Here is a 288,358-nt window from a genome sequence, read left to right on the forward strand (position 1 = left end):
AAGAGACCAGGTTCTGGTTAGGATATGAGTGCTGAGGATATGTTGAGGTCTGTGCCAGCCAGAATAATACCCGCCCCCCATGATGTCCACATCTAATCCACAGAAACCGCAAATGTATTGCCTCATGTGACAAAAGGGACTTTTTGGATGTGCTTGAAAGATGACCTTGAGAGGGGAAGTCATTATCTGGATAGCACTATGATCACAAGGGTTCTTATAGAAGGCAAGAGGATCAGAGTCAGAGAAGATGAAGTGACTATAGAAGCAGAGATCAGAGAGTGAGGGAAAGATTTTTTTTTTTTCCTGCAGCCATGGCATGTAGAAGTTCCTGGGCCAGGGATCAAACCCGTGCCACAGCAGTGACACTGCCAGATCTTTAACCCACTCTTCCACTGGGGAACTCCAAGGAGAGATCTGATGATATTACCCATCCAGCTTTGAAGATGGAGGAAGGGCTATAAGGCAAGTAATGCAGGCAGATTCTAGAAACTGGAAAAGGCAAGGAAACATTCTCCCTGGAGCCTCCAAAAGGCTCTGCTGACACTGACTTGAGTTCAGAGGGGCCCACTTTGGACTTTTGATTATTGGTAAGATGATAAATTTGTGTTGTTTTACACCACTCAATGTGTGGCAATTTGCCATAGCAGTCATGGGAACCTCATGTAGCATCTCTCTCCCGTTTCCAGTCGAAAGACTTATTTGTATGTGTGGATACTGGGATTCCTGATAACCATTTGGAAGAGAGAAACTGTTCAAAAAACTGGACTTCTGCATTCAGCCTTGGAACAGGGTTCAGAGCTGTAGAAACTGGAGCTTAAATCTTAATATAATTCCACAGAAAAGCCTTTAAAATGACCTCTATTTTGACCCAAAGTCAGATATCTGGCAGTTCTCATTACAGACGCTTCTGCCAACCCCAGTGTTGCAAGGAATTAAATCCACCAGCACTCCTGGCTGGCTTTAGAGTCATGTCCCCTGCGAATTCCAGCTGGGCTAAATACACTTCCTCGTCTGCGATGGACGGAGCACAGCCACATCCCTGCACATTTGGTTTCCTTGATTCTTTTACGTGCTTTTAGAAAATAAACTGGGACAGAGTGGTTGGAATTCTCAGTTTTTTGGCTCACCTTCATTTCCCTCAACTCCAAGTAACTGCTTTGCATGCCAGAATAGGTTACCATAGCGATGTTCTCTGAGTGATAGGTGGGCTGAATTTCACTATCGAAGAAGCTCAAGAGAAAATATGAGTAACAACCTGGGAAAGTCCAGCCCTGCTGCAGAGCCTCGAGGTTGTTCAAACTAGGGGCTCAATGGATTCCCTTGTGATCAATCAGGAAGTTCAAGTGCAATCCCTCAGCTCATACAAAATGCAGTGTGGGCAGTCACGGCTCACCCCCAAAATCCTCACCTGCTCATCTCCAAGTCACCATCCACGAAGCTCAGATGATAAAAGACCTGTGGGGTGGGGATGAGGGGTTGGATACCTTTGAAATTCATGTCAAAAAGGGGTACTTGACAAAGATCTCCTGCAGGAATTCTGGGAAGATGGTGGTAGCTATACCAGAATAATTTTTTGGGTTTTTTTGAACCCCCACAAAAAAATAGAGCAACCAGAGAGCAAAATGAAAAAGCCACAGACAAATAATTACAACAAAAAGTAGGTTACAAAGTGTCCCGTTGAATCCCAAAACACAGGTGGGCGGGACAAAGCAGCAAACAGCACAGACCTGCTTATTAGTAGTAAAGGGCAGGAGGCAACAGCGGGAAATAATGCAGCAGCCAATGGACCTCTACTCAGGGAAGCCCTAAAGTAACCAGTGGGGCCAACTTGGGGTCAACAGCTAAAACTGGAGCATTGAAACTGTGAGGCTAGGGGGCGGCCACAGGGTCTGAAGGGCTGGAAGGGTCTAGTCCCTTTGAACTCTTTTTTGGTAGTGTTATTGAGATATTATATATTATAATTCATATACCATACAGTCCACCCACTGAAAATATTCTTCACATATTCATGGACTCATGGAGTTCCCTGGTGGCTCAGTAGGTTTAGGACCCAGCATTGTCACTGCTGTGGCTCAGGTCACTGCTGTGGTGAGGGTTTGATCCCAGGCTGAGGAACTTCTGCATGCCTCGGGCACACAAAAAACATTTTTTAATTAAAAAAAGAAAGAAAAAGTTGGGCAACCATCAATTTTAGAACATTTTCACCATCTCAAAAAGAGACCCTTGTACCATTAGCAGTCTCTTCATTTTCCCCTGCTTCCAGCCACAGGCAACCACTAATCTACTTTCTGTTTTTTTGTTTTGTTTTGTTTTGTTTTGTTTTTGTCTTTTTGCTATTTCTTGGGCCGCTCCCGCGGCATATGGAGTTTCCCAGACTACGGGTCTAATCAGAGCTGTAGCCACCCGCCTACGCCACAGCCACAGCAACGCCGGATCGTTAACCCACTGAGCAAGGGCAGGGACCGAACCCGCAACCTCATGGTTCCTAGTCGGATTCGTTAACCACTGCGCCACGATGGGAACTCCTACTTTCTGTTTTTATAAATATGCCTATTCTGTATCATTCTTAAAAGTGGAGTCATACAGTATGAGGCCTTTTGTGCCTAACTTCTTTCATTTAGCATGTTTTCCAGATTTATCCACGTTGTAACATGAACTAGCACTTTATCCCTTTTTATGGCCGAATAAATGCACTTTATACATTTGTCCATTGATGGGCATTTGGATAGTTTCTGTATCTATGTGTTATAAGCAATGCTGCTATGAATATTTGTGTACAAGGTTTTGTACAAACACATGCTTTCATTTCTCTTGGGAATATACCTAGGAGTAGCATTGCTGGGCCAAAGAGTAACTTGTGTTTAAATTTTTGGAGGAACTGCCAGGCTGTTTTCCAAAGTATCTGCACCATTTGCATTTTCAACAGCCATATATGAAGGTCCTAATTTCTTCACATTATCAACAACCCTGCTTATTGTCTGACTTTTTCTTTTTTTGGCTGCACCTGAGGCATGCAGAAGTTCCCAGGCCAGGGACTGAACCCGAGCCACAGCTGTAACCAGAGCCACAGTAACAATGCAGGATCCTTAACCTGCTGCATCATCAGGGAAATCCTATTGTCTGACTTTTAATTATAGCCATCCTTTAAAGTGTGAAGTGATATTGAAATAAGAGTTTTAACTAATGAAAAACCCCTCCTTGGCTAAAAAGGCAGCCGCAAAAAAGCTAGCCTCATACCATCCTTCTTGTAATAATGTAGTAACTATGCACCATATGTCCAAGCCAGCAGCCCTGCTAATTGTTTTTCCAGCATTGTTCATCAGTTCCACTTCTGTAACCTTGCTTGCTCAGTTTTTTAGGGAGGAACACTGTCTGCTCTGGGAAGGTGGGGTGGGGGGAAAGGGGGATGCTTACATGGGAAAAACAAGACCCTGTAATGTATAAAAGTTGCTGAAAACAAAGACCTGGTGCTCAGACTCTGGAGGTGACTCCTCTGAGCCTGCACTGGTGCTGAATAAACCTAGCTTTTCCACATCTCTGAGTTTGGTTTTTCTCCTTCCACTGCCATGTCTTTTTTTTTTTTTTTTTTTTTTTGGTTTCTGCAACAATATCTCATTGTGGTTTGGATTTTCATGTCTCTGATGACAAATGATGTCATGATGATTTTCCTCCATATTGTCTTCTAAGAATTTTATAGTTTTAGCTCTTACATTTTGGCCTTTGATGTATTTTAGTTATTTTTTGTGGCTAGTGTGAGGTAAGGTCTAGCATCATTCTCTTCCAGGTGGATATCCAGTTGTACCAGCACCTTTTTTTGCAAAGGATGTTCTTTCCTTCATTGAATGGTCTTAGCATCAATATCAAAAATCAATTGGCCATAAATATATGGAGTTATTTTTGGCTTCTCTATTTCAGAGGTCTACTGTGTCTATCCTTATGTCAGTACTACACTATTTTGATTGCTGTCACTTTGTAGTCACTTCTGAACTTGGAAATTTATGAGTCCTACAACTTTTCTCTTAGAAAATTGTCTTGGCTATTTGGGACCCTTTGAGAGTCTGTATAAGTTTGAGGATCATATTTTTATTCTGCAAGAAGGCCATTGTGATTTTACCACTCTGGAGAGTATTTCTGTCATAACAATATCATCTTCCAATGCATGAACACAGAATGTCTATTTATTTGGGTGTTTTAAGATTTCTTTTAGCAATTTGTTTTGTAATTTTATAAGTCTTGAACCTCTTTGGTTGATTTTGTACCTAAGTAGTTAATTCTTTTTGATGATACTGTAAATGAAATTGTTTTTTAATTTCCTCTTTGGGTAACTCATGGTCTGTGTATAGAAATATAATTCATTTTTGCACATTGATCTTATAACCTGCAAATTTGATGGGTTTGTTTATTAGCTCTAACTCTGTGTGTGTGTGTGTGTGTGTGTGTGTGTAATAATCTTTAGAGTTTCCTTCATGTAACATCATATCTTGAGTGGCACGTCTTACTTCTTCCTTTCCAATTTGGATGCCTTTTATTCTTTTTCTTGTCTAATTGCTGTGGCTATAACTATGGTTAACAGAAGTGGTGAAAGTGGGCATCCTCATCTTGTTCCTAATCTTAGGGGTAAAGCTCTCAGACTTTCACCATCTAACATGATATTAACAATGGGTTTTCATATTTGACCTTTATTATGTTGAAATCGTCCCTTCTGATCTTAATTTATCTAGTGTTTTCTCTTGAAAGGTTAACAGATTCATCAAACTCTTTTTTTTTTTTGCTTATTTTTTTTTAAGATTTGGAAACAACATTCAACACTTAAACCTTTCTTCTGGAGTTCCTGTTGTGACGCAATGGTGAACAAATCCGACTAGGAACCATGAGGTTGCAGGTTCGATCCCTGCCATTGCTCAGTGGGTTAACGATCCGGCATTGCCGTGAGCTGTGGTGTAGGTTGCAGATGCGGCTCGGATCCCACGTTGCTGTGGCTCTGGCGTAGGCCGGTGGCTACAGCTCCGATTCAACCCCTAGCCTGGGAACCTCCATATGCCGCGGGAAGTGGCCCTAGAAAAGGCAAAAAGACAAAAAAAAACAAAACAAAACAAAACAAAAAAACCTTTCTTCTATCTCATGTTCAAAGCATATAAGGAAAAGAAAGAAAAGAGTTTTATTTTCCATTGTGATTGAATGCCATTACCCCTTCCTAAAGTCATGAGCAAAAATAATGGTTAGTATTGGCTAGGGAAGTGTAAAGAGAGGCAGCCTGACAATTTCCAGATTTATCATGGAGCCAGTCATGGCAGGGTAAGAGGTGGGTCTGGTTGTAGCAACTTCCATAGTCCTGTATCATTTCACCCTCAATAAAGAACACTATGATACTGCAAATTTCATGTCTTGCCAGCAGAATATACATGTTACTCAAAAGAGACAACAAGGACTAGCAGCTCTTTGACTAGATGAGTTCAACTGTCAAAATGCTTGGGAAACAGAGAAGTCTCCACTGGACCGTACAGGCATAACACAGGAGACTTGAAAAAGAAAAACCAGAAAAAGAGAGAAAATCCTCCATGACAAGATCGTCTGAGAAGTGAAAACCAATTTGAATGGAGAGCTTTGTAACACAAAATGTGAGCTCTTTTAAGGTGGCTTAAGTCCAGTTTATCTGTTTCTAAAAAGAGTTACAATAAAAATCCAAGAAATAGAGCTAGTGTATTAAAATTGTTGCAAAAGAAGGGGAAAGAACTATGCAAAAAATAATTTCCACAATTAAGAATGAAATATGAACCACAATGAGATACCACATCATGCCTATTAGTATATCTATAGCTTTATTTATTTATTTATTTATTATTATTATTATTTTATTTTTATTTTTTTAGAGCCACACCCAAGGCATATGGAGGTTCCCAGGCTAGGGATCTAATCAGAGCTACAGCTACCAGCCTACACCACAGCCACAGCAACTCGGGATCCGAGCCATGTCTGCAACCTACACCACAGCTCACGGCAATGCCAGATACTTAACCCACTGAGCCAGGCCAAGGATTGAACCAGCACCTCACGGTTCCTAGTCGGATTTGTTTCCACTGCACCACGACAGGAACTCCAGGATATCTATAGCTTTAAAAATGGAAAATAGCAAGTATTGGTGAGGATGTGGAGAAGTTTTTAAGTCTCACACATTGCTAGTGGAATGTAAAATGGAGAAGCTGCTGTCAAAACAGTTTGGTGGCTCCTTAGTAAGTTATACATAGAGTTGCCGTGTGACCCAGCAATTCTACTCCTAGGTATATACTCAAAGGAATCAAAAACAGGGACTTTGTTACAGCAAATCTATGCTTATCACAGCATTATTTACAATAGCCCAAAGGTAGAAACAGCCCAAGTGTCCATCAACAGATAAATGGGTAAACGAAATGTAGTTTATACATTTCAATCCAATATTGTTCAGCCATAAAAAGAAATGAGATGTGACATACTCTACAACACTGATCCTGCTTAGACTCCAAGCTCCCTTCAGGCCCCATTTGCATCAGTGGAATTTTCACCCACCTGCTTTCCTTCCTCCAATTTAGTCCCAACACTAAATCGTCATAAAAACTGCTGGAAAAATAATACTCCTAAAAATATATACCCAGGAGGGAAAGGCATAGCCACACATTCCCTGGTACCTCTCTCAAACTCCCCACATTATGTGCCAACATCCCAGGAGGGAGAAAGTGTAACTGCAATGGGACAGTCAAAAGTTGATTAAAACATGGACTTCCCACTGTGGTGCAGTGGTCAAAAATGCTACCTCCTCGGCTTGGGTCCCTGTGGAGGCATGGGTTTGATCTCTTGCCCTGCACAGTGGTTTAAAGGATCCAGCATTGCCATGGTTGCAGCATAGGTCACAGCAGCTGCAGCTCAGATTCAATCCCTGGCCCAGGAACTTCCATATGTCATAAAAAAAAAATTTGATAAAACAGCTATAGACATAGTGAAATTTGGGTTCAGTTTCCCCTTAATAGCAAAGTGGAAAATAGTGGATTTTTGTTAAAATAAGTAAAATTAGGCATGATTTTCAACAACTGGCATCAAGCATTACTGTGAAATCTCTGTCCACCAAGCCCCAACATTGAATCAGACTCATCAATACCTAGTTAAGCTTCCTTGTGTCCTCACCTGCTCCAATAGGCCTATTTATTTCTCATCACTTGTGGGTATTGGATGTCACAGTCTGGCTGTCAAAGTCCTTCCAAAGCTAATATTTAACTACAATCTAGCATATCGCGACCACCTATCTAGCTGCCCCTAACCCCTGGCAAATGGTGTCTGCTTTGCCTTCCTGTAACTCCTGTTTCACAAACTAAGGATATTCAGTCTCAAATCTGAGTGATTCCCTCTATCTAAAGCAACCAGTGTTGTTCCTTCTTCTTTTCAAACCCTACCTAGCAATAAGTCCCAGCATTTACACCGCCTCCTCCATGAAGCCCCTTTCACTACTCTTACCCCACTGATGTTTTCCCGTGAATGTGCTGTTTGAATGGTAACTTACAATTCTTTGTTAGCCATAATCTTGCATTGCTCTCAGCCTATTTAATATGCCCCTTTTTTTCCATCAAATTGTGTCTTTGGCATGCTACCTCGTCACCACTACTCAGCTGGACACAGATGCTGGGATAGAGGTCAGTGTGCAGTGAGTTTACTGGGGTGTGACTCAGGGGAAACATCACCTAAAGGAACTTGAAGGATGGTTTGGGCTGAGGGATAAGCTGAGCTGTGGTGCAGGCTTCACAAAAGCTGCCGCTAAGCCCGTTGGGGGTTCTGAAGCTAAGGTGACACTTCTGAGTTTCAAGTTGGGAAAAGTGGCCAAGATGTTGTACTCTGTGTTGAGTATGGTTGAGGGCTCCTGAAAGGGATTGCAATCTTGGCCCAGAGACTCCCTTCAGCAGAGGCACTTCCAGAAGAAGCCGGGGGTGGAGGACTGTCTGTGGTAGCTTCCCCAGCACCCAGGGGACCAAGTCCTTTGGTCCAAAAAAGGGGAGCTGGGTGTCAACTCTGAGGACTTAAAAAGGACATGAGAAAAGAAAGTGGGAGAATGAGGTAGATGAGGAAAGAAGGGAAGGGGCCCTTCGTGTTACCTTGGGCCTTGTTTGGAGCAGGGTGTGACAAGGTCACCACTCCTTTGTTAGGGTGACAGCTGCAAGGAGGCAAGAGGACCACTGTGCAGGACATCAGCATGTCCTTCCTGACCTTGATAGGTGGATTTGCACCTTCATTCGTCCCCTTCGTTTCCTCTCAGTTGGCAAACATGAGCTTCAGGTCACATCATCACTTGGGAAGTATTTGGAGATGCTGAAGGAAAAGGCACAAAAAAAAAAAAAAAAAAAAAGAAAGAAAAAAGAAAAGAGAGGGAGAATCTTGAAAGTTCCCTGCTTTCTCTGTAACCCTTAGGGATCGAAAGAAAAATTTCTTAGAAGGAAAATAATTCCATGCACAATAAAACTGTATTTTTAAGGATAAAAGTTAAGCTTGACTAAAGGAAGAGCATGCATAGAGCAGACTTTCCGTAAAGCCCCAAAGAGAATTCAAACTTGCAGAGATAAAAGAGTGTGCCTGGAATGTGTTGGAATACGAAATTATAAACATCAAAGAACATCCATGACAGGCGTGATAATAATTCCCTCTTACCTCCTGCAGAAAATCAAACTCCAGTGAAGAGAAAGATCAAAACAGTAGAGGCAGGGAGGAGAAAGCACGAGGCAGAGGGGAGCCCAGCTGGCATGATTTGGGCGACTTGAAAGTATTATTCCCCCACTTCCCACTTCTAAGTTCAGTTAGCGGCCAGTTATCATGCCTGGGATAGAGGGACCAAGAGGAAGCACCGGGGCCTTTCCTGCGGCTCAAGAATCTCAGTTCATCTCAGTACAATCTCCCCATCCCCTGCCCCAGGGAGGAATGAAAGTCTAGGGCTTCTGGAAATCATAAGACTTTCTGCCCCTAAGGATCTTGGGTGGAATTGGTGTTTTCATCCAAGAAAGCAAAGCAGGACAGTGAGGGATTTTTTTTCCCTAGCATTTGTATTTAAATCCATGCCTTTTGCAAAATAGTTCTTGCTTTTCTGGAACACCTTACAGCTCAGTTTCACTAACAAGCAACTAATTGGTAGGATATTTCTTTATGACCCTCTATCTTCATCCTATAAATCTATACATTAAATTTACCAAGTGTCATCTGGTCTTGATCTATTTTTCTAACATATACGCTCAGGGAGGTGTTTCCTAATTAGGTGTTTCCTAATTTCTAAGTCTCTTAACCTTTCCAAATTAAGAGACTTAAATTTCTTGGATTCATTTTGTTTTCTAAGTACTTTTTTCTCTTGCTCCTCTGGGGTTAGAAATTGCAACTATTGGTCATTCCAGGGCTGATGATTCAGCTACGGATCTGGGGCTAAATCCCCTGGTCCCCGCAGATCAGATAGGGTGTAGGATGCAAATTAGCCTGCGGGGATGAGTGGATAATCCCAGATGTCATTACAGCCCTCCTTCCCAATTTTGCCTTCCTGTAAACTGCTTCAAATGCAGAAAAAGTCCGCTGAGACACAAGATCTTTCATGTGCTCCCTTTATTCTGCTTCTAACTCTGAACTCCTTCTGAAGGGGGTTGGGTGCAGGGGTGAGGGGGGCAGCAAGTGAGAAGATAAGGGAGGGAATTAGACTCTGATGGGAATAGATCAATGAGCCTGGAAGACACTGAACTGGGCAGAGTCCTCAGTTCAGTGGAGCCACCCTGAGACGGTACCTGTTGGTGCAGGATCCTGGCAGCTCTTGGATGGTCTTTATTATTGTCATCGGCATCACAGAACTATTAGCTCTAGACCAAGAGTCTTTGCTAGAAGTCTTTAGTAACTGCAACTATTACTCATTTTAGGGCTGATGGTTCAGATATTTCAGCTATAGGATCTGGTGCTAAATCCTCTGGTCCTTATAGCTCAGTTAGTGTGCAGGGTGCAAATTAGAAGGTTTTTCATTTCTTTGTTTGTTTTTCTTTTTAGGGCCACACCTGTGGCATATGGAAGTTCCTAGGCTAGGGGTAAAATTGGAGCTGTAACTCCTGACCTAGGCCACAGCCACAGCAATGCCAGATCCGAGCCATATCTGTGACCTACACTGCAGCTCACAGCAACACCCAGACCCTTAACTCACTGAGTGAAGCCTGGATTTGAAACCACATCCTCATGGATACTAGTCAGGTTCTTAACCCACTGAGCCACAACAGGAACTTCTAGGAGGAATTTTTTTTTTTTAAGAGTTGAGGTTTGAATACATGGAAAAATAATTACCTATGGTTTTGTAAAAGAAAGCAGCGGGGGGGGGGGTTGAGGGGGGGCGAATGGAGCCCATCTGCTAATTAAAACTCTAAAATTGTAGGAGGAACAATTACTCTAAGGCACTATCCCTCCCCACATTCCTGCAAACAATTTAGCTTGGACGCCCACACAGTGGAAAAACAAATGCCAGTTACGCCTAGATGTTTCCCTGAACATGTTTTCTCTTCCCCATCACCATCTGATCTGTAATGTTACTTTGATAGTGGGTTGCAGATAAGCCTATGGCTCATCACTTGAGCCCAATTTTATTCTAAAGCAAAGCCACAGCAGAAGGAAGACTGGGCCAACACTAAACCCAGGTCAATTCCTTCTGGTGGGTGAGTTGAGAAAAAGACCACCATCTTCAATTCCAGATAGAGCGGCAAATCTCGGGATGATACTTATTTATAGCTTTTAATTGTTAAATTTCTATGTAAAACATAACTGATGAAATGTGGTTAAAAGAGTTTTATAAAGGTGGATGACACTGTGGCCCATGTTAATGTATAGAGCATGTGTTTCTAGATTTATTTCCAACTGTAGGTGTAATGGGGAACCTGGCTTAGACTGGCCCACCTGCTTTTTAAAACCTTGATAAAGACAAGCAGTGGGTGCGAGGGGGAGAGATGGCTATTTTAAAGTCACAGGCAGCTTTTGGTTTCTCTGGAGGTGGAGGCCTAAATTTCATCTTTTTTGTTATTTTGAGCATTTTGGTTATTCCAAGGCAGGGGTGTAATCCTTTCTGGAGCAGAGAAGTTCAATGACTACAAGAAGGGAACCTGGTCTGCTTGGCTCCATAAAGGAGTATGTTCACTGGGTGTGAAATACTGGTCATGCTTCCTTAGGGGAAAAAATTCCTCCAAATGCGGATTTAGACTACATTGTTCTTAAAAGTTTGGGTTTTTTTTTTTTTTTTTTCTTCTTGAGGGAAGCATGTGTGTCCATGTAGAAGCATTCTTTTTTTTTTTTTATTGGAGATTTAAACTGGAGATTACATCGTTGATTTACAATATTGTATTAGTTTCAGGTGTACAGCAAAATGAGTCAGTCGGAGTTCCTGTTGTAGTGCAGTGGTTAATGAATCCGACCAGGAACCATGAGGTTGCGGGTTCGATACCTGCCCTTGCTCAGTGGGTTAACGATCCGGCGTTGCCGTGAGCTGTGGTGTAGGTTGCAGACGCGGCTCGGATCCCGAGTTGCTGTGGCTCTGGCGTAGGCCGGTGGCTACAGCTCCAATTGGACCCCTAGCCTGGGAACCTCCATATGCCATGGGAACGGCCCAAGAAATGCCAAAAAGACAAAAAAAAAAAAAAAAGAATAAAGTTAAAAAAAAAAAAAAGAATCAGTCATACATGTAAATATATCCATTATTTTTTCCCATATAAGTTATTACAAACTACTGAGTAGATTTCCTGTGCTATACAGTAGGTTCTTGTTAATCATCTATTTTAAACAGGAATGTGAATATGTTATTTCCACCCTCCCAATTCCTCCCTCTTCACAAAGGTTTCAGAAGCATTGTTTTTGTTTTTCTGTGAGTTTTCTTTTTGGTCTTTTTAGGGCCACAACTGTGGCATATGGAGGTTCTCAGGTTAGGGGTAGAATCAGAGCTTTAGCTGCCAGCCTACACCATAGCCACAGCAATGCCAGATCCTTAACCCACTGAGTGAGGACAGGAATTGAACCCGTGTCCTCATGGATACTAGTCGGGTTTGTTACCACTGAGCCACCGCAGGAACTCCCCAGGAGCATTCTGTTTGAGAATTTAATCATCTGTGTTAGGAGCAAAAAGGAGCTGGCATGAGAGAAGCAAGGATGCACTGACTGTCTTCATTTCACATTTACTTTGTAAAGCTTCATGCCAAGTGTCATTGCAGATCGAATAACTCTGTTATCAGGGAAGGTACCTCTCTGGGTTCTGGTGTTGTCTAGGTGAGGGGAGTGACTAAGGAAAGGCCTTAGAAGGAACATTCATTTCTGATGGGTGGGGCTGTGAGGCCCAGGCACCCCAGATATGGGCAGGACTGTGAGGATGGAGAGGTTGAGGTTGGAACTCTAGACAGGTGAGCACTCCTCCTGGGCACCCCCTTGATCACCTGATCATCTTACAGCATGATTCAGAACAGCCATACCAGCCCCCAGTGGTGTTATCTCTGCGATTCCTGGAGAACGAAGGCAGGGGGCCATGCCAATAGGGAGCAACTCTCTCTGGAAGTTGTAGGAAGGGAAACTAGTAGGGCTAAGACTTCTATGCTCAGGCAGGACATTGCAGAGGGGAGATGTCAGCCAGAGAGACATCGCTGAATTACCTACGTCAGTGGTTTTCAACTATAGTGGTCCTCAACTGCAGTGGTTTTAATCCCCAGAGAACAAGTGGCAAGGACTAGAGACATTTTTGGTTGTCACAGCTGGGGAGGTACTACTGGCATCTAGTGGGGTGGAGGTCAAAGATGCTGCTAGACATCCTATAACAATAGACTCCCTCCTCCCATAGCAAAAACAATCAAGCCCCAAATGTCAACACTGCTTTGGTTAAGGAACTCTGACCTAGACGGAGGTAGTAAAGTGCATTTAGATGTTCATATACAAATATAATGAAAACTGAGTCTCAAAAATATAAATAATGTTGATTTTAAAAGAAAAGATCTTGGTGTTCCCATTGTAACTTAGCAGAAACAAATCCGACTGGTATCCATGAGGACACATGGATACTAGTGGTGTAGGTCGCAGATGTGACTCGGATCTGGAGTTGCTGTGGCTGTGGTGTAGGCTGGCAGCTGCAGTTCCAATGTGACCCCTGGCCTGGGAACTTCTATATGCTGCACCTGCGGCCAGAAAGGAAGGAAGGAAGAATGAAAGAATGAAAGAAGAGAAAGAAAGAAGGAAAGAAAGAAAGAAGGAAAGAAGAAAAGAATGAAAGAAAGAAAGGGAAAGGAAAGAAAGAAAAGATCTGGCAAAAGATATAGCTATTGAGGGTCTAGTGTTTGTCAGGTTTTATTCAAGGTTTGGGGAATCCCAGAAACCGATAGCATAAATTTCTTGTCTTCATAGAATTTATGTTCTAGTTGGGAAGGTAGGCCCTTAAGAAACACGCACATTTCAGGTCATAATTATAACATCATCTCTTTTGAATTAACACATTTAATTCTCCCAACTGCCCTATAAGATATGTTCTACTATAACCCAATGTAATAAGACATGGAGGGCAATGGAGGTAAGTAACTGTCCACAGCTGACAGTTGAATTAATCCCAATCTGACTCCTTTACAGCCTTTAGAATCGCTCTTATTGTCAGACATTAGAACTTGACTAGCTATGTGATTTTGGTGCCATAATTTAATTTCCCTTGCTTCTTCCTTTACATGTAGAAAGGAGATAATAAAAGTATCTCAAGGAGTTCCCTGGTGGCTCAGTGGGTTAAGGATCTGGCATTGTCACTATTGCGGCTCTGGTTACAGCTGTGGCACAGGTTCGATTCCTCGTCTAGAAATTTCCACATGGCGTGGGCACAATGAAAATAAAAGTATCTCAGAAGGTTGTTGTGAAAACTAAATGCGTTGATTGATAGAAAGTGCCTGCACACAGTGAGGTTTAATAAGTTGTAAAGTGGAAAGTGGAGAGAAAAATAGCTAAAAACCTGCTATAGATCAGTGGTCCTTAAAGTGTGCTTCAAGGATTAGCATAACATCAGGGAGTTTATCAGAAAAGCGAACTCTTGGCCCCCAGCTTAGACCTAACTCTGGGCCTGGGCCCCAGAACTCTGTGCTTTAACAAGCTCTCCAGGTGACTCTGATGGGGGTTGAGGTTTGAGAACTAAGACATGAGACCACTCTGAGGTGGTGGTGTTTGGGCTGTGACCCAGGAGTGCCTCTCCACCTGGTTCTAACTTCCTCCCTGACAATAAACATGCTAATTTGTATGTATGTATGTATGTATGTATGTATTTTTAGGGCCCAAAATTGAAGTTCTCAGGCTAGGGGTCAAATCAGAGCTGCAGCTGCTGGCTTACACCACAGCCACAGCAACTCGGGATCTGAGTCACGTCTGTGACCTACACCACAGCTCACAGCAATGCCAGATTCCCAACCCACTGAGTGAGGCCAGGAATCAAACTTGCATCCTCATGGATACTAGTCGGATTTGTTAACCGCTAAGCCACAAAGGGAACTCCGTTTTTAGGGTTTTTTTAAACTATATTTCTTCCTCTTTTGCTATTTCTTAAATTTCTTTATTTTGCATTTCTTTTTTATCAAAAGAAAGTTATTTAAAAAGTAATCTGTGATAATTTTAAGGAGTGAAATAATAGTAAAATGGTTAGAATGCCTTTATTTGTTTTTTAAATTGAAATGTCGATTCTTTTGCTGTTTCTTCTGCTTGGCTTCATGTTTAACAGATCCCTTCCCTCACCTTCTACAACCAGATATCATCCCTGATATCTTTCCACACCCTCAACTGCTCTCCACCTTCACCTTCGGTGATCTGGTTCTTGCCCCTCTTCATAGCTTTCTCCATTCATTCATTCACTTGCTTATTCACTTATTCATTCATTCATGAATGCATGCATGCATGTATTCTCTGAGCCAGGCCAGGCACTGTGCAGATGCCAGGAAGTGTTGGGAGGGGCCCAGCCATATGTTCAAGAACCCTACTGCCATCTACTGGAAAGGCAGAAACATGTCCTGTCCAGGGGACTGGGCTCAGGGAGGTTGGGGGCAGAGGTGGGGGGGTTGTGGGGGGCAGAGGCCAAGGGTTGGGAGGGTTGGGGCAGGACCAGCTTCCCAAAAGAAGTGACACTCACACTTGGTCTGAGACCTGAATAGGAAAAGAGCCTCATAAAATGATATTAAAAGTCCGCTGGAAGAATACAAGGGCAATAATATCAAAGGACAAAAGCTTTTTGATAACAACAGAAACAGGTAATCTCGGGAGATAACATGGAAACACTGAACAGAAATAGCAGGACAGCTGGCTAAAGCTGATAGAAACGTTCTACTTCTGTTTTCTTTAAAAGCAAAACCTGACAAAACAGAAGGGAATGAACTGTAGTTCAGTCAGGCACTGGTGCTTCCTGATCCTTCTCTGCTATTGCCTTCCCTTCATTTTGTTGTTGTTGTTCTTCTTTTGTCTCCAAGCCTTTCCTCGCCCCTTTCCTCCCTCTGGCTATGCTGCACCCCTCCTCTTCCCCCATCTCCTTCATTTAATGTCCAGGTCAAAGGCTGCCTCCATCTCTGCTCCTTCTTATCGGAGGTGATTCCTCTCCCCAGCAAGACCAGATACCTTTGTTTTCTCCTGGAGGAAAGGTCATCGGGGTCAGGACATCTCTCCTGCCTCAGTATCACCTCCACATCTCTCCCGAAATAGTTGGGGCTGCACTTCGCTGCTCAGGATTTCACACCACCTGGGGATTGGGAAGTCCCATCATCAGATTCCAGAGGAATCGAAGAGTTAAATTCCCAAATGTCTCCATAAACTTTAGTAAGAGAAATAAAGGGCAGAGAGTTTTTGTTGTGGTTCAGTGGGTTAAGAACCTGTCATAGTGTTTGTGAACATATGGGTTCAATCCCTGGCCTCAATCAGTGGGTTAAGGATCCGATGTTGCTGCAAGTTGCCCCATAGTTTGCAGATAAGGCTCAGATCCAGTGTTGCTGTGGCTGTGGTGCAGGCCCGCAGATCTGAAGCTCAGATTCAGCCCCTAGCCCGGGAACTTCCATATGCTGCAGATAAGGGAAAGAAAGAAAGAAAGAAAGAAAGAAAGAAAGAAAGAAAGAAAGAAAGAAAGAAAGAAAGAAAGAAAGAAAGAAAGAAAGAAAGAAAGAAAGAAAGAAAGAAAGAAAGAAAGAAAGAAAGAAAGAAAGAAAGAAAAAGAAAGAAAGAAAGAAAGAAAGAAAGAAAGAAAGAAAGAAAGAAAGAAAGGAAGAAAGGAAGGAAGGAAGGGAGAGAGAGAGAGAGAGAAAGAAAGAAAGAAAGAAAGAGAAAGAGAGAGAGAGAGAAAGAGAGAGAGAGAGAGAGAGAAAGAAAGAAAGAAAGAAAGAGAGAGAGAAAGAGAGAGAGAAAGAGAGAGAGAGAAGGAGAGAGAAAGAAAGAAAGAGAAAGAAAGAAAGAAAGAAAGAGAAGAAAGAAAGAGAGAAAGAAAGAGAGAAAGAGAGAGAGAGAGAGAAGGAGAGAGAAAGAAAGAAAGAAAGAAAGAGAAGAAAGAAAGAGAGAAAGAAAGAGAGAAAGAGAGAGAGAAAGAGAGAGAAAGAGAGAGAGAGAGAGTTCCCTTCGTGGCGCAGCAGAAATGAATCCGACTAGGAACCATGAGGTTGCGGTTTCGATCCCTGGCCTCGCTCAATAGTTAAGGATTTTTGGCATTGCTGTGGGCTGTGGTATGGGTCGCAAAGCTTGGATCTGACATTGCTGTGGCTGTGGTGTAGGCTGGCAGCTGTAGCTCCTATTAGTCCCCTAGTCTGGGAACCTTCATATGATACAGGTGGGTGCAGTCCCATAAAGCAAACAATCAAACAAAAAACCAAGTAAGGAGATTGAATTAGTAATCACCCCCCCCAAAAAAAAGGAAGGAAAGAAGAAGGAAGGAAAAGGAAGAAAGAAAGGGCAGGAATGCAATTTACAATTACAAGCAAATGAAGAACATTGATGGAGACAAGATCACTGAGTCCTACTATGTAAAAGAAAAAATTATTCAATAAAAGGGAATAGAACTATACATGCATAGGGAGGAATGACAGAGAAAAAAAGTATGTGACAACAACCTGGATGAAAATCTGCTCTCGAGTTACACTGAAATTAATGAGTAGCCTAAGGTTAATACTTCAATTCCTGTGTAAGATAGTTAAAAGAGGATGAACGATTTCTACATAAGGATATATAGATAAATCACTGTGGAAAAGAAGGTTTTTTTGGTGGTTGAAGAAATGCAAATTAAAACAAATTAAAATGTATCATTATGCACTAATTAAACATTTTTTCTAATGATAAAAAAATTGATTTTGGTAAGGCCGTAAGTCTCTCATTTCCCCAAAGCCAGGGTAAACAGAATCCACTAAATCTCTCTAAGGTACAATTTGAAAATACATAAAAAGAACAATCACTGTTGCTATGTTTCAACTCAGTTATTAGACTTGGGAGTAAATGTATCAAGGAAATAATCTCAGAGGGGGAAAATAATTATGCTAATTGTAATTTAAAAATTGATAAACCAAAAGCCTGGCAGGTACTGTGCAGGATCTGGGAGTTTAGCCTACTTGCAAGCTCAGAAGCACCACTGTAACTGTTTCATAGATGCTGCCAGAAGATAGGAAACTCCTGGGGTCAGGGCCAGAGGAATCTAGGGACAGAGGATTTTACTCCTCTGGGCCAAAGCTGTAGCCAGAACTCCATGTTCAAATATGCTGCTTCCCACATTGCCCAAGTCCCATGGGGGTTAAAGAAAGGGCCTACGACAGCTGCAGCAGTGTCAGATTCTTAACCCACCGTGCTGGGCCGGGATTGAATCTTCGGCCCAGTGCTCCCAAGATGACGCCAATCCTGTTGCACCACAGTGGGAACTCCTAAAATGATAGAATTCTATATAAAACAATGTTTATAAAAGAGTCAAAGAAAATAATGGTCTGAACCCTCAGTTCAGTGTAGGGAGAGCCACTTGGTGCCATGGACAAATAGGGGATGGAGGTCAGAAGACCTGAGCCCCTGCCATCAATCACCAGGAGACAAATCTGTCGATGTTCCTTCATCTGCAAATAGGAGAGATGCCTAACAAGCTGGTGGATAAGATCAAATGAAATAAAATATGTGAATGTGTTTTCTGGTTACATATATTGGAGAGATTAAAACTGTAAAAACACAACTTGCATCAAAAGATCACAAGCGAATGGAATCTAAGCTTTGAACCAAAAGTTAAAAACAATTATTGACTGGGCATCTATCCAGAGAAACCATGACTCGAAAAGACACATGTACTCCAATGTTCACTGCAGCACTATTTGCAATAGCCAAGACATGGAAACAACATAAATGTCCATCGACAGAGGAGTGGATAAAGATGTGGTACATATACACAATGGAATATTAGCCATTAAAAGGAATGAAATACCAGCATTTTTAGCAACATGGATGGACCTAGAAGTTATCATGCTAAGTGAAGTCAGCCATACAATGAGACACCAACATTAAATGCCATCACTTACATGTGGAATCTGAAAAAAGGATACAATGAACTTCAATGCCAGACAGATACTGACTCACAGACTTTGAAAAACTTATGGTTTCCAAAGGAGACAGGTGGGGGATGGGGGGATGCACTGGGGGTTTGGGATGGAAATGCTATAAAACTGGGTTGTAATGATCATTGAACAACTATAAATGTAATAAATTCATTGAATAATATAAAAAATTAAAAATAAATAAAAATAAAACAAACAAAAACAAATATTGAACCCTTAGTCAACTACAAAACTATAGTTTTATAATTCATCTTCAGACAGCTCTAATTATCCTTATTTTTTTTTTTTGTCTTTTGTCTTTTGTTGTTGTTGTTGTTGTTGTTGTTATTGTTGCTATTTCTTGGGCCGCTCCCGCGGCATATGGAGGTTCCCAGGCTAGGGGTTGAATCGGAGCTGTAGCCACCGGCCTACACCAGAGCCACAGCAACGTGGGATCCGAGCCGCGTCTGCAACCTACACCACAGCTCACGGCAACGCCGGATTGTTAACCCACTGAGCAAGGGCAGGGATCGAACCCGCAACCTCATGGTTCCTAGTCAGATTCGTTAACCACTGCGCCACGACGGGAACTCCTATCCTTATTTTTTAAAATGAGGAAACTGGGAGTTCCTGTCATGGCTTAGTGGTTGGAAGAAAACAACCATTTCCTTTTAAAATATATTAGTCAGAGTTCCCATCATGGCTCAGTGGTTAATGAACCCGACTATAATCCATGAGGATGCAGGTTTGATCCCTGGCCTTCCTCAGTGGGTGGGTTAAGGATCCAGCATTTCCGTGAGCTGTGGTGTAGGTTGAAGACAAAGCTCGGATTCTGAGTTGCTGTGGCTGTGGTGTAGGCCGGCAACTACAGCTCTGATTCGACCCCTAGCCTGGGAACCTTCATATTCCACAGGTGTGGCCCTAAAAAGACAATAAATAAATAAATAAATAAGACATATAACAACAACAACAAAAAAAAAACCATAAAATGAGGAAGCTGAGTCTCAGAAAGCTTAAGCTGCTCAAAGTCTCACCTAATACATGAAACCATATAAAAAGCTTAACAGTGAGGAGAGTATACAGCAACATAGAAAGGTAGGAGAAATCTGCAAAATAAAAAATTGATTTTAGGCATGAAAAATATATGCAGATAGAAGCAGAGACGGGAAAAATAAAAGCATGTCCTGCATTTGACTGGGGCAAGACGAATGCTTTTACATTTTTTATTTTCTTTGCTCATGTTCAAGGAGAAAATTCTTGAGCAACTATTCCAAAGGCTTAGTCACCTTTCTAAAGGATGGTCTTTGTCAATTTTCTCAAAATTGTCCCAAATCCAGATTTTCCAAGCTGACGTGCAGAATCTGCTCCTTTCATTTACACCCTGCTTGTCTGTCTCCTAACAGCTTGGTCCCCACACTTACGTTCCTGCCAGGTTCCGCCCTCCATTCATCTCGTCCATTAGTCCAGTATCGAAATGCTTTCCCCACAGTTCGGTAAAGCCTAAGGGATTCTCTGACCAGAGCTTCCTCCACTCCTGTGAACCCTGAACAGCCCACCGTACCATTTCTAATATTTTTATCAACCATTTGACATGTATGCCTAAAAGTCCAAGGTTTCATTGTTGTCCTTTGTTTTTTGTGGTTTTTTTTTTTCTTTTTTTCTGCTTTTAGGGCCGCACCCTCGGCATATGTAGGTTCCCAGGCTCGGGACTGAATTGGAGCTGCAGCTGCTGCCCTATGCCACAGCCACAGCAATGCGGGATCTGAGCTGCGTCTGTGACCTACACCACAGCTGATAGCAAAGAGATCCTCAACCCACTAAGTGAGGCCAGGTATCAAACCCGCATCCTCATGGATACCAGTCAGATTCATCTCTGCTGCTCCACAATGGGAACTTCTCCTCAAGTATTTTTATTTTGACTCTACATGTTGCTCCTTATGCCCCACGAGTGTGCTATAGAGTCTCTGTGTGTAAGCAAAATAGTCTCCTACAGGATGCAGAACATAGAAAAGTGCCTGCTGTGTGAATGGATGAGGAAGAGAGAGTAAGGAGGACGTTCCTGTTGTCCTTCAAGTGGAGTGCAGATCCCCCAGGATTGCCCCAGGTGCCAGGGCTGGGATGCTCAGAGGACCAGGGAAGAAACCCCTCCACCTGCTTCTGTCTAGGGTGCCATAAGCGAAAGAGCCTCTTCTGGGCACTCTGCTCACCCTCAGGCTGTTCCCAGAGTGTTAGAAGGCAGTGGATGACAGCCAGGCAAGCTGCCCTGACAAGAAAAGGGGCAGTTTGGGCTCTGTGTTATGTTTCTATTCCACTCCCAGGATCAGAAATAATGCAGCTTTATGTTGATTCAATTGATTGTGAACTATTTCTTAAAGCGTAAGAGACTGTAAACAGGGGCCCTGCCATGGGTTAGGGAGATTTCACTTCTCTTTGGTTTCTACTTTTGGCCAGGGGCCAACAAAAAATAACCCCATCCTTATGGTGGATATGAAAAACTGGAAGACGTATACTGTAGTCAGGAACTTTAACAACTGCAAAGGGAGGGCGGGGTGGGAATGCTAGTGGGGAAGTGATGGAAAGGGTTAGAGATGGCGAGGAGATTGTGAACACTCCCTCCCAACTGCTTAGAAGCCGCGTTCTTTCTGCATAGAGCCAGAGAGGGAACTTCTCAAGGCAGCAATGAAGCCCTCTCCCAGCAGAAGTGTTGCTAGTGAAGCGGCAGGCAGGCAGAAGCCAGGTTGAGAAGCTTCCTGTTTTAATGGACCCCAATACCTGAGTCTCCTAGTTCACCTATTCTTAGGACGGAGATCGAGGAAACCATAACCTCTCTGTCCGGGAAGGATCCGCCAAAGTGGCGGCTCCGAGTTCCTAGACAATGGTGAACCTTCTCTGAGGGACTCCGGGGTTAGGGTTCTCTCTGCAGGGCAGGGGCAAGGAGACTCAGGGGACAGCCTGAAGGCCTGGCTCCAGTAGGGGGCCGCCGGAGTCGGGGTGGGGAGGAACTCCCCAGCCCGCTCCTTCGCGCGGACACTCGCCGCGCTCTCGGATTTCCAGTCCTATAACAGCTGGTTGCGCCAGGGACAGTGAGGAAAGGCAAGAGGGGGACTGGCTTGTCCAGCAGAGCTGCACTCCAGAGGGGTCCCACTCTTCTTCTCCTCCACCGGAAAAAAAAAGGTCCACGAAGCCTCCAAGCAGAAGCGCCAAAGGAGGGCTGCAGCCCCAGGAGGTGCCAGAATAGGACGAACTGGTACCGTCTCTGTCCTCCCCCAGGCACACTTTACCCCCTCCCATGCCCCCACCCTCCGGGTCCACGCAGAGCCCCTGGCGCGCGTGCGTCCTCGCGGGGGTGCCGGGATCCCCAGCGCCGCGCGCCATGGAGGCAGCTAACCTCTCCGTGGCCGCCACCGGTATCGCCTTTCTCCTGGGACCCGAGGCCTGCAGCAGCAGCCCAAGCACCGGCGGGGTTCTCAGATCTATCCCAGGCGGCGCCGCCCTGCTGGGCCGAGAGTCACCCTTCTCCCTCTTCACCACGCTGGTAGTGACGCTGCTGGTGCTGCTGATCGCAGCCACTTTCCTGTGGAACCTACTGGTTCTGGTCACCATTCTGCGCGTCCGCGCCTTCCACCGTGTGCCTCATAATTTGGTGGCCTCGACGGCCGTGTCTGACGTACTGGTGGCAGCACTAGTGATGCCCCTCAGCCTAGTAAACGAGCTGTCAGCCGGGCGGCGTTGGCGGCTGGGCCGGAACCTGTGCCAAGTGTGGATCTCCTTCGACGTACTGTGCTGCACCGCAAGCATCTGGAACGTGGCGGCCATAGCCCTGGACCGCTACTTGACCATCAAACGCCACCTGCAGTACACGCTGCGCACCCGCCGCCGAGCCTCGGTGCTCATGATCACGCTCACCTGGGCGCTCTCCGCGCTCATCGCCCTCGCGCCCCTCCTCTTTGGCTGGGGCGAGGCGTACGACGCTCGGCTCCAGCGCTGCCAGGTGAGCCAGGAACCCTCCTATGCCGTCTTCTCCACCTGCGGCGCTTTCTACCTCCCGCTCGGTGTGGTGCTATTTGTCTACTGGAAGATATACAAGGCAGCCAAGTTTCGCTTCAGTCGTCGCCGCAGGGCTGTGCTGCCATTGCCCGCCACCGGCCAGGTAAGGGGCGGGCTGCGGAAGGGGCCTTGAAGAGGGTCTTGGAGCGGGAGGAGGAAGCTTGGCCAAAGCTGGCGGTGAGAGCTTGCACACTTGGCGCACGCGCGACAAGGTTGGCCACCGGCGTACCCGGAGCGCACGGGGAGCTCTCCATCTGCTCTCCTGAAGCGCACACGGAGGGGCCCATCACTGGTGCCTGGAGCTCACCCCAAGTGCTCGCCACCTGGGACCCTGATGTGCGCGCGGTGAAGGGGTTTCAGCACCCTCACACACGGGCTGGAACTGGTGCCGGGCACCGCCGCACCGCGGAATGGAAGGAGGTGACAGAAGCAACGTGGCTCTGGAGCGGGGAGGACACGTCTCCGCTGCTCCGACCTCTGCTGCTTTTTCCCTGGAGCGGTTGTGTCTGGGGAGTCCTCAAGCGGCCCATTTCGTAGTCCCGACTAGACCAAGCTCAACTGCAGGGTCCTGTGCCCTTTTGCCCTCCCCCCCCCTTTTTTTTCTCCACTGCACCCTAGCCCCTTCTCTGCTGTCCAGGGACTATATTCCCTAACACTATTCCCTGAAAATAGCAGGACTTATTGCCCCTTTCCTAATACAATATGTGGACCAGGGAAAGGGGACATAAGGGGGGAAATAAAGAGGTTAAGTTTTTTTGTTGTTAGTTTTGTCGAATTTTAAAAGTTAACTCAAGATACTTATTTATTCAAATATGTGTTTTAAAAAGCAGGGCTCCCCTTCCCTTCATTTAATGGCAGAGGAATTTTGTGGGATAAAATAGGAATATCAAGTCTATAATTGGAAAGGGTCCCTAGGCCAGAGCTTTATTGGGAATTAATGATGTACTTTGAAAAGACCCTTGGAAGTGCCTGGGGTGATTATAGCTTTTCTATTTCATTGCCGAGATAGGACTGACTTTTAATAGCTCTCTCAGGAGTTCCCATTGTGGCTTAGTGGTAACAGACTAGTATCCATGAGGATGCAGTTTCGATCCCTTGGATGCAGTTTCGATCCCTGGCTTTGTTCAGTGGGTTAAGGATCCAGCATTGCCGTGATCTGTAGTATAGGTCCCAGATGCTGCTTGGATCTGGCATTGCTGCTGTGGCGTAGGCTGGAAGCTACAGCTTTGATTCAACCCTAGCCTGGTAACATCCACATGCCCAGGTGTGGCCCTAAAAAGACAAAAAACAAAACAAAACAAAACAAAACAAAAAAGCCCAAAACCCTCTATCAATCCAAGAGAAATCTTAGTGAGATAGATGCCAACAAGGCTTGCCAAGCCCGAGTTCAGTGTTCATTTTTGACAAACCCCATTCAGGCAGGTGACACAAAGTGGATGTGCCTGGATGGGCACCTGGTCAATCAAGGTGCCCACTGGTGGGAGAAATGACTCTTGAGAGGCAAGGGGCAGTGTGGTGATTTAGCCCCAGGTGGCAGTGTGTCCTGGGGCAAGCCCCTTCTGCGCTTTGGGCTGCAAGTTCTTTTCTCTAATACACAGTATTGGTCTAAGGCATGACTGAAAGTCTTGAATCATATAATGCTGAGATGTAGATGAGATGGGGTTTGAGAACATCCTGCTTCTTTAGGCTCCAGCAAGCTCCTGGATAGTGTTGCTGAGTCAGCAGTGCTGCTTCCTGACCACAGAACACCCAAATAGAAATTTTAAATAGGAGTTCCTGTTGTAGCTCAGCAGGTTAAGAATCCAACATAGTCTCCAATGAGAATGTAGGTTCCATCCCTGGTCTCACTCAGTGGGTTAAGGATCCAATGTTGCTGCAAGCTGAGGCATAGTTCGAAGATGTGGCTCAGTTGCAGTGTCACTGTGGCTGTGGTTTATGCCTCAGCTATGGCTCAGATTTGGCCCCTACCCTGGGAACTTCCATTATGTTACAGGCGCAGCCATAAAAAGAAAAAAGAAAAGAACTTTTAAATAATGTGGCTTCTCTCTGTGCTTTCCCCCACCTGCTTTTATCTGCACTCCAGGGGAAATGGGTTGAGTTGAATTTAGGTCCTGTAAGGTGTCTGTATTGCTTTCTGTGGGTGATGGAAGCACTTAGGAAGGCAGAGAAGTCCTCTGTGGGGCTGTGCACATCCTTCATCTTTTCCCAGATTCTGTGGCTAGGTCCCAACACTAAAATTGTATAAGAAAGTTATCTGCAACAGTGCCTCCATTTTTGAAAGTAGAGAAGGAAAGAAATGCTGATTGAGTTTCCTCTTGCAGGCACTATTATTGTCATCCTCTTATTTAATCCTCATGATGTAGACAAATTGGCAATACTGTTTCTGTTGGTCAGGATAAGCTAAGACATGCCGTAATATAGTCTTCCAGTCTAATGGTTTATCTCCCTCTCACTCAGAGTTCACTGTGGGCCTGGTGGTCCCCATGCCCAGCTCTCTTCCAGGCAATAGCTCATAGATCTGGGCCGTTGTCTTTTAGCTATGTGCTGTCTTGAACGTGTGTCTTCTGAGGTTGCTGTGAAAGTGGAAGCAAGACCTGGAGATACAGCAGCTTTTACCTGCCTTATCATGAAGTGTCCCTTCTGTTCATAGTTCTTTGGCCAGACACTGGCTGTGAAAACATAGGGAGCCTGTGGCTATTTGTTTTTGCCACACAGCTCTCATTTTATAGTTGATAAAACTCAGGTACCATAAAGTGAGATAATCCACCACCACACAGGTGAAGAAGCTGAAGTTTGTCCTGGATCCAAAGGTTACCTTTCTTTTCATCCCTTTTTCATTGTGCTGTGCTCTCTCCAAGGACTTATCTTCTGAGCACTACCACAAGCATCTCACAAGCATCTGGACCTTCATAGGGGTGTGGCAATCATTTCACAGTCGAAATGGGTTGTGGGAATGTCAACTAAAAAAAAAAATCACAACCTAAAAGTTGAGAATCATGCTTTATTCGACGGACTTCTTGAGGACTTAAGCCCGGGAGAGAGATTCTCAGTTAACTCTGAGAGACTGCACCAAAGAAGTGAGGGAGGAGCCAGTCTTTGTAAGCGTTTTGCAGCAAAAGCCAGGTGGTCAGAACATCAAAAGTTTACTGCTGATTAAAGAAAACCAGGAGGTCTCTTGTGGCAAAGCTGATTAAGGATTCGGCCTTGTCACTGCAGCAGTTCAGCTCGCTGCTTTGGTGTGGGTTCAATCCCTGGCCTGGGAACTTCCACATGTTTTTCCTCCTCAAAAAAGTTTATTTTATACATATACATATATTAAAAGAAAGAAAACTTTATCTCTCAAGTTAGTGAATTTAGGGCTTTTCTATATATGGGAAGATGTAAGAGCCTGTGCTCAGTGAAATAATTCCTCTGATGTGCATCTCAGCTATCTAGGGCCAGTATCCTGCTTTTCTTCATCCTGAATCCTCTCAGGGAGCACAGTGCACTGGATGATGGCTTGATGGCCTCAACATCCTCTGTTTATTGATATGGTGTTTTTCATCCACAGGGAGCAGGATCTCAAGACTATGCCCATGAACTCCTTTCCAGGAGGGCTGAACAGAGTTGAACATAGAGGTACCACTAGCTTTTCTCAGGAGACAGGGTTAATTCCCACCTCTATCCTTTTTTTCAATCTCATAGATGGAGCACCACTCCTACACTATATTCTGGTCCCCCAAAACACCCCCCTGGGATATGATTTTTTCCTACAGCTCTGTGTCCTTTATTCCTTAGAAGAAGAAAAAAGCAAAGTCAACAGAGATCATTTGTTTGCCTTTTTAAATGCAACATCAAACATTTTGATCTTTTTAGTGGTCTGATTGCTGGACTAAAGTTGATCCCTGGGCCTATTTATTCACTAGGCACAGTGGCTACACCACCCAGAGCCACTGTATTTTTAGGGGCCCATGAAAATGGTTTAATTTTCATGTCTTCTAGAGGAAGAAAATGAATATAAGAGTAATGGATATGTAATAATGAGCTCAGCCTTGATTATATCAGTCTTTACAATAATATGGTCATAAAATACAACTTGTAATTTTTTTCAATGGAGGAAGAGCCCACAGAGGCAAGGATGCCTGGGGCTCTTGAATATCCTAATGCAGGCTTCGAGACCCTTCACTCACTCACTCAAGCCAGAAACACATGTTGGGAGGCAGGGTGCACAGGGTCTAAGAGCATGGGGTTTGGGAACAAGGAGGCCTGGATTTTAATTCTTTTTGTGCCACTTATTAGCATGTTAGCCAAATGCATTCATCTCATCTGCTGTTCCCTGTAGGTAAAATGGAAATTTTGCCATCTGCTTCCTAATATTCTTGTGCAGAGTAGATGAAATAGTGTATATGGAAGAACTAAAATAATAAACCCTAGATTATAGCTGTTGTCTTGTTGTCATTATTACTTTTTGAAATTCTTATAAAATTCTAAACATAAATTATTGGATGTTCCCATTGTGGCTGAGTGGGTTAAAGACAAGACATTGTCTCTGTGAGGATGCAGGTTCAATCCCTGATCTTGCTCAGTAGGTTAAGGATCTGGCATTGCCTCAAGCTGCACTGTAGGATGTAGATGAGGCTTAGATCTGATGTTCCCATGCTGCAGCTCCAATTTGACCCCTGGCCTGGGGACCTCTGTATGCTGCAGGTGCAGTCGTAAAAAGAAAAATGAATTATTATTTTATTCCTCTTACTTTTGTTACCATTATCGGTGGATTAGTTATTTCTTAACAATTACCCCTAACCTTAGTCCCTTAAAACAACAAACAATACGAATTCAAAGTTTCCATGGGTTAAGCATGGGGAATGGCTTAGCAGGGTGGCTCTGGTCCCAGGTCTCTTATGGCTATAGCTGTGCCTGGCTCACAGGGCTGGTAGCAGGAGGTCTGCACAGGGCTGCTTGAGTGTCATCACAACATGGCAGCTGGCTTCCCTAAACTGAGAGAGTGAAGCAAGGAGGAAACTACAATGCCTTCTATGATCTGGTCTCAGAAGTTCTGTTACATCACTTCCCTTACATTCTATTCATTAGAAGTGAGTCACAAACTCCAACCCACACTCAAGGGAAGGGCAATTAGCTTCCATCTTTAGGAGACATGTCAGCAAACCTGTGGACGTATTTTTAAAACCATCAATGAAAGGACACGCAGATGATGTTCAGGATTCCTTGACTGACTTGTGTTCACCTGTTCCTCAGGCAATGTGGTAGCCTCTGCAGTTTCATAGAAGTGGTCTTTGCTTTCGAGGGATTACTTTTAGTATACCACAATTACAGAATTGTAAATGCAGTGAAGTCTTATAGATGCACTGCTAGAAGTCTGTCCAGCGTGCAGTGGTCCTGGAAGACTTCCAGTGTGTAGGGAAAGCTCTTTGTAACCTGTAAAGAGCAAGATAAGTGTATAGTATTGAGCTGTAGGGTTTACAACGACTTGGATATGAATTTTAGTTAATATTATGTCATAAGAGATTTGGCTCTCCAAGCCAGTCCTCTACATCAACATTAGCTTTTGTGCTGTAAGCATACAGTATATAAGCCCTAGGCAACTGGAATCTGTACAGATCCCTTGATGGTTTTGTCACTTATCCATTTTTTAGTTGTCATCTCTTCCAACCCTAAGACTAGGGAGCTGGTAGGCTTGTGACCGGAATGGCATGTGGGACACTTGCCATGTTCAGTCAGAGCTCAGATGTGTGTAGACGGTAGTACAAAATCACCACCCTTGTTCTGATTCTGTCTAGTGAAAGAAATATGACTCAAACACATTCTTGCGCCCGACTGCAAGGTTTTTTTAAGAAAAGTAAATTTTATCAATCAAATTGTATCACTGATAACAATACATCTGGCTAATGGCTTGATCCTTTTAAGACTGGCACCTAATTGAGGGTTTCCAGAACCACTTGAGTGGATGAAGGAGCATTTTCTCTATGCTTTTGGAAATATCTTTGATTTTCCCATCTCTATAATTTTTTTCCCTTGTTCCCTTACATCATTATGTTAAGTCTACCTTTTTACATCTACTCCCATTTATCTTTTCTCTGATTGGATTGTTGGGGAGGAGGGGCAAAGGGCAGGAGAAAAGGAAGGGGATGTAGACAGACATGGTGCAGAGATTATGCATTTTCATCAATGGCCTTGCAACAAGCCACTTTGGGGTGGGGATGGGGTGCTGTACCTGCAGCATTGGGAACTTCTGGGGCCAGGGATTGAACCTGCACCACAGCAATGACAATGCTGGGTCCTTAACTCACAGAACCACCAGGGAACTCCTCCAACAAGCCACTTCTTAAATCCATGTAGATCTTGGAGAAGATTGAGCTTCTCAGTGAAAGATGAGATTCATACTCCATGGTTATTCTGGAGGTCACAAAATTCCTTAAAAATTAAAGAATGTTTTGGACTTGCGTCCCAGAAGGGCATGTAGGTGCTGAAGAGTGATGCCCAGCCTTTCCTCCCACTGGCTCTCCTGAGGGCTGGAACCCACAGTGCAGTAGGAACTAGGTCTCTTTGAGACAGGACAGCAGTCATGAGTTAAGCCAGGGCCCCTTAGGAGAGCATGTCAGAACACTGAGGCTGGACAAAATGTGTGCAAGAAGCACCCACCCCGTGCCATTACACCCTCCCGCTGTGCCAAGACTCTGGCCTGGGAGTCTAGGGACCTCAGAGTAAGAAGTCAAGCCTCAACAGAGGACCTTCCTCTGGCATTGACTCATAAAGGGGGATGACTAGATCAGATGATATTAGAGCAGAAACAAATGTAGTAGAACTTGAATTAATACACTTGATTGTAATTTTCCCTTCTCAGCATTAACTCCACAGGTCCTTAGGCATTCCAGGGTGACTAACCCCTCCCCCCAACAAAAATCCATAGTTTTGAAATATAGGAATGATAATAACTGTACCTTAGGTTATGATCATACCCAAGAGCTTAGTAAAGCTATATACTCTGCTGTGTATGTTATGACACTCAAGGGAAAGTTATATTTTTTTTTCAAGTCCAGCAGTGCCCTGCATTTTTTTTTTTTTTTACAAGAAAACATCCTTAATTTATTTTCTGGTTTCTTTTGCACAAGAGAAGAAGCTGAGAAGATTTCCTGTGCTAGTTTGTCAGACAAGCTAGACAGCTCCTGTTTATGTGGAGGGACTATTCTGGTTAATGTCTTTGAGAAAGGCAACCTGGAGCTTGGTTATCCCAGTTCACCTTGGGCAGAGAGAATGGAGACAAGGTATTTTAAGCTCTGACCTGCCAAGCTCTGGTTAGAAATGGGGGATTCAGGAGTTCCTGTTGTGGCTCAGTGGTAATGAACCCGAATAATATCCATGAGGATGTGGGTTCGATTCCTGGCCTTGCTCAGTGGGTCGGGGATCTGGTGTTGCGGTGAGCTGTGGCGTAGGTGGCAAATGTGACTCGGATCCCGCATTGCTGTGGCTGTGGTGTAGACTGGCAGCTGCAGCTCTGATTTGACTCCTAGCCTGGGAATTTTCATATGGCGAGGATGCAGCCCTAAAATGCAAAACAATAAAAATAAAAACAAGAAATGGGTGATTTCAGTTATAATCCAAATTACCTCCAATCAGAATGGGAAGCCTCTCCATGCCCTCTGCCCTCTCTCAGATGCTGCCAGACTTGATTAGTCATTAGAATTAGTGTGGTCTCCCCCCTACCCGCCCTGCCAGTGTTGTGAGGAGCCTCACCATGGTGGAGGCCTGAACAGTGTGGTCTCAATGAAAACTGGTTGGTTCTGCAAGTGATTAGAAACCTTTCTTCTTTCTGCTTTCTGATTCTATTTCTTGTTAGGGTGTTTATCTGATGACATTAGAGGTTTACAAATATTCGCGGATGCCTTCTGTGACAGCTGGAGAGGGAAGGACAAGGGGACACGAAGCTGACATTTTTGAGGTCCTACAGTGTCACTGTAATCCTCCAGTAAGCCGACCAAGTAGGTGAGGTTCTTCATGGTTGGAGATGTAGAAATGGGGGTTCAGTTTGGAATCCTACGTAATCACTAACTTTCTCTGCGTCTTGGTTTCCTCATTCCTTCCTTACTGGCTGCTCTTATAACTAAGATGGTGTGTGTGGAACCACATGGCCAAACACTAGGCAACTGTCAGGAACTACAAAGCTCTGAGATTTTACCTGCTTGCAAGCCAACAAGTCAGCCTCCCAGTTTTCTGGATGCTAGCAGAAGACATGAGACTCCTGGATCAGAGCCACAGTTCTTTATTAGGGTACGAGGCAGCATGAGCTTCACGTGTGAGTCTGTCCCCCTTTCCCTCACAGGAGTGATAAGGAGTGGCCCCCTGGACTGGCATCACATAGAGGAGGAGTTCCTATTGTGGCTCAGTGAGTTAAGAACCAGTGTAGTCTCTGTGAGGATGTGGGTTCGAACCCTGGCCTCACTCAGTAGATTCAGGGTCTGGCATTGCCAGCTGGTCACAGATTTGGCTCAGATTTGGCTCAGCTCTGATTCAACACCTAGCCTGGGAACTTCCATATGCCACAGGTCCTGCTATAAAAAGAAACAATGCAAAACAAAACAAAATAAAATCCTGAAGCAACAACAGCAAAACAAATTGTAGTGTTGCGGAAACCTCAAAAACCGTGGCAGTGGAAGGAGCACTCGGAGATATGGAAAAGCAAGATTTATTCAGCACTGGTGCCGGCTCAGAGGAGTCACCTCCAGAGTCTGAGCACCAGGTCTTTGTTATCAGTAACTTTTATACACTACAAGATCTTGATTTTCCCATGTAAGCTTCCCAGACCCCCCCCCCCCATATCCCCAAGCAGACAGTGTTCCTCCCTAAGAAACTGAGCAAGCGAGGTTACAGAAGCAGAACTGATAAGCAATGTTGAGTACATGATTAGCAGGGCCGCTGGCTTGGGCATAGGGCACACAGTTGTCACATTATTACAAGAAGGGTGGTATAGTGACGAGCACAGCTGGAAAGGCTTGCAGCTGCATTCTTAGCCAAGGAGGGGGGGTTGTTCTTTAGTTAAAACTCTATTTCAGTAAGGGAACTCCCAGACTAGAGAACTCAAGTCTGTATTAGACAATAAATAAACCTGCCCTCTGATCTTAGGAAACCCGAAGCTTTTATAATGAGTTGCAAGCAAACCTGTCTTCTTTTGCAGTGGGAAACACTATCTCTATCTTCCAAAGCTGTTTGCTAAACAACCAAGCTAGTCCAAAACAAGGGCTGTCAGTGCCTTTGCTAGCCAAGTGTGCAGAAACACAAGATATTTGGAGAGTGTCGTCTTTCTCTACTTATTCAGCATGTTTATTGAGTTTTTATTCTATGCCGTACATTGCACTAGGTGCTGGAGTTTTGACACCTGTGGTCCCTGCCCTACTGTGTTGATCATGACACAGTATTCAGAGTGATGATTCAGAATCCATGCCCAATATTAGAATGCTTCTGGGAATACAGGTACAGAATATTTGAAATTGGGACTTGATGGGAAGTTCCTATTGTGGCTCAGTGGGTTATGAACCCTACTGGTGTCCATGAGGATGCTGGTTCTATCCCTGGCCTCGCTCAGTGGGTTAAGGATCCAGTGTTGCTGTGTGTTATGGGTCACAGATGTGACTCTGATCTCACGTTGCTGTGGCTGTGTTGTAGACTGGCATCTGCAGCTCCAAATTGACCCGTATCCTGGGAACTTCCATATGCCACAATTGTTGCCCTAAAAATAAAAGCCAAAAAGAAAAAGAAATCGGGACCTGATGGGAAATTCCATTATGTAATCCCTACAAACATAGTAGGTGATTAATAAATGTCTGAGCATATATTGTCTGGCAGATTCATTGCCAGAAAACATATAGAAAATTCTCAGACTCTATGGTGATGTCTAAGTGAACTCACTTCTTAGATCACGTCTCAGAGTGGCAGGGAGAAACCATACTGTCCTGGGACCAGACTGGGCAGACACCTTGGCTCTGCTTTGTCCTGCTTGTGTGGCCTTGGCTGTAGAACCTGATGTCTCCAAACTTCTGCATGTCAAGAGTGCCCATCCTTTTACTGCAGGACCATAAAGGGCCAGGTTCTTCTGATTGTGTGCATTCAACAGTCTGTATTCTTGCCTTCACTTGATCTTAGCCAAAAGGCCGAGAAGCGATGTATTCTTGCCTTCAGATTAGTGGATTTTAATCTCGGGTCAGAGGCCTTTTAAGCCTTGACGGTCAGTTTTCAGACAAGTGTACAGAGGAAGGTCAGGGCAAAGAGGCTGAGGAGACATCTGACCAAGGAGGAAAGATGGAACAGCTCAGGGGTGGCCTCAGAACCAGTTGCCAGAGCCCCTACAAATGTCCCAGGAAGCCAAAGATGTCTATACTAAAAGCGTCCCAAGCATAAACATAATCCTATAATAGATTCTGGGTTTTCTCACCTGTAAAATGGAGATAATCCCTTGAAGGTTTGGCATGAGGATGAATTAAATTCTTCATTACAAATGTTTAGCATGCTGTCTGCTTTACAGTTGCTTTTCTGGAGTTGTTCTTCATGTCCTTTGCTTTTCTATTGGATAATACATTTCAAAGCCAAAAGCCAAGCTTGCCTGTCTCCTGGAAAACCAGGGTTATCGCTGATTGACTCATTTGCTTTGAGGATGCTTCTGGAAAGATTCCATTATCTTCCCTGTCCCTCTGCAGAGGTTTTTTATTTTTATTTTTTTTGTCTTTTGAGGGTCGCACCCGAAGCATATGGAGGTTCCCAAGCTAGGGGTCAAATCAGAGCTGTAGCCTCTGGCCTATACTAGAGCCACAGCCACACCAGATCCTAGCCTTGTCTGTGACCTACACCACAGCTCATGGCAACAGAGTGAGGCCAGGGATCAAACCCACAACCTCATGGCTCCTAGTCGGATTCATTTCTGCTGCACCACGATGGGAACTCCAGAGGCTGGGATGTTTTAAACCTATTTAGGTGTTCCCTTGTGGCCTAAATGTTGGATCTGGCATTATTACTGTTTGTGGTGTGGGTTCAATCCCTGGCCCAGGAACTTCCACATGCTGTTGCTAGGCCAAAACAAAACAAAACAGAAAAACCAAAACAAACAAACAAACAAAAAAACCACCTATTTGATCAGTGGACTTGCCTTTTCTCTTTCCCCAGGATCCCTTTGAACTGAACTGACCCCATGTCTTGACTTCTATAATATAACAAGGATTTGGAACTGCATTCCCCTTGGGGAAACTCAGGTGCCTGGGAGGTCATAGAGGTCAGCAGAGAAATGACTGGGAAAGTGCCCATTAATGAACTGGGTGGGAGGAAAATAAACAAATCACCTGTCACTTCCTCTTGTGCTCTGATAATATTTTTCCCTCCTGAGAATAAACCATGAAATATTCAAGGGGCGATTTCAGGGTGCCATGTTTTGTTCTCAGATTTCTTTTGCTAACTTGATGGTGGTCTGCTGTGAGGTAATTGGTCAGTCTCCACCCCCCACACTTTTTGTCCTCTCAAGGATATATGGAGTTTCTGGGCCAGGGATCAGATCTGAGCTGCAGCTGCGACCTATGCTGTAGCTGTGGCAATACCAGATCCCTTAAACTACTGTGCTGTGTTGGGGATTGAACCCACGTCCCAACTCTGCAGAGACAATGCTGATCTAGTTGAGCCACACTGGGACCTCTGGGAATTAGTCTTTTCTCTTCTGAAGGGGTGAGATGACCTGCAGCTCCCACCTGCCTCAGGCAGGACTGGAGACCTTGGGATGGTTCATTAAAGTGGGGGTGCAGGCTGGTTCCCAGCGGGAGTGTGTTTGCCAAGCCAGGCCTTCGCAAGGGGCAGAGGGATGAGGAGGAGGGAAATGCTGGTTGTTCTCCCATGGAGTCACCTGTGTCTTCCTTCTTTCTTTGAGTGGCAGGAGGAGGGTGCCAGGGGTACACTCACAAAGGAAAGGACTCTTTGTTCACATCGCAATGATCTCTTTCAGGCTGACTTGTGTTTTTCCAAATAAATAGAGATGGGGGTGGGGGGACATAACAGAGACTGAGAACTGAAGGTAGAACTGAGAGTGAGGAGTCCTGGGTTTGCACAAGTTGGGCCACTCAGGGCCTCCTCCACCTTCTTAGCTCCAGTCCTCCTGCCCCAGGTGAGAGGAGACACTTGCACTCTTCCCTCTGTAACATTGAAGTACCCTGAGGTCTGGTGGCTCTCCTGATGACTGCTTCCAGTTGTGTCTGGGAGAGAAATTAGACACAATCTTTGCCTGGAAGCTCCTTGCCTCTGTGTTTTCTCCAGCATCTGTGGCCTTGACTGGCAGCATTCCAGGAAGAAAGAAACATTCAGATGAGAACCATGCTGTGGAAATGATCCGTCAACTCAGCAGCTGTTTCCTGGGCACATACCAGGCTCCAGATGGTGCTGCCAGGCAGGTGGTGTGCAAGAAAGGCCCTGTCTTGTCCTGCTTAGCTTGGACCAGGCAGGGGCGCCAGATATAACACTCAGGATCACACATGTTGCTGCAAAGGAGGGGAACACGGTACCAGCTCACAGGGGGATGTGGTTTGGTTTAGAGGGACAAGAGGGACTCTCTGAGAGGGCTGGTAGCTTTTAAGCTGAGACACAAGAGATAAAATTACCAAGGGGGGGGGGAGGGTGGAAGAGATGATAGGGAACATGCCAGTCTCCTTAAACGGTAGCTAATTATCACCCCAAAGGCATTTACAGTTTGTTTATTGTGGGTTTGGCACTACAAAATTACCCCCTAATTTGGGAGTTCCCGTCCTCGTCGTGCAGGGGAAATGAATCTGACTAGGAACCATGAGGTTGCAGGTTTGATCCCTGGCCTTGTGCAGTGGGTTAAGGATCTGGTGTTGCCGCGAGCTGTGGGATAGGTTGCAGATGCAGCTTGGATGCCTATTTGCTGTGGCTGTGGTATAGGCTGGCAGCTGTAGCTTTGATTCAACCCCTACCCTGGGAACCTCCCTTTGCTGCCAACAGAGCCCTAAAAAGCAAAAAAAAAAAAAAAAAAAAAAAAAAATCCCCTAAAGTGAATCCATGTAGCATGGTAATTCTATAACTTCTTGCAATTATTGATGTGGTGATGTTTACAGGCTGCCTCTCCGGCTGAGAACTTGTGAGGGGCAGACCTAGGTCTGTTCTGCTTGCTGGGGATAGGGGTGTCATAGTCACAGGCCCAAACCCCCTCCACGAGTACTGAGTGGTGAGCGCTTGTGCCAGGGGTTGTGCTGGGCACCCTGACACATTCCCATTCGATGTCCATGATGGCCTTATGGTAGGGGGAGGGAATCGGTCATCCAGCTTCACAAATGGGGAAGCAGCTCAGCCAGTGGGGCAGGGCTCAATCCAGGGTCTGACACCAAGACGCCTACACTTAACTGCCTCCCTTCCTTTTTAGGTCAATTATTTGCCATTGTGCAGACCATAACTCTCACTCCCTGAAGAATTTTCAGAACTTACTTTAACCTATGGTTTCAAGAACTTTTTCACCTAATATTTTTTGATGGATTATGGTATCAATGCATCTTGAATGAGGCTGAAGTGGAGGTGTTGGCCAAGGTTGTGCTAATGACCAGGCTTCTTGGCCTTATTAGAAATTAATAAGAGGCCAGACAAGGAATTCAGGCAAGGCTGTACTGGGGCCCTTGCTTTAGCAGGAAGAAGAGAAAACATGCAACAGTTTCCCTTGCTCGCTGCTCCTTGAGGAGGGGTGAGCTGGTTCCTTACATGGGGTGAGGGTAGGGGTGGGTCCAGGGTCTGGGCCTGAAAGGTGGTTTAGGTGGTCTGCCCAGCCCTTTGGTAGTATTGTGTACAGGAGGTGCATAGTACCCAGTTTTTGCTCCCGGTAGCTTGTCTTTTGTTTGTTTTTAATCCAGTCTCTTCAGATGGCTGTTGAATTTTTGGTCTTTTTGTATCTTTTTGTCCATAACTTGCCCCAACTGCCCACCCACACAGTTATTTTTAGTCCCATATAGTTTCTTTGTATTTTATTGCTGCAGGAGACATTTGTCCAGGTGAAAGCACTGCAGCAAAGAGTCCCAGGTCCCCAGGTCCATCCTGTCTCAGGTAGAGTAGCCTCACGTCTCTATATCATTCGGTGTTATGTCTTGTTTTTTTTTTTTGTTTTTTTTTTAGGGCTGCACTCGGGTCATATGGAAGTTCCCAGGCTAGGGGTCGAATTGGAGCTACAGATGCTGGCCTGCCCAGAGCCACAGTAACACAGGATCTGAGCTGCATCTGTGACCTACACCTCAGCTCACGGCAAGGCTGGATCCTTAACCCACTGAGTGGGAAGCCAGAGATCCAACCACCATCCTCATGGATACTAGTCAGATTCATTTCCATGGCACCATGATGGGTACTTGTTTTATTTTTTAATTCCACGTTTCCTTTGTTCCCAGGTGAAGGAGGCACCTCACCAGGCTGAGATGGTGTTCACGGTGCGACGCCCAACGGTGGCCTTTCAGATGAGCGGAGAATCGTGGCGGGAGCAGAAGGAGAAGCGGGCGGCAGTGATGGTGGGCATTCTCATTGGCGTGTTTGTGCTGTGCTGGATCCCATTCTTCCTGTCGGAGCTCATCAGCCCCCTCTGTGCCTGCAGCCTGCCCCCTATCTGGAAAAGCGTATTTCTGTGGCTTGGCTACTCCAACTCTTTCTTCAATCCCCTGATTTACACGGCCTTTAACAAGAACTACAACAACGCCTTCAAGAACCTTTTCACCAAGCAGAGATAAACCCAAGGCGTGGAGAGACTCGCCTGTAGGGGCAAGGGGAGGGAACTGGGATTTCTCTCCTTTACTAGTGATCTGGGCGGAAGCCTTCCCCCCACAGCTGAGTATTAACGACATTTGGGAACCCTAGCACTTAGGCTTGGACTGCAGAGAGATGGCACATGTGTGGCAGGCGTGCCGCTATGCACTCTTGCTTTATGCGCAGCAGACCTTGCTAATCGATCATGGCACATCTCCCCACTGAGCAAGAACTTGGTCTCAGAGTCCTTTTCAGACAGCAATTCTAATCAATACTGCTAACTGATTGGAATTCGCACAAGGGTTGAAGCTTATTTTCCCTTCCTTTATCTAATTACCATATTCCTCAGAAAGGGTCTTTCAGCACAGGGCCCCTGTGGCCTTGTCTTTTCCAAACTTCAAGGCAGTGTATCCAATTAGGGTGATGAAGTTTTTTTTTTTTTTTTTTTTTTAAATCATCCGCTTCAACCTATATTTACTGAATCAGACTTTCAAAGAAGAGGTTTGGTAATTTATATTCCATTAAATTCTCTAGATGATTTTTTTTTTTAAATCAGTGAGAGACACTGCTGTGTGTTTATGCTGTTCTTTAGAGGGGGCTAAGATCCAGGCAGTAGTGCTTTTTAAACCTCCTGGCTTATTCCACTGTGGTGAGGTCTTTTCTCTGCTTCTGTACAAGGAAGAGCCGCTGTGGGAAATGTCTCCATTACCTCACCATTGTGGCTTGTCTGTATAATAAAACATTTCTGAAGCATTCATTTCTAGGCTCAGAATCATTCACATACGTGATTGGTCACACAGACATATATGTAGATGCTTTCACATATACAAAGACACATGCGTGTATGTCTCTGAGATGGGAAAAATACCTGCTGTGAAACTAAAGCACAAACACCACCACCAACTCCACCCCCCACCCAACAAAACCCTGCCATAATGAATCTTGGCCTTCCTGAAAATATTAAATGTGGCCCAGGTAAGAAGGAATCCAAGGGCAAGGGATGAGGAAGATGCCTGGACTAAGTCACCTTGGCCATAGTCGACCTGATTTTGGAGGTTCCTGGCTGCCTACTGATTAGGTGTTTGAATTTATACAAAAATCAGTTCACCCCACCCTTGACTCCCTTGATGTCTAAGGTATGTAGACCAGCTTGCACTGTAGAGTACCTGCATTTTGGGTTTATCAGAATATAGGTCCACAGTGCCTTTCTCCAAATCTTTGGAACCAGATGGGTCTGGGGATTTAGAGTCTTTTTTAAGTTTTAGAAACACAATATGCTATGTATTCCATAAATTAAATAACAGCCCCAGCTGGTCTGGGGCAGCAATCTCTGTTCAAATACATGTGTATTTCTGTAGTAAAATGTGTAACTACTTACATTGTGATAAAAGGACCAAAAAATAGCCTCATACTGGGACAGATCGGATTTTGTCATCAGTTATAAAAAATCTTTCGTTTCTTGAGCTTTATGTGCTTTGCTGTTGAAGACTCTTCCCTGGGAAGGGTATGTGGTCCAGCCATTTCTTTTTTGCTGGAGGATGGGACATCACACAGTGCTTAGGACAGCCTTATTGGAGTCATATTTTGGAATTCTGTTCTCTTTCATTAAAGATGGCTCAAGAAATAATCTTATGAAACATATCAATGCATTTCACATAAAGATAGGGTTGAAGACATCTGATTACACTCTTTATGAAGTCATGTTTTCTTATGATAATGGGAATTTTTCTTTCTTTCTTTTTTTTTTTTTTGGCCATGCCCACAGCATGTGGAACTTGCTTGGGCCAGGGATGGAACCTGCACCACAGCAGCAACTTAAGCCATAGCAGTGACAACCCTGGATCCTTAACTCACTAGGCCAGCTCTGGTAATGGCAACTTTTAATTGACTATGTTTCCATTTTCATTCTGATCAAGAAGTACAGAACTAAATTTCTGGCTTCAATTTGGAATCTATGTAGGAACCAGTAACTTATTTATGTTTGAGGTTCCTAGCCAGTCTATAATCCCAAAACTTTTTGGATTTTTTTTTGTCTTTTTGCTATTTCTTTGGGCCCCTCCCACGGCATATGGAGGTTCCCAGGCTAGGGGTTGAATCAGAGCTGTAGCCAATGGCCTACGCCAGAGCCACAGCAACGCAGGATCTGAGCCGCGTCTGCAACCTACACCACAGCTCACGGCAATGCCGGATCATTAACCCACTGAGCAAGGGCAGGGACCGAACCCGCAACCCTCATGGTTCCTAGTTGGATTCGTTAAGCACTGCGCCACGACGGGAACTCCTGGTTTTTATTTTTGTCTTTTTTTTTTTTTTTTTGGTCTTTTTAGGGCTTCACCCATGGCATATGGAGGTTCCCAGGCTAGGGGTCGAATCAGAGCTGTAGCCACCCGCCTACGCCACAGCCACAGTAACAGGATCCAAGCTGCGACTGTGACATACACCACAGCTCACAGCAATGCTGGATCCCTAACCCACAGAGCAAGGCCAGGGATAGAACCCAAGTCCTCATGGATTGGATACTAGTCAAGTTTGTTAACTGCTGGGCCACTACAGGAACTCCTAGGATCCCAATTCTTATTTAGGTTCTCCCTACCCTAGTGTTTCATGTTCTATTTGTATTTTACCATCATAGTCTGTGTGTTTCCTACAAGCTACTGCCAAGCCTCTGTGAACTTTTTAGGGAAAAAAGCACCTAAAGGTGTCTGACAGCCCTGATGCAGTGGAGCAGGTGGGCACCAAATTATACATCAGATAGCAACCTCAGACACTGTCATTGGTGTGTTTTAAGGGCTAGAACTCAAGCTCGGGGCTAGTGGGGATTTTCCCTCTTGGCTGAATGACGCTAGGTAGTGTTACTGGTCTTCTCTTCCATCCATCCCCCCATAAAACACACAATCAGGTGTGCATTTAACGGTATGCTTTACTGAGCATCCACCATCTGTAGCTATTATACTAGGTTTCATATACAGATGCTCATTTATTCCTACATCTGTCCTACAAGGTTGGTATTGTCCTCATTCAACCACATTCCCAGAGGGTAAGTAGCTCTCCTGTGGTCACATAGCACATGGCAGAACAGGTGTCTGGACTCAAGTCTGCCCGAACCCAGACATGGGAAAGTGAAAGGAACACAACAGAAAGCTGACTGGACTCCACATTTCAACGATTGGATTCCATGTTTCAGAGATCATTTGCATTTTTGCAACAAGGGCCTGCCCCCTGCCCCTGATGTGGGTTCGCTTATGTTGTTCTAGTTGAATTCTGGGTGGGAGCCTTAGAGGAAGAGTCTAGGCTGGTCAGGGGAGGGAGGTGGTGAAATTTTTTGGTTTACTCTATCCTTGTTTTCATTTGGCCTGTGCTTTGACTCAATGTAGGATCATTTTGGAAGCATTTCAGGCAGAAGGGACCATTTATGTTGAGCCTTCCTTTTTTTTTTTTTTTTCTTTTTTTTAATTTAAATGGCTACATCCACAGCCTATGGAGTTCCCAGGCTAGGGATTTTATCTGCACCACAGTTGCGACCTACACAGCAGCTGCAGCAGAGCCCAGATCCTTTAACCCACTGTACTGGGGTGGGGACTGAACCTGAACCTCCGCAGTGACCCGAGCCGCTGCGGTAGGATTCTTAACCCACCTGCCAAAGTGGAAACTCCAATCTTTCTTAAAAGGAAGTATTTCTGAGACAGATCAGTTGATGATTCACTTTATCTAAGGATGTGCTTGTAATTCCTTTTAATACAGAGTATCAGGAATAGAAATCTATTGACCAAGTATCAGATTTACAGGGAATGCTGCAGGGAATTCCTTAATAAGCCTAATGTCTCTGTTCTGCCTCAAAACTCTTTGCCTGTAGAACGCTACTGAGACAGGCTTAGGAGGCTGTAACAGGAATTACTGTCTTCCTTGTCAGGATTTATTTGCTGATTAAATTGTCACTGAAAGCGTCTTCATGTCAGATTCCAATTCTACAAAGTTCCAGGGGTGCAGGATGGATGTGGCTAGCCTAATAGTTTTATTTTATAAATGTAGTCATGCATAAAGTATGCTACTTTTCTCTCTTTTATCCTGACCTCCATTTTTTTCCCCAGGTAGGTCTTAAGGGAATCTGCTCATTTCTGCTGTCCTCTGAAGATCTCTTCCACCTGTGGGTACCATCCCCAGAAACCTCTTCTGGCCCCTGACTTGGTCTCTCCACACTAAAGATGGGTGGTACAGAGAGGTGTCTTTTAAGCTCCAGGTCACAACTTGTCATGAAATCAGCTGTTGATTGTCTCAGTCAGCTGTGTTCTCTGTACCTGTACACAATCAGTATAGAATCTCCGTGGCGAACAGCAATAAGCCTTCACCCTCTACTGAGGTGTGAGTTCTGAGATTTCACTGATCTAAGCTGGGTTCTTCTGGGCTCAGCTTCAAGTTGTGGGCTGGTCTCTGTCTGTCCCTTTGTGTCCCTGATCCTCATCAGGCCAGCAGGGTAAGTTCTTCTCAAGAGGGCAAGCCCAACCACCCAACACGTTTTCAGACCATTGCCCATATCAAGGCTGCTAACAACCCATAGACTGAGCCAAAGCCAAAGTCAAAGGGTGCAGAGGTATATTCTACCCACTGGGGCACCATGACCAGGGTGTCGTTCTGGGGAGTGAAGAATGGAATCCCATAATTGAATACTTGGTATTTTTCAAAAGTTAAATAGAATAGGAAAAAAAAAATCAGAAAAGGTAAGCATTGTCTCAGGTGTATTTCATCTGGATTACCAGTCATCGCGTAGCTGGGCTTCCTGCTTCTGCCCTTGCCTCTCCTGCAGACTTTAGTCAGCACAGCCACCAGGGGTTCTAGTGAAATCTTCTCAAAACCCATCAGTAGTTTCCCACCCAGGTTCTCTCACTGTTCCTCAGACTCACCTGCTGGGCACCCTCCCACCTCTATCTATCTTTATTCTCCCTACTCCTCTGCCCGAAGTTCCCCTCCCACAACTATCTATGTGACTCACTCCCTCATTAGTTGTGAGGTTTTATTTATAAATAATTTATAGACAGACAAAAAACAGCATTTATTTTCCTAAATAGAATTTTCATAATAAAAACTAGTGTTTCAAACTTCAAAGAGAGCACACAAACCTAGAAAAGTGCAAAGCATATTTTCTCTCTTACCTGAGTTAACCTGACAACACCTAGATATTATCTTTTTTTTTTTTTTTTTCTTTTTAAGGCCAAACCTGTGGCACATAGAAATACCCAGGCTAGGGGTCGAATTGGAGCTGCATCTGTGACCTGTACCACAGCTTACAGCAACGCTGAACCCACTGAGCGAGGCCAGAGATCAAAACCGTGTCCTCATGGATACTAGTCGGGGTTGTTACCACCTAGCAACAATGGAAACTCCTAAATACTATCTTTGAGGTACAGCAATATTAAAATTGTGCAAAGAAACAGTACCCCTAGCATTTAAACCATAAAACCAATACCTGGTTTATATATGACAAAAATCAAACAGAAGCATGTAAAACAATGTGAGGTTTATAGAATTCAAAGACAATCAGGGTGACTCAAAGGTGAAAGAAAGGCAGTTAGGGACAGAAGACCTTCTGTAAAGCAGAACCCTCCAAAGCATGTCTACTGCAAGCTTACATGACACCAGGAGGCTTTGAACTCGGAAAGATGCTGACAGGATGAATAAAGTGTGCTATCTCTAAAAGGCAGCAAATTAACTGGCCCTCTGGTAAAATTTCCGTACTATAAACTGAGATAGTTTTCAATAAAGAATGTAAAGTAGTCGTCCCTGACTACTCATTATAAAATTGCAACCATCACCACCAAAGAAGACATTTCTGGTCCGTTTTTGCTTAGCACAATTGAAGCAACATGCGATATAGGGTAGCTGCAGGAAAACAGCTTCCTTTGCCTGATTGGGTCACAGTCTTATTCCCAGGGCCTGACCCAGAGCAGAAGCTCAAATGAATGAGTGAACGGGGATTTATTTTTCTCCTGGAACAAGAAATATGGAGGCAAGCGGTCCCCAGGTGGGTTCAACAGCTCATGGTGTATTTGGGGGCCAGGCTCTTTCCAGCCTTTCACTCTGCCGAGACCAGCCATGCTGGGATGTCCCTTCCCACGGTCTCAAAATGGCCAAGGTTGCTCCCACCACCTTGTCCTTCCCCAGCAACCGGCCAGAACAGAAGCTCTCCTCTGCATCTCAGGCTGATTTTCAGCAGGAAGGGCTGCTCCATACTGGTCACAACTGGGTTAGACACTCATCTGTAAAACAGTTCTTGGCAAACAATTCTCAGGACTGCTTTAGGACAGCTGTCAGGATTCCTCTCCTGGAAACAGTACCACCCAGAGCTGGATAAAAGAGTTCTGCTGGTCAGGACTGACCCGCAGCAGGTTTCCACAAGAGACAGGCACAACTCCCCATGGAGCACCATCTCCAGCTCTTAAAACCCCAAAGCCAGGGGAACAGGGGATATGCTGTGATCCTCACCAGACAACAAAGGCAACCATATAACAGCCCTGCTCTGTCCCTGGGATGCAGCCACACCACCATATCCCCACCCTGATCCTCCTCGCTGCCATCCGAACCTCTCACACAATCAGAGCAGTACGCCCCTCACGGCTTCATCTCCCCAGAGCTGTTTCTACAGAAGAGAGCCCCCTTTTCACTTCCCTAGAAATACTCTAGGGAGAAATACTCCCTAGACCCAAGAAAAGGAGTTTTGGGCTCAAGGACTTATTTTTGTTTAAATTTTTTTGGCTGTGCCTGCGACATGTGCAAGTTTCTGGGTCAGGGATCGAACCCGAACTACAGCAGTGACTCAATGCCGGATCCTTAATCCACTGAGCCACCAGGAAACTCTGGGCTCAAGGATTTAAAATTCCTAAGGAAAGCAGATCTGGTGTCTTGTTTTTATTTTTTAGAAGAAAACAGAATTAAAATTTAAAAACTTTATTTTTTGAATAGGTAATACATGTACATGGTACAAAATTCAAAAGGTACAAAAGGTATACAGTGAAAGGTAATCCCCACCCCTCTTTCCAGAGGCAACCAAGGCTTTCAGGTTCCTATGAGGGGGTCCTCCTGGAGGTCCTCCATCTGTACGCACATATGTGTATACATAGAGCCAGAGACATTTTCTTCCATCCCCTTCCTTTTTTAGAAACAAACACTAGTAAAGTCAAGAGCCTCTTTTTCTCTACTTAACCATGCATCTTAAGGGATCATTCCACAACAGAACATACAGTGTGGCTTACTCTTCCATTGTACGGATTCACCATAATTTAACCATTTATTGCCCTATGTTGGTGATAGTTTCCAAACTTTTGCTATTACAAATAATGCTGCAATGAAAGTACTTGTCTGTAGGAAACATTCTTAGAAGCAGCATTGCTGGTATGAAAGTCTTGTGCATTGGCACTTTTGATAGATAATCTCATAGATATTGTCTGACTGCAACTCCCCCCCCGACCCCGCCCCGGGTCCCATGGAGCTGTACAGTTCATACTTCTGCCAACACTGTATCCAGGGGCTGCTTCCCACTTCTTGGTTCCATGTGGCTCAGTCATTTCCACCAGCCATGGTTACCTTTGTGCATGGCTTACTTTAAGCCACAACATAGTCATGAGTAACTCTCTGACATTCATGTGCTCCCTCTCTCCCCCAACTCCCTCCTACATGGGGAGGAAAAACATCTATAAAATGTAATTCCTTTGTAAGGTTTGAAACCTCTGACACCTTTCTCATCCCAACCATCAAGGCTGTGAGTGTGGCCAGCACTCTAAGAGACATCCTCGAAAGCTGCTGAATAAAACTGCCTCCCGTTCTCAGGCTGAGAATATGTTCCATCTACACTTTGCTAATTTGGGAGGCACAGTTACAATCTGGAGGAGCTATTTTATCCAGCCAGGACGCCCTCATGATCCATCCTAGCCAGATGCTGAGGAGACGACGGTGAGCAATTCAGGCAAGGTCCCTGCTTTTGCTGCCCTTATGCCCTGGAGTGGAGGGCAGGCAACAGATGCTGCAAAGGACTAAGAGAATCAAATGCGTGCCATTAAGACAGAGCTGGGGGGGGGTGGGGCGGGGAAGGGCAGCCTGTGGTCAGCGTTACAAGATGACACTGATGGGTCTGTATGAGGATCAGAGGGTCCGGCAAAGCCCTTGCCAGGATCTTGGAGGAAGAGCAGCCCAGGCAGAGACAAGGACAGGTGTGAACTCAACACTTCTGAGGAATTGAAGTCCCCATGTCATCAAATAGGCCACAGACCAGCTATTCAATACCCCCTCATGTTTTTACACATTTACTGTGAGAAGAGAGGAGATCATGATAACAGGATTTTCAGCCTCTCACTGTGTGCTGTAAGAGGGAATGGCCTGGGCTGGGAACCTGGGGATCTCTGGGCCTCCACCCGGCCACTTGGACAGACAGTGGGCCCTCATCTCACAGGGCTTGTTACTGTCCGGCTCTAAGTGAGTCATGCTTTTCCCTTGAGTAGCCCCAACACTGGCCACGAGTGAGTCATGAAGCACTTCCTAGGACCTGCTCTGTCCTTCCTCAGAGTGGGTTCTAGGCCAACTAACTGCATCCCAGGCTCAAAGTAACTGCTAACACTTGTTCATACTGCCATCAGTCACCTTCAGAGAGGGCACAATGAGGCCAGCCATGCCAAGGTGACTGAGATTGGGCTGGCACAGGCCTGCGGGCCATGGCTGACGGCCGAGTGCCCTCTCAGGCAGGGCTGCTTTGGTCCTTGCAGAGGTGATCAGGGCCACCAACGTGACAGCCCAAGCTCTCAGGAGGGCACCGCATGAGGTGGAAAGAGGCTTGCCTGAGCACCCCTGCTGCCAATTCCTGGTCTCAGGAGGTCCGGGAGCTGTGTATTTATGAGGGAGCAGCTCCTTAGCCTGGGAAAGGCCTCCTGTCCACCAGGCCTTCTGCCTTCTGGCTCCACTGCAGGCCCAGTGGACACTGGCAGGACCCGCTCTCCACAGAACGTGGGCAGCGAGCCAGCACCCAGTTAAAACCACCCACTGCAGATGCTAATGAGAGCTTAGAGGGCGGTGCCCTCTCTGTTAAAAAGGGAGACAGCCCCCCACGTAGCCTCGCAGTTGTTTTCTGCACCTCCCCTGAGGGTGACCAGCTGAGCCCAGTGACCCATGAGCTGGACGCAGGCCCAGGACAGCAAGAAATATGTACCAAGTGTCTCCCCCGACAGCTCATGGTCGTTTAGTTCCGCTCACGGCAGCTCTGATTTTTGTTTAAACCAAAGCAGGTCTGTGTATTTCCTCAGGTGCATGTGGGGCGGAAGGGAGCCCTGACCCAGAGGCTCCCCGAGAATCCCAGAGCCCCGGTCCATCAGCAAGCTCACTGCTCTGATCCAGCGGAGACCACGGACCGCTCTTTCCTCCTGAAGCACACATTTCAGAAACCCAACTGCATGTTCCGCCCCAGAGGAGCTTGTGGAATTAGCAGAAAAACACCCAGCCACACAATGTGGGTACACAGGATGCAGCCCTGAAATGACCGGGGCCTTTGGGGCATCTCCGCATTTCACGTCCTCATCATTCACAAAGGCACCATCTACCCTGTAGGTTTATCTGTGGCAAACGGAACTCAAGACTGGCATCCGCGGTTTAATTCAAAATGTGTTCAAAGAATGGAAACTAATGTATTAGCTTAGGCCTTGTGGATTCAAGAAAGGGAAAAGGTATCTACTGATACCTCCCTCTACCAAAACCAAACCAAATGAAACTCCTTAGAAACAGCCCAAAGTAAATGCCCCCACTCTAACCCTGACGTCACCCTTTCCTCCTCCCCACCACCTGGGAACAACACATGGATAATCTAACTGCTCAAGTTGGTAGTTTGGGAGTGAGTCTATGAACTTGTTGACAAGAAAACCTAGATGTTTCCCTGAACCTAAAACACTTCAAGGTCAAACGTTATCTCCTTCCTCTGACTCGCAGAGCAACATCTGCTCTTTGGCAATGGCTTGCTTAACCTCACTGTGCCCTGTCCAAATCCATAAACACCCATGGCCCAGGGCCCCACCCAAGTGCAGTTGTGCAAGACCCAGCACCAGTGCCCACAGCCACCCCCTCACCAGAAGGGCCTCGCCAGGTGGGCACAGAAGCCGAGGGCTGTTGTTAATCCAGGCAGAGATTCTCTAAACTACACGTTGGCCCTGCTTAATACACACAAGAGAGAACTAAAAATGAACATGATGCCCCTGTGACTGCACTGAATGCCCTATTTACATGTTTAAGCATTTAAGTTTTATGGTCCAAATTGGCCGATGCTATGTGTGCAAGCCTGGTGCTGGGCTCACTGACTTGCACTGGCCAATGCTTGAGGGTCCAGACAGGAGGAGCTCCATCTAAATGGACTGCTCATTTCAGAAGAGAAAGTCAAGCCCTCTCCTTTGCTTCAGGGCCCTGCAAAGGTGGCTCCGGGCTCATTTTCCCAGACTGATCCCTAAAGCCTCCTGCAGAGACCCGTCGCCCAGTCTTCCCCCAACAAGCATGACTGTTCCCTTCCTGCCCCCTCCTGAGTTTTAACTGCGGTCATACTTTATCTAAAATGGCCTTCTCACCAATCTCTGCTACTAAACTATGATTCCCCCTTCAGATCTAGCCCAGACCCTGCCTGCTCGAGGCTGTGGGATCTTTGCACACCTTGCTGCTCTTCCTGCTGGGATACCCTCTGGCACCTGCTCATGGCCAGTCCCTCTGGGATTTATATAGGGGCCTGGATGGCAGTGACTGGTGGGCATGCCCACCTCTGGGCCCAGCCCTGGGCTCTGTGGAGCAGCAGGAGGCGCGTGATGTGCTCTTAGTGAGGGGCACGCACAGGGCAGGTGGGCTCAGACTCACACGAGAATAGGGTGTGCTAAGGTCTTACCTACTGTCCTCAAGCTGAGGTCCCTGTCTCCAAGTTTTGGAGAGATGACTTGAAAGGGACTGTGGGGGAGAAGCCGAGGGCAGATGCTCTGGCTCCCACACCCTTAGGCCTGCTGGCTGGAGCCGGGGAGCAGGAACAAAAGGCACCATGGGCCAGTGAGAGGCCCAAGTGACCAGCACCCACATGGGCTGGCCATTCAGCTAAAAGACTTGTTTACTAAGAAAAAAAAAAAAAATCCCCATGGTCCAGCTCTGGGGTCACATGCTGGGAGCCTGAGGTGCAGCGTCTGTGTCACTCACCCTTCTGTCTCCCGCAGTGCTCACTCTCAGCTGTTGCTCAATTAACACTTACTGAACAAATGAATTCCTCTTTATTCAGAGTCCATACAAATATAGGTACCTTCATATGTGCAATGTTATTGGAGAAATAAAAGCTGAATCGACACAGAGAACAAATATTGCCCACGTCTCTTCACTGATCGTGGGTGTTACCCAAGCCACAATGTTGGCCCTTCTGGTGCCACTGATGACAACCAATGGAGAGATGAGATGGAGGCCAACAAGGGAAGGAAAACATCCAGGCTGTTGAGGTCATCACATCTGCCTCTCTCTATTGCAGCGTTGTGAACCATTTCACGGTCTTGTAGTGGATACATGGCATTTAGAAAAAAACATCATTGATGTCTGATGCTGCCTGGGAATGTTCAGGAGGCCTTGGCTTTCACCTTGGACAGCAGCACCTCATTCTTGCGGCCCTCCTGGAGGGGAAACGGAGAGGTGGGGACTGTGTTAGCATCTGCGGAGGCTGAGCTGGCCTCACCATCCTTCCCAGTCCTGAGGAAGGGCCCGGCCAACCAGTGAACCAGTCTCCCAGCCCACTGCCCCCAGCATGGTGGCGCTTCCCTGCCCACGTTGACCTTCAGTGCCCCAGAGCTACAAAGACTGTCAGACTGAGAATAGGAGAGGACAGGGCACTGCCATTCTGAAAGACTTGAAGAAGCCTCTAAAATACCCAAGGGGCAGAGCAGAAAGCACCCACTTATGTGCCAATCTTGGACAACCCCTTCCCCCCATAAGGAAGTGGTGCAAGCCCTTGGAGACGGTGGCCTAAGGAGTCACTGAGGCAGCCTGGGCTCACATGGCTGCAGAGCATGTGCAAAAGCTCTTACTCGGCAGGAGTGAAGGTTAAGAATGCTGCAGAATCTGACGCCCAGGGAGTGAGGCCACTGTTGCATTGCTTTGGACTCCCTTCTTCCAAAGGGACTTTGGACTTCCCTTCTCACTGTGCATCCTCCCTTTCCCTTGGCCACAGTGGCCTCAACAGTTCGGGACACCCTCCACTGCCAGCAAACCCTCTCCACTCACTCTCTGGGCCTCGTCACAAGGAGCTGTGTTTTAAGTGAGAGGTGAGTGGACGGTGGGAGGAGGGGCGGAGCCCGAGGGTGCAGGCCCAGCAGTGCAGCCAGGGCCCCAGCTGCTAAGGAGCTGGAGATCCAGAGTATGGAAGAAAATTTTTCTGTCACCCTTAACCCTTCTGCATCCAAGACCCCCAGCGTCAATGTTTCTCTCTTCCTGGGCCCTGCCAGGTGCTCCCACCTCTCTGGAGGCCTTTTGCTCTTTCTGGCCACAAATGACCCTGGTTCTCTTGATGGGTTTATGTGAATCTTCTGCCCAGAGCTGGGGAGTGGCTAGGCTCTGGGTCGGGGGTAAAGCTGAATTATTCTGCCAGAAATAAGACAGTCTGACAAGTTTCCAGCACATGTTGGAGGGGGAGATGGTTAATTAGATGGTTAATTTTTCCTGGGATGAGAAGAGAAAGTGAAGATGAGTAACGTTTGTTGTGTTAGAAAAGTTGAGAATAAAGTTTTCCTATTTAAAATGAGTTGAGATTTGCTTGGGGGAAAAAACTCCAGCTCCCCCCCCAAAAAAAAGGTGGGGAGGGACAAAGAAGGAATAAGAACAGGCAGAGAGTCATACTATTATATTGTTATACTACTTTCTCCTGTGCATTTTTGAAAATTTCCATAATCTTTCATTATGGAAATGAATAAAGAAATAAATAAGTTTCATATGACAACAAATAAAGAAATAAGTTTCAATTGTCACCCACCTCCCCTTTTAAATAAAGCAAAAAAAAAAAAAAAGTCATGCACAAAACCTCAGAAGCATCAAAACACTGCTGTGGTAGAGTGATTCAGTTTATCACACCACACACTGAGACGATGCTTTTTCAGTAAAGACATCCGAGGCTGTCACATGACCGGTGTGAGCACTGATTAAATTGCATGCAATCTCCTGGAAACCTTTTGGGATCCTAAGGAATGATTCTGTCTGTTCAGAGCAATACAGTAAGGGCCCTTTAGGTATTTCTTCCTAGGAAAAAAAAAAAAGGGAAAATGTTTCCTCACTTCTGCTTCTTTCCTGCTGAAGACTGAATGGGGCCTGTTACATGTGCCAGACACCATGAGCTCCTCTCATTCCAGAAGTTGTGCCCAAAGCCAGTATCATAAAAATGCAGGGCTGGCATTCATCAGTGCTGGGCTGGAATGGAAATCTTGGTTTGGTGACTTAGAGAGAGACTGTGCTTTAGAAACATAACTAGTAATACTGCAATTAAGGTAATTTGAGAGTACGTGCTGTTTCCTGGCAGATTTGCTATTAATAAACCCTCCCATGGCGAGCAGCCAATGGAGCTTTAGACATTCCCAATGTCTCTACTCACAAAGGCCTTGATCCCAAAGGAGGCTGGAGTCAGGACAGGGGTGGGGTGTGAGCTGGTGTCTGCCTGGACCCCACGGGCATCACTGGGGCTCAGTCAATGTGGTGTCAACTGAACCCCACTAAGGGAGACTATGGCGGTCAGAGACCAAGTTCTGGATGAACTGTGGTCCGTGAATAATTACTGCCCAGCACAGTGCTGGGGACCAAGATGCAACGAGAATTCAGAACGTGGGAGAAGACCACGCAGGTTGGAGAGGAAAATAAAAGAGGCAGAACAGAGGGGGTTATGGGAGGAGATGCCATCCTAGGATGAAGGTCAGACTTTTCACTGTTTTTCTTCCACAAAAGAGATCTTACCTGGAGCTGCAATATGTAAAACAGCACAATTACTCTAGCTGAAGGAATAGGATGGAAACTGGGGAGCAGCAAGCAAGCCTCAGCACCTGTGGTGACCCCAAGTTACCTCAGAGGAGCTTGAAAAAAATTAAGATTTGGGAAAGCGAACCTGTGGTTGTCTCTTTAAAATTTTTGCAAAGTAAAATGATTTTTTTAAAAAGGAGTACTATCACCATCATCTTATAGGAGAGAGATAATTTTGACAACAACAACAACAAAAAAAAAAGAGGATGTGCCATTTTTAAAAAGGTGAATCCTTTAAAGGAAATACATTTAGCTGTCTACAGAAGTTGTGCCCAAAGCCAGTATCATAAAAATGCAGGGCTGGCATTCATCAGTGCTGGGCTGGAATGGAAATCTTGGTTTGGTGACTTAGAGAGAGACTGTGCTTTAGAAACATAACTAGTAATACTGCAATTAAGGTAATTTGAGAGTACGTGCTGTTTCACCCTTTTCTTCTGACTTGCTTTGGACTGAAAACAACTGAGACCAGCACCGATCTGAGATTGTCTCAGTGTCTGAGAGTAACTGTGCCAAGGTTGTAACATACATAAGGGAACCGTTTTCTTCTGGGATCACCCCCAGCCTGCAGCCCCCAGAGCCTGCAGTGCAAGAATGAGCTTTCCCATTTCACTTCTATTTGCTTTGATTTTGATAGCTTATACTCATCCTCCCCAACTCATCTGCTTTTTGTTTTTGCTATCAAAAGGGCAGTGCTGGCATGTGCAACATCCAAAATGTAGTTCTTCTCCTCAGGGCCTTTTCTCTTTGCACATTATTTGGGGAAAAAAAAAAAAAAGAGCTTGGGTGGGGAGCAGGGGATTCCCATCTGTTCCCTGCCAGCTCACTCACTGGCCCTTCAGCCCCAACCTCTGCCGGCCTGGAGCACCTTGCCTGGTCACTCTGCCCAAGGCCAAGCAAATCCTTCTCACCAGAGACAGGCTTTCCCTGGCCACACTCTCTATATAAGTCATCCCCCTGTCCTGTGGCAAAGACTGGACTTTTTTTTTTTTTTTTTTAAAGGGCTGTATCTGCATATGGAAGTTCCCAGGCTAGGGGTCAAGTCAGAGCTGCAGCTGAGGCCTACACCACAGCTATAGCAACATTGGATCCTTAACCCATTGAGTGAGACCAGGGATCGAACCTGCAGCCGCACGGACACTAGGTTCTTAACCCCCTGAGCCACAACAGGAACTCCTGGAATTACTCATTATTCGTTACTACTTGTTTATGAGAGGTTCTGTTTCTTAGCTTGCTATCTGCCTTCCCCACCACAACATAAGCTCCTGGACACAGGAACCTGGTCTGTTTTACCACCTGATGTGTTCCTGGGGCCATGGCAGGAACTGCAAGAACATTTACAGAAAGGATGGGAGATTCTGAGATGTCTATAGTGTGGCTCTCAAAAGTTAAGTTACAAAAAGGGGAAGGAGAAGTAGAGAAGGAAAAGGTGGGAAGGGAGGAAGGAAGAGAGAAGAGCCGTAAGAAACATGTAAGGAAAAAAATCACTGGTGTGGAGAGACTATATTTTTTGTTTCACAGACCACGCACCAGGATGACAACTACCTTTAGCTCCCCTGTATTTTCAGCAATCTCTAAATTCACTAAAACCACATGGATTTACATTAGAAAGAGGTAGAAAATTCCTGAAAATAAAGCTGATGAGATCTTGGCAAGTGACGGAATGAAGTCTTCTTTATGGAGAATCTCTCAAGAGAAGGACACCTTTCTTTCTCAAACGATGGAGGACAACCCTGTCCAAATGCTGGGGAAAGGACAGGGTCAAAGAAAATTTGGCTGAGAATGGGTGTGCTAAGTGCCGGGCTGAGAATGGGTGTGCTAAGTGCCGGGCACATGCTGGATGCTTCCCTCTCCCACCTGACCCCACAGGGATGAAGATCCTCCCCCCTTTCCCTGCCCCAAGTGCAAAGCCAGTGGGTGGCAGGACCTAAACCCAAGCCTGCTGCACTCAAAGCTCTCCCTCCCTCCACTGGTTTCTCAAGGTCCTTCTCCAGCCTAAGACTGGAAGGAGGGAAAATTCTCAATCTGAATCCATAACACTGGTTCCAGGTGGCCCTGAGATGGGCTGATGATGTCACTTTACTTGTGAGTATGTTCTGCTTTACTGAGTGTTAGGAAAACAAAAGTGATTCTTTGAATGTTCAATCAGAGCCACAAGATGGGCCACAAAGCAATGCCATCATGAACCACTTAGACCCACACTTCACTGTCATATCACACTGCCAACCTGTTATTTCCCAGTACAGACCAGCAGAAAACCAAGGGACTGCTCTGGCTTGCAAAGGCTCACCCGGGGATGAACAAAAACCTCGCCCTCGCCGTCCACGCCCTGCCCAGCCTTGTTCTCACCTCCTTGAACTCTTTCACAGTCTTAAAGTACAGCCTCTGCTTTTCCAATAGTTCCAAGTACTGGTCGTTCAATTGGTCTCTTCTCATTTTGTTCTCTTGCTTCTTCTTTTCCATCTGTTGAAACATTTTGGAAAATGGTGATGAAAAGGCATGTTCTGAGTAAGGGCAGCTGGCAACGACCAAAAGGCAACTATTCGGGACATTTTCAAGGCTTTCCTTCTGATAGTTCCTTTCTATGCCTCGGTTTTGCATGGGTTTATTTATTTGCATGATATTGCAACACCTATAATTTATTCAGCAATCCTTTCACTGGGCATTAATTGTTGCATATAATTATTATTATTTTTTTGCACACGAGGACAATTTCACAAAAAACAGGGAGGCATTCCCTCTTTACTCAGGAACCCTTCCATGGACCAACCACCTATTTTGTGACTCACACTCACTGCTGGTCTGTGCTGTGGACACCCTACACCTGCCAGTTCTGGGAAACCTGTGCTCTGGAGGGACACACATGTTCCTGCCATGGTCTATCTGAGCGGGACCCCTCATGGCACCCAAACACGGAGGGCTGTTTTTTTTTTTCTAAACGAACACAACCAAAGACATCCATCCAAATGAGTGCTGTTCTGTAGAGCAGACAGATTTACTCCACTCAAGTGCCAGTCGGTATTCAAACCCTACTGGGAACCCTCGTTGACAACTGCCTTTGGAGTCAACTGAGAGGATTCACTGGCTCAACAAATAGCTCTTGGGTGCCCACCATGGGTCAGGTGCTGTGCTGGCCCTCAATACAGACAGAAGAGGGAGCCCTTCCTGCCAGGCACATGGACACCCTTCTGGTGCCTTCACCATCAAGCCTGGTGAAGGATGGAGAGAATGGAGGGGTCAGGCCCATCTCCTTCTCCAGGAACGCACTAGAGAGTCAGCAGAAAGGGGAAGCCAAAGGGACCCCCTAATACTTCCTATTGTTCTTTACTGTGAGCAAGAACCTCTCCCTGAGGACAACAGGAAAGGTAGACAGGCTCTGCCCTGAGGTCTGGGCTGTCATGGGCCTGCAGTTGGCCAGGCTCTCCCCACAACCTCCCTCGCACCAAGAGAGCCCGCCCTGCCCTGGGGAGGTGTCCACGCACATGGACAGATGCTGCCTCACCCTGCCCTCATCTTTGTGGCCGAACAGTCTTGTCACCAGTGACACATTTTTCTGCTCCTCTGACATCATTTTATTGACATCCTTACTGGGAGATAACCATTTGCTACAGGGAGAGGGATATGGCGAGCTTCTGCCTGTGGTTCATCTCTTGGGAGACAGGAATGCCTGTCTTTCAGGTGCTCACATTCTGGCCTCCCCCGAACCCCCGGACCAATGTGCCCCAGGATGGTGAAAGGAGGTGCCCTAAATCCCCAGAAGGTGTCACTGCCTGAAGACCAGATGTGTGATACATTTTTTAAACCAGGACTGAAAGTGAGAGACACTGGAGGTATTAGTTGGGATTTGTCTGGTTATGGTGGTGGGAGGATGCAGCTGTGTGTCCAGCTCCCAGACTGTCAGCCAGTCTTCATGCCTACTGACACAGGGCACACATGGAGCACAGAGAAGACATCCTGTGCTGCCCCCAGTCTGGATGAGTTTCTGCAAAGCTACCTCTGGAGTGCCCATACCCCTTTTCAGTTCCTTTCTCTTCTCCTCTGACTTCTTAGGCTCAACAGCCTCTCACTTTAGCAGAATTTCACCATTACTTACATTTTTCATAGGGGGGTTCCTGATAACTGAAATGCTCTTGAGATGATAAGGAATGAATCCCTAATAGCAAAATGTCAGGAACCAAAGAGCCAGTGAGGATGGGATTCTACTCAGACAGAAGGCCTGCTGGTGACAGTCTCCTCATCTGTGAAACAGGGGGACACCGCTCACTTAGAGGGCTTTTAGGAGGACCAGCACATGCCTGGTGCAAGGGAGCTAAGAACAGCCTCTGAACGGTCAGTGTAGGCAGCCCGAGGAGCTGTCCTGCCGGGACCGCTCTGCATCCACACTGAAGGTGTGTCCTTAGAACCGAGGCACAACCAGATCCCAGGACAACCAGAAGAGGTCTGCTTTCCCCAGGACCTCCTCCATCACTAGTGGGAAACCTGGACAGCATTTTAGAAAATAAGCCATCTGACCTTCATTCGACTTTGCTTAATTCCTTCTACGATCTGTTCCATCTGGCGTAAAAACTGGTCCCGGGCAGCAGGGGAGGCCATGGCTCTGAAAGAAAGACCAGCAGAGGTATGACTAGCAAATGGGGCTCTGAGAAAAGGGGAGGCACCAAGGAGTAGGTCCTGTACCCAGACAACACCCCAGAAGGTGGCAGGCCTTTGCCAGGCAGGACAGACCCATGGGCCCTGCGATTCCAGGAAGTCAAAGATTCTAAATTCCAAGGAAGGCTTGAAAATTTACCTGATCTTGTTGTAACTGAATGTTAATCTCCACATGCCACCCCCACCTCCAACTCTTGATACAATTTTCTTAACTAGTAAGTATTTTCTTAAGTAAAATGTAACTAAAAGTAACAAAAATACTTTTTACTTTAAATAATGGCAGGAAATGCTTAGGAAGTAAATTCCACTTAGTTTTTAAAAATCTGTGGATTTAGAAACACTGCTCAGGATTGGTAAACATTTTTTGATTTTCCTAAAAGCAGGCTGGGAAACCTGGTTCTGTTCCAGGTGCAGCAGCCTGGTGAGAGGACCCCCTGACACCCCCTTCACCCGTAGTCCTACAGAAGGAATGACACCAGAAGCATGGGGTGCATATGAATACAAGGACTGAGGATTTTTCCAAAGGACCTGCTGACAGCAGAACTCACCACAAAAGTACACAAACATCAGTTTTTTTTTTTTTTTCTTTTTTGGCCACACCCATGACATGTAGAAGCTCCCAGGCTAGGGACTGAATCTGAGCTGCAGCTGTGACCTATGCCACAGCTGTAGCAACACTGGATCCCTGAACCCACTGCACCACAGTGGGGAACTCCTAAATATCAGCTTCTCTCGATGACTGGGGATAAAGATGAAGGCACCAGTTTTAGACTTGTCACAAGGTTGAAAGTCACTAATTGAACCTGGGTATTAAAGGGAGCTGCTGCAACTTTTGTTTGTTTTTAATTAGAAATGAAACTTAAAAATCTACAGCTTGTAATCCATTAAGACTGTAGACCCTAGTCACCCACCAGGGGACAGCTGAGATCTGTGCTGGAAGGAGAGGAAGCCTGCTGGACAGAGCCGGCTCTAGGGCTGCCCGGATGGTGGATGGGCTCCTGGCTGTGCTCCAGGGCTGGTATAGACTTGGGTACAGATGGGCCTTGCCATCCAATTTTTGGAGAAAATATTTATATCTGAACAAAGATGTTTAGAGGATACACATTAACTTAAAAGATAAAATCTACCACAAGATTTGAAGTGTTTACAAAATTACATAATTTCATTATCTAACAGTTAATGCACTTCTATATTCTCAACAAATGTTATTAATCTAATTTCAGCAGGACAAAAGTAATCTACAAAGCAATGATAGTAGTTAGGCATAATCAGATTATGTGAATGTTAACTTTCTCCCTAAGTTACTGCTTGGTGTTTTTCAAATTCACTGTACTATCACTGTGTCTTTTGCAAGAACTCAAGGTCTGTGCAAACCAAAACACATCTGCATGAGGCATCGGGGTGGGCATGTAAGACCCACACCCTGAGCACTTTGCTCAATCACACCATTGGAAGACAGAGGTAAACCCTGTGCAGGGCACACGAGGCACTGGCAGGAGGAGGATAAACAGCACTTACTGTGAGAAGTTCTCATGAATTGAGTTCAGCAGGCTAATCTGGGGAAGCAAAAAAAACCCCAATGAGCAAGGGCTGAAAAGTCCTTGAGCTACCCCAGCCACTGAAGCCTGTCATGCATCTCTGGATACTGCTTCTGAAAGGAACAGAGCTTGTTCATGCAGATGAAAGTAACGTGACAAAAAAGAGCAACATGTTTTTAACCCCATGGTTTTCCCAGAGCCTCTTCCTCTGGCTACAGGAACGTGGGAGAAAGTCCTGTTGACAGGACTGACGCCCCAGCTGAGAGACCGACGTCAACATTAGGACTCTTTGGGAAGCTCCCCCTCTCTACCTCACCAAGTACTGTGCTTTACGTTCAGGGTAATCAGTGCAGTGGAGGGTCAGTGGGGGTGGAGAGTGAGAACACTGTGCCCCTCCTACTTCTTCCCACAGGGTCTCTTTGCCTGTGTGGCCAGCCCCTCCTGGACGCACCCTCAGGGCCCCCTCCCCTGGGCATGCCTCAGCCCACACACAGCACCCTCTATCAGACCCCATGACAGTCCAGGGCAGCGGCTACAGGGCAGCCAATGAGAGATGCCATCCTAAGAGGAAACACAGTGGGAGCCCCGGAGGAAGGGTGCCCTTTCTGACTTTGTACCCAGCCCTGGGCACACACCAGGTGGCCCTCCCACATCAGCTGCAGGCCTCTGCATACCAGCTTCCCCTGAACTTCCCCGGGGCGACAGCAGTGCAGCTGCTCATCTGATCACAGTATTCTCTTTTAGAAAGGCTCTTACCTCTTTTTCCAGATAAACTTTTTTGTCATCCAGGGTATTATATAAAGTGAAGAACTGCTTGGTTTCTTTGTGCACTGCTGAAACTGTAAATGCAAAGAAAGCAGTACAGAAGTGAGAAAACGTATCACAATGACCCCAAAGACCCTCTGCCTGGGGATGACACTCAATGGCTGTCTGCCCTGAAACCCCCCAGGGCACAAAGTCTGGTGCGGGGCTGCCGCAGCCTGGCTGCAGGCGGCAGGGTGACAGGCCCAGCACAGACCAGGGACTAGAGGGAGCCCCCTGTCAGTGTGCGGGGCAGGGGGCTTTCTCAGAAGAACTCCAGGTGAGGGGTCTGAGAGGAAGTGGCAGGCCTACTCACATTTGTCACCCCAAGCTCAGCACAGCCCAGGTGGCAGGCCCTCCAAAATATCCATGGGGCCAAGAGCATGCCTATCCCAGGGCAGGATGCACATCTAACCGGTCCTATGCATGACTAAGTGGGCACTGACTTACCAGGCTCCCAACATCCTTACCTACAAAATCACCCTGCATCTCTGCCCATCCCCCCTTTCCCTCTAGGGTGCCATGTTCACTGCAGAACCTGGATGCTGGGGTGAAGGGTTCCTCCCCAAACAGCCCTTCTGCTGTGTGTGGTGGGGTGGGCAGGCCCCGTGCACATGGCCCTGGCCTGCAGGACTTCTTCACTGCTCTGAAGTCCTGGAACAGCTGCCCAGAGGGAGATAAAATCCCATGACCTGGGCTCACAACCACGATTGGAGCCTGAGTTGGGAGCTTCAATTTAATTGCAGCTGGAGATCCCAATGTCTAATGGTGATCAGACATGGCTGAGACTGCAGTGGGGTCTGGTTCCTTTGGGAGTAACACAGGTTGGGGAACCGGGAGAGGGAGGGTGGGCCGTGGGCACTTGCAATTTCCTTGGGCAACTGCCACTAATACCCACAGCCTGATTCTTTAAATCAATCATTCAACTTCCAACTTTCACTACCCAGTAATAGCTGTGACTCCCTCCAGCTATGCAATCTGTAAATGGGTGGGGGCTGGGAACATTTGATGTACATATCTGGTATTAGAAATTAATAATTTAAGTACTTAGATGCAACAGTTAAAACTGTTCCCAACATCAAAATGCCTGATTTGTATGAAAATCACTTCATGAACTGCTCAATATAAAGTGCTATAATTATAATAAAATATAAGGTATTAATGCTAAGAGCTTTGGAACAGTGATAATCAATCCCGGCCAAAAAACCAGAATCATCTGGGGGGAGGTTTTTTTTTTTTTTTTTGCTTTTTTAGGGCTGCACTCGCAGCATATGGAAGTTCCCAGGCTAGGGGTCAAATTGGAGCTACAGCTGCCAGCCTACACCACAGCTCATGGCAATGCTGGATCCTTAACCCACTTTGAGAGGTCAGGGATCAAATCTGCATCCTCATGGATACTAGTTGGATTTGTTTCCACTGCATCACAATGGGAACTCCCATGTGGGGACTTTTAAAGTTTCATGACCAATTGAATGAGATTTTCTGGAGATGGGACCCATGTGATTACAATGTGCAGCCAAAGTTGAAAATCACTGTCATAAATAAACCAGTCAAGGAGTTCCCATAGTGGCGCAGCAGAATCGAATCCCACTAGGAACCATGAGGTTGCAGGTTCGATCCCTGGCCTTGCTCAGTGGGTTAAGGATCCATGGCTGCCGTGAGCTATGGTGTAGGCCACAGACGCAGTTTGGATCTGGCGTTGCTGTGGCTGTGGCGTAGGCTGGCAGCTGTAGCTCCGATTAGACCCCTGGCCTAGAAACTTCCATATGCTACGGTTGTGGCCCTAAAAAGCAAAAAATACATGCATAAATAAATAAATTAATTAATTAAAAACCAGTCAACTTGCAGCTTTATGATCAAGAATGTGTCTGTCTGTGGCTTGGATGCTGGTGTTGCTGTGGCTGTGGTAGCAATAGCTCTGATTTGACCCCTAGCCTGGGAACCTCCATATGCCGAGGGAGTGGCCCAAGAAATGGCAAAATAGACAGGAAAAAAAAAAATGTGTCTGTCACCCTTACCCTGTCCAGCTCAAGGTTCTGGGTGGGGCTTATAGATATTTGATGATTATAATATTTAAAAAAAGATACAGATATTTTGGTACAACTGCTTGAAAATACCTTTGGTGTAAAAAATGTCTTCTCAAAAATAACTTTAACATGTCAAATTTACTCTGGAAAATACATGGATGCAAGGTATTGTTATTTGCTTTTATTGTTAAAGCCTTTCAAGTAGACAGGGGCAGAAAATCAGGGGAAAGATTTAATTTATGGCTGAAACTATTTTCTGCGGAGAAACTGCTCTTGTTGACAAGTGCCCCCTGACCATCTGAATCAAACGGGAGGACTATGTAAAACATCAGGGTGGTGGGGTCAGACGTGATAGGGGTCATGCTCTGAGTAGGACAGTGTTCTGGCTTGAACCAAGAAGGATGCTTGAGAGGCTAACATCTCAAGGGACAACCCAGGGTAGACCGTGGAAGGAGATTCGAAGTTTGCCAAGAGGGCACTGCAGGGCACTGGCATCTGGGCCCCGGGGACCAGGTCACAGGGGTGAGGTACCCACGGCCTGCAGTGGGGCGGCCCAGATAAGGCATGACTCTGATCAGTGTATTTAGGACTCTGAAGACTGCCCATCCAGTTATGAGGAGCTATTGAATATTAAAGCTTTTAAAAGAGGACTGTAAAATGATCAAATTTATGTGTGTGAAAGATCTCTCAGTGAGTGCAGAGGAGGGGTCAGGCTCTGGGCAGTGATGAGAAGGCAGCTATGGCAGAAGTCCAGAAGAAATGGACATGACCACTATTCAGACACAGAACTGGCAGAGCAGCATGAACCAGAGATGACAGGGGTGGGGGGTGGGGGTGCTTAGCCTGGCTTGATGGCAATCACAGTGACTGGGGGCGGGGGGCACAAATTCAGTTTTGCACTTGTTGAGCTGAGGTATCAGGGTGCATGCAAGAGTGGGAGCTGAAGGAAGGTGTGGTGGTGCAGGACCCATGCACAGCGGCTCTCTGAGCTGGGTCTTGAAGGATTCTGTCTGACAGAGGTGAGAAGGGGTCCTGGCTGCAGGTAACAGGAGGCGGCAGAGCCCACAGCATCAAGACATCAAAGTGCGTGGTGTGTCCAGAGGCAGCATGTAGCCTGGGGTAGCCAGAGTGGGTACTGAGAGCAGGAAAGGGGCCCTCCAGGCAGGCCCCTTGGACTGGGGAGGACCTCAGGAAGAGTAAGGAGAGAAGTTTTTGTGAGTCCTAGGGGGCTCCTGAGGCTGTGTCACTGGAGGGAAGTGATATGATTGGGTGGGGGATGAGGAACTCAGAGAAGGGGCTGAGCTGGATGCAAGGCAGAACAGACATGGCAGCGACACTGCGACCAAAAAGGCAACTCTGAGGACCACTCTGAGCCTGATGAGGTGTGGTCACTGACTCAGGCTGAGGGACCCAGAACTGGACCCTTGGGTGAATATGATGCTATCAGGGCAAGGACCACACAAGCAAGGTGAAGGATGAGTGAGGACTAATCTAGAGATGCTGGGGCCACAAGAATCCATGTGATTGGAAAGTGGAGCCTGAAGGCTGATGTGGATGAGGAAGGGCTGAAAGCATTGCTCTCAGAGCTCAGTCAGTAGAAGCTACCTTGTTCAGGGACAGGGCAGCACACACGGTGCTACCCTGGGATTCTGGGCTACATGGAATGAGTGCCGAGCAGGCCTGATGATGAGCTGGAGCCCTTCCCCGGGGATGGCTTTCAGGGATGGCGCTATGATGCACCCTCCTCCAAGCTAAAGAGGGACAGAGACCCTGGCCACCAGCCCCTCCCAGGCCCAGCCTCAGGAGCTTGCGTGGTCGAAGCACCTACTCTGGCGGTAGAGCTCAATAAATCTCTTCTGATATTGTATTAGTTCGGCTCGGCTGGGTACTTCATCAATCTTGCGGTGCAAAATTGCTATTTCTCGATTTCTTCGAGCCTAAATGCAAAAGGGAAGGGAAGACAACACTCTTTGGTGAAAGGCCCTAGTGTCCTCTGGGGAGCCCACACACTGCCCCACCCACCCTGGGCCCAGACACACAGCCAGAACCCAGGCAGTCCCTCTTGAAAACACATAGAAAAGGTGTGTCTCTGAGCTGAAGCCGCAGGAGGCATCACATTCATGGACCAGGAAGGAAGATTCTGAATGGGGAGGGCATCTGTGGACAGCACCCCAGGGAGTCCACCTGTCCCCAGAGCAGCTGATGCCGGCAGGCAGTGCAGGTGAGAACCAAGTTCTTCCCAGACGATGAGTGCTCTGCTGCCTCCACATAAGCCCCAGATCCTTCAGCTTGCCGGACGAGTTCCCATAACTCACTCCTAAAATACCTGTCTGGTGTCCCCTCCCACCACTCCATAAAATGAACTCAAGTCTATCAGCCAAACATCCCCTGTCTGCACTGGGGAGGCAGAGCCAAACATCATTCAGGGGAGCTGGGGCTCCAGGCGGGCGGGTTCCCTGAAGGGTAGCTCTGGAGGAGGCCACCCAGCTCCCGCCATGTTCATGGTATAAGGACTAAGGACGAAGGGGCTCTCAGTGCTGCCCTTCCCCTGTGCCTCTCTGTCCTCTAATTTACCAGGGAAATTTATCAGGAAAGCCCCTGGGGCAAAACCCACCATCGACTCCAGTGACCAAGCCTAAACAGGGTCTGCTCCTCTGGCTACAGGGAAAGACGTCTTCTCTATGGCCAAGGCTATACCCACAGGCTCTGTGTCCTGAGTGTGTCCCCCCTCCCCCACGAATCTAAAGAGAATTACTCATTCTTTTTATCAACATCTTTAACCTCTCCTTTTCTATTGGCTTCTTTCGTTGGCATTTAAATACGTTCCAGTCCCTCACCCTTGAGAAAGGCCCTTCCTTAAACCTTGATCACCTTCCAGCTATCATCTTCTTCCTCCCTTTAACAGCACAACTTCCTGAAGGCCATGTACCCTCAGTGCCTCTGACCAGACCCCTTCAGTCATCCCCCAACCCAGTGCTACCGGCTGCTCCTAAATCCACTAGAACTGCTCTCACGGAGGTCACCACGGACCTTACTTGTGCACCCTAGCAAGTCTCAGCTTCTATTTCCTGACTTCCAGTAGCATTTCCCTTTCTCTGCACCGAGCGCTCTGCTCAGCTGCCAGGAGACCTCAGGCTCTATTTTCTCAGGCCTCTGGCTGCCACTCGGCCTCAAGCCTCCTTGGTAGATTCCTCCTTTCCCTCTTCTGAGCATATATTTCCACAGCTTCAGTTATCACCTAGACAGTGCTGACACCTGGGTCTCCAGCCCAGACTATTCTTGGACATTCCTACCTGGCTTAGTACCCCAACCTTTAAAACCCCCAAAGGGCACTTCTATTCACACTCCCATTCCCTTCAGCCCTAACCTTTCTCCTTCATGCTTTTTCTGAATGAATAATGTAAGGATCCACCCTAATGCCCAAGTCAAAACTTTTCCACCATCCTTGATTGTGCTTTTTCTCTGACCCAACTGATGCTAAGGTCCATGGGATACAGCTTCTCAGCCTCTTGCCTGCCAGTTCCTTTCCATTCATCCCCACTGACCCAGCTCAGACTCAGACCTTCAGCAGGCTTTTGCGTCTACTGAAGCTTCCCTTGGGCCAGTGTGAAGCAGCCCAGAGTAGGTAATTCGCACATAAGCTCCCTTGCACTTTGATGTATATGGACATATCTTGGTTCTCAAACAGCCAGCAGCTCCAAAAAGATGGGCTATATCTTTTACTAGTCCCAGGACCTAAAGCAACACTGAATATACATAGAAATCACACAGTCAAAAAGTTTCCAAGTCTGCAGCTGTGCTGTCCTGATTTAATTCTGTGTCTCTTTAAGATTGGTACAGCGTCCTTGTATCAAGGACAAATCTGATTCACCTGAATTTAACCAAACAGCCCGGGAAAATAGCAAGAGCCAAAGAAAGGAAAAAGAGAGTTCTGATGGCCCCTGAAGCCCTTTGGCCATTCCCATCAGAACTCGGCCTTTCCTTCCCAGAGAACAGAGAGAAGTCTGGGGTCAAAATGCAATGAGTTAACTCTTGGCTTTTGAGCATCCATAAGCCATATCCTGGCAATGTAAGGGGATTTTACAATTCTGTTTATTTTGGATTCTATGTGAATCTAGAGCCAACTTTAAAACCTACCTCCCCATATTTTATGCCCTTCTCACAAACCACCAAGGTTATCAAATAAGAAGACTAAAATGGGCACTTAATTTTAGAGGAAAAGTACTAGACAAGAACCTTAGACCTTGAATCCAGGCTCTGGCATTTACCAGCTGCTTGTACTTAACAGATCTGAGTCAATTTCTTCATACAGAAAATGAGGCTAATAGCTGCTTTCTACCCAGGGTGACGATGAAATCAAATGAGATGATGGTGAAATAATATGCCAATGTGAGGTGTTACAACCCCATCTTAATCCACTGAGTTACACTCCAGACAGAAGAGGAAACAGCAGCCTTAGTACTGAGATGCTCCAGCTCTAAGATTCTGAGACTTTCCAATTCTGCTACAGGACTTTCATACCTAGTTAGATATATTTATTAGTTCTTGTTTTTACTCACCTGCAGTAAGCGAATCTTATAAAGTTTCTCTTTTTCCATGTTATACCTCCTGTCTAGGTCTTCCTGAAATTGGAAAAAAACACAATTATCTGGGAATAGGAAATATTCATTTTTCGATGAAGTCTTTTGAACTTGAAGGTTTTTTTTTTTTAATCTCCCTTATCCTGAGCCCCCAAATTAATTTTTTCAAATGGCTGAATTCAGGATCAGGTCCTATATCCTGTGAGACCCTTGACACTCTTTCATATCACTTTCTAACAAATCTTCCTTGTGTGTGTACACACACGCACACTGGAATATTACTCAGCCATAAAAAAGAACAAAATAGTGCCATTTGCAACAATATGGATGGATCCAGAGATCATACTAAGTGAAGCAAGTCAGACAAAGACAAATATAATATCACTTATATGTGGTATCTAAAATACGATGCAAATGAACATATTTATGAAACAGAAACAAACTCACAGATACAGAAAATAAACTTATGGTTACCAAAGGGAAAAGAGGGTAGGGAGAGATAAATTAGGGATAAATTGGGATTAGCATATACAAACTATTATATATATAACAGATAACCAACAAGGTCCTACTGTATAGCACAGGAAACTATATCCAATATCCTGCACTAAACCATAATAGAAAAGAATATATTCCCATCAACAGTACAAGAGGTTTCCCTTTACTACACACACACACACACACACACACACACACCCCAGCTCCTCCACAGGGCTCAGCTGCAGGCAAACCCCAATAGCCTTCACTGCAGAAGTCCCAAGACTCATGTTCCAGGAGCCTCTGAGGACGTGAAGGGAAGAGGAATCCTAAAGCAAGCAAATATTAGAGCCTCTCTTGCTTCTCTCTTCCTCCTCTTCTCCCTTTTCTATTCCATTCTCCTGGAAGTACCTGCTTCACTCAGAATAGGGGTCAGCAAACTACAGCCCAGCAGCCAAATCCCATAGCCCTTGGGTCAAATTTGCCTCTCTGCCCATTTTTATAAATAAAGTTCTGTTGGAACACAGCCATTCCCATGCTTTCGTTTGCATATGGACTATGACTGCCACAGCGGAGCTGACCCACAAAGCTGACGGTATTTCCCACCTGGCCCTTCACAAGCCACTGACGCTGGCAGGCAGCCCCACATGGTGAGCTCTCTCCCGCTGTGCTGCCTGGCCCTCGGACGCCCCATGTAGGCCTCTCCCCTTCCCCGCTCAGATATCAGAGTGGAGACAACACCTGCACAAGGTGCTGGGAGGGAACCCACAGGGATGTTGGCCCCGACGTCCATTCCCAGGGAGGTCCTGCCTCCATCTGAGGGCAGGTATGCCAGACGGAGCCAGGCCCTGAGAGCCTGCAGAAGAGGAGGTGGTGTACGTATGACTGAAGGAGGCCCAGGAAGCTGTCAAAAAGGACACAAAGCTGGCCGCCACACTTGCAGAGGCCAGCGGCCACCCTGAGAAGGGCAGGTACTCACGTGGTGAGTCATCACTGGGGTCGGGGCACCTTGCGGCTCTCCCCCAGAGAGGTCCTGCAATGAGGAAAAGGAACAGACGCCATTACTGAGTAAGGGACTGAGGCAGAAGTTGAGGGGCTTGATGGAGGAAGGGGTAGGGGTGCGCAGTCCCCGACTAGGTCTGAAGAGTAAGCAGCCTGTACGTGAGCCCCAGGTTTAAATTGTTCTTAAATGTCTGTCAGCTGCACACTAACAAGTCAGTCTGTCTCTGAACATGGGTCAATCCCTCTAACAGAACGTGACTGTTGAGGACAGAAATGCGATCCTGGAAGTCTGAGCTCTGCAAACCCAGAGGCTGGCTGAGCTGACATCATGAGGCTCAGAGCTCAGAGTCTTGGAAACAATTGGAAAGGCTGGCTGTGTGGGGATGGTCCCAGGACACCACCCACTGCACAGCCACACTCTTTGACCCCCCACCCCCCTACGCCTCCGCTGCCTGGCTGTGGTAACAAAACTCTGTGGCCTTCCTCCCCTCTGAGTGTGGCAGCGACCTGCACAGCTCCAGGTGCAGCCCTGGAGGAAGGCCTATGGACTCATGCTGGCTGCTTAGACAAGCCCGCTCCCCTCCCTGAAGCTCAAGTTCCCAGTTTCTACAAAAGAGGGGATGCAGTGGATGGTTCCAAGGCCATGTCCAGCTCTCACAGTCTAAGCACAGGGATCCTCAGCAAACAGGTTTTGAATGGAGTGTGAGAAGGGAAAAAAAACCCCACAGTGATCCCTACAATCTCATTTGGTGAGAGAAACAGACTTATTTTTCTGTCCTTGTCCACACGAGCTCCTTGGGAGAGCAAGGCCTCTGGGCAGAGCCAGCTGGGGCAAGTTCCTAAGCCCAGGATGCTTCCATGCTCCTGGTGCTCTGACATCACAGCCCGTGTCCCTGGGCAGAGCAAAGGGTGAAATGAACAAACAGGTGCAGAATTTAGAAGCAAATGGGACAAGTGAGAACAGAGCTCAGGGGGTCCCTGGAAACACCCCGTCCCTAATGGAGGGGGAGGCTGGGCTTGCAGCCCGTCCAATCCTGCCTGGAGTTCCTGCCGTCCACACCCTTGGCTGCTGTAACCCAAGAAGAAAGACAAAGGACTGGGATGGAAATCTAAGAAAACCATTTGAGAAGTGTGTGTTCAGAGGACCAGGCTGAGAAGTCTGGTCCTTTTTAGCAGCAGACTTTGCTGGTGAGTCCTCTGGAGGAGCTGTCATGGTAGAAGTCACAATGGCCTCAGCCCTTACCTTTTCACCTCCATCTGGTGCCCTCTTGGCCTTCAGGCTTTCAATTTCCTGCTGCAGCCGTGCCATCTCCTCCTTTAAAAGTGATGTGAACATTTACAACAAAACTTGGACAGGCTAGTAACTGGATGTAATCATTTATCTAGAGCCTTCTTTTCACGTTTTTATGAGTTTATGCCAGGACAAAAAGTCCATTAGGAACTAACTGCCCAGGTTCCCGATTTTCGACCTGAAGATTTTTTTCAGGATTCAAACATCTGTACCTCAGTTACAAGGGGCAGGCAAGGCTTGCAGTAATCATGGGACTTGGAATGAGTGAGTGGCTTACAGCCTAGCCCAGAGCCTATTTCGCTCTCATCTCTTGTCCATAGGCCTGTCCACCTTGTGGCCTGGAGCCCTGCTATGTTACCAAGGCCCTCCTCCACACGCCACCCCCACCTGCTTAAGTCACATCCAGCTTCCAGATGGCTCTGGAGCCACAGTGGCCTCTCCTGCTGTGGACTCACACAGAACTCAGGCTTCTCTCCTGCTTCCCACGTGGTCACCTGTGCACGAGCCACCCCCACTACTGGACCACGAGCTCTCAGGTGGCAGAATATGTGATGTACAGACACGTCAGGTTTTCAGGGAGGCCCTGGTTTCATAAGATGCTATTCCTTGCACTTTGTAAGAGTTGTCTTTTAAATCCACTTGTACATTAGAAAACACTGTTAGACTGTGCTCTCAGTCTTGGGGCTTGGCATGCACAGGTCCTCATCTAACTCACTTCCAGTGTCCTTGGAGGCACCTACCTCACTACCCTCTTTCTCTCACACACTGGCATATACCTGTCCAAGTGAATCTATTTTCCTGACTGCATCTGGACAGGGTGCTGCAGCAGCACAGAGGAAGTAAGGCAGGAGATTTTATAAGAAACTTGGTTCTTGTCTGCTGACACCAAGCAACACTTACTCGACAATGTGCTTTAAACTCCTGTTCCTGACTTTTCAGATTTTCATTCATGGCTACAAGGGCTCTCAAGTTCTCCAGGATGCTGCAGAGAAAAGACCGAAAATGACCAAAATCCAACAAGCCATTGTAATTTTATGAAGCACAGTGAAAAACGAAAACCCCAGATCAAAAGGAACTTCTTTCTTAATTTCCTTTGTCTCTCCCAAGAGTGTCTAATGGGTCTCCCACATACGACAATGACTACCATTTAACTGACATTATTATGCATTTACATAACATGAGCTCATCAGGCCACACTGAAACAAACATTAATAAACATTACAGAATACGGAATTAAAATGTCAACTGAAGAAACATCAGTGAGTTTCAAGATTACTGTCTACTTTTAATGATACCAATTACTCAACAGACTCAGAGCACAGACAGTATTGTAACTTTAATTCCCACTCTTAATTTCCATTCTGAAAGGAAAGAGTTGCTTAAGGTCATTAAAAGCACTAATTTGAAAATTTAAATGTCAAGTATCTGATAGTACTTTGCTCCATATTAGGAAAAGAGCGTTTCTAATCATAAAGCCCAGTAATCTGAAGGTACGTTTTGTTTGTTTTTTGCTAAAAATATCCATCTAGTCCAGAACTCCTCAATGTGTGCCTAAAGCATTTGAAGCACTTTATTATTTCACAATTTCACTCAAGTGAGGGACACTTACGAGAATTTACAACCCAGTTTGGTGCTAAAATGGTCAAATGCAAGCACTCCTTATATTTAATTTAAATTGTCTAAACAGGAGTTCCCGTTGTGGCTCCATGGGTTAAAGATCCGACGTTGTCTCAATGAGGATGTGGGTTCTCTGGCCACGTTCAGCAGGTTAAGGATCCGGCATTGCCTTAAACTTCGGTGTAGGTGACACATGTGGCTCAGATCCGGTGTTGCTATGGCTGTGACATAGGCTGGCGGCTGCAGCTCTGATTCAACCACTGTCCTGGGAACCTCCATATGCCACAGGTGTGGCTGTAAAAAGAAAAATAAATAAATAAATTGTCTAAAGACAATTAAAAAAAACACCCCAAACCCCCCAAACTCAGCATCTGTGTCTTGGCAAAAAGAGACTGTAGCTTCATTCCCAAGGAGAAAGGGCTAAAATGTGTTCTGTCAAAAACTGGTGACAATCACTGACTCCAAGAGAGAACAGGTGGCTGGGGGGAAGGGGTGGGAGGAAGGCTTTTCACCGTGTGCCTTTTTTGAGCTGTGAATGTATTACTTAGTTTTTTAAAACAGAAAAATGAAACGAAACAAAATGCAAAAACATGCAGCTTCTGACCCCACAGGGAACATGGAGGGAGAGGCGGCTGACAGGGCAGCAAGCACAGCCCGGCAGGGGCACATTCTGGGTGGGCAGGGAAGTAACCACGCTGCTCGGGGCTGGCAGCAATGACCTCGGGCTCCTCAGGCTTGAGCTCAAACAAGGTACTAACTGGCAAAGATACTTTCTCGGCAGAGAAAATACACCTTTGCTGAAACCTCTTACCTTGGATCGGCCTTGGCTTCTATCTTCTCGAGGGCTGCCTGCTCTTGGTCCAGTTTCTCACTGTAGCTCTTCAGCTGTGAGAGAGTAGGAAGCACTTTGCTGGGGACAGGGCAGGACAGGAGGTGAGGCTTCCAGTTCCCTCCCCTGGCTCACCCCTGCACCCCAGACTTGGCTAGTAGTGGACAAGAAGAAGAGGATGGGGGTGGAGGGACAGCATGGAAAGGTCAAAACCAGACCCTTCTTGACACATCCTGTTGGTAAAAGGAACCCTGGCAGTACCTTTCAATCATAGCAGCAAATGCGTAGAAAGCCAAAAGTAATGCTGACAGCAGGTGCCTTTCAGTAGGAAAAGGGAAATAAAAACTGGCTGTGAGAGACAGACCTAGGTTTCGATTTGAGGATATTACTATCATGGCTACTAACAGGGCAGGGATAAATCTCCTAGCTTCTTGAAAAAAATCCACTTTCATTTTCTGAATCAGATAGTGAGGATTTCAAAAAAGAAATTTTAAGGAAACTGAGATTTTAATTTATAAGGTGTACAGATCTATCATAGAATAAAATATGAAGTTGCTATTAAAAAATAAACAGCTCTTTTATGATACTCTCTAATATCTAATATCTACTGTTACAAAATGACATATAAAATCATGATTCCAGAAGTTCCATGGTGGCCTAATGGTTAAGGATTCAGCATTGTCACTGCTATGGTGCAGGTTTGATCTCTGTCCTGGAAACTTCCACATGCCATGGGCTTTACCAAAACAAAAACAAAAACATAAACCCACCACGATTCCAATGTGCTTTCATATGAAGGAATGAATACACTGGGACATACACATATAAAATAATATACATGCTATTTGTATATGCATTAAAAGTTTCTAAAAAGATTCATAAGAAACTGGTTACCCTCGGCAGAGAATACTGTATGGCTGGGTTACAGAGGTATACCCTTCGTACTTTTATAATTTTGAACCATGTGTATGTGTATTCTATTAAGAAAAAATAAAAAATAAGTTGAAAAAGTTCCAAGGGATCTAGCTGAAAATGGAAGACTGAGTACAAGTTGCCACGAGCCCTTCTTGACTCAAGCCATAGAAAATCCAGGTGATTCTGTTGGATCACAGGAGTGGGTACCTCGGGGCCAGGAAAGATAGCTGATAGAGAGGACTGGTCATGAGAGGACGGCCGTGTGGAAACAGCAGACTTGGGAAGGACTGGTCTGCAGGGCTGGGTGGGGTCTGTGTTAGGAGCAGGGTTGGGCCACGCAGTGAAGCCTGGCTCCCTTAGCCCAGCAGCAGCTCCCGGAGAGCTGGAGTGGGAGTGTGGGAGTGCCCCAGCCCAAGTATCAGTTACCACTGGCTGATGCCACGAAAAGTAGGACCCATCCTTCCAGAACAATCACACTAAGCAGGCTGCGTAAAATGGATACAGAATGCACACAGATGCTAACAGAAAATTTCAGAATCAAAAATAAGCACCATCAAGAATTATCAAACATTTGAAGAACAAGAAAATCATAAAAAAATATATCATCTCAACAAGTGAATTCTCATCTGAAGGAATAATTTATAGGTCATAAAAAACTTTAGAAATAGTTAATGCATAGGTAAGGCAAGAGATGATGCTGTATGTCTAAAAAAGAATCAACTTCACACAAAGGAAATTATGGTTGTGACTGCAGAATTTAAAAGTGCACAGGGAGGAGTTCCTGTGGTGGCACAGCAGAAACGAATCCAACAAGGAACCATGAGGTTGCGGGTTCAATCCCTGGCCTCGCTCAGTGGGTTAAGGATCTGGTGTTGCTGTGAGCTCTGGTGTAGGCTGGCAGCTGTAGCTCAGACTGGACGCCCCCCCTCCCCCGCAGCCTGGGAATCTCCATATGCAAGCAGCTGTGGCCCTAAAAAAAAAGGCAAAAAAATAAAAATAAAAATACAAGTGCTCAGGGAGTTCCTGTCGTGGCTCAGCAGTTAACAAACCTGACTAGTATCATGAGGATGCAGGTTTGATCCCTGGCCTCGTTTAGTGGGTTGTGGACTGGGCATTTCTGTGAGCTGTGGTATAGGTCGAAGATGCAGCTCGGATCCCGCATTACTGTGGCTGTGGTGTAGACTGGCAGCTACAGCTCTGATTTGATTCCTAGCCTGGGAACTTTCATATGCTGTGGGAGTAGCCCTAAAAAAAAACAATAAATAAAATAAATAAAAGTGCACAGGAGTTCCTGTCGTGGCGCAGTGGTTAACGAATCTGACTAGGAACCATGAGGTTGCAGGTTCGATCCCTGACCTTGCTCAGTAGGTTAAGGATCTGGCATTGCCGTGAGCTGTCATGTATGATGCAGATGTGGCTTGGATCCCATGTTGCTGTGGCTTTGGCGTAGGTCAGCGGCTGCAGCTTGGATTAGACCCCTAGCCTGGGAACCTCCATATGCTGCGGGAGCGGCCCTAGAAAAGGCAAAAAGACAAAAAAAAAAAAAAAAAAAAAAAAAAAGTGTACAGATTAGGAGTTGCCACCACAGCACAGTGGGTTAAGAATTTGACTGGGGCCGCTTGGGTCACTGAGGAACTTCCCTAGCCCAGGAACTTCCATACGCTGAGGGTGTAGCCATTTAAAAAAAAAAAAAAAGTACACAGACTAGAAGTGAGGGCCCTGTGAATGCAGGGCCTGCAGCCTTCCCACGCTGTCAGGTGCTGTCACCTGTCTTCTACCTTCCATGCCCTGTTTTACTTTTCCTAACTTTAGGAAAGACAGATCTTCCCCATTTTTTAGTGCAGCCAGGTAATCCTGGAAGGGCAGGTCTTGCTGGTGAGGTAAACCTGGGCATACTGGCGTGAAAGGGTGCAGAGGGCTCATTTTGCCCAGTTCTTGTCCTAAATAAATCAGGAGGCTGAGGCCTCAAAGCAAAGCCCATTACTGATCCAGGGTCCTGGTCTTCAGCATTCTGACTAAATCAGGCTTCTTCCTAAGTTGTTCAGCACTAGGTTTTGCAAAGTCTCCCCATTTTCTAGACAGGAACTGGTCTGCCCCACAAGAGAGTGAGCTCTCTGAGAGGCCTATGTGCCAGGTTACCAGCACTGGAATTGTCATGGCCTCTCTGCTTTAGTTTCTCCAGCTGCAGCACAGATATACTGACAGTGTGGTCATACGTAGCCAGGAAGATTCACTGGACTAATACAGACAATATGCCCAGAGCACACCTGGCATGTTAAGCTATTTTAGGAAACTGACACCAAGATGCTTTGCCTTTAATCTCTTTCAGATTATTATACAAAGCCAGACCCATGACTTGGCAAACTTCAAGCCTGGGACTCTGTAGCATGAAAAGTTAGACAGCAGCAGGGATCCCAGCCCAGGAGTTTGCCATTTAATCCAGAAGGAATGTAGTCACAGAATAGTGTAAATAAAGCTGACGTGTTCAAATGCAACACAGGCGTCTTTAGAGAGAATGTTTAAAAAATTCCTCCTAGTTGTCATTCTTGTGCCTGCCTCTTTCAGACATTTTGACAATAACTGAAGAGACTAGTGCAGGTCAGAATCAAGAACATTGTTAGGTTTACAGCAAGGCAGCAAACTAAGTGGTGCATACTGGTGGAGAAATGACAATTTTAAGTGGGCAAATTACACGTGAAATAAAAAAAAAAACAAAAGTAAGGACTGCCTTGGCTTCAGAGATGTCTTTGAAGATTGGTCCTGCTTCCACATAGTCCAGAAAGCACTTGGTGGGGTCCTGGCAGTGAGGCCCTTGTAAAGTACAGCTGCAGTCTGAGCACTCAAATCACAACGAGAGCTTTTCAGACCTGATAAGGATGAGTCTTCTGTGGAAACAGGGCCAGAGAGAGAAATATCTAAACTCCCCTCACGACAGAGCTGGCATCACGAGGGGTTGTTTTTCTTGCCTGGTTTCCTAAACAACTGGAAGTGGGAGCCAAGCAGCGCTACAATGCTGAAGAGGGACAGGACACTCACAAACTGGGTTAGAAAATGATCACAGGGTCAAAAGAGACCCACAACCCTCCTCTTCCTCCTGACATCCCCTCCCCCATTCTGCCTAGGAGTTGACCAGCAATTCTTCTTCTTTTTTAAATGAGTATACTATTTTATTAACACTTAAATTTCACTATCAAACAATGTTGACCATGTCTTATGTTCAGATTCTTGAGATAAAGACAGGGACAGGGAGCCGTATGGTGCAACGTTAAACACAGCACAATGTACTAACAAAATTTAAGGGGTGGTATGACCATACCTTAGTATACAAGTATAGGGACAAGCCCTGAGATTGGAAGAAAAGCTCGGGACTGAACAGAGAGGTCCCTGGTTGTTGACAGAATCCCCCCTCAACTTCAGATGAGACTAACCAAGGAGTCTGTCAGTTCACAAAAACCACTGACTCCAGGAGAAATAGTAACAGAGTAGACTGGAAGGACCCAATTCAGATTGTGGGGGCTAGTCTGACTCGAGCAAGGTTAGCAGGAAGCTGCTGCAGCTCATGTCCAGGATGTGTAGACTAGAGCACTGGTCTAGAGACAGAATGGTTAGTGCTTCAGAAATCGCTTGTTTCCAAACAAGTTCCTAAGGTGCTTTTCCCACACAGGCTCACCAGCAATTCTGAACAACAAACTAGGTCCCTCTGTAGTTGTGTCATCTTACACAAAGAAATCTCGCTCTCAAGGTATCCAGTATTCTGGTGCTTTCTACAGTCTGTGGCTTGGGGAGCAGGGGCCATGTGCTGTGAGTGACCCTCCATGGACTTCCATGTGGCTGGCCCTGCTGGTCAGGCCTACTGTCCACAGGAGGCTTTCCTGATCCCCGTAATGGGTGGGTGAACAGATGGCTCAGGGCATGAGCTTCCATATGACCATCCTCCATCCCAGATGGACCTGAGCTCTGAGAAAGGAATCCTGACTTCATGCAGACTGATGATGCAGGCATCCTGTTAGTTGTGCAGATCAAAAAGACCCCCAGAGGAAGGAAATCTGCTCACCTCTGTCAGCGTTTTCTTTTTTTCCTCATATTTGGCTTGCAGGTTGGTACGACTTGCCTGTAGCTGTAAATGAAAGATAAAAGACATCAGACATGTGTCCTCATTCTGTCTTCCCAACAGCACAGATATGGGAGGTATCGACATTTCACAGATGAGAAACGTAAGCTATGATTTAAACTGAGCATGTGGAAATTTTAGATTCAATGAACACCAACTGCATGTCAGGTAAGGTACTAGAAATTCTGTATAAATTTTAACAGTGACTCCTTACATTCAGTGGAAGAAGGCATTATTCTTATTTTTAACAACTGAAGAAATAAAGACTCAGAGGAGTTAAGTTACTTTGTTAAAGTTTCATAGCTGATAAGTGATAAAGCCTGGATTCAAGTTCAGGTCTGACTTTTCTGTATGGCTACAATCAATTCAGTTGATGAAGCTGCCCATTCACAGGATACAAACTGCACTGCTGTACTCAAGAATCTAGCATAGAGTTTGACTGCATGGCAAACAATGCCAGACAGAAGAAAGGACTCAGGACTTCGACACAAAGAGAAAGGAAATGAACTACCTTTACTCTTCAGTTCATAACTGTAAACTTACATCTCAAAAATGTCATTTCCCTTTTCCTTACTAAAAAGGTGTATTTTGTGCTGTCTGTGAACTTTATTTTTAGGGCCTCACCTGAAGCATGTGGAAGTTCCCAGGCTAGGGGTCAAATCAGAGCTACAGCTGCCAGTCTACACCACAGCTCACAGCAACGTCCAATCCTTAACCCAGTGAGCAAGGCCAGGGATCAAACCCGAATCCTCATGGATCCTAGTTGGTTTTGTTAATCACTGTGCCATGAACGGAATTTCTGTCTATGAACTTTTAGATATCTGAAAATCTCCCATTCAAAGCTCAAAGCTCATTTCTACTTTTGAAAAGGGGATGTCTGAAAACCACTATTGGACCCATCAGACCCTTTGTTCCCTGCATACAAATTCACAATGATATTGTATCTTATATCTCAACAATTAATGTAAAGTTACTCATCCCACTGTTGACCTGTAAGCAACCTATTAGAAATTATGCCCCTTTCAGAAATCACTGCTCCTACATTGTGCTTCTAGTTACCAATCTTCATGACTGATGAATTTCCAATCAGGACCTCTCAGGAACCCACCTCAAGCAGAGGGCAGGAAAGATAAAGGACGGAAGCTGGGGGCTCTGGCTTCTTGCTTTTCAGAGGGAGCCATCTGTGCAATGATGGCTTGCATGAACCTGTGTCATTGGTAGATGAGAGCATTTCTGGAGCAAGTTTCTTTTACTCTTAAAATCCTAGTGATTTAACTCTTGAAGCTCCAGAAAGAGGTCTTGCCATCTGCACACCTGCTTCACCCACCTTCTTGCCCCCCCTCTTCCCTGACATCTGACACTGATGCAAGGCTCTGCTCAAACAAGGTGGGCAGTGGAGGACCACGGCACTGCCCTTGCCCTTGAAAAGTCGATCTGGTAAACTGGGAATTAATGTAGGAGAAGAGCTGGGCCATAGCCCGGCTCAGGGAGGCCAAGGAAAGAGTCAGCCTGCTCATCAAGGAATACTATACTAACAAAGGCTCACAGGGGCTGGATCTTGGAGGGAAATGGGAACTTGCTAAGGAAGGGAAGACTCAGCTCTTCTCGTTAACTACTAAAAGCTCTTCTCGTTAACTTAACTACTAAAAGCCTTCTTCACAGGCTCTCTGACAATGTCTTCTCTAACGGGGAGAATCCCAGTAGCTCAGCTGAGTTTTCATCTTGCTGGAATCCGCTGTGATTCTCCTACCCCCACTTCCTTCTTTACCATTAACCCCAAAACTTAACTCCTCAAAACTCAGCTGGTGCTTAACACTACCTTTCTGGAACCCTCTTTCCTCAATCTCAGGTTTATTCTTTGCTATTTGCTAGTTGCACTCTAGCTCTATGCTTCTGCAACACAGCCTCTTGTTGGATCACGTAATGTTCTTTATTCCTTCTCCTCCTTTTCCTCCTCCAATTTCTCTGTTGGCTAAGACTCTCTCCATAGCTCTCCTCCCCAAGGCCATGGGTGTATCCTGGCTGCTTTCTGCCTGCATGACTTTGGATGAGAGGTTCTTGGATTTAAAGAGTTAAGATTTTCTTACATACAATTGGTAGACAGGTAAAGTAGTAAAATCATTGGTGAATAATTTGACAGTTTTTAGAAAAACTGAAAATGCGTATATTTTTTGATCCAGCAATTCCACTTCCTAAAAGCCATCTTACAGAAATATTTACATATTTGCACAAAGATGTTTACGGTAGCATACATTTACAACTGGGAAAAAAAAAAATCCAGGAAAAACCTACCTACTCATGAATTGAGGACAGGTTAAATAAACTATGGTACATATATACTATGTCATGGGCACAACATTGTGAATCAACTATACTTTAAAAATTGTAAAAAATTATAACATACTCACACACACACACACACTGTGTCACACCATGCAGTAAAAGATATAATGAGGTAGATCTTGGTTCCACAAGCTGTGTGACACAGGTAATATGGCTTCACTTCTCTGTGTCTCAGGCTCCTTATTTGTCAAATGAGGATCATAATAGTACCTCCTTCGCAAGGATGTTATGTTGTGTGAACTGAATGAGTTATTTTGAAAAGCTTTGTCATTACTCTAAAAAAAGTCCTTATTAGCCATTACTATGATGGACAGAGAGATACCTGTGATAAAATAAGTGAAAAACAAGCTCGGTTTTCATAACCAGACAAGCCACTCTCCCCAGTAACGCACCAGATATAAGAACTTGCAAAGGCCTAGAAGATGAAGGGTTTCTGTAGACTGGCTAACCCGGAGTGAGCAAACTTTTGCAGAAGGCATATTTACAGACAGCAACAAAGTTTAGCAGCTGCAGATTTTCTTGATAGGACATTGCAAATTAAAATGGGTTTAGCAAGTGGCCAGGGGCGGGGGGTGGGGGACACGACACAAATATTCTTAGAGGTTGAACCATTTTTTGAGAAAAACTGTTTATGAAAATGTTGATGTTGGTTTTTAATCTTTATAAACATTCAGATTTAGGTTTATTTGAGAAACATACGAATCTTTTTTTTTTTTTTTTTTTTTTTTGCTATTTCTTGGGCCGCTCCCGCGGCATATGGAGGTTCCCAGGCTAGGCGTCCAATCAGAGCTGTAGCCACCAGCCTACGCCAGAGCCACAGCAACACAGGATCCGAGCCGCGTCTGCAACCTACACCACAGCTCAGGGCAACGCTGGATCGTTAACCCACTGAGCAAGGGCAGGGACTGAACCCGCAACCTCATGGTTCCTAGTCGGATTCGTTAACCACTGCGCCACGACGGGAACTCCTTTTTTTTTTTTTTAAAACACGGCTGTACTTGCAGCATATGAAAGTTCTCGGGTGAGAGGTTAAATTGGAGTTGCAGCTGAGGCCTACAACACAGCCACAGGAACACTGGATCTGAGCCACATTTGCGACCTACAACGCAGCTTGTGGCAACACCAGATCCTTAACCCACCGAGCAAGGCCAGCAATCAAACCTTCATTCTTGCAGAGACTATGTCGGGTTCTTAACCCACTGAGCCACAAAGGGAACTCCCATTCTAATCTTTTGTTCCCTATATCTGTATAAAACTTTTGTTCAGAAAAAGTGCATCCTTGCCTGTATCCTCATTTCATCCTGAAGCAATGTCCTCAGACACATGGTTATCATTGATACCCTGAGCTCCCATATGACATGGGACCTGGGTGAACCTCTCCCTTGTCACCTCAGTTTCCTCATTCAGGTGGCCCAGCCACATGGCCAAGGGATTGATGCACAGCTGGTCATCTTTCATAACATGAGCCACAGCAATAATGATCACTGTCCTTTACTGAGAGCTTGCTAGATATCAGGCTGAGTGAGAGAAAAATAGTCAGCTCCTGGTAAACACAGGTTATGAACCAGCTGCAAAATGGGCCTGAGGGTCTGAGAGGACTGCCCTTCCAGCTGGACTGAGAACGTGCCAGGACTGCCATTTGAAACAAGAATGAGCATTCTTTTTTCCCAAGTTTAGAATGGAGATAAAGGCAACATCAACTCATGCTGAACCTCTCTGGCTCACAGGGTCTGCAGTTTCCTCAAAATGATCCTTCTGCAGAGGATAAAGAAGTTATAAGAAAGTCTCCTCATCCGTGATTCATACTCATCTTGATTCTGTGATGAATTCTCTCCTTCTTTTTTTCTTTTTTCTTTTTTTAGGGCCACACCCGCAGCAGATAGAGCTTCCCAGGCTAGGGGTCGAATTGGAGCTACAGCTGCTGGTCTGCACCACGGCCATAGCAAACCGGATCTGAGCCTCATCTGCAACCTATGCCATACCTCATGGTAATGCTGGATCCTTAACCTGCTGAGTGAGGGCAGGGATCAAACCCACAACCTCATGGTTCCTAGTCGGATTTGTTTCCACTGCGCCACAATAGGAACTCCTGAATTCTTCCTTAGTCAATCACTTTCAGATTCTCATCACTGGCAAAGGTCAGGAGTAGAGATGCCACTCCCTGAGCTAAGCATTAAAATGTCTAAACAGGAGTTCCCATTGTGGCTCAGCAGGTTAAGAACCCGACTAGCATCCATGAGGATACAGGTTCAATCCCTAGCCTTGCTCAATGGGTTAAGGACCTGGCATTGCCACAAGCTGTGGAGTGTTGCAGATGTGGTTCGGATCTGGCTTACTGCTGTGGCTGTGGTGCTTAGGCCTGAAGCTGAAGCTCTGACCCCTAGCCCAGGAACTTCCATATGATGTAGGTGTGGCAGTAAAAAGAAAAAAAAAAAAAAAAAGTCTGAACAAATTACCAAACAGAAACCAAATCACAGTCAATCTTTACATCCTTGCTTGCTTATGATCCAGAGCATTTTATTAAAAACCAACCTATTGTTTGTTCAGCCATAGTTGAACAAATTCTGATTGAACAAATTCAAACAAAGAAAATGACTAAGCAGAACCATTTGATATAATGACGAATATATGGGATTTGAAAGGATGAAAAATGCACATGTTCAAAATGTCAATGGCACCCATTATTGAAAAATCAACTGTTATGGGAACTACTGGTGAGCTATTCTTTAGAAAGCCACATTCATTCCCATAATATTCTGCTACATGTATTTTTTCTAATTAATTTAATCTTATTGCCAAATCAACTGAAGCATATAGCACCTCATCTTCTAATGACTGCTCTGAGTCAGACTCCACAGCCTCCTCTTATGTCTACTTTCCAAAGCAAATTTAGCAAAGTCTTTCCAAAATAGTCCCATCCATGACTAAGTATGACAGAATGCCATCTCCTAAAGCTCTTTCAAAAGTGATCTGGTTTCCTCCACTATCTTACTTCCACCAGTCAAAGCCATCCACAGATCAGTTCTGGATTGCTGGATCAGCCTCCTAGTGCTTCTTCTCACCTAGGTCCAAACAGTTCATGCTCCCACAGTAAACAGAAAGGTATTTCAGACACATAAATATGCATCCCTTCTCACCTAGGTCCAAACAGTTCATGCTCCCACGGTAAACAGAAAGGTCTTCCAGACACACAAATCTGATCAGGTCACTCCAACAGCTTCCACTGTCCCTAACATGACCTGGTAGGTCCTGTCTGATTGCACTCTGTGACCACCTGCCTTACTCATGACTCTCCAGGCACAAAAGAGAAACTGGCCAAGACCCTTCCTCTGTTTCCTAAGTCCCTACCCTATCCTTGCAGACATCCTGCCAGCTGACACCTTCTCAGCTTCCCAGCCGCTGTCCTCTGTGACCAAGGCTAGGCTGGGCCTCCCGCCTTGTCACTCTCTCAGCTCCCTATCATAGCTGTAATGAAGTGATGTACTTGTTTAGTGGACATGTCCCCATGACGACCTTCAGAGGCCTGCGAGCAGAGACCATGACTTCATTCACCACCACAGCCTGGCTCAGTGCCCAGCACACAGTGGTGATCAGCTAATCTTTGTGAATTAATGAACGCTCTTCTTGCCTTGTGATCTTCTTCTAGAATAGAAGCTGGCAAATGTCCTCTGTAAAGGGCCAGGAAGTAAATATTTTAGGCTTTGTAGGTCTCAATTACGCCACTGGAGCTTGAAAGCAGCGACAGAAAATTTGTAAGGAATGAGTGTTCATGTGTTTGTGCCTATTTACAAAAATCGGTGGTGGCTGGATTGCCCAATGGTCCAAGTCTGCTGACCCCTCTTCTAGAACCTCCTTTGACCATTCTAACCCAGAAATCTTAACTTCTTCTCCAGTGTATCCCTTCTTGAATAATGGTTTCACTTTACTTGAATGAAATTATAAAAAAAAAAAAACACCAACCTCTTCCAGTTGTTTGGTCTTCTGCAGAATCTGCTTGTTCAAGGAGATGACTTTTCGACGATGCAGTTGGGAGGTTCCTAATTTTTCTGGACTTTCTTCAGCTGAGAGCTCAGACTGCTGTGGAAGACAGAATGAAGATTCAAAGGATTTAGTTAGCCCATCCCAGTTCATGAAGACAGTCCCATCCCTGCTTAGTCTGTGCAGGACACTACTGGGCAGCTGGTCATGATCAAGCTGGCAAAGCACAGGGTCCTGTCTAAAACCCAATTCAGAGAAGATCTGATCAAAAGCCCTATCAAGAGAATCTATATTCCTGACAGAGCAAACAGCACATGCAAGAGCACAGGGATATATAACTGCGGTTAGGCTGATATCACATAAGCAATGGGTCATTTTCCTTTTTAGGGCTGCACTAGCCCAGAAGTTCCTGGGCTAGGGGTTGAATTGGAGCTGCATCTGCAACTTATGCCTCAGCTCACGGCAAAGCTGGATCCTTAACCCACTGAACGAGGACAGGGATCAAACCCACATCTTCTTGGACATTATGTTGGGTCCTTAACCTGCCGAGCCACAACACGAACTCCAGAAATGGGTCTTATGTAGAGGAATAACACAGCCATCTTACCATCTTTATAAGACCATTCTGGAGTTATCAAGAATGATGGATTGATTCACATTCATCAAAATATTACAAGCATAGGGTTAAAAAGTTTGACCATTCATAAGCACTCACTATGAAAAGAAACGACCTCTCAACTTAATTTCTCCCCTTCCACAGGCCCATTTCTGATATCTATTCTTCTGGTGTTGAGAGAGGGGTGAGTGTTGCTGAGGGAGGCAGAAGGGAGTTCCTGAAGTTGTGTAAGTGACATGGGGATGGAGAAGAAGAGTTGGACAGGACGTAAAGACTGTTGGGACTAGAGGTGAGAGAGGGAGAATTTTCTGGGTGAGATGAATATAGCAACATTATCAAGAAACCATGCAAAGGAGGCAGCGTGGTATAGATACTGAAAACACACACTTGCCTCAAAAACCCAGAGGGAAGTCCCAGAAAGAAGAAACAAGAAAGTTGACTATATTCCAACAGGTGTCTTTAAAACACTTCTTGAATGATCACAGAGGAGAACTTTATTAAACAATGAATACGCACTATCGCCATATTTCCTTTTACAGGAAATATCCCAATTCCATGATAATGGTAGATTTCAAGCCCAAGTGCAATAAAACTATTTGAATATTTGATTTTCCATGCATGTTTTAATAATGATCATGAGCTTGAAAGTTTTGGAAGACATACCTCTGGGGAAAAGAGATGGAAAGTAAGAAGGTGGAGAAATTGGATGATGTGGTCACCATTTACATTGGCTAAGAGTTTCCCTGAATGATTCAGACCTTATTGACAGATGATGAGTATTTTTGCTGCTTAAGGACTCTGGAGGTGGTAGACAACAAGCAGGACATGGTTGTATAAAATGGCAAGAAACACTTTCTTTTTTTTTTTTTTTTGCTTTTTAGGGACACACCTGTGGCTTATAGAGGTTGCTATACATAGGGGTCAAGTCGGAGCTACAGCTGCCAGCCTATACCACAGCCACAGCAACACCATATCCGAGCCATGTCTGCAACCTACACCGTAGCTCATGGCAATGCCCGATTCTTAACCCACTGAGTGAGGCCAGGGATTGAACCTGCAACCTCATGGTTCCTAGTTGGATTTCCATGGCGCCATGATGGGAATTCCAGAAATGCCATTTTCTACCTCATGGGCTGGTAGTCCATAAAGGAAATAGGAACACTAAGCATTTGGTATTACAACATAGCTAGCCTCAAAACCTGGGATTTTAGACAATGTCAACTAACATACTCCAGCTTATCTGAATTTCTGGGAACTGGAAGTAACTTTTAAAAATGCAATTGACTTTGGACACATCAAGATATTTACGACCTATAATCCAGCCAAGGAGAACTGTTTCTGAAAATTATTTGAGAGTATAAAAAAAAGGGGAAAAGTGAATAGACATTTCTCCAAGGAAGATATACAGATGGCCAGCAAACACATGAAAAAATGCTCAACATCGTTGATTATAAGAGAAATGCAAATCAAAACTACCATGAGATACCACCTCACACCAGTCAGAATGGCCATCATTACTAAATCCACAAATAACAAGCGCTGGAGGGGCTGTGGAGAAAAGTGAACCCTCCTGCACTGCTGGTGGGAATGTAAACTGGTACAGAAATCTATACAGAGAACTTCCATATGACCCCGCAATCCCACTCTTGGGCATATATCTGGACAATATCTACTTAAAAGAGACACATGCACCCACATATTCATTGAAGCACTATTCACAATAGCCAGGACATGGAAACAACCCAAATGTCCATCAACAGATGATTGGATTCAGAAGATGTGGTATATATACACAATGGAATACTACTCAGCCATAAAAAAGAATGACATAATGCCATTTGCAGCAACATGGAGAAAACTAGAGAATCTCATACTGAGCGAAATAAGCCAGAAAGACAAAGACAAATACCATATGATATCACTTATAACTGGAATCTAATACCTAGCACAAATGAACATCTCCTCAGAAAAGAAAATCATGGACTTGGAGAAGAGACTTGTGGCTGCCTGATGGGAGGGGGAGGGAGTGGGAGGGATCGGGAGCTTGGGCTTATCAGACACAACTTAGAATAGATTTACAAGGAGATCCTGCTGAATAGCATTGAGAACTATGTCTAGATACTCATGTTGCAACAGAACAAAGGGTGGGGAAAAAATGTAATTGTAATGTATACATGTAAGGATAACTTGATCCCCTTGCTGTACAGTGGGGAAAAAAAAATAAATAAAATTTAAAACAAAGGGGGGGGGGGAGGAAAGAGCACTCCCTCCCGATTTTTAAATCAGTTGTCAGAAATATTAATTATAATTGACTAATTACATCTCTTCCACTTTTTTGGGGGGCATCACCTTGAACTATTTTATCAATTTGGCCACTTTTGTCTGTTATATATTTAGCTGCTTTTTTTCTTATAGTTAATGTCGGATTTGAGTTTTAATATCCAGCTTAGATTCCTTGATACTGATTTCCATACTGTCACTGGCACATCCTCAGAGCATTTTACTTTACTAGCAGAATTACATAAACCTTCTAGCTCATGATTTATTGATATCTGAAATGGAATCACTTCCCCAGTCACAGAATTATCTCCATGTCAGATATCAGGATTAGCCTGTGTGCCCTGACCTCCTTCAGCTGTCTTTCTGGCTTTGGGTCAGGCCAAGCTGTGGGTGAGCAGACACCAGGGGAATCTGCATCTCACTCACCTCCTGTTTTTGGGGGTGGTGGGGGGAGGTCAGCATATCTTCATGCAGTTCTGTTCCACACCTTGGGCAGGAGTTGGATGAGGTCTCCAACTCTTAGTATGCTTTCCTGCTGATAAACTGCTTTTAGGGTCAAGGTCCCTAAAGAATGAAACATGGGAGTTCCCGTTGTGGTGCAGCAGAAATGAATCCAAATAGAACCATAAGGTTGTGGGTTCGATTCCTGGCCTTGCTCAGTGGGTTAAGGATCCAGCATTGCTGTGAGCTGTGGTATAGGTCGCAGATGTGGCTCAGATCTGGCATTGCTGTGGCTGTGGCGTAGGCTGGCAGCTACAGCTTCAATTAGACCCCTAGCCTGGAAACCTCCATGTGCCACGGGTGCGACGCTAAAAAGACAAGACAAAAAATAAAAATAAAAAACAAAGAACGAAAACTGCATTTCCCACCAGCTTCCATTTTTCCACCTCTTACCAGCGTACTTTGCAACATGCTCAGCTTTGTTCAAAATTATGACTTTCGATTTTACTTCTGAGAACCCATATTGCAGGAAAACCAGTAGCTATCTTGATATATGGAAAGAGGATTTCAGAGCTATGGCTGGCTATCCTGTACCCCTGCTACCTCGATTTAAATTTTTAGCCACACGGACCCCCTTAAGATACTTTCAGGGAGGTTTTTGTGATGAAAATCCTTTTCATAATGACACTAAGGTATGATTTTTTTTCTCTAATTCTGTCATGATTGTACAGTGAAATTGTGATTGTACATGTTGTATGACATGTGACGATATTATTGCTCTAATGTTAATATGTAATGCATTTATTATTGCTATTTGTAAGTGAATTAATATATAAGCTTTGAGGACTTCAGTAATTTTTAAGAGTTCTTACAGGGTCCTGAAATTACAAAAATTTTTTCTTTTTAAGGCCACATAGGGAAGTTCCCAGGCTAGGGGTCAAACTGGAGCTGCAGCTGATGGCCTACACCACAGCCATAGCAACGCTGTGTCTGCAGCCTACACTGCAGCTTGTAGCAACGCCAGATCCTTAACCCACTGAGCAAGGCCAAGGATTGAATCCACATTCTCATGGACACTATGTTGGGTTTTTAATCTGCTGAGCCACAATGGGAACTCCTGAAATTAAAAACTTTTAGAACCATTACTTGATGGGGCTTGGCTCACTTGGGAATCTACTCACAGACTGGAACAGCCTCATTAACACTGAGCTCCAACCAATGCAGTGAGCCAACCCATACCACTGAGAGTGGAAAGTTCTTTTTGATTCCATTCTTACTAGACAGCTACTTCAACCAAATAGAGCGAAAATACTTGTAGTGCACAAAAAGGATGCTGAAGTCTCCATACAAACTTACTCTTACATCTGTTATGAGAGTGTATGTTTCAAGCAACATGGGCTTTCAAAAATCCTTTCTTATGGCTAGGTAGCAATTCTCACTGCTCTGTGTAGTCCCTTAAATTTGCATCTGCAAAACATTAATATACATTAATATCGGGATATGAAGTGCCATTTTCATATTTGACATTTCTCCAGTAATTAAATTAAAATGAATAATATGCACATGAATAGGCCCAACATATACATTTGTGAGTTCCTCCATTTTCCTGGGTCTAGAGATGGTGCTATGCAAACTGCTTTTTTTTAAATGGGAAGTTATATTTTTATAGGAAAAAAATAATTTATTCCAGAGTTGAATTGAGAGTTCTTAACCTGGTCAATGGAAAGCTGACTGCTCTATATTTCAGACATTCTTTTTACTGAGTAATCTAAATTTTTCACTTCTTTCAAATACCCTCCTCAAAGCCAAGAGAAAGGTCTAGTTTTTGCCAGACTGCTGAGCACAGAAATCAGTCTTTGAAACAGTATGGCCCATATGGCATTCTGTTTACTGAGTCACAAGTGGGAGGAAAACCAGAGACGACCAAGTTGGTTCTTAAAGGAAGAGACAAAGTTGGATGGATGGAGAACAGAAGGGCTTTATATTAAATCCTTGACAGATTAAATCCTTGGGGTATCCTAACTGATTTCTACTTGTAAAGTGCAACACCTCTCAAAGAATGCCAGCCATTTATAAATATTCCATTTATGTTTGCATTAGAGCGAGGGCTGAAGTGCCAATCTAATTTTGTTCAACAATTTGAGATTAAGAACGTGCTTTCAAAACTATAGGGTGGATTAAGATGACTTCTGGTGCAGATTCAATGTTTTCTAATAACTGACAGATGTTTGCAACTACTATTCTTAGGGGAACCAAATATAAATGTCACTTGGTAATATTAGTCCAGTTCAAAACAGTAAATTCCTAAGAGAAACAAAAAATGATTACTTTAGCTAAAACTATGTACTTTTAAAATGAAAGAGACCCAAAAGGTTATCTACATACCAATGAAATCTCTGTCATCCCCTCCCAACCCCCCACCAAATTATGGCCACTAAACTGTCAATAATAAAGGGTTCCTATCTCATGGGGGTGCCACAAGCTCTCTGAACTGAACAGATGGACTCCAGTTTCTGGACCTTGACCAACTCTCCTGTTGAAAACAAGAGACAACATAAAATATTTATTTTTTCAATCTTAAAAAAAAAATCTATTTGCTGGCAAGAATGTAAGAAATCCTAGAAGGCCAAAAAGTCAATAAAAAAATCCAGGCGGGTGTACCCATGGAAGTTGGGTCTTTTCTTGAGAGTATTTGCCAAAGCCAGTTGATCTCTAGCTTTGATTTTCATAACTCAACAACTGCTTTGCATAATCCCAGACACAGATGTAAAAGGAAAGAGAATCTGCAATGAGATTCTATAACTGCAGATTTGCCCTCATGTAGTTCTTTTCTCTTTTACCTTTTTGTCATTTTAGGGCCGCAGCCAAGGCATGTGGAGGTTCCCAGGCTAGGGGTCGAATCGGAGCTGTAGCCTCCAGCCAACACCACAGTCAAAGCAATGCCAGATCTGAGTCATGGCGGCGACCTATACCACAGCTCATGGCAAGGCCGGATCCTTAACCCACTGAGCAAGGCCACGGATTGAACTAGATTACTCCTGGATACTAGTTGGGCTTGTTACCACTGAGACACAACGGGAACTCCCCCTCATGTAGTTCTATAACCTAAACTCACACACTACCTGGATGGGCCAAAAGAATCTACCAATCAAGACCATGTGTACAATGGGCTTTTGCTGGGTAGGCCTAGGTGCGTATCGGAGCAAGAGGAAATCCTTTCTGGAAGAACAGAGCTTCAACTTGAGGCCTCAAAGACCTTCTAGAGATAAATTTCTACACAACATGAACTCACAGCCAAAAATCAAGACCACAAACGAAGTCAAAGAATCATGAGCAAAAGCCAGCAGTAACAAACAGCAGAAATGGATGTGCAAACTCAAACACATGCCCGTTACTCCCAGAAGCCACAGATACAAAGTGTAATCACTTTCACAGAACAGGTCAACTTTTCTAAGACAGGAGCATCCACAGCTCTGTCCTCTCTCTTTCTATACCAAGATGTCAGTTCCTTCCAGCATCCTGGCTGCTATCCTCAGGCATCACCCTAGCTTGTCATCCCTTTCAGGCGTTCCTTGATGGACTCTGAGCATGGTGGGACAGCAGCATCCATGGTTCCTGATCTACACTCTGCTCCTACTAATGAAACCGGATACATAAACGTTCTTTTCAATACTCTTGACTCCCACTAATGAAACCCCCTGAATTTCAAAGACCCATATTCATGTAGCCTTGCTGAATCTAAAGCACAGCTCTGGGTCTTAAGGTGAGCAATACAGTCTCCCTGTCCGGAATGTGACCAACATGTAGGTGTGAACAGCATCCTAAAGCTTTGGCTTTTTACCCCCATGAACTAATGTCAGGTCAGGCATGGCATCCTTATCAAATCCTGAACTGGTATGATTGATTGTTCTGAAATCAAATTGTTCACTCTTACCTCCTTTAAGAAATGAATTTATTTGTTTGGGCTTAAAATTTCAATTTGGGATATTTTTGAATGTTGTCTCTATTCTCCAATGTATTAGCCTCCTTTTCTTTTTTTAGCTTTATATAACATTTAGGTCTGATGAAGCTAATTTCTACATCTTTATTCAAATTGATTAAGACTCTGAAAGGAGCAGGTTATGCTATACGGCTTGAGACAATCCTACCAAGGCAACAATTCATTAACTAATATCCTTCTCTGTGCTGTTAGTTTTTGCACATTACATAATTTAGTCACTCAGAATTTAGGAAGTCTTGGAGCAGTTTTGTGACACAAACATATTAGCATTATTCTCTCCAGATTTATAAGGTTCTTTCATCTCTAAATTCTGACTCAGTTTTAAAAAATTTTTAAATTAAGGCATAGTTGATTTACAATGTTGTGGCAATTTCTGCTGTGTAGTAGCAAAGCGACCCAGTCATACATACATACATGTTCTTCTTTTCATTTTATCTTCCATCATAATCTATCCCAAGAGATTGAATATAGCTCCCTGTGCTGTACAGTAGGACCTCATTGCTTATCCATCTAAATGTAATAGTTTGCATCTACTAACCCCAAACTCCCAGTCCATCCCCCATGCCCCCCACCCCACATGCTGCAACTATAAGTCTGTTTTCTGTTTCTGTTTTGTAGATAGGTTCATTTGTGGCATATTTTAGATTCCAATTATAAATGATATCATATGGAACTTCTCTAACTTTATTTAGTATGAGAATCTCTAGTTACATGATTCAGTTTTAAATTTCTTTCCCTACCTTCCTTTGTTTCGTCCAACTACACTTTACTCAGACCCTATTTACGTGTGGAGCACAGTGTTAGGTGAGACACAGACTTCACCCCTGGATCTTCAGAGTCTAGTCAGGTGACACATACTCGGTGTCATACCCGCCACATTCTCAAGCCTTCATTGTGCCACAAAGGAAGAGAGGGTCTGAAAGCTCTCCTGATTCCTTCTTTTTCCTTCTTTCTTTTGACAAATGTTTATGAAACCCCATTATGTTAGGCACGGGCATATACAATGCTCCCAGCCCTTGTTGACAGCAAATATTCTAGTCCTGGGAGATGGACAAAGACAAATGATGTAGCACCTTGCTGAAAGTGCTATGGAGACAACAAGAAGCTGGCCCACATGTCAGAGCAAAGCCCTAGGAGGGAGAGCCGCCCTCCAGTGGGTAAGTCTCCAGAGTCTCCCGTCAGCATCTGCTGAGTGATCCTTACGCCAGGCAATGGGGATACAGAGGGGAAAGATGACATCTTGGCCCTCCTGAAGTATACAGATTTAAAATATGACCTGTCTAAGACCTGGGACCTTATGTGGAGAAATGGAGCACAGAAGGAAGGGATTTAAAAATCCACCCTGTCCTTGTCTCCTTGATGCCAACTGGTTTTTCTACCTGTGGCCACAGCAGGAGGGCCCCAAGGGCCTCCTCCCCTGTACCACTCTTTCTTACAAACACCACATGCCAATGCTGCTAGAAAAAAATGGGCTGGGGTGGGGCCGGATGATGAGCTTAGGAACATTCATAACTAAGCTTATTAGAAATCACACTGGTTCCAGCAAAAGAGTCAGGGTCTCCTGGTTGCTAAGCATCCCATGACTGTCTGTCCCACGCAAGGTCCCTGGGGTTAGTATCCTCACTCAGTTGCCAGCCTCTTAAACTGTTCTTTTCCATTTCACCTCAACTGACTGACTCCTGGCTGGAAGCTCCTCAGGGCAGCATCCATGGCTCACTCACATACGGCCGCCCCTCTACCTCACACTGTCTAGTACATAGTATATGCTCAGTAGATGTTTGCTGAAAAAAGAAATCATCCCATCCAGGGGTCAATTCTTTCAATGTCTGGCAGAAAAGAAATCAAGCCAAAGACTTAAAATACCTCCAAAATTACAGCAATTTTCTTATTTTTGAGAAGGCCTCCTAACACTAATTGGGACTCTAAAACCAGGGTAGAGAAATAACAATGTGAAGGGGGTAGATGATACATTAACAATGGCTTCTTGTGGGTCAGTTCCATCCAGTGTAGTTACTCCGATTTCCTGAGGGCCTTCCATTAACAAAGGTTATGACGGTACAGCTGTCATGTGTGCCCAGCACCCCTGGGTTTGGTAACGGTAACACCTTGTTTTGGGAAATCACTGTCTCCTGCTCTTTCTTGTTTCAGAGGGGCTGCCAATCAACAAGCCCATATCTAGGCCAGAACAAATGGCCAAGGAAGGACTATGTGACCTGAGCTGTGCCAAACTTTAGAGGATCCTTCCTTAGAGTTTGATGCAGATGTAGGGAAGGTGCTATAGATTTAAGCAGCCTGTGGTGAGGTCCCCAAGGTGATAAAAAGAGAGTGAAGCAAAGGCACAGGTGGTCCAAAGCCCTAGGGTCCCTGCATTCATGGACAGCTCTTACCCCTAGTTATAAGTGCTGAAAAAGTCTTTTTTTTTTTTTTTTTTTCTTATATCATCATTCTGGGCAGAGTTTCTATTACATGCAACCAAAAGGTTCCTCTAAAGCTACAGTTCAGGTTAGACAGATCATAAGAGACAATGTTCTCTGCCGGTTGCATCAAGAAGTGGGATAAAAATGATCATGGTGGAGGCGGACAAAACCTACTCTAATGTAAAGTAAATCTACAAGTGTGGTTGTCTGCATTCTCTAGGAGACCCTTTTCACTGTGTTTTCACATGTGCATCCCTGACCAGACCCTGGCCATTACTTCTCTGTGGTGACACCCAGGCCCTACTTAGCTAGTGAGATTCCTCAGATGCTCCTGAAAGATATAATTTTGAGACAGAGTATAGGCTTCCAATGAACCACCAGAGAATCGCTCTCAGAAACAATGGTGCCAGAATTCTTAATTGCTGGACTGGAAAATTTCAAAGCTTATCAAGAAAAAGAATTCCTTCCACAAATAAGTCCCTTGAGGACCCAAAACACATCTTATCTTAAAATAAGATCAAGACGTCAACAGTCTTCTGGCTAGGATGTGACACTCTGGAGAGTATGGACGAGAACATCCTAATGCGGCATTGTCCAGTGATATGACAGGCCACTCACATACCCCGGATGGAAAACCCCACAATTTTCAGTTAGGTGTGACAGTGTGCTTGGGCAGCATCATTTTCATTTGTACTCATTTCTGTGGTTAGTTCACAATATGACCTGGCCTCTTCACTCCACTTGGCCCAAAGTAGGAGTCAGACAATGGGAGAGTCTAAAGAGGCGTTGGTCACTGCAAAGCCTGGAAAGCAGATGCTAAGGATGGCCAAAGGAGGCTGTCACTGCTGCCGCCTGAGGATATTCCACCTTGACAAAGAGAAAAGTCTCAAAGTCAGACAGTCCTGTAGGCAAACCTGGAACTAATTAGCTACATGGTAGTGGACAAGTTACTTAACCCCTCTGAGCTTTACTTCATTTGCAAAACAGATATGGTATCACTTGCTTATGTAATGAGCACCAACACTGCCACAGGCTTGGTGAGGCTCCAAGCTTGCAGAGAGGAGTAAAATGTGGTCCACATACACACCAAGAGGTCATTTCGATTGCATATGAGTAAGTATAATGAAGGAAGGCAGAAGATTCCAAGCTAGGCGGTAGAACACTCTTTTGAAAATTAAATAAGGTACAAAAAATACCCGGCATGGAGATGATCAAAATGCCAGAGTAGGAGGGCATGGAACTCACCTTCCCTCATGAACACATCAAAAATACATGGAGTTCCTGCTGTGGCACAGCAAGGTAAGGATCCAGCACTGTCTCTGCAGCAGCTTGGGTCACTGCTGAGGTGTGGTTTCAATCCCCTGCCCAGCACAGTAGGTTAAGGATCCAGCCTTGCTTCAGCTGCAGCCTGAATTTGATTCCTAGCCTGGGAACTTCCATTTGCCTTGAGTGCAGTCATAAAAAGAAAAAATACACCTACACGTGGAACAATTCTCACTGAAATCTAACTGAACACTGACAGGAATACTCCTGTACAACCAAGGCTGTAAGAAAGATCCACACATAACTGCGTAGGAAGGGAAGAAAAGTGATCAGGTAGGGTCCTAGCAGGGGACTCAGGAAAAGGGAGATCACACAGGAAGAGATCCGCCCTGGGAAGGGAGCAGGTCAAGCCACGTACTGACACTGCATTCCTGGGTCCAGCACAGGGAGGATGATGCCTCTTGCTGACTACAGTGCTAGTGGAGCTACCAGGAGGGCTGTGGGAAGCTGGGAGACTGGTGAGAAGCGTACCCGGGGTGGCTTGCTCTTCTGGCAGGGTGGAGGCAGAATGAGGACTGCTCCAGTGGCTGCTGGTTTCCCACAACAGTTCCAGCTTGTGCTCCAGCCCGAACTCGTGAATGCTCCTGCCCAGTTTACTTCACGCCACAGCTCCACAATTGACTGAGGGCTGCCACGACTGGAGAGAGCTCAGCTGTGGGACTCAGAGGTGAAGAAGACCTCAGGTGGTGTCTGAAGAGGGGTGGGGCATCCATTGCTGGCACGTACTCAGGCAGCGCATCAGACGCAGCCCTAATCTCTGACAGTACCTGGACCCCACAGGTTGCACCCTGATACAGACCGAGAGCCCTCAAAGGCCTAGTCTTTTCTGTGGTGCAGCTCTATAGCAGGGCAGGGGAGGCAGAGGCTTGGGGGAGTGATCAACTGTGAGGGACACAGGAGACTCGGACATGAGGCTGTGTCTGAGCAGGGCAGGGCAGCTACTGCTGGCGCTTGAACAGGCAGTGCACTGGAGGCAGCCTTGACCTGTCTAAGGCTGGCCTGCCATAGCTCGCTCCCTGTCATGAGGCAAGAGCCCACACAGACCCCTCTTGCTCCAGCACTGCTCCCCCTGGTTCAATATTCACAAATTAATCAATATGATACACCACATTAACAAAAGGAAGGTTATGTGAAGTAAATCAAAAAGAGAAAGACAAATACCATATGATACCACATATCTGGAATCTAATATACAGCACAAATGAACCTTTCCACAGAAAAGAAACTGACATCTGAGAGCTAATCAGGTACTCTTAGCAAGGTCATGATGTTGTTGGGAGCTGGCCTGCACTCATACTAGGCTTTGGTGTTAGATATAAATAATTCCAAAGAACATGAACATCAGACACAGTCACAAGGATCAAAGCAAAAATGTGACCATTACTCTGTAATCATGTTTGTATGTGGACAAGAACCTGAACACTGTTCAAATCCCCCAAAATGACCAAATATCACCCTACACTGGCTATTATAAAAAAAACAGCTTTAATCTTGATTCATTCCCCTAGTCTTAGAGAGATTTATTTAGATACCCATTCACTGAATTGCCCCTCCTTAAAGCATCCAACCCAGAGCAAAGACCTACTTTCTTGTAGCTTCTCCCAAATCACCTAAACTAAGTCCAAATTCCATAAGTCTTTTCTGATGCCCTCTTACTGAGATGCTGGATGGTTCCCTGTTGGCTGTGGTTTTCCTCTCTATAACCAGCAATAAACCCAACTTGTTCAACTACAGTTCTGTTCCTAGTGGTCTTCGGCTAGAAGGGACTGACAAAGAAATAGCACATAAATAAAGCAAATGACAAACAACAACAATAAAAACCATTAACTTCATCATGGAACCTGCATAGAAATAGAAGTGTAAACCAATAAAGAAAGAATACATGGTTAAAATTAGATATAAAAAACAAATATATAATGAAGTATCTCCAAATGCGTATAAAGAAGTTACTTGATAAATGGTATTAGGATAAGAAGCAGAAAAACTAGGATGGAGCCACATTTTAGACTAAATAAAAATGAACTCTACATCAGTTTAAGGATTAAACATAATTTAAAACGAGCTGAAATAGAACAGGTTTTTATCAAATCCATGCAAAAATGATGACATTGTCATTTGGAAACAAAACCAAATAGACCCAAGTTAATTGGACCTAATCAACTTAGGTACTTTGCATACAATGAAAAGCAACACACAAACAGAAGAAAAGCCTGAGAAGTACCATGACAAAATATTTAAATCTAGAATAGAAATTTTATTCAAATTGACAAGAAAAATACCACATATCTAAAAGATAAATGAGTAAAGGGTGTTACCAGACAATCACATAGTAGAAAACAGAGCAAACAAAAACATGGAACCATGTCCAAAACTGCAGTGGTCCAAAGAGGCACCGTTTTATAGCCACTAAATTAGCAAGTTAGACAAATGAGCAATCAAAGCTGGAAATGCTGGGACCACGCTGGAAAGCCCCCTCATGGTTACCGTATTTTATATTGTTACAACTTATTTGTAAAGCAACACAAAGGAGTCATAAACAATTATATGACTCCTAGGAAATCTTTTTGCAGAAACTATCTGCTCAGATTTTACAACAGTATTATCTACTAAGGCAAACAAAAAATAACCTAATACGGAAAAGTTTAATGAATTGTGCTATGTTAACACATGCACTGTCTAGGATTCAAATAACTATGAAGGCTAGAAACATGGAAAATGTTTAGGATTTGAGGTGACCAAAAAAAAAAAAAAAAAAAAGCATACTATGAATGTGCAAATAAAGGCTACCATTAGCTGTATGGCTATGACATACCAGGCAAGGTTTTAGGCAATCTGATCACATTTCATTTAATCTTCAGAACACCCTGCCAGGAAAGTAATAGTCCCATTTTACAGATGAAGAGCAAAGAGGTTAAATAAATTGCTCAAGATCACAGAGCTGGGAAGTCCAGGAGACAGACATGGACCAAGATAGGTCTCCAATGCTGTGTTTTTACACTATTCTACCTCATTTAGGTATACATGATGATTACAGCTAGATACCTCCATGGATGCCTAGGGACAAACAATGGATTATAATATGCAAACGTGAAATAACTGTGATATCGGAACAGGATTAAAGGCAATTTAATTTAAAAAGCCATCAACAGAGTTCCCATGTGGCGCAGTGGAAACAAATCTGACTAGGAACCATGAGGTTGTGGGTTCAATACCTGGCCTCGCTTAGTGGGTTAAGGATCCAGCGTTGCTATGAGCTGTGGTGTAGGCTGCAGACATGGCTGAGATCTGGCGTTGCTGTGGCTCTGGCGAAGGCTGGCAGCTGTAGCTGCAAACAGACCCCCAGCCTGGGAACCTCCATATGCTGTGGGTGTGGCCCTAAAAAGACTAAAGACAAAAAAAAAAAAAAAAAGCCATCACTTTTTTTATCTTTATTTTATTTTATTTTTTGGTTGTGCCCATGGCATGTAGAAGTTCCTGGGCCAGGGATTGAACCCTCGCCACAGGAGCAACCTGAACCACAGCAGTGACAATATTAGACATTGTGCCACCAACTCCTAAGACATCATCTTTAATGCCATGTGACCTACTCAATGTAAACAACATAGTCAAAAATGAACTCAAACCCCAATTCTCTTTGAGAAGTTTTAATTATACATGTCCTTGGAAAAAGACCTGTTCAGAACTACTTCTAATTTTGTGCTTTTATGGAAGAACAAGATGGAGGTGGAGAATAAAGAATAGAGAATTCAGTTTCTTTAGAATTAGACCAGATCACTATCAGCAACCATCAGATCATTGTACAAGGGTGAGAAAGGGAAAGCTCAGGGAGGCAGAGAGACCTGGAAGAAGGAAACATGGACCTGCTGAGCTGCTGGGCATTCCCAGGTAAGGGTAGGTATATACGGAGGGTCTGTCTGTTTGCTTCTCCTCTTAGAATAATTCGAGCTCCTATCTGCTTGCTGTGTGCGAGGATGAAGACAAAAGTCAGAGACCCTGCAGGAACAGCAGTGAGTGCCCCATCCATTTGTCTTTTTGTAAAAACGATTCAACAATGCTATATGGCAGGTACAGACACTCCTGTCAGGCAGCAAACCAAGATACCTCCTTCTCCAGGCAGTGAATTAATCACTCTTCCCACAACTATGCCTTCAAGCCTTTTGATTTTATTGCTACTTTTAGGATGACCTAAATCCTTTCCTGGTCAAATCTCAGATGATACTTTCACCATGCCTCCTTTCTTAGGATTCTATGAAAGTCAGATGAGAAACCCATGTTAAGAATCAGTGACTTGGGGAATGGGGAAAACAAGAGAATCCCAGCCCTAGCCATTCTATACCATTTTTTAAAAGTTGGCTTATAACACTATGTTTCAATCGTACACCATTTTTTGACTTCTGTATACTCTACAGTGGGTTCAGCACCAAGTTTGGTTTCCATCAGTCACCATACCGGTTGACCGCCTTTCCCCATTTTGCCCTCCCCTGCTCCCTCCCCTGTGTTAACCTGTGCCATTTTACTCAGTCTTGCTCAGAAGGCCCCTCACTCGGTGGGAGATGACCACCTGCTATGTTTTAAGCAGACTGTAACTCTCAGATTACAGGTGACACCCGCTCCCCAGCTACATCATCTGTGCAAGCGCTTCAGAAGAATGTAGCACAGAGGGCTGCGACAAAGCTAATTTTTTGTCAAGGCTTCAGAGAGCAAAGCTGGGTGCTTCAACAGACATCAGCATTTTAGGGGGGCAGAATGAGTCAGGGCTGGAGAAGGGAGGATGTGAAACAAGGTCCTGTAAATCTGATTTTACCGATACTACAGCTCGGCCCGACCAGAATCAGTTATGTGCAAAATGATTAATCTCCGTCTCCCTGAAATATTCAAGGTCCTGCTGCCTATTCTTAGGATGGAAGAAACCTAATGCTGAAATATGACTTTCAGGCTTTTGTTCATTCTATACCCTTTGAATAAAGCGGAACACAAAATTCTGCCTGGGCCTGGCTGAGTTATGGGGTTTATCTCTTAGGTGGCAAAACTGCATCCCTCAGCCCCATCACCAAACTGAGCCCAAGTTATAAGAAGCCTGGTAGAGAAGGAAGAATGTGGGTGCCATAGCCATTTATCAGAGGCAATAACTGCTATGAGATACAAGTTTTATATTTATAGAAAAATAGGCACTGCAGAAGAATAGTAATTTGGCTAATGGGCAAATGTGGATGGCTCCGCGTGGTGTGTGTTTTGGACAAACGTGGCTGATGGACGACAATCTGCCTCCATCACTGCTGGGAGGCAGTGGGGAGGCGGGAGAACAAATACTTGGGGCGTGACTGGAGCAAAGGCTCTGGCTGGGCCCCCACCTACCTTCTCTGCATACTCAGACACAATCTGCTTGATCTCAGCTGAGCAGAGGCCCACGATCTGGCCCACGGAGCTCGCAGTCAGACGACTCTGCAATCACAGGGAGGGTGTGTTCTCAAGGCTGTGCACTGCAAAACCTGAACACTCTCAGTACTACAGCAAAATAGATATTATTCCCAGGGGAAAAAAATAATTTGGCTTTCACTCGTGCTCAACAAGGAAGGGTGAAAATAAACCTCAGGATGAACATTAAGCCACCTTCCTCTCTCCTGAGTCACTTAGCAGATAGGGTTAGATTTTTTCGCCCCATGGGTATTTTTGGAAAATCATTCCTCACCATTCATACTCCATCCCAAGGTCTTTATTCCTGAGGGTCAATAAAAAGAGGCTGAAGAGAACATGGCAGGCATAGGACTCAGGGGGAAAAAAGTACCAATGGGAGAGGAAGAGGGGGTCTCAGAATTCCTAACTTGGTTGACACTGGGCTTTCCTACCCTAGAAAGGAATTCTTTCAAAGTAGTTGGTTAAACTCTTTGGAGAGGCTGTGAGCCCTGGGAAGAGCAACTATAAATTCAGTATCCTCTACTTAGAAGGTGTAGGAAGTAAAAAAGACAAGGGTGCCTTTGGCACAGGATGCCACAGGTGCTTAAGAGAGGCAGGACTGCACCACGGCGAGCACCCTGTCTTCACGAGGGTCCTTCAAGTCTCCCTCCCAGAGGTTCCCATGGATGGCAACTCTTCGTGAGTATAAAAAGGATCCCCAAAGAAAGATGCTGAGGAAAGAGGAAGCACTGAGTCCTGAAAAGAGAGGACCCTGAAGGTGGTCACTTGGAGGCAGATCTCCCCAGGGAAGGTGTTTCCTGCCTCCATCTCCATACCTCGCCCTCCCCCACGACCACACCCGGCTCACCTCCTCATTTGCCATGGCCATCATCTTGGTCATCAGTGACTGAATACGCTGCTAGAAGGGGAACAGGGAGAAGCAGCAGTGAGCCGGTCTGATCATGTAAGACTTAGGCAGTGTGTCTAAACAGGCCTCTGTGGTGGAATCCAAGGGTTTTTTTAGCCCATCCCGTTTTACGGTGAGCCTCATGAGAGGTGAGGAAAGGAGACTGAAACGGCATGGAGGGCCAGCCAGTGGCAGCTGGCTGCAGGGGCAGCTGGCCATTTTGGAAAGCTGGGGATGAAAATGAAATTTCTCCCCAAACAATCTAAGCAGAAATTCAGGGGGCTTCATGGACCACTTACCTCTTCAGCAGCCTGAAGCTCCTCTTCCTCATGGGCATCAGCTTTTTCTGCAGCCGAGAGCCCCATGGGAAGTGCCGCTTTCTTGTCCTCAGCCTGGAAGGGAAGATGCGAAAGCAGCTGAGCACTGGAGGTGGAGACTTAGTACAGAAAGGACAACATTGCAAAGAGGCATGAGCCTGTGAAAGGAAACATATAGATCCAGACAAGCAGCCCAGTCCCTGGGGTAGGAGGCGAAATCCAGAGACCTGAGCCTCCACTCACACCAGAGGCCAAGCAGGAGGTGCTGCAAGCCTCACCCATTTCTTGCCTCCCCTTCTGAATGCTCGCTGATTAAATTCATATCATATACCTTTGCCAGGTTTATCCTTACACTTTGATTGGGTCCTCCCTACTTTAATACCTTCAAGAGCACATCACTGCTTAAGAGTGTTTTTTTTTTCATTCAAGACCCATTAGTGGAACATGAAGGTAATTTAGTAGGCATGGTTGGCACTTAAATTAAATTAAAATAGAACAGGAAGTTCCCTGGTGGCCTAGCAGTTAACTCAGTTAACTGGTGTTGTCACTGCTGTGACTCAGGTTTAGTTCCTGGCCGGGAACTTCTGCATGCTGCAGGCACAGCCAACTGCCCCCACCCTCGACCACCACCTCCTCCTACCTGCCCTCCCCCCAAAAAAAACCCAGAACAGAGCAGAGTGTATTACAGGTAGTAAAGGGTTAAGTACTGCTTTGTGAAACTTATTTTGGGGAGTGTGTATGTGTGTGTGTGTGTGTGTGTACTGAATCATGATGAAAAACAGAATTTTTACTGCCAAGAGTGGTCAACAATGTTTGAAAACCACTAGTCTGAAGGATAAGAGTCTACACTCCTTGCCCTGGTAATCATGCTCCATGCCATGGACCCAGGCTCAGGCTCGAAATGTACCACACAGAGCTCAGGACACCTGGACTAAGGGCTGCTCCCCAAACCTGGGTTGTGAGTCTAGAGTTCTTGGTTTTAGCTCCATCTTTGCTGTTCACCGGCTGGCGTTCACCGGCTGGCAATCTCCGGCTTACCCTCTCTGGATATCATGGTATTTATGGTTAACTGAGAGGACTGGTCTCCGAGGCCCTTCTCAGACCATTCTGATTCTGAGATACAGTTCTCTAACAAGCCTATGAATGACCCCAGGGAACAGCCTGAGCTCCTGCCTTTATCCACAGGGGGCAAGACTTTTGGTTCAAATGTGCCATTGGACACAAGAGTAAGTCAAGTTAATGCTATTTTATGGGCATCGCATGACTTTTCCAGTCATAATCAAAATGCCTTATTTCAGAATAGGGTCATATACACAGACAATCTTTTCAGACTTAAAATTATATATTAAACATACACATCAAATTCTTATATACTAGATGCCATATAACATGCTTAAACCCAGAAAAAAACCTTGCTTTGGAGGAAATGGCTGTTTGGTTGAGTGAAAACACAAATGTGGGAGAAACGATGAGGAAACCAAAAAAAAAAAAAAAAAAAAAAAAGGTGTCATAATCAGTGCATAACTGATTGCTAACGAACTAAAAATAATGATAGCAGTCAATGCTTAGTAGATGTGCACAATGGGTTGGATTATTCTACATCCTTTATTTACAGTTTATTCTTCACAGTGATGTTGTGAGTAGTACAATTTCTGTCCTCATCTTACAGATGCTGTGAACTAAGGCACAACAGTTAAACACACTGACTGAAGTCACACAGTGAAGGGGGGGAGCTGGGATTTGAAACCAGCCAGTCCGGCTTGAGAATACATGCTTGGTCACTGTTGGTACCCTCCGATGACTGAGACGATGGCCACAGGAAGTAGAGGGAGGCTGGGGTCAAGGGAGGCTTCCTAGAAGCACTGAGGGATGGGGGATCTGGATGGAGGAGGCATGGCAGAAGGATGGGAGCGGGAGGGACTTTGGGGAATGATGTAGGTCAGGTGGCAAATGAGAAAAGAGGTTTTACTCCATCTCAAACTGTGGACTCTACTTTTTAAGAGACCACTGGCCACTATTAGTTAGCATTTTATCATTGAAAAGGCAGTGGATAAGAGCAGGCTTTGATGTCAGAGCTGGGTTCAGATTCTTATTATGGCACTTAAGGAGCTGTATGACCTTGGACAAATCACTGAGCCTCTCTGAGCCTCAGCTTTCTGACCTGAAAAACAGGAGTAAGTATCTCCCCCACAAAGTTGTTCAGAGGAGTCAGTGAAAATATACATGTAGAGCCCTGAACAAAGGACCTAAACATAGGAAAGGTTTGTCACTGTAAGATTTATATGCCTGCCCTGCTGCTGACAATTAAGAATCATGAATGAAGAGAAATCTTTGTGAAATTAGAGGAGGCCACCTTGACTTCCTGTATTTTCCACATAAGGCACAGGACCAGCCTGGGAGTATGCTATGCTCTCTCATAGCCTGTTCACACCTGTCTGGGGCCTCTCTCACCTGATGAGGAATGTTCGGGGCCCTGGGAGTGGACTTCATCTTTACAGTTTTGGAGTTATCAGTTATCAGAGGCCATCAGTTATGTTTGACTCTGGGGGCATGATCTTTAATCATCCTTCACTTCCAGTCCCATGATGAGGTGTTGTTTCAGTTCCCGGGCCTGCAGAGGCAGCACCTGCAGATGCCAGGAGAGGGATGCAGTGGCTAAAGGCAGCTGGCACCTCTTTGTTGCCCCAGGTTCCCCAAGGACCACAGGTTAGCTGGCAGCAGCCTGTTGGTGTAAGACAGATGCACAGGGGAGAGGCGCTTCCATCTCTCAAGCTTTCTCTCCCATTACCCACGCTTTACTTACCGTCTCTGTTTTGTTCTGGCGGCTAAATCCATATCTCCTGCAAGCCACAAAAGAGGAGAGTTCAATTACTATTTGAAATAAATTGGGTCAAATGCATTTTGGTTGGATTTTTACATGAAAAGCACCAAAGAGAATTTAGGTTAGCATGGAGAACATGCTTCAAGTGCCTGAATAAACGGCCAGCCATTCTATTTGCCGTATAAATATTATAAATGGGAACTCTCCATGCAGAGCACAACATTCTCTTTAAATGCAATCATTACTCTTTGCATTGGGAACTGCATTTCAGATCCATAGTTTAAGCTAAAAGCCTTAAAAATATCTATATAAATAAATGTGAATGTATTTGCTCAAGCTAAACATGCTCTCTTATGACAACTTCATAATCTCACGTCCAGCCCAGTTTTTATTCTCAAACACAATCCAAGCATGATGCTGATAATGTGGTGTGCTCATTTCACCAACTTTATTTGCTTTTTAGGGCTGCACTCATGGCATTTGGAAGTTCTCAGGCTAAGGGTTGAACTGGAGCTGCAGCTGCCAGCCTGTGCCACAGCCACAGCAACTCAGGATCAGAGCTGCATCTGCAACCTACACCACAGCTCACGGCAACGACTTATGCCCGACCCACTGAGCGTGGCCAGGGATCGAACCTGCAACCTCATGGATACTAGTCAGATTTGTTTCTGCTGCACCAAAATGGGAACTCCATCACTTCGCCAACTTTAAACTCAAAGAAACTCACAAATGGACTTTAAATTAGCCACTGTTCAGGTTCTAATTAAAATCTATTTTTGTAAAGCAGCAAAAACCATTCAACCTAAAACAAAAAGCACAATTTAAAACACTCAAACTCACTTACCTTTAAATAGTTTATAAGGAAATAAAACCACGTGCAACCATTTAAGACAAACAAACTGAGGCCTGCTGCTCTGCCCTCATTCACACCATGCCTCACCTGCTGGGTCCTGTGCTGGCCTCTGACCTGGTCTGGGGCCTCCACTGCCCCTCCTCAACCCACTCTTTAGTCCGCTCCCTGCTGGCCTGATCTACTTTTATCAGCACTGTTTTTAGGGCCTCCCTCCCATGGCCCTGTCTAGTGACTGTGGCTTCCCTCCAGCAGCTTACCTGGGCAGGGCTCTGCGCACACTGTGCCATTCTGCCTCCTACTTTTCTGTTCCCTCCTCATCTCTTGGTTCTAAAGCCACCTCCTCTCTGAAGCACTCCCAGACTTCGCTTTGGATGTTTTTGGTCATTTCCAAAGTCAGTTTCGCTCTCAATCTAAAAACCTCAATCAGGGACCAGTGCTTTGCCTGCCTCATGACAAAACACACACTTGGGCACAGGATTTCTTGGGACTTTGAAGACATGTCACAGGCTTGGTTTATAGTAGAATCTGGTATGCAAGGTAGGCTGGGTGGGAGAAAGTCAGGACACTGGGTTCAGAGCCTTCACTCTGATACCAGCCAGCTGTGTGACATGGGGAAAATTGCTTCACCTCTCTGAGCTTTGTACCTCTGATAGAGGAATGCAAACATGATCCCAAGCCCTGTTTAAATAGTTTACATAGGGTTTCTATAAATCACCACTAACAGTATAAGAGGGCTGGAAGGAGACACAAACTACAAGCTGGGTCATTTGCATTGAACATTTTTCCTAGGCCCAAATATTCTGCCCTGGCTGATCCAGCCCTGAGCCCACAGGTATTCCTACTTCCTGGACAGCAATCCATGTCCAACTGCCTATTTGCATGTCTGCATCTTTCTTTCAGAAAATGCAGAAATTAAGAAGCCAAAAGTTATCACCTGACTTTGCAACTGGCTGTCATGTAACTGGAGAGACCAAAAGCCACTGCTGAGTACAGTGTGCCCATCCATTAGGCATAAACCTATAGGCCCAAAGTGCTACAGACCAAAGTGAAATTCTGAGTATCCACACAAATCTTGTAAATGACCTGAAGGCAGACTCTGTAAACTCCCTTAGTCAACATCTAGTATCCTTCTACACCGTGGAGGCAGGAAAACAAACCACTCTACTTTCCACACTCTCTTGTACCTGGGGATCTGAATATGACTTAGGTTTCATCACTGAGCCGCACTTGCTGGAGTTTTCACTGTGCAACAGTGAGAGGGGAAGGAGGGAAAGGATAAAGGGTTCTGTCCTGGTGTGGATCACAGCAGAGGTAACCTGGTTCTGGGGCTGGGAGCTGTCTTAGTGCTTTTCTGATTTTGGCAGGAGGGGCGTGTTTCTTTGTCGGCAACTACAGTGCCAGCTTCCCAACTCCACAGGCTGTTCTCTATCTTCTTGACCTTAGAGGCAGAAGCAGCATCCCTGGTGGCCCAGTTCTGATGCAATGCTTGGGAAGTGACCCTGCTCAGCCTAGAACCCATTTCTTAACCCTTCCCATCCATCCTGTAATCAACCCCTTCTGCTGAAACCAGTGGGAGGGTTTTGTGTCCTGAACCAGGGAACCATCACCAACAGAAGAGCTCACTGAAGTTTCCTGCTCCTAAAAGTATCCTTGCATCATTTTATTTTCCAGGCCTTCAGTCTGTGGAGACCTTTAGGGCAGAAGACATACCCTTAGGCAAAAAGGTCTTATCTAATACTCAGGAATTCTATGGGTTTTCTAAATAAAACAGTAAACAATTAAATCTGAGTAATTTAGGAGTTCCCCAGTGGCCTAGTGGTTAAGGATTCGGTGCTGTCACTGCTGTGGCTCAGGTTTGAGCCCTCGCCCAGGAACTTCCACATGCCTAGGGCACAGCCAAAAAAAGAAAGAAAGAAAAAAAACCCCAACCAAACAAAAAAGCTAAATAATTCAATTCCCAGGTCTCATCTACTCCTTAAAGATAGAGGCTCTGGGAGTTCCCGTCGTGCCTCAGTGGTTAACGGATCCGACTAGGAACCATGGGGTTGCGGGGTCGATCCCTGGCCTTGCTCACTGGGTTAAGGATCCGGTGTTGCCATGAGCTGTGGTGTAGGTGGCAGACGTAGCTTGGATCCCACGTTGCTGTGGCTGTGGCATAGACCGGCGGCTATGGCTCCGATTCGACCCCTGGCCTGGGAACCTCCATGTGCCGTGGGTGCGGCCCTAGAAATGGCAAAAGGACAAAAAAAAAAAAAAAAAAAAGATAAAGGCTCTGGAAGATTTTTTTAACCACCCCAAAAAACTAGGCTAGGCCCCCAGACATGTCTTTTTGTGTTGACAGCACCAAAACACTCATCCCATGGCATACAATAATTACATGTTCTGTGCAAATCTGTCTGGTAAGCCCTGGAAGGGAGGACATTTGCTTCATTAACTTTTCTTCCTTTACATTAAAAAAATTGAGGAAGTCACCACATGGCATAGCAGCTTAAGGATCTGGCATTGCTGCAGCTGTGGTGCAGGCTGCAACTGTGGTGTGGCTTCGATCCTGGGTCTGGGAACTTCTACATGACACAGGTAAAGCCAAAGAAAAAAAATGAGGTATAATTCATATAGGATAAAATTAACTACTTTAAAATGTATACTTCAGTGGTTTTTTGTGTATTCACTATTTTGTACAACCACTACTACTAATTTTATAATAGTTCCATCACTGTAAGCGCACTCCATACAGAATATATATAAACAGCAGTTAGTCCCATTTCCCCTCTTTCCCTTCCCTGGCAAACAAAAATCTACTTTCCATCTCTGGATCTGCTACTCTGGATATTTCATACAAATGGAATCACACGCTATTTTGCCTTTTGCGCCTGGCTTCTTTCACTTAACATGCTTTCAAGGTCCAACTGTATTATAGCACAAATAATACTAAATGCCCTTTTCTGACTAAACAGCATCCTACCATGTGGATAAACCACATTTTATGTATCGGTCCATTAGCTGATGGACATTTGAGTTGTTTCCACTTTCTAGTGACTGTGAATAGTGCTGCTATGAACATTCACTTCTGTGTCTCCAGTGTCTAGCACAGCACCTGGCACATAATAGGCAATTAACTATCATTTGCTGAATGAAAGAAGAGTTCCGCTGATTGTTCCAAAGGCCTCCTTTTCCATATGACCTGTGGTGATGCTTCTGTGACACAGCTGCCCCCACTGTTTAGCAATGCCTGCCTCCTTTGCTCACTGGTCCTGGCGTCTCTGGGAGATTCTTCTGTGTTGTCTGAATTTCACCAGGAGGACAGGACACCCCTTTACCATTCCTCACACAGAGCAAAGAGGTGCTTCAGCTTATCTCTACTACAGACACATTTACTCCTCTTTTATCCTTCCAAGCTACACTGCTGTATCCTACACCCTTCTCCCCTTGCCCTGTCTGACAGGCCCTTTCCTCTCAAGTGTCAGCTGGTATGCAGGGCCACATGCTCCACTGTGTTTCTGCCTTGCCCTTTGTTAGCTCTGACTCACCAACCTGGCTGATATCTACACTGTCCGCACCCACGAGCTCCGGCCCTCTTACCACCTCGTCACTTCCTCAGACCCTAAATGCAAGACTTGGTCTTTAACATCAAGGATGCACATCTAGAACAGCACAGTCCAAAAGAAATATAATGACAGCCACACATATAACTTTAAATTAGTAGATTCACATACCCAAGATATTCTATAACATACTTAAACATACTCCAATAACTATATAAAGCATGTGTTTTTGATTGTTTGTTTGTTTGTTGCTTTTTAGGGCTGCACCTGTGACATATGGAAGCTCCTAGGCTAGGGGTGTAATCAGAGCTGTAGCTGCTGGCCTACACTGCAGTTCATGGCAACACCAGATCCTTAACCCACTGAGTGAGGCCAGGGATCAAACCCGCATTCTTATGGATTCTAGTCAGGTTCATTACTGCTAAGCCATGATGAGAAATCCTAAAGCATGCATTTTTAAAATTTGAATCTAACTTAATAATTAAAATTCTGTTTCTGAGTCACATGAGTCACATTGTAAGTACTCAACGGTCACATGTGGCTAGTGGCTACCACACTGGACATCATAGATGTAGGAAACAAACTAATCTCTACAAGTAACTTCCCCAAGGCAAATTAAGACAGATATCAAACTATCCATAATTGAGAACAAAATAGGAGCATAAGAAAAGCCCTAAATAACAGGACTCTGGACTGACTCCATGTTCATTCAACAAGTATTTACTACATATCTTCTATAAGCATGTCATGGGCCTTCAGAGGAGACAGAGACAGGTTGGGAGAGACATCGTATATACACATAAAATCCATTTCCCCACACTGGCATCTTAAGATTCATAGTGTGGTTAGGTGTTTAGGTTAGCTCCTATGAGTTGACTGGACCCATAATATAATTGAAATATTATAAAGTTACAATGGTGTTTAAGTCTAAAATCAAAACTACGAGTCTTATTTTTCCAACAACGGACATTTAAACAAACAAACCTAAACATGTTTTTTAACAAGACACAGTCCTTAAGGCCCTCATGACAGTTGACCAGACTCTAAGTCTAGCCTTATTTGAGGAACTAAACGTCAAAAAAAGGCAGAAGAAACTGGAATGCTGGCCTCAAAGCCAGATGCCACTGTGGGCCAAGGCTGATGAGTGACCCCAGAGAGGAAACACTGTTTTAAGACCTGAAGCTCTAAGAGTCAAAATACTTTCCCTCTTGTCAAGAGGGGAGATGAAGAGGAAAACAGAAGCACTGACAACTGATGGGGTTTTGGATTCCTAGGTGGGGTAAGCAATTAAGGGATATCATTAACATCGAGGGAGGAACAGGGGAGAGCAGTGAGAGCCAGAGCCAGCAGGGGGCCAACCCTGCCTGACTGGGGAAGGGGAGGAAGTGGGTAAGGGTTCTCACAAAGGGGCTATAGGAGGGCTAAGGGTAATGAGAACACAAGGACAAGGAGAACTGAATGGGAGGCTCAGGGTAGGCTCCTCATGTGAATCTAAAGATCATATTCAAGGACATTTGAGAACTGAAAACTGCTGCTAAAGAGGATGGTGGTGGTGGTGGTGGTAATGACGGTGATGGCGATGCTGATGGTGTTGATGCTGCTGCTGATGGTGTTGATGGTGGTGGTGGTGGTGATGATGGTGATGGCGGTGCTGATGGTGTTGATGCTGCTGCTGATGGTGTTGATGGTGGTGGTGGTGGTGATGATGGTGATGGCGATGCTGATGGTGTTGATGCTGCTGCTGATGGTGTTGATGGTGGTGGTGGTGGTGATGATGGTGATGGCGGTGCTGATGGTGTTGATGCTGCTGCTGATGGTGTTGATGGTGGTGGTGGTGGTGATGATGGTGATGGCGATGCTGATGGTGTTGATGCTGCTGCTGATGGTGTTGATGGTGGTGGTGGTGGTGATGATGGTGGTGGTGGTGGCATCTAATGGTTGACATTTAACTGTTTTCTACATGGGACAAGCTGTGCAAAGTCCTTCACATAGATATTGTTATGTAATCTTCATTTAATGGGAAAGATCTCCATGCAGTGGAGAGTTCTGAATAGAACTCTAAGTCAAGAGTCTGACATCCAGAAAGGAGGGGAGGGGCCTCCTCAAGGAAGGAGAATAGAGAACCACTTCTTGGGGCTGTAAATTTTATCCAATTTGCTGTCTCTTCTTGTTCAGTCTCAAACCAAACAGCATATTGTGCCTGTCTTCCTAAAACCAAGACCCAAACCCCCACCAGAGGTTCAAACAACATTTGTAGATAATGATGATGACATGCTTTTGGAGTCTAACAAACCTGGGTTCAAATCTCAGTTAGAGGTTCCTACCAGTGCTTAATGGTTAAGAGCTGACCTTGCACAAGTTACTTTTTAACGTATCTGAATGCTGTCTTTATTAAAAAGGGGAATAAGCTGAGAAACCATCAGAATTCCCCACCTCTCACAAACTCACTCTCTCCTTACCAGAAAAGCTAAAATAATCCCATCTCCTAAAAAAACCCAAAAAGCTTTTAACAAACACCTACCCTAGGCTTGAGAGTCAGGAGGGGTTAGTTTAGCATGACCCCACCAATAGGAGCTAAGGTTGGTACTGAGACTTTCTCGAACTCCAAGTTTGGGAGGAGTCACAAAGTCTCTTACCTAAAGAAAGAAAACCAGGCCAAGTTGGGCCTCAAACTGTACCAACTATTCCTGAGGATGAGCAGGGAGGTCCTCCTGAATTTACCTAGCATTATGTAGTGATAACAAATACCAACTACAGCACATGGGAAAGCTCCAACTTCACACAATTTCGAAACAAAAAATACTGAAATATTGCCAGCATGGTCTCAATGAAGTGGGCAATTTACTAAATCAGACTTCTTTTCATCCCCAGGAACATGTGGGTATCCATGACACTGGAAAAAAAAACATAGGTCTGAACAATACAGACTAACAACCCCCCCCCGCCCCAGCATTTCCTCAAGTGCTCTCTGGCTCTGGAACATGTGACACTCACAGGGCTGTCTCTCCAGCTCTGACTCACCCAGAGCAGCATAGCCTTGCTTGCCTGCCTGCAGACCCCAGGGCTGCAAAGACCTCATCAGTGTCCAGGGCTTGCAACCCATCCAGTTACACAGGCCCCCACACCCTAAAAAGGCCCACACTTGGTTGTTGCTACTGTCATGAAATTTTTTTTTTTTTGTCTTTTAAGGCCACACCCACAGGATATGGAGGTCCCCAGACCAGGGGTCCAATCAGAGCTGTAGCTGCCAGCTTACGCCAGAGCCACAGCAACTCGGAATCTGAGCCACGTCTGGGACCTACACCATAACTCATGGCAATACCAGATCCTTAACCCACTGAGAGAGGCCAGGGATCAAACCTGTGTCCTCACGGATGCTAGTCGGGTTCATTAACCGTTGAGCCATGACGGGAGCTCTTGTCATGAAATTCTTAATGATTACTCATTATTCATAATTTTTAACAAGGGGCCCTGCATTTTCATTTTATACCAGGCCCTGACTTAGTGGAGCTGGTCTGGAGTTATCTGACCCAGAAGAGAAGTTCAATTCACAGCAACAACTGGTGTGCTATAGGGTCAGGGCAAGAAATAAAAACTTCCTTTGAATGAAAGCAACTAGTTTTCATTCTTAGGCAGAGAGGAAATGACCACACACGACCCGCCCCCCCCCCCAAAACAAAGCCAAAACAATGGCAATTACAATTCTGTTTGAGAGATGGAATTAGTAAGCCAATGAAACCTTAACTTCCTCTCCTTCTCCCCAGCATCCTAGAGTGGGAAGCCATCAGATGCTCACTCAGAGACACTAGTGGCAGTGCCGTTAGTTCCAGCCCGTGAGGGCTGGGTTATGAGCAGAGCAGCACACAGCAACCACTCAACCACTTGGAACGGGGGAGAGGAAACATACTCACATCAAGGAATCAGTGACCCTAAGTAGAAAATGCAGGACACAAAGGAAGGTCAATACCCAGAGTCAAGCAAAAAAATTCACCAAGGAGAAGCACTTCCCTGTGTGTATGTGTGTGCCTGGGTGTGTGGGGTGTGTGTGTGTGGGGCGGATGGGTGGTGTTTAAGTAAAAACTGAGGCTATAAAAATTGTTTTTTTTTTTTTTTTTTTAAATTAGAGCTGTTTTTAAGAAGTGACAGAACCACTTCTAAATTCTTCATTTTCCTGGTCAGAACAATTCTGCGTAGGAAACCAAAACAATTACTTTAACATGGGATAAAAACTCCTGTAACTGCTTTCGATTCTCTAGTTTACCTGAAGATCTTAACACATGGCAGGGGCATGAAGGGTAGAGCCCTCCCCTCCACCCCCAACCCCGGGCTCTGCACTTGCCTTACATGCCCTGATTATCCCCAAAGAGGGCAGAGCCAGCACTAGGGAGAAATTTCAAAGATCAGGCCTCTACCACCATCAAGGAGGCTACTACCCACAGAAACTGGGCTAATTCAATGCTAGAGGGAAAAGTCCCCAGTGTTGGAAATCACAGGCCAAAACCTGTCAATTAGGTGAAGACCAGCCAAGTTAATCGCAGTGAAATGATTTAAATCATCTCTTCTTTTCAACAGTTTTTACCAAATAGAAACTTCAGACTGGGTCCCATCCGTTACCTGCCATATTCCAAAAGCGTGGCGTGGACCCGCGATTCTTCATCCAGAAGCTCCTCTGCTCCCTGCTGGCGTTTATATTTCCGACGTGGCTTGTAAGCATCCTAAGAAGTGGATGAGGCAGAGGGTGTGAGGAAGGCTCTGGTCCTGCATCCAGCCACTGAGGTGGGAGGCCTTCCCCATCCCCATGTGGTGAGTCTAGCCCCCTATAGGAGAGGAGCTTACCCATCTGAATGCTATGTTGTAGTAAATACTTCCACCCAATCTTGTCAACTTTGTTTTATCTTGGTTTTTTTTTTTTTTTGGTCCTATGACATTTTAATATTTCATGCAGATTTATCAATCACCTTACTTCCAACTTGGGGATTATTTAAAAAAAAAGCTCTTATATGTTACTTCTAGAGATTATATTTAGCCTTTTAATCTATTCAGATTTATTTATTTATTTTTTTTTGGTATAGTGAAAGGTAGTTATCTATAGACATATGTTTTTCTCTGAATGGAAAGTTAAGAATCCCAACATCAAGTTAATAGTCTATCCTTCCCTTGATTTAAAATGGCAAATAGATATATATGTATATATAACATGTACCAATATTATCTTCAATCCCTTTCACTTTTTTTTTTTTTTTTTTTTTTTGTCTTTTTGCCTTTTCTAGGGCCACACCCTTGGCATACGGAGGTTCCCAGGATAGGGGTCTAATCGGAGCTGGATCCAAGCCGTGTCTCATGGCAACGCCAGATCCTTAACCCACTGAACGAGGCCAGGGATCGAACCCTCAACCTCATGGTTCCTAGTTGGATTCGTTAACCACTGAGCCGTGATGGGAACTCCAATCCCTTTCACTTTTTGAGGCTTTATCCTGTCTCTACTGTTCTTTTTCAAATTTCCTGGCTATTCTTACACATTTTCTCTTCTGAACAAATTCTGCTATCTGCTTGCCAAGGTCATCATGAGAAACTGTTGAGCTTTGTTTGATTAGAATCATACCAAATTTACAGATTGCTTTGGAAAGAACCAACATCTTTATAATATCGAATCTTAACTAGAAAAGCAAGGTTCTACTCTCTATTCAAAACTTTATTATTTCTTAAAAATTTTTTTCCAAAAACATATAAATTTTCCACAGTCATTACATATCTAGACCTTTCTATGTCTCAGAGCCACAAACTGTGTAAAAACCACAGACATCTCAATTCTTAAATGCTAATAACAGATACAAATCCTTCAGAGATACATCTCTTCTATAAAAGTGTTTTGAGGTTTATCCTCAAAAAATTTTATAAGAACACAAAATGCGCTACAGACTTTCAATGACTTTTTAAATTATCAGAATAGGATTTAGTTATAAACATAGAAAAAATTATCTATTTTGTGAGGACACATTCTGAAATTGTATATACGTGTGTGTGTGTGTGTGTGTGTGTGTGTGTGTATCTGTCTGTCTGCCTATCTACCTACCTACCTGTCTGGTATATGGCATATGCTCAGTTATGACCTGATTTGTCATTCTACCCCAAATGAATGTCCTTCTTGACTGTCAAACTGGCATCAAATCATACCTTAGTAACATTTGCTCAGGGCTCTGGGTGCAAGCAGGCAGCTGTCTATGCAAGGTATTCTATTTGTCCCTGAATCTTTTTCTCCTTCACCAGCAGAGTTCACCACACCTAACCTCTACCTGGACTTCACCAGGACAAGCATTATTATTGGTTTCTTTGGACAGTGGCATTTTTTATGTTAATTAGACTTTTTCTCCCCTTGAAAATTCTGGTTAACTTTATTATCATCTCACTTTTTATTATGAGGAATTTCAAACATACAGGAAAACATCCCTTTGTACCATACATATATCTCAACAATTTTGTAGAAAAGGAATGAAACAGGTTCTGGACTGATAATAGAGGGCTGTTCCTATAACTTTCTGCCACAAACATTCCTGGTTTGCTGCTGGTGGCTACATGAATAGGAAGCTATAAATAACATAAAACAAATTTATGGGGAAGTGAAAACCATAATAAACTCATATGACGTCAGTTACTGTGTACGATTTAATTTCCACTGAGCTCTACCATTATAGCAGCACTGTATAATGGAGCTTAATTCAGAGAGTCAATGACCCCGGACAGGAAATTGGATTCTTCTACAAAAGGGACTGACTCCAAAACAATAGCATAGTGAAAAAATGAGGCCACAAGGACCTTTTATTCTGCCAAACAATGACAACGTTGGCCTTTGTGTAATTATTTCTTCTACTTTAAAGCATCACATATAGGTCTCACCTTTTGCATTTTATAACTACACAATGAAGTAGAGGCAATGCAGATGCCATTACCTCCACTTTGCTACTAAAGAAGCAGAGATTACATAATTATCCAGGCTTGCTAGGATAGGTACCCTGGCTGCCAGTCCCAAGGTTTCCTACTACACTAACTTGCCTCTGTGGGCATTCTAGTCATCCACCAGCCACTTTGGCAGAGCCCTCTTGACACATACAATCTGAGTCTGCTCCATGAATCATTACAACATAGGTTTGCTTAAGTAAGGGACCTAAATGTCAGAGGTTTTCCAGAACTACTGCTAAGTCACCCTTTTTAGCAATAGGAGTCAAGAACATTGACATCTAGTCCTGTCTCTGCCATTAACAAGCTGTGTAACCCTAAGAAAGGCAGTTTCTTAGGGTCACATATTCCCTACAACAGGCCTGTTTCTTTATCTATAAAATGAGCCTTGGACTAAAAGACCTTGAAGGATGCATCCAGTCTCTCTTTTTTTTTTTTTTTTTTTTGGTGTTCTTTTAACCCTGTAAAGACAATGAGTTGGTAGAATAATTTCATAAATAAAGTCTAAGATTAATTTTTTAAAAACCCATGCTTTTCTACATGATTGCACTATTAAGAAGGTATGCAAAATCAATTTATCTTTTGCCACTAATAGTGGGAGCAATAGGCAATAGCAAAGGCAGTCATTTCTGGAATGCTAGGTATGTGACAAGCATACACTCCTCTACACATGCTGCCCACCAGATCCTCACACCTACCAGGGTAGTTATCTTTGTTTTATGTACACAGATGGTGGAACAGGCACAGAGATGAAATAACTTGCCAGAGTTACAAAGGCAATAAATGACAGAGTTGGGATGATTCCAGAACTGGGACTCTTAAGCACCCTGCAAGATGTGTTATATACCTCAACTCTCATCACCCTTCATGGTGGGCTCTGATCATTTGCTCAGCTGATGCCAAAGGATACATGAGTGGAGTTAAAAAGTTAAGGCAACCCTTTGGTAAAGGAGACCCTCATGCACTGTGAGAGATGAAGGCCTCAAGTCAGGTTCAGCTGGTGGGGCCATTCCTCTGGGCCACATTCCAAGTATCAGGGAAGGGATGGGAAGAGCTAAGCACCATGGCCAGTCACTGCCTGCCCCATTCTGGTGGGAAAGCCCTTCATGAAATGACGAGCAGGCAACCAAAGAGCCAACAGCCTACCCTCGCAGCTCTAGGTGGTCAGACCACATCCAACTCAGCAGGAAGCACATTCCCAAAGTGCTTCCAGTGACCCCAGCAGCTCAATCTCACAGGGCTCACCTGACAGCCCAAATCTGACTCCAACAGACATACCTCAGCCAACAAGCCCCTGAACAAATGCTACCTTCCATCTAAAAGGGCTACACGGACATTCCCACCACCAAACGCAGTGTCCTGAAAGGTCCCATTAAAAAAAGTTATTATAACTGGGACAAATAAGCTTGTTTTCTTCACTCTTGCAATAATAAAACCACCACCACTACCACGACAGAGCCCCCGGGTACTGAGGGAGGGAGGGATGAGAATGTGGATGGCATGCATGTCCATGGGGAGTAATTAGCTGGGGAGGTAGGGTTTTCTCCAGACACCCCCAACCCTGTTCCCTTTCTATCCTCTCTCACATGAGCTCTGCCATGAAGGCCTGTCTTCTGCTCTTGGAGGTCCAGCCCAACCCCTACCTCAGGGCCCCTTGAGTCTGAACTGAAGGGCATAACTTTTTTTTCTTTTTAGGACCGCACCCGAGGCACATGGAAGTTCCCAGGCTAGGGGTTGAATTGGAGTGACATCACAGTCACAGCAACACCAGATCCGAGCTGCATCGGCAACCTACGCTGCAGTTCATGGCAATGCTGGATCCTTAACCCACTGAGCAAGGCCAGGGATCGAACCCACATCCTCAAGGATACCAGTCGGGTTCTTAACCAACTGAGCCACAATAGGAACTCCTGAACAGAGTAACTTGGTGGGTAAGAATGAGCTAGCTCTTTTGTATAAACGAGCCAAGATGGCTTCTGTATATTGACTCCAAGGTTTATTACTTCACAGGAGACTGAGACCTGCTGCTCAAAACCCTCCAGAACCAAACTCAAACTTTTCACATGCCCAGTTATTTAAAAGATGGCCCTGATAAGCAGATTTTTAGTTGTTTAAAGCCTGTCTGTGTTTCATGCTCTGCAAAACTGCACCTGACATTTGGTGACCCCAGGAAGGATAAGGCCAGTGGGTATAAAGACCCTAGGCTGTGGCTGCCCTTCAAGTATCTTGAATCAACCCTGGAGTTTCCCACCCCTCATTCACCCCAGGGGTCCCTTGCTTTCTTTCCTCCCCTTTAGGATGGTCCTCTTGCTCAGGTTTCGGGAAGGCCACACCCACTCTGCAGGGCAAACCTGTCAAACATCCCCCAAATAGGGCCCATGTGTGCTACTACCACCCTGTGGTCACACCCTTTACCTTGATGAACTTGACATCCCTTGAATCCTTCGCAGTGAGAATGTCCCTGCTTTAGCCTCATGTCCTAGCGTGCAATCTGGCACACAGTGCTCAGTTACTGTTATTGAGTGAATAGATGGCGTCAAACAGACACAGTTTTAATACTTGCCCCATTACTATCTGCTGATTTGGCGCAAGTTACTTTAACCTCTGTCATTTTCTACCTGTAAAACAGGTATAGGGAGAGAGCTATAAGGATTAATCAATCTACTTAGAAACTGACACACATTAAGGGCTAACATATACATACATATGTATACAGGCTATTATTAATAAAATTACTCATTTTTTATTACTCAATGAATTTATTACATTTATAGTTGTACAACGATCATCACAGTCCAATTTTATAGGATTTCCATCCCACACCCCCAGATATCTCCCCTCCCCCCAAACTGTCTCCTTTGGAAACCATAAGTTTATCAAAGTCTGTGAGTCAGTATCTGTTCTGCAAAGAAGTTCACTGTGTCCTTTTTTCAGATTCCACATATAAGTGGTAGCATTTGATGTTGGTGTCTCACTGTCTGACTGACTTCACTTAGCATGATAATTTCTAGGTCCACCCATGTTGCAAAAAATGCTGGTATTTCGTTCCTTTTAATGGCTGAGTAATATTCCATGTGTACATATGTACCACATCTTCTTGATCCACTCCTCTGTTGATGGACATTTAGGTTGTTTCCATGTCTTGGCTATTGCAAATAGGGCTGCAGTGAACATCGGAGTACATGTGTCCTTTTGAGTCATGGTTTTCTCTGGATAGATGCCCAGGAGTGGGACTGCTGGATCAAATGGTAGTTCTATTTTTAGTTTTCTGAGGAATCTCCATCCTGTTTTCCATAGAGGTTGCACCAATTTACAATCCCACCAACAGTGTAATAAGGTTCCTTTCTCTCCACACCCTCTCCAGCACTTATTGTCTGCAGACTTTTGCTGGTATAAGATGATACCTCATTTCTCTAATAATCAGTGGTACCTCATTTCTCTAATAATCAGGTGGTACCTGATTTGCATTTCTCTAATAATGAGTGATGCTGAACATCTTTTCATGTGTTTTTTGGTCATATGTATGTCTTCTTTGGAGAACTGTATGTTTAGATCTTCTGCTCATTTTTTGATGGGGTTGTTTGTCTTTTTGGTTTTGAGCAGTAGGAGGTGTTTACAAATTTTGGAGATTAATCCCTTGTCGGTAGATTCATTTGCAAATATTTTCTCCCATTCTGTGGGTTGTCTTTTCGTTTTGTTTAGGGTATCCTTTCCAGTGCAGAAACATAAGTTTAATTAAGGCCCTTTTGTTTATTTTTGTTTTTACTGTCGTTACTCTAAGAGGTGGATCTGAGAAGATGTTGCTGTCATTTATGTTGGAGAGGGTTTGGCCTATGTTTTCCTCTGAGAGTTTTATAGTATCTGGTCTTACATCTAGGTCTTTAATCCATTTTGAGTTTATTTTTGTGTATGGTGTTAGGAACTGTTCTAATTTCATTCTTTTACATAATGCTGCCCAGTTTTCCCAGCACCACACCACATATTGAACAGACTGTCTTTTCTTCATTGTATATTCTTGCCTCCTTTGTCATGATTAGTTGACTGCAGGTGCATGGGTTTAATTCTGGACTTTCTATACTATTCCATTGATCTATCTTTCTGTCTTTGTGCCAGTATCATATGGTTTTGATGATTGTTGCTTTGTAGTATAGTCTGAAGTCAGGGAGCCTGATTCCTCCAGCTCCGTTTTTCATTTTCAGGATGTCTTTGGCTATTCTGGGCCTTTTGTGCTTCCAAACAAAGTTTAAAAATATTTTGTTCCAAGTTCTGTGAAAAATGTCCTTGGTAATTTGATAGAGATTGCATTGAATCTGTAGATTGCCTCGGGTAGTATAGTCATTTTGATAATATTGACTCTTCCAATCCAAAAGTATGGATTTTGTCTCTTTAGGTATGTTTACTCCTAGGTATTTTATTCTTTTGGATACAATGGTAAACTGGGTTGCTTCCCTAATTTCTCTTTCTGATCTTTCATTGTTAGTATATAGACACGCAGACAATTTCTGTGTATTAATTTTGTATCCTGCAACTTTACCAAATTCATGGATGAGCTCTAACAGTTTTCTGGTAGAGTCTTTAGGATTCTCTAGGTATAGTATCATGTCATCTGCGAATAGGGATAATTTTGTTTCTTCCTGTCCAATTTGGATTCCTTTTATTTTTTTTACTTCTCTGATTGCTGGGGCTAGGATTTCCAAAACTATGTTGAAGAGTAGTGGCGAGAGTGGGCATCCTTGTCTTTTTTTTTTTTTTGTCTTTTTGCTATTTCTTGGGCTGCTCCCACGGCATATGGAGGTTCCCAGGCTAGGGGTCGAGTCGGAGCTGTAGCCACTGGCCTACGCCAGAGCCACAGCAACGCAGGATCCGAGCCGCGTCTGCAACCTACACCACAGCTCACGGCAACGCCGGATCGTTAACCCACTGAGCAAGGGCAGGGACCGAACCCGCAACCTCATGGTTCCTAGTCGGATTCGTTAACCATTGCGCCACGACGGGAACACCAGGCATCCTTGTCTTGTTCCTGATCTCAGTGGGAATTCTTTCACCTTTTCACTATTGACAATGATGTCAGCTCTGGGTTTGTCATATATGGCCTTTACTATGTTAGTGTAGGTTCCCTCTATGCCCACTTTCTGAAGAATTTTTTTTTTTTATCAGAAATGGGTGTTGGATTTTGTCAAAGGCTTTTTATGCATCTATTGAGAGGATCATGTGGTTTTTACTCTTCAGTTTGTTAATGTGGTGTATCACACTGATTGATTTGTGGATACTGAAGAACCCTTGCATCCCTGGGATAAATACCACTTGATCATGATGTTCAATCCTGTTAATGCATTGTTTGATGCGGTTTGCTAGTATTTTGTTGAGGATTTTTGCATCTATGTTTTTCAGTGAAATTGGCCTGTAATTTTCTATTTTTGTAGTATCTTTGTATGGTTTTGGTATGAGGGTGATGGTGGCCTCATAGAATGAGTTTGGAAGTGTCCCTTCCTCTGTATTTTTTTGGAATAGTTTCAGAAGGCGAGGTGTTAGCTCTTCTCTAAATGTTTGATAGAATTCGCCTGTGAAGCCATCTGGTCCTGGACTTTTGTTTGTTGGAAGTTTTTAAATCACAATTTCAATTGCAGTACTTGCGATTGGTCCATTCATCTTTTCTATTTCATTTTGGTTTAGTCTTGGAAGATTGTACTTTTCTAAAAATTTGTCTATTTCTTCTAGGTTTTCCATTTTACTGGCGTATAGTTGCATATGGTAGTCTCTTATGATCCTTTGTATTTCTGTGATGTACATCGTTATTTATCCTTTGTCATTTCTAATTTTATTGATTTGAGTCCTCTCTCTTTTTTGCTTGAGAAGTCTGGCTAAGGGTTTATCAATTTTGTTGATCTTTTCAAAGAACCAGCTTTTCGTTTCATTGATCTTTTCTGTGATTTTCTTCATTTCTATTCCATTGATTTCTACTCCGATCTTTATGATTTCTTTCCTTCTACTAACTTTAGATCTTGTCTGTTCTTCTCTCTCTAGCTGCTTCAGATATAGTTAGCTTGTTTATTTGAGCTTTATAGCTTGTATTGCTGTAAACTTTCCTCTTAGAATGGCTTTTGCTGCATCCCATAGGTTTTGGAGTGTTGTATCTTTGTGGTCATTAGGTATTTTTTAATTTCTTCTTTGATTTCTTCAGTGATCCATTGGTTGTTTAGTAGCAGGTTTTTTAATCTCCACATGTTTGTGTTTTCTGCATTTCTTTTCATGTTGATTTCCAGTCGTATAGCCTTGTGGTCGGAAAAGATGCTTGCTATGATTTCAATTTTCTTAAAGTTACTGAGGTTGGATTTGTAGCCCAGGACGTGATCATCTTAGAGAATGTTCCATGTGCACTTGAGAAGAATGTGTATTCTGTTGCTTTTGGATGGAATGTCCTATAAATATCTATTAAGTCCATCGGGTCTAATGCTTCATTCAGGGCCTGTGTTTCCTTGTTGATTTTCTGTCTGGATGATCTGTCCATTGCTGTAAGTGGGGATGTTAAATTCCCCTGCTATTATTGTGTTATTGTTGATTTGTCCTTTTAAGGTTGTTAGCAGTTGCCTTATATACTGTGATGAACCTATGCTGGGTGCGTAGATGTTTAAAATTGTTATATCTTCTTCTTGGATTGATCCTTTGACCATCATGCAGTGACCTTCCTTTCCCTTAAAATATTCTTCATTTAAAAGTCTGTTTTGTCTGATATGAGTATTGCTACTCCAGCTTTCTTTTGATCCCCGTTTGCATGAAATATTTTCTTCCATCCTCTCACTTTCGATTTGTATGTGTCCCTAGAAGTGAAGTGGGTCTCTTGGACACAGCATGTATATGGGTCTTGTTTTTGTATCCATTCAGCCAGTCTACGTCTTTTGGTTGGGGCGTTTAGTCCATTAACATTTAAGGTAATTATTGATATGTATGTTCTTATTGCCATTTTATTAATTGCTTTGGATTTGTTTTTGTTGCTCATTTTTCTTCCCTTCTTCTCTTGTTCTCTCCTCTTCTGGTTTGATGATTATCTTTAGTTGTATTTGAGTTGATTTTTCTTATTTGTGTATCAATTGTAGATTTTTGGTTTGCAGTTATTCTGAAGTTTTGATATAAGAGTCTATAATATATATGAGGTTGTTTTAAGTTGTTGGTTTCTTAATTGCAGGCACATCTCCAGTGTCCTGCATTTGTACCATCCTCTTCTCATGATTTCTGATTTTGGTGGCATAATTGCGTGTGGATGATTTCGTGTCTTTACTGTATATATACCTTCACTGGTGAGCCTGTCATTTGTGGTACTTTTGTTTCTGGTTGTGGCCTTTTCTTTTCTGCCTAGAGAAGTTCCTTTAGTATTTGTTGTAAAGCTGGTTTAGTTGCTGAATTCTCTTAGCTTTTGCTTATCTGTGAAGGTTTTGATTTCTCCTACAAATTTGAAAGAGAGCCTTGATGGGTAAAGTAATCTTGGCTGGAGGTTTTTTCCTTTCATCACGTCAAGTATATCATGCCACTCCCTTCTGGCCTTCAGAGTTTCTGCTGAAAAATCTGCCAATAACCTGACTGGGGTTCCCTTGCATGTTATTTGTTTCTTTTCCATAGCTGCTTTCAAGATTTTCTCTGTGTTTAATTTTGGTCAGTTTGATTAATATGTGTCTCGGGTTATTCCTCCTTGGGTTTATTTTATAAGGTACTCATTGTGCTTCCTGGATTTGAGTGAGTGGTTCCTTTCCCCTGTTAGGGAAGTTTTTGGCTATTATCTCTTGGAATATTTTTTCTGTCCCTTTCTCTCTCTATTCTCCTTCTGGCACCCCTATAATATGGATATTGATGTGTTTAAAGTCGTCCCAGAATTCTCGGAGACTATCTTGATTTGTTTTCAATCTTTTTTCTCTTTTCTGTTCTGCATCTGTGATTTCCACTAAATTGTCCTCTACCTCGCTTATTCGTTCTTCTGCCTCCTGCATTCTGCTGTTGGCTGCTTCTAGTGAATTTTTTATTTCAGTTACTGTATTTTGCATCTCTTCTTATTTAAGTTTTATATCTTGTATCTCTTTGCTCAGTGTTTCCTGTAAATTATGCATCTTTGCATCCAGTTTATTTCCAATGTCTTGCATCATTTTCAGCATCAGCAGTCTAAAGTCTTCTTCCTGGAGGCTGAGAATCTCCTGATCACTTACCTGTTTTTCTGGGGTTTTTCCTTTCTCCCTCATCTGAGTTATGGTTCTCTTGTCTTTTCATTTGTATAGGTTTTTGGTGTGGTGACCTTTTTTACAAAGAGTAGAGTTGTAGCCTCTCTTACTTCTGGTGTCTGCCCCCCTTGTGGCTGAAGTTGGTATGGGGGCTTGCTGTAGGCTTCCTGATGGGAGGGACTGATGCCTCCCCCCTGATGGGTGGAGCTGATTCCTATCTCTCTGGTGGGTGGGGCTTTGTCTCTGGGTGTGATTAGAGGTGGCTGTGTGCTTGGGGGTTCTTTAGGCAGCCTGTTTACTGAGGGGTGGGGCTGTGATCCCACCTGGATTATTGTTTGGCCTGGGGCTTCTCAGGGCTGATGGGTGGGGCCAGATTTTCCCAAAATGGCCACCTCCAGAGAAAGGCACACTGATGAATATTCCCAAGAGCTTTGCTTCCAATGTCCTTCCCCCACAACAAGCCACATTTACCCCTGTTTTCCCAAGAGGTCCTCCAAGAACTGCAGTCGGTCTGACACAGGCTCCTATAGAGACCTTACTTTGCCCTGGGACCCTGTGCACATGGTATCCATTTCCCCCAGTCCCATGGAGCTTCTGCGCACAAGCCCCACTGGCCTTCAATGCCAGATGCTCCAGGGGCTCTTTCTCCAAGTGCCAGATCCCCGCATGTGGGAGTTTGATGTGCGGCTCAGAACTCTCACTCCTGAAGGTGAGTCTCTGTGATACAGTCACTTTCCAGTCTGTGGGGCTTCCCAGCTGGGAGGCATGGGGTTGCTTATATCACGTAATTGCCCCTCCTACCTCTTGATGTGGCCTCCTCTTTGTCTTCTGGAGTAGGATATCTTTTTGAAAGTTTCCTGTCCATTTGGTTGAAGACTGCTCAGCATCTGGTTGTAAATTTTGTTGTTTTTATGAGAGAAGCTGAGCTCCAGTCTTCACTACTAATCTTTTTTTTTAACAGATGCTGCCACATTTACATGTTATGTCCTGGGTGGAAAGGCCTTCCTCACAGTGTTCCCTGTGGAAGGGCACTGTGGAGCTATATTTTTATATAAGTAATTAATTTTTCTTTTTAGAGCCACACACAAGACATAGAGAAGTTCCCAGGCTAGGGGTTGAATTGGAGTTGCAGCTAATGAGCCAACCCACAACCACAGCCATGACAGATCCAAGCTGCATCTGTGACCCATGCTGCAGCAAGGCCAGATCCTTAACTGACTGAGTGGGGCCAGAGATCAAACCTGCATTCTCATGGATACTAGTTGTGTTTATTACTGCTAAGCCATAATGGGAACTCCCCAGAGTTGTAATTTTAAATGACATGGTTTCTGGGGGGACCAATAAGAAGTCTTTCTTTTTTTCCCTTGGCCCCTCTATTCTTACACAAAATTTTAAACATTACCAAAAAATGCTCAACAAATAGTACATGAATATATATTTGGGGGCTTTGGGTAAAATCTCACAGGTACTCTCTACTCAAGGTTAAGAGGGAATAAAAGACTTCACTACACAGGTCAGATAATTCCTGAATACGGAAAACAGACAGCTTAGAAAAGGAGAAAGCAGGCTGTACAAGAGCACACTAGATGAGACAAATGAGCAATTATGATCACCGTGCAGAAGTGGAGGGTGGTAAGGGGAGGCCTGTCCTGAGCTGTCAGCAGTTTCCTCTGCTTATGTCTTTTGAAAATACCACCATCCATTAAGCAGGTGGTCTACAAAGCAGCCAGCTATTCTGTAAAAACAAGGTATGGAGAAGTCAACAACACATGTTAAAAAAGCAGTAGAAGGACTGTCGATAATCCCTAGGAGGAAAAAAATGAGGCCAAGACAAAGAGTGAACTCCCTGAGGTGATGAGCTCAGAAGTTCCAGTTTGCAACAACCTTTCTGCCAGGCAATCTGGTAAGAGGTACCAACAGACTCAAGCATAACCTCTGAACCAGTTCCACTTCACAGACTGTATCCTAAGTAAATAATTAAAGATAAAAGAAAAAATTTAGCTATGGGGATGGTCCTACATAACAGCAAGAAAAAAAAAAAAAATACAAACTAGTTGAATTAGTCCCACACAGAGAATAATGTACAGCAACTAAAAATCCTATGGAAGTATATTTACTGGCATGGAAACATATCCCCAATTATACTGCTGAGTAAAATATGCACACAACAAAACAGAACATACAGTAAGTATCATGCCCTTTTTTGGTGATATCTAATTCTTTATACTAATATCCACAACTCTGTATTTCCCACTTGGAATATCAGTGGTTATCCCTGGCTGGTGGTATTAGATGATTTAGTCTTTGTACTTTTTCTCCATTTCCTAATTTGTTATTATTATTACTATTACTTGTATAGTACTAGTACAAAAGAAAAAATAACTTTTTTTTAAAAAAAAATATATGCATCAAAGAAATAGATGAGCTCCATAACCTAGGATGAATGGAAAACACTGGAACAGCCCTACAAAGATGGTAAAGATAAGAATAAACTAAAAATTTTTGAAAAATATTAACACTTTTAATATTTTTAAAAAAGAGGTTACATCTAAGCAAAAGCAAGTGGAGTCTGTTTGTTGAGGCACAATGATAACATGTTAATAGATGGAAAAAGAGAGGACATAGCAATCTCCCCTGGCATCCTTCTCCAGCTGGACAAACATCTTTGAATGGGCAAAGTCAGAGCAGATGCCCTCATAAAGGCCGAGCGCCCAACTGTTCCACATGCATCTGAGTCTCTGCGACCCTTATGAATAATATCTCAGGGTCCTGAAGTCAGTCAGGAACGTTACCACAAAGTTAGTGTCAGGCACATGCAGGAAATCAGAGACCAGATGAAGACTGAGAAAACTGGAGAAGCATTTGCTGTGTATGAGAAATCAGACGTAAAAATCAAAATCTGGCTGCTGCCACCCAGCTCTACAACTGTGCAGGAAATTTAGTAACCTTCCTGAATTTCATTTTCCTGATTTATAAAATGGAAAAATAACAGAGTTCTGGCGGCCTAGCAGTTAAGGATCTGGCGCTGTCACTGCTGTGGTGAGGGTTTGATCCTTAGCCTGGGAACTTCTAAATGCCACAGGCACAGCCAAAAAACTATATATATATATAAATTCTTGAGTGTTGAATGTGGATGAGGAGTAAATGAAACAATGCTTGTAAAATGCCAATGAGGTGCCAAGATATAGAAGGCACTCAATTGGTACATGGCAGTGACATGCATGTTTTATAAAAGGCTGGGTCTAGAAACCTGGCACCATATATGAGACGGAATTTAATCTTTAATCTATACTTCAGAATTTAAATTTGGGATTCTAGATTTGTCAATGAGGGGCAGGTAAGAGACACGGATGAGGCATCTGAAGGGCAGAACTGGGGAGAGGCTGGAAGGAGAAGAAAAACCCCTTCAGAATCTGAGACTTGCTAAGAACCATGTTCTGGTCCTCAAGGAAAGGCTTCATCCCCTTTACCAGGGGAAGGATTCTCCTTGGACAGAGTGACAACGAACAAAACCCAGCAAGCTTTTCATGTTCTACACTGCCTCACAAGAAGACAGGACCCGCACTCAGCCCTGGGGCCACTCCCAAGCCTCTGGGACTCTCACTTCAAGGTGGCAAGGAAGCAGGAGCAGAGTGGTGAGGGATGGATGTTAATGGCAATGGGAGCTCAGCTAAGAAGCCTAAGAAGACGGCATCTAGAAGTAAGGAGAGCATTTTCAGTAGACGGGAAAGAAGAAAACCAACCAACCAACTGCAAAGGCCAGCTCTGGGTTTTCTCTGGGGATTCTTTATCACTCCTGCTACAAATGTATTGACAGTCAACCGAGGAGTAAGTTCACACATAAAAAAGGAAATAAACTAAGCAATCTGAGCTATTATTACGGAGACTTTATAATTTTTTCCCATTTTCCTTTATCTTGCTTTATTTTCTAACTAGCAGCATTTGCATTTTATTTTGAGCCTCAGAGCACAGTAGTTACAAGTTACAAGTGTTTGCATCCTGGCTCCATCATCACCAGTGTGACCTTGGGCAACCTACATAACCTATCTGTGCCTTAGCTTCCTCATCTGTCAAAAAAAAAAACAAACCATCTACTATTACTTCATAGGTTCTGGTGAGGATCACATAAGCTATACGTAAATGCTTAGAATAATGTTTGGGCGCTAGGTATTTGTCATGATCATTACCTCTTTAAATCCCATTAAGAGTATAAGTCCCATTGCCAAGCAGGAGATGATTTAAAAAAACAAACAAACAAACAAAAAAAACCCTCCACTACAAGCTAGAAGAAATAATGTGTCTCTGAGGCCTAAGATGTCTCTTAGGTACAGAAACATCAGGCCCAGATTCATTGATAAGGTGATTACCAGCGACGCTGGCCTTTTATTCTTGGCCATAGAGCCAAAAAATGTAATGTTTCTTACTCGCTACCCAGGGCTCCCTCTGAGTGAGATTACACATGAAGATATTCTTTTTCTTTCTTTCTTTCTTTCTTTCTTTTTTTTTTTTTTTTTTTGTCTTCTTAGGGCCGCACTCACAGCATATGGAGGTTCCCAGCCTAGGGATCAATTCAGAGCTGTAGCCACTGGCCTATGCCACAGCCACAGCAATGCCAGATCCAAGCTGCATCTGCAACCTATACCACACACAGCTCATAGCAATGCCAGATCTTTAACTCACTGAGCAAGGCCAGGGATTGAACCTGTACCCTCAGGGATGCCAGTCAGATTTGTCTCCACTAAGCCACAATGGGAACTCCCACATGAAGATATTCAATTAAGCATTAAATATTTTTTACTTTATTCTTTTTGAATAGGTCATACACAGATTTTGTAACAAATTCAAACAGCACAGGGTTTATAGGGAAAAGAGAATTTCCCTTTCGCTCCTGCCCCTGGCCCCCCAGCTCCTTCATCAGAGGTTATGCTGTCATCTAATTCTCAGATCTTTCCAGAAAGGAAGCATCACTTAAAAACAAGGGACAGCAACAGCACAGCCAACCAACTGTAATGGTTATTATTTGCCATGAAAATGCAATTAGGGGGAATCTTTAACAGCATACCAGCTCTATATTGGTAAGTGCAAAAAAGCTACAAAATTATACTCACAGTGTAATTCAAATTCAGTATAAAAATGCATATTAGAAACACATAAGAAATATGTCCAAGCACCAAAAGTGGCTGCCTCTGCGCTGTTAAATTAAGGTTGGTTTTCTTCCTCTGATCTACCAACCTTTTTAGAAAAAACTTTTAAGGATGTTCTAAACTGAACATCTATTTCACAATCAGGAAAAAAAATTACTCTGCTATTCTATCATGTCTTATTGTTCTTATTATTTAATGATGCCACCAAATCTGAAAACCAATCTGTCTGGCTTCAGAGTGTAACTATCTTAAAGGTTTTCCATTCCTCTCATTTCCAAAGTGGAATTGTGGAAAACATACAAATTACAACCATAAAGTGACAAAGACTTCTTTTTTGTTTTAAATGCTCACTTCATATCTTTCATCATCAAATTATTGTTATTCATTTCAGAGTAGTCACCTGGGTAGACCACGACCATACATTTATTCCTTTTTTTTTTTTTTTGACTGCAGCATGAAGCGGCTTGATGTGGGATCTCAGTTCCCAGATCAGGGGTTGAAGCCAGGTCTCAGTGGTGAAAGCACCAAGTCCTAACCACTGGACCATGAGGGAATTCCCACATTTATTCTTAAAGTAAAAAAAAAAAAAAAAAAAAAAAAAGCCCTAAAAAACTCTATACATTATTTTCTAAAGAAAGAGAACTTCCACCCATCAGCTCAAGTAGCAAGGCTGAGGGATGGGGAGAGGGTGGAGCTGACAGGGTTCTGCTGGGCTCCAGCCCAGAATAATTTGAAAAGGCCCAAAGATCTCCTCTGGCCCTGGCACTGGAGAGGTGGGGACATGAGTGCAGACCCTATGGTTACACACGACCCTGTGTGGTTAAGACAGGTTGTGCGTGGTGACAAAGGCCGTCCCAGAGTTTTCCACACAAAGCTCAGAGGCTGCTCTGCCTCTTCAAAGCCATCACGAACGGGGTGATGACCTCCATGCATTTTCTCCAGGCCACCACCTGCTCTCTGGAGCTGTGTGACACCCACCCCTTCCACTGGCACATATGAGCAAGGGCTTTGGTTCTGGAAAATTGGAACCAAGGAAAACACAGGGCAGTAGTTGTGGCACATTCTACCCCAAATGGTGGCATCAGGAACTGGGCACATGTGGCGGGCAGGGCCTTCACACTCCTGTCTGAGGTCAGCTCCTGGGCAGTCCCTGCAGATTGAAACACTGGGGGCGGGGTTTTCTGTGATTTAAGGCAAAGGGCTATTTGACGGCTGTGACCCTATGTTCTTCCCTTACAGAAGAACTCGGGCAGGGAACTCACTGAGAGGTCAATGACTGTCTTGATGGCCTTTTCTTTTCTTTTGCTGAAGTCATCATCCTGCAAGACAAAATGGAGCGATTAAACAAATCCTGCGTGAAGACTGAAACTCTTCTGGATGCTAAGTGATCTGTTTTATAAACTGACTTCTCATTGCAAAGCTGCCTGAAAAAGTGTTGATTTCCTAACAAGCTGAAATATACTCTGCATGGGAAAAAGCCAGGGCCTCTGTAGATGCCTTCAAAACAGATCCCTACAGGCAGTAAGAAAATAGGGGCCACAGCATGTTATGATGAAGACAAGCATTCTCACTTCAAATCCTTATGAGCACTGAAACCTCCAGCAAATCACCAAGCTTCAGTTTCTTCATCTGTAAAATGGGAACAATACTGCGTACCTCAGGGAGCAGTCATGAGGACCAAAAATGAGGAGGCATGTGATGTGCTTGGACTAGAATGTGGTAAGTATTTGATAATTATCAGTTATTGTTGTTGCCGTGATTACTATTAAATGTTATTACAGGCATGTCCTAAGCAGGTGTTCTCTCGAAAAGCTTTACATGACCACACACAAATATACTCATGTTCTTGTAATTCAATAAAAATTCGGATCAAGTACCAAAACTGAGGGAAAAAAGACAAAATCGTAGGGTTTGCCACTCAGTGCCCACTTAAGGAGGCAGTTTAACAAGCCAGGAGGTGCCTTTCAGTGCTGAGCAGGTGGGCAGAGGCACCACGTGGAAGGGGGTACGGGGGAGCTGAGCTCACTCTGGTCCCCGGGAGCCTCAAACTGTGCCTCACGTTCTCAGCAGGACAAGAAAAGGGCAGAACACTGACCTCGGGGAGGCTGTAGGTCTTCTGGAACTGGGATACAGAGTAGGCGCGGATGTAGTCGCCCATCTCTTCTTTCGTTTCTATGGCTCGCTTCACCAGCCACTAGGAAGAAAGGTAGGAAATGTGAGCTGACGGGGATAAAACACCACAGGGTGAAGCCCAACTGAGAGGTGCCCAAGTTGAGGACCTAGACAACAGAAGATGAAGTGACCAGGCGATGAGCAACTAGCCATACACACTGCCCTACAGGAAAAGCAGCTGCTGGGCATCTGGATGCTGAGGCCCAGAGGCCTTAGAGCCTCACTTGAGATGCCCAGGCCTCAGGTTCCTGCTCTCTGTGAAGTGGAGGTGACAGTATCAGCTCCTTTCACCTCATGTAGTGACTGTGGGAGCAAATGAAACACAAGTACTAGCGAGCTCCCTAAACACCTGGGGTCCAACACAAACCCAGCTGCTCCCCAAGCCTCCCAGCGTCCACTGGTAGATCCTTCTGGAACTCTCTCCTTCTGGTGCCACTGGTGCCACAGATCAGAGACAGAGAAGAGAACCAGTGAGAACATCTAGTATGACCCTCATCTGACAGGTGAAAAAAATCCCCAATATTCAGACTTTTTTTAGGGGGGCACACCTGTGGCATGTGGAAGTTCCCAGGGCAGGGAGTGAACCTGCACCACAGCAGCAACCTGAGCCACTGCAGTGACAACACTGGATCCCTAACCCATGTAACATGAGCTGAGGCGCTCACATCCAGACAGGAAGTCTGCTGGCATTCCACTCGCAGCACAAAATGCCCAAACCAACTGTAGAAAAGCACTTCCTTTTCACCCCCTTCTCATTTCTGGACTGGACTTTTGGTCCTCAAAGTTCTAGTAGAGGATAGAGTAAGGTCTAGTCACCAGAAATCCAGGCTTTGGGGAAAAGGCAACAACTTCGAAGTAGGATGCTGTTGGAGCTTTTGGGAAGAATCTACCAGGGGTTCCCTACCTCCTGTGTCGCAGAAAGGACAGGGTACCATCCCCTTAACAAACATACAGACCAAATCCTGGTTAAAGGCTTAGCCTCAAATTTACATATTTCAGTTACAAACTTCAACATATGTGATTTACAATCTAGCGCAGGGGAGCATTCTTAGGAATAGCAACGGCAACAGAAACAACTATGTAACACTCAGAACGCATTTACTGAAATGTGCCAGTATTTCAGCCAAGCGCTTACACATAATAACTTACTCAACATGCATTCTAGCAGGCAGGTGCTATGATTATTTCTACTTCACAGGTAAGAAGTTAAGTCACTTTCCCACCATCACACAGTAAGAAAGTGGCAGAGCCAAGGCTGGAACACAGAAAGTCTCTGGAGTTCAGGCTCTTAGCTCCTACACTACATAATCTTAACAGAATCAGGAAACTTCTCTAGCAAGGCCTGTGTGGCTTTCCTCTGCGTGGCATACTGTGGGGGAGGCGAAAGCACAGGGCTTAAAGACAAGGAGTTGAGACCCATATCTGCCTCTCCACCCTCCACTCTCTGTCCTTAAGCAAATCGACTATCCTCTCTTTCCTCAGATGTGAGGCTGGAATTACAACAGATGCTTCAAGGAACTCTATTGGGATCCAAGGCAAAGTAGTACTGTTCACAAAATAGGCAACAAAAGTGAGTCCCCCTGCTCCTTCTCTTTTTAGGGTGCCTGGAGGAGAGGCCAAGACCCAAGAAGCTCACGGAATCCAGGAAGCTGTACAGCATGAGCAGCTTAATCATGAGGTCTTGGGGAAAAGCCGGGTGGAGATAAATCTATTAGAAGTTTAGCCTGCAAATACAGACTGAATGCCCACTAAGTGCCAGACACTCCATGAGGTAACAGAGACACAGCAGTGAACAGGAGAGCCAGAGTACATGTCCTCAAAAAGCTTATAGTCTGACGGGAGACACACATAAGCAAGCAGATGCCTGAATGTAACTGTCACAAAGGTCAGAAAGGAAGATTCCAGTGAAGGTAGGGAATTGGGCGTAAGAGAGGATGGAGCAAAGGGACCTACGGTAGATCTGGGGCTCCAGGGAAGCTTCTCCGAGGAGGCTTTTTGGGACTGAGGTCTGAAGGATGAACATGAATTAAGCAGCTGAGAAGTGGGGAGCTTTCCAGCCTGAAGGAAAAGCCTGTGACAGGCGCACAGCATGTATGAGGAAACTTGACACAAAGTCAGAAGGGCTAGAATAGGAAGAGCAAAGTAAAGCAAGGAATAAAAGGAAGACAGATACACAGGTTGAAGGGGACCAGAGTATGGAGGGTGATGGGGGTCTATCTTTACAGGAAGAGCAATGAAGAGTGACTAATGGGAGCATTTAGAGATCAGAACAGGTGACAGGGTGAAGCTAGGGTGGATTGAGGCCACCTTTTGAGGACGCCAGGGAGTGTCAAAATGTTCTGCTGCTACCAAATCCATGCCGCACCCATCAGACAAGGGATCCAGGCTACACGGCCTGAGAGCCAGACCTGTTGCAGCAATTCTGACGTGCAGAGCTCAGAGCACAGGAAACCATGAAGATGCGCTCACCTGGACAACAGGAAAGATGTGAATGAAATCCATCCCTTGGATCTGGTGGGGCTCCAGCTGGTGTGGACATTTCATTCTTGGCAGGACGGAGACAATTTTTTCTGACAGAGCTCTGTTTGGGGGAAAAAAACAAGCCAAGGGTGAGAACATTCTAAGTGTCCCTTGAGACATCTCTCGAGTGTGAGCAGTGTCCCCAAGGAACCTGGGGCTTTTCAGTACCATACTGTGACCAGTTTCTCCTGGCTGACTATAAAGTGAAGGCAATCTGCACAATTTACATTTATTTATGTATTTGTTTATGTCTTTTTAGGGCCACACTTGTGGCATGTGTAAGTTCCCAGGCTGGGGGTCGAATCAGAACTGTAGCTGCTGGCTTATACCACAGCCACAGCAACTTGGGTTCCGAGCCATGTCTGTGACTACACAGCTCACAGCAACAGTGGATCCTTAACCCAGTGAGCAAGGCCAGAGATCGAACTGCATCCTCATGGATACTAGCTGGGTTTGTTATTGATGAGCCACAAGAGGAACTCCCATTAGCACAATTTAGATGTGAGTGAGAGAGAGAGAGAGAGAGAGAGAGTGTGCGTGTGTGTGTGTGTGTGAGGCCAGAAGACTGCCTTTATTCTAAGAGTGCATTCTTCTTAGTTTTTATATTAAAATATTTAGTTTCTTTATGAAGTTGTGATGTTTGTGGTGTAAGTTATTATTTTTAAACATCCTTATATGGTAAAATAAAAAGTTATTAATGCTGCATATTCTTTTATGTTTTACTTTGCTGCCCTACTTTTTCCAAAGTCTGGAAACCACTAGCTTAAACATTAAGAAACCGTTTTAAACGTCATTCAGACAACAAATATTTATCAGACCTTGGGACAGGTGTCCAGAATATTAAGACAAAACATAAGGCTTCACACTTAAAAGGAACACTGAAGTTCTCTACACTGGTACAATTTATTTTTGAAATGAAAAGCAGCCATGGAATTCCCACTGTGGCTCAGTGGGTTAGGAACCCTGGCATAGGGTCCGTGAAGGTGTGGGTTCAATCTCTGGCCTTGCTCAGTGGGTTAAGGATCTGGCGTTGCCACAAGCTACAGAGTAGGTAACAGATGTGGCTTGGATCCTGTGTTGCTGTGTCTGCGATGTAGGCCAGCAGCTGCAGCTCTGATTCGACCCCTAGCCTGGGAACTTCCATATGCTCCAGGTGTGCCTAAAAAGATGAAAGACAGAAAGAAAAAGAAAAGAAGGAAGGAAAAAAGAAAATTAGCCTTTAATTTTGTAAAATGCTAAAATTAATCTTAGATTTTGGGGAACCACGCACCTTCACTCTCTTTTCAGACAGGAGGAGTTTCCTCCCCTGAAGTGGCTAGAAGAAGAGAGGAGAAGCCAGGCTCCGAGGCCCAGAGCATTCCCCTGCCTCAGTCAGGAGGTGAGCACCACCCCCGCAGGATGCCCAGCTGAGCCCTGGCCAGGGCAGGGCTGTTTTATGGCAGGAGAGACAGAGGCACTTGTGTACAAGGCCATTTGACCACAGAATTAAATCTTTTCTTATTAGCTGCTATTTCATCTCCAACTGTCTGGTTCCTATTTCTTACATCTGAATTGGATTAGATTCAAGAGGAGAGAAGAAAGGTTATTTGGTGGGCTCCTAACCCCCAAAGTCATGGTACATAGCCTGGGAACCTTGAGAAACAGTTACAAACCATGGCCTTGTGGAGCGATGTGGAGAAATGGGGGCTTCTGGCTTAGCCCACATGGAGAGTTTAGATTATATCCCCATCTAGGACACTTAAAAAAAGAATCTTAGCCAGTTACAGCAGCTACTGTGACCTCATACAAATGTCAGATGAAGGCCTTGGTGAACAAGGTCACTAGATTCTGACTAGTTGCTTCAAATGCAGGAGTCTGGGGTCTACAAAAAGTATTTCTTGCTCAAAGAAATCTTGTGCACTTCTGTCCTCCATGATCCTTCCCAGGAGACACACACCCTTAAACTCAGGCCCCAGTGAGAGCAATCACCTTACCTACACTGCCTTTTGCAGGTCTCATGCCTTCAGTCTTGGTCAGAACTAAGTAATCTAAGTACAGAAGCCAACAGCTCCCACGAATCGATCCCCTGGAGAACACACACCACAAAACCATGTTTCTGCCTAAACAGAGTCTTTACGGGGTGGGACCAGGATAAAACTGCTGAGGGGAAACAGTCAGACGCCCAGCTCCATGCATCGGAATAGCAATGTTAAGTCCAACACGTCAGGGGAAAAGTGTGGAGGGGGAGACTAGGCCCTAACGCAGACATTCACTGGAGGAAGGACTGCCTGCCTCCCAGGGGAGACGCAGGGGGAGGACATTTTCATGAAAACAGAAGAGGGGGCTGATCCCTTCAACCTTGTCACCTGTCTCCCAGCAGCTTGTGTGGGCCCTCTTTTCTGATGGCCTGTACTCAGGCCACATGTGTCTTCTCTGCCATGAAATACGTAGCCTGCCCCAGGGGGAAGCCTGTGGCTGTCCAGCTCCTCTTGGGGCCTGGATGGGCCACTTCGGTAGGAAGGCTGAACAGACCCATTTGGCAACATATCTAAGGTTCTCTCTCTGATAAGCATTACTTTTTAATTTGATTTCCGTAAGACTCACACGTCTGGTTCCCTAATTTCTTTCAAACTTGTTAGGTGAAGAGATGGGTGCTTAGTTGGCCCTGTCCCCCAGACTCCGAGCTTAGCAAATGAAGATGGTCACCAAGGCTGGCTCTGAGCCCTTGCTCAGGGCAGGTCTTAACTACATTCATGCAGGGCCACCCGGCCTCCCTCACATTTCGGTTTGACAGAAGGAAGGAGAGCTCCCTCTAGTGGCCACAGATCTATGGGTCTCTGTGTCTCTGAAGGGTTACTGGTTGCCTACAACCATTCAGCAGCTTAAAAATCAGAGGCTGGAAACACTAGTACACTGTTGGTGGGATTGTAAATTGGTGCAACCACTGTGGAAAGCAGTACGGAGATTCCTCAGAAAACTAAAAATAGAACTACCATTTCATCCAGCAATTCCACTCCTGGGCATCTACCCAGAGAAAACCATGACTCGCAAACACCTATGTACTCCGATGTTCATTGTAGCACTATTTACAATAGCCAAGACATGGAAACAACCTAAATGTCCATCGACAGAGGACTGGATCCAGAAGATGTGGTACATATACACAATGGAATATTACTCAGCCATTAAAAAAGAACGAAATACCAGCATTTTTTTGCAACATGGATGGACCTAGAAACTATCATGCTAAGTGAAGTCAGCTGTACAATGAGACACCAACATCCAATGCTTTCACTGACATGTGAATACGAAAAAAGGACAGACTGAACTTCTTTGCAGAACAGATGCTGACTCACAGACATTGAAAAACTTATGGTCTCCGGAGGACACAGTTTGTGGGTGGGGGGATGTGCCTGGGCTGTGGAATGGAAATCCTGTGAAATCAGATTGTTATGATCATTATACAACTACAGATGTGATAAATTCATTTGAGTAATAAAAAATTAAAAAAAAAAACCAGAGGCTGGGATGGCCAACACCATCCAGCCAACACTCTATAACTTCAGACCAGGCTCTCCCTGGCCACACCTCAGAGACGGCCCACCCTCCCAGTTCACAGAGGCTCAGAGGGAAGGCTGCCAAGGGTCATTTCAGGGTTTACAACCCTCTTAAACCCACCTCCCAGAAATTGCTGCCAAGTCTGCAGGTGTCAGCAGCATGTGGAAGGCACTAATTCTGTGGAGGGGTCGGGGGGTGGGGGGGAGACAGGGGTTGGGGGGGAGACAGGGGTTGGGGGGGAGACAGGGGTCGGCGGGGTTGGGGGCTTGGAGGAAGGAAGAAATCAATCAGAGGAGGATTCTTAAAACAGAGAACACATTATGCTCTGCTCAAAACCCTCATGAGGATTTCCCACCTCATGCAGAGTGAGGCCCAAGGCCCTGCTCTGACCTACAGGACACTACCTGATCTGCCCCAAGAGCTCTCTGCATTGACATCCTACTGCTCCCCCACCCCACCTCACTCCACTCCAGGCCAGTTTCTGCTTGGGGCCTTCACACTGGCAGTTCCCTTTGCCTGTAACCCTCTTCCCTCAAGTCTTAGCTCCAACATCACTTTCTCAGTGAGGCCTACACTGACCTAAATTACAACCTCCTCCTACCCTACGTCCCCTGGTACCCTTTCTTAGTTTTAATTTTTTTCATAGTACCTATTATTCCTATATATAATTTAATTATTTATTAATTTAGGTTTTGGTCTGTCTCCCCTAACAGACTATAAGCTCCATGAGGGCAGGACATTTCATTAATGTATCCTGAACAATAGTAGAGATTCAATAAATATTTGCTGAGTCAAAGAACAAATGAAAAGAGATAGCTTTTTTTTTTTTAACCACACCCAGGTGAGGGATTGAATCTGAACCACAGCTGCAACCTGAGCCACGGCAGTGACAATGCCTGGTCCTTAATCCACTGAGCCATGAGCCACTGAGAAACTATAAAAAGAATTGCTTTTGTGGTACTTTGGATATTCCCCTTTAAATAGCACCATTATGTTTCAGAAGTTTATGGTTCCTTTTTTTTTTGATCCCCATCACAACTCTTAGTTCTTACTGTAAATACTGCTTATAAGTTTACTTTTAGAATTTACCTGTAAATAACACATGGATAATTTACCTGCTATTGTAGAAACATCATGCCCTAAACATTATAAAAGTGGTACTATGATGGTACATGGAGGTTGAAAGGTAGAAGGAAAAATAGAGAAATTAAAACATTAATCCTACTTAGGACCCAGGAGAAACTACCTTATGTTGACCCCATTAGGGTCAAGAAATAGAAGCTTAAGTAGATTTAAATTATGCAAGTGTTCATAGAAAACCAGAAAGACTAGAGGATGAAGATGAAGGGGATGTAGTAAGTAGTACAGGTGAGCCAATTTCCCCCTTTCATTAGATGTGAGTGAAACAGGTGTATCTATAGTTGGAGATGTATCGGTGATCACTCTGAACAATCTAAAACCTACACAGTCGAAAATAACTCTTCCCAGGAACAGAACTGGGGTGCAGAATGGGAAGAGGGAGAGCATCAGCTATATGTCTTGCTCCCTTTGGTAGCATTTGACTTTTTTTTTGAACTTTCATGTATGTGAGACACCTAAATAAAAAAACAAACAAAAGGGAGTTCCCATTATGGCACAGTGAGTTAAGGATGGCATTGTCTCTGTGGTGGTGCAGGTTCTATTTCTGGCTTGGGGCAGTGGGTTAAGGATCTGGCATTGCTGTGGCTGTGGCATAGGTAGCAACTGTACCTTGGATTCAAACCCTGGCCTGGAAACTTCCACATGCCTCAGGTGCAGCCGAGAAACAAACAAACAAAAACCAAAAACCGAAAACCAAAACCCCAAGAATACAACTCTACCTCTGGACTGAGCCAGACCATCAGGGAGCAAAACCACGCCTGGACTCCAGCACAGCCTGCCAGTGGAGGGCTTTCCACTGTGGGTGGCTGGATGTGATGCCACAGAGCCACACACAGATGTCAGGACACAGAGCCCACTACTCATGGCCAGGCGCTGATGACAGTGTCACTGGGTCAAACAGCACATCCTCCTTAATTAGGAGCTAAGAGATGCCTTTCGATCTCAGTGTTTAGAATTTTGGTGGTTGTCAGGGACTGATTTTTCTTCTGTTGTATGGAAATGGTAAATTGGATAATTTAGCATATTTTTCTCTTTTTGCTGGCTGCCAGAAAGCTTAGAGGGAAATCTGTGCCCCACTCTTAGGAAAATGGGGCCCTTGTGGCTCTCATTGGTGTGTCCCTTATCCCCAACTCTGCCTTTCATCTCCTTTATCTTTGCTGTGCCTCTGCTTCACTTTTCCACTATTACTGCTTGCCATAATATTTGGAAATCATTTTTAATCCATTTAGGGAAGGATAAGGCTTCAGCAAAACAAATAAGTCACAGAATCATAAGATGAGATTGCAAACCTGCCTTCTTCCAGATAAGGAAACTGAGGCTTGCCCAAGGTCAGAGAGCTGCTCACTGGCATGGCTGGGCAGAACTAGGGATCCCAGGTGGCCTCAAAAAAATCACCAAGCCCCTGACGAGCTACAGAAGACCAGCCAGGGTACCCTCTGGTGACATCTCTAGCAAGGAGCACAGGCTGCCTTCTCTCAACAGTGAGACATTGCACCCTCCCTCACTATTCCATCTAAATTTGCTGCCCTGGAAAAGAGATACATGAGCAGCTGCTAGAAACTTTGATCAAGAAAAAGCATCAGAAATAGCCTGAACATTAGGTGATTTTTTCTTTTTAGGGCTGCACCTGTTGCATGTGGAAGTTCCCAGGCTAGAGGAATCAGAGCTGCAGCCTACACCACAGCCACGGCAACACTAGATCCGAGCCACATCTGCAACCTACACTGCAGCTTTCAGCAATGCCAGATCCTTAACCCACTGAGTGAGGCCAAGGATCAAACTGGCATCCTCATGGACATGACATCAAATTCTTAACTCACTGAGCCACAAAAGGAACTCCAGGTGACTCTTATATGTTCGCTGTGTGACCTTGGCTTCTTTTAGCCTCAGCTTCATAATCTGTAAAACCATGAAAATACCCATTGTAATGAAAACTAAAATACGTAAGGTGTCTAACACACTTTCTGGCACATAGCACACATTCAAGAGTTAGTCTTTTCTCCCCCTTTAGGCTCTTCTATGGCAATGCCTGAAAACTTACATTTTCTGACCTATCGTAGAGTTTTCCTGAAAGAGCAAATCAACGTCCACGTCAAAGTTGCAAGTGGTGATGCACCACGTCATTCCTCCAACCACCTGCAAGATACACAAAAAATACCTGTTTTCTCTTTGCCGTTTGGGAAGAGGGGAAGAAGTGCAAGGTAGATAAAATACAAATAGTTTTTAAGACTCAATGAACATACGAAATAGTGTATCCTCAGAGAGAGAGGATATGTGTCCTGACTCCATCATTACAGTTCACCTAAACAGTGCTGCTGAATAAAGCTTTCTGCAAAGTCTGGAACATTCCATACGTACTCTGTTTAGGACAGTACTGCTTCACCACATGTGGTTACTGAGCACTTGAAATGCGGCTTTTTTTTTTTTTTTTTTTAACTGAATGGACACTCGATGCATAGCTCACCTTTATGCTATACCATACCATATAATGTCTGGGGACAGACATTAACTCTCAGCTGAGAGAAGTCTTATCCAGTTACAGGCAAGTGCCGGATTCCAGAGGAATTACATGTTTTACAGACCAGACATGGGTAACATGGGTGACAGTCTGCGGTTTGTTACTTCATTTCTACACATTTCATTTTTTTACATCTCCCTAAAGGAGCTCAGAATCCCTGTTCTAGTCTTGTCACAGGATTTCTCCGAGATCCAAATGAGACTAAGGCTAAAACTCCATTTTGAAACAAAACCTTGTTAGACAAGTCTTGATATTAGGAAAGGACAACAGTGACTCTTATCTTTGGCTACACTGTAGATGCATGTGAGATTCCTAATAAAATACAGATTCCAGTCCTCAGCACAGACCTAATGAACCAGAATATTAATGGCTGAGGCCTCTGTATTAGGAAATAATCTGTTACAGGCAGCTGGGGCTGTGGCTCATTGGAGCACTCAACGCTTTCTTCTACCAGGAAGCTTTCCTGGCTGCCCTGTCTGAACCAGATGCTTCACTGCTGTGCACAGTTCACTGCAGCACTTAGCAAATTGTGCAACTGTTCTATGCATACTGGTTTACTGATCCCTCTTCCTTACTCTTTAGAAGTCAGGCTCTTTGAGTATAAGGCCTCTGTTCTTATCCCTGTGCCCTCAACACCCACTACCATGCCTTATGCATAAGAGCTGTTCAAGGTTCTGCTGAACTGAATGACTTCATCCCACAGTGACCTCTCTCTCCTCCATCCTCAGCATTTACTACCCAGAGAACACCTGGAAGTTATCTATGAGCACCTAGCTTGGGACAGCTCCCTATTAACTCAAATTATTTTATCTTACATACCTACTCTCCCCCACATTTAAGTGCCTGGGCTTGGGATCAAATTGGAACTGCAGCTGCTGGCCCATGTCACAGCCACAGCCATGCCAGATCCAAGCCACATCTGTGACCTACACTGCAGCTTGTGGCAACATCAGATCCTTAACTCACTGAGCAAGGCCAAGGATCAAACCCACGTGCTCATGGATACTACTTGGGTTCTTAACCTGCTGACTCACAAAAGGAACTGCTACATTTAAGTTTCTTGAAGGGAGGGACTGTTTATTTTGCTTATTTGTATTTCTCAAAACTTCGTGCACAGAAAGGATTTCAAGGCAAATCCGCTGATATGTGATTATTTTCTTTTAGGAGAAATGAATGAATCTAAATCAGGGAGAAATGACAACATGGACAAAAAGAAAGGAAAAATACAACCTCTTCCTCCTTTCCATGGTAAACCAAGCCATCCTACCAAGAAAGAGCCTAATGGCTAGAGAAATTTCCTCTTACCTTATCAAAAGGTGACAGGCCTTTAATTCTTGCTCTAAAATACCCAGCTGCAACCAAGAGCTCCAGAATTTCAGTCAGTTTGACGTTTTGTTCTTCGTCTTCTCTTGTTTCTACCTAAAAAACAAAAGTAAAAGGCTGGTAAAAGCTACCTTGAGTAAAGGAACACCAGGGACATTTGCTGGTGCCACAATCTCATTGCCAAGGAGCAGCTGTCATTTCTGTATCACTGCATTCATGCAGGAGTACAGGGACACGGTGCTGCCAGAGTCACATAGAAGAGGGTCCCTGCAGCACAGCTGGGGGGCGGGGGGAGAAGACACGCAGGTAGCAGGGACTGGTCACTAAGTTATAGCACATCACCTCCCTGTTCTCTAGCAAGTGGCTTATGTGACAGGCTTCTTTGAGTGCATTTTAAACTGCTTTCAGACAGAAGAAGTGGTTAGGGTTTTTTTTGTTTGTTTGTTTGTTTTGTTTTTTAAACTTTATACCCATCTTGGTCCTAGAAGTTACTGACAAGCAGGGCAAGAGCAAAGAATTCAAACGAGTCCCTCTCAGCACTTCTCTTTTTGATCTCTTCCAGCAAATAAGGAAAGCTTTCAACTCATATACATTACAGGGAGATTACTGCCACATAACAGGATTGCTTTAAAATTAAGTCACATGGTATATTTAAATAGGGATTTGAGAGTTCCCTCTATAGTGCCGCAGGTTAAGGATCCAGCATTGCTGCAGCTGTGGTGTAGGTCACAGTTGCAGCCATAAATAAACAAATAAACAAGGATTTGACTTAAACTGTTTAGTTTATACCTTTCCTTCACTCCCAGGTTAGTTCAATACATCTACAAGTTCAATATATCTACATATTCCAGTACTTTTGCCTCTACTTACTTTTCTGAACTGTGCCTTTTCTCTCTTCCATTACTGCAGAAATTCAAAAGTGACTCTCTACAGAAAACAGTACCAAGGTATCCTGGTTCAAATCTTCACACGCACCTCTGACCACTCTCTTACCCAACAATACCTGCTAAGTCTTCCTTAACTATGCATCTCACTTCTATCCCCCTTTCCCTTTTATTTGCATGTCATACTAGGCCTGTGGCCACTGCCTCTCAATCTTTCTTGCCTTTTTACTTGTCTTGCTCCTTCCTTCCTAAACCACAGCCTTCTCATCATCCCTCTTTTGCTCAGCCCCCAGCCCTCATCATTAAGGCATCATTCATTGTCTATCAGATAAATTCTGAATGTGTTGGTTTTGTACTCAGATCTTTGGTCGAAACTAGTCCTTTTGGCTTCATCCTTCACCTGTTCCCAAACACTCCAGACATGGCTGTGACCAATCTAGGCAGGCCCTGCTCACTCCCATTCCTTCCCTACTCTCCTAATAGTCTCTAACCACCCAGAAACCATCTTTAAATTCTAGCTCCAATCCAACTGTCAACGCTGCAGCTTAAAATAGTCACTACTTTACATTTCAAGTTTATTGATAGTCCATATACTTCATGCAATTATCAACCTCTTCTGAGTGGCATGTCTGGTGTTAATGTACCTGTCTTTCCAAACAGGTTAAGAACTGCTCCAGGAGAGGACTCATATATTCCATATGTTATCCACCCACGTTTACTCCTCTGTTCTGAAACAGGATTAGACTCCAAGGACACACTTACTAAATATGGAATGACATGCTGAAGCATTACATAAAGTGCATAACCTAAGCCAGTCATGTATGAACAAAATGTTTTCATAGTCATGACACTGATAATGGAAATTCAGGTTTTTAAAGTACAAAATGCCAAGAGAAGGAGCATACACGTGAACACACAGTTGAGCATGGAATTAATAAAGTGACCATTAACCCCTTTCGATGGAGGGCATGGGAGAGGGGACAGCCTTGTGAAACTGCTCATTTTACTTCCCTTTCAATGACCCAGGTATACCCTATCAAGGATTCTGAAGGTTAGCATTCACTACTTCCTAGGAAACATACAAAAATAAATATTAGTTATTCACACCTTCTCTTCCTTAGAAAAAGCTCTGTGATGGTTGAGAAATAGCTACAGGTGGAGAGATTTAAAGAGGAGAGAAGATAAAGAACAGTTATGGTTCACAAAAATAGAATAGTAAAGGAAAATAGGATGATATAAGAATTTTCTTAAAAACTCCTGGGATGTAAAACAGAGAGCCTACATTTGTTCAATCATTTACCAGGAAAACACTTCCAAGAAGAGGACAATACATCACGGGAGGGTCATCCATGCCTCAGCCTGCACCTGATGAGCACCCACTGACTTCACCAGGTGCACGACCCATGCTTCCCCTCCACTCACCCGCCAGAATGGAGAAGTGTATGTTTGCAATGCACCCTATCAAATAACTTTTTGGCACAAGACAATGAATGGAGAATGTTAATAAGACTCCAAATTCACTTCACATATTAACACTAAAACAAAGTGTAAAAGGGTCACAGGGACTGAAAGAATACCTTCTCTTGAAGCCATAAAAAGTCACTGGGTATGGCTGGGTCATACATCCTATTGTTAAAACTAAAGTTCTGATAAAGTGACTATCCGTGAGCTCTTAAACCAGGCACACTAAACTGTCAGTTGTCTCATACTGTATGCAGTTCATGTCAGATGGAAGGCAGGGCCATGTCTAGCTATCTTTCTATCTTTCACTTACATCAAGGGTTTAAAAAAATTGATTTTAATCAATTAACCAGACTAGTGACAACTTAATGACAAAGACTATCCATATTCATATGTACTTGTCTTTGAACTAAATGATGGTAATTATATTATATTCACCCTGTCTGCCTCCTAATTTCCAGGAACTTAGAAAAGTGACAAAATAGACCCAGTCTCATGACCGTGAAGGTAAACAAGGGACTCAAGGGAGCAAGCTGCTTTTCATTTTAGAAAGACCCTGCTGGTAGTACAGTGGGACAGTGAATTGAAGGGATTTAAGGTAGAACCTGGGAGACCAGACAGGAGTTCACAGCAAAAGGCCAGGCAAAAACCTGATGAGAGCCTAGAATAAAGAAGGCAAAAAAGAAATATCAAATCATATATACCATACATATATATACACACATAAATATATATATACATACACACACACATATACACATACACACATAATGGAATATTATTCAACCTTAGAAAATAAGAAGATCCTGTCATTTGTGACAACATGGATGAAACTGGAGGGCATTATGCTAAGTGAAATAAGCCAGAAAGAAAGACAATTACTGCATGGTACCACTAATAAGTGGAATATTAAAAAAAAGGAAAGAAAAGAAAAAGTCAAACTCATATAAATAGAGAATTTAACAGTGGTTTCCTGAGGCTGAGAGTGGACGACATAGGGAGAGGTCCCTTTTTACAAAAGGGTACAAACTTTCAGTTATAAGATAAATAAGGTCTGAGGATCTAGTGGTAACACTATATTGTATAACTGAAATCCACTGTGTAAAGCTTAATTCCCCCACCCCAAAAGGTCAGTATGTGAGGTGATGGATGTGTCAGTTCAGCGAGGGGAGTCTTTTTACAGTGTATATGTGAAATTATCATATTGTACATTTAAAATATCTACAATTTTATTTGTTAATTATACCTCAGAAAAGCTGAAAAATAAGTTGTAAAACAAGAAAGAAAAATTTAAATCAAATCACCTCAAAGTACAGATTCTATCCTTTACAATCTCTGGTCCCATCAAAGCAACGTGCATATCAGGTTTTACGTAATACAAGGGTTCTAACAAAATTACACTTACTAGGTTTTCCTAAGATAACAACAAAACAGATGTGCATTCTGAGAGCACCCACTGATAGATAAGCCTATCCTTCCAATCACTACCTCTCTAGCTTTTATGTACAGAACAGTGCTTCCTTAATTAGTGGGTACTAGTGACATTTAAGAACTGAGGATATGGGGAGGGGAGCAAAGAAACAAGATTGGCCACTGACTCTGAGAGACCCAGGCCATGCACCAAGTAAAGGAATCCACTCTCCTGGCCAAATGCCTGCCTCAGAACCTTAGCAGGAGGACAGAGGTGCCGTGTGCATTCCATTTCTTGCAAGAATCTAGTAAACTAGACTAGCTCTTGAGTAAATCCACTGGAATAGAAGACAGATGCAAACCACCGAGCTAAGTGACTTTTGCTGCCAAAAGGAAATGCACTTTTCCTGTCTTTCCAGCCAATGTACCTGTGAATCCAGAAACCAAGGATCATACTGTCCCTCAGGATCGAGTACTTAATAATAAACACATCTGGAAGGAAAAGCACCCGTTATCTTTTGGAGAAGCAGTGGCGTTTCCGCCTGGCCACTGAGCACCACCAGCGAGCTCGTGGCCACTCGGGACACCGCGGCACGTTGACCCGCCCGGCCAAAACCCAGTGCGCGCAAGGCTTCCAAACTTCCTCCCGCCGGCCGGGCCGGAGGTGGGGGCAAATACAGAGTGGCATTCTCCCCCGACACCAAGGCGGCGAGTGCTGGCCTCCGGGGCCCCGTGGGCCCCAGGAGGCTGCGGCGGGCGCCACAAGGTCACCGCCCTTTGCACAACCCGAGCCCGGACCGTCCCAGCGCGTGTCTCGTGACTCCTGGGCGCAGCAGACAGGGTTCTCAGCGGAAGCCGTGCGGCGCGGGGTAAGGGGGGAGACTGCCCCGGAAAGGGGGAGAGGTGGGACCCCGGGCCCCGCGGCGCCTGGGGCTGAGTCGGGGCAGGTATTGGGCTGGGAAGGCTCCCTCCGTCCCAGGAGACCCGGCACCCGCAGAAGTTTGTCCCCGCCCACACTCACGCTTGGGGGACCTGCTCGGGCCCTAGCTGTGTGTGCCCCGGGCGGTGAACACACCTGAGGAGGGGGGCGGGGCGCCCTAAACGCAGCGGGAACCCCAAGAGCCTGCGGCCCCGCCAGCTCGGCCCACTTTCAAATACCCCGACGTGTCAGGGAAAGGGGAGGTTCCTTACCTCCGGAAGATCCTGGCCCTCCGGCCCCTTGGGCAACCCCATGATCCCGTCGGACCGCCGTGAGGCTGCAGCTAAGCCCACCGAGCGTCCAGAGGAAGCTGTCCTCGGCCCCAAAGCTGCTACCGGGGTGGAGTGCAAAGCGAGAACTTCCTCCGCCGCTACCGCCGCTGCCACCGCCGCCGGCCGGGAGCGCAGCAGCTCGGCGGAGCATGCGCACTGAGGGGGCTGGAGCAAGACGCGACTACGCCTGCGCCAGAGCTGCGGGCGAGGCCCGGGCCCAGGCGGGCTGGGGGAGTGTTTTGCAGTGTGGCTCCCTGACGCGTTGTTCTGCGGAACCTTCGGGCCGGGGCTCTGTATTTTCCTCTGAGGTGCTTTGTGAAAGGACTACTTCTCTGTCTTGGGGAAATTTGGCATCCTGGCTCTCCTCTTTGCTTCTCACGGGCATCGGATGCTCCGAGTGGGTTCGGTCCTCTATGCTAGCCGGGCTTCAGCCCCCTTGCTGCCGGGTCAGTGTCCGAGCACTGATGAGCTTGCCGACGCAGACTGGTCCTGGTTTCACTCAGAGTAGGGTTGTCCCCTGATTAATGCTCATTTGGGCAAACTTCATATATGGACCAAGGAACCACGTCCCGGAAAATGGGTTCTTCACACTCGCTGCCTTCCCATTGTCCGAGCCAGAGCATCTTGTTCCCTGGTAAAACGTTGGGATAAATGACCTCCACCCTCACCTCCACCATCCCCAACTTCTGAGGGGAAGATCATCTCTGAGAATTTGGCAATGGTACTGACGTAATTTTAGCTACACCACTTGGGTGAAGCACCCCTTGTCTGCCCCAGGGAATGGCAGAAATGCAAGAATAGTGTCCCTGGTCACAAGCGCCTCGCACCTGCTCCATAATGGCTTCACCAGGCTTTTTTTTTTTTTTTTTTCCCCCCCTCGTTGAAGAAAGAGGTGACGTGTGAAAACTTGCTGTAGAAAAGATCCTTCCCTCTGTGAGTGTGTGTGTGTGTGTGTGTGTGTGTGTGTGTGTGTGTGTGTGTAAGGTGGGAAGGGCAGAGCGGGAAGAGTCTATGAGCCCGTTGGGATCAAAGAAGTTTTTGTGTGCGTGTGTGTGTGTATGTACCTTTCTGCATTCTTAGCAGCTTAAAAAGTTGGTACTCAGTTAATGCTTGTTCTTGAAAAAATGATTTGTGCCTTTTGTACCCTTCCTGGAGTTTATCCTGACAGAACAGAAATTTCTCTTGAACCAGAGTATAACAAGTGGTTGGAAGAGAATGACCATTTCCTTTTAAAATATAGTCAGTAAATATTGCTAATGAAACTGTGTGCCAACCTCCAGTCCCCAACAATTTGATGAATTTGAATATGCTAATTAAGGTATTATGAGAACTCATTTGCCTGTGTTGTGTGACATTTTGTTCTCAGACACTGTGAAGCCAGTGAAACTCAGGTGCTCTCTAATGAGCCCATTCTCATAACTTCCCAAATGTGTTATTTTTGTAATCCTAAAATTGTCCTTTCAGAGTTCCCTGGTGGCTCAGTGGGTTAAGGACCCAGTCTCTAGGGTCACTGCTATGGTGCAAGTTCAATCCCTGGCCTGGGAACTTCTGCCTGCTGCCAGGGGAAAAAAAAAAATCCTGTCTTTCCCTGAGATGGTATAGGATGAAGGGGACTAAAGGAGGATCATTTGTAGCCACTGTTGAATGACCAGACAGGTATCAATGCCTAGGGACAAGTAGCACGCTCCCAGGTAGCAGCAAATAGAGCTGTATTTAAAACAGCCTGGGGAATAGGGCCTGGAGAATAATAGGACTCAAGTAGGCTATCCAAGAATTCCCGGTTGTAAATGCTTTTGCAATGCTTGAAACATACATGAGCAGCTATCTTTCCCGGTAAGAAATCTTGCTGTTTCACTGACTGTGTAGGGTGACAGTAGCAGAGTCGGGCTGAAAACCTGCCTTTTTTATTTTATTTTATTCTATTTTAAGATCCAGCAAAACAGCTATGGCAGCAGTTAAGAAATCTTGAGTAGCCCACATTTGAGAGAGGAACACCTGCACAGCCTTGGAGAAGACTTCAAACAGACGGTATCAGAAAAGGAGGTTTGTGAAGACTCAGATAAATACATTTCTCCCCTTCTTCTGGTCAGGGTATGCATGCATTCATGTTCTCTCCCTCGTGGGATTTTTGAAGATTAGGTGTCAGTCTTTCCCTCCTCTGCCCATCTGACACAGAGATGTGTGATGTTCTCTGGAACTTCACAAATACTTCCTTTCCCAGGTAAAAGGCTACAATAGTAAGAGCTTCCTATTGGGGTCATTTTTTTTTTCCTGGGTGATATTTTTATTTTATTTTGTTTTATTTTCATTTTTTAAAGTTTTATTGAAGTACAGTTGATTTACAATGTTGTGATAATTTCTGTTGTTACAACAAAGTGAAGCAAATATTCATAGAGACACATGCATTCTTTTTCAGATTCTTTTCCTATGCTGTGCCATAACGTAGGTCCCCCGTTGACCCTCCATTCCACATACAATAGTGTGCACATGCCAATCTCAAACACCCAATCCATCCTCCCCACCTCCTTTTCCCCTTTGGTAACCATAAGTTTGTTTTCCAAAGTCTATGAGTCTGTTTCAGTCCTGCAAATTGGTTCATTTGTATCAATTTTCTTAAATTCCACATATGAATGATGTCATATGATGTTTGTCTTTCCCTGTCTGACTTACTTCACTTAAGATGATAATTTCTAGGTCCATCTGTGTTGCTGCAAATGGCATTATTTCCTTCTTTTTATGGCTGAATAGTATTCCATTGTATATAGGTATCACATCTTTGTCCATTCATCTGATGGGTGATGTTTGTACAATGCCTCAATCATTCTGTCTTCCTATTTCTCCCAGCCCTTCAACTTCAGGACTCTTGACATAACCAAAAGGGGAATCCTGAAGTCTTAAAGCAGGAATTTAGAGGGCAACTATGGGTGTTTAGAAAAGTAGAGTGACACAATTTAAGTCACATAGCATGTTGGTGGTGGTGCTGGGACTAGAGCTCCAAATTTCAGATTCACAGTCTCCTTTTGTTTATCCATCATCTATCCATCCATCCATCCAAAAATATTTCTGCATACCTTTTATGTCAGTCACTCTCAAACTTGGCTGCATGTTGGTATCACTAAGGGAGTTTTACAAGGTATGAATGCCTTGGGTTCAACTTCTTGAGATTTTGGTTTAATTGATCTGGTTTAATTGATAAAGTCAATATGAATATTGACTTTTTTCCCTTGGGGTATATTTTTATATATAAAACAATACAGGTGTATGTATCTAGGCAACACAGCACTGACTATAACGACTACATTATTATGCTGTTACGGTGGCACCTAAAATTTAATATCCAAAAACAAAGGGTCTTTAAGTTATGTGAGTTCTTCCTGAAAATTCTTTATTTCTTTCTTTTGGCTGTACCTGTGGCATACGGAAGTTCCCAGGCCAGGGATTGAATCTATGACCTATACCACAGCTGCAACAATGCCGGATTCTTAACCCACTGTGCCACAACAGGAACTCCCTGAAAATTCTTAATTGTATGCTGGTCCAGTCTCATGAAGTAAAATTTTACAACATAACATCCTACATTTAGCATGTCATATTTTTATAGTAAGAAATAGAGTCAAGGATAATACTGAAGAAAACCTAAACAAACCCCTCTGCTTCTGGACACAACCCAGCACATGTTCACCCACGTGTGCACACACACAGATACACACATTTGGATGAGTTCTTCTAGTGCCTTTTCCCAAACAGATGATAGTTTTATTAAAGAATTCCAACAATTTCCATAATTTTCACAACCCACACTCTATTAGCTACGTTAGAAAGGGACTTGACAAGGATGGAGCTACATAGCAATGAATAAATATTTGAGAACATCTGTTACATTCTGTAGAAAAGGATATCTAACACTTTCTTGGTAAAACAGTTTAACAATTAAACATTTCATTGGGGGATTTTTAAAACTTCTCAAGTGATTGCAATGAGCAGACAATCTGAGAAGCACCCTCTCTGTATCAGAGACTGGTTCCTGGTCCTGGAGATACTGCAGTTAGCAAACCAGACAAGATGATTATTGAAGCAGTCAAACATGTAAATTAATAAGATAGTATTGGAGAGAAATAAGTGCTCTTCACAGAAAAAAACAAAAACAAAAACAGTGAAATGTGACAGGGAATAATGTGTTGTAGAGAGAGGCTCTTTTTTTTTTTTTTTTTTTTTTTTTTTTTTTTTGTCTTTTTTAGCCACCCTGCAGCATATGGAGTTCCCAGGCCAGGTATCAGATCCAGGTTGCAGTTGCAGCCTATGCTACAGCCACAGCAACTCCAGATCTTTTAGTCCACTGTTCTGGGCTGGGGATCGAACCTGTGTCCTGATGCTACAGAGATGCTACCAATCCTGTTGTACCACATCGGGAACTCTGAGAGGGGCTCTTTTGATCTGAAAACATGTATTTTAGGTGAAGTCGTCAGAATACAGCTCCCAGGAGCAATTTGAGGGGAGACCCAAATCTCAAGAAGGTACCATCGGAAGATCTCAGGGAAGAACATTCCAGGCAAAAGGAGCTTTTGGCATGTTCTGAGCAACCTTCCTTTGCCCCTCTAGACCACTCTCGCCCCTCTCACCTTGCTTGCTGCTATACAAGGCTGGTCACTAAGGGTTCATTAGCAGGGCCTGCAGGGTGGGGACCTAGGATGTGAAGTTCAGGAGTGTCCATCTTGGGGGGGAGCGGAATCTGGGGTGTGAGGCCTGGAAAGCAAGTATCAATAGTAATTTGCAGGAGTTCCCTTGCGGAGCAGTGGGTTAAGGACCTGGCGCTGTCACTGTAGCAGCTGGAGTGCTGCTATGGCAAGGGTTCGATCCCTGGTGTGGGAACTTCCACATGTCATGGGTGTGGCCAAAAAATAGTAATTTGGCAACCTGTATCAAGAACTTAAAAAATATCCTTGGAGGAGTTCCTTCTGTGGCCTGGCAGGATGGCGGTGTCTCTGCAGTGCCAGGATGCAGGTTTGATCCCCAGCCCAGCACTGTGGGTTAAAGGATCTGGTGTTGCTGCAGCTGGGGTGTAAGTTGCAACTGCGGCTCAGATCTGATGCCTGGCCCGGGAACTCTATATGCTGTAGGGCAGCCAAAAAAGAAAAAAAAAAAATCCTTGGATATGATACTTCCACTTTTAGGACTTATGTACAAAGATCTTCATCATAATGTTACTTATGAGAGAAAAACCTAGAAACCATGTAAATAGCCCATGAAAAAGGAATTGGTAAATATGTCCCAGTAAGTCCTTTTGTATAACATCATGTTTCCAGTAAAAATATTTGCTTCAGCAGGACAGGAAAGAAAAGGGTAAGAGAGGAGGCTATATAAATATTAGCAATGTCTGCCTGTCAAAAAAATGATTACAACATGTAAAACGCAAACTGGAAAAATATTCATTGCCTGTGACAAGATTTCCTGCCAATGTGGAAGACAGATTTAATAGAAAAATTAGCAAAAGGCTTGAATAGAGAATTACTCAAAGAAATTGTCACTAAGTAGATAAAAAAAAAATTCCAGTCTCACATTACAAAGTTAAAACCTTTGCATGGAAGAAATAATGAATGTTTTGAGGACATAAAGCTAATGCCATAACATTCCCTCCTCACTGAATAAGGATTTACAAGAGTTTTGGAGGGCAATTTGACAAAGTTAATTTTTCACCCAGTATTCATTGCATGCCTACTGTGTGCCAGGCTCTGAGAAAGGTTCTCAGTGAGGGTGGAGGGTGTGATTCAGCACAAGGTGCATTAGCAAGTTTCAAAATGAAAAAAGTTTTACCAACAATTTAACACTCAGCCATTATGGACGTCAAGTGTCTTGTATTGACTTTGAGTCGTAAGAATTGCTTTTGCTGGAGGAACATGGGAAGACATGAGATTGTGCCAGTACTGGGCAGAGGTATTGAGAACTCTTCGGTTCATGCCATCCTTCGTAAGAACCTATCCGGGCAGCCTCGGTTACCCCTACCTGAGCGCTTAAATGAGAAACAGAGAAGGGAGCAGATCCGAGACCCAGCTCAGCCAAACCCAGCCCAGCCAGCCCCATGAGTGGGATGTCAGTGTTTACTGTGAGCACTGAGAATTGGAGATTGTTTGCTAACATTGTCATCACAGCATAGTCCGACTAATATACCACACAAGAAGAAATTGTCCATCCAGATGTCATGAACACCTCCAACTCTCTGTCTGAAAAACACTAGATACAGAAAATGAACTGAAAACGTGCACAGTCAACAAATAATCACATCAAAATCACATGATTGGGAGTTCCCTTTATGGCTCAGTGGATTAAGGACCGGATAATGTCTCTGTGAGGATTCGGGTTCAATCCCTGGCCCTGCTCAGTGACTTAAGGATCTGGCGTTGCCACAAGCTTCGACGTAGGTCGCAGATACCATTTGGATCTGGTGTTGCTGTGCCTGCAGTGTAGGTCACAGCAGCAGCTCCAATTAGACCCCCGGCCCGAGAACTTCCATGTGCTGCAGGTGTGGCTGTAAAAAGAAGAAGAAAAAAAAACCCCATATGATTGCATGTGAAATAAGTGCCATTAATGGCAAGTGAAAGGTGGAAGGAGAAGGAGGAGGAGGAGAAATGGTTTTGAGTAGGAAGCCAGTGAGAGTTTCTCCAAGGACATCCATTTAAGACCTGGGGCTCTGGAGGGGACAACATTTTAGGCTGAAGGACCTGTACAGGCAGAACAGGAACCCTTAAGTGCAGGGGAGCAGGAGGTAGAAGGGCCCTGTCCTGCAGGACCTTGTGGACAATCTGAATGTGTTTGGATTTCACCTAAGCAGAGGGACAGCGATCAGAGGGCTTGAAGAAAAAGTATCTTGTAAACATGTTCATCTCATCTCTGAAGTCAGTTCAGCCCTTGGTCTCCAGGAATGGACTTTTGAGTTTCAAATGTCTGCCCTCAGTAGCAAAACTGCTCATGTAAAACTCCTACAACCACGCATGGAACTCAGTAAACAGCAACAATTGAAACCCAACTCACACTATCTGGAATAAGAGGAAGCAGTTGACCCAGGAAATGTACTTCTAAATAAACTGCATTTATGTAACATTATCCAAGGAGTAGTTCCTGCTGGGGTGTGGTGGGTTGAGAATCTGACTGCAGTGGCTTGGGTCTCTGTGGAGGTTGGGGGTTTGATCCCTGGTCCTGGCCCAGCACAGTGGGTTAAAGGATCTGGGGTTGCCTCAGCTGCAGCTTGAATTCAGTCCCTGGCCCTGGAACTTTTATATGCTGTGAGTGTGGCCATAAAAAGACCAAAAAAAAAAAAAAAAAAAACCCAAAAACATTATCCAAGGAATTACAATTCCATCAAGCCTCCATATGAAACCAAATAAAAGAAAATCCAAAATTATTTTAGAAGAGAGACCAAAAAAATGATATTTTTGGTGCTGTAGCAAAGACAAAAATTGCTATAGTGTTTCTGGATTATTTGGATTTGTTAAAACAACAAAAATGCTCTAGTTTCTCTACCTACAAATAGAATGACATGAGAGTCGTTAATTTATAAGATTGATAATTAAATAATCTAAAATTATAAAATATAGTCCTAAAATTATAATTCCAACAGGCTTCTATTTGAGCCATTATATTATCACTTAATAGCAATAAAAGTAAGAGAAAAAATCAGGGAGTTCCCTGGTGGCCTAGCAGTTAAAGGACTGGGTGTTGTCACTGCTGTGGCTCAGGTTGCTGCTATGGTGGGGGTTCCATCCCTGGCCTGGGAACTTCCTCATGCTGACAGTGTGGCAAGAAGAAGAAGAAGAAGAAGAGGAAGAAGAAAGAAAAAAGAAGAAAAAAAGAAAAAATCAGAAGAAAAAATCACCTTGTTGCAGTTCTGGATGGTCAGAAGTGGACTTATTACAAGGTGGGATCAACTTGGAAGGTAAGTCACTTCTGTTCTCAAGTTGTGTGGACAGAAGACAAAATCCAATACTTGGGGTAGTGACATTTCTTGTCACCAGCAGAGGAAGGATGGGACAACAAAGACCCTCAGAGGAGAGAACTCCTGGGGAGTTTCCCCCTCACTTTCCAGAATAGGAGGCAGGACAGTGGGTTCTCTTTTCCAGAACTACCCATGTGGACAAGGAGTTGTGCCTGAGATTGTTCATGGCAGGCATTTTTGGAGGTAGAAAAATACTGACTGACCTAAATAGTCATCAAATGAAGAATGGATACATATAATTTAGGATATTTTCATGCAGTGGTTTAACATCTAGTGGTGAAAATGAACTAGAATTGTATGTTTGAAGAGGGATAAATATGAAAAATATAAAGCTGAATTTTTTTTTTTTTTTTGTCATTTCTTGGGCCACTCCCGCGGCATACGGAGGTTCCCAGGCTAGGGGTCTAATCGGAGCTGTAGCCGCTGGCCTACGCCAGAGCCACAGCAACGCGGGATCCGAGCCGCATCTGTAACCTACACCACAGCTCACGGCAACGCCAGATCGTTAACCCACTGAGCAAGGGCAGGGACCGAACCCGCAACCTCATGGTTCCCATTCGGATTCGTTAACCACTGCGCCACAATGGGAACTCCTAAAGCTGAATTTTTAAGGAAAGCAACTTTCATAATGATGTGCTAAGTTTACAAACATTTAAAATAATATTATTCAGTGCTTATGGTTACATAAATGTGTAGGAAAAGTGTGAAAGCTGGTATGGGAATTATGCTCACGGTTGTAATTCTCTCTGGGGAGGGGGAGGGGTAGAGCAGGGAGGGAGCAGGAAGGACCAGAGAGCATCAATTCTATGTATAATGTTTTATTTCTTGGGGAAAGAAGATCTAATGCAAATATGATATAATGTCAGTATTTGAAAAAGGCAAGTGATAAATACATTGGTAATTATGCTTGTTTTCTGCATTTTAAATTATTTTATAATAAAATACATTTTAAAAATAAAGAAAATCTTTAAAGTGAATTAGTGGCAAAAAGGGACAGAGGGTGAATTCTCTTTCAGAAAATCTTGGCTATGAATTAAAGGAAAGAAGTAAGTATTTGGGAGCATGTTATGGAGAGTTTGTTTCTTTGGCTTTTTTAAAAAGACAGCAGAGACTTGAATATCTTTTATTAAATTGTTGGGAAGAAGCCAGTTGAGGGGGAAAAAAAGGTTGAAAATACAGATTTGAACCTTAGAGACTTAGCTCTTACAAATCTCCCTCAAAAAAAAAAAATACATGTTTTTCTCCCCATTAGATTGTCATCTCCTCAAGGAAGGACAAGGGCTATTTGTGTTCTGTTTATCTGCATGCCCAGAGCCTGCCTCGAACAAGTGCACTATGGCTGGATGGATGAGGAATGGATGAAAAGATGTAGGGCAAGTGTGGTAATATCATCATAATGTGTGCATCAGGATGGCCACCAGGTGGCAGATGTGACAGTCAATGATTATCCTTTCAGAGAAGAGTTCTGATGCTAGCTCCAAGAAAATGGACCAGTTATACCTCCTCTTTTGAGTAAGCTTATATAAGTGAAATACACTCAGTTTTTACATGGAAATTTGGTACTATCCTATCATCTATTGATTTCTCATTTCAAATATCATTAGGTCAACTTATTCATTCTTGGAAAAAGATTTCTTCTTCTTCTTTTTTTTTTTTTTTTTTCTTTTTGTCTTTTTAGGGCCATACTCATTGCATATGGAAGTTCCCAAGCTAGGGGTCAAATTGAAGCTGTAGCTACCGGCCTATACCACAGCTCACAGCAACACCAGATCCTTAACCCACTAAGCGAGGCCAGGGGTGGAACCCGAGTCCTCATGGATACTAGTCAGGTTCGTTAACCACTGAAACACGATGGGAACTACAGATTTCTTGATGCTAAAAAAAAGCAGTTGCATTGACTTGTGGTTAAGAAAGCAATTGAATACATGTATCCATCTTCTCTCTGCCCTGAAATCCAAATAAAATGATAGTGGAAGTTAATTCCATGAGCCAAATAAAATGATAGTGAAAGTTGACTTCACAAGGACAAAGACAATGGAAGAAAATGGAAGAGGAAACAAAAAAATACTATTATAACCGGTTTTAAATGGGTTGAACTTGGTAAGGTGCAAGTAGAACGCAACCTGGTTTTCTCCCATCCACCTTTTTTTTTTATTTTTTTATTTTATTTTATTTTATTTTCCCACTGTACAGCAAGGGGGTCAGATTATCCTTACATGTATACATTACAATTAGTTTTTCCCCCACCATTTCTTCTGTTGCAACATGAGTATCTAGACATAGTTCTCAATGCTATTCAGCGGGATCTCCTTGTAAATCTATTCTAGGTTGTGTCTGATAAGCCCAAGCTCCCGATCCCTCCCACCCCCACCCCCTCCCATCAGGCAACCACAAGTTTCTTCTCCAAGTCCATGATTTTCTCTTCTGAGGAGATGTTCATTTGTGCTGGATATTAGATTCCAGTTATAAGTGATATCATATGGTATTTGTCTTTGTCTTTCTGGCTCATTTCACTCAGTATGAGAGTCTCTAGTTCCATCCATGTTGATGCAAATGGCATGATGTCATCCTTTTTTATGGCTGAGTAGTATTCCATTGTGTATATATACCACATCTTCCGAATCCAATCCTCTGTCGATGGACATTTGGGTTGTTTCCATGTCTTGGCTATTGTGAATAGTGCTGCAATGAACATGCGGGTGCATGTGTCTCTTTGAAGTAGAGCTTTGTCCGGATAGATGCCCAAGAGTGGGATTGCAGGGTCATATGGAAGTTCTATGGATAGATTTCTAAGGTATCTCCAAACTGTTCTCCATAGTGGCTGTACCAGTTTACATTCCCACCAGCAGTGCAGGAGGGTTCCCTTTTCTCCACAGCCCCTCCAGCACTTGTTATTTGTGGATTTATTAATGATGGCCATTCTGACTGGTGTGAGGTGGTATCTCATGGTAGTTTTGATTTGCATTTCTCTTATAATCAGCGATGTTGAGCATTTTTTCATGTGCTTGTGGGCCATCTGTATATCTTCTTTGGAGAAATGTCTATTCAGGTCTTTTGCCCATTTTTCCATTTGTTGATTGGTTTTTTTGCTGTTGAGTTGTATAAGTTGCTTATATATTCTAGAGATTAAGCCCTTGTCAGTTGCATCATTTGAAACTATTTTCTCCCATTCTGTAAGTTGTCTTTTTGTTTTCTTTTTGGTTTCCTTTGCTGTGCAAAAGCTTTTCAGTTTGATGAGGTCCCATGGGTTTATTTTTGCTCTAATTTCTATTGCTTTGGGAGACTGACCTGAGAAAATATTCATGATGTTGATGTCAGAGAGTGTTTTGCCTATGTTTTCTTCTAGGAGTTTGATGGTGTCCTGTCGTATATTTAAGTCTTTCAGCCATTTGGAGTTTATTTTTGTGCATGGTGTGAGGGTGTGTTCTAGTTTCATTGCTTTGCATGCAGCTGTCCAGGTTTCCCAGCAATGCTTGCTGAATAGACTTTCCTTTTCCCATTTTATGTTCTTGCCTCCCATCCACCTTTTTGTGTGTGTGTCTTTTTGCTTTTTCTAGGGCTGCTCCCACAGCATGTGGAGGTTCCCAGGCTAGGGGTCCAATCGGAGCTGTAGCTGCTGGCCTACACCACAGCTCAGGGCAATGCTGGATCCTTAACACACTGAGCAAGGCCAGGGAATCAAACCCGCAATCTCATGGTTCCTAGTTGGGTTCGTTAACCACTGAGCCATGATGGGAACTCCCTCCCATCCATCTTTAAAGTTGCCCTGTTATTTTTCTCCCACACCTGGATGAGATCTTGTGCAGGTTCTAAGGCTCTTATGGGCGCTTTGGGAAATTGGAATAGTCTACTTTTCAGGTATTAAAAAGTCCAGTCTAATCTAAACTTCTGCCTTTCATCCAATTCGTACCTTCTCCCCCTTCCTAGCTTGGGTCTGTCCTGGAGTTCTGCAAAGTGGAAATAAGGGTTCATGGATCATTCTTTTATGTCTTACCCTACTTCTTCCCCCATTCAGTAACTGATCCTTCTGTCCCTCCCAGTGTCACACTCAAGGGGAACCAGAATTAGAAGAGAAAATTGTATTTGATGGGGCTGTTGTGCCTGTCATTGAAGCCTCTGTGTGACCCAAGTTGATCCTTTCTGTGGGGGTGCTTTTGTTGTATTTTTTGCCTATTGTCTTGTGAGACTTTTAAACTTGTTCTGTTCTCCCACACCTCACTGGGGGAAACACCATTCTTCTGAAGTCTCATGTTGTTGCCTTTATTCTCATTCCACCTGCTCCTGAGGCAAGCTCATTTTGCTGGTGCAGAACTATTGGGTGTGTGGGTGGGTGGGGGGTTCTTTTAAGGTTACTCTTACTTTATTGGTTTTTCACTTATTCTTGGAACTCATGAATTCAACTCTGAAACTTTAGACCATTCCCACTCTAGTCTCTCCTTTGTTCTATGCAGGTTTTTTGGGTTTTTTGTTTGTTTACCAGGCATCCTTGGGTGATTCTAGAAAGCACTGATCTCTCTGCCCCCTTAATTCCAGAGGACATGGGTCTAGTTCTCCCCAAAGCACTCTCTCCCCACACTTTGCCAGGCTGCAGCATAGAGCAGGCCTTCAGATGTTTGCAGCTTCGCAGAGGTGTTGGTCTCCATCCATGGGTCCAGGGTCTTGAGTGTGTATTGCAAAGCCTCCCCTTGCTTGGCCTGAGGGGTGGAGAGAAGCCTCCACTTTAAATGTTCCCACTCCCACATATAATTTTTGTTATGGCCGCGGGTGTGGCATATGGAAGTTCCTGGGCTGATGATTGAATCTGAGCCACAGCTTGTGGCAACGCCAGATCTTTAACCCACTGAGCAAGGCCAGGGATGGAACCTGCATCCTCACAGAAATTTTAACCCACTGCACCACAATGGGAACTCCTTTTTTTTCCCTTTTCTTTACAAGGTTTTGTTGACCTGTATTCATTATTCTCAATCCTACTAACTTCCTACTTTCCCGTTCTGTTAACTGACTTTGAAACCTTCCTCTGCCTGAAGACAAGTTCCCTGTTTGATCAAAGCTTCTGACTTAATGTGGTTTTTTGGTGTCTGTATTTCCAATGCCCAATGGAGTAGGTTTTCAATGACAGTTTTTTTTCCTAATGAATAAATGATCCAAAGAGTGAAGAAATATCATTCTCTTCTATCACCTTCCAAGTCATTCTCACCTTCCTTTAAGACTTTAGCATTTAATCCATACTTTATTTTCCTCACTGTCTTTGGCTCACAGCCTCACTGACTTCAATACCCACAAGAGCTTCCAACTGCTGACCTCACAGTACCTCAGTTTCTAAGGGATGAACTAAAGGATTCCCAAAATCTGTTCCTTCTTGCATCTTTATTCTCCTCTCCCACAATTTTTATTGCCTCTCAGCAAAGCAATTACAATACCTTCCAATACTCTTTCATCCCACGACACTCCATCAGATTTATCACCTGAACAATGCAGCCCCTGATTTAAAAATCCATTTATTAGAAATAGTCAGTGGACTTTGTTTCTCCTTCACAATCTCATTCCAACATGTCCTCTCCTAACCTCATGAAGCCACCTGAGATTTCTCTTCTCTTCTCAAAACCTACCTGGAATCTTCCTAGGTTTTTTTTTTTTTTTTTCTTTTTAGGGCCACATCTGTGGCATGTAGAAGTTCCCAGACTAGGGGTAGAATTGGAACTGCAGCTGCAGCCTATACCACAGCCACAGCAATGGCAGATACTTAACTGGATGAGTTAGGCTAGGGATTGAACCCCCATCCTCACAGAGACAGTGTCAGGTCCTTAACCCCCTGAGCGACAATGGGAACTACGAATCTTCCTAGTTCTTTGCAGTTGTTTATACTATTTCCTCTGCCTGGAATTGAGCTTGCCTTCCTTCCAGCCCTTCATCTCAGGCAATTAAAAATGTACCCATTGCCCTGAGACCTGCTCCAATGCTACTTTCTCCTGTGAAGCATTTCCCTGATGATTTAAGCAGAATTAATCTCTGGAGCCTCTATGACTGCAAAACACTTTGCTGTTATGTCTATTGCAGCATTTATGAGGACACTTAATGCTATACATGGCTACCTGCCCATGTACACTCATTGAGGATGCTCCGTTTCTGTGATACTCCAGGACTTAGCATGCAGTGCCTGCCACATAGTTCATACCCCAGCATTGTTAGATGAACTGAATTGAGATTCTAGGAGTCATCTCTGTGATTTAAGTCTGGTGACTTGTGGAAATAGGCAAGGGCAATGCGTATCTACTCCCTTAGGAACACTGCCTCATAATTATTTTTAAAGTTTTCTATTTTATCAAAGAGCCTTAGAAATGGCTCCTTTTCAAAGCTTCACCAAAGTATTATTTTCCTAATTAATTATTGCAGAAGGATAACTATTGCATAAATCAATTCTCAACTTAGTTTGGTCATGACCACTAATGAAATAGATTGGAGATCTGGAGCCCCAAAGAGAATGTTTTCAGATGAATAATATATTTTATTTGTCAGCAGGCCTCAGGCTCAATTTATGGTGAAATTAACTGCAAGTGGATGGCAAATAATTGTCAGCTCATTGTCAGCCTGCATTTCCAAGGCCCTGAGTAGATAGAATGACGAAAGGTAATTTCGTTTTTCTTCGTAATTGCTTCTGGATAATACGAGAGCCTTTGAAAGAGAATGTGAGCCTGTGCATTTTGAAAATTGCAGAGAAAATACAAAGCTTGTAATGAATACCAAAATTTCTCAATATGTCAGATGTAGCAGGGTTTTTTTTGCCTAGACTTTTTTGTAGGTTTTTTTTCCAGTCTATCCCACTAAAATTGTCTACAACAGATAACATGATTTTAGACTTGAGATACGAAAAACACTATTTTGTGTGTCATCAGTGATAGAATGGGGATCTGAGTCCAGTTAGCTTTATGATAATTTCTAAAAAGGGTTAAAGAGCAATAAAGTTTCTTTCAAACCTTACAAGGAGTTGGTGAAAGTTCATTAGGTACTTAAAATTACCAGGGAAGAGAATAGTCTGCACCCAATGGAGATGAATGAACTTCCAGGGAACAGATGCAGAAGATGCACAGATAATGGGGAAGGAAGGATTAGAACTTGGTGAAAGGCAAAAATAAAATAACGACCTTAATTTTTTTACCTTTTTACATTTTTTACATTATATTCCTGTAATTTTTTTACATTTATCCTAAAAATGAATTTAGATAAAGGAGGCTATTGCTTGTCCTCAGTCACAAATCACTAACTAGTAAAAAGTACTCAGGCACCATGCTGACCACCCCTTCCTACAGTGCATTTCATTGACTAATACCTTGACTAACTAACCCTGTTCACCCTACAGAAGGGCTCCGTTTTTCAAATAAGTTCAGAAATGTGTCATATGGTTCCCTCCCCCTTTAGAAAATCAGAGTGCCTGTTCATCTAGGAAACACTCGGAGAAGTCTTGCAATAGAAAAACTGTGTGCTTTGTGTATTTCACAAGTGTGTTTGATTTCTGATACTGATGGGTGCCTGGTGGAGCACTGGTGCTCCCATGGAAGACTGGCTGGGCAGTGGTGGCTAGAGGACCAGGCTGGCTGGTGGTGCAAGAGGGTCTGGGTCTTGCACTTAGGTGTAGTTCATTCCCAGAAGTTATATGTGGGAGACGTGTGCATGTACAATCCTGTATGTGTGTCAGCCTGACTCAGCAACACTGCTATCTTGTGCAGGGAGAGCAGGAAAAGTGGGAGAGAAGTTACTGTCTCTAGTAAATGAGTGGATCCCCTAAATGCAAATGGGACAATAAAGTATTGCTGCAGGGAGACCCTCAGTTGTCAACCCAGCCAGTAGAAAAAGTACATGGATTGAGCATCCACTGTTTTCTAAGTTAATATAAGATGTGTCTCTTTGAAAGCCCCTAAGTCCCAGAGCTGAGTACAACGTATTTTTTAAAAAAATTATTGGAATATAGTTTATTGATAATACTAGTTTCAAGTGTACAGAAAAGTGGATCAAGTATACACACACACATGTATCTCTATTCTTTTTCGGATTCTTTTCCCACCTAGGTTATTACAGAATATTGAGTAGAGTTCCCTGTACTTATACAGTATGTCCTTGTTAGCTATCTATATCTATATGTATCTCTACATCTATCTATCTATCTATCTATCTATCTATCTATCTATCTATCTATCTATCTATCTGGCTACACCCATGACATGTGGAAGTTCCAAGGCTGAGGATCAAACCAACACCACAGTAGTGACCCAAGCTGCTATGGTGACAACACCAGATCCTTAACCTCTGTATCACAAGAGAACTCCTATTTTATATATAGTTGTGTGTATATGTTATTTCCAAACTCCTAATTTATCCCTTCCTCCCTTTCCCCTTTGGTAACCATAAGTCTGATTTTGAAATCTGTGAGGAAATTCTCTAAAAAACTAAATATAGAACTGCTTTATGATCCAGTAATCCCCACTTCTGGGTATCTATCTAGAGAAAACCATAATTCAAAAAGTATGTGCACCCCAATGTTCATTTCAGCACTATTTACCATAGCCAAGGCATGGAAACAACCCAAATGTCCATTGAAAGAGGAATGGATAAAGACAATATGGTACATATATACAATGGAATATTACTCAGCCATAAAAAAGAATGGAATAATGCCATTTGCAGCAATGTGGATGGACCTAGAGGTTATCATACTAAGATAAGTGAGACAGAGAAAGACAAATATCATATAAGATCACTTATATGTGGACTCTAATTTTAAAGTGATAACGAACTTATTTGAGTGCAACAGCTTAACATGGGCTGCAAGGGGCTGCTGGTTCTGGTCTAAGACTGTCTCCTCCTGCTTGCCTCACACCACTCTCTCTTGTGGCTCCTATGCCCCAGCCTTTCTGGTGTTCTTTCCCATCTTCTAGAGGTCAAGTTGATCTCAGCACTTCCTGTGGGCTCATCTCTGTGAAGCCCTCTTTTCTATTTCTGATTTCTTTATGGAAGCCATCCTGGACAATCCCAGATCAGCGCTGTTCCTCTTATAGAACACTGTAGTTTTTCTTGTTAGTACTTGTTGCCAATGGTTAACTGTATGTGGGGACATTTGTTAACATTGTATTGGGGTATAACATATACCCAGTAAAGTGCTCAATCTTGAAGAATCTTTACATATGTATAACTCCAAGGAACCACAACTTGAATTGAGCATAAAACATTTCTGATATCCCAGAAGGCTCATCTCTCCTTCTCCCATAAATGATTCTCTTTTCTAGCTTTTAGCACCATAAGCTAGTTTTTCAGTTCCTGAATATCTTACAGATGCTCCCCATTGTGACTCTGAGATGCATCCAGATTGGTATGTGTCATCGAACATTCTATTGCTGTAACACTTTACCATGTGATTGCACCACAGTTTATTTATCCCAAATATTGTTGACTCTCATCCCATATACACTGTAAACTTCATGAAGCTACAGAACATGTGCCTGAGACATTGCCTGGAATGCCCTTGGGCTTTAGACTATACTTGGCAAAGAGAAGGAGCTCAAGACTTTTGTTAAAAAATGGAGAGGTTTTTTTTTTTTTGTTATTGGTATTTGTGTTAATCCTTTTAATAAGCCAACACAGTTCTCTCATTCTATGGATGAAACATTAAAACTTGTAACATAAACAAGTGAAGCTGATGTTAAATTCTTGGAGTTCCCATTGTGGCTCAGTGGGTTAAGGACCCAGTGTTTTCTCTGTGAGGATGCAGCTTTGATCCCTGGCCTTGCTCAGTGGGCTAAGGTTCTGGCATTACTGTAGGCTGCAGCCTAGGTCACAAATGTGGCTTAGCTCCAGTGTTGCTGTGGTGTAGGCCTCTGCTGCAGCCCCCATATACCGCTAGCCTGGGAACTTCCATATGCCATAGGTACGGCCATAAAAAGAAAAAAAAAAAAAAAGGCAAACCCCAAATTCTCCTTTTTTTCTTGGCAACACCTACCGAAGTTCCTGGGCCAGGGATCTAACCCATATTACAGCAGTGACAGCACTGGATCCTTAACCCACTGAGCCACCAGGGAGCTCCCCAAACAAACTCCCAAATTCAGCCATATAATATTATGCTGCTGTACTCCAGGAAATGGTGCAGGTGGCCAGCAAACTGCCAGAAGCCAGGAAGAGGCAGGAAAGGATTCCCTGAAAAGTTTCAAGGGGAGCATGACTTGATGACACTTTGATCTGGATTTCCAGCCTCTATAGCTATGAGACAAGGCATTTTTGTTGTTTTAAGCCACTTAGCCTGTTGTGCTTTGTTGTACTTTGTGGTGGCAGCCCTAGGAATCCAGCACAGAGTGTGGGAAGAAGAAAAACCACAGGTCTCCCTACTGCCCTGTTGGTTGATGATACCTTTGTGGCACTCTTGGGAACACACCTCTTGGGGCTTCTGTGGCAGTGAGCACAGTTTGCCTATGACTGTGGTCCATCATTCTGCTGACCTCAGGGCCATGTGACCAAGTGCAGGAGGGATACATGGGATGCTTCTCGGTAGCTTTGACTAGAGGACTTCTTCCTTCATCTCCCTAACTTCCTCTGTAAGCTGAGAAAGTGGGGCAGAATGGCTGCAGGGGAGGCTCTGGCCACCTCAACCTCAGTGATGCTGGCGACCAACCACAGAAGTGGAGCGTTTCACTACAGAGCTGTGTATGTGTGCATGGCCCAGAATTGAGAGGTTGAGGGAGATCTCTGGGGTTGGAAAGTGAGCCAGCAGATCAGTGACAAGGTGTGGGGGCTGCCGGGGTGCCTTGTCCAGAGCGTGACGGAGGGTGATTCCCTCTTCTTGACAAACTTTACACTGGCTCCTCTTGTCTCCCTAACCCAGAGCCATACAGGGAAGGGGCTTCTGCTCAGTGAGTTCCCATTTGGCTAAAGCGCCAAAGAATGAACCAACATTGTTTCTGGAGAGCTCTTTTGGAGTCTTTGTTGAGGCAGGTACACCTGGATGCTTGTGTCCTGGTAAAAGACAGGAGGCAACCGGGGGCTTGAGATGGAAGCCACCCTAACTCCTCAGCATGAGACAAAGAACCTCACCCATGACCCCCGTGTGCTGGGGCTTCCAGTGTTTAAGTGTCTCCAGAGAATAATTCTCTGGTTTCTTGTGGGAATCAGGGCATTAGTACTCCATTAGCAAAAGGTGGGGGAGATTAGTGACATGTCCAGTGGCTCTAAAAGAGACCTCAAACAATCTTCCTGTTGTCAGCCTGGAGCCTTACCCCCGCTCTCCAAGCTATCGGGTGTCTCAGCCTTGCAGCTTTTAGGGTCATCAGTGCTAAATCACTCCCTGCCACTAACCCAGGTGGACTGGGGAGTGTACCTCTCTTCTGCAAAGCCAGATACTAGTCCTCCATCTGTTTTCCCACTTCCCCAAATCTCATCACATTTCTCATCTGCAGTCATCACCTTTCTTCTACCGTGGTCTCTCTTATGCTTATTGTCCTCGCAGGTGAAATCTGGTTTTCTGTCCCATTTTAATTGTGTCTCAGGTAGAAGTAAGAAGTGATCAATATGTAGATCGAACCTGCCACTTTCAACACAAGGTTTTCCCCTGCTCTCTCCAACCCCTAGTCCCTGCCTTGTTTCCCCTGTCCTAATTCCTAGGTCCCTGGCCTCTTCAATCCTCATCTCAATTAAAATATCTTATCTGACCTTGCCCACACCTATTTCTTACTCTGACCTGGTGGACATTTTCTCCTGTGTGGAGTCTCTGGAAAATTCCCCAGTCGCTCCCCCGTTCTCCTTTGCTGCTTTCTTTTCCTTTGCTCTCTCCTTATATGAGGTTCCTTAGAGCTTTATCTTTGGACCTTTCCCCCTGCACTCTCACCATGGTTTCAATGACCATGTGTATATGATTCTCAAATCTGTATCTTCACTTGTCTTAGGTCAGGACTCCTTGTTGCAAGAGACAGAAACCTGATTTGAAGTTGCTTAAGAGGAGTTCCCTTATGGTGCACAGTGTTAAGGACCTGGCATTGTCACTGTAGTGGCCCGGGTCACTGCTGTGGCGTGGGTTTGATTCCTGGCCCGGGAATTTCCTCATGCTGAAGATGTGGCCAAAATAAAAGTAGCTTAAGTATAAAAGGGGACTTTATTAGCTCATTGATGTAACTGAGGACTCAACCAAGATGCTCAAAAGCTGTGCTCAGGAAGGGGTTGATTTCTCTCTGCGTTGTGCAGCTCTGCTTTCCTCCACTTTGCCCTCTGTCTGTCACAGTCCCTTCAGCTTGCTTACAGTTTGGTCACTGGCTACTCCATATTTCAAGGTCCTTGTTTCGAAGATCCCAGAGGGAGAGGGTGTCTTTTTCCCACAGCTGGAACGTAGTCCTTGTGAAGCATGTGGCTTTGCCAGGCTTGCCTACGTGCTCTTCTCTGGCCCTGGGGCAGGGGATGAAGGATGATGGAGCCTGGGAAGGAAGTTCGTCCCCCAGGGAAGGGAGGGTTGGGGAGGGATAGAGCAGGGAAGGAGATACTGCATTTGTTTTAACAATTTGATTGAGGACGTCTGGATTCAGGACGCCAGGGCTGTCATCTTGATTCTTTAGGCTTTTTGTCCCTGGTCTTTAAAACAAGGAGGTTGGACTTCTGAGGCCCTCTAGCTACTATCATCTTTATTTTCCTTCTGTGAATGAGGGGCAATAAGTAGAAACTTCTGGCGGTGCCTCCGAGTACCGTCTGAAGGGCAGCAGGGTGTAGTGGTAGGAGTAAGAGCCCTGACTTCGAGTTGCCTGGGTTTTTCATGTGTCCATCAGTTTGGCCACTGCTTTGTAGGTCTGACCAGTGCAGTCTCGTGGAACTCCATAAACAGAGAGTCTCCCCATTGGTTTAATGCTCTTCTGTCACTGTCTTGGAATGCTTGATTGTTTTTGGCCTGATGTTTTCTAAGTGAAGGTGGACCAGACATGGGAGAGTGTGTGAGTGGAAGGGAGGAGGCCATGTGGGTGTTCGCCCTTCCCCATCAGCTCCTGCCCTTGTAGAGTTCACCATGCCTGGTAAGCAGAGAGTTCCAGTGGTCCCGCAGTACCTGGAAGTTCAGTGAGGCTTCAAGTGTGACAAGGTCGTTGTGGTATGTCTGTGACTGCCTTTCCCTCTGAACCAGAACTTACTTTGAATGTGGAAAGAAGGCAGTCTAAGAAACCCAAATGAAAGAGAATGTTGCCACATCCTTTCTTTCTTTTTAATTAAACATTTAAAAAATTTTTTAGTTTTAGGGCTGCACCTGTGGCACATGGAAGTTTGCAAGCTCGGGGTTGAATTGGAGCTGCAGCTGCTGGCCTGCATCACAGCTACAGCAACACTGGATGGAGCACAGCAACACTGGATCCTTAACTCACCGGGCAAGTCCAGAGATCAAACTCACATCCTTATGGATACTAGTCGGGTTTGTAACCCTGAGCCACAACAGGAACTCCCTGCCACATCCTTTCTTATACTATTTCTCTGTATTAGCCAACCATGTGTGCTGCAAATGATGTCATAGAAGGAAAAATAATTATATTTCATTTTCCCTTCAGTCCTTCCTTACTCATCAGCAAGCCAAAGGTAGAGAGTGCTGGTAGAATGTGCACAAGTGAGTGAAACAAAAGCAGCTGAGTTAGTTTTGTGCAGCTTTTCCACTGTTCTGGTAAGATCCCAATATATACTACCAGTGTGAGCTACAAAATAATGAATTGGGTAATTTTAGTTCTTTTGCATGTGAGTTAAATGCTTTTATATTTGCATTTAAAACTGATATTGCACAATATAAAAATGAATGGCAAAATTCATACTAGTAACTTAAAATTAAATTAGTCTTTGCTTAGAAAAGCATATATATAAAATAGGTAAACAATAAGACCTGCTATTTTGCACAGGAAACTATACTCAATATTTTGTAATAAGCTATACGAGAAATGCATCCGAAAAAGAACGTATGTATGTATGTATACATGTATACATACAACATGTATATACTAATATAAAACTGAATCACTGTTTTACAGCTGTATATACTAATATAAAACTGAATCACTGTTTTACAGCTGAAACTAATTGTAAATCAACTATACTTCAATAAAAATAAATTTTTAAATTATAAATAAATAACGAATACAAAAATCATGTTGAAAAGGAGAGACTGGGAAGAAAAGAAAAAGCATTATATTTTAGTACCTTTAATGGTACTTTTCCTCTGCTTTTGGAACAAGAAACCCCATATTTTCACTTTGTACTAGACCCTTCATGTTATGTGGCTGACCCTGCATCAGCAAATTACTTTCCCTCACCGTGTCTCAGTTTCCTTATTCGTAAAATGGGCACAATAACAGTGTTTCTATTATTGGATTGTTGCAAGAATGAGCAGTGTTGGGCCCTCAGCAATCAATGAATGTGAGCTTTTATTATAAAGATGACTTAGTATGGAATAAATCTGTAGGTGATTTGGTGATCAACCTTAAATTTTCCCCAGTAAGGACTTTATGTAAACCAATTCGTTAGCTAGCTAATTCCCTCTCTTTTATTTAACCAGTGTTGGCTTCATTTGAATATTTCACTTTGTAAATTGTTAATACTTTCACTTAATTTACCACCTAGATGATGCTATTTAAATTAGAAGAATACTTCAGTCAGTGGCAGGACAAGTAAAATCTAGAAAAATATTTCAAGAGGAGAGTATTGTGCCTCAAACTTTTTCCAATTCTAAATAAAAGCTTGAGAGGTGAGGATTAGGCTATTGTTTATGTGAAAAAATGGAAAAGGACATTTCCTATTTCCCAACAACAGGTGGCGATGTCGCTAAGCAAATGGAGGATGTTCCTTGTTAGAGAAATTCTGTGATCAAGTGAGAGGAAGCCAACCTATAAACAACATGTGGAAAACAATGCATATTTTAATTAGGTGTTAATAACTGAATATTGAATCCCTGTCTTCCTCCTAATTCACAACAGTGTTATGACAGTTAATTAATAAGTGATTGTAAAGGAAATGATTAATTATTTACAGTAATAATTAGAATCGCTTACATGCTTGTAATCATAAAATGGTTTTCAAAAGTAGGTGGAGGCAGCCCCAGTTATTGTTCTGCTGTTGGAGGGATATGGCGGCGCCTCTTTTGGAAGGATTTCTATTATCATTCCACACCGTCTGTGTTTATTAAACAGGTACCATTATGCATTTGTTCCATCAAGTTTCATTCCAGCCAAGGAATATAAAATCATGTCTGTGTATTTTTTCAAGGATCCCCTGTCATCCTTATGTGAAATTATGTACATAAGGGTAAACGTGAAAGAGCTTCCTTGTGTGGGGGGAACTCTTTGGAAAGACATCAACCATGGAACAAACCAAAATAAAATCCTGGACCAGAAGAATAAAGCTTCCCCCTAGAGCCTCTGTTTTTCGTGTCTGATTCTCATATATAAAAACAAAAGTAAAAAGCAAGTGTATAAGCCCAAACTTCTCCTCCTCCTCTTCTCATTCCGTATTTCAAATCTCTTTGAACTGCCTCATGTCTTCAGGATATAATGAAATCCCTTGCTCTGGAAGGAAGCCACAAAAGATAGATTTCAAGACCTTTCTCTTTCCTCTCTGCTAGTAGCAGAGCTAATGCAGTTTACTTATTAGATGAGTCACCATGGATACTGGTACACTCAAGCCAAGTCTACCCGAGTGAGGGGAATTGGAGAATTGAGGCAATTATCCTCATAATTTAAATAAACAAAGTGCCCCTCGTTTTTGTTTCAGTTACCTGAATTTTTCAGGGGGATATCTAATTTTAGCTTTGGATTATTAGACGTGGTTCTTGCCTCAACTCTCTTATTAAATTTCTAGTAGAGTTCTGGACTCCTTGGCTGTGAAACACCTTAAGAAAATGAACCCAAGGCAGATGTAATCCTTTGCTCTCTATTTTATCATCCCTAGCATTCCTCCCTGGCATTTGGGTAAACAATGGGGAAAACTCAGGTTTAGGAGGAAACATTTCTGAAGGGTCGACAACATTTGGATCCAGGTATTTCCAATCAGACAAAGACATCCATAATCCTATGTCCTTCCTGACAATATGGCCCCTGACGTGTCCTACATGGACCACATGTTTTTCCACTGGCCTCAGTCCAAGCCACAACCTGTACTGACACTTCCAGTTGGGATTTTATGGCCGGTCTTGGCCGCTTCTCCTAATCCCCTTTTACTTCTCAGCCATATCCCCACTGTGCCCACATGAATTTTCCCATCTCATTCCCACTAACTTAATGCTGAGGAGCATTTTATGGACATAGAGGAACTTTGTAAAGGAAAGGCATGACTATCATTTCCAAGTAACAAGGCATTGTATTATTGCTATTGCTGAATTATTAATCACCTTTTGTCTTTAAGTCACCATTGTTAGGGTTCAAAGGGGACCCTGGTGATGATCTTTGCTGTGGTGTGATCTGCATTTCTTTTCATACTGTGCAGTTTTGAAGGCTGACTCTCAGCTTTTGGCTTTGCCACTGCCTGCCACATATTGTGCTCCGTGACTCAGCACCGAGGGCTCCTCTGCTATCTCATCGTTCCTTCCCACCATAGAGCAGCTGTGTGGCATGTGTAGAAGTTGAGTATCTTGTCTGACAGGAAGGGGCCGTAGCATAGGAATGGACAGTGGCAGCTGACTGACGTGGGCTTGAATCCCATTCTTTCACTTCTCTGACATATCCCTTGTGAATAGATCTTACCTTCTCTCAACTTCAACTTTTGTTTCTGTGAAACAGGGATAATAATACAGATCTTGCAGAGCAGTGATTGGAAATAACTTAGGTCAAGCGTCTGGCATGAGGTGAGAGTTTAATAATGGCAGCCACCATTAGAACTGCTTTTCGAGCAACAGGGGCACAGGTATTTTTTTCTACTGCTGTTATTCTTTACTCTCCTTTTCTCCACCTTAACAGGAATTTATCCGTCAATAATTCTTTTCTTTTTTTTTCCTGTGACCTATACCACAGCTCATGGCAATGCTTGATCCTTAACCCACTGAGCAAGACCAGGGATTGAACCGGCATCCTCATGGATACTAGTCAGGTTTTTTACCAGTGAGTCATGTCGGGAACTTCCCATCAATACTTATTTTCTAAAAACCTAATATGAGCCCAGTATTGTAGGGAACACAAATGACATGAACTTGCACTGACTCTGCCTTTGACAAATCGCTTTCTTGTTAAGAAAAGGTATGCAATAGAGTATTAATAGTGATGTCGGTGATAATAACATCTAATACTGATTGAGAATTTCACACTGTCATGTGAAAAATGGTTGGGCTAAATGGTTTACAAATTGGATCTCATTTCACTAGTATTGTAGTTCCTTTTTTACCAAAGAAGAAAGTGGGGCTCAGAGAGGTTAGGAGACTTGCGTAAGGTCCAGGTCACAGAGGTAAGAGTGGCAGAACTGGATTTAAACTCAAGCCACCTGACCCTAGAACCTGAGCCTTTAACCATTCTGCACACTTGTTCCTTTGGGCAGTCATAGGTGGTACAAAGAGTGAATCACTTTCAGAGAATGGAGAGGTCAGTGGTGGATGGATACACCTGGAAGGTTTTTGAAAGAAAGCACTGTTACAAGGCTATCTTTACAAGGGAATAGTTAACAGCAAAATGTAATAGTCACAAGAAGGTGGATTAGAAGTTTCCCATGAAACCAGTTGTCCATTGTTCTTCTGTTTGGGTTTACACCAGGACCTGAGTCTTCCCAAGTAATTCACTGCTGGTTGAGGTGTCCCCTGCATCCTGTGATCTCAGTTCTCTTGCATCAATCAAGGGACCTCACTGTTTGAGAATCAAGGGACTTTGTGCCAGAAGGAATGCCAGGAGTCCCATTGTGAGCTCCAGACAGAGGTACAAGAGTTACCCAAGATGGGACCCAAACCCAGCTCATCATCAGACCTCCTGACTTGCCACACTGGTCCTTTTTCCACTTTACCACACAGGGCCCCTGCTTTTTATGGCATCAGAGATGGGAGTACAGGTTTTAAAAAACATCTTCCAGCTCTGTTTCTAGAGCTTGGTGGATGGCCCTATTTGATACCAATTTTCTCCTCAATTCTTTTCTTCTCTTAATCAGGGCAGTAAGTATTTACCAAAAGACATCAGTTAGCCTGCATCATCCTCATCAAAATGCCACTCTATTGTCTTGCTTAGAAGTAAATCCAGTATGTGAGGGCGGGAAGGGTTTCCTCCTGCTGAGAATCATCTCTCCCCTCCAACTGGAAGCAAAGAGTGTTCACACTCAAAATCCTGAGGGTTTAATGAGATTTTAAAATTGGCCATACACCCTCTTCCTGCCACCTAATAATATTATGTGTTTGGCTGGAGACTCTTTTGTTTAGAAATAATGTCTTTATTTCAAACAAAAATTCTGAGCCTGGTTGGACAAATGTATAAACAGGTATCCAATTCAGAGTGACTTCTTCCAAGAGGCAGCCTCTCATCCACTGTCAGTTGGTCCCTGCTGAGTTGTTTGATGCATTCACCGCATTTTATATTACTTAATGTGGCTTATGTATCTGCCAATAAATCTGAAATACAGGTCACAGAATATGCAGCTCAAGGAAATCCATAAAAGTAGTAGAGAGAGGCTTCGCTAACTGCATCAGATGGCCAAAAGCTGAGGTCATTTCCTCTTGCTAAAAATGTAGAGCTTCATAAATTATTTTTATCACCTCCAGAGCCAAGCAAACAGTTTTGCACAGATGCCAAAAGGCTTTCATTGCTTTTGTTTCTCTTTAAGCTGAAAACATTTTTCTCAAGTCTTCTCAGAAATGATTGTGCTCTTTTTCTTTTTCTTCTTCTTCTTCTTCTTTTTTTTTTTTTTTTTTGTGGGGAGGTGGGGATTGTTATTTACATCCTAGCAGATTGCATGTAAATCTAGGGACAGAAACACAGTTGCATCTGGTCAGGGTCTTCAGTGACAATGACGCAAGGACCTGAGCTCAGAAAATGGTGGTGACCTAGGTTTAATTACTTCCCATGATTGGGAGTTGACACTGTTTCCTTTAAAACATTTTTAAGGAGATGTTAGGTATGCAGAGACAGTAAAAATGAGCAGCGAACATTCAGTGAAGAACTTTATAGAAAACACTACTGAATTAACTTACAGTACATTTGTTAAACATGAGCACCTCTAATAATGACATTTCATTTAACAATGCCCTTTGTCTTTTCAGTTCATCAGTTACCTATTTCAGTAATGAACTGCAGTCATACCATTCTGATTTTCTCCTAATGTAAAGGCTCAGCTCACTTCACTGCCAGTGAAGCATGATGCTATTATTCAGTTCCTGGCTTAGGAAAAAAGCTATAGAATATATCACAATTCTAATTGGCTAACAAATATTAAATCCTACAATTGTTAAAGGCACCCAGTGATTCTGTTTAGCTTTTGATGGGGATAAGTAAAATAAAGAAAGGAAACGGTTTGAAGGGGGAAAAAAAAGGTTACTGTGTATACTTTATGAGCAGTAACCCAAGTATCCATTGAAAAAATATGAGCACACATTATATTTAATAGCTCAAGTGTTATCTTAATTCTTTATCAACAATTCATGCAGATAGCTTAATACCAAATATTTTAGTTAGGATTAACAATCTGTGAAACAGAAGGTTTAGCAAATGAGAGATGGAATTTGTTCTACCTGCTGCTGTAAGAGGAGGCAAGCGTGAACTCCTGGAAGGCTGGGTCGTGCATGAGACATTCTTTTTCTGGCAAGTACAGGCGGGCAGATTTGGAAAATATTATGTCTATTGTAGCCCTGATTTATACTTCCCACAGAAGGTAATGAAGCCTGTGTCCCAACTTATTTTTTTGTCCCTTTTGCAAAGCTTTCCGGGGAATGAAAGATAGGTGTCTTCCTTGTTTTCCGTTTTCCACGTGGCAGAATCCCCTGAAGCATCTCGCCCACCCCCCTCTCTTTTGAACTCACCAAAACATCTCATTAGTAAAGGCAAGATTCAGCTCGCCATAATCTTTCCCCAGCTGAGGCAAAGCTGCACAATTTACAATAGATCTTTGGAAAACTGCTTTTAACCGAGTGCTGCTGCATCTATAGATCTCCCTCAATTACCCACAGTAAATTTAGGCATTGTACAAGAGCAAATTTTACAGTCCATGAAGAGATGAAGTGAAATCTAGATGAAATTCATTGTGACAGATTCCCAGTTAGTGCTCTGATGTGTCTGTATTACAGAAGATAGACATTCTATTAGCATGGAAGCGCCCATAATGGACTGTGAATCATCTCAGGTAATAGAGATGCCAAGCGGAATGACTGAAAAGCACTATTGAATTCCATTAGAGCTCTTTGTTTTTAAATCAGTCATTGCTTGTGAATAACCAACTATACACTTCTTGACCCTATCTCCAAGTGATAATTGTGGGCTAATATTACAATACATTAATCTGAGTTACTGTATAATTAGTGTTTCAGTTGCAGGCTGATTTGGGGGGTTCTTAAATGCAAAAGCCCACTCCTTTGAATGCTCTAACTTATATTAAATGGGTTCTTCTGCAGTCCCGTTTTTGGTTCTTTTTCAACATCACTGGTATCGCTCCTCAGTCAGACTGAGTACGAGGATGAGTTGGTGCCCCCCTACCCCTTTCCTGTAAAGATTTCCCCTGCACCAGATCAGAATCCCAGGGCCAAATAATTATCACAGAGGTAAGTCTATAAGGAAAGCATTTAAAATCAGTCAGGTTAGCAAGCCTTTTTTTTTTTTTTTCTTTTAATCATTAGGAAAATAAAGACCATGACATTCTGCTACATAAAGAGTCCCACCTAATCTGTCCTTCAAATATGATTGAGCAGAGTTAGTAATTACTTGGGTGATTAGTACAGGGTTAAGGTTTGTGCAGCACTCTGAAGCCTTCAGGATGCCTGCATAATTACCACCTGTGCAGTAGATCAAGTTCTGTGAATTGTCCTATTCAATTATAACTTAAACACGAAGCACTTATAATAGACAACTTGAACACCACACACTTCTTCATTCACTTGGATTTGATACAAATGCAATCATAGCATGTCACAAGGCAAAGCTTTCTTTGGCCAAAAGCTCTGAAGTGAACGTATATTCATTAACAACATAACACATCTCTTCTTGGGTCTGCTGTCTTCCACCTGATCTATGGGGCAGGAGAGAGGTAATTTTGAAAGGGGACTGTGCTACCCAGAGTGTCGCAACGTCTGTGAGTCACTTCAATATTCTCCCAGAGATCCCCGGGGACAACTTGAAAAAGAGTCGACTTTACATCTTCTGTCTACGATCATCTTTTTGCACATCAGGATGAACAACATTATCCTCATTGCTGGAGAACTCTCGGCTGGTGCCTCAAAGCCAGGCTCTCTCCTTAATGTTGTAATGACAGGTGTAAGATTAACTTTGTTAGGCGTCTAGCCACTCATGCAAACTAAATTAAATTAATGGAACAAATTTCTCTCATAATTAAGATAAAAATTCATGTCAGCTGTAACCTTGCTGTACACTAATTATATACAAATGATTTATCATCTGCTTCGCCCAGAATATTAATCCTTACCTCATTGATAACTGCAGCCAGTGTTAAGAGATGAGAGTTGATTAACTATGACAGATTGGGCAACCACAGCCCTCAGTGCCGCACAACCAGTGAAACCAATAACACTCGAGCATCGCTCCATGTTTAAAATGCATTCCCATGGAAACAGATGCATGCTTAATGAAGGATACTGAGATTATTTTCAATAATGACTGATATTGGAACAGTGGGCAGAGCTGATCAATAACAATTAACCACTTAGTCTGCTAAAGACATGGTTAGAGAAAGCAGGTTATTTACACATTAGTAGGACCTTATTCGCAGACGAGGACTCCGCCACGTCTCTATGCTGTACTGTTTCTCATTTCTCTTTTCTTCTGCCAGGGAGGGGTTGTGTGTTGCGGAGATGGTAACGTGCCAAGCGCCCTCCTGTCGCCTCTTAGCGCCTGCTTGTGAAATGAGTGATTGATGTTGCCAGCGGTTCTTTGGATGCTCTTAAGATAGCTGCCAAATGTATCAAGGCAAGTCCAAAAGCAACTGTGACCATGAAACTCATATTGCTTTGTAGGGATTTGGTTTGGTGGAAAACTTTACTGCCAAGGCGTAATTCAATTGTACAGAAAATTCTTTTGATCTTTCATTGTATGCTCTTTTATTTAATTTTAAAGAGTCCAAGACGAGTGGTGCAGATATTTAAGGAAACGCTCTGCTTTGGACCCCTGTCATACTGGCTGGAAAGGGCTTTAATAACATAAATTTAATAATAGATTTGGCTTTCAAAGCTATTTGGAAATTTGCACTTTTATTTTGTATTAATTTGAATCACCCCAGGAGTCGAGATCTTGTAATGCTAATTACTAATATAGACTCCCAGAATCCCTGCCCTGACAGTCAGCTTGGAGAAATCCCAACTCCCCAGGCCAAAAAGTGTTAATAAAAAGTGATTAGCTACTTAGGCCAAGTCATATTATAATAATGCATTATATTTCCCTTGAATGGGTTATGTGCATTCTCATTTCTCTGAATGAAGAAAATGGTTAAGGGAGATGAAAATCAAGCATTTTTGGTGGCATTGTTACTAAAAGAATCAAGCTTTAAAAAAGATAGAATTCCTCTTTCTCCACACTTCTTAGATTTTAAACTCTAGATCTGAAAATGCAAATAAACAGAAACATACTCTGCATGTTTGCCAGTCAAGTTCATCTATTTTTTTTCCTTGGTCATACAGACCTGTGTGTGAACTGATGCTAACACCTAATGTAAATTCTAACATGCTACATGACTGTGAGAAGTTTTAAGATTAGTAAAGAACAGGACATAGCATGTTTTGCCTTTTAGCCCTCTGGGACAGATGGTTGCCCCTTAAATCATCAGCCACAGAGTATCTGTGCCTGGGACTCCACACAGATGCTAATGAATTTGGAACAACATTTATGTGGCTGAACACAAGTGGACCCTAAACACCCTAAGTCAAGTGTAGCAAACAAGAAATAGGCTGACACATTTCTATCAGGAAGGTACCCAGAATGTCAAACTCTTGAATGATATTAGGTGATCTTAGCTCTGTTTTACCATCTCAGTAAATAAATCTAGCGTTGATAAGCAACCATAAATACCTGTAAAGAATGCTCCATAAAAATCAAATCTTAAATGTATCCTATATATCCCTTCCATATCACTGCCCCCCTACCTTTTGCTAAATCTCTAGATAGAAATAGAATTACATTTAACACAAAGGCAGTGTTAATATGTATAATATATATTTAATATATAAAATTGTATATTTATATATAAATGATATTTGATAATATATAAATATATAATATATACAAATAAACAGCATAGTAAAGAAATGATATATTTTTGTATATACAATCTATATTTGTATATTTAAATAATTATATAACTATATATAAAATGTACATCCATATATATTTACATTTATATGTGGATTTTTTTTTAACCTATAGCAACTAGCGTGTTGGAAGAAAATAAAACAAAATTCTCAGTGCACAGGCTCATTGGAGTATCTGTTTATTATTTTTCCAAAAACACCATTCTCTTACCCCAAAGCTGAGGACTCCAATCCTTACTGCAGCTAAAGCAGTTGCACCCCTATGCCTTGGCTGGAAATGCAATAGAAGCAATTACCCTTTCCCTATCATCTGAACAACGCAATTATTGGGAAGATAATAAGATTATTCAGGCTTTTGCTTCTTAAAATTATACTAAGGAACACCATGGGAAGGCTGTTTCTTATGCATTCATCTTTAAAACAAATAAGGGAAGTGAGAATGAGCCACCAAGCTAATGAGGACCGTGAGACAGAGCCATAGACACATTTTCTCACTTGCCTAATGAGCAAAGTGACAGACAGTGAAACAGTTCACACTTGAGTAATTCTCTAGTCATCAGCAACTGCGGCGGCCCCTCCTGCCAGGGCTTTGCAGGGGGGTGGTTGGGAGATGTGATAAAGAGACCCCAGCTCTGCTGACCAGAATAAGTTATCACAAAGAGAGAGGTCTTGGGGTACACTCCCCAAGGACATTTAACCAGAAAAAAGGAGTCCATTTAGGGCATCAGCAGCCGTACATTCAATTAGAATTAAATTAAAACAATGGAAAAAAAATCACCTTCTTTCTCATCAGGCCAGCTGCCTGAAGAGGGTGGGCTGGGTGGCTTAGAATCTAGAGGCAATGACCCCTCCTCCCAGCTCTTTTAAATGGTCTCCTCTTCTGTGAGCTTCACTTTTATGTAGGTTTCATTTCCAGCAAAAGTGGTGAAGGGAGCAGAAAGCCTAGTCAGTTGGGGTGGGGGGTGGGGGGATAGGGTATGTGTGCCTGTGTAAAAGACTATTTACTTAGTTATTGTTTATTTTTTGGGCTACCCATGGCATATGAAGTTCCCAGGCTAGGGGTCAGATCCGAGCCAAGCTGCAGTTATGACTTATACAGTGGCTGCGGCAACACCAAATTCTTAACCCACTATGCTGTGCCTGGGATTGAACCTGCGACCCTGTGCTGCAGAGATGACACTGATCCCATTGTGCCACAATGGAACTCCTAAAAGACAATTAAAAAAAATCTTTTTATTGTGAGTTCCCGTCGTGGCGCAGTGGTTAACGAATCCGACTAGGAACCATGAGGTTGCGGGTTTGATCCCTGTCCTTGCTCAGTGGGTTAAGGATCCGGTGTTGCCATGTGCTGTGATGTAGGTCGCAGACGCGGCTCAGATCCTGCGTTGCTGTGGTTCTGGCGTAGGCTGGCGACTACAGCTTTGATTCGACCCCTAGTCTGGGAATCTCCATATGCCTCGGAAGTGGCCCTAGAAAAGACAAAAAAAAACAAACAAACAAAAAAAAAAAAAAACAAAACTTTTTATTGACTATATTTTCAGGGCCTTATGTGAGAGTTCATGGGAGAGGGGTGTCTTGAAAATCCACCACTTTTCCTGTTAGATTGTATGAAGGAAAGGCACTAAAATTTGCTCCATACCAACTGTATGCTGGGCCCTTTTTAATCCTCATTTTTATCCTCCTTTTGACATTGCGAGTGGGCTCTGTGCCATTGTAGCCAGTTTTACAGGGGAAAAAACTGAGGCCCCAGACTTATGAGCAATTTACTGACGTTCACGTGGCCAGTAAGCAGAAGCACTGAGATTCAAATTTCAGGCTACCTGGCTCTAAAGCCTACTATCTTTCCACTCAAAAATCTCACCTTTCCCCTCACCAAGAGGCTGATAAAGGAAAAAAGTCAAGTGAGAAGCCAACTAGAGAAATATGGAGAGAGAGTGGTAAACTTTGCGTCTAGAAGAATGATTTGGATTGAGACTTTTAATTCTTTCATTTATGGTATTTTATTTACTTGATGAAGACGTTTCCTGGAGAGTGAACCAGAGGTCCAGAGAGTCTGAAAACTAGCCACAGGTTGCACAGGCAGGACCAGACCAAGTCTCCTGGGATCTCGTCACTCGCCTGTCTGTGCATAGAAGATGAAGTTTTGCTGATATGCTAGGAATGTCTAAAGTGAATGCAGTGATAGAAACAAATGATGTTTTGCAAACTGTGGTAAAGACTTTCTGTTACTTACATTTTTGTTTTTGAAAATTACTGGTAAAGAAGCAGTACTTGGAATTCCTTCAGTTGGATTAGCATTAGGAAAGTATATGCATAAGGAGTTTTGCCTTGTTTCTAAGTAATGACTGCTGTAAACTGAAGAGGTCTGGACTGGTTGAGAGGAGGAAGATAAGTAATGCCTAAAATGATGGATACAGCCCAACAAAAAGAGGAGGGATGGTTTTGATCTTATAACAATACTGATTATTAACTTTTTGTTGCCCACTCTTCATTGGGTAAAATACATATGTTATCTCTAATCATAACGGCAACACTAAGGGGGGGTGCTATTGCTATTCTCAGTTTACAAATGAAGAAGCAGAAGCTCAAAACAGGGTGTTTCTTGCCCATCATTACCTCTTTACCCCTGGGTCCTGGAAAGTTGGTGGTACCTAAGGTCCAAAGCTCAACATGGGGGCTCCCGGGACAACAAATATCCAATATGTTGAGTCTTCAGTCATTTGTTTCAATGTCACTTATACATACATATGGCTTCAAATCTGCGTTAAATATTTAGCACAGTCTGTATCATTTTATCCTAATCATTAATTACCACAACATCTTTAAAACTAGAGGGGGCTGGTTCTAACACTCCAAGAGAGCCTGATTAACGTGTGGCAGTGCTCCATCTTTTAGAGCTTCTTTACTTTATTCAAATGACTAATCACTTAGAGCATCACTAAAAGCCTTTTTCCCTCGCTCCCCATACATGCTTAACCTAATTAACTATAAATGAGGAAAATGCTATCCACATTAAAAGAAAATGTTAACCTATAAATTATCCCACTCTTTCTGTTGAGGCTAAGAACTCCTTTGTAAAACTCAGCCTTAGGGGCACACTCTGTTTATATGCTCCCCATGCTGTCCCTCACTAGAAAAGGCCATAGAGTCTTTCATTCATAGTGGGTCTCTTCTTCTTTATTGATTATGGTGCTAAGTATAATTTCTCAAATTGCGCTGACCCCTGTGTTTGCTTAAATATTCTTAGGAAACTAGAATAATAAAGTAGAATGCCTCTAAAATGCCCTCAGGAGTCCCCAGGATAGAAACATAGCAAATGATGTCCTAGACTTGTCCCTTAGTATAGGAAATTCTGATCAACTCCCTCCTCCATAAACAGATCCAGCCAGAGAAAACCAGAAATCTTGAAAGCCTCGGTTTAAAGACCCCAAAATAGTCTCCCTCTGGCTGACTCCGCCCAACTCTGCCGCATGCTGTCCTCCTTCCATTAGATGGGTCATCACATCTAGGGAAAGACCTTATGAAAACTCTTGCTAGAAGGAGTATCTGCTAACACATTAATCTGAAAGCCCCGATTAATTTATCAAATTTTCCTACCTTTGACCTTTGAGAGCTGAGGGCAGGCCTCTGGCAGAACAGAGTGTGCAGCAGGAAATAGGTTATGGGGCAGGGAGGGGAAGCTGGGAATGTAGATCATCCTTAGGGGAGCTGTCAGGGAAAGACCTTGAGCAGCTTGTGGACTCAAGTGGAGGCCAAGGGCCAGGGAAAAAGCAGGGGTACCAGGGACAGCAGTGCCCAAAGCAGAACTCCCCACTTTTCAATGTCATTCATCATTTTGTCCCCACCTTTAATACACATGATGTTTTAGGAGGTTGTAGTAACAGGAAAATCCAACGAGTTTGGACAGTTTTTGGGGTGAGGTGGGGTGCTGTATCCACAACACATGAGGAAGCTCTTGGGCTAGGGATCCAACCCCAGCCACAGCAGAGACAATGTTGGACTCCCAACCCACTGAGCCACTGGGGAACTCCAAGGCATGGAAGATTTCCACTTCTCTCCTCTATGATGCCCTCACTCCTTCTGACCTTTGCTGTAGTCGCAGGGCTCATAACAAACCCCAGTGTATTCCTGAAGCTCCAGGGGAAAGTCTAATCTTTGAGGGTATTAGTAGGCGGTCTTGGCTCCTGGCCTTGCTGTGGATTTACACCTCCATTTCTACCCTGGGCTCTGTGTGGTGGGGAGTGGAGGAGGCTGTGATCAGGCCACTGGGGGATGCCTGAGTCCAGGCAGGCTTAACATCCACATGTGCAGTCAATTCTTGATTATCCACACCAGTGGTCTGTGACCCAGGCCCAGGTAATCCCAAATAATTGACAATCCAAAAGGAATTGCTCTTTGGTTTTGGAATATGCTCTGCTTTTCTCAGCTGCGGATTTCCCTCTCCCATGTATGCTTTCCTTGGTAGGATATTAAAAATCATTTATGTTCCTTCAGCTGGGCACTTGATCTGAGCAATGGCTTGAAGTCAGCTTCAGATTGAAAATTTGCATACTCCATAGACAAACGGTTCCCTTGCAGGCAGTTGGATTTGACAGTATCATACATTGCATAAAGAATAGCCTGTCCAGGCCCGTGTTGTTCATTCATTCATTCATTCGTTCACCTGTTTGACACACATGCATTGAGCTCTTACTGTGTTCTAGCCACCGTGCTATGAGTTAGGGACTTAGGGGTGAAAGATTGAGCCCTGGCTCTTGAGGGCTGTACCTTATACTGGGGCTCAATGGAATAGATTCTAGATTCTTCCTCTGCATCTGCCTGTGCCTACTGCATACTCACTTATCATTCCCACTTTCAGCCTAGCGTCTCTCTAGGCTTCCATTTGAGAAGTTTCCACATTTGAAGGGAAGAGCTGTAAGTGATTGTTGGGTTGGGCAGGGCCTCCAGAGTTAGAAAGAACCCCAACCACTCCCATTTTTGAGATACCAAAACACAGGTATACATACGTGATGGATGCAAATGTTTACATTAAAAAATTAATATTTTAACATTCCCAAAGTAGTGTTTATATGATTTTATTTGGCGAAAATGCCAAAAGTAGACATTTCAGGCCCTTTCTGAACATGTGATCGGGCTCCTCTCTATTCCACTCCCTACTCACACTTGACCCCTGCCAAGAAGAGCTCTGGTTGGTGGGAGGGAGGTCTAGATGAGGCCCAGTGGAGGTATTTTAATTCTCAGAGGAGCCACTGCAAATATGAAGTGGTTGGTTTGTGACTCTGTGCCCTGGGGTCACAAGGAATTGTTCTCAGCCAGGCAGACACATCTTAAATTCTTTGACTCAAAAGACATCAAATCCATTTATTTCTACAAGTTGGCATGTTCCCACCCACGACACCAGAAGGATCCTGACAGAGTTCCTGGCTACCAGCAGCCAGCCTGTTAAGTCCTTCCTTTTCCAGCATCATCCCCACCCCCAACTGCCCTCCACACACATTAACACTAATCCTCAGTTTTCTTCTCAAAAAGCCCATGGAAGATAAGGAACTCTTGACAGTATGAAAATTGGGGTTAAGGGCTAGAGGTTGTCATTCACCTCATATTTTTATGTTGGTGAAGGTAAAACAGTAAAGAGCACACTGATATTTCTGGTGACATTTTACCCATTAAAATTAGTTACTGTGGGTGCTGTTTAATTAATTTTGTCTTAAGCCCCCTTGCTTATTAGCTTCTTTGCCAGAATTCTCTCCTGGAGCAGTTCGATGACATGTTTATAAATTGTTTTTTCAGGTACTAGGCATGCTGGGGGGCATTTTCTCTGTCGGTCATGTCCTCTACCTGTTCAAGGTTTGTTAATGTTATGACTAAGAATCATTAACTCCCACCTCCAAGATCTTGGGACCCTGGTGGGTTCAGAATGGTAGAGTAGTTTGGGTGCCTGAGATGGAAAGAGCCTTGGACAACATTCATGGCTAATTTGGTGTATTCAAAATATATGTCCAGCAGCCAAGATTTCAGCCTCTGCTGTGCTCTAGGCCTTGTTCATACACAGCTTAGCCCTTTGCTTTCTGGCAGAACTAGGTGTCTTCTTTCTTTTTTTTCATTTTCCTTCAGAATTGCTAATGTTTCACTACAAAACTTCTACTTCTCCTTTGCCTTTATTTTTTTCTTTGCTATTCCCAACAACTAGTTCTCTTTCTTTCTAGTTATTTCTAACAGGAATGATTCACACATCACACAAATTGGAACTGAAACTTTCGTGGTCACTAAAAAGACGTTCAGAAGTCAATCCTTTAATACTCACATTTCCCACAGGAGAACTTGTGGTTTGGAGGCATTCTCATTTGGAGTGTGTGTGTGTGTGTGTGTGTGTGTGTGTGTGTGTGTGTGTGTGTGTGTGTGAAGGTTTATGGATCAAATAGAGAGAAACAGAGGAAGCCACAAGAAGACCAATGGGAACAGACTTGTGATTGTGGCAGAAGTTGAGGGAAGAAAGTCCCATTAGTCCTGCTAGTTGGGAGGAATGAAGTGAGTGTGAATTTTCAAGAGGTTAAAGTCAGGCTCATTGTATAAAGAATGCAATGACCTGCTATCCTTTGCTGGAAAAATTCCTTGTTTAAATAAGTGTTGATATTTAGCAAGTATTTATTGTGTCAGGCACTACGCAAGTTCAAGTAAATGTAACTTTATGAATGCATCTCACTGAATCTTGACAATGTTTCTATGCACAGGGCCTTAAATAACCCCAATTTTACCCATCTAGGAAGCAGAGAAGCTAAGAGTTAAACTTGGGTATGTGGAATTCTGTAGTCTGAGTGCATGGCCATCATATGCTAGTTGCACGAAACCCATCCTTTAAAGTTACTCTCCGAGCAGTGAAGACAGGGTGGCAGTGAGTTTAACATCCTTTTTCCTTACATCTCATAATTGGGAGAGGGCAGTTGGGATTAGCCCTACACTAATGGTCCAAGTACATATTACCGGGTAACAAACCATCCTAAAACTTCCCATTTTAGCTTATCTCCTGATTTTGTGGCTCAGGAATCTAGGCAGGACTCAGCTGGACAGTTCTGCACCAAGGTGGGTAGGCTGGTCTAGAGGACCCAAGATGACTTCAGTTACAGATCTGCCACTTGGCAGGGATTGGTGGAAGGCTGGGTTCAGCTGAGACTGTGATCACAGTATGGTGCACGGGTTTCTTCTATGGGGCTCAGGACTCACAGAGAGAGTATTCCAATGTATAGAAATAGAATCTTCTAATGTCATAAATCCCATGCCCATTTTTTTCACGGCATCACTTGCTCGATACTTTCAAGATCACTGCCATCTATCCCATATATTCCATTAGTGTCACCTCCAGGGTTCTGGCCCCTCTTCTCCTAGTCCCTTGAAACTTAGTTCCCTGAAACTGATCTCCCTGAGACCACCATCACCACATTCAAAGATTTTTTTTTTCTATCCATATTTCATGTCAGTTCTCTGGAACGGCTGACTTTGTAAACCATTTCTTTCTTGAAGCTCTCCCCTTTTGGTTTCACACAATAGCTTTTTTTCCTCTCCCTCCCTTTTAAATGTGGGTGGACCTCAGGGGTCAGTCCTTTGGCCACTTGTCTTTATTCTCTATGAGTATCTCTCCACCAGAGTCACTTGTGCTCCCTGGGACCACTTGGCAATGTCTGGAGAGTTTTGATCATCACAAGTGGAATGCTACTGGCATCTGGTAGGTAGAGGCCACGGATGTTGCTAAACATCCTCAATGCACAGGACAACCCCATGCAACAAAGAGTTACCCAGCCTTACATTTCAATGGTGCTGAGATTCAGAAACCCTGCTGTGGTTTTAAAAAGAGGGCAGCTTCCTCCTTTTTGGGTGCTATCTCTGATGAGGGGTCTCCTTGGAGTGAATAATACAGTATGATGGAAGGGCAAGGGCTTGGTGGTAAATGGATCTAGGTTCGAATCCTAATTCTCCTGAGGTAGAGATCATAATTTCTACTTTGTAAAGTTGTATTGATGACCAAATCATATAATCTACATAAAATACCATGTACACAGTTGGTTCATAAATGTTAGCCCTTCCCTGAAAACCACATGACATAGCAGATGTCCCCCTCAAGGCTGGGCCTAGTTTATCATTTAAAACTTAGGAGGTATGTACTACATAATAAGAGTTGAATAAATATTCACAGGAGGACCCCGGAAAAAACTATCCACCTCACTCTTTAAGAAGCTGGTTGCCATGAGATGTGTCTAGCTAGAGGTGGTTTTGGTGGACTTAGGGCTTAGAGGTGAGTTTCATAACTCTAACTGCAATGTAGCCTAGCCCCATCAGTATAATAAACAGGGAGGTTTTATGAACCTAGGTCATTGCTGTGACATGCAACCCTCCAGTTAGAGGGCATGTGATGCCCATAATATAAGGCAGTAAACATAAACAGCCTTATTCTCTTGTGATCACAGCAAAAGTAGCAGGAGAATAAACTCAAAGGTCTATGTGGTCTCTCTTTTTCCTTAATAACAACTAACTGTGAAAGGAAAGTTTTACATATTTTTCTGTGTGTGTGGGAGTGGGGGGTGGGGATGTCTCTCTTCCTCTACCTTTTTGGTGCATAGGAGGAAGGCATAAACTTAACTTTTTTTTGAGATTCGAAGAAAAAAATTGTGATGAAGACTACCCTTTGGGATTTTACACGATGTAAATCATTATCCTTGAACATCTCCATTTATGTTCTAGTCTCTGTCTGATTCACTTTCCATATGGTCATCAAAGGAAGTAAGCTCTTGGAAACACAAAGCACATCATGCTCTATCCCTACTTCCCATTAAATTTAAGATAAGAAAAAAGTCCTAACATTGCATATAGACCCTCATGTGACTAGGCTTTTTTATCCTCTGCTATTTCTCTTTCAGATGTCCCTCACTTCTCTGACTATGTTAAAGCCCCCTCAAAAGTATATATCTTTCCTTCATGGTCCTTGGCAAAGGAAATACAATTTTTTACTTATTAGTGTCCTTGATTAATATCAGACTTCTTTTCACTCCATACTTTCCCTCCAAGACAGCAGGGATTTTTTGGGTCTTTTAGCTCTTCATTGTACCCCCAGAGACTGACACATAACATCTGCTCAGTAAATACTTTTTTTGGCCATGCCCTTGTTATATGAAAGTTCCCAGGTTAAGGATGAAGCCTGTGCCACAGCAGGGACCTGAGCCACAGCAGTGACAATGCTGGATCCTTAAATGCTAGGCCACCAGGGGAATGCCATACTTCTTAAATACATGAATAATTAAGCAAAATGAATGAAATCACTAGTAAATATCACTTCCCCACTTTAGCCTATAAGCTAACCAAAATCTACTCTTGTTAAAATATGTTACTATCACTTCTATATCAAAGGAGATGTGAGGCAGACATAGAATAAAGTCATTGATGATGACAGTGATGGTGATAGATGATATAGATGTAATATTAATACATAATTAAGAGAATAATCATAAATAATAGCTAAATCTTAGTATTTATTGAGTATATATTATATGCCAGGTACTATACTATGAAATGAAGATAAAATATGGAGCAAAATCAGATATGGTGACTTTCAGGCATTATCTCATTCATTAGGTCTATTAATTAGATACAATAATTTTCCCAATTTATAGTTGAGAAATTGTGAAAGCTTACATAATTTGCTCATGATCATACAACCAGTAAGCTGCTGACGGAGCAGATATTTGAATCCAGAAGTGACTTCAAAGTTGTTAACCATTAAGCTGTACAATTTTAGATGAAAAGAGATTAGGTTAGGTTAGTACATCAACCTAAGAGAAAATATCTGTTAGAAAATGCTGCAGATATTAATAGATTCAATAGCATTCACAATGAATTGAACATTTCTGCCTGCCAGACACTGTTTTAGGTGCTATATGCACATGTTCTTTAATCTTTAAAGTAATTCTACTGGTGGATATTATTATTTTCACTTTATGTGAGTCAACAAAAGCCCAGGTAGGAGGAAGAGGCAGGGAACAGGGCAAAGGTGGGTGAGGCACTTGAAAACTTTCCAGTTTCTAAAGTATTTAATATAATTTCTAGATTGTACTTTAAAGGTAGGGAGACCTTATGAATTCAGACACAATAAACCTAGAATTTATAATATTGAGACGTTAAATCAGAGATTTTTTACAAGTGACTAAGATCTGCGAGATCATCTAGCCTAAGCCCTTCTTGGGGCTTCTGCTTGAGTATGAAATTAGGTAAATCTTAGGTAGCTCAAAACTTTGATTTTATTCAGATAATGTTATGATTTTGTAGGCCAATCACAACATGCCAATTCAAATGAATTGGCAATTTAAATGAATTAGTAACCACTTCCACCGACATCTGTATGTAAGAAAAGTGTGCGTCTATATAAATATTTTATATTTGAATAGTTACTAATTCAGAAGGATGTCACCAACAATGTTCCTCTTATTGGAGGAATGAGATGTGAATGAAATTTTATTATCCAAAGAAGTCTCAGGGCCTGAGGCATACACACATTCCAGAACAGAAAAGCACATCCCAAAGAGATAAAAGTCTCTCTTCCTCCCTCCCCACCACCCCTTTCCTTCTCTCTTTTAATCCCATGACACTGCTGTATTCTCTTGCCTTGATCAAGTGAGGATATTTTAAAGCTTTTGTCCTCTGGTCATTCATAGGCTCTAGAATGCTTCTGGGTCCCCAGGCGATTCAAAAGAATAACTTTGAGTAGAAAAGATGACATTATTGGTGAAATTGAAGATTCACCTGAGTTTACTTTAACGGGAGACCCCCAGCTCCCAGGGGGAAATGTCTGCAAAGATATCATTGGGTGCTCGGAAGAAAATATTATGTCCTAACCTTTTAAAAATTAATCCAACTATTAGTAGGGATCCCAACTGTATTTCCTTCAAGCCATCGTATGAAAGGTACAATGATTAAACCAAGACAAATGTAGTGTCATAAGCAAATGTCATGCCATAGATTTACCTACCAACAAGACATTGGCATGGTTCAGGTCAGAGGTTAATTAAAGACACCGAAAGGTCATTCTGTGATTAGGTGAAAGCAGACTTTTAATAGGGCATCAGTCCAACCCACACTGACAGAAGATTTATGCCAGCCTGATGACACTGCCACGAATCCTGCTGATAACAAGAGCCTCAATATTGGACTGAACAGAATGATGAATGGAGCACATATCTCCTCACACTTCTCATTACAAGCTCTTTCACTTCTGGTGGCACTTAGCAGCATTTATTTACTGGGGTTTTAACATGTGGGACAGCAGAACAGTATATCTAATACTTTTAAATGTAGACTTGTGATATAAAATGAAACAAGAGATAAGATTAGGTCTTTGAATAATTGCACAGCTTTTCTTCCAAGATTATATTCACTAGTACTAACATTATTTTTCCCCCCTCATGGTCTCCTAGTGTGTGAGCATTCTGAGAAAATTAATTGTCTGAGGCACGAGGTCAGAGGGAAAAAATTACTGATAAGCATTAAACATGCTATAAAATAGCACCTCACCACATTTTGCCTTCCAAAGCCCTCAGGATGTAAACAAAACAAGGATATATACATTTCCCCCTAGGCCATATTTAGCGGTGCTTATATGTTGTTCTTATTTGGATTTGAATGGGTAAAGGATCTAGAAAGAAAGTCAAATAAATGAAAAATAAAGAAAAAAATCAAACAGACTTATAATATTTCCCCAGCTGAAGGCAAATGTAAGAGAAACTAAAGCCCTGATAAATAACGTTTACTTTCCTGTTGAAACTCCTTTTCGACCTGCTATATATTTATCAAACCGCTAGAGTGTAAATTCTATGAATAAGTCCTATCACCTCTCAACCAGTAGACATCATGAAAATTATAACTATGGAAGACTGTTAGTATTATCAAAGGGCTACTTTCTAAAGATTCAAACATATCTGCTGCTGCTGCGATTTCACAATAGAAAAATCGGACTCTTTCTGCTTGAGCCACCAACCAGGTACAGACTGGACTAAGATCACATCCCATCTAACCCCAAGCCAGTTCTCACAAAGACAAGCCAGACTAAATGGGAATGGGGAGCTGGAGATGTGATGCAGGAAAACTCCGCGAATATCTCCTTTTCCTTTTTCGGGCAATTGTATTCACAGATAGAGAACCAACTGTAGGTGGGTTCATACAAATCAATAACTCTGCCCAGCATATTCAGCCACTTGGGGCCACAAGAATGCAGTTATGTGTGTCAACCATGCACACACCATTGGGACCCACTTTTTGGCATGGAACAAGCTAAATGAGCGCATTTGAGTGGCTGATTTAACTCCATCTGAGTGTATAAAAGCTGCTAATAATAAGGAGGATTTCCTTGTTGGTTTTTGAAAAAGGCTTCTTTCACCACTCTTAGCTTAGGATTTTCATTTGCCCTGACAAATGTTACTGGAGAACTCTTTAGAAGACATAACATCACCATGCAAAAATCTCCTGTCTCCTCTCTTCTGATCCACCAGAGGCTCATTATGCAGGCAATGTCCAGTATTAAAATGACAGGTCCTGGCAGGGCCATCCTGCCTGTGACCATAAGTCTCAGCCAGGTCACTCATTCCACTAACTCGCCATTAGGAAGCCCAGAGTGATGGCCATTAGAGAACTGTATTGCTTAATTTTTTTTTTTTAACTGAGTAAATTTTGAAGATCTTATTGGCTTTATTTTAGTGATTCATGAATTGGGTAGCATCCTATCTAGCAGATAGAAAGGAGCTCTGAAGAGCTGTTCAAAATGAAAGACTTTTCATAGACAGAAGGGACTCATACAAGGGGGTTATACTAACAAAAGAGCAGATTGGTTGTGGCAAGGTCACCTTCCTTTAAGGGGATGGCAGGGTCTATGTGGTGATTACCTCACTAGTGCTGGCCTGATTGACTGGTTTAAGATTCCATTCCTGGGAGAGGATGAAACTGTAATCATGCTAGCTGTTAAGTCTTGGTTTGGTGATGATGGACTTAGCATAGGTAACTCATTTGAAGGCTGTTTTATCTTTTTTAACCATTTCCCCCTGTTGATCAGACTCTCAGCCCTAGAGATGTGAAAATGAAGGCAATAGCAGCACTTCCAGATACTGAACTGAATTTCTTGCAGTCCTTGCTGATCCTCTGTGTGGTTTTTACAGGTCACGATGTCTTTTTGCTGATGTGGTATTTATAAGTCACAACTTTTTTAAGCTGATCATTCTTTTCTTTCCTTTTCTGACATTCTAGTTTTAGAGAGATCATTTGCTTGCTTTGCAGAGGCTGTGAACATGCTTTTAAAGTTTTTAAGAGAATACAGCATACCAGGGAGATTACTATGATTATTATTATTATTATTATTATTGTTTGGTCTTTTTGCCTTTCTAGGGCTGCTCTCAAGGCATATGGAGGTTCCCAGGCTAGGGGTCTAATTGGAGCTGTAGCCGCTGGCCTACACCACAGCCACAGCTACTCGGGATCCGAGCCATGTCTGCGATCTACACCACAGCTCACGGCAATGCCAGATCCTTAACCCACTAAGCAAGGTTAGGGATCGAACCTGCATGGTTCCTAGTCAGATTCGTTAACCACTGTGCCATGACGGGAACTCTATGGTTATTTTTAAACAGGATAATTCCTACTGTCTGGAATGCACTTAAAAAAATGATCTCTAAGACCCAAACTAATCAAAATCAAATGATTGAGAAAGATCCCTTTGAAAGAATCACTTTTTAAGTTCAATGATCTTATGCCGCAGAGTTTCAGCCTCTTCAGAGGTGTTAATCCAAGTGCAGCAAGTGGTGTTGGCCACAGCACAGACACCTCCTTGCTCATCTAAAAGATGACTATCCTTTGTACTTGACTAAGTAATAACTTAGGAGTTCTCATCGTGGCTCAGTGGTAATGAACCTAACTAGTATTCATGAGGATGCAGGTTCGAACCCTGGCCTCACTCAGTGGGTTAAGGATCTGGCATTGCTGTGAGCTGTGGTATAGCCAGGGAACTTCCATATGCCATATGTGCAGCCCTAAAAAAAAAAAAAAGTTGGTGGAGTTTTTGTTTGTTTGTTGGGATTGTCTACAGAATGTATAAGTTCCAGGGATCAAATCCACATCACAGCAGCAACCTGAGTGACAATGCCAGATCCCTAAACTGATGATCCACAAGAGAACTCCTGGAGAGTTTTTTTTTTTTTTTTTTTTTTTAATTTCTGGGGGCATACTTAATTTATACTGTTCTTGTTTGTTTTTAAGTCAATCCAGTAGAGCTCTTTACAAATTAATTTTGCAATACCATTTGGAGATAGTAAAAAATGTACTAATGGTTTATGAAGAACATGCTTAATATTTGTCATTTAAGTTACAAATAATTTTTTTCCTTTTATTTTCCTTGTGATAAGACTGATTTTCCTGAAGTTTGTGTTCCAAAGAGATGGCCTAAGTAAGAGTTTCTGAAGACACTTACATCTCAAAGGCACAAAGAAAGACTGCAAGTTTCTCCAGGAAGACTTTTGCTTTCCAGAATTTTTACAACATTTAGGAGTCTTTGAGAAAAATAGGAGGTGTTTGGGGCTTTGGTGAAAAGGAGAGGTGAATTTTGAATTGTTTCTGCAGCTAAATTTCTGGTCATGCAAAGATTTGTAAGATAAGGACAGTTACTTTTAATTCCTTAAAGAACTCGTTTGCAGCCTAAATAATATAAAAGGGCTGCTCCTTCCATCCAACCACATTATCTTTAATTTGCTTTTTTTATATCAGGGAAAAGATTTCCAACTTTGATGGAAATCCAAAGATTTTTGTGTTCTGAATTTAGTGTTGTTTGTCTTTGGAATGTTTTAGCAAATTCTTTCACAAAAACTTCAGAGGGTTTCTCTGAAATACATAGTTTTGGTTTAGTTTAGGACAGGAGGTCAAAAATATTTGTGGTAATATTGAACAACCCTGTAGACTGAAGAAAAAAAAAGCACAACCTAAAAGTTGAGAATTATGTTTTATTCAGTGGACTTTCTGAGGACTTTAAGCCTGGAAGCTTTGAGTGACTGCTCTGAAGAAGTAAGGAAGAACCAGGATGTATAGGGTTTTGCAACAAAAACTAGGTAGTTGGCAACCATGAGTCTCTTCTCCAAGTCCATGATTTTCTTTTCTGTGGAAAGTTTCATTTGTGCCTTTGGAATGGGCAAGCAATGAGATCCTGCTGTGTAGCAGGGGGAGCTATATCTAGTCACTTATGATGGAGCATAATAATGTGAGAAAAAAGAATCTATACATGTATGTGTAACTGGGTCACCATGATGTACAGTAGAAAATTAACAGAACACTGTAAACCAGCTATAATGAAAAAAAATCATTATAAAAAAAGAAAATAAATTGAGACCAAATATATTTAAAAAAACCCTGATAGTTGGAACATCAAAAAATTACTGATAATTAAAGAAAACAAGACATCTCAAGTTAATAAATTTAGTGCTTTTTTATGTATGGGAAGATGCTAGAGTCTGGGCTTGTTAAAATCGTTCCTTTGATATACACTTCAGCTGTCTAGGTCCTTTCTGTTCTTTCCCATCCTGAATCCCCTCAGAGTTCCCATTGGTCTCCATCCTGAATTCCATTCAAGGCAGCTGTAGTGGCTTGATGCCTGCAACATCCTTTGTTTACTCATGTGGCAGGCAATGTTTTTCATTTACAACCTCATGGACCCAAGAAATGTTTCCAAGGAGGGTACAAAAATATTACCCTCCCAAGATCCAGAGCCCCTCCAAAGAGAGCCAAATAGAAAATTTTTCTGAATGCTGGTAATATATCTAGCTGCAAATGGAGTACAACCCACATTTCTAATGGCTATCATGCTGAGTTCTCAGGACACAAAACAGGACCAAACAGGAAGGTAGCAGCAGCCACTGGGAGAGAAAGGATCAATAATCAATGGGTCTGAATTTGGAAAGAAAGGGACAACATGAACTTTTATTTTTCTCTTTCAAGAGGGCACTACAGAAATTCAGGAATGCTAACCTGGCAAGAATTCTCACTCTTCTTTGGTATTTATGTTTTCCCAGGATCCCATCTTCAGGCTGCAGCATCTCCCAGAATTTTGTAAGGTTTCCATTAATTTTAATTTCAATTTCCCCTTGGCTGCTTAAGGGAATAATGTAGCTGTTTGCCAGAAACTCTCTCAGAGTTTCTTGCCCCCCTGGAAGGAGTCCACATAGGGACCCTTTTTTGAAGGTGTCTGTAAGGCCACTAATTTGGCAGACTTTTGTTTGTAGTCTGTACAGAAGTAATAGTCTATACAAAAAGAGTAGGAATTGTGTCAGTCATATTGTCCTTTGTTTTATTTATTTTTTAACTTTATTTTTGGTGGCCCGATGGCACATGGAGTTCCTGTGCTGGGATCAGATCTGAGCCACAGTTATGACCTACGCCACAGTTGTGGCGATGCCAGATCCATAACTTACTGCCTGGGGATTGAATCTGTGTCTCAGCGCTGCAGAGAAGACTCTGGCTCCATTGTACCACAGTGGGAACTCAAACAGTCTTTTGTTTTAGATGCCTCTGTGTCTTTAATTTTTCACTAGCCTCTTGTAATGACTCTTTCAAGATAGTTATTTTGGAATTTGAAGACTTTTAAAGCCTCCTGCATGCCAGTTAAAAATAGGTGGCTCATTCTGTTTGATTGGGAGTCTTTGCTTTCAAATTAACTTCTTACATAATCTTTCCTAATTGGAATGCTCCCCTTAATGGCCATTGCAATTCTGAGTTGTCTATGTAATATTTTGACATTTTTGTAGACATCTACAGCTTTCTCGAGTTTGATTGACCTAGTGCCAATCTAAACTTTCTGTAACTAATCCTAACACAGGAGGCCTTTTTTTTTTTTTTTTCTTCTGCACCTGTTCCAGGGCCAGGGATTGAATCTGTGCTACAGCATCCACCCAGACTGCTGCAGTGACAATGCCAGATCCTTAGCCCCCTGCACCACAAGGGAGTCTTAGAGTTAGGTGGTGAGTGCTCTAACAGTTTTCCAGTGCTTGGCACATACCCCTTTTTCAGCTTTTGGTTTTCACCATTCTCATTAGCAATAGCCTTTACCTTATGTGCACCTTAACACACCAGATGTAATCAAAGAGATACTACTATAAACTGGTCAATAGAGGGCCTTGTGTGGACCTCTAGCAATTCCCAATGTGGCAATGGGGAAAGGACTGAATCAGGAGACCCCAGCAAAAGGGGACTGCAGACTGGAATTCCGATCAAAAGTGGAACTGCCGACCACCAGCAGTTTCCAAAGTGGAATTTGGGGAATGAACCAAAGGCTGGGATTCTAATCAAATAGGGAAACTGGATACTGAACCAAGGGCTAGGGGCTTGGATTCTGAGTGGAACTGTCTGCTGGCTTAAGCTAACCTTCCTTGGACTGGAAAGCCAATTAGATCAGGAACTCATGCAAAGACAATGGAGCTCAAAACTGGGAGGAACTTACCCACAGCCCTTGGAGATGGAGAGCAAGATAGAAAACCCAAAGGGTTCATGAGTACCAGGACCTGTGTTTCTTATAATCCCTGAAGTCATCAGAAGTTTCCTTTTGATCCCACTGCTGCCACCAATACTGATAAAACAAAATACAACCAAGTAAATTGCAAAGGTCATGTTGGCCTTAGTCAGTGATTTCTGAATTAGGAAGCATCCCTTCTAGCAGATAAAAAGGAGCTCTAAGGAACTGTACAAAATTAAACACTTTTATAGGCAGAAAGGAGCAGGACGAAAAAGTTACATTAGCAAAAAGTGAACTGGTTGTGGCAAGGTCACCTTCTTTAGAGGACAGCGGTGATTACCTCACCACTAGTGTTTACCATTTAATTCCTGAACAACTGTTTAAGATTCCATTCCTGGAAGAGTTGAAACTGTAATGAAGTTAGGTATTAGGTCTTGGTTTAATGATATGGGACATAGCAAAAGTGACTCCCATTTGGGGTGTTTCGTCTATTTTTTTAACAGTATTGATTAATTTCTGCCAGTCCATTCTGTCTGATAGCACTCATAGAACCCTTAGTGGTATGTGGACATATGCATGTATGCATGTGTGTATGTGTGTATGTGTGCATTTTGCAGCTGTTTGGGGTTGCTGGAATCAGTATATACTAGATGGGGAAAATATTAAAATTATGTAATTTGTGTATAGAAAGGATAATACTTTCCAGGCTTCGGGGTAAAAACACACAGGTAGCCCTTTGAAGTTTATTTTACTTTCAGAGAAAATTTCAAGCTAACCAATGTAAATAGCCTATGTTCACTCACTTCCCATCACAAGCCACTAGACTAAAATGGTATAAAAGTAACAGATATCATTTACTCTTTCCTTTTTGGTACCAAGAACATCTTACAGAGAATTTGGGTAAAGTGTGTTCTTTCAGAGAAAACCAAGATGACATTGACTAGTTAGTTAATGTTTGTAATAATCTATTCTAAGCTATGAAGTATTCAAAATAAGTACAAATCATAGAGCCTGCCCTCAGTGGGCTTAAAACTTATTGAGAAGATGTACAGAAACATCAAAGTATGAGTCCCACTATGAAGCATTTGGTAAGTACTAAAGAATTGGTATAGACGAGAGTTCAGGAAATTTTTCTGTAAAGAACAGTAATTATATTAGGCTTCCATTTTATTTATTTATTTATTTTTTGCCATGCCTATGGTATGTGGAATTTGGCCAGGGGATCAAACCCATACCACAGCAGTGAGTCAAGCCACTTCAGTGACAATGCCTGATCCTTAACCCATTGGGCCACAGGAGAACTCCTTGGATTGCATTTTATATGGTTTCTGGCTCAAGAGTACAAGTCTGCCCTTGTAGAGAGAAAGCAACTATAGATTATACATAAATGAATGGGTGTGGTTGTGTTCCAATTAAACTGTGTACAAAAATTGGCAGTCTGAATTTGAAAGGAGGACAATGTTCTGTTGACCTCTGAACCCTAAGTAATGAGGGTATTCAGAGAATTGAAGGGGTTTAACAGTGAGTAGAAAGTGAAGTCTTCATACAGTAGCAGGAGATTGAAGACAAAGTAGGAATTAGGTAGAGAGGTGGTATTCTTGATGAGGACACAGAGAAAACAGAAGCTATGTATAATAAAAAGGCTTTGTGTGGAGGTGGATGGGAGTAAAAATACATAAAATGGGCTTCTTCGCATAAGCACCCCAAGAAGGAAGGGCACTTCCACTTGTGCAAGCAACTATTGAGAGATTAAATGCACAATTTAGGTCCTGAGATGCATATTCCTAAAACCATGGTGCCCAGTTTTGTTCCTTTTGCTTTTCCACCAGGCCAAACTTCTAGCCTATCTCTTTGTGCAGGATTGGACTTTCAGGCCCCAGGGTATAGGCTGCAGGAAGAATGAGATTTGTTGTATGAATATTTGGGAGAGTTTCTTTGTGATGTTTTCTCTGCGTGGTCAAGAGCTGCATAGAAATTCAAGTAACCAGGGTAGTTCTGAATGTCTGTGTCTCTGATCACAAGTGTTCCCAGTTTAAAACAAACCCTTATATCAAAGGGTGGCATTTCTTCAACTGTTTTTTGTTTGTTTATTTGTTTTTATTAAAATACATTTGATTTACAATGTTGTGCCAATTTTGGTTGTAACTTCAAGAGTTTTAATAAGAACATTTGTCTGGCTAGATGATTCTAGAAAAAGAGGGTTCTGTGTGGTACAGACTGGTAAATTAAAGGGCATGAGAAGACTTGCTGCAAAGAAATCTGTTAAACTTGTATAGTCATAAATTTCCCAAACATTTGACCATAGAATATTTTCCCATGGAGCATCTACAAACATCTCATGGAACCCATTTTGGAGAACAATGCATGAGAGAAACAAATGTGGCATAAATATTGCTAGCAGTTACTAGGTGTGGCCTCAAGTTAACATGAAAAACAAGGTGGCAGATGAGAGAGAGAGAGTTTTAAAAACTCAGACGACTCTTAAGAGATGTTAACTGTAGAGTAGAATTGAGCCTTCTTATTTATTGTAGCCATTTGAATGCTACTTGTCCCAGCCTATCCCCAGGGTTCTCATTTCAGGTGAACAAGAGTACTAAAATGCTGAGATGACAGCAAAAAATGGGGAGCAGAATATTTAAATTTATTTTCTTCTCTTTGCTGTTGTTGTTGATATTAAACTTCCTGCTTTGTCCCCTTCTCCCTGGTCCTTCTGGAGCTTTTGTTTGACTGAAAGCATGAAAATGATTGTCATCTGGAGCTATTCATGGCCGGCAGAACTGAGCTTAGAGGGAAAACAAATATATGATTAGCAAGTACAGAAACATCCCCATCCAGGCCTCACTCCCCTCCTCTGCAGAACAGAGGAAGAGCTGTGCAGAGGAGCGAGGCGACCAAGAATTTCGTTGAAGTATCTGGAGGATTCACTGGGAAATTCTGTGCAGTTTGCTGCAAACAAGTCAGACATTACAATCTAATTAAACATAACCCCATGTGAAAGAAGCTCTAGCATTTCATAGCATTTTCCTTTTTTTCTTCTTCTATATGCTTCCTAAACATCCTAATTTTATGCACTGTATTGCTATCAAGTTTTTCAGCTCATTCACTTGGTACATATTTATTAAGAATCTCCTGTATACCAAGTACTAGCAAATCAGTGAAGAATTTGACATGATCTTCACCATTGAGAGGCTGATATGCAATATGGTGTGAGAGATATAGAGGCTAATAATGCAATCAAGTGCTTAGATGGTATGCTAAGTATCTGTTTAGGGATGGGGGAATCCTAGGCAAGCAGTTGTCAGTTCTACCTGGAAACATCAGGAGACCTTTCATGCAGAGAGAGGATGGATAGTCTTAGACCCAAGTTTTGAAAAATGAGCAAGTACGTATATATAGCACAGGGAACTCTACCCAATATTCTGTGATAATCTATATGGGAAAAAATCTGAAAAAGAATGGATGTGTGTATATGTACAACTGAATCACTTTGTTGTATAGCAGAAATTATCACAGCATTGTAAATCAACTATACTTCAATAAAACTAAAAAATGAAAAAAAGTAAAAAAGGAAAATGAGCAAGTAGGGTATATTAGACAGACAGGTATTCACATGCTCCAGATATATGTTGCTAGTTAGTTCCATGTACAATCTACTTAATGGTCAGCAAATACTGAAGCCCATTTCATCCCTTTTCTAACTTGTAGTTGAGGCTATTGAGTCATCAGAGATCTTTAAAGTGGAGCGTGTGAACCCAGGATAAGGGATATTCCAGATGATTCACTAGAGTGTAGAAAGGAAGTGCCAAAACTTTAAAAATTTTATCTTATCCCTTCGAAATTTCTATTTTTATGATGTTCATGTGAATATCACTGTATATGTTTTTAGTATATAAATAGATATACATTCATGTGGGAGTGCCTAGTTAAATTTTTAACTGATGGAGTGAGGGCTCCAAAAGCTTGTAGACCAACCTACATTTGAGATTCATCTATGAAGTGATTGCAGATATCTTAGGTTTTGTCTGTTTCATTCAACAGACTATTCCTGAACATTTTCATAGACATTGCATTTTTTTTTCCTTTTACTAATGGTAACACTATTTTATGCCTTTAATGTGTTCTAAGTTCTGAACTAGGCAGTCCTAATGAGACTGAGAAAACTATCCCAGTGTGTGATTGAGCATAGAAGTTTAGTAATTTCCTCCAGATCAAAAGGTGGCTGAACCAGGGTTGAAATTATATGTACTCTGAGATAAGCATCAATGTATTGCACAATTATCAGTTGCCTTTTCAAGGTCAATAAAAATAAATTATTTGTATTTATTTTTTGTTTTTGTGCCTTCTTTGTTTTGTTGGAGATGGTAGAAATTAAGTATTTATATAGTCTTTTGCACTTATAATTTTTCTATGAAAATGTGTATTCCTGTATGCAAAAGTGAACTCTGGTACTTATCTGATTAGTCAGCCTTTTATACCTGATTTTTTTTTTTTTTGAAAACACATCTCTTCTTTGATTTTTGAAAATGTTATCTCTTCTTTGAATTATTCTTCTCTGGTCATTTATAATAAATAGAAAACATTTATTTAGTACTTGCTATATGTCTCAAACACTGTAAAAAATATTTTCACATAAGAGCAAGTCTCCAGTTAAGTAACCACTCAGAGATGGAGGAGATGAAGCCAAAATCCTAACCTAGGCCGTCTCTGGCTTTGGAACCCATGCTGTTAAACATTAGGCTATGTTCTCTTCCCATAAAAGGTCATAACGTTGCCTCAACAAGACTGTTTGTTGCAGTGTCTTTTGCAATAGTGAAAAACTGAAAGCAACCTAAAGAGCCATCAACAATGTCCATTGTGTTCCATTCCCTGTGATGCACCATGTGAAATGGAATGCAGTAAATACCATGCAGCCAATAAAAATGCTAATTGTATTGGTTTCCTGAGGCTGCCATAACAAATTACCACATACTTGGTGCCTTAAAATAGCATGGATTTCTTCTCTCTGTTCTGGATGTCAGAAGCCCAAAATCAGGGCATCATCAGGGTCAGACTCCTCCTGAAGGCTCTAGGACAGCGAATTCTTCCTTGCCTCTTCCAGCTTCTGGTGCCCCCAGATGTTGCTTGGCTTGTAGCTACATCTATCCAGTCTTTATCTGGTCTTCTTGTGACCCTCTCCCTGTGTCTCTCTGTGTGCAAATCTCCCTCTTCTTTTCCTTAGGACACCAGTCATTGACTTTAGGGCCCATCTAAGTCTAGGATGATGTTACCTCTAGACACTTAACTGATTAAATTTGCAAGGACACTATTTCCTAGTAAAGTCACTTTCTGAGGTCCCGAGTGGACATTAATTTTGGGTGGGGTCACTACTCAGTTCACTATATTAATTTAAACCTGTATTTATTCAGATGCAAAAAATATATTATTAAGTAAAAAAATCAAATTGTAGTATGATTTCATTTTTATAATACAGTAGACATTAACTCCTATGTATACATTCATAGAAACATGGGTGTATGAGTATAGACCAAAACGTTAATATTGATTACTTCTGTGTAGTAGGATAATGGGTGACTTTCACTTTTCTTTCCATCATCTTCTATACAGTCTGAATGTTTTGCTATGAAGAAAAAATAATCAGGGAGTTCCTGTCATGGTGCAGCAGAAATGAATCTGACTAGGAACCATGAGGTTGTGGGTTCGATCCCTGGCCTCACTCAGTGGGTTAAGGATTTGGCGTTGCCATGAACTATGGTGTAGGTCGAAGACATGGCTCGGATCTGGTGTTGCTGAGGTTCTGGTGTAGGCTGGCAGCTATAGTTCCAATTGGACCTCTAGCCTAGGAACCTCCATATGCTGCAGGTGCAGCCCTAAAAAGGCAAAAGACAAAAAAAAGAAAAAAAAAGAAAAAATAATCAGAAAAACAATGTCTATTTTAAAAAACAAATCTATATGCAACTCAAAAATTCCCAAGCACTTTAATGACAGAGTATGAAACCCTATTGGTCTAATATTTTTGATGCTTACAGAAAATCACTTGGGGGAAAATCATTAGAAAGGATTTTGCTTTTTATTTGCACAGAAAAACACTTTATCAGCTCTTCCTAATCTTGAGTCCTTTGTTCTCCTCCCTGTCCCTACACCCCACCACAATGAAAACCTCTAAACCCAAGTTTCAACCTCTTGGTTATGGTCATATATCATTTTCATTCATATAATTTTCAGACATTAGGCAAAGGGTTTTAAACATTTTTTTACAGTGTGAATCAATATCCCTTTCATTTTCCATGTATAAAACCTCATCTTCCCACCAAAATTGTGAATCAAAGAAAATATTATGTCATATTTCTTTATCTACTCATATTATGATTGCCTATTCTGAACACTTAGAAGTCAGCTAAGAAAACATGTTATCTGATTTCACTATATAAAGCTACTTTTTTTTTTTCTACTCCTTTTTTGGCTGTACCTGTGGCACATGGAAGTTCCTGGCCAAGGACTGAATCAGAGCCACAGCTGTGACCTACACCACTGCAAAGCTGGATCCTTAACCTACTGCTGGGGGCCAGGGATCGAACCCATGCTGCCACAGAGACAAAGTCAGATCCTTAACCGCTGACCATGGGTGAAAACGCCCTAAAGATAACTTTTTAAAATGTATAGTTCCCATAATTGCCTAATGTTTTAAGAGAAACTGAAACAGGTTTTCCCCAGTATATCTGTTTTGTGTTTGCTACAAATCTGCTGCCTTTGTCAACATACTAGTTTGTGGATGTGTTACCATCAGCTATTTGGCTTGGATTGTTTTCTCTCTATTTGCTATCTCTGTGATCAATCTCTTGGGATGTTCAGACTATTTTTGTAATCGCCTTTGCAATTTATTTTCATGTTTTACAACAAGAAAAATGCTTTGAGAGGCTCTTAAAATTGAGAACAGGAGTTCCCATCATGGTGCAGCGGAAGCGAATCTGACTAGGAGCTGTGAGGTTGCGGGTTCAATCCCTGGCCTTGCTCAGTGGGTTAAGGATCCGGAGTTGCTGTGAGCTGTGGTGTAGGTTGCAGACGCGGCTTGGATCCAGCTTTACTGTGGCTCTGGCTTAGGCTGGTGGCTACAGCTCCAATTAGACCCCTAGCCTGGAAACCTCCATATGCTGCTGGTGTGGCCCTAAAAGGACAAAAGACAAAAGAAAAAAAAATGGAGAAAAGTGTTGAGAATATTAAGAGTTTCATATAGTCAAACTTATTATGAGGTCCTTACCATGCCGAGAACACTCTGAGGACATAAACTGTGTTCTCTTCCTTCTTACACCCCCATGCTTGTTCATACCCTGTCTGATCCATAGCACACATTGAATGAGCCTGCTTATATGGCTTCCAAGACTGTAGACTTCCCATCAGCTGCATTAGGTTGAAACTCAGAATATTCTTTTTCCATCGGGATGGGCAGAGCCCAAGGAGAAAAAAGACCATCAGATTCTCCTTACCCTGCTTCTCAGTGTGCAAATTTGTCCCTGGGATATAGGCCAAGTCTTGGCCCTCAACTCTGGGCACACTTGCTTCTAGGCTATGACTTACAGATGCAAGAAGATGAGCAATGGGAGAAGGAGTTTCTTCAGTGAACATGAAAAGGATTGAAGAGCAAGGATCTTTAAAAGTGCCAGTTCCCTATCCCACCCCAGTCATCAGCTGGACAAAACACAACAAACATCTCTGCCTCCATGCCCCCACCCCCTGCACATTCTTAGAAAGGTACTGTGTGTGACCCCTGGGACCAGCAGACCTGTCATAGACACACCCAGACCATGACCATGAACCCTACCAACTTCTGGGAACCCTGTTGTGACTGATGGTATTTAACTGTTCTTTGGTGATTGTGTGTTGAGAAGGGAAACTGAGGATAGCCAGGGCTCAATGGGCTCAGGTTTTCTGGGAAGTGGGCCCAAACTCTGCATCTCATTTTTCCTGTAGATACTGTAAGAAGCCCAGACCTCACTTGGTTTACACAGTGGGCTCAGCTGCTGCCCCAACACAAGAGGGTAATTCCTTCAGCAGAGGTAGTAAGGCAGAGTCTTAAGTGTAGAGTAAACTCGCTTTCCCTTTTACCGACCTTATAAAAGATTGAGTAGGGAGTCCCCACCGTGGAGCAGTGGATTAATAATCTGGCTTGTCTCTGTGGAGGCACTGGTTCAATCCCCAGCTGGGTGCATAGGGTTAAGGATCCAGCTTTGCAGGTCTGTCTTAGATTCCATCCCTGGCCCATGAATATGCTGCAGGTGCAGCCGAAAAAGATTGAGGTTCAAACTGGCTGAGTGGTCATTTTGTGACTCCTGGAATGACTGAACTTGGTATTTTTTTTATTTTTTTATTTTTTTGTCTTTTTGCCATTTCTCCGGCCGCTCTCACAGCATATGGAAGTTCCCAGGCTAGGGGTCGAATCACAGCTGTAGCCACTGGCCTACACCAGAGCCACAGAAACGCAGGATCCGAGCCGCGTCTGCAACCTACACCACAGCTCACGGCAATGCCAGATCCTTAACCCACTGAGCAAGTGCAGGGACCGAACCCGCAACCTCATGGTTCCTAGTCGGATTCGTTAACCACTGCGCCACGACAGGAACTCCTGAACTTGGTATTTAGCAATTGTCTCTTCCAGAAAGGAAGTAACATTTTTTCAGAAGGAATACTTGTCACTGGGTAGCTCCATCCAGAACAGCCCTCAGGGTAATGTTAGGAATAGAACACACCTCCCTGAGGGAAGAATAAAAAAGAAAAGAAACAGGACTGAGTGTCTTTGCAGTGGCTAGGATTGCTGCCGAGGTATGGGTTTGATCCCTGGTTCAAGAAATTCCATATGGAGTGGGTGTGGCAGAAAGAAAGAAAGGAAGAAAGCAGTTGACTCAATTGGGATGCTGAATTACTGAACAACATTCTGCATAATTATTGGAGCAGGAAAGAAACGCCTGTGTTGTTTGAATCATTTCTTGCTTCAAAAGAAGAAAATCGGAAAAAAAAAACAACAACAATGATAAAGACAGATGTAAAATTTCTGTTTCAATACTCCTAATTGGCACTGATAGATTCCTATTAAATAAAAGAAAGATGTTTTCCAAAAAACAAAATAAAATCTTACTGCAAAAAATTGCAAAATTGCAAAGGAGGGGAGAAAAGTAACCTCAGATTTGTGGGAAATATCAATCTTCAAAGTCCATTATCCAAAGACCTTGTACATCAATACTTGATTTGAATTATGGACCTGGGTTGTACCTTCATTTACATGGTATTTCCCCAAGTAGCCAGATAATATCAATACCTTGCATTTATACGACGATCATCTTCCCAGATGGCTTCATTAAATTGTATGTTTTATGAGACCCACTTTCTGAAATGTGGTCATCTCTGAATGAGAATGATGCTCCCGGGGAACTCGGGGCAAGGGAAAAATCGTGTTTTGCATTTATGCTGTCTTTCTATCAGTGATCATAAAAATCTTCAGTTAGCATTTCCTGAGCATCTGTGTGGGCAGAGCCTGAGACATGGCTCTGCATGGTAACATACGGAAGATGAAAAGGCGTGGTCCCAAACCTCCAATACCTCAGTCTCTATGAAGACCTATTTTTCTGTTCCATGAATGGGAAAACTTGAGGCCAGTGAAGTTGAGAGAATTGGCAGAGATCATATGGTAAATTTTTCCAGAAATGGGTATCCTTATGTCCAAGTTCAGGTGTGAGTGGTTTTGATAATAACATCTAAAAATATTTAAAATATTTCAAACATGCGTATAAGTGGAAAGGTTAAAGCTTTGGTTTTACTTAAAGAAGAAAACACCAACCCCCAAAATGAAAAGGAGGAAAAGTCTCTTATGTTGTCAATATAGATTATAAATATTACTAAATATCTAGGACTGTGGTAATTGCTATAAGGGGACAAAGGAAAGGCAGGATTCCAACTTTGAAGAGTTTGGCTGACTTTAGAAGTAAACTACTGCCTATATGTGGTGATTTCAAGGAAATAGGAAACCTCACCTCTCATTTGTTGGCTTATTTCTCTACCTTATAAAATTGCATGTACCCTCAGGAAAGTAACACATCAAGCCATGCCTAGCTCAGTGTTTGGCACATGACAGTCCCTCCATAAAGACTATGAGAAATTACATTGTAGATAAATTTATCATAGCCTTTCTTGAGAATTTAGGTTTTAATGAGTTTGGAGGGGGTGTAGAGTGGTGAGTGGAGACGGGGGGAGTAATGAGGCAAAAATGGGAAGAAGAAATAGTCAAGAGTGAAAAGAAAGCAGAAAAGAGAGCCTGTGAGACTGGGAAGACCTTGTCTTCCTTATAATCTCTCTTACAGACTGAGATTTGCAGTGTACTTCATATCTCGAGATATGGGGATATAAGATTATTATATTTAAAATATCTACAATTCATTTCTGTAGTGGCTCAGCAGGTTAAGGACCTGATGCTGTCTCTGTGAGGATGTGGGTACCATCCCTAGCCTTGCTCGGTGTGCATCACCATAAGCTGCAGTGAAGGTTGTAGATGTGGCTTGGATCCAGCATTGCTGTGGCTGTGGCACAGGCCTCAGCTCCAGCTCTGATTTGACCCCTGGCCCTGGAACTTCCAAATGCCACAAGTGTGGCCATAAAAAATAAAATAAGATAAAATAAAATAGAATAGAATAAAATAAAATACCTACAAGACTGGAGTTCTCTTGTGGCACAGTGGGTTAAGGATCTGTCATTGTTATTGCAGCAGCTTGGGTGCTGCTATGGAGCACCTGAGATATGGGATCCATTGCCTGGGAACTTCTATAGGCAGAGGGTGCAGCCAGCCTCCCCCCCTCCGCCCCACAACCCAGCAAAAAAACCCTCAAGATCATACATCATGGTAGAAACTGCAACTCTAATACTGATCTGCTTAGGAATTGGGGCAAGTCACTACCATTACCTGGGTCTTAGATATCCCATCTGTTACATAAGAAGACAGACTAAATGATCTCTAAGATAATTTTCTATCTTTAGAATTCTGTTTTTCTATTTAAATAAGAATATGGGACCACTTAGAACAAGAAGTAAGGGAGTGATTGTTCTGATGCTTCCTGGGCTTGGTGAAGTAAGGGGATGATGTTAAAATCAAACATCTACTGACCCTTTCTTAATGTAGTACCTACCAATACCTCAGTGTACTGATCAAAATATACTGGATTCTATATAGTCAACCTTAAAAGTGCTTAGCCAATTTTAGATGCGTTGGGAATAATGCATGATTTATCTCTACTCCAGATTTCTGAGTATGTTTTCTTTCCTAAGCTGAGATCTTCTTCAGAGATGTCTAACTGGTGGTTCTCTCAGTTGGTAATAAAAATTTTAAATTGCTTAGTTAAAAACAAAACCGTTATCTACAAAATATTCTAAATTTCCAAAACTTTACCCATAAAAGAGAAGTGCTGAATTATAAATTAGAATTATAAATTAGAATTATAAGTGCTGAAAGAATTCAAAGAGTAGAATGATCATAATAGTCATAGGTAATCAAGAAAGTCTTCAGAGTAGAAATGGGGCTAACAGTTTGGCCTTGAGGACATTTAAGGCTGGAATTGTTGGAGTAGGAGGCTTTCTAGTTTTAAGAGTGTCTTAAAAAGAGCAGGACTTCCAAATGCTAAGGGTCTAAGGGCCATTCAGGTCCAAGATGAAGTTTTCATTGGTCCATGACTACAAACAAAGTCAAAATTTGGAGTTAATAGATGCAAACTATTAAATTTAGAATGGATAAGCAATGAGGTCCTACTGTACAGCACAGGGAACTAAGTCCAATCTCTTGTGATAGGACATGGTAGAAGATATTGAGAAAAAGAATATATATATATACACATATATGACTGGGTCACTTTTCTGCACAGCAGAAATTGACACAAGATTGTAAATCAACTATAATAAAAAATAACACACACGAAGTAAAGGGCAATGTACTATGTCTGATAACTAAATCTAAGCAATTTAGAGGACTCTTCTTTGAGAGTGTCCTTTTAACACACCCTTTTATAAAATGATAGTGGCTGTGGATAACAGACATTTTTATTTTGTGAAGTAATGGTATCAAATTTAACATCCTAGTGATGGTCTTCCTTTCCCTTTGAAATTTTTCTGGCCCATGAAATCCAAATATCTGGACACCACAGGTTAGGTGGGCATTTCCTGACATGTGGCCTTTATTGTTGCCCTCCCCCACGTAGGTCAGGAGGTCAAGTGCAGATTTCTAACAGGGGAAAGGACTGCTGTGTTTTAGGATTTTATTCCCTGTGCCTGTGATATTGCTGTGGCAATAAAGGCTGACCAGGTTTAGCCATGATCTTGATGGAGTTAAGCTCGCTATGCTGGACCTAGGACATGGCCCAGGCCTTTCAGTGACACCCTAGAAAACACTGTCTACTTTGTTGACTTTTATTTTATTTTAGAGCTTCATGCCACGTTGGCAGCAGAAGGGCTGCCAGCATGTTTACCGAAGTCCCACTTTGTACTGATTAAATAATAAAACTCTTTCACAACAGTTCCTCATTCCGTTCATGGAGAACGCTTGATCCTTGATCTCTGGATTTTTACTTTGATACAAGCATGCAGAATTCCTTCCTCAGAAGCCACTCTTGAGTATTTAAAGTGCTTCTTGACTCCAACACACAGGGTGGGACCACCCCTCTAAGCTACCAGGCAAACACTCATTTTCCTCTGATGGAAACACATGTGGGGACACAGTGTTTTCATACAAAACTTGATGGCTTTCTATTTCCCAAGTTGCCCCCCTGTCTCCTAGCTTCTTTCTAAGTAGCACATATGAGGACATTTCAGTGGTGATCCTGGAGTGGAACTGTGAAAAGAGTTCATGAAATTTCTATATTTTCAGAGATGTTTTGTTATATATTTTAATATATTTTACTCTATATTTTAATAGATGACAAATGTTACATATTTTTTATCAGCTCACTATAATCTTTGAGCTCTAAAAGATTTTAGAAACACAAACTCTGATTTCCTGTTTCCCAATTCAAAAAAGGAAACCAAGACCCAGATTAGGTAGTGACTAGCTCAAGGTCACCCAGCTACTTAGCTGAAGTGCAAGGACTTGAAGTTGATCTAGTGCTCTCTCCAATACCCCATTGGAATTGAAATCATTGCAATAGCCACTGCCAAGTACTTAACAATGGATATTTGATGGTGGTCCTTTAAGTCTGTACCAGGGTGGTTTTCAGTTTTTCCCTTCATCAGCACAGGAAGGCAAGGACATTGCACGGACTCTAATATTTCATGCTTAGCTCTGGATTCCCTTGGTTTCATATTTCTGACTCTTCCCTCAGTTTCTTGTAGGGCTTTATGATTTAATTTAATTTCAGCTTATAGCTGGCTTTGGTACCCAGAAGAGTGGTAATTTTTCCTTTAAATTATTCACCCAGGGGAGTCAGTGTTCTTAAAAAGTGAAGGGGGAGAACCCAGAAGCTTCGTCCCCTCAGAGGGATACACGACACACACAGACACCTCACTCACTTGTCCTCCCGCCACAATGCCTTATCTCCTGTGCTCAGCCCTGGTTCCTATAATACCTTGTATTTCTGCAGAGCTTTTCACAGTCACAAATAAAGCAATTTACAGAGTATTTACACAGTGACTAGTGACTAATTATATACCTGCAAGTACTGCAATCATTCCAGACAAGCAGCATTTCTCTACATTATGTTCCCTGTAGGAAAATGTCTGAGTGTTATTTACAAAGAGAAACTTGGGGCAACAGTCTTGGCTCTGACATTCAATTGTTCAATGTAGGGCAGTTTATATAATCTAGGATGTACCTCTGGGCTGTGTAGGTTAGGTCTGAGCTAGAGGCTAGAAGGGTTATAAAAGAGGAGAAGAATGGGTGATTATGAAATCCACTATGACTAGTGGATCCTATGAAAATTGCTGATAAAACCAGGCAGAAACACATGCAACAACTCACAAAGAATACATGGTGTTATAAAGTCACCTGCCAGGGTATTTGGTACTGATTTACAGGTGCTATTTTATGCAGATGGAGGAGCTTGTTGTGGTTTTCAGTTAAAGGATTAGAGATGAGTAATATTAAGAGCTACCATTTAATGAGTACCCACCCTGCGCTAAATTCATCCACATGTATTCTTTCATTTAACCATACTGGCATTTAATCCCACCGACATCACATTTATCACATAAGATTTACTAAGAAGTAAATAATGTTCTTCATATTACCTGGATAGCTAGTTAGGGAGGATGGGAATTAAACCCAGGTCTGTCTGACTCTGAACCATGCCATTACACCTTCTTAACCCTAAGAGAGGGATAACAAGCATTCACAAGAAGCAAATATCTAGTGTGTATATGTGTGTAGGACGAAGTGGGTTATACAGACATAAGAGGAAAAGGACTGGTTACCATTCCATTTATAGGGATGGTAAGGAAAGGAAGCACATATTTTTAAAGTTTAGTTTTTACAATAGCCAAGACTTGGTAGCAACCTAAATGTCCATCAACAGATGAATAGATTAAGAAGATGTGGTACATATACACAATGGAATATGTATACTCAGCTATAAAAAAGAATGAAATAATGCCATGTGCAGCAACATGGATGGACCTAGAGATTATCATAATAAGTGAAGTTAGAGAATGACAAACAAATGATATCAAACATCGCATGATATTACTTATAGATGGAATTAAAAAATGATACAAATGAACTTAGTTACAAAACAGAAACAGACTCAGAGACATAGAAAACCAACTTATGGTTACCAAAGATGGCGAGTCGGTGGGGGGGAGATATGGATTGGGGGTTTGGGATTGGCACATGCACTGTTGTATATGGAATTGATGGTCCATGGGGACCTGCTTTAAAGCACAGGGGACTCTACCCAATATCCTGTGCTGTTCCAGTAAAATTAAAAACACGAGCAGTTGGGTGTGGAATTTGAAAAAAAAAAGTTTGATTTTTGGCAATCAGGTGGGGTGGGAGCAAAGGAAGTGCTCCTGATGAACTGATCTAGGTTCAGAAGGCCTTCTGTGATGACTCCAAATAGAAAAGAGACAAGCAATCATGTTCAAAGATTAAACAGCAATGTAAGCTGGTAAGAATGTTAACTGCTAATGTCCAGAATGAAGAGAGCCAAGTAAAACATATTAAGTCACCAAAAAGGACTTGCCCACTTATGTGGGAAGGAAAGAGCCAGTAACAAATGCTTTGCTGCATGGTGCCTGGGCTCTGCTAGCCTGGTATGCTATTTTATAACCTTGTCTGGAAATTTTCTGACACTCTTATCATGGAGAGCTGGATTCTGTGTCTCCTCTGTCATACTCTGGGCCAACCTTAGTGACCACTAGGTCAACTAAGTGTAGCAGAAGTGATGCCATGTGACTTATAGGTGGTACAGTTTCTCCCTGGTCGGATACCCAGCTATGAACAGCCGGGATACCTGGGGAAGCTATCAGGCCCAAGGGAATCACCCTAAGGAAAGAACCCTTGGCTGAGGAGAAGCATTTCCACTTGAGAGACTAAAGTGGGGTAGCCAAAGTGTTAGGAGCAAATCAGAAAGTTGAAATATGTGAAGCATAAGGTCTAAGGAGACAAGTAGAAGTAAAAGGTAAAAATAAGTCACAGATTGGAGTTCGCTGGTGGCCCAGGGGTTAAGGATGCAGTGTTGTCACTGCTGTGGCACGGGTTCTATCCCTGGCCCAGGAACTTCCACATGCCGGGGGTGTGGCCAAGAACCCCCCCCCCAGACCCCCCCCCCAAAAAAAAAACCCCAAACTCATTCACAGAGTCAGACTGGAAACAGGTCAGACTGCAGAGTGTAAGCACTCAGGGTTAAGTTATGAACAATACAAATCTAAGTGCTTCAGGACTGAGGTGGTGAGGCACAGAGCACATTTTCATAGGTGGCCCAGAAACATGCTCAGAGTTTAAGAAGCCTCGTAGATTCAGACATTGACAATATTAAAAGAGAAAAGGAAGAAAGTAGAATTAATGATCTGCTTTAATTTCTGTGTTTTCTCCAACCAAATGATTGTCAGAGAGGGAAGGGCAGCACTCATTCAATTTTAAAAATAAGGGAGGGGAGGAATCTGTAAGAAAGCACTGGCTATTCAAAATGCATAGACCTTTTATGACCTAGACATGTTCCTTCTTGGACACTGAAAGAACTTGGGAATAAAATGGAGGAATTGATGTTGACAATTTTTGAAGAATCCTGAGAATTAGGGAAGTCTGAAAATGGGCACTGTCTTCTCAAAACAGAAATGAATTTATGAATTCTGGAAATGAACTTGAATTCTGGGAAATCTTTTAGAACAAGTTACTATTAATTTTTATTTTTTAAGAACAGATTAGTATTAATTTTATTACTTTTTGACTATGCCTGTGGGATGTGGAAGCTCCCTGGCCAGGGTTGAACCCACACCACAGCAGCGACCCAAGCCATAGCTGTGACTGCACTGGATCTTTGACCCACTGAGCCACCAGGGAACTCCTGGAACAGATTATTAAAGAGATGATTTGTGAGCCTGCAGTGAAGGAATCAGCATAAATTAGTGAGGATGAACTTAACTTGAATTTCTCCATGCGTTTATCAACCTCTAATGAGACTGAGGTCTGCATGTGAACTAGGCAATAATAATCAAAGAGTTCTTTCTGATGAATGGATCTATGTCACCTAAAAGGCAGGGCTCTCTCTAGAGCCTACCATAGGCCTCTGGGCTTGGAGGTGTACCAAAATATTTACTAAGGTCTTGGAGTAAGATTCTGATGGCATGATGACATGCAGGAAAAGGCTGCAGGTAGCACAAAACTGAGAGGGTTCCTAATTATGTTGAATGGTATAATTTGCACCCCTAAAATCTTGATAGGTAGTAACTGTGGACATGGCTTAAGAAGAAATTCAACAGGGAAATTATAAACCTTTTTGTTTAGGCATCTACCCCTCACTCATGTCAATAGACAACATAGAAAAATCCAAACAGCCCAACATTCTACCCACAGCTATAAATGAATAGGAGAGGGAAAATGTGGTTTATGCATATGGAAAGGATTTAAGAGTTGTTTAAACATAACAACTCAATACAACTTAATAGCGGGATATAGCTGCCAAAAACGCTACTGTGATAGGACATTGCGTTAAAAGAAGTATCCAAAACAAGAGACATGGTGATGCAACTCTGGTGTTTGTTCTGGAAGTAATCCTAAGGAGGGCATATTGACAGAGAGTAGCACGTCCAGAGGAAAGCAACTGTTATGGTAAGGGGACAGAGAAAATGAGTAAAAAAACCAGTTTATTTAGCCAGGACAAGAATCTGTGAGGAGTGTGGAGTGGGAGGCGATGTGGACAATTTAAAAGCTGTCACATGGAATGGAGTCAAGAGGTGGGAGCCATGAGGAAGCTGACTCCAGTTGAACCCTAGGAAAAACTCTCTTAAACCAGGAGCCACGTATGCAAAGACAGAGACAAGGAAGTCCCAATCCTAGAGGCATTCAACAGAAATAGGAAGGTCATTTGTCAAGAATATCAAAGTGATTAACAATAGTATTCACAATGCTATGACCTTTTCTGACTTTATCAGACAAATGCCTTACAGCAGGAAGTACTTTAATGATGAGGAAAATGGAGGATCAGAGACATCAAGCAACTTCCCTGAGAATATCCAGCAGAGACCAGAACGTAGATCTGCCTCCTTCTAAGCAGTGCTCATGTTTTCTAGAATCCCAGACTTCCTCAAAGAAAACTGAACTCTAGGAGAAGATCAGTCTTTAAAATAACAAAGGAGCTATGAGATCTACTGGAGCTAAAGTGTCTAACAAACCCTCTGAGAATACTAAGTATCACCAAGAATTTCCAGGCCATCATTGAGCATCACATATTATTTCTCACTTCAAAATGTCTTTTCTACAGATGGTCCTGTCATACTTCAATACTAAAACTAATTTTCTGAATCTAAGATCTGCTTCTGAAAAGTCTTAAGTTCTTTCAGTTCTCTGTCATCGTTATTAAAGCATTAATTCCTAGCCTTTAGAAAAAGCAATGCTTATCAAATTCCAAAGCATTAGAAAAATTTTTATGGCCTCACCTGCATCATATGGAAGTTTCCAGGCCAGGAATTGAATCTGAGCTACACCACAGCCATGGCAATGCTGGATCCTTAACCCACTGCGCCAGACCAGGTATAAAACTCACACCTCCACAGCAACCTGAGCCACTGCAGTCAGATTCCTAACCCACTGCGCCACAGTAGGAACACTGAATTTTTTTTTTTTAAGGCAGATTATTTTATTTTATTTATTTATTTAGTCTTTTTGTTCCCAGGCTAGGGGTCTAATTGGAGCTGTAGCTGCTGACCTATGCCGCAGCCACAGCAATACCAGATCTGAGCTGCGTCTGAGACCTACACCACAGCTCACGGCAACACCGGATCCTTAACTCACTGATCAAGGACAGGGATCAAACCCGCAACCTCATGGTTCCTAGTTGAATTCCTTTCTACTGCGCCACGATGGGAACTTCCGGGAACACCAAATTTAATTTTTTAAATTAAAAATGTTTAATTGAAATGTAGTTGATTTACAGTATTCTGTTAGTTTCAGGTGTATAGTAAAATGATTCAGTTGTATATGCGTGTGTATATATATATATATATATATATATATATATATTTCAGATTATTTTCCATTATAAGTCATTAACAATGTTGTGAATATAGTTCTCTGTGCTATATAGTAAATCCTTGTGGTTTATCCATTTTATGTATAGCAGTTTGTGTCTGTTAATCCCAAACTTCTAATTTATCCTTCCCTTCCCCTTTGAATTTAAATCATTTCAAAGAACTTATTTCTACGGAAAATTATTTTGATAGTTCTCTTTTTTTGGGAAATCTAAGTCCCAGAAGAAATCGAAATTCAAGCCCCTATATTTCTGTGTTTTATGCTTAGTGCATCACCTAGTCTTAAAGATATTTCTTTTGGGAAATTTTAAACTATTTAATCATTTGTGTCCTCCATCAGATATCAAATAAAGTCTTCTGCTTTTGTGTATATGTATACATATAATTGGCAAATCAGAGGAAATTCTCTGCTGTTTTTTTTCAGCCCCTTATAAAAGCAATATACACTTTTAGACAACCAGGAGTCTAGCTTAAGTTCAATTAGAGCTTAGAGTACACATATTGCCTTTGGGAGACTGAAAGCTATATAAGCCCCTCATGTGTGAATTCAATTTGAATGAAGGAATGTCGCAGAGCTGGAAGGACAGTATGGTGAATTAGCAAGAGAGAAATCTCTTGGAGAGTACCTTGTTATGTTTTTTGACCTCAAATTGTATGGGCTCTTGTAATAATTAATAGCTAGTGTCGCCTCTTTATTCTTGGTCTCTATCATTGCCTCTCTGACAAATAGTTTATAGTCTATAATCTTTCCAGTTGTCTTCTTGCCCTGATGTTTTATACCTCAGTGACTTTGCCTCGGAGGTGTGTTTTGCATTTGCTTGCTCATCCATGGTGACCTTGTTTGGGCTTTGTTAGTTTATTTGTTGCCTGATGATACATACCAAGCCTTACAGGGACCATTGGACTTTATATACATTCAATTTATTGACTTTAGCCATCTCTGCTTCCTAACAGACCCAAAAAGCACCCCTAAAAGGTTAAACCAAGGCCAATACTAAAAGGTGAATGCCCTTCTCACTGCATGATTCTTTCAGGAGATTGAAGGTTCAACCTGTCCTGTTCACATCCTGCCCCCCTCTTTGGCCACATGTGTGTGTGTGTTTTTCTTTTTATAGCCAGCATTGATCTTAACTAATCATCACAGATTGAAGCAATGCAACCATGAGATTCAGGTTAGTTTGCCTGCTTGTGACCAGACTGATTTATAAGCACCTCCGTCATTCTGTGTTTTTTTCCCTCAGTTTGTTTCAATGTGATATAGAGCTCACCATCAATTAAAAAACTATAATCAAGCTAAGGTCAGTAATTTAATAAGACATTTAATGAGCTTACATCCAAGAAGATAAATATCCCTATTATGAAATCACCTCATATTTGTAACTACTACTGAATAGTGGGTGACCTCAGTGTACAGAGTTACAAAACAACAACTAATATTGGATATTCTGGGCATATTATCAAGAAAATATGTAAAATCTTTACCTATAAATATGCCAAGAATTATTTATTATTGTCTCAGGGTCTGTTACTAATACAGTAGAAATTTTTTCTTTTACAGAATCTAAAAGATTTAAAACATGGTCCTGAGATCAAGATGAATCCTATTTAAGAAACAAAACAGGAGTTCCCACTGTGGTACAGTGGGTTAAGAATCTGCTGCAGAGGTGCTAGTTCTATCCCTGGCCCAGACTGGACTGGAAGAATATTTAGAAAGGTTCAGTTCACAGACTTTTTTTTTTTTTTTTTGCTTTTCAGGGGCACATGTGTGGCACGTGGAAGTTCATAGGCTAGGAACTGCTGCCAGCCTATACCACAGCCATAGCAACTAAGGATCTGAGCCATTTCTGTGACCTACGCCACAGCCCATGGCAACGCCAGATCCTTAACTCACTGAGTAAGGCCAGGGATTGAGCACACATCCTCACGGATACTAGAGGGCTTGTTACCACTGAGACAAAAGGGAAACTCTCCACAGGTATTCTGGACCCTATGTTGGACCACTTGAAACAAAGTTAAAGACATGAAGTTTTTGTAATTCCTGGGGTGAGGTGAATTTGGAATGCAAGTTTGCCTGCAAGCCAGCTTGGGGCTACTTTTGCTCAGGTATTCATTTTGTACATTTTTATTTCTCACTGCTCTGCCTGCTTCCCCTTGTGAGTAGGGAGTGGTATTTCTTCACATTGCCCTTATGTCAAAGGTACTGTTCTTTGGGCTCCTGCTTTTTAAATTTGAGGTCTCTCTGACTCCAAAACTCAGCAGACTCCTAGATTTTACATTGTCTCTTGCCTGAAACATCTGTCAAAAGAGAATTTGAATTTTTCCCAGTCAGCAAATAATTGGTTCCTTGCTCTGCTTACTTTTCTGGGGTCCCATTTTCCCTTAGATTTTGGCCTGATAATCCCTGTTTATTTTTTCAGCTCTTTGATGCTTTTAAGGTAATACTTAAAATATAATCCAACTGGAGTTCTGGAGTTCCCCCATGGCCTAGCGGGTAAACGATCTGGCATTGTCACTGCTGTGGCTTGGGTCATTGCTATGACGCAGGTTCCATCCTAGCCTGGGAACTTCTATATGCCTTGGGTGCAGCACGCCCCCATCCAATAATCCAATAATCACTGTTTTCAGTTGGGAGGTCATCTATTTTTGATTCTTGCTGAGATAACAAACTGTCTTTTGAAATTGGTATGACCCTCTAGAGGAAGCTGGTGCCAAGTCTGAAAGCTTAGAATGCCATAACTCAAACTTTTTCCTAAAGTAAAACTAAAATTGCTGGCCTCCTTTTGCTTTACATAATTCTGTATCAAACATGCTAAAAGAAGTAATAAATTTTAGGTGGACAAATTGGTGGTAGGTAATGATTTTGCTTCTATTTCTTGACTTTTGTCAGTATTCTGAGGGAGCTTAATTTGCATAAATCATCTAATACGGTGCTTTCCAATAAAACTTCATGTGATGGTAAAAATGTTCTATAATTTGCCCTGTGGACATGGGGCTATTATACTCTTGAGATGTGGTTAACACAGTTGAAGACTTAAAAATTTTTCTTTTAATTTTTTGCCTGTGCCCACAGCATGAGGAATTTTATGGCCTAGGGATTGAACTTGTGCCATAGCAGTGACAACACTGGATCCTTAACCTGCTGAATGACCACAGGAACTCTGAGCACCTCAATTTTAAATTTATTTTATTTTAATTAAATAGTTTCAGGAAGTTCCCATGTGGTACAGTGGGTTAAGGATCTGGCATTGCTGCAGCTGTGGCACAGCTTGAGGTGTGGCATGGGTTTGATCCCAGGCCCAGGAACTTCTACAAGTGGTGGGTGCAGACCCCCAAAAAGCTGCATGTGTCTAGTGCCTGCTGTATTAGTCAGTACAGATTCTAGGACAAATTTCTTTCTTTCTCTCTCTTTTTTTTTTTTGCTTTTTAGGGCTGAACCCACAGCATATGGAGGTTCCCAGGCCAGGGGTCCAATTGGAGCTACAGATGCCTAAGCACATTAGAGAGGTATGTTTATTTGACAGTATGGAAACATAGCCAGTCGCTAGCTCTGAGAGGTGCTCCGAAGGGAAGGAACAAATATTCCGTGGGACAAATTGTGTCCTGAAATATTACAGTCTCAGAATTCCCATATTGACAATATCTGTTCAATTTTTTCTAATTCCATGCTTATGAAATAGGAGCATAGAGTCCTATTTTTCCCCGCAAAAATACAAATTCTGTGGAATACATTTTGAGAATTGGAGTTTTATGCTAAAGAATTTTATCCGCAAAGTGGTGTTTGCAGATCTTTAGAGGGCATGAATATATTCTTCAGTAGTTCATAATTTTACTGGAGAATTTTGAAATTCTTTGATCTTAATTACATGATAACCTTCAGATATTAATACAAATTTTTTTTTTTTTTTTTTTTTTTTTTGGCTCCACTCACAGCATATGGAAGTTCCCAGGCCAGGGATCGAATCTAAGCTGCAGCTGTGATCTATGCCATAGCTGTGGCAATGCTGGATCCTTAACCCAAAATGTCATAGTGGGAACTCCCAATGCAAGCATGCTTTGAATCATGTTGATAAGCACATTCTCACAGACTATTGCTACATGACTTCTCTTAAGATTGGCTTCTAATTGTCTTACATTGATTAAAAAAAACACTATGGGTTTAAATTATCATTTGCTCTAAATGAAGGCCAAATAATGGTAGGGTTGATTGTACAAATAGATTTAATAAAAAGAAGTAGTGAAAAAATTGAGCCATCACATGATATATTATAGTAAGAGCATGTTTTATCTCAAAACAACTATTACAATATTTATTGAAATACTTCAGTTCCAAAAAACACCTTTATGCAGTACTATAATTTGAAGTTTTCTCATTTTATGCTTTTGCTCCTATTTATTTTACAACTGTTTTGGTATAGATATATAAGTTAAGCCTAAGAATTTTTTATCTAGTTTTAAGTTTAGAACATTATTTTTTGTAGGTTTAAGTAATATTAGGATCAAAATAATTGAAGTCAAAACTGGGATCATATGCAAATTATGTGTGGAAACATTGCTCTAGGATATCTGCATTGTATTTTGGAATGCATCATATAGCATTCTTAAACATTTAGCTAATATTTAAAATTGGTTTGCATTCCATGGCTATGCATCATCTGTTAAATTTGCCATGTGGCCAGGAAAGTTCTGGAAAGTATTAAAATCTTATCATGGATAATCATGAGTTGATCATGTTTAATATCACTGCAGATAAAAATAGCTTTATTGAACTATTCAAATACGCAATGTCAGGTTTTGTGGATTTTTTCTGCCTTGATCTCTATTGTCTTTTTTAAAAATTCCATACACAGCATAACACTATGTAAAGCATGCTTTCAACTACCACCTGCAGGTCAATGACTCCAGAGCTCTATTTCTAGACCCATATGCTCACTTGAATTCCAGATGCATATGTCCAGTGCTCTACTAGATACTTTAGCCTAAATGTTCAATAAGTATTTCAAACTCATTCAACCCCAAATGCAATTCCTGTGTCCTTGTTCTAGATTAGTGGTGGTTCTTCCACTTAGTCTATCAAACTCAAAACTCTGAAGTCATCTTCCAATTCTCTTATCCTCACCCTCCCATCAGTGGTCAGCAAGCCCTGCCAACCCTCCTTGTGCCCTTGCCATTGCCTTAGTTTGTACCATATCTCAGGTGATGATCACAATAGCCACATACATAGATTTTCTGATGCATCAGTTACCTTCAATGCCAATCTCACTTAAAATAAGAATAATATATATGATCTCAGTGAGAGTCCTCAGTTGACTTGCTTCTGCCTATGTGACTTGGCCCAGCTTCATTTATTGAGACTTCTGCCTTATGAGGCTGTGAATTTATTGAAGGCAAGGGCTCTCTTTTGTTCATTTTTATTTCTCAGTGTTTTACAAAGTTCTGAGCATGCAACTGGTGCTACATGTATTTTAAAGTTGACAGGGTACTAGTACTAGTGAGTGGCTAACAGCACAGTTTTTATTTTTAAACTGTAGTTGATTTACATTGTTGTGTTAATTTCTGCTATACAGCAAAGTGATTCTCTTTCTCTTTCTCTCTCTCACACACAGACATTCTTTATTAAAAATATTCTTTTCCATTGTGGTTTATCATAGGACATTGACTATAGTTCTCTATGCTATATAGTAGGACCTTGTACTTTATCCTCTCCATGTATAACAGCTTATATCTGCTAACCCCAAATGCCTCCTACTGTATCCCTCCCTTCCCCAATGCCCTCCCCCTTGGTAACCACAAGTCTGTTCTCCTTGTTCAGAGCACAGGTTTTAGTTTTAGAATCAGACAGATCTAGGTTTAATTTCTGTCTCCTCTGCCACTTAGTTTCTAAGTGACCCTGGGCAAATTAACTTTAAGACAGTGATTTTTCAACTCCAGTTTAATATTAGGATTATACAAGAGATTTATTAAAGGGGCCCAGGCCCGGAGTTCCCATCATGGCTCAGCGGTATAAAACCCAACTAGTATCCACGAGGACAAGGGTTTGATCCCTGGCCTTGCTTAGCAGGTTAAGGATCTGGTGTTGCTATGGGCTGTGGTATAGGTTGCAGACGTGGATGGGTTCTGCTGTTGTTGCTGTGACTGTTGTGTAGGGTGGCAGCTGCAGCTCCGATTCAACCCCTAGCCTGGAAACTTTCATATGTGTGGGTACAGCCCTAAAAAGACAAAAAAAATCAGCTCCACCTACCAGTGGGCAGGCATCAGCCCCTCCCATCAGGAAGCCTACAGCAAGGCCCCCCCCTTCAGTCCAATTAAATCAGAATATATATACAGAGGGTAAGGCTCAATTACTAGAAAATTTTAATATATCCACCGGAGATCTTAATATGCAGCCAGGGTTGAGAATCCCTGCTCTTGGCCTTAATTTCTCAACTACTATATAGTATTTGGATTTTTTCTTTTTTTTAATGGCTGTTCCTGCAGTGTATAGAAGTTCCTGGGCCAGGGATTCAATCCAAACTTCTGCAGTGAGTGACCTGAGTCACAGCAGTCAAATATTAACCCACAGTGCCAAAGCAGGAACTCCTATATAGTATCTATTTTGAAGGGGTTTTGAACAGGTGAAATGAAGTGGATTTAGTATACTGTCTGACACATAGTAAGTCATGAAGTCAATATATAATGTCAATTTGTAACCTTCTTAATTGGTAGCCACTAGCTGCTGTGCCTTCCTTTCAGTGTCTGGAAGGTACCAAGATTTTCTGGCTTTAGTGCCTTCACACTTACTCTTCACCCTGCTCTTAGCAGATCCCATTCTATCTTCAAGTTACACTAGTCTCCAAGGATTCCCCTTTATTTTCTATCACAGCATGGAGATGTTGGTTATCTTTGGAGCACTTGTCTCAGTTTGAAATTATAAATATATATATGCACACACATACACACATACACATACCACATATTAATCCAACTATACTGCAAGCTTCACAAGGTAGAAAAGGTTTTGCTTTCCTCCTGAGGTCCAGTGCCAAGTACCTGGGATGTTCTAGATTTTCATCTGATAGCTGTTGAAGGATGAATGGATTAATAAAGGACCCATCCTGTCATCTCAAAAAGGCAAAAACCCTTGACTTCTTGTGTTCCAGAACTCTTATGTATTCCCACATCAAAACACCACAGCCACAGACAGGATTAAGATGGTGGAATAGAAGGAATGAAGCTCAACTTCTCTCCTAAAAACAACAAAATTCAAAACTAAAGACTGAGCATTCTTCACCCAAATGGACCAGAAACCTTAAAAAAGATATCCTACTTCAGAAGAAAAAGAGGAGGCCACATCAAGAGGTAGAAGGGGCTACTTCACAATATTAACAACCCCATACCTCCTGGGTGGGAAGCCCCATAGACTGGAAACATAACTGGTTTGCAGAGACTCACCTGCAGGAGTGAGAGTTCTGAGCCCCACATCAAACTCTCACGTGTGGGGATCCGGCACTGGGAGAAAGGGCCCCTGGAGCATCTGGCATTGAAGGCCAGTGGGGCTTGTGTGCAGGAGCTCCACAGGAACGGGGGAAACGGAGACCCCATTCTTAAAAGGCGCACACGGACTTTCACATGCACTGGATCCCAGGGCAAAGCAAAGTCTCCACGGGAATCTGGGTCAAACCTGACTGCAGTTCTTGGAGGACATCCTGGGAAAACAGGGGTGAACCTGGCTTGTTGTGAGAGAGGGACACTGAAGGCAAAACTCTCAGGAATATTCAGCAGCTGCCTTTCTCTGAAGGTGGCCATTTTGGGAAAGGCTGGCCCCACCCCTCAGCCAGCTGCTGAGAAGCCCCAGGGCAAACAACAATCCAGGTGGGATCACAGCCCCACCCCTCAGTAAACAGGGTACACAAAGACCCCTCAGGCACACAGCTGCCTCTAATCCCATCCAGAGGCTAAGCCCCACCCACCAGAGGGATTAGAATCAGCTCCACCTACCAGGGGGCAGGCATCAGCCCCTCCCATCAGGAAGCCTACAGCAAGGCCCCATACCGACTTCAGCCACAGGGGGGCAGACATCAGAAGTAAGGGAGGCTACAACTCTATTATCTGTAAAAAGGTCACCACACCAAAAACCTATAAAAATGGAAAGACAGAGAACTATAACTCAGATGAGGGAGAAAGGAAAAACCCCAGAAAATCAGCGAGTAATGAGGAGATTCTCAGCCTCCAGGAAAAAGACTTTAGATTGTTGATGCTGAAAATGATGCAAGACATTGGAAATAAACTGGAGGCAAAGATGGATAACTTACAGGAAACACTCACCAAAGAGATACAAGATATAAAACTTAAACAAGAAGAGATGCAAAGTACAATAACTGAAATAAAAAATTCACTAGAAGCAACCAACATCAGAATACAGGAGGCAGAAGAATGGATAAGGGAGGTGGAGGACAGATTAGTGGAAATTACGGATATCAAACAGAAAAGAGAAAAAAGACTGAAAACAAATGAAGAGAGTCTCGAGAACTCTGGGACAATGTGAAATGCACCAACATCTGTATTATAGGAGTGCCAGAAGGAGAAGAGAGAGAGAACAAGACAGAAAAAATATTCCAAGAGATAATAGCCAAAAATTCCCCAGCATGGGAAAGGAACCACTCGCTCAAATCCAGGAAGCACAACGAGTACCATATAAAATCAACCCAAGGAGGAATACACCAAGACTCATATTAATCAAACTGAACAAAATTAAAGACAAAGAGAAAATCTTGAAAGCAGCTAGGGAAAAGAAACAAGTAACATCCAAGGGAACCCCAATAAGGTTATCGGCAGATTTTTCAGAAGAAACTCTGCAGGCCAGAAGGGAGTGACATGATATACTTAATGTGATGAAAGGAAAAAACCTCCAACCAAGATTACTTTACCCAGCAAGGCTCTCATTCAGATTTGAAGGAGAAATCAAAACCTTCACAGATAAGCAAAAGTTGAGAGAATTCAGCAACACTAAACCAACCTTACAACAAATATTAAAGGAAATCCTATAGGCAGAAAAGAACAAGAGATGAAGGAAAGATAAAAGATCAACAAAAAAAAATCCAAAGCAATTAATAAAATGGCAATAAGAACATACATATCAATAATTACCTTAAATGTTAATGGACTAAACACCCCAACCAAAAGACATGGACTGGCTGAATGGATACCCATATTTATGTTGTCTTCAAGAAACCCACTTCACTTCTAGGGACACATACATATTGAAAGTGAGAGGATGGAAGAAAATATTTCATGCTAACGGGAAGCAAAAGAGAACTGGAGTAGCAATACTCATATCAGACAAAATAGACTTGAAAATGAAGAATATTTTAAACTACAAAGATGGACGTTACAAAATGATCAAAGGATCAATCCAAGAAGAAGATATAACAATTTTAAATATCTACGCACCCAATATAGTCATCACCACAATATATAAGGCAACTGCTAACAACCTTAAAAGGAGAAATTGACAATAACACAATGGACAGATCAACCAGACAGAAAATCAATAAGGAAACACGGGCCCTAGATGATGCACTAAACCAGATGGACTTAATAGATATTTATAGGATATTCCATCCAAAAGCAACAGAATACACATTCTTCTCAAGTGCACATGGAACATTCTCTAAGATTGATCACATCCTGGGCTACAAATCCAACCTCAGTAACTTTAAGAAAATTAAAATCATACCAAGCATCTTTTCCAACCACAAGGCTATACAACTCAAAATCAACAAGAAAAAAAAAATGCAAGAAACACAAACACGTGGAGACTGAACAACCTGCTACTAAACAACCAATGGATCACTGAAGAAATCAAAGAAGAAATTAAAAAATACCTAGCAGCAAATGACCACAAAGATACAACACTCCAAAACCTATGGGATGCAACAAAAGCCATTCTAAGAGGAAAGTTTATAGCAATACAAGCCCACCTCAGGAAAAAGAAAAAGCTCAATAAACAATCTAACTTTACATCTAAAGCAGCTTGAGAGAGAAGAACAGACAAGAAGTTAGTAGAAGGAAAGAAATCATAAAGATCGGAGCAGAAATCAATGAAATAGAAATGAAGAAAACCATAGAAAAGATCAATGAAACGAAAAGCTGGTTCTTTGAAAAGATCAACAAAATTGATAAACCCCTTAGCCAGACTTATCAAGCAAAAAAGAGAGAGGATTCAAATCAATGAAATTAGAAATGAAAAAGGATAAATAACAATGGACAACACAGAAATACAAAGGATCATAAGAGACTACCATACGCAACTATACGCCAGTAAAATAGAAAACCCAGAGTAAATGGACAAATTTTTAGAAAAGTACAATCTTCCAAGACTAAACCAAGATGAAATAGAAAAGATGAATGGACCAATCACAAGTACTGAAATTGAAACTGTGATTTAAAAACTTCCAACAAACAAAAGTCTAGGACCAGATGGCTTCACAGGCGAATTCTATCAAACATTTAGAGAAGAGCTAACACCTCTCCTTCTGAAACTATTTCAGCAAATTGCAGAGGAAGGGGTACTCCCAAACTCATTCTATGAGGCCACCATCACCCTCATACCAAAACCACACAAAGATACCACAACAAAAGAAAACTACAGGCCAATTTCACTGATGAACATCGATGCAAAAATCCTCAACAAAATACTAGCAAACCGCATCCAACAATACATTAAAAGGATTGTACATCATGATCAAATGGGACTTTTCCCAGGGATGCAAGGATTCTTCAATATCCACAAATCTATCAGTGTGATACAGCACATTAACAAACTGAAGAATAAAAACCATATGATCCTCTCAATAGATGCAGAAAAAGCCTTTGACAAAATCTCACACCCATTCTGATAAAAACCCTTCAGGAAGTGGGCATAGTGGGAACCTACCTCAACATAATAAAGACCATATATGACAAACCCAGAGCTAACATCATTCTCAATGGTGAAAAGCTGAAAGAATTCCCGCTGAGATCAGGAACAAGACAAAGACAAGGATGTCTGCTCTCACCACTACTCTTCAACATAGTTTTGGAAGTCCTAGCCTCAGCAATCAGAGAAGTAAAAGAAATAAAAGGAATCCAAATTGGAAAGGAAGTGGTAAAACTATCACTATTTTTAGATGACATGATCCTATACCTAGAGAATCCTGAAGAATCTACCAGAAAACTGTTAGAGCTCATCCATGAATTTGGTAAAGTCTCAGGATACAAAATTAACACACAGAAATCGATGGCATTTCTATACACTAACAATAAAAGAGCAGAAAGAGAAATTAGGGAAGCAATCCCATTTACCACTGCATCCTAAAGAATAAAATACCTAGGAGTAAACCTCCCTAAAGAGACAAAAAATCTGTACTCTGAAAACTACAGCCCACTGATGAAAGAAATCAAAGATGACACAAAGAGATGGAAAGATATACCATGCTCGTGGATTGGAAGAGTTAATATTATCAAAATGACTATACTACCTAAGGCAATCTACAGATTCAAAGCAATCCCTATCAAATTACCATGGACATTTTTCACAGAACTTGAACAAAATATTTTAAAGTTTGTTTGGAAGTACAAAAGACCCAGAATATCCAAAGACATCCTGAGAAAGAAAAATAGGTGACAGAGGAATCAGGCTCCCAGACTTCAGACTATACTACAAAGCAACAATCATCAAAACTGTAAGGTACTGGCACAAAGACAGAAATATAGATCAGTAGAACAGGATAGAAGGCCCAGAATTAAACCCACGCACCTACAGCCAACTTATCTATGACAAAGGAGGCAAGGATATGCAATGGAGAAAGGGTAGCTTGTTCAATAAGTGGTGCTGGGAAAACTGGACAGCTACATGGAAAAGAATGAAATTAGACACTCCCTAACACCATACACAAAAATAAACTCAAAATGGATTAAAGACCTAGATATAAGACCAGACACTATAAAACTCTTAGAGGAAAACATAGGCCAAACACTCTCTGACATAAAAAACAGTAACATCTTCTCAGATCCACTTCTTAGAGTAATGACAATAAAAACAAAAATAAACAAATAGGACCTAATCAAACTTAAAAGTTTCTGCACAGCAAAGGAAACCCTAAAGAAAATGAACCACAGAATGGGAGAAAATATTTGCAAATGAATTGACTGACAAAAGATTAATCTCCAAAATGTATAAAAACCTCCTGCAGCTACATACCAAAAAACCAAAAAACCCCATCCAAAAATGGGCAGAAGATCTAAACAGACAGTTTTCCGAAGAAGACATACAGATGGCCAAGAAACACACGAAAAGATGTTCAACATCACTCATTTTTACAGAAATGCAAATCAAAGCCACTCTGAAGTACCACCTGACACCAGCTAGAATGGCCATCATCAAAAAGTCTAGAAACAATAAGTGCTGGAAAGGGTGTGGAGAAAAAGGAACCCTAGTACACTGTTGGTGGGATTGTAAATTGGTGCAACCACTGTGGAAAGCAGTATGGAGATTCCTCAGAAAACTAAAAATTGAACTACCATTTGATCCAGCAATCCCACTTCTTGGCATTTATCCAGAGAAAACCATGACTCGCAAAGACACACGTACTCCAATGTTCATTGCAGCCCTATTTGCTATAGCCAAGACATGGAAACAACCTAAATGTTCATCGGCAGAGGAGTGGATCAAGAAGAAGTGGTACATATACACAATGGAATATTACTCAGCCATTAAAAAGAACGAAAACCAGCATTTTTAGCAACATGGATGGACCTAGAAATTATCATGCTCAGTCATACAATGAGACACCAACATCAAATGCTTTCACTGACATGTGGAACCTGAAAAATAGGACAGACTGAGCTTCTTTGCAGAACAGATGCTGACTCACAGACACTGAAAAACTTATAGTCTCTGGAGGAGACAGTTTGGGGGGTGGGGGGATGTGCTTGGGCTGTGGGATGGAAATCCTGTGAAATCAGATTGTTATGATCATTATACAACTACAGATGTGATAAATTCATTTGAGTAAAAAAAAAAAACACCAAACAAAAAACAAAACACCACAGTCACAAGCAAAACCAAAAGTAGTACTAGAGATGTTAATCTCTAGTGTTTTGCCTTCTAGCTACTGACAAGGAAATTGCAATACTTTTTTTTTGTGAGGGATTTTTTAATTTGGGTAAGGCTTCCAAGTTCAAGGTTCTTAGAGGCTTAGTCATCAACCCTTGGGCAATAATTAATGTTAGTCTAACAATATCTTACTTAAGCAAGGCAAATAAGCGTTTGTGGGTGTTTATGTTAGCTAAATAAAGAAGTTTTTGTTTTCTGGTTTACCTTTGGTCCCATTCAGTTGGGAAACCAAACAACATGTAAGGTTGATGGAAATATCTTTTCTCTGAAGTCATAAATTATCAAATCATTGATAGTTTTTTCTATGAAAAGGACCTTAGAAATAATCTAGACCAACCCCTCATTTTAACCAATGAGAAAAAAAATCCTAGAAAAATGAATATACTGGATGTGACTATGCACTTGTTGGCCTAACATGAGGTTTCAAGAATCCTTCACCAGTATTCTACCACCTATATTACACCAGCTCAAAATAATCCAGAGTTATTCTGATTTCTCAGAGTTCTTAATCAGCTAATATCTTGGCATCAGGTAAAATGCAGTTTTAATGTTTCCATAATAACAAATATTTGGTCTAAATTCATGACCTTGAGATTCAGAATTCATGTCTCAATACATTCTCCATGCTCCATCTATTCTGTTTTTCCAACTCTGACTCCCACCAGAATGCACAGCCTCATCATATTTGCCTACCTATACTCAGTGCCTCCTTAAAGACTACATCATCCATGACAGCCGGGAAACTTAAGTAGAACACTGCAGTAGGAATGACCCTGTTGGATACAAGAACCTTAGGAACTGGTGCCACATGGTTCTTGCTTTTTAGGTCTTGTCCCTCCCTGCAGTCAATAAATATTGAAACTAAAACAAAGGTCTTTCAAGTTAAAATTTTCCTTAAGGATTTTCTTGAAGGCAATTTCTAAGTGTTTGAAAGCTTGCCTAGAGAAGACATGGCCTAGATGAGTGGGACTCAGGTTGTTTTAAAGAGAATCATGACAGATGTTGGGATATTTTGAGGTAATCCTCTCTTGTCTGGGTGCTTTTCTCTTTTCTTTTTAAAATTCCATTTCCATTCTGTATAATCCACCCACATTTTTTTTTTTACTGGTAGTGTAAAAACCTACATAAGAGACTTAGTTACAGGAAACATTAGAGAAAACAAGAAAGGTCAGATAGATACTTGTTTGGAAGCATTCTGTTGCAAATTCAATTTCTCTTTCAATTTTCAGAAATATGTGTACCAATAAAAAGTCAGAAACATACAAACCCATCTATCATTTATCAGTTCAAAGTTAAAAAAAAAACACAAAGGAATTTCACCAACTAATGCTTCTTTTCAAATCTCTTAAGCAAGGATTCCAGGCCCAACCTTCAACTTAAACTTGCCTCAAGAACACAGTAACCTGACCTCATCCATATTATGGTTCGGTATTACTTCCAACCAACAAGGAATTATAATTTTATCTACTTTGTAATTTCCTTTTTGTATTTTGCATTGTACTTTGCATTTTCTCTACGTCGCTGAAAACCTCTAAAGCTCTTCCTATGAAAGCAACTGTACACAAATCGCTTTTGTCAAACTTGGGGAACGATTATTAATGAAAACAGGAAAAAATGCTGTGGGATGAAAAGGAGAGAAATATCAACTACGCTCTTTCTCGAAAGAAGTTATGACTTAGGAATGCAGGAATAAGGTAAAGAGCAAAGGCAGGCAAAAGCACACAGAAAATGAGAGTCAGCATCCTTAGCCGCAGCCCAGATCCTGGCTCAGAGGAGCGACGTGTGGAGAGCCTCGCCTCCCACAGGGTATGCGTGTGTTGCTGTGCGATTCCCTGACACCGCCCGCAGGTCTGGGCATTCGTCACAACCCTCTGCTGCCTGGTCAGCAAACAACAGCTGATTTGGTAGCCTCCACCACTAGGTAGTCCATGCCTGTAGCCGGCAGCTACGCTCAAGGAGATCGGAAGTCCTTTTGCCCCCTTTCGCAGGCTCACTACTCGGCGCCCGTAGAAACCGGAAGTTCTTCTGCCCCTATCTTCGGGAGAGCGTCAGCGCCTGCCGCGCAGGCGCAGTGAAGCTCAGGCGGAGTTACGTGAGGGGAGGAGGAAGCGGCGGAGGGGGGCGGGGGCCGGTCCCAGAAGATGGCGGAAACAGGGGTGAGTTGGGGGGTCTCCCAGGAAGCGCGAGTGTCTTGTTGTTGGGGGTAGGGACCTGAGGAAAGGGGTGGCTCTCGGTAAGAGGAACCGCTTCCGATTTTGCAGCCTGGGAACCCTGCTTAGCAAGTGCGAGGAGCCAGGACCATAGAAGGGGCCTGAAGGGTGAGGTGGTCTGCTCACCTGGGGTAGGGTAGGCGAGATCCGGAAGGGGACAGCGGGATCGGGGAGAGTTCCTAGGAGAGGCCGAAGCTTCTTGGACAGTGCTAGAGTATCGGAGCAGAAAGAAGGCTGGAGGGCGGCGGGAAGGGCGACCCCGGAGATTTGACGGGGTGGAGGTCGGCGAGCTCTCCAGCACAGAGCTGTCAGGATTTGGGGGTGAATCTAAAGGTAGATATTGTAGTAAGTTTAGAATCCGCCGACAGGTATGTTGATAATGGGTTGACGAACGGGACTTTGGTATTTTTGAATTGGAATTGGAAACCTTTGGAGTCGGTGTGTGGATAAAGCCAGAGAGAATGCTTGCCAGGACCTAGAAGTCGGTTGGTGATAGTTTTCTGGGATTTTAAGAGTTGGTCAGTGGAAGTGGCAATCGGGAAAAGAAAAGCACTGTGGGTGTGATGGGGGGGGGGTGCTAAAACCTAAGTGATAATGGCCCATGTCCAGTTAGCGTTGGGAAAAAGTTAATAAGTTATGTATGTATGGTTTTAGCTAGACAGTCTAGGAAGACATCCCAGGAAGAGTTTACTATTTTGTAGGATCAGTGGGGAAATGCTTCAAGAAGGAATGAATAGGCTTGACAGCTGGTCCACTGATACTGGCTGGAGTCAGTATGGCAGTGTTGCTGAGGATTAGACACCATTCCAGTCTTGGGTGAAGGAGAAATGACAGCAGACAAGCAGTGTCCAGGTTATGTCTTCCAACTTTGGGGCTTGGCCTTGAGAGAGAACCATTGAGTGAAAAGGAGTAAAGGAGCCACTAATAGGGGCCCCACAGAGAAAAAAAAATAGCCACTACTCTTCCTGTTTTCTTCATTCTTTCTCTGGATGTTATATTTAACGGTGTGTTTTGTTATAGTTTTCAGTACATATCTGATATAAAGTGACCAAGCTGTGAATCATGAACATTTGGGAAAGAGGTTGATTCTTTTTAAACTAACAACTGTTGCTCTTATGTTTGGTGGGCTGAAAAGGAAAAGAAAAATGCAAATCATTAATTTTAAAGACAGCTTATTTTCATTGTTATCAGACAATCATTCCCAAACGATGGTTTTTGTTTGTGTATTTGTGTTCAAATACCTATTGCTTGGAAGTTGTTTCAGTGGCAAATGTAAACTTTGATTTTCATTCTCAAAACCCAGAATCACTTAACAATCCTCTTTTGTTTATCTAAAAGTAATAATATCAACCCACTGACAGGCAGCACATAGACTGGGAATAATGTTTTCCCAATTTTGATGATTTGTTGTTGATCTCTCCAAATTACTTGAACTGTTTTTCTTTTTGTTCAGTAATGTACTTTATAGAAATTGTAGGTCAGAGCTAAGGTAGAATTTTTCATGTCCTGTGGAAGTTTCTTCTTTTATTTTTGAAAAAAGTATTATTTTGGTATTAACAGTTGTTTATCAACATGCCTTTAAAAACCATTTCTTGTGTGGCACTTAATTTGTTTTTGTATGGTGTTTTGTAGAAAATGCAATTGTAGAGCAATGTGTGGAGGGAACTACTTCAGACATGGAGTCAGAGTGCCTGGGGCTAGTCCTGGTACTACCTGGTAACAGTTTTATAATCTCAGAAAGTTACTTAACCTATTATATTTTGTAAAAGGAGGATTAAAAACACCCACCTACTTACTAGGATTATTGTTGAGGATCTGTTGAGAGACTGTCTATTTATTTATTTATTTATGTATTTATTTATTGTCTCTCTCTCTCTTTTTTTTCTTTTTTCCAAGGGATGCACCCGTGGCATACGGAGGTATATGGAAGTTCCCAGGCTAGGGTTCCAATTGGAGCTGTAGCTTCTGGCCTATGCCACAGCAATGTGGGATCTGAGTAGCATCTGCAACCTACACCACAGCTCATGGCAACACTGGATCCTTAACCCACTGAGCAAGGCCAGGGATTGAACCTGTGTCCTCATGGATGCTAGTCAAATTCGTTTCCCCTGAGCCATGACGGGAACTCCCGAGATTGTCTTTTAAATGATATCTTTATACCAGAGACTTCTTCCCTGATCAGAAAATTATTTTTTGGATAATCTAAATTTTTCAAATATAGTTTTTTAAAAAATTTTGGAGACTCAAATCTATCATTGTTGTAAGAGTAACACTTAAAGATATAGATGCGATTTGTTTTAAGATGATATTATTAATATGTAATCAGAAAACCAAATTTTAAAACAAACAAATTAGGGATGCTTAGTCCAAGAGCTTTCCCTTTAAAATAACCTGCTCCCCTAATGTGTGGCTATTATAAACAACAAGCTTTTTTTGGAACTTAATTGCTGTGTTAATAGGGAGTGAATGGTCCTGTGGAATTTCTTATCCCTTTGATGAGTCAGTCTAGCCATTTCCAGGAGTTCAGTTTACATGTTTGTGGTAGCAAGATCCAGTAGCATGCACGCTTGATCTTGTCACTTAACAACTTTGGGCTTCATTTGTTTTGTCACTAAATTGTTAGATCAGCAGTTCTTAACTTCTTTGAGACCATGGACTTTCTGAGCATTTAATATGAAAAGTCCACCTCTCTTCCCAGAAAAGTGTACATATGCACAACCTTTTTGTTTTTGTTTGTTTTGTATCAGACTCACACACTTCCTGGAATAGATGAACTCCCAATTCTCTTCCATTTCTTAAATTTTAGAATGCTGTTATTCTAACACATTTTAACTTTTCTTTTTGTCTCTTGTAATTACATACTATTGTATTATTATGTAGCCATAAAATTAGTTTTTTGGATTTTAAAAAAATAGCTTAAAAATCTCATTCAAATAAACATCAAACAAATGCTTTATTATTTTTAAAGACAGCTTTTGAGGTGAAGTAGGAAACTATAAACAAGCACTTTGAGGAAAGGTTGAATAAACAGCTGAGGCAGAATAACATAAACAGCAGCCTTGAACTAGCAAGAGGAAAGAGTCTAGTAATCAGTGGCTCTCAGTGGGAGGGCATTTGGAAATATGTAGGGCCATTTGAGGTTGTCTGGTGGGGGGTGGGGGTGGGTGGGAGTGGCATGCACTGGCATTTAGTGGGCATGAGCCAGGGCTGCTAAATGTTTTGCAATGCTTAGGGTAGTTCCAAACAATAAGGAATTGTCCAGCCCAAAATGCTTAATGCTCAGGGCCCTTTGGCAAACACTGGTGAGTGATTGTGAGCTAGGGCCTATCACAACTGAAATAACTTTAAAACTGGAGCTATTTTGCTCTTGTAAAAACATTATTCAACATAAAGTTCCCTTTTGGAAAAATTCACAAACGGAAACACATGATTTACTAGAGCAATTTGGGTTACTTAAAATATATATATGTACTCTTTGACCTCTAATAGCTGTTGTAGTAGCAGAAGATGGGGGCTATTACTGGAAGTTTGGAAAATGAGGAGTCAGATGTTGATCTAATACAGTATGTAAGTTGGCCATATGCTTTTTTTCTTTAATACATTTTTTTACTCCTTGATCTAGTACTTTTAAAGAAAATCAAAGTTTGTGTATTTGTTCTCATGGTCTTTCTGCTTGGACTTTAATTGGCCTTAGTACCTTGAAAATGTATTAATAGTTGATATTGTTTACCAATGTCTACCCATATTTTCAGTAACCAAATCCCCTTCTTTAAACCCATGTGCCGAAAAAGACATCTGAGAAGTGGGGCTGGAATGGGACTCAAGGTTTATTTAGTTTTTATTTAATTGTACAGTTGTATTATTTAATTATAGTTATCATAAATTCTTTGATGGAGAGGAAATCAGAATCAGATGTAAGAAGACTTCAGCATTCCAAGAATGATGTCAAATGACCCCCTTCATGGTAGATTATGCACTTATTTATTATGAAATATATTTCTTCTTCAGAGATTCCTTGTTTGTGTATCAATTGTAGATTTTTGGTTTGCGGTTACCCTGAAGTTTTGATATAAGAGTCTATATGTATACAAGATTGTTTTAAGTTGTTCTCTTAATTGCAGGTTCATCTCCAGTGTCCTGCATTTGTACCCACCTCTTCTCATTATTTCTGATTTTGGTAGTATAATCGTGCATGGATGATTTCGTATCTTTACCGTATATATACCTTTACTGGTGAGCCTTGTCATTTGTGGAATTTTTGTTTCCTGTTGCTGTCTTTTCTTTTCTGCCTAGAGAGGTTCCCTTGGTATTATTTGTTGTAAGGCTGGTTTAGTGTTGCTGAATTCTCTCAACTTTTGCTTATCTGTGAAGGTTTTGATTTCTCCTTCAAATCTGAATGAGAGCCTTGCTGGGTAAAGTAATCTTGGTTGGAGGTTTTTTCCTTTCATCACGTTAAGTGTATCATGCCACTCCCTTCTGGCCTGCAGAGTTTCTTCTGAAAAATCTGCCGATAACCTTATTGGGGTTCCCTTGGATGTTACTTGTTTCTTTTCCCTAGCTGCTTTCAAGATTTTCTCTTTGTCTTTAATTTTGTTCAGTTTGATTAATATGAGTCTTGGTGTATTCCTCCTTGGGTTGATTTTATATGGTACTCGTTGTGCTTCCTGGATTTGAGCGAGTGGTTCCTTTCCCATGCTGGGTAATTTTTTGGCTATTATCTCTTGGAATATTTTTTTCTGTCTTGTTCTCTCTCTCTTCTCCTTCTGGCACCCTTATAATATGGATGTTGCTGCATGTAACGTTGTCCCAGAGATCTCTGAGACTCTCTTCATTTGTTTTCAGTCTTTTTTCTCTTTTCTGTTCGATATCCATAATTTCCACTAATCTGTCCTCCACCTCCCTTATCCATTCTTCTGCCTCTTGTATTCTGATGTTGGTTGCTTCTAGTGAATTTTTTATTTCAGTTATTGTACTTTGCATCTCTTCTTGTTTAAGTTTTATATCTTGTATCTCTTTGGTGAGTGTTTCCTGTAAGTTATCCATCTTTGCCTCCAGTATATTTCCAATGTCTTGCATCATCTTCAGCATCAACAATCTAAAGTCTTTTTCCTGGAGGCTGAGAATCTCCTCATTACTCGCTGATTTTCTGGGGTTTTTCCTTTCTCCCTCATCTGAGTTATAGTTCTCTGTCTTTCCATTTTTATAGGTTTTTGGTGTGGTGACCTTTTTACAGATAATAGAGTTGTAGCCTCCCTTACTTCTGATGTCTGCCCTCCTGTGGCTGAAGTCGGTATGGGGCCTTGCTGTAGGCTTCCTGATGGGAGGGGCTGATGCCTGCCCCCTGGTAGGAGGAGCTGATTCTAATCCCTCTGGTGGGTGGGGCTTAGCCTCTGGATGGGATTAGAGGCAGCTGTGTGCCTGAGGGGTCTTTGTGTACCCTGTTTACTGAGGGGTGGGGCTGTGATCCCACCTGGATTGTTGTTTGCCCTGGGGCTTCTCAGCAGCTGGCTGAGGGGTGGGGCCAGCCTTTCCCAAAATGGCCACCTTCAGAGAAAGGCAGCTGCTGAATATTCCTGAGAGTTTTGCCTTCAGTGTCCCTCTCTCACAACAAGCCAGGTTCACCCCTGTTTTCCCAGGATGTCCTCCAAGAACTGCAGTCAGGTTTGACCCAGATTCCCGTGGAGACTTTGCTTTGCCCTGGGATCCAGTGCATGTGAAAGTCCGTGTGCGCCTTTTAAGAATGGGGTCTCCGTTTCCCCCGTTCCTGTGGAGCTCCTGCACACAAGCCCCACTGGCCTTCAATGCCAGATGCTCCAGGGGCCCTTTCTCCCAGTGCCGGATCCCCACACGTGAGAGTTTGATGTGGGGCTCAGAACTCTTACTTCTGTAGGTGAGTCTCTCTCTGCAAACCAGTTAGTTTCCAGTCTATGGAGCTTCCCACCCAGGAGGTATGGGTTGTTTATATCGTGAAATCACCCCTCTTGATGTGTCCTCCTCTTTTTCTTCTGAAGTAGGATATCTTTTTTAAGGTTTCTGGTCCATTTGGGTGGGGATTGCTCAGCTTTTAGTTTTGAATTTTGTTGTTTTTAGGAGAGAAGTTGAGCTCCAGTCCTTCTATTCCACCATCTTAATCCTCTCCCGGGGGACTCAAGGTTTAGAGGAAAGAGGGTAGGTTTTGGAATCAATCATCTGTAAGGTACAGTTCCAGTTCTAATGCTGTGGGTCACGTGACCATAGGCAAGTGGCTAAGTCTCTTTGACTTTATTTCTTCATTTGTGAAGTGCAGATGGTAATACCTACCTTTAGTCTTATTGTGGAGCTCAGAGGTACTATATGCCTGACATAGAGTAGGACTTCCATAAATGGGTGCTATGTCAGTAGTCAGGATGTTGATGATGATGAATTCTGTAGCTGTGACATGATGAATACCAAGCAAAGAATAGTTGCAAGGCCAGGTCAAGAGGGGATGTTTTCTGGGAGCTCCCCGGTGGTCTCTTGGTTAGGATTTGGTGCTTTCACTGCTGTGGCCCAAGTTCAACATCAAGCCACTGCATGTGGGGACCAGAGGAAAGAAAAAAGAAGGAAAATGGGGAAATGTTTTCTGGATTTTCAGTAGGTATTTAGAGTATGTTTTCCCGTGAATCAGCTGTACTATGTCTGATTTTCTCTAGGCCACTAAGCTGCAGAACTCAGTTATGCTATAGACTAAGTAGGTTTGGGAGGACTTGCTTGAGTAATGAATTTCCTCCTCAGGTGTTGGGCACAGAGCTTTGAGTATGGTAGAGGCACACACTACCTGTGTCTGTGTTTATCACATGAAACTAATAGGCTGTGAAAGTTACTAGTACTTACAGATGTTCTCATTTTCATACTGCTTGTTTCTAAAGTCAACTCCCCTAACCCTCCATCCAATTTACACATGGGTTTTGTTCCAAAATACATTTGCAATGTACTTTGAAACTTGGAAGTCAGAGGAACTATATTTTAAATGATGATTAAGTGCTAGGTTAGGTTTACCTTCCAAAAAGTCTTGTTTAACCCAATGTAATTTGGTTCAAAAAGAGTTAATCCACTTTAATTAAATAAATATGAATATGTCGAGCTCCCCTTATATGCTAGGCAGTTACCTTTCTGGGTATATAGGTGCAATGATAGTGAATAGACCTACATAAAAAGTTTATAATCCGTAAAGCAACTATACATATCATCATAAGATCGCTTTTAGAATTGCCATGCTAAAGTTTTAAATAAATTACTTTGCGATTCAAAGGAAATGTTTATGTTCTGGTTGGGACAATGTCCAAGATATATTATTTTGGGGCGAGATAGTAGTAAGTTACAAAAACAGTCTGTATAGTACTTTACCGCTTAAAAAAATGTTGCTATTCATAGAAAAAAATGTAGAGGAATATGCAACAGTTTGAGAGGCTAAATGTGAAGGTACAAATAAGGGCTTTGGAGCCAGACTGTATGGCTTTGAATCCCAGCTTGCCCTCTTAGTGGATGGAAACTTGGTTAAGTGACTTAACCTTTCTTTGCTTTTTTGTCTCACCTTTAAAATGGATGTATTTGCACTTACCTTTTAGGGTTATCATGAGAGTTAAATGTGTTACCATATGTCAGGTGCTTAGAACAGCTCATAGAAAGCCTCACATGGTGTTTGTCTTAAACAAACTTATGCACAGGAAAGATCGCTTTTGTTTAGAGGGGTGAGCAAATAACCTAGAATGATTGTACTTGTAGAGTTCTAGGTTTTATGGCTCAGAAATCATGTGGATCGAATTTCTTTGAATCTAGCCAAGAGGTTAGTCTTTATTTTCTTAGCTTCCTTTCTTCTGCTTCCTATGCCAGCCTTCTCACAATAGCTCTCATAATTGCACTAAAGGCAGACTGGGTCAAGGCAGGGGTGGGACACAGCTGGGGTTCTGGGAGAGCAGATCAGGCCTGGATTCTGCACTTGCTGTATGTGTGAGTGAGTGGGTGCTGGCCTGCTTTTTATAAGATACTTTTGTGCAGAAAATCATGTGTATAAGCATTAAACATTGAAACAGGTCATTTTGTTCCCCTATGAAGAATGTCCTCCTGAGCAAGTGACATTTCATTGTGAACAGTACAACAATTTTAGTTCAAATATGTTTATTTTCCATCAGCTACTTGGGCTTGGAGATTTTGGTAGAAGAAACAGAAACCTGCATTTTAATTTTCTAGTTTCTAGTAGAAATGTCTCAGATAACCTGTCCAGAGGCAAGCTGTTTTCACTGTTATTTTAACCTTTAAGTCTCTTTGGTCATTAATTCTGTCCCAATGAATATAAGTTTAGCACTTTATTTTTTATTACCAATAAAATGTTTTTTAAACCTCTTCTTATTCAGTAAATGACTAATTTAAATAGATAATCTCGTCATTTCATTATTTTGTCCTTTAATGTTAATTAATATTGAAATCAGGAAAATTGTATAGTCATTTATTAGACACACATTGATTTCTTTTTTCTTATCTCTTACAGGATTTCTGTTAGTTCCTATTTTAGGACGAGATGCAATACTGTTGAAACACCACCCTGCTTTGGTTCAGACAGTTGGCTTTTCAGCTAGGACACCATTTCTTCTTCTTTTTTTCTTTTTTTTACTGACTTACTGAACTTATGAAACCATGGCAGAAGGAGAGACAAAGTCACCTGGACCCAAAAAGTGTGGTCCCTATATCTCATCTGTGACTAGCCAGAGTGTGAACTTGATGATTCGAGGAGTAGTCCTCTTTTTTATTGGTGTATTTCTTGCATTAGTGTTAAATTTGCTTCAGATTCAGAGAAACGTGACGCTCTTTCCACCGGATGTGATTGCAAGCATCTTTTCTTCGGCATGGTGGGTACCACCGTGCTGTGGCACAGCTTCAGGTATGTGTGGGCTATTTCTGTAATGCCTAGAAAGGAATTAGGGTAAACGAGGGTAGTTATTGTCGGAGCAATACTTTTTAAAAACCAGCTTTATTGAGATATAATTTATATACAGTACAATCGACCTGCTTTACAAATGCATACAGTCATGTAGCCACCACCACAATCCAGCTATAGGACATTTCTATCACTTCCTAAGTTCTCCTGGGCCCTTTTTGAAGTCCACTCCCCACCTCCAGCCTCAGACTTTCTCTTTCTGTCACTGGATTATTTTTGCGTGTTCTAGAATGTAATATAAATGGAATCACAGAGTATGTACTCTTTTGTGTCCGATTTGTATCTGACTAACATCTATGACCTTTAAAAATTTAATCCTAAAAGCAATCTTGATTCCTTTAGGGATGAGCCTTTTCACCTCTTTATTTTGTTCTTTCATTAACCCATCTCATAGAAACTTATTTCATCTTGCTGATCATCATCAATATTTGGTTTTAAGGTTTTGATGTGTATTGTCTTGTTTTTGAAGAAGATAAAAACTTGAAGATGGAAGGCTTTTGACCCTTGAAGAACACATGCTTGAATGTGTTTGTGAATTTTTTTTTCAATGAATACATACTCTAGTACTACTCATTCCTGGGTTGAATTGCAGATGTGGAACTGTGGCTACAGACGGCTGCTGTAAAATTATATGCAGATTCTTGATAGTACAGAGGGAGGGGACCCCTCGTGTTGTTCACGGGTTGACCATAGTTTTATTCAAGTTTAAAGCTTCATGTTGTTATTTTTTAGGTTTATGTATATGCTTTTTTCCCTTGGTATCTTGTTTTTAGACATACCTTCAGAATAATAAATTCTTAAAGAGATTAATAGATTCTCTTTCCTTAAAATTTTTATCATCCTGTTACTTATTTCAGATCTTTTTTTGGTAGATAGCATTTAGTGGATAAAATGGAGCATTTCAGAATGCCTTATTGATGGTGAGTTTCCATAATGAATAGTGCTTTGGCTTTTTCTAATGAGACCAGTAGACTATTTTGTTTATTAAGTAACATAAGGAAGTCCTAATCATGTGGTAGTAGAGAATTCTGATTGAGAGAGAAAATTGCTTTTAAGAATTTCCATTTGGTGTCTCATACTTAACATACATAAATCCCTTGCAATATTATGTAGATCCTTCTTGACTTACATCCTAGAGCTGGAGGTCCCAGGGTAAGGAGTTAGGTGTGATACATTTTAAATGACCTCATGAAACCTATTGGACACAGTTATGTCATCACATTCCATGGATGGAAGGGCATTGCTGTGGTAAGGTTGCAGCATGTTTTATGTGTTGATTTCTCACTATTATAGTAGTCGCATTGAAAGAGAGCTTATAAAGATGATTCTTAGTTTCTCCGAGGTTATTACTGTTCTCTGAGAGAACAGGCAACATAGTTCAAACAAAGAGAAGAAAGCATAAATTGTATTTTATCATTCTCTGTTGTATATACTAATCCTCATGTATTTTCCTTTCTTTCATTTAAGTTCAGAAGCAAAAAAGTTTTCCCAACAACCTTTTCTACTTGTTTATTTTCTCCTATGGTAGAAGTCCTATCTAGCTACTAATAGAAGCTTTTTAGGACTTGGAAGAACATGTATTTTCAGAATAGACAAAGGGAAGGTTGGGGAGGAAAACTTTCTTATTGAATGTCTACTAAGGCTGGCTGTATCTCTCAACCCTAGAGATCAGTCTGGCCAACTCAGGAATGAGATGTTTGGCATTGTGCCTGTTTTGGGGGGAATGAAGAGATAGATAAGGAAGGTTATCAGTGAGCCCAGAGTCCCAGAGTTAGTGAATGGTGTGGCAAGGTGAAAGTCACATGCCAGGGAAGGGGAAGGAGGGAGTTCTTCAAACTTCACTCAGTGGGCGTGCCTCTTTTGAACCTTCTAGACCAAGTGCTAGGTGTAGGTGGGGAAGAATGGCTTATACTATGCATTCTGGGCTGGAGCAGGAAGACTTGACTGGGGTTTCATCGTACCTCGTTTATTGAGAGGAGCAGGGTTGCATCTGTCCTGTGATGTGAGCACTTTTGCCACAAACTCACATACATTAGGAAAACTTCAAACATTAATGCTACATTTCGGTTGCTTTGTCCCTACTGTCCTTCCTTTTGCTAGCTACGAGGCTTGTCACACTTGCAAACTTAACCTTGTATCATTGCATGGGGAGGATTTGGATTTATTTTTCTTGCTTAAGTGCTTCTTCTGAAAGCAGTGTGTTCTTTCCATGAGGTACCTGGGCAAATGCCCATAGGGAGGACTTGGGAAATCAAAATTTCAGTCAGCTGTGTTGTTGATGTTGTTGGGCAGACCATGGTATTTAGTAGGTGAGGTTGAGGGTATCAGATGTGTGACAGTTGCCAAAGATGAAAAATGGATTCTTGTGTAATTACTGCTCTCCCCCCCATCTTAGGGAAGATATTAAGGGAAAAAAAGATAGGTGTTGGAAGAAACAGTGTGTTTGGTTCATGTGTGTATAAGGTATGTGTCTGTTTTTGTTTGTGTGTGTTGGTATGCATTTTCAAAACTCTCTTGGCCTCTTGGCTCTTTTCTTTTCTTTTCTTTTTGTTTTTACAGTTGCACTTGTGGTATATGGAAGTTACCTGGGCCAGGAGTCGAATTGGAGCTATATCGGCAGTCAGTGCCACAGCCACGGCAACCCCAGATCTGAGCTGCATCTGCGATCTATGTTGCATCTTGTGGCAATGCCAGATCCTTAGCCCACTGAGCGAGGCCAGGGATGGATCCCACATCCTCATGGACAATGTGTTGGGTTCTTAACCCACTGAGCCCCAACAAGAACTCCTTCTCTTGGCTCTTACCATCTTAAATCAGAAAAATCGATGATTGTTCTTTGATTTTCCCATGTAGTTAATACTCATAGATTGAGCAGCTACCTTCTGGAGGGTCTCCAGAGTCACTGCTTTCTACATGTAAACCTAGTGCTGGAAAATTTGCCTGTGGTGCTTCTGGAGAGATGACTAGTAGGGAACTCTGGTAAACTCCTTTTGATCTCATTTTCCTTTTCTGGTTCTCTATTTTTAGTTTAATAATGGGTGGCGTTTCAAGTTGATTCACTTCTGTATGTGTGCAGTGCTTTAGAATTAGAGAATTAGAACCTCTTGAACCTGATTGAGAGCTACAGAGGAATCTTTCTGAAGAATAAATAGGAGAGAAAACGTACATATCATTGTGTGACTGAAATAACTAGAGAGGTTGACTGACAAATCACAAGTAACCAGATTGGGTCCATACCTATGAAACTACTATCTAATTTAAAAAGGAAAAGCAGATAGACTTTTCCTGTTGAGCCTTGCAGTCAGTTACCCAATTCCTGGAGAGCCTTGCAAGGCTCCTCCTCTCTCTCACCTCCCACATCCAGGTTCCAGATTTTACATCTCTCCCCTGTCTGTCACTTGGTCTAGGCCTTCAACTACTCTGCTTGGAATTTTCAGTCTTGTCTTTTCCTGCCTCAGATTCTGCCTGCTCCCCATTACCCCCTGTCCTGTTCCTCCTCCCCTGTCCTATGTGGTACACTCACCTCTGTAAGAGAAATCAGACCCTGAAGCTCTGTTTCTGCCTAAAGCTTGCCATTTCCAGATGATACTGGGTATTTTTCACTGTCCATGCTTTTCCTCAAATACTTCCCTTTGATTAGAAAGCCCTTTCCAGACCACTCATCTGCTGAAGGCTCCTGCATTAAAGGTTGCTTCTTCTAGGAAGCTTTCCTGACACCCTAGTACCCTGCCTCCCCTCTGCACATGCCAGGAGAAGGCTGGACCCTGGGCCCTGTCAGTGCTGCCTCTAACATGTTACTCTGTTTAATTGTTTAGGTGGCCACTTTAGGACTGGGATCATGTCTTACTCATTTTTCCTTTTTAAATCCCTAGCAAATACCAAGAACCAGACATATCATGGGGGCTTATTTGTCTGTTGGATGAACACACTGCCTATCCTGTTGTAGTTTTCCGTCAAAGTCTGCCTCATTCAGTGGTTTTGCTTTTTCAGCTCTTTTTCCTTGAGAAATATTTGATTTAACTCTTCCTTTTAGTGCATCACTGCGTTAAACACGGTACCATGAAAAAACGATGACTTAATATTGTCGTACAAACCTCTCTTGTTTTTGGTCTTGGTAGCCTATAACAAGTCGCTAGGAAATAATAATTCCAAGAAGTGTGATTTTGCATCAGAGAACCACCTGATTAAGCAGGACTATGTTTGCCTGTGATTTAACACAGGCATGATTTTAACAGCCTCTCTTGTTAAAATAAGAATGTATAGAAAAAGGAAAAGGCCAGACACACCTCTGGTACAGCTCTCAATGGTGAGCTCTCACTGTGCTGTAGGTGTTGCCCTCAGACTATGCCAGGCCTCTGTTTAAAGGAAAGAAAGAAGACATTTAATGGGAAGTGACAAGCTCTCTTGAATTCTCCCTCTCAGTGAGCAGCCGAGAACCATGCATACTCAATGGGTTTGATTTTTATTGGCAAATCCCAGGGTTGGCAGCGTGGCAGTTTAAATTTCTTTTTCTGTTTTTGCTTGCTCTCCTCAGTTGTCTCTCACTTGTGAGTCTGACATCACATGCATAAAAATATAGTCAATTTTACTTATTTAGGTCTTTGCACACACATGTCAGTACTCTCTATGTGATAATTCTTTACCTGTGGCATCAGCTGCTGAGGAAAATTGACTTGGAGTGCCTGATCTTAGTTGATTTCCTCAGCAACAGGCAAAGGGAGAAGAGAGAGAGAAAGAGAGGGAAGAGGGATGTGACATGGGCTGCTAGTTTCATGACCCTTGAGAACAAAAAAAGAGGCAATATTCATGTAGATATATTTCAACTGTTAGACATGCTTGTTGCCACTTTAATTTTGTAGAAATTTGGAAATGCTGTCAGTTAATCTCACAGGATTTTAGAACAGTACCTTTTAAATAGGAATAAAATGTGGAACTTTTAAATTTACTAATAGTTGTTGGAGTTCTGCATTGCTGAAATTTGTTGTTAATTTCTTGATGGTCTGGTGGCCATCTATCCTCAACAAAAGCCTAATTCAGAAGACACTTTCAGTTTTGTGGATTAGAAAATGCGTATATCATGGCAATGTCCCTACTCCAGATGGAAGGGTGGCCGTGCAGCCTCTTTTTAATGTTCCTCCATTGGTCTGCTGGCCCATGAATTTTTATATTAATCAATTTCTGTTTTTCCTTCAAGACTTAATGCATTTTTGTGAGCTAGAGCTGGCCAACACTGGGCCAGGCAAGGGGCTTCTGACCCTTCAGGCACTTAGACTTGGGTACAGTAATTTCATGATACATCGTAAGTATATTGGACTTTTAAACGTACTTTTCAACTGATGTGACAATTGTGTTTTTATTACTGAATGGCAGCATAAACATTCCGTTTTTAGGAAGATTAGCAAATTAAAGCAGCCCAGCTATTTCCCAGTAACTTTAATCCGTTTAAGTCTATTTTCCTCATAACTTGCTGAAGAATGTTTTGATTCATTAAATACTCTTTCTTAAATGACTAACTTAGCATTTAAAATCCTATTCCACTAAATGAATACAATGATAAGGTTTGACAAATATTAAAGTTAAAAATGGAGTGAGAATATTTTGAGTCTCAATTATAGACATGTAGCATACTGTAATTCATAACTGATTACACCGTTAGCATTGAAGAGGTTCTTTCCAAAATTAAGAATTGCACTAAAATGATTTCTTCTGATCTTTTAACATTGAGTTTTAATTTTAACCAAAAATTTATACTTCTCTAGTCCATGTTTCTTCCATTTTTCCTCTATGCTGAATGAGTGTCACGAGTAGATTTCTGTTGTGAGTCTTTCTGCTTTGACAACCTGCCTTAGAGTCTCTTTAGAGGGCTGGGTTGGAAAGGAGTGAGACCAGAAGTTGGGAGGGCAAGGTTCGTCCATCTGGATGGCATTACATGTGTGATGAGTTTGTACATGTTTACACTTTGAATTTCTCTTCAGACTTGTGGCATTTGATAGCACGTTTCATGGTCATATAGCTTAGAGAGAGCATTGCTTCACTGCCAACTGGTTTGATGCTTTTCAAGTCTCAGAGATAATAGTAGTGGAAAAGTAGCATGAATCATCTAGTTCAGTCTGCTAAATTCTGAATCATACACTGAAATAGTGTTTGCCTACTGAGAATATTATAATCATTTACAATGCCGTCTTCAATGGTGTTATTGTCACTTTTTTCTTTTGAAAGGTAAGCTTAAAATATCAACAATTAACATTAAGCAAGTTGAAGATCTTCTCTAAAAATCTTTCAAATGCTTATGCTGGTTGTAGTGACTCTTAGCTTAAGTTTTGCCTGTATACCATTGGAGATGACTTAATTTTTTCCCTTTTTTCCCCCCACAGCTGTGATTGGGTTATTATACCCCTGCATTGACAGGCATCTAGGAGAACCACATAAATTTAAAAGAGAATGGTCCAGTGTAATGCGGTGCGTAGCCGTCTTTGTTGGTATAAATCACGCCAGCGCTGTATCCTTTCCACCGTAATGAAATGTATAATAACAAAGCAGCTTTCAACAAACCAAAGGTTAAACAGCTCCTTGCAGCTTCACTGTCGTCAATTTGTGATCTGCCCACTTAGTGATAAAAAGAATGTGTGCTACGTTCAAGTATCTTGTGGCCCTGAAGTCACAGTGTTGGGTAGAGCCTTTCATTGCAACCCCTGGTTTTCAGTATCACTTTGAAACTTGGCACATTTTTAAATTTACGTATTTTTCTTAAATTACAATACTCAGTTACCTCCATGTAGTTTTGGTAACTCTAACATTGAAAAGGTAGATTTCAAAGGAATTTCTTTTCTCTCTTTCTTTCTTCACTTAAGATTTGCCAGTAAGGATGGGTGGTGGCTTCAGGTGCTAGTTGTTTTGTGTGTGTGTGTGTGTGTGTGTGTGTGTGTGTATATATATATATATTCTTCAAATTAAATGTAAATAATATATTTATAAATATTATATATGTATGTGTTTGTGTGTGTATATATATATATATTTAAAGACAGACTGTCATTTGTTGGTGTTTATCAGCACATGAATGTTCTTAAAAGGTGATAGAAGTAGAAATAGCCAACTTAGACTGTGGCCAAAAAGAACTTTTTTTCCTAAGTTAGGTACTTTTAATCATTTTAAAGATTCTGATATTTTAATTTAGTGATTAATGAATATTTTCATGCTGTCCTGGCTAAAAGGACAAGGTAGCCTCTATTTCCCTTTTCTCCTCTACCTTTTACCCCTCCGGAAAAAAAAAAAGTGTCTACCCCCAAAACAAAAGTTTTTGCCCTCATAAGGTTTTTATCCTGTCATCCTCCCTTCCATCCCCCACCTCCCCGGGCCCTGCCCTGCCTTGCCTTTGTAGAAGAGAATCTGGGACATGCTAGATCAGCCTTCCCTTTTTTAGAAGACATAGCTTAAAGAGTGGAGGTGGCAGGAACCTCTTCAGGGAAGAGAAGACACGTGACTCAGGCTGCCTAAAGTTTCCTCTTGCCACTGCACTAGGCTCAGGGCTGGCAGTTAGTTGGAGAGAGGGTGGGTGGTGATTCCCGTGTGTCTTACAGAAAGTATTGAGCTGTTTTGGAGAAGCCGTGGAAGAGGAACCAAGGAAAGAAGCAGTCTTTGATTCTGAAAACACATCTGCCTTGCTGTTTCCAGTTGGGCTGGCTCTTGGAGATTTGTGACTTTGGAAGTCCCTCAGTGGCTCTTATCATTTTGGCTTTTCCCCTATTCTTTTGTATTAAAGAATTTCTCAACATGTTTAGGCTGGCAAAATCACTGAGATTTAGGATTTTATACAATTCTCTTGGTTAGGAGAGCTTTAAAAAGATACTCATAGAATATTATATCTAGTAGAAAGCTTAGAAATCCCCTACTTTCACATTTTCTTTATAAAGATAGTAAGAGAAGTGAAAGCTCAAGAGGTTTGGTACTTTGCTAAGTCATTCATATTGTGAGGCTGTGCCGGTGCTGAGACCAGACCCTAGAGATCCTGACTCAGGTCTAGGAAGTTTCCCTCTCCTACCTGGTAGCCCCATGGATGTGTAAATTAATCTCTGTCTGGTGGATTAGACTTTTCTATCCTAGACAGTTCAGCCCTTTTTAAGTTGAGAAGTTTAAATAACCTTTTATGGTATTTAGAAGACTTACCTAATTTAAATTCTTTGCTTTGGTCATTCTTTTCTTTTTCTCTCAATGAAATCCTTAAATTTAGCAGTCTTAATTATTCTGTTCATCCTTTAAGCAAAACCCAAAATGTTTACACACTTTATAACACAGGCTTAAAAACAGGTTACCTAGACTGTAGAAAATCACATTGTGCTATTTTTATGATTAAAGTTTTATCTGTTTACCCTAGAAGCCTCCTTATTTTGTTTCGACTCTTAACAAAGTTAGTTTAGTTAGCAAAGAGAGCACCCAGTTAGTGTCACATTCCACTCCTGACAAGAATGTTTATTCCATAGAGAAATCAGAGCACAAGCTTTGGAGTTTGAGGTATAATGCCCTCTAAAGACTAAGAGCTTTTTCGGAAAGCGTACCCATAGACTGTAGATTTCTTGATACATCAAGCCTAAACAAGGACTGGCCTTGAGTGACCCATAATAGCTGAGACTGTAAGTAGGCTGGTGTTCAGGATGCCCTCTGGTTGGGTAGGAGGGGGGGTCATGGTGATAAACAGCAGGGTGTTACGGGAAGTAGAAAATGGCTTTATATGCACTTTTTTGAACTTCTCTCTAGTTGCAGTGTGGCCAGTTAGTTTGGCAAGATATGTAGTCTCCCCTGGGGAGCTGGATGTAGAGCCAAGATATGGCCTTTGGGACATAGATAATGCCCTTTTAATGATACTTGAAATTAATTCCTTTAGTGTAATCCTCTAGCAAAGATATGAGAAAATTGAATTTATAAAGCTTCATTTTGCCCAGAGATTTTGGAGTAGGAAAGGGCTGTACATTTGTGAATAGGTGCTTAAGTAGATGATGGAAATAAAATATCATTTGCGCAAACTGTCCTATACCAGAAAGTCTCAGGCACCAAAATAGCTTGGCAGGTTGCAAGATAATGTTCACTTCAAGGCTTTATCCTCAACAAATTAAAACTAGAACAGTTGACATAATAGAAAGGGATACTGTGTCCTTGGTACTCTCGTTTCTGAACTGCATTATTGTAAAATGTGTCTGTCAGTAAATCATATAGAGAATGTGGTACCCTGTTAAATAGCTGTCAACTCTTCCATTTTCAAGTTCCTGTATGATTCTCAAGTAATTCTAAACCTGTGTGAGAAGTAATATTGGTTTCCTTTTTAGCAAAAGGGTGTTCCTTTAGCAATACTTGTGTTCTGAGGCTTCTAGTTATAATTTTTGCAAACAAAGCATTTCTTAAATAATGGGTCTGATCCAAAATTGGAATACATAAATTGGAAATGTATGTAGAGTGCTGTTTTTTTTGGAGATTACACGTTGGTGAGACCTATTAGAGAGGTATCCTGTCCTCTGTGTATCTTTAGTGAATACCAGAGATAATTTTAATCCCCCCTAGTTTTATGCATTGTGCTAAAAACTGAAGGCACAAAGCTAAAGCAGTCTATTCCCTTTTTAAGGTTAACATCTCTTATTTTAGAAAAATGAATGGGTGATATTATTTGGTTACCAGTTTTAAGATGATTCTTTAACACTAATCTCAGAAAGTGGATTTTGATAACAACATACAGTTGTCTCTCACACTGGCTGCACTCTCCATTGGACTGTGGTGGACTTTTGATAGATCTAGAAGTGGTTTTGGCCTTGGAGTAGGAATTGCTTTCTTGGCAACCTTGGTCACTCAGCTGCTAGTCTATAATGGTGTTTATCAGTAAGTATTCTTTTTGGTGCTTGTTTGCTAAAATAAGAAAATGATAACTGAATTCAGAATTGAGATTTTTAAAATTGCTTTAGGGAGTTCCCATCATGGCTCAGTGGAAACCAGCCCGACAAGTAGCCATGAGGATTCGGGTTCTACCCCTGGCCTCGATCAGTGGGTTAAAGGATCCTGTGTTGCCAAGAGCTGTGGAGTAGGTCGCAGCTGCAGCTCAGGTCTGGCATGGCTGTGGCTGTGGCTCGGGCTGGCAGCTGTAGCTCCGATTCACTCCCTAGCCTGGGAACTTATATATGCTACACCTATGGCCCTAAAAAAAAAAAAAAAAGAAATTAAAAAAATGAAACTGTTTAAGCCACTTTAATCAATAGAGTAATTTATTTCCATTGTTGAATAATTCGTTGCCATTATCTTAAGTGTCATTCATTGTACTTCCTGTGTGGGTTGTTAAAAGTATTTCTTTCATTCTAGATATACATCTCCAGATTTTCTCTATGTTCGTTCTTGGTTACCCTGTATATTTTTTGCTGGAGGCATAACAATGGGAAACATTGGTCGACAACTAGCAATGGTATGTTTATGCTTCTTTAGTCACTTTTATGTTGTTGAGATGTAAGACAGATTTTCTCCAGACAGTAGTGGAATAAATCATTGGGAAGAATTTAATCACAAGTGTCTTAAAAATGGAAGAAACCCTGAATAGAAAAGCTAAAATGTATTATATAGGGTGTTATGATTTATCCTCCAATTTTTATTAATCAATGAATTTATTTTACTAATATACATTTCTGTTCCATGAGAAAGGGACAGTTTTAAAAGTGAGAAGAGGCACTACTTACAATTATGTTACTACAGTAGATATAAATTAGGACTATTTCCAGCAAATCAAGATGTTTGATTGTTTTAGCTAAGAAGGAAAAGGACGTTGTTGATAAGCCCAGTCATAGATTGCAGGTGTGGGGCAGTAGCATTCAGATGCCACAGCAGTCTCATGAATAAGCACTGTCACTTTTACGATTTTAGCCACCTGAGAAAATTGAAATTGCAGTATACGTTGCTTTCTTTTTGGCAATCTAGCCACCCAGTTATCCTAAGTCTATTGGTTTACTTAATTTTGAATAATGGGTATGTGTTTTTAAAATATTGTTTTCACCAGAAGCTTTTACTAATAGAGTAGATTTTTTTCCTTTCAGTTTTAAAGTCATTTGAAAAAATATTATCTGAATTCATATTTGTCCTGTCCTTAAGTTCATGACCTTTCCTTTGCTGTTATGCCTTAATGGGCACACAAAGAAATTTATTTTGCTTCTTTTCATATTCTAGGGTTGATCTAAATCATATACTGTTATTTGCTTATAATGCAGACATATCATTTTTCCTTCTTTTGGCGATGCCTCTTTCGATTCTAGAACATAAATTTTCTTTTTCCCTATCACACTTGTCATTTAATCCTAATAGTTGAGTAACTCTCAGATTCTTTGAGGAATAAAGGGAGCCAATAAGAGTAAACTGTTAAGATTTAGACTTTTTAGTTTATATGGAAATTGCTATTCAGAATAAACTGTTAACCTTTTAACCTTTTAATTTTTACAGTATGAATGTAAAGTTATCGCAGAAAAATCTCATCAAGAATGAAGAAGGCAAAAATATATCTTTTGTTCAGAAAAACAAGATTAAAAAGGGCATTTAAATGATAGCTATACCAACAAAACTTTGGACTGTAAAATTGCCAGGATGCAGTTTTTCCCTTGATTGGTGTGTGTGTGTGTGTGTGTGTGTGTGTGTGTGTATACACACACATACATATATTAGTGCAATCTGTGATTGCTTCATCTGTAAATCAAGTACAAACCTGTATGTATTTGACTTAACTGTAAAATATATATGCACTACTTTAAAAAAATGTTGATTAATAGATTAAATTTTTAAATTAATTTTTTAAACATACTGTATATTGTATCACAATGTTGATGTGCCAAAATATTCTGTTATCATCATGCAGAGTATAAGAATGCTTTGAACAATTTATAAACTTAGTGAAATAAAATATGAGGAAAACCAAAAAAAAAGAAAATGAAAAGCTGGTATATTCTCTTTCGCTTACAGTTGTGCCTTTTTATTTTTCTAATTATAGCAGTCAGTTCTGGGTACCCTAATATGTGGTTAGTGTCTATTTTAATGTTGTCTCAGATAGCTTTGGGTGTTTTAATATATGATGAAAAAGAACTTCCATGAAACATTTCAAACTTGCATTAATGGAGAGAGTCCAAAGAGTAATTTTTTGTTTTAACAAATTTTACTAGAAGTAAAAATGACGAGCAGGAGAGTTTATCAGCCTGAAATTGTTTTGAGTCTAAATCTAGAAGAATATGTATCATTAAAAGTAAAGGCCTTTGGGAGTTCCCGTGGTGATGCAGCAGAAATGAATACAACTAGGAACGAGTCTGACTAGGTTGAAGGTTTGAATTCTAGTCTTGCTCAGTGGGTTAAGCATCCCGAGTTGCCGTGAGCTGTGGTGTAGTGGGTTAAGGATCCCGCGTTGCCGTGAGCTGTGGTGTAGGTTGCAGATGCGGCTCGGATCCTGTGTTGCTGTGATTGTGACCTAGGCCGGTGGCTACAGCTCCAATTAGACCCCTATCCTGGAAACCTCCATATGCTGCAGGGGAGGCCCTAAAAAGACAGTAAATCAATCAATCAATAAATAAATAAATAAAAATAAAAAAAATTAAGGGCCTTTGAAAAGTGTAACTAGAATAAATATGTTTTGGGAATACAAAATAACCTTCTGCAGTACCACAAAGTATTAAGTGATTAACTGTCATTTGCAACACAGTATTCCACTGCGTTTGTACATAGAACACATAGAAGAAAACCCAAACAGGTAAAAATGAAAATTCTGACTCTCTTGTGTTCTTTAGTCTACTGAGTTCAATAAAGTAAACAAACCACTTGAGCTGGGCTGCATCCTATGACTGATTGTCAGTAGCTTGCCATCTGGGGAATGGATGAGCCTGTAACTCCTTGTGTATTCACATGCCCATTAGTGAATAGTTAAGAATATATTGTTTAAGAGTGACTGAGAGGGCATATTTGTACATGTTAAAGATCTTGATAACAGTTTTGTGCATATCTTTCCAAAAGCTAGAGCCCTTTAAGAATGATTTAAACATATTCTTATTTAACTTTTTCCCCCAATTTTTATTTTTGAAATTGATGGCAGCTGTCTGATACACAAGGATGAAAATTTCTGCTTACCCTGGAAGAGTGTATGTACGTGTATGTGTATGTGTGTGTGCATATGTGTGTGTATGTTTGTGTGCTCATGCTTTCTTAAAATGTCAAGTAGATAATTGTTGATTTTAAAACCATTGCTGTCAGACTGAGATCTTGTATGCCAAACTTTAAACTGCTTGTATGTTTTAAGGCTGAAAATGTGAAAATCCTAAAAGGATTTCATATTGAATATATGTACACAGTCTTAACTATAGTGGTGGTAAACATACTACTATAATTTATTATTCTATCTTCCAGATAATGTTAGAACAAATAAGGTATATTTTTAGAATCAACTTTGTAAGCACTGTAAATCTTTAATAAGTTATAAGGTCTATGATGTGTTTACTTTGAAAATTGCTGTTTAAAGCAAGATGTATTAAATATATAATTATCATCTTGGTTAAGAGTCTTTTTTTTCTTCTTATTAATCTTAAAATTGTATTACTGAGGATTAATTTAACAAAATTAACATGTATGGTTGAATTTATTAAAAAATAATGAAGGAGGAGTTCCCTGGTGGCCTAGTAGTTAAGGATTTGGCATTATCACTGCCATTGCTCAGGTTCGATCCCTGGCCTGGAAACTTTCAACTTCTGCATGCCGCAGGAGTGACCAAAAAGATAAATAAATAAATAAATAAATAATGAAGGAAACTGAGTTTAGTATTACAGGAATTAAATGATTATCACTTTGGAGTTCTTAAATTATTTTCATATCACCAAGAAAACAAGATATTTATGGCAAAAATAAAATTGTTTTGATATTTTGATAAGTGTGTAAATATTACATCTATTTCTTTCAATGAAATAAAAATACCTTTTTTTTTGGCTGCACCCATGGCATATGAAAAAGTTCCTGGGTCAGGATCGAATATCCAAGCCGGAGGTGCAACCTATGCCACAGCTGCAGTAGCACTGGATCCTTAACCCACTGTGCCTGGCCGGGGACCCAACTGATGCCTCCACAGAGGCAAGCTGAATCAATGCCACGTCGGGAACTCCAGTGGTAAACATATTTTAATACTGCTATGCAGTCAGTGTTTCCTGCTTTTATTTAAAGTTTTAAAAATTGAATAGTTAAAAACTGAAACTTAAATTCTATGAAAGCACAGACAAACAAAATCATCTAGTATGAACCTTGATAGAAATTTTGTTATAAATTTTATTTGCTCTGAACTGTTTTACTTCCTTCAAGGTCATTGGAACCTCTTAATAGCACGTGTATTTCACAGTCTGTTTTCTAGCTGGAATCCAGACTTGGTCAGTATCATTAAATACTTCTCTAATCTTTTGACTCACTTTACCTGCATAATGACATATTTTCATTATAGAAAGTACTAATTCTTCCAGTTATGGTCTGTGACTAGTAGAGTCTTTGCTTTGTGTGTCTGAAAAAGTCTCATTCTTGAAGAACAATTCAGCAGGCCATAGAATTTTAGGTTCACACTTTCCCCCCTGCTCCCATCACTCTGAAGATTTTTAACTTATTTTCTGTCATCTAATATTGCTGATGACAAGTATGCTATTAGTGTAATTTTCTTTCCTTTGTCCAATCTGTCTTTCCTGGAGCTTTTTCATGATTTTATCCTCAAGATGATTTGGTCTTACTTGTTTAGTTTTAATATTTGTTTTTCTGGCTTAGTATTTATTATGCACTTTCAGTCTGTGGGTTCATGTCTGGAAAATTTTAAATCTAGCTGCATGTTGGAGTCATATGGAGTCTTGTAAAAATATGCTGATGTCTGGATCCCACTCTGAGAGACTCTAATATAATTGACCTGAGCTGTGCTCTGAGCATTAGGAGTTTCATAAGTTCCCCAGGTGATTCTAATGTATAGCCCAGGTTGCCTCTCACAGGCCTAGAGATATATATATTTTATAGGTGGAAGGTCCAGATGAAAGAGATGTAATGACTTTGGAACGAAAGAGTGAGGGACACATTGAGTTACATTTTGGATTGAATCGTCAAACTTGGTGACTTGGATAAAAGGGTTAAGGAAGAGGAAATGTCCAAGGCGACTTATTTTTTCTTTCTTGGAAAATGAGGTGGATGGTATTTCCATAAACCAAAAGAGGAATTCAGAGAGGTTGGTGAATAGGTAAAGAGTTTTTCTGTTTCATTTTGGATTTTTTTTTTTTTTTTTGGCTGCACCCATGGAATGTGGAAGTTCTCAGTTTAGGAGTCAAACCAGCACCACAGCAGTGACCTGACCTGAGCTATTGCAGTGGCAGTGCCAGATTCTTAACCTGCTGTGTCACAAGGGAACTCATAAAGAGTTTGATTTGATATGATGGGGTTGAGCTATGTGGGAGGCATCTGGTAAAGATGAATCATAAGGAGCTGGATGTTTGAGTCTGGGATATTGAATGTAATGAGGGCATCATCAGCCCATGATGCTAGTAAATGCAGCTGTGGGAGTGGGTGAGATCACCTCGGGAACGTGTTATAATGAGAATGAAGAGATCTGAGGTGTACTAGCTTGTTGGCAGAGACGCTGGTGAAGGAGATAAAGGCTGATATGGTCAGAGGTAGGAGGAAAAACAAAAGGCACTTTCAGGCAGAGGTAACTGGTAGTATGAAGTACAGTTGGAAGGGATCATTGACCTTAGAAATAAAGGAGATGATAAATGATTGTTTTATGTTGAAAACTTTTTTCTAACCTATTTTACCTTAACATTTAAAATAGATCATTGTATACTAATAGCTAACAAAATGTATTTGAAAAAGCCTGGTCATGTACTGTCATTTATTGCAAGTGAGGGAGTTGGGAACAGCTAGAGAGTTTTGAAAGAAGGTGGAGATTTGGGCAGCGTCTGTGAAGAATGGATTCAGGAACTGACTAAAGGGAGAATTTTCAGTTTGGAGGCCATCAAGGACCCAAGTGAGGAGTTCCCTGGTGGTGTAGCTGTTAATCTGGCATTGTCATTGCCGTGGCTTGGGTCACTGCTGTGGTACAGGTTCCATCCCTGGCCCAAGAACTTCTACATGCCACAATCTTGGCCAAGAAAAAGGACCCGGGCAAGGTTAGAGAGCAGATGTTTGCAGTGGAGCCAATTGACATGGTTGTGCCATGTTTAAGTGGGCTTAGCAGCCCAGGAGATTAGGGCAATTATGATAGAGGAGATTAGGTCTAGTTGGGAATTCATAGGTAGACATGGCAAGAGGTTTTGTAAAAAATGGCTGGAGGCTCCTAATGCAAGATCAAGAGATTTATAATGGGACCTGGGCAAATTGGGGAAGGAAGCTCTTTCAGCAGCGCTAACCTGACAGCATGGGAGAATAGTGTGAGTGAGAGGACAACAGGTTGAAGGAGGCCAAAGACCCTGTTGGATGGGAAGGGTGATTGGCTTGGGGTGTGCCATCAGAGGGATTGAGTGGCACATTTCCAGAACTCAAGATCCAGGGGGTGATCTGAGCTGTGTTTCCATAGTTCACAGGAGGTGGGTGACCAGCTGTAACAGCGTGGATGGTCCTAGAATGATCCCAGAGGTTGAGTAGAAAGGAAGGTCTCCTCTTTAGTCCTCAGGTCCTTTTGAGTGAAACACTTATCCAGATTCCGTGACTGTATGGGCATTTTCATTAGAATCCCTTCCCCCTTTTATGTTTGTGTTGTCTCATCATCCTAGGTGCTCTAAAAACTCACCACAGAGTGTTAAGTAGTGGTTCTTCTACTAACCCTCAATCAGAGACACCATCTCCTTAATTCTGGGAAATTTTTTTTTTTCTATCTCTGCTGTTATTATTCCTTTGTTCACCTACTCTGTCCTGAAATTCCCCTATTTGGGAGGTCTTTGACCTTTGGTTCCTGTTTTCTATACACTCCTTGGCTTTCCTCTGTTGTGCTATATTCTAGAAGAATGATTTCACTGGATCTCGCAGCTCAATGACTTCCTCTTCAGTTCAGGGTTCAGCCCATCAGCAAAAATTTTAATTTCTGTGATAATCTTAATTTCTAAGATCTCTATTTGTGTGTGTTGTCATTCTTGTATTTCCTGAGGATATTGATTAATCTTATAAAGTTCTAAACTCTTCTAAGGAGCCATGGCAGGGAAGGGCAGGGTGAACCTGAGCCAGCCTGTCTCTGCACGTGATTGCTCCGTCTTGGCCTTGGGCACACTCCTAGGCCTCTCTGAACAGAGTACTCACACCACTTGCATCTGGGGGCAGATACTGTGCTATCTCTGCCAGGTCCAAGTGGTAAGTAGCAGTGTGGAGGGGTCGACCAGATGGCTGCTTCTGTAGGCGCCTCTGCTAACCCACGTGCTCTGTTGCTCTTGGTACTTTGGCTGCAGGCATTAGCCACATCTGAGCTTTGAATGTCCCTGGTTTCATTTTTTAGCAAGTCAACCACAGTGTTTGAGCTGTGGTTTCTTTCCACCTATCTGTTCTCAATTGTTTTCTTGCTTTCGGGAGTTCCTCATAGAGACTAATCCATAAAGGATATGTCTTCTTATCTGGCAGTAGAGTTGGGGGTTCCTTCTCCTTTTGAAAGACTTTGGTGGGAGTTCCCATCGTGGCTCAGAAGTAATGAACTCGACTAGTATCCATGAGGACACAGGTTCCATCTCTGGCCTCGCTCAGTGGGTTAAGGATCCAATGTTGCCGTGCTCTGTGGTGTATAGGTTGTAGACACCCCTTGGATCTGACATTGCTGTGGCTGTGGCGTAGGCTGGAAGCTAGAGCTAGGACTCTGATTTGACCCCTAGCCTGGGAACTTACATATGCCGAAGGTGTGGCCTTAAAAAAAGACAAAAAAATCTTTTGTTGTTATTTCTATGGATTTGGGATAGAAGGGGGAAGGTCCAGATTGACTACTCTGCCCTCATTCAGTCTTCCCCACCACATTTTTTCTGTGCAGTAACATCTTGACATTTTCCCAATCACTTGTCTTTATATTTAAAAACTCAGTTGAATAGGGACCTGAGATAAATAGGTTAAATCAGTGGTTTCTTATTGGTCTCAATAAAAACTGGGATATGGAGATTTTTTTTTTCCCTTTAAAATACATTTAGTTCATTGAGATTACTGTGCCAGGAAGTGTGAGTATACCGCTATCCGTTCCTTTATGCCTCCCTTCTTTTTATCACTGATGAAATCTATGAAACCTGTCATCTGTCTTTGTGATTTACAAGACAGACTTTTCCAGGGTATGTCAACTGTTCTGAAGACAATGTTAAGCATTGGATTTGGCAGATCAGATAGATAATGATGTGCCTGTGAAAGACGGGGCTATTGATGAGCCTCGTGTCAAAACTGATTGCCATATATGGTCAATTTTTCGCTTTCACCATTGCCCTGGTTGCGGTCTCTGTGAGGATTTTCATGAACAAGGGGCACTTTGGATTCTAAATCGGCATTGTGTACTGGTGCATGTTCCTCTATTCTGCTTTGTCATGGCAGGATTTGTAATTGCTCATTGTTCTGTGGCCTCCCCAAATGCAGTCTTTAAAAGTAATGAGCACTTAGAAAATGTATTTCCATTTAAAATCATTTCTTTTTATTACTGTTCTGAAACTCATAAATTCACTCAGTACTACGTTTCCACAAGTTTGTTCCATTTGCAAGATTTTTTTCTCTCTTTTATAAAATGTGCTTTGAAGCAACTTCTACAGAATATAATCTTGGATCAATTCACTGTGATGAGCAATTGAGTAGATGAAAGAAAGAACCCAAGTGCTGAATCTGTTTGTTTTAGAAGAAAAATTTCTAAAACCCATTTCCTGGGAATTTCTGCCATTGAATGACACTCATTTCTATTCCTTTTATAGTCATTACCTATCACTCCTAGATCTTCTGGGAATGTCTGCTCAACCAAGGTATGACAGTGGCAGTTCTGTTTTGAAACAATTCTTTATGCTTTGACAAAAGCCTGAGATTTTGCGGCAGGACATTACAGGAAGACAGAGCACAGCCCCATCGTTTTAGAAACACCTGGTACAGTGCTGTGCATGGTCTCAACACACTGGGCTTGGGGAGCCTGCATACTGACAAATTGAAGATGCAGTTTAAAGACATTTCGTGGAGTTCCCGTCATGGCACAGTGGTTAATGAATCCGACTAGGAACCATGAGGTTGCAGGTTCGATCCCTGCCCTTGCTCAGTGGGTTAATGATCCAGTGTTGCTGTGAGCTGTGGTGTAGGTTGCAGACGTGGCTCTGGCATAGGCTGGCAGCTACAGCTCCAATTAGACCCCTATCCTGGGAACCTCCATATGCTACGGGAGCAGCCCAAGAAATGGCAAAAAAAAAAAAAAAAAAAAAAAAAAAGACCTTTTGTAAAGGGAATTCCTGTTGTGGCACAGCAGGTTAAGGATCCAACTGCAGCAGCTCAGTTGCTGCAGAGGCAAGGGTTTGATCCCCGTCCCAGCATAGAAGGACTTTGCATTGCTGCAGCTGTGGTGTAGGTTGCAGCTGCAGTTCAGATTTGATCAGATTTGATCCCTGGCCCAGGAACTTCCATCTGCCATGAGTATGGCCACAAAAAATTTTTTTAAAGATGTTTGTAAAGACACATCTCTGTGGGATTTTCTATGCCTCAGACTTGGTATAGGTCAATAACATGCTTGTCCAAGAGAGAAAGCTAGGAAGCATATGTTGAAGCAAGTCTTTCCAGAATATATGTAAAACTTAAAGTTGAGTCAGATTCAACTTTCTTTTCCAGGAAAAACAGTGATCCTTACATCTTTGTTAGGATTAGTTCTGGTCCTATGGCCTTGACTAACTGCAAGAGGGCTGGGACCTGAAGGCCTCCCCTGATGGACAGGAGGACCAAGTGTGGGTGATAACTGGTGATGTCCACCACAGCTGGTTCAAAGTACTTCGTAGCCCTCTCATCCCACTAGGATATTTTTCTTCCTAAGTGATTCAGAGTGAAATCAGTTATAAATTTTTTTTTTGGTGGTGGTAAAATTAAAATTATAATCTTTAAAATACATAACATAAACTTTGCATCAAGGTCCTGGAAGGGTGGGAAAGAAGGAAGGGGTTCACTTTTGTCTTTTCCTATCATCTAAAAGGTGAAGTGAGGGGAGGGAGTGAGTCAAGAATTTCTTTAGTGCTTCCTGCCAACGTCCCTACCAGGACACCCAGCTACGTATTGTTTCACAGCTGCCAACATCCATGGTGGAACGGAGTTTCAAACCCTGGTGTAACGTTGCTTCAAGAGCCAAGTATTCTCCTCACTGTCACGCTGTGCCATCCCTGCAAGTCCCTGCAAATCGTTTTGCTTGTGTACTTCCAGCAGATTCTTAAGACCATCATTGAGAGTAGGTGACTTGGTGCTGAGGCAGTGCTGACATGAATGTGACCCTGACTTCAGAGGTGAATTTTTAATATGTCACTTCACTCTGGGATCCGGTTTCTCTAGGAAGGCATTCCTAGAACTCTGATTACCTTAGTCCTGCGTGGATGCCTGGATTTGGATCCAAAACCTCTCTCGACAGCAGATGTCCTACCTCGGGCTCCTGGGGCACATCCCATATGGAAACCTGACAGCATAGAAAGGAGACAGAATTTTTTTTTTTTTTTTTTTTTAACAGCCACACCTGTGGCACATAGAAGTTCCTGACGGGGGCAGGGGTCAAATCAGAGCTGCAGCTGCTACTTATACCACATCCACAGCAACACCAGACCCAAGCCACCTTTATAACCTACTCTGCAGCTTGCAGCAATGTTTGATTCTTAACGTACTGAGTGAGGCCGGGGATTGAACCCACATCCTCAGAGAGACAATGCTGGGTCCTTAACCTACTGAGACACAACTGGAACTCTGAGATAAAAATTTTTAACAAGTTTTGACTTCCGACCTTTTAAATCTGAGAGATAAGTCTGTGTGAATTATTGCACTGGGTGGTTTAGTTTTTGATTTGCTCTGCAATATATAGGTACTGGTCCAGTGGGATCCATGCACTTGGGTGATATAGATGATACTTTCTAAGAAAAGGACATTAACACTATGGCCTGGTAGTTCCCGTCATGGCTCAGCGGAAACGAATCTGACCAGTATCCATGAGGACGCAGGTTTGATTCCTGGCCTCGCTCAGTGGGTTGAGGACCCGGCATTGCTGTGGGCTGTGATGTAGGTCGAAGATGCGGCTCAGATCCCTCCTTGTGGTGGCTGTGGTGTAGACTGGCGGCTGCAGCTCCCATTTGACCCCCAGCCTAGAAATCTCCATATGCCACTAGTGCGGCCCTTAAAAGCCGAAAAAAAAAAAAAAAAAAAAAAAGAGAGAGAGAGAGAGAAAAGAAAACAAGAAAACAAAACCACTGCTATGGCCTGGAAATACCTCTGGAAGGTGAGGGCATGGGCCCTAACAGTTTTAAAGGAAGGATCAGACCAACCAACTCGAGGAGGGAAGGACAGTTTTCTTTGCCATGGGATGGACAGAAAGCCCACCTGGACAGACAGGTGGATGTTCTCTGAAGACTCCTGAAATCGGTCTGGATGTGGTGAAGATGGGAGGTAGAACTTAGAACAGAGCTTCACTTCACTTTGAGGATTTAAGAGTCTGCAGGCAGGGCGTGCTGTGCTTAGGCAGGTCCCCAGCTGCCCACAGGGGTCCCTGTAGAATTTCTGCCAGTTGACGCTGCCCCATCCAACCCAGCTCACATCATTCCCATTGTTATCAGACCTTTACCAAAAAGGAACGTTCTGTGGCTGATCAAGGTGTGATCCTGAGGTTGAGCAGAGTCAGGAAAGAGACAAACCCAAACCCAGGCTTGAACACTGGGGGAGTTATTTGCAGACTGGGACCCTGGACAAATGCCCCAAACTCTCAAAACTTCCATTTTTCACCCTTGAGATGAAGATACATGTCCATCTTCCTCAGAGGGCTGTTAACATTAAACACAATGATAGGTCAACAAGAGTCCAATTAAATATTAAATATTAGTTCCTCTCCCTTCTTTTTTTTTTTTTTTTTTTTTTTTTTTTTTTTTTTTTGCTTTTTAGAGCCACACCTGTGGCCTATGGAAGTTCCCAGGCTAGGGGTTGAATCAGAAAACTGGCTGGTGGTTATTCTACTGAGGGACTGTTGGGCTGGAGGTTTGGCCAAGTCAGTCTGGGGTGTCATCCGAGGAAGAAGGCTCAGGTGAGGTGCCACAGGATGGTATGAGGACACCAGAGGGAAGGAAGGATGTGGGAAACAGGAGATAGGTTTTGTCAGCATCTTATTTTTGCCTGGGGATGATGGATCTCTCCTTGTCCTTTATAGTGTCACCACTGAGAGGGTGCAGTTTCCTCTACAAGGAGTTACATTTTAATTAGCCGCACGGCACCTGATTTCTAACGCATCCGTCCTTTTCTCCAGGCCTCATCTTTTCAGATTATTTTTGCCCATGTTCGCCACTTGCCTGTGCCTTTCATGTGTATCAGAAGGAAACCACCAAGCAGCCTGGAAATCCTATTACCAGACCTCAGGATATTAATTGTCGAGTTCTCCCCCACGGTTACACAAGTGCTGAAAAAGTGGTTCTCTTTCAATAGTGTCTTGTCAAAACGCCAGGCACAGTTTGTTTTTGACATTTGCTGCTACTGTTAAATAATAGTCTTGCTTCTGTCATAGCTAATGTTGACTTGAAGGCATTTGGAGGGCATTTCTCAACTCCAGCCTTAACAGTGAGACCTGGGTCTTGACAGATATTTTTCTCGCTTGCCCAAGGCGACTGAATGTGAGGGTTGCAATCTTTGCTTTTCTAAGCTCATGAAGATTTCAAATGGGCACACACCACTTAAAACTTTAGATCTCATTGTGCACATGTGCGTGTACTCACAGCCATGAAAAGACACACCCACATGCATGCACACGTTGGAGTCCTTGACGCTTGCTGTACTGAGAATGACATTTGCATCAATTAAATAGTATTGTATTTTATGACCCCTCAAATCCTGGCTGTTCTGCCTTGGTAAACCTTTATCTGTTGGAATGTCATATTCACTTACAGATCCGCTTAAAATCAATAAGCAGTTTTATTGTTTCTATATTTGCAATAGAGCAAGCCTTGAGCACTGCCCAGCTAGCAGCAAGCCCTGTGTGCCATCTGTCAGAGAGAACTGGGCTCCTTACCCAGAGCACTTTCTTCTGTCCCTTTGAAACTTAATTTAGGTGGCTTTTTCCCACTTTAGCATGGAGGTGCCTTTTGTATTTTTCCTCCACTATCCTATAAACCAATGTATAATTTCTGAAATGTTCACCGTGGATGAGGTAATAGAGGGGAGAGTAAGAAAAAAATTGGGCCGAGCAAGTGAGAACTGTGCAAGCCTTCTGTGGAACTGTGTAGGAGTTGGCATCACATGCAGGTGAAGGGGCCAAGAAATATGCAGTTGGTTTCAAAATAAACACAAAAGGAATGGCTAATGAGACAAGTCTGTTTTGCAGCTTCAGAAAAATACAAGAACACCAGTCACTAGGACTTCTTATAATAGCTAAGGCATCTGGGTTTGGCACTCTGTACATGGATTAGGAGATTGTAAATCTGATGGGTCAATGTCACATTGTGTCCTGCTATGCACTTTTCCTTCATGACACCTGTGTCACAAGATTCATCTTCAAATTTTAAGAAATTGTTTTTAGAGATTTCCACAATTTCAAAATCTGAGCATATGAATTATCACACTCTCTTCTCTCACTCACACACACTCTCTCTCTCTTTTTCCTTTGATCCTGAGGCTGATATTTGTTTGGGAGACTAGTTTTAGATGGCAGCAATGTTGCTTCTTTCTGAGAGGAATATGAGTTCATTCAAAATCAAGATTTATCCCATGATGGTTTGTATGTATCACATAGCAACTTAACTGAATTCTGAGATTCACAGAGTAGAATGGCAGAGCAGAAGGAGACTCTACATTTCATCTCAGGGCAGTCCAGTCTTGTCATTTTACAAATGTGGAGGCAATACTCACATGGGTTAAGTGCTTGTCCCTGGTCACAGAACCAATTAGTGGCAGGATGAGACATTTTCAGTAGCTTGACCAGGGCATTAACATTTCAATTCATGAAAAATGTAGATTTAATTTTGTAACTACACAAGACTTATGGCAATATTGACAACTGGTAAGAAAGGGACATTCATGAATTATGAATGTTTCTATTATGAAGGACAATCATTTGTTACTTTAAGTAATACCTGGTACATAACAACATGAGTATGTATTACACGCTTTGCATATAACACTTCATTTAATTACCCCATTAAAGCTATGAGAAGCTATTATTATCTAGAATATAATATAAAGAAACAGAGGCTTACCGAGATAGTACATAACCTGCCAATGACACGCAAGTAGACGCTACAGCTGAGAGCGGGCCAAGCCCTCATTCTTCCCAGGCTTTATTTGTGGTGCCTGCGAGGTCAATACAGGAAAATGTTGGTGGAACCCAACTTATTTCTGTGAAATGTTAGATCTGGAACTAAAACCTTACTCTTCCTAAACAATTTTAAATTTCACTTGGAGCAATGAACACATTCACTGGACCATTCTTGGCTATGAAATGAGTTCTGAGCTTGAGATTTATTATTTTGCGATGAAATCAATTGGATGTCTTAAAAGAAGAGGTGTGGGTGAGAGCTGATTTGAATGATGACATTAAAATTGATATTTATTTATTTGTTTAGCTTTTTAGGGCCAAAAGGGTGGTGTATGGAAATTCCCAGGCTAGGGGTCAAATTGAAGCTACAGCTGCCAGCCTACACCACAGCCACAGCAACCCCAGATCCGAGCTGCGTTTGCGACCTACACCACCACAGCTCACAGCAATGCCAGATCCTTAAAATGGAGATTTGTTTGTTTGTTTGTTTGTTTTGCTTTTTAGAACTGCACATGCGGCATATGGAAGTTTCCAGGCTAGGGGTTGAATCAGCTACAGCTGGCCTACATCACAGCCACGACATGGTGAGATCTGAACTGTGTCTGCAACCTACACCATAGCTCACAGCAATGCGGGATCCTTAGCCCACTGAGCGAGGCCAGGGATTGAACCCTTGACCTCATGGATACTAGTCTGGTTCATTACCGCTGAGCTACAATAGTAACTCCGTAAAATGAAGATTATTTTTAAATCAAGCAATTGGGTTAGATATTCTCATAATGAAGTAACAGGGTGTGAAGCACTTCTTGCCAGATATGTTTTCATTTATGACTTAAATCTGAGCTTCTAAGCCACTCTGGTGTCTTCAATTTTACAATTAACATTGGCATACTCAAAAAGTTTTAGGTGTTGTCATGTCCACAAGAGAGTAACAAGGATGTAGATATTTTCTAAATTTCCATTAGACTTGCGTGTAAAAACAAGCACAAGTGTTATTTATGAAGTTAGAAGAGGTTTCTGTATATCATCCCTTGTATTTTGACATTCACGACCTTAATGAGGACAGAAGAGAAAAAAGTATGATTAGGCTAATTATCAGGTCAAGGCCTCTAATTAATGAATATAAATGCAAGAGGCTAATGATTTCTTCTCCCTCTGCCCCACCTTTAGCTCTGAAAAGGAATGTCCTACCTGCTGCATTAAACTCTACTCCTCCCTAAGCACGTCCTGCCTAAGGAGGTCAACCAGGAAAGTAGAGCCACCAGATCATGTCAGGAATTGGGTTTGCCCAATGGGAATCCAGAGCTGATGGCTACAGCAGTTGGGAGCTTCAGAGTTATGCATAACATAATACCTGGTTCAACATGACTTAAGCAAGAAAGAAAGTTATTGACCCATGAAACTGACAAGCAGGACTGGTTTCAGGTGTAGCCAGGATTCAGGTTTCAATAACTGCCATCAGGGCCCAGCTCCTTTCCATCCTTCTCTGTGTGTTGGCATTAGGCTGGGGCTTTACAAGGCTGGATGATGTTGGCAGCTCTAGCCTGAAGTCCCCCCTGCCCCCCATTCATGACCCATCTCTCAGGAGCCTCTGATCAGTTCTCATTGGGCCTTATTGGCTCTGGTCAGGTCTGATGTTCCTTGCCACTCCTAATCCCCATGGCTGATTCTGCACAGACAAAATTCGATATGATGACAAAATAAGAGTAACTAAAAAGACAGATGTTGTGTATCAGAGCCCAAAAGTCATAGTGAACTGGAAGTTGCAAAAGCAAGAGAAAGTTACTACCACAAAAAGAAACAGACAGTAGGTGATGAAGAAAAAGAAGAAAGAGGAGTTACTAGTGTGGTGCATGGGGTTAAGAATCTGACTGCAGTGGCTGGGGTCCCCATGGAGGCACAGGTTCGATCCTGAGCCCAGTGCAGGGGGTTAAATAATCCAGAATTGTTGCAGCTGTGACATAGGTCACAGCCTTAGCTTGGATTCATTCCCGGGCCTGGGAATTTCCATATGCTGTGGGTGCAGCCCTTAAAAAAAAGAAAAGAAAGAAAAAGGAGAGAGAGAAAACTATCTGATGTCTTTCTGCTGCCCATGAAACCTATTTTTTTCCTTCCAATAAACTGTTTAAAAAAGGATTTATATTGAGTGGTTTTCTGTTCTTTGTAACTGATCAACCATGACTAAAACAATGTTCTGGTATAACCTTCACTATTTAGTATTCTGGGTTATGCGTAAGTAATACATGCCTTATAGATAAGGTGACCCTCAATGGGAAGAGAAGTCTACCTGCTAAACAGATCATCCAGATTATTTGGAGCAATTAGATGTGTGGCTTGAACTAAGTGGTCTTGGACGCTCCCATGAAACCTGAGGTTCTGAGGTTATCTGGTTCTCTGAAAATACCTATACTCAGTTTCATGAAAAATTCATCTTTTTTTCAAATCTTTTCCCACTTTTGCCAGCTACATTTTCATTCATTACTTAATTTCCAGCTCAGCTATCTCACTTGATATTATGGAAGAAGCTCCTGGTATCCTATGTGGTAAAGCATGAGTTGGCCATAGTTCCTTTTAGATAAAATCTTTTGCAGATAAGAACATTTAAGTCAATGGGGCTACAGACATTATTGAAGCAATTCTCTCAAATCTGAGCTAGGCTACAACTAAACCATTTCAGTCTCTTGCTTGGATGGAAAAATTAAGAGAATTAGGAAAAGAGAGTCTGGAAATTTCTAGTCTCTCCAAGAAATCCATGCAACAGTTTAGCCACTCTTGCCTTCATTTGACATTTACCAGAAGCTAGATTAAAAAGCTAGGGAGAACAATTTACTCTTTAAGATGGTAGGAATGTATTTTATTCAGTTTCTGTTGCAGGACCCAGAGGAGGCAGGCTGTGGGACAAGTTTTGAACAAATCTTTTGATGATGTGATTTGAGAAAGTTCATAGTTTCTGCTCTCAGATTTCTAGAGATTCTGTACGACTCGAGGACAGGCTTCCAGGGCTGGCTGACCGGGTCTCCTGGCTCATGATGAATGAATCCAAGTGGAATAACACCAGTCCGGCAACGGAATCAGGTTCCCTCACCTGGGCATTTGAAAAGCCTCTGTGTGCAGAGTTGTACAGGAATATCACCTCTAGTCATCTGGCTGAGAGTCCTGCCGTGGCTAGCTTAACAACTTGGATTTTTGGTAAGTCAAGTAACTACTGAGAGAGAATGTTACAATTTCAGAATGAAATTCTCTTATCTTGCCAAAACCTTTATGTCCTTTCTTAGTAAAGTTGACCCAGTGGACCAGTTTCTCCCCAAATGTCATAAACTTCTTTCTCTTTCCATAATTTTTGGAATAAGTAGGGAATGGAAGGAAAAAAAATCCTGCCATCTGAAGCCAAGCCAAGTAGGGAGATGTTAGATCACTTTTGGCAAGAAAGACAGGCTCTGAGGGTTGGAGTTGGATACAAGAAATAAAAGAAATTCACCCCTATATGTGCTCTTTTTAAGGATCGCTCTTGCCTCTGAGGATTGATTTCTATTTTTTTCCATTAGCTATCTTTATTTCCCACTTGTCCTGAGAAAGTGCCTGTTTTCAAGTCTGACACCCACAGTCCCTAAACAAAGAATGAAGGTCATGTGCATGGGAATTGTAGAGAAAGGGAGATGCCTATTAAAGAATTTACCCCTTGTACAAGTTTACTTTTTTGTTATTTTGTATATCTCAATCGTATTAAAAGTGAATTTATTCCATATCTGAGTGATTTGCCCAGGAACCAAAAAGTACATCTCATTTAGGTAGCATTAGATTAAAACATCTTTCCATCTACTATAGTGTGAGCCCTGTGAGGTGAGGCAGGCAGGGGTTGATATAGGTTGATTAACCTATATCATCCAACAAATTATAACTTCTTTATATTGTAAACACTGCTTCTGTGCAGAGTGAGGGGCAGTACTGTGTGTCGGGAAGTCTCCAGATGGAGGTCCAAATATTAGGAATCTAGTTTTAGTTCTTCTAGGAGTTTGCTAGTTGATGCAACAGCTTTCTGTCTATTCCTTCACCTATAAAATGAAGGCCTTGGAAGAACTGATCTCCAAAAGTGGCAACAGAATGTAGTAAATAAGGTTGGGGTCCTGGCTCTGCTACACACTAGATATTTGAACTTGGACATGTTATTTACCTCCACTTGGCTTGTTGTTGTTTTTCAATGTATAAAATGGGGATATTCTGAATCAGTTTGAGGATTAAATAACCTAAGACATACAAAGTACCTGGTAGAAAGTTTGGCTCATAGTAAGTGCTCAAATGTTATTAACAGCAACATCATCATCTAAAATCCCTCCAAGTCATGAAAGAGCCTTGTCCTACCCACCAAGGAAATGTAAAAGGAGAACTGGATTTTCCAAATTGGTAAATAGAATCTATGTATGAAAAAAATTTTAAAAATTCATACAAAGTCACCTATTAAATGAAAGGTTATTTCTTCCTCCTTTCCAGAGACCAATAGAAATTAGAAAAGACAGACATTGGTAAATTTGGGTGGGTGCTTTTCTTTCTGGCAAGAGTGATTTTTGGAGATGATATGATGAATGTTGGCAGCAAACCTATGATGTCTTCACACTGCTCCTTGCTCGCCCTGTTCTCTCAGGAACTGGTTTCTCCTCAGCTTTTTCACATTTCAGCAAATAATAATACATCCTCTCAGACCAATTGGACCAAAAGTGAATAAGGATACAAAAGACCTAAGCCACGTAATCATAAATGTAGATGTGAAAACCTTCATCCGGAGCCAAAAACAGAAGATCTGTTGACCAAACCAAGTTGGAAAATCCAGTTCTCCTTGTGTATGTCCATAGTGGGTAGGAAAAGGCCCTTTCATGACTTGGAGGGATTTTATTTTATTTTTATTTTTTTATTTTTTATTATTTTCCCACTGTACAGCAAGGGGGTCAGGTTATCCTTACATGTATACATTACAATTACATTTTTTCCCCACCCTTTGTTCTGTTGCAACATGAGTATCTAGACATAGTTCTCAATGCTATTCAGCAGGATCTCCTTGTAAATCTATTCTAAGTTGTGTCTGATAAGCCCAAGCTCCCGATCCCTCCCACTCCCTCCCCCTCCCATCAGGCAGCCACAAGTCTCTTCTCCAAGTCCATGATTTTCTTTTCTGAGGAGATGTTCATTTGTGCTGGATATTAGATTCCAGTTATAAGTGATATCATATGGTATTTGTCTTTGTCTTTCTGGCTCATTTCACTCAGGATGAGAGTCTCTAGTTCCATCCATGTTGCTGCAAATGGCATTATGTCATTCTTTTTTATGGCTGAGTAGTATTCCATTGTGTATATATACCACATCTTCCGAATCCAATCATCTGTCGATGGACATTTGGGTTGTTTCCATGTCTTGGCTATTGTGAATAGTGCTGCAATGAACATGCGGGTGCATGTGTCTCTTTTAAGCAGAGTTTTGTCCGGATAGATGCCCAAGAGTGGGATCGCGGGGTCATATGGAAGTTCTATGTATAGATTTCTAAGGTATCTCCAAACTGTTCTCCACAGTGGCTGTACCAGTTTACATTCTCACCAACAGTGCAGGAGGGTTCCCTTTTCTGACTTGGAGGGATTTTAGATGATGATGTTGCTGTTAATAACATTTGAGCACTTACTGTGAACCAAACTCTCTTTCTCTCTGAAGTGCCCATGGAACAGCCACAATCATTGGCCAATACCATTGGTCACCACAAAGGAAATCACAATAAATTTCAAAAAGTGAGCGCTAATGTAGACATCATGTTTGTTCACAATGCAGCAAAAATAAAATTTAATCAAAAAGTCAGATAATTTAAAGAAATTTGTCATTTAAATAACTTTTGGGTTAAAGGAAAAATACAAATCCAAATTGCAGAATTTCTAAAAACCCATGATAGTGAAAATACTACATATTAGGTCTGAATCTAGGTTGTAGAACTAAAGCAGTGCTTGGAGTTCCTGTCGTGGCTCACTGGTTAACAAACCCGACTAGTATCCATGAGGATGTGGTTTTGATCTCTGGCCTTGCTCAGTGAGTTAAGGATCTGGTGTTGCTGTGAGCTGTGGTGTAGGTCACAGTCTTGGCTCACATCCCATGTGGCTCTGGCTGTAGCTGTGGCGTAGACCAGCGGCTACAGATCTGATTTGACCCCTAGCCTGGGAACTTCTGTGTGCTATGGGTGTGGCCCTTAAAAAGACAAAAAAAAAAAAAAAAAAAAAAAAAAAAGAACTAAAGCAGCACCTATAGGAAATGTCATAGCCTAAAGTGTGAAAGAAATATTTATATAAAATATAAAAGTAACGAAACAAAGAATTGAGAATTAAAAAGTTAGAAAAAAGACCAACAAAATAAACCAAAGGCAAGTAGAAGGAATAAAATAAAAATAAAAGAAATTAATGCGTTAGATAATGGGGGGTGGGGTGGGGTGGGGTGAGGGACAAAGTAAATAAATAAATACCTGTATCATGGGGGCAAAATCAATGCAATAGATAAGCCTCTGAAATCAAGGAAGAATGAACAAATGCAAAAAATAATAAATGATAAAATAATTAAGAAAGCAAGGAAATTTAAAAAATCGCACAACTTTATGTATCAAAATACAAATCTAAAAGATATGGATATTCTTCTACAAGATTACTGTAGCTGACCAAAACCAGCTCTAAATAGATGAATTTTCATAGAAAAATATAGAGAAAATGGCAAAGGAGTTAATTTTTTTTAAGTACTAGGGTTAGAAGTTTCCCAGGCAAATTTAACCAAACTTTTGAAGGATGGATGCTCCCAACACTATTTAAATTGTTCTAGAGGATATACAAAAAAGGACAACTTTCGAATGATTTTTTATCCAGCAAAGATAACATTGAATACAGAGGCTATACAGAAGAGAAATGATAAATGAATCTCCCACATGAATATTGGTGCATGAATCTTAAGTAAAATATTAGCAATCAGAGTGCAGCAGCATACTGAAAAACAATACTTCATAACTAAGTGCACTTTATTCTAAGAATGCAGATAGTTCATCAAAACACACCTAAGAAGAAAAATCGTAGATACTGAAGATGCATTTGACAAAATTCTACACATGCTTGTATTTGCATAAAGAATCACTGGAAGGACAGGTGAGAAACTAATGAAACAGGTGACCCATGGGGGCAGAGAGCAGAGTTATGGAATAGGGCAGATACTAACAAAGGTGTGGCAGGGTTCTCAACGTACATCTTTTTGTATCACTTACATTTTTGAGCCATGTGATCTTTTTACTTGTTCAGAAGTTACAGTTCTCCATAAATGTTAAACAGTATTGTTTTAGCTACCATTATATTCCATGCCAGGAGACTGACCTGTGTTTGTGGTGAAAAATTCAGCTTCAAGTGAATCACAGACAAGAGAAACGCTTTGTCACAGAATCGCAGGTCAGCGGGAAGTAAAGGAAAACACCCAAAGTACTTGTTACCTCTCTTCTAGACCATCTCTCTTGGCTCCTTCTTGACTATGAAGGCTGACCTTGGACTTGCAAATAGCACAAACAACCCAACTCATGGGCTTTGGGTTGACCAAATCCTATATGGTCCCAAGTCCTCCATGCTGGTTTCACTTTGTCCTTTGATGAGGGAAGAAAACCAAACCTTAAGAGATGTGGTCAAGTCATTCCAGCAGAACCTGGAGCTCCAACTGTTCTATTATTTGCAGCTCCCTTCCTCAAAAAGGAACTGTGTGGGGGGTCTACTCAATGTTCTGCAATAACCTACATGGGAAAAAAGAACTGATTAATTTTGCTATAAACCTGAAGATAATACAATATTTTAAATCAACCATACCCTAATAAAATTGGGAAAAAAAGAACTGTTAAATGGCTAGATTGGCAGCATGGCTCAGGACAATTTAAAGGGTCCTGATGTACCTTAGAAATCTATGCAGCATGTGATGGGTATATATTGCATTTACTGAGGATTTGCTCTGTTCCACACCAGGGATGTGGAACTCAAAGACTCCTCCCTCTCTGCAGGCAACTCAGACCAGAGAGGCACAGCCTGGTCTGTCTGCTAATACCTGCTCCCACAGACCTGTGCAAAGGGTGTGGAGGAATCCACAGTAAAGCCCTGCAACCCGGCCCAAGGGGTCAGGCCAGGCAAGCCTGGCCAAGTTTGAAAGGGTGATTTGGCGCTTGCAAGTCGTGAAGGTGGGAGGAGAGGTGAAAACACAGAGTGAGAGCAAGAAGCTTTTGCTCAAGCAGCATCTCTGCCCCAAAGGCCTTCAGCCTCCCCTCAATCACTCTCATCTTTCAAATGCCCTTCACAAATACAATTCAAGAAAGGTGCTTTGGTTCTCTTTCTTTCTCTCTCTTTCTCTCTCATGCACACACTTGGGGTGGTTGATGTGTTCACCACTGCATCTCTAGGACTCAGTACTTGACCTCCAGTAGGTGCTTGGTAAATATTTATTAAATAATGTGTAAACTGTGTTCTTCAAAGTTGGCCAGGAATTTTTGCATCAGCCTGTTCTGTTTTTTTGGTGAAATCTCTATGGCAAACATAAAACAAAAAAAACCATTCAGGTGTTTATTCATTTCTGAAAGAGACTGCATGAGATGAAGTGTTTGAGCACACAGCCAACAACTTACAACACTGGGCTTGGGAACAGCAATCCCTTGACCCATTCCACTTAACTCTGTTTCCTTTGCTTTGCTCCCTCCCCCTCTCTGCTTCCCACACAAAACTCCTCCTCTCCCCACCAATCATAGCAAAGAAACCAAAGAAGTCAGTCATTTAGATACACAAACATTTTAAAGGGCTTGACCCTTGGTGGGTAGTACATCTGTGTCCCATTGCTTTTTATTATTTACTGTGTGATATTCAGCAGCTCATTTAACTTCTCCAAGTCTCAGTTTTTCCCTCTGTAAAAGAGAAATATTATTTCTACTCTGTTTATTGGCCATGTTCGTAAAAGTCATAATTGGACACCTGCATACATAATAGATGCTCAATAAACAGGAGATAAGACTCCCATTTAATAATAGGGGTTGCTATTATTATTGGTGATGGTGCCAGTGTGTGTATCGGTTCATTCATCAGTCTCAGCACATTACAAATAGCAATCAGCAGAACCTCCTCCTTCATCCTATTATGTCTATGAGTGCAGAGAGCAGTAACGAGTCAACAAAGATATTGAGAAATTAATTAAATGTGCTAAATGAGTGGGGCAGTGAATTGTGAAATCTTGGAAAATGAAGCCTGGGAAAAATTAAGACTAGAAAGAAGGACTTTTTGAATCACAAGGAAGAGCTCTGTGTTTTGACCTCTAAGTTTGGGTTTAAGCACTCAGACTTGGTTGGAAGTAAATTCTTGGTATCTAAACTAGATCCTTGGCTCTTTACCTTTCCTTGGATTCTTGGGCAGGCACTGGCTTGTTTTCCTCTGGCCCCTCTACTCACTCATTGTTAGTTTTCTCCAGGCTTTGCTTCCTATGCCCTTCCTTAAATAGTGCTTCCCAGGGCTTCCTGTTCAGGTCCCAGAGCACCCCATCCCGACCCTCCTATCACGGGGCCTGGACCCAGTAGTCATGCTTGAGTCCTCTTCCTAATTTCCTTTTATTAGTCTGTTAGTAGTTTTCAAACATCCTATCCCCACTGACACAGTCAACTTTCAGACACCAGTGACAAGAGCTAGACTTCTGTGGCAGCCCCTGAACTCTCTGCCCTTTGCTGTCACCCATGCTCCTTTCTCCCAGTTTGTCCTTGCACCACAGTCAGAGGGGCCCTCACCATGCAAACCCCTGGTGCCTTTAGAAGACAGTCAGGGCACCTTAGCATGGCACCCAACGCCCTCCAGGACCTGACTCCTGCCCACCTCTCCAATCAGATCCTGCTTCCTTCCATTTTTCTCTCTCTATCCCTCCCACACAGGAGAACAGAACTCAACTCTCACCCCTAAGGGTCTTTACTGATGTGCTCTTCCTGCTGGGCATACCTTTCCCCACCTCCTAGCCAGGCCTCAGCTCAGGGACCATCTCCTCTAAGAAACGTTTGCTGCCAACTCATCTTACCCCCAACTCAACTTGCACAATATTTATGACATTGGATATTATGCTTGCCTCTTAACTGTCCATCTCCCTGTATGGGGTACTGGTGAACTCTATGGAGTTCCCATTGTGACTTAGTGGGCTAAATACCCAACATTGTCTTTCTTGTTCAACCCCTAGCCTTGTTCAGTGGGTAAAGATCCAGTGTTGCCACAAACTGTGGTATAGTTCATAGACACAGCTTGGATCTGGTGTTGCCGTGGTTGTGGAATAGGCCCCAGATGCAGCTCTGATTAAGCCCCTAGCCTGGGAACTTCCATATGCTGCAGATGTATCCCTAGAAAGGAAAAGAAAAAAAAAAAGAATACTCTAGAGCCATCTCACCTGGGTTCACATTGGGGCGCTCCCAAACTATCAGCTGTGGTGCCTTGCACAAATTACTTAACCCCTCTGTGCTTCAGTTTACCCATCTGTGAAATAAGGGTAATTATGGCAGGATGATTTTGAGGATGAAATGAGCTAATACACGTAGAGTTCTGGGAACAGAGCATGGCACATAATATGCCCTGCATGAAGATGAATTATTATTATTAGATGGTGATCACTTCGAGGGCAGAGATCTGTTTTATTCACATCTGAATCCTCAGTTTCCAGCTGAGCCCCTGGTACTAAATTAATGACTACTGATGGAAATGATGATCAGAGCAATGTGTGTCTATATAGATAGCACTTTACATAGCCTATAACATGTTCATCTGCTATCTGATGACTATGGTTAGCCCCACTTCACAGGTGATGATACTAAGCCTCACAGAGTGCTACATTAATCCAATTTGTTGTAGGAGTAAACAGTAGAGATGGTATGCAAACTAGCCATTCTGTCTTCAGTATTTGTGCTTTTGGAATGGGGATTTTTTTTTTTCTTTTTACAGATGTACCCGTGACATATGGAAGTTCCCAGGCTAGGGGTTTAATGGGAGCTGCAGCTGAGGCCTACGCCACAGTTACAGCAACACCAGATCCAGCCATATCTATGACCTATGCAGCAGCTTGTGGTGATGCCAGATCCTTAACCCACTAAGTGGGGCCAGGTATCGAACCTGCATTCTCATGGAGACTTATTGGGTCCTTAACCTGCTGAGCCACAATGGGTATTCTGGCATTTGGGGATTTTAATAGTTGCAAATTGGTCAGCATCTTCTCTTTGTCCGAACGTCTCTTCCAGATTTTGTTTGGCCAACCCCCCGCTTGTACTTCAACTCCCAGCTTCAAAGCCACCCCTCCCAAGGAGCCTGGCTAACCCTTATGTGCTGCCTTGACTGTGTTGCCAATGACATTTCTCTCTCTCTCTCCCTTTTCCTGGTGTATCCATGACTCCGAGAGCTGCTTAGAGACAAGACTCATTCAGGATTCAACTCAATAGTTTTCATCTGTAGCATGGCGCTGGCAGGTGAAGGTTCAGACACCAAAACTAACTGAAGCTTGGTTCCTTCAGCATGTGGTGTGTTCATAGGGTGACATACAGTGTGGATCACAGGCGGAGATGGATTGTGTGTGGGGAGCTGGCCAGGACACTTCCCTTCTGCCCATCCCACCATTTAAGTTCATTTTGTTCTTCCACTCTTCCCATAGTTTCTCAACCTTTCTCAGGGCAGGCACAATAGCACCTCTGTTGGAGAGCTAGACACAGCTCCCAAATTCCACCTTCCTGACCTCCTCCATGGAAAGAACCTCAAGGTCTGAGGTCGTTTTCCCGTAGGGAGCCAAAAGTGGCTGCCAATGCAATTCCTCAACTCCAGCTTTCTAAAAGGAAAAAAGGAAAATCTGTTTTTTCTCTGTAAAGGCTTCAAACCTGTTTCTGAGCCTTCATGGTAAGTGTACATTACCAGACTCCATGCTATCTATTGATATAAGCAAGAATAGTGCCTTGTATTAAAAAAAAAAAGTCTGGTTCTCTCTAGGATACTGCTACTCTTCTCTCAATGACCTAAATCAGGAGCTGCTCACTCTGTACAATCATGAGGTCACTTTGTGGTAAGAATTGGACCCCTAATAAGGCACTGGTTCCTTTCCAAATGGTTAGAGTGTTTTAGCAGTTGATACCAGTGTTGTATTCAGATTTTAGAGCTCTATAATGTAAAATGACAGATGATTTTCAGCAGTTTGGAAAATGTTATTAACTGTTTGAGCCTTGATACCCTCATCTATAATATAAAGAATCAGTTAATGTTTTGCAAAGTAAATGTAAAGATAAAAATGATGATAGGAGTTCCCGTCATGGCTCAGTGGAAAGGAATCTGACTAGCATACATAATGACACAGGTTCGATCCCTGGCCTTTCTCAGTGGGTTGAGGATCTGCCATTGTCATGAGCTGTGGTGTAGGTCACAGATGTGGCTTGGATTTGGCATTTCTGTGACTGTGGCCAGCATCTACATCTCTGATTCAACTCCTAGCTTGGGAACTTCCAAATGCCCTGAGTGCAGCCCTAAAAGAAAAGCCAAAAAAAAAAAAAGATGATAAATATTTATGGTTATTGCCCTTAGGGAACCTCTTCCATCTAAACTGGGGAGGCAACACTTTGGCAGGTGTGAAGGGGCCTGTGGGGGCCTGTGCTCAATGGCATTAATGGTCTCCATTTGTTATATAGATCAAACTCTCAATCAAAAGACAGAAATTGGCAGAATGGATAAAAACACATAACCAACTATATGCAATATACAAGAGACATTTTATTTTTATTATTTATTTATTTATTTATTTGTCTTTATGCCATTTCTAGGGCCACTCCCGTGGCATATGGAGGTTCCCAGTTAGGGGTCCAATCATAGCTGTAGCCGCCTGCCTACGCCAGAGCCACAGCAACACGGGATCCAAGCTGCGTCTGCAACCTACACCACAGCTCAGGGCAATGCTGGATCCTTACCTTAACGCACTGAGCAAGGCCAGGGACCGAACCCGCAACCTCATGGTTCCTAGTCAGATTCGTTAACCACTGAGCTATGACAGGAACTCCCACAAGAGACTTATTTTAGCTCTAAAGACACAAATACGTTGAAAGTGAAAGGATAGGGTGTGGCATTTCATGCAAATAGTAACAAAAGAGAACAGGGTTGGCTATAATATCAGACAAAATAGATTTTAAACAGTTTACAAAAGACAAAGAAGGAAAGTATATATTAATAAAGGTTCAATATAGCAAGAATATATAACATTTATAAACATTTATGCAACTAATAATAGGCCATCAAAATATCATGAAGCAAAAACAGAGAGAGTGGAAGGGAGACATAAGCATTTCTATAATAATAGGGACTTCAAGACCTCACTTTCAATAATGTTTAGAATAACCAAACAGCAGCTAAGCAAGGAAATAGAGGATTTAAGCAATATAATTTATCAATTGGATCTAATATGTGTGTGTGTGTGTGTGTGTGTGTGTATATATATATAGAACATTCTGTCCAGCAATAGCATACACATTCTCCTCAAGGGCAGATGGGACATTTTCTATGATAGATCAAATATTAAGTCACAAATTAAGTCTCAACAGATTTTAAAAGTTATATATCATACAAGTCTCATCTTTGACCACTATGAGATTAAGTGAGAATTCAATAGCATTAAAAATAAATCTGGAGTTCCTGTTGTGGCGCAGTGGAAACGAATCCGACTAGGAACCATGAGGTCATGGGTTTGATCCTTGGCCTCGCTCAGTGGGTTAAGGATCTGGTGTTGCCGTGAGTTGTGGTGTGGGTCAAAGACACGGTTCGGATCCTGTGTTGCTGTAGCATAGGCCAGCAGCTGTAGCTCTGATTCAACCCCTAGCCTGGGAACCTCCATATGCTGCAGGTGTGACCCTAAAAAGACAAAAGACAAAAAAAAATCTGGAAAATTCACACAATTTTGGAAAATAAACAACACATTCAAACAATCAATGGATCAGAGAAGAATTCACATAGGAAAATAAAGATACTTAGAGATAAATATATATGAAAAATACATATCAAATTTATAGGATTCAATGAAAGAAGTGCTAAGGGTGAAATTTATAGCTATACAAAGTTACCTTAAAAAAAAGAACAATCTCAAATCACTGACTATTTTTTTACAACTTAAGGGACAAACTAAATCCAAAGTTAGCAGAAGGAAGGAAATAAATAAAGATGTGAGGAGACAAAAATGAAATAGATAATTAAATAACAATAGAGAAAATGAACAAAACCAAAAATTGATTCTTTGAAAAGATGAATAAAAATGAGAAACTTTTAGCTAGAGGGATTAAGAAAATAAAGAGAAAACTAAAAATTTTTAAATCAGAAATGAAACTGAGGACATTACTACTGATTCTACAGAAAAAGAAGGCTTATAAGAGTTTTAATGTATGTCAACAAACTGGATAACCTACATGAAATAGAAACACAAAACCTACCAAGACTAAATTATGAAGAGATAGTAAATCTTAATAGATCTATGCTTAGTAAGGAGATTGATTCAGTAATCAAAATCTCCCAATAAAGAAAAGTCTCTGACCTGATGGTTTTCCTGGTGAATTTGGAGTTCCTGCTATGGCACAATGGGGTTGGAAACATCTCTGGAGTGCTGGGTTGCAAGTTCAATCCTGGCCCAGCACAGTGGATTAAGGATCTGGCATCACAATAAGTCACAACTGTGGCTTGGATCTGATCCATGGCCTGGGAATTCCATAGACTGCTGGGTGGAAAAAAAAAGTTGGTTACTGATGAATTCCACCAGTTAAGGAGCTGACATCAAACTTGTTAAACTTGTTCAGAAATTGAAGAGGAAGTAACACTCCCTCACTCATTTGATGAGGCCTGATTCCAAAGCCATAAAAATACACAATAAGAAAAGAAAACTGCAGACCAATACCCTATGAACATTGATAGAGATATCCTCAACAAAATACTACTGAATTGGCCCCATGCATGCAGAGATGAAAAAGCCCCACTCACATCTGCTGCTTTGGGGAGATTGCATGTGTGGTCAAAAACCAACCATCCAACCAACCAACAACAACAACAGAAGAAAGTCCACTTTGTCACTGGTGCTTCTGACCAATCAGCTATAGATCCAAAGTCCCAATGACCCCCTCCTTGGATTCAGTTAGTTTGCTAGAGGGGCACACAGAACTCAGAGAAACATTTTGCTCACTAGATTGCTGGTTTATTAAGAAAAGATACAACTCAAGAACAGCCTGATGGAATAGACGTACAGATGAAGCACTTGGGGTGGGTCTCGGAGCTTCCATGCCCTCTCCAGGTGCTCTACCCTCCCTGCACTCCTCGGGGTTCACCAACCTATGAACTCTCTGAAACCTGTCCTTGTGGGATTTTATGAAGGTTTAATTATATAGACATGATTGTTTAAGTCCTTGGTCATTGACAATTTATTTTCAGCCCCTCTCCCCTCCCCAAAGGTCAGTTGGTTGGGACTGAAATTTCCAACTCTCCAATCCATGGTTGTTCCCCCTGGCAACTAGCCTTCATCCTTAATCACTTTCTAAAAGTCACCTCATTACCCTAAACTCAGATGTGGTTGAAAGGAGTTTGTTATGAATATCAAGACACATTCATCACTCTTGTCACTTAGAAGATTCCTAGGGTTTTAGGAATTCTGTGCCAGAAAAAAGGATGAAGAGTAAATATATATATACGTATTTCTTATTATAAATCACAATATCACAGCTATCTTCAAACAGACATCATCTACCAGATCCTACAGGCATTTTGGTGCCCTTTGGCACCAAAAGACACTTCCCCTGCCATTTGGTGTTGAAGGGTGGTAAGTGCCGCCCACTATTGGTGGCTCTTGTATCAACCTGTAGGTCTCTCTACTCCCCCCTATCCATGTGTCACAAATAGTCCTATAAAACTCTGCTCAATTACTCAGGTTGAATGTGCCATCTGTTTTTTTACCATGACCCAGACTGAACAAATAGAAGAAAACTTGCTGTTTTTTAATTTTGAAAAATGTTTTTCATGTAGAAATATAAAAAGAGCAGAAAGGCAGAAAGAAAGAATCGACAATCCTTTTCCCCAAACATTCCTTGCCCCTGCCCTTCTGCTTTTACTTTTAATGGTTACCTCCATACATCAAAAAATATCCTAAGGCCACTTGCTAATTAATGCCCTATGACATTATCCAAGCCTCCTGATGGGTGAGGTGAGAATTTCTCTCACTTGTATCACCTCTACCTCCTCTTCCTCTCTCCTTCCAATTAGTATTTTTTTTTAATGGCCACATTTGCAGCATATGGCAGTTCCTGGACCAGGGATTGAATTGGAGCCACAGCTGTGCTGCAGTTGTAGCTACACCGGATCTTTTAGCCCACTGGGCCAGGCTGGGGATCGAACCCATGCCTCTGCAGTGACCTAAGCCACTGCAGTTGTATTCATAACCCACCGTACCACAGTGGGAACTCCTCCCCTTCTAATTTATGGTAGTATTATTTTTAACTTCCTCTACTATTTACCATACAGCTGTAAATAATAGACATGTAAACTTTTATTTCTTTTCTACTGCTTTCAATTGTGTCTCTTAACCTTGCATTTTGCAAAATGAATGTGTTACCTCCCTAATTCTTCCCTCTTTTTTCCTCCCTTTTCATCTCATTTCTGTCTAGCTAAATCTTTTATGTTATCAGTGTGGATCACATTTACATCCTGTTTGTAATCACTTGATTTTCTATGCTTTGTCTATGAATATTTCTAAATATTGAGAGTCAATAATCTGTGTTTATATTATGGTGATTTATCATTGAGTGCAGGACAAGGTAGTGTGCATTTTTTTTCCAGGTTCAATATCACAGTCCCTTAGGTTAGTCAGAAGAGAACATTCTTAGCATCAGGGTGAAATGTACTTTTTTCCTCTACCCAGAATTGCTTATATTTATGCTACATTTAGTTTGCTTTCTATTGGGGCTGTGACTATTTTGTACAAGTCATACTTCCTTGACTTTTTATTTTATTTTTTTCTTGTAGAGAGAAAACAAACCCCACATATATTCATATTATATTATAAATATCATCTAGCTCTGTGGTCAATTCTATTAACTTCTTGGAATTCTTTTTATTTTTCTTAAGACGATATTCTTTTTTTTTTTTTTTTTTTTTTTTTTTGTCTTAGGGCTGCACTGGCTGCATATGGAAGTTGGATATGCATATGGAAGTTGGGTCGAATTGGAGCTATAGCTACGGGCCTATGGCCTATGCCACAGCCACAGCAACTTGGGATCCAAAGCAATGTCTGTGACCTACACCACAGCTCACTGCAATGCCAGATGCCCAACCCACTGAGCAAGGCCAATGATCAGACCTGCATTCTCATGGATACTAGTCAGATTCGTTTCCACTGTACCACAATAGGAACCCCTAAGACAATATTCTTGAAATGCAAAAACTTTTTATAATTGCTTTCAAGGCTTGTGGCAGACTTACTACCAGAGCCTTCTTTTCATTGAATTCTTGATTAGCTTTGCAATTTTCTACATTCCCTAATTCTCCCTTTCTTAGTTTTGCCTACCCATTCTTCTTTTCTCAACTTTCTCTTTTGGGAGTATATCCCCAGAAAATGCTATAGAAAAAGTATGAGTGAGGCAAAATGTTATGAACACTTCTCTTTATTGCTTATAGCATATTTTTCCATTTCTTCCTAAAGTGTTTTTATCCTTAGTTGTCCATTGGCATATATATATATATATATATATATATATATATATATACACACACACATATACATATACACACACACATACATATATATACACACACACATATACATACATATATATATACACATACACACGCACACACACACACACACACACACACATATATATATATATATTTTTTTTTTGCCAGACCCACAGTGTACAGAAATTCCTGGGCCGAGGATCAAACCAGAGCTACAGTAGTGAAAACACCAGATCCTTAACTCATTGAGCCACCTGGGAACTCCTGGTTTTTAAAGATGAATATATGGAAATGATGTTTCATGAAGAGGTGCTTGTCTATCTTTTTTCCTCAAATGTTTGTTCATGTTTAGCTGTCAGCTTATTTGTAAGAATGAGGGATAGAAATGCTATCAGTTTCTGTGTATGGGGGGAGGTCGTATCAACTAGCAAACTTCTCTCCAGGTATTTGTAAATGAGAAGGCTTGACTTTGGGATGTCAACACACATACCACCTGTCCTGCTCTTCCCCAAATAAAATAATTAAATTTCTTTAGAGGGAAAACTTGTTTTTTGGGGGACTGGAGTTAAGCCTGGAGTCTTGTCTGGAAGACACATGCCTCCCTCTGTTTCCACCTGCCCTGTGTACTTTGTGCTGTTGACACCTCTGCTGGCGTTCATGTTAATAAAGGTACTGACACTTGCCATATATGTTTTTCTTCCTGAAATCTGTCAAAATTTCTTCTTCAAATATGGCACCCCTGTTATTCTCTTTATTATTACTTATTTTATAATAAAAACATTTCTATCAGACGAGATTGGGTGCATTCAGTGAGTTAAGGATCAGGCGTTGTCACTGCTCTGGTCACTGTTGTAGTGCAGATTTGATCCTGGGCCTGGGAACCGCTGCATGCTGCAGGCATGGCCAAAAAATTAAAAAAAAATAAAATAAAACAAAAAGAGAGTAAATCCTAAGAGTTCTGACCATGAGAAAAATATTTTTCTATTTCTTTCATTTTTTTCTTTTTACTGCTGTCCCTGCGGCATATGGAAGTTCCTAGGCTAGGGGTCAAATCAGAGCTGCAGCTGCTGGCCTACATCACAGCTGCAACAACACTGCATTGAGCCGCATCCGTGACCTCTGCATCAGCTTGTGTTAACACTGGATCCTTAACCTACTGAGTGAGGCTAGGGATCAAACACACATCCTCACAGACACTATGTCGAGTTCTTAACCTGCTGAGCCACGAGGGGAACTCCTATATTTCTTTAATTTTGTTATCTATATGAGATGATTGATGTTCACTAAACTTGTGATAATCACATTGTGATATATGTAAATCGTCATTATCCTGTACACCTTGGACTTAAATGGTGCTGTATGTCAATCATTGAGATCAACAAAACTGCAACAAGTAAACAAAAATATTTATCATTTTGAAAGGATCTTAGAAAGGAGGGAAGTCAAATTCTTGACCTCAGTTTGCTGTCTTGAAATGGAAGCCTCTGAAATGTCAGTTTGGCCATCCATGGTCCATACTCTGAGAATGTTCTCTTAAGGATTTGCCTGTGATGCTTCTCAAACTTCTCTAGACTCATTTATGATAAAACACTCATGTAATTTGCTGAAGAAATCTTTCCAGCTGTAAGCTTTACATTTGCAGACAAAACCAACCAAATGTTTATCTGGTTGTGTTTACTTTCCAGTGCTGTGTTGCAGGTGACATAGCAAGTCTTCGATAAACACCTACTGAATGAATAAATAAGTGAATAAACAAGTGATGACTAAACCACTAATTAAAATCAAACAATATAAGGAAGTGGATAATATGCATGTTCAGTCAAAAAATAAATTAAATAGTTTATACATTTGAACATTCTATTTTTGGATACATTTCTGTTGGAGTAGATATTAATGCAAATAGATTGATTTTTAAAATGAATGCAAATAAGTGTATACATTTAAATAATGTTAACTTTTTTCTTTTTCTGGCTGCATCTGTGGCATCCTGGAGCTAGGGGTCGAATCAGAGCTGCAGTCTGAGATCTGAGCCACATCTGCAACTACACTGCAGCCTGCAGCAATGCTGGATCTTTAACCCACTGGTCGAGGCCAGGGATCTTACCTGAATCCTCATGAACACTACGTCAGATTCTTAACCCTCTGAACCTCAATGGGTTGACTTTTAAAACTGTTGTCTTGAAAGTTACACACTTATTCCGAGTAAACTCACTGATGAACATTTTTGGTAATTCTTTTTGAACTTTCTTTTGGACCCTACATACATTTTTAAAAAAAGTTTCTTCAGTGGGAACAAATCTCTAGTCTGTGAAGCCATATTTTTATGCCTTAAAATAGTCCAGTACTAGTCTGAATATATTCTTTAAATCAGAATGAATATACATTATTTTTGTGGTCAAAACCATGTGATAAAGCAGATCTTAAATGGAGTTGTAAAGTGATTATTATAAAAACCTCAAGAGAGAAGAGTCTTTTTTTTTTTTTTTGTGAGTAATAGCGGCAGCTTTTGAAGTGTATACTTCTCCAAAGTATCCTGTCTGTGAGGGTGACACTCATGTCAATGTCCAAAATAAGACTCACTGCTTTTATAACCACCTTATGCATCATCTTCCTTGCTGTTTATCATAATGATTACTGTGCAGCCGATAATAAAATTAATAAGTACCTACTATGTAAAGTCAGAAACTTCATACATGTGATTCATTGTATTTGGTTGTGATCGCCACTTTCACAGATGAGAAGGCTATAACTCAATTAAGTGTCCAAGATACTCAGCTAGAAAATGGCAGAGCTAACATGCAATATCAGGTTTGTCAAAACCCCTGGGCTGAATTCTTCCATCTCAAAACCCTAGCTAGACAAGCATTGCTTCTCTTTTGTATATGAGGACGTTAAGCCCCTTGACCAAGGTAATTAATTGACTAGATGTTAATTTCCTGGATCCTAGCCTAACAGCCTCTACATAACTCTCTCCTTCTCATGCTTGTTCGACAAAATCCTCTAGGTCAAGTGGGATGTCTCCCCAGCCAGTGTCAATGTGGCAGCAGAGCGCAGTTTTCAAGCACGTCCTTTTTACTTTTGTCTTTTTTTAGAGCCACGCCTGTGGCATATGGAATTTCCCAGGCTAGGGGTCAAATTGGAGCTGCAGCTGCCAGCCTATGCCACAGCCACAGCCACAACATGAGATCCTAACTGCATCTGTGTGATCTATGTCACAGCTTGCTGCAACTCAGGATATGTAACCCACTGAGCAGGGCCAGGAATCAAACCCACATCCTCATGGATACTTTTCAGGTTCTTAACCCTCAGAGCCACAACAGAAACTCCCTCAGGCATATCCTTGAATGGGGACATAGAGAGAGTCTTCTCCTGTCTGTACCCTGCCGACATGCCATCCACTTGTTGGAAGGTGAGAGGTAGGGAGCTCCAAGGTCATATTTTCTCAGGAGGTCATTAGTTTTCTGGTGTCCTGGCTTTCTCATATGGTTAGGATCCTTGGATCTATTCTAAGCAGAGCTATTCATTAAGTCTGTGACTCTAGCTTTGATCATTTTGGCTGCTGAATTAGACCTTCTCCTTTCTTTCTTAGGTCCAGCCAGCACAAAGTCTCTTGGGCTTTTCTTCTTTCTAGAAGTTTGAGTATCCCTTTGGGGTTGTAAAAACTTTGAGCCAGTGGGATGTGGAGGCAGAGCCTTCTCCTACCAGCCATGCATTGACCGTAGTTAAACCAGTCTAGTTCCTGAAATGTGGGGCATGGAGTCATACCTAAGGGGATATATGATCATTGGGGGGACAAGGAGCCAACAAAGTGATTCCAGGCATTTCTGAACACAGTGTGTGGGGGTGTGTGTGTGTGTGTGTGCAGGGGTTGGGAAAAGTGTGAGTGCTGCTAATTGTAATAGAACTGGCAAATAAATGCTAACTGAAGGGCTCAACTGTGTAAAAGTCATTCCTATATCTGGGGATAACTAATGCTCCCATAACATGTCTGGGCGACCTAAGAAATTGGAAGCTGGAAGGCCTGGCTACCCACCCAATATTACCACAGGCCTTGGGCTTAAGACAACCAGAATGTATTTCAAAACCCTGCTGATTTTTGCACTCAAAACTCCTCCTAGACTGGCATATTGCTTCCCATTGGTTCTAGAAGTTAATCTTCAGATGGTTAGACCCTTATCCTGAACACTAGGGATAGTCCTGGCCCAGAAAGGGGTTGAAGTCAATTATCACTGTCAAATGTCCAAGAAAGTCCAAACTACCCCATTCAGTGTCCAGTTAAGTGTTCAGCTAAAGTTGCTTATACGAACTCCTTTTGAGATGGGAGAATGTAAATCTCTATAAATATGGAAATATTTTTATGATTTTATGTATGATCAGACAAGGAAATAAAGGGACTACAAATCAGTTGTAGATTTATAGATTTCCCTAATGGATTGTGGATCCATTCTCTTTTCCGGAGAGTCACATTCCTGCTCCCAGACTCAGCAAAAGGTCTCATTTAGGCTGCATTCTTCTATAAACTGTCTATGTGTTTGAGCTGTGTGTTTCTTGACTGTGGTTTTCTGTGGACCAGATGTTTTTCTTTCACTACACCCAAAAGGCTTCTTTTCTGAGGACTTCATAAAGTCAAGAGATATTGAGCCGAGAAGAACCACACCCAGAGTGCAGAAGGATCTCTGGATAGTTTACTGACAATGAGCTTGAGACATGGAATGCATGCACAGTAACTAGATGCAAATGTAACCACAGCAGGGTCCCGGGGGTCATGGCCCATGATGGCTTACGGGAGTCTGTGTAACTTTTCAGGAGTGTGCTTATCCTGAATTTTCTTCTGCATCCCACATGGATACAGGTCCGTTTACAGTGGGCTGGTCACATCCTTCTGTAAAGGTTGCTATGCTAACCACATAGGCTTCTCATTCTGGCTGAAATTGCTTGAGATCAGTCTTGAGAGTGCATCTCAGTTAGCCATATTCCAGAATTGTAGCTGTGATTGCCCCAATTATTCATGCCTCTAGCTGAGCAAGTTCTGTAACTTGCTGCAGCCCTTGAGAGGTGTTTTCTCATTCACGGGTCTGCTGCAGTAAGATTTGGTAGGCTTTCCTAACTTTTGGCAGGAACAACTCCTATGTCAAGTGCCACTTTGAAAAGTTTTTTTTTTTTTTTTTTTTTTTTCTGATGATGACTTCCTGTATTTCATTACTAAATGTTTTCTGTGACTATAGCCATTCTGTCATGCCAAATCCTTTTGTGACATTGACTATTTGGCCATTTTGTGTTCAACTGTGAAAAAACTCCCTGAAAGGAAATGACTGCCATGTAATTGTTCCAATGTTGGCACTATTGCATTATGCAATACATTCTTTGCCTCTTCCTAGCTACTGGTTGTTGCTAGAGGCCCTTGGAATTCCTTGGCTCATAGCTGAATAACCCTTAACTCCTGCCTCTCTCTTTTCATGTCAATCTTCCCACTGTTTTGTATCTATATGTCCATGTCTTCACATGACCTCCTTATAAGGGGGCCAGTGGTCACTGGAAGTAGAGCTCATTCTAATCCTGACTCACCACATCTTTTTTTCTTTTCGTTTTCTCTTTTAGGGTTGCATCTGAGGCATATGGAGTTTCCCAGGCTAGGGGTTGAATTGGAGCTACAGCTGCTGGCCTATACCACAGACATAGCAATGCTAGATCTGAGCCACCTCTGTGACCTACACCACAGCTCATGGCAATGCCAGATCCTTAACCCACTGAGCAAGGCCAGGGATCAAACTTGCATCCTCATGGATCCTAGTCAGGATCATTAACAGATGAGCCGCAATGGGAACTCAATTCCCCTCATCTTAACTAATTACATCTGCAAAGAACCTATTTCCAAATAAAGTCATCTGATGAGGTGCTGTGGGGACATACCTTTTGAAGGGGTACTAGTCAACCTAGCATAATTACAGATCTCTGGACATGGATCTGTTCCCTTTTCCAGGCACTCATATCTCTGCTAACTCAAGCATTTGGAAGAATAAAGTCCCACAGAAGTATGCACAATTCCCCCAGTCTGAAATTTGGAGTTCAGAATTTGAGTGCAGTAACTGGGTTCTATCTTGGTACTGCTATAATTAGGTTACCTTTATTCCTTTATGAATCATTAACTTTGAAAACTGCTGGTTCACTCTGTGACAACCAGTAATACATCATCTTTAACCAGTCTGTACCACCATAAAAAAATGCTGTTCAAGTACTAATTTATTGCTCTGTGACACAAATGGTGCATCTCAAACAAACTCAGCCAATTTTAAGGATGATTTCTGGGCTGTTTAATAAGGCTTCTTCTGCTAGCTTTTGGAAAATGTTACTTTAAAGATTATTATTTTCTGTTTCAGGACAAATCCATGAATAAGGTCCATTCATGTTAGCTATAGTGAGCTGATGCATCTCTTGTCCATAAAACTTGAACACTCGGGTGTCAGAAGTGATTTTTCTGAAGCTAACTTTTCCCATACTTTGAGTTATCAGTTTCTGTCGTGCTGGTGTGCATTTCAGTTGAGGTTTTATTACATTGTGTTGGCAGCACATTATGTTTTTTACACATGGATTTGATTGAGAAATGAAACTGGAATAAGAATGAGGTAGCAGCAGCATCTGTTGCAAGACTCAGCTATTGCTGTTGTCAATCAGCCTGATTGATTAAATATGGTGGTACACATTTTTATTAAAATGAAATACTTCTCTTGAAAGAGGACCATTATGCCAATAGATTATATGACTCTCCTGAAGAGGGTGCCTGAGGAAAAGTCCTCTTGGCAGAGTATAGTAATTGTAGATAGCTGGAACCAATAGGAAAGTTCAGATTAGATCTGGCTGGTTTTATAAAGTGAATTTTTTTCATGTTTGGAAGACATGAGCCAGTGTTTGGGGGTACTGATCCCTGCTGAAGAGAGTTTGACAATTCCAAAACACTGTCCCTTCATTTTGCTGATGTCTTAGGGGCCACTTGGTTTTAAGGCATCAAGTATGACCTAGACCTTTTTAAAAATAAGAGCAAACATTTGGTCAACAGAAAGTTCCATTTCTTTCATTTTATATTCAAATTCATTTTCAGCTTGCCATTGTTTAATAAATCTGAAAAACTGATATCCAAACTAGAGGTGAGAATGGAGATTCTTGAGGATAAGAGTAGACAGATTTTCCCATGGACTTCAATCAGAATCCAGCAAACACCCCTGACTGCAAAACTCTGAAATTTGGAGGAACTTCAAAGAGGAAGTGGTGAGGAGTTGGGTATGTTAGATCATCATAAACTCAAAGAGGTGAAATAGGAAATCAGGACAGCTCCCTGGAGACAACGTAATGACTTGATAGGTCCTATTCAGTTTTGATGTTGCTGATTTTTTTTTTTAAATCTTACTGTGGTCACTTGGGTCACCTTGGCTGGGGCTGAGTATTCCTGGGGTGTTGATGCCTCATGCTGACTCAGGTCTGCCTAAATTCCAGGGAGCCTGTTTATTCATGGCCTCTAGGAAAATGTCTCCTGTTAGAATCCATGTAGGACAGTAACCTCAAAAGGCTCTGCATTAGTGTAAAACACAGAGGTTCAGAAGACGGCTTTTCAGAAAAATAAGTGAGCAATAAGAAAAGAAAAGCCTTTGGAGTAATTCCTTTAACACACAGAATGCTTCTGCTTCAGGGCTTGTGTCAAGACTAATCGTGCAAGATTGAGATATTTTCAGCTGTATCCAATTTAGGTTTCGGCTTTTCCTTTCAGAGGGATTGCCTCTGAAACAATCTTTCTCACTGCAGTCCCCACCCCCGTCTTCTAAAGCCTGTTTGTAGATTTGGGGATTGCTAACAGATTTCAAGAAGAAGAAATCTCTGAAATACCACAGAGCTAAAAGTCAAAAAAAGCAGCAACACTTGAGAAATTTCATTCTTTTAAAAAAATATTTTGTCAAAGGGTGGTCTCCACCTTTCAGTCAACATTCTTCTCTGGACTCAGCCAAGAAGGATGAAAACCCCACAGGTTTGTAGATTGCAACTTGGAGTTTCCTAATTGGCTCGATAGACCTTTTAGGGTATGGTCTCTTTCTGTGTGATTTCTTTCTTGGCTTCTTGGATCTTGTCAGTGCCAATCCATGAACAGAGGCCACTAGATAGAAGTCAGGAGCAGACTATCTAGCAAGTTGTCTGGAAGCACAGTCATCCTGGTTGTCCAGCCAGGAGCCTGGAGTTTTGCCACAGAAGGAGATCAGGAACAGATATCAGTAACTAGGCAGCACACGTGTTGAGGTTTAGGCCAAAAAGCAAACCAAAGTTCAAAAGTCCTGGAAGAGGAATTCCCACTGTGGCACAGCAGAAATGAATCCAATTAGTAACCATGAGGTTACGGGGTCAATCCCTGGCCTTGCTCAGCGGGTTAAGGATCCCACGTTGCCGTGAGGTATGATGTAGTTTGCAGATGTGGCTTGGATCCTGCGTTGCTGGGGCTGTGGCGTAGGCTGGCAGCTGGTGCTCTGACTTGACCCCTAGCCTGGGAACCTCCATGTGCTGCGAGTGCAGAACTAAAGAGACAAAAGACAAAAAAAAAAAAAAAAAGTCCTGGAAGACACATCAGTGAGGTCCACATAACATCACCCCAAACACTGGGCTGTGACCTGACTCACATATTAAAAAGTCAAGTGATTAAGAGTGTGGGCATCAGATACTAATCCATTATTTCTACCTTTGGGCAAATGCCTTAATCTATTTATCACTTTCCTCATCTGTAGAGATTAAGCATTTTTCTTATGGAGTTATTGAGTAGATGCAGTAAAATAATGTTAACTAAAACTCCTGTGATAAATGGCAAATGCTTAATGTGTTGTAGTGATTATGCTTTCCTATTTCTAATATGCTCTTTTCAAAGGTGGAACAGACATGAGTCTGAGAGGGCCTGAACCCATGGAGCAGGTGTGAGGGTGACCAGGCTAGGAGTGGAACGTAGTGTGAAAGAGATGGTCCATTGTCACCTAGCCAATGCTCTCATGTAAAAAATTGAGTGGAGCTTCATTAGCTATTTTTTTCTCCTCCTCAATTTCTGGTAGTTTCAAAGAAGTTTTGTTGTTATTCTTGTTATTATGGTGTGTTTTATTTAACTTTTTGTTAAAGTATAACATACTTTTAGTTATTTATTATTTACTTATTTTTCTTTTTTGGCCATACCTGCAGCATATAGCTTTCCCAGGCCAGGGGTTGAATTGGAGCTGCAGCTAAGGCCTATGCCACAGCCACGGGATCCTTAACCCACTGAGAAAGGTAA

General features: G+C 42.5%; 3 protein-coding genes and 1 long non-coding RNA gene across 25 annotated transcripts; 3 read left to right on the plus strand and 1 right to left on the minus strand.

Annotated features, from left to right (window-relative positions):
* Nucleotides 1-21,849: 21,849 nt before the first annotated feature.
* LOC100154782 (5-hydroxytryptamine receptor 5B) lies at nt 21,850-38,076 on the plus strand. The gene is made up of 2 exons (XM_001927428.4): nt 21,850-22,689; nt 36,989-38,076. The coding sequence occupies exons 1-2, from the start codon at nt 21,913-21,915 to the stop codon at nt 37,319-37,321; spliced, it is 1,110 nt and encodes a 369-aa protein (XP_001927463.1). The 5' UTR covers nt 21,850-21,912; the 3' UTR covers nt 37,322-38,076.
* Nucleotides 38,077-44,260: 6,184 nt separating this feature from the next.
* CCDC93 (coiled-coil domain containing 93) lies at nt 44,261-145,089 on the minus strand. 14 transcript variants are annotated; one of them, XM_021075794.2, is made up of 25 exons: nt 144,894-145,089; nt 139,930-140,043; nt 138,148-138,242; nt 131,379-131,490; nt 128,833-128,931; nt 128,000-128,056; nt 111,050-111,150; nt 110,347-110,364; nt 102,023-102,059; nt 99,202-99,294; nt 98,864-98,914; nt 97,957-98,043; nt 81,507-81,623; nt 75,147-75,209; nt 70,160-70,233; nt 68,632-68,713; nt 67,684-67,755; nt 66,418-66,471; nt 64,941-65,003; nt 62,210-62,318; nt 58,310-58,392; nt 57,534-57,571; nt 55,878-55,962; nt 53,715-53,828; nt 44,261-48,985 (listed from the first exon to the last, which is right to left on the minus strand). In XM_021075794.2, the coding sequence occupies exons 1-25, from the start codon at nt 144,933-144,935 to the stop codon at nt 48,932-48,934; spliced, it is 1,914 nt and encodes a 637-aa protein (XP_020931453.2). In that variant the 5' UTR covers nt 144,936-145,089; the 3' UTR covers nt 44,261-48,931. The 14 variants fall into 14 exon arrangements, 4 of the variants coding, with proteins under 4 accessions (XP_020931453.2, XP_001927308.3, XP_084854851.1 ...); XR_014829097.1 differs by lacking the exon at nt 110,347-110,364 and adding an exon at nt 72,754-73,977 and having other exon boundaries at nt 48,580-48,985; nt 70,160-72,592; XR_014829095.1 differs by having other exon boundaries at nt 48,580-48,985; nt 70,160-73,977.
* On the plus strand, nt 144,369-152,048 carry LOC146395794 (uncharacterized). 3 transcript variants are annotated; one of them, XR_014829106.1, is made up of 3 exons: nt 144,369-144,571; nt 146,883-148,210; nt 149,955-152,048. It is a non-coding gene; the product is annotated as an uncharacterized LOC146395794 (long non-coding RNA). The 3 variants fall into 3 exon arrangements; XR_014829104.1 differs by lacking the exon at nt 149,955-152,048 and having other exon boundaries at nt 146,883-148,891; XR_014829105.1 differs by lacking the exons at nt 144,369-144,571; nt 149,955-152,048 and adding an exon at nt 145,311-145,399 and having other exon boundaries at nt 146,883-148,891.
* A 75,761-nt stretch (nt 152,049-227,809) lies between these two features.
* On the plus strand, nt 227,810-250,396 carry INSIG2 (insulin induced gene 2). 7 transcript variants are annotated; one of them, XM_084998064.1, is made up of 8 exons: nt 232,028-232,139; nt 233,113-233,250; nt 233,997-234,074; nt 236,413-236,802; nt 243,234-243,358; nt 246,557-246,723; nt 247,198-247,297; nt 248,320-250,396. In XM_084998064.1, exons 4-8 carry the CDS (start codon nt 236,559-236,561, stop codon nt 248,359-248,361), a joined length of 678 nt encoding a protein of 225 aa, XP_084854190.1. In that variant the 5' UTR covers nt 232,028-232,139; nt 233,113-233,250; nt 233,997-234,074; nt 236,413-236,558; the 3' UTR covers nt 248,362-250,396.
* The last annotated feature ends 37,962 nt before the right edge of the window (nt 250,397-288,358 follow it).

Source organism: Sus scrofa, chromosome 15 (genome assembly GCF_054392235.1).
Source record: "Sus scrofa isolate SSC_HxYL_T2T_F1_AM1 chromosome 15, Sscrofa_HxYL_maternal_Yorkshire_Landrace_v2.0, whole genome shotgun sequence".
NCBI lineage: Eukaryota > Metazoa > Chordata > Mammalia > Artiodactyla > Suidae > Sus > Sus scrofa.

Excerpts from the sequence above, each read along its gene's own strand:
- CCDC93 (XM_021075794.2), bottom strand. The coding sequence starts at position 144,935 with ATGGGGTTGCCCAAGGGGCCGGAGGGCCAGGATCTTCCGGAG. Across the intron at positions 98,044-98,863 it reads TGGCCATGGCAAATGAGGAG|AGTCGTCTGACTGCGAGCTC; the intron begins GTGAGCCGGGTG and ends CTGTGATTGCAG. Across the intron at positions 66,472-67,683 it reads CACCAGATGGAGGTGAAAAG|GACCTCTCTGGGGGAGAGCC; the intron begins GTAAGGGCTGAG and ends TCCTCATTGCAG.
- INSIG2 (XM_021074560.2), top strand. The coding sequence starts at position 236,559 with ATGGCAGAAGGAGAGACAAAGTCACCTGGACCCAAAAAGTGTGGTCCC. Across the intron at positions 236,803-243,233 it reads GTGCTGTGGCACAGCTTCAG|CTGTGATTGGGTTATTATAC; the intron begins GTATGTGTGGGC and ends TTCCCCCCACAG. Across the intron at positions 246,724-247,197 it reads GTCTATAATGGTGTTTATCA|ATATACATCTCCAGATTTTC; the intron begins GTAAGTATTCTT and ends CTTTCATTCTAG.
- LOC100154782 (XM_001927428.4), top strand. The coding sequence starts at position 21,913 with ATGGAGGCAGCTAACCTCTCCGTGGCCGCCACCGGTATCGCCTTTCTC. Across the intron at positions 22,690-36,988 it reads CATTGCCCGCCACCGGCCAG|GTGAAGGAGGCACCTCACCA; the intron begins GTAAGGGGCGGG and ends CTTTGTTCCCAG.